The sequence below is a fragment of the Candoia aspera genome, chromosome 5 (genome assembly GCF_035149785.1).
Source record: "Candoia aspera isolate rCanAsp1 chromosome 5, rCanAsp1.hap2, whole genome shotgun sequence".
Classification (NCBI taxonomy): domain Eukaryota; kingdom Metazoa; phylum Chordata; class Lepidosauria; order Squamata; family Boidae; genus Candoia; species Candoia aspera.
Window position 1 is genome coordinate 97,987,202 of NC_086157.1, and position 243,793 is coordinate 98,230,994.

The 243,793-nt window shown below is 39.7% G+C and overlaps 1 protein-coding gene across 1 annotated transcript; it reads right to left on the bottom strand.

The window, feature by feature from the left end:
• Window positions 1-62,110: 62,110 nt before the first annotated feature.
• On the bottom strand, window positions 62,111-236,982 carry DDX10 (DEAD-box helicase 10). The gene is made up of 18 exons (XM_063305813.1): window positions 236,786-236,982; window positions 232,175-232,235; window positions 230,645-230,775; window positions 229,212-229,370; window positions 227,688-227,808; window positions 226,968-227,157; window positions 223,200-223,326; window positions 218,556-218,718; window positions 216,907-216,991; window positions 209,426-209,527; window positions 205,639-205,726; window positions 193,250-193,338; window positions 185,983-186,379; window positions 129,905-130,018; window positions 120,275-120,436; window positions 108,508-108,564; window positions 76,324-76,448; window positions 62,111-62,699 (listed from the first exon to the last, which is right to left on the bottom strand). The coding sequence occupies exons 1-18, from the start codon at window positions 236,963-236,965 to the stop codon at window positions 62,531-62,533; spliced, it is 2,520 nt and encodes an 839-aa protein (XP_063161883.1). The 5' UTR covers window positions 236,966-236,982; the 3' UTR covers window positions 62,111-62,530.
• Between the last annotated feature and the right edge of the window lie 6,811 nt (window positions 236,983-243,793).

Here is a 243,793-nt window from a genome sequence, read left to right on the forward strand (position 1 = left end):
GAATGTACTTAAAACTCTGATTCTATAGGAATTACACTCTCAGGATATTTATGAATGCTCCTCCTTATATCCTCTTTTCAGTCATCAACTTTTCATTGTTCACAACTTAAACTCTAGCATATCATTCCAGTTAGCAAACATGTTTATAGCATTTTGTGTAGTGTAAATGAAAAATTTTTAGCAGATTTACCAGGATGCAAACCTACAATTCCAGAAATATAATGAATGAGCATGACAACGTGTTGCCAATTCATCTGATGTTTATTATTGTTTGAATTTACAAATTAGGGTGGGGGAAAACAGCTACAAAGCAGGCATCTGCTGAAACATATTAAATTCTAAAGCTTGGAAGTACGGCTTTCTGTCTACAGATTGCAAACAATAGAAAACTTAGAATTCATTAGGACAGGGTTTGGGTGTTAAATAACTCACAGAAGCCTGTCTTTCATGCTGAGAGAAAGAGAACAGAAGAAAAATTCAACCTGTGCTGTAAGTATAAGCAGCATTTATGGCTCCTATTCATGGGTAGTACTGCCAGATCATGAACTCCCAATGCAAAGCATCTGATGCTAGTCTTTTGGAAAACCAAGATTAAGTCAGAGCATTTGTGTTTTCCTTGCAGGAGGGTTGCAACTATTCAGCCTCCCCCATAACCATAGGCATGAAAGCTGGCTGGGTGACCTTGGGCCAGTCACTCTCTCTCAGCCCAACTTACCTCACAGGGTTGTTGTGGGGAAAATAGGAGGAGGAAGGAGTATTGGGTATGTTCCCCGCCTTGAGTTATTCATAAAAATAATAAAGGCGGGATAGAAAATAAATAAATACAATAATAAATAATACTAAGCTATTTAGTCCAGCACTACATCACATGAAGTGGGGTACCTCAAAAATGCCATAGGTTACATTCTGCTGTCTTGATAGCATAGATTTCAGAGCAGAATATGATGCATTAAAAAGGACCTGTTAAAAGAAAAAAAATGGGGGGGAGGAATCACCAGATTGCATTAAATAAAACCTAGTGGCTCTTGCAAACAGCTATGTACTAAAACATGCCAAATTTAATGTAACCATAGCATGTGGGATTGTGAGACAACACTTCAAGTGGGCAACAAGATGGATTGAGATCCAACCATCCCCAATCCACTACTCTCCTCTCTTGCACAGCTTACTCTACTTAACCAATTGAAATATTAACTCTGCTTATGCTTTTTGTTTTTAATTTAAGACTATCAAACATAGCTTCAGCAAAGGATCGTTACCTTGTTGTGGTGCTGGAGCTTGAGCACCTCAAGGATGCCATGAGCTAAACCGTGAAGGGCCACCCAAGACGGGAAGGTCATGACAGAGAGGTCAGACTAAATGCGATCCCTGGGGAAGGTAATGGCAACCCACCCCAGTATTCTTGCCGTGAAAACTCAATGGATCAGTACAACCAGAGATATGTCGGTATACCATCGGAAGATGAGACCCCCAGGTCGGAAGATGGTCAAAATGCTACTGGGGAGGAACAGAGGATGAGCTCAACTAGCTCCAGACATGATGACGCAGCTAGCTCAAAGCTGAAAGGACGGCTAGCGGCCGACGGTGCTGGTGGTGAACGGCGAATCCGATGTTCTAAGGATCAACACACCATTGGAACCTGGAATGTAAGATCTATGAGCCAGGGCAAATTGGATGTGGTTATTGGTGAGATGTCAAGATTAAAGATAGACATTCTGGGCGTCAGTGAACTGAAATGGACTAGAATGGGCCACTTCACATCAGATGACCACCAGATCTACTACTGTGGACAAGAGGACCACAGAAGAAATGGAGTAGCCTTCATAATTAATAGTAAAGTGGCTAAAGGAGTGCTTGGATACAACCCAAAAAACGACAGAATGATCTCAATTCAAATTCAGGGCAAGCCATCTAACATCACAGTGATCCAAATATACACCCCAACCACAAATGCTGAAGAAGCTGAAGTAGAGCAGTTCTATGAGGATCTGCAGCACCTACTGGACAACACGCCTAAAAGAGATGTTATTTTCATCACAGGAGACTGGAATGCTAAGGTGGGCAGTCAAATGACACCTCGAATTACAGGTAAGTATGGCCTGGGAGAACAAAATGAAGCAGGACATAGGCTGATAGAATTTTGCCAAGACAATTCACTCTGCATAACAAACACTCTCTTCCAACAACCTAAGAGACGGCTTTATACATGGACTTCACCAGATGGACAACACCGAAATCAGATTGATTACATCCTTTGCAGCCAAAGGTGGCGGACATCTGTACAGTCGGTAAAAACAAGGCCTGGAGCTGACTGTAGTTCCGATCATGAACTTCTTCTTGCACAATTTAGGATCAGACTAAAGAGATTAGGGAAGACCCACAGATCAGCTAGATATGAGCTCACTAATATTCCTAAGGAATATGCAGTGGAGGTGAAGAATAGATTTAAGGGACTGGACTTAGTAGATAGGGTCCCGGAAGAACTCTGGACAGAAGTTGGCAGCATTGTTCAGGAGGCGGCAACAAAATACATCCCAAAGAAAGAGAAAACCAAGAAGGCAAAATGGCTGTCTGCTGAGACACTAGAAGTAGCCCAAGAAAGAAGGAAAGCAAAAGGCAACAGTGATAGGGGGAGATATGCCCAATTGAATGCAAAATTCCAGAGGTTAGCCAGAAGAGATAAGGAATTATTTTTAAACAAGCAATGCGCGGAAGTGGAAGAAGACAATAGAATAGGAAGGACAAGAGACCTCTTCCAGGAAATTAGAAACATCGGAGGTAAATTCCAGGCAAAAATGGGTATGATCAAAAACAAAGATGGCAAGGACCTAACAGAAGAAGAAGAGATCAAGAAAAGGTGGCAAGAATATACAGTAGACCTGTATAGGAAGGATAACAATATCGGGGATAGCTTTGACGGTGTGGTCAGTGAGCTAGAGCCAGACATCCTGAAGAGTGAGGTTGAGTGGGCCTTAAGAAGCATTGCTAATAACAAGGCAGCAGGAGACGACGGCATCCCAGCTGAACTGTTCAAAATCTTGCAAGATGATGCTGTCAAGGTAATGCATGCTATATGCCAGCAAATTTGGAAAACGCAAGAATGGCCATCAGATTGGAAAAAATCAACTTATATCCCCATACCAAAAAAGGGAAACACTAAAGAATGTTCAAACTATCGAACAGTGGCACTCATTTCACATGCCAGTAAGGTAATGCTCAAGATCCTGCAAGGTAGACTTCAGCAGTTCATGGAGCGAGAATTGCCAGATGTACAAGCTGGGTTTAGAAAAGGCAGAGGAACTAGAGACCAAATTGCCAATATCCGCTGGATAATGGAAAAAGCCAGGGAGTTTCAGAAAAACATCAATTTCTGTTTTATTGACTATTCTAAAGCCTTTGACTGTGTGGACCATAACAAATTGTGGCAAGTTCTTAGTGGTATGGGGATACCAAGTGATCTTGTATGCCTCCTGAAGAATCTGTATAACGACCAAATAGCAACAGTAAGAACAGACCACAGAACAACGGACTGGTTTAAGATTGGGAAAGGAGGACGGCAGGGCTGTATACTCTCACCCTACCTATTCAACTTGTATGCAGAACACATCATGCGACAAGCTGGCCTTGAGGAATCCAAGGCTGGAGTTAAAATCTCTGGAAGAAACATTAACAATCTCAGATATGCAGATAATACTACTTTGATGGCTGAAAGTGAAGAGGAACTGAGGAGCCTTATGATGAAGGTGAAAGGAGAAAGTGCAAAAGCTGGCTTGCAGCTAAACCTCAAAAAAACCAAGATGATGGCAACCAGCTTGATTGATAACTGGCAAATAGAGGGAGAAAATGTAGAAGCAGTGAAAGACTTTGTATTCCTAGGTGCGAAGGTTACTGCAGATGCTGACTGCAGTCAGGAAATCAGAAGACCCTTAATCCTTGGGAGAAGAGCAATGACCAATCTCGATAAAATAGTTAAGAGCAGAAACATCACACTGACAACAAAGGCCCGCATAGTTAAAGCAATGGTGTTCCCCGTAGTAACATATGGCTGCGAGAGCTGGACCATAAGGAAGGCTGAGAGAAGGAAGATAGATGCTTTGGAACTGTGGTGTTGGAGGAAAATTCTGAGAGTGCCTTGGACTGCAAGAAGATCGAACCAGTCCATCCTCCAGGAAATAAAGCCAGACTGCTCACTTGAGGGAATGATATGAAAGGCAAAACTGAAATACTTTGGCCACATAATGAGAAGACAGGATAGCCTGGAGAAGGTGCTGATGCTAGGGAGAGTGGAGGGCAAAAGGAAGAGGGGCCGACCAAGGGCAAGATGGATGGATGATATTCTAGAGGTGACGGGCCTGTCCCTGGGGGAGCTGGGGGTGTTGACGACCGACAGGAAGGTCTGGCGTGGGCTGGTCCATGAAGTCACGAAGAGTCGGAAGCGACTAAACAAATAAACAACAATCAAACATAGGGGCAGTGGGACTACACTATGTATTCTCAACAAGTTTTTCTTTTGGGGGGGCGGTACCATTCAGTGTTGACTCCTGGCAACTGCCTGGACAAGTCCCTGCAGTTTTCTTGACAAGATTTTGGAAGTGTTTGCCATTGCCCGCTTCCTAGGGCTAAGAGAGAGTGACTGGCCCAAGGTCACCCAGCTAGCTTCATGCCTAAGTTGGGACTAGAACTCACAGCCTCCCAGTTTCTAGCCTGATGCCTTAACCACCACACCAGACTGGCTCTCATTCTCAACAGTACAAACCCTAATAGTCTTGGCTGAACACCAACATGGTATCCTTCAAAGGAGACCTTGCGTATCAGTAAACTGTGCTGTTTTTCAGCTGAAGTCTATGCTGAATACTTGGGCATCAAAGATACAGTGCTCAAAATATGCTTCTGCTTCCTTCATCTTTGTAACATGTAAGTAACAGACAAATAAAATTATAATTATCCATATATTGGACAACTTCAAAAATAGAATTACACAGATGTCCCTCTATTTTTTTTTAAAAAAAACATAATTATAGTGAAAAATGCATAAGTGACAGCTTAAACCCTTACAGAAGTAACTCCAACTGTTTGCAGCTTACCACCTAGGGAGAGTGCTTAGCAGTGCAGCCACACTGAGATATATTAGATAGGGGCAAAATGATAGTTATGGAATTTTTAATCAGCAAAGGGCCAAGGCGTTCATCGTGATATACCCAGATATAAATGCATTTTATCCTTAAGACGACTACAGAAATCTAGCTTGCCTTGACTCTTGGAATGCAGGACCTACACAGAGGGAGAAGATCTGTTCACTGTGCTTTTTCCCCCCCCATATATCTTAACGTTTTGGGTTGAAGCAATGTCATGTGGAGAAGGCAGCTCTGTAGATTCTAGCTGATACCACTGAAACTTTTAAAGTGTTGCAAGCTAGGCTGCTAAGCAAGCAGAGGCTCAGTGGGACACAAGAATACAACCACCTGGGTCAACTAGAGGAATGGATCGGTAGCAGCAGAAAGTAGTGCTGAACCCTGGGGTTCAGGCAGCTGAAAGAATTTGTGCATATTTAACACAGTCCATGATGCATTTGGCTGTTTGAAGAGAAACTCTAGTACAGGTCCTTTGAAAACAGCTTGTAGCAGAGAATTCTTAGATCTCCTCAGTTGCTTGGCTGATAAGCTGAAGTTTGACTGAATTGCAGCAAGGTTGATAGAGGATAGATGTGATGCAAATAAATATGTATTACATGGAAGCCCATGCTGGCTGAGACTTCTGATACTTGTCACCCCATCACAGGGAAGGTTAAGAAAAGCTGGCTTGGTGGATACAGAAAGTTAAATAAATATCTACTGTCTTTGCCCAGCAAGAACAAAACAGGAACCAGAAAGGTTCATCTAACTGTTCCTAAAAGCACTACTGCTTATTGACTGCATTATATAATAAGACTGCTATAGCAGTGCAACAGAGCTGCAGAATTACACTACATATACAATACTTTCCTGACTGGATACTTCCTTGTTTTTCAGAATGGAACCAAGATAACTAAGGCCAAGATCCACAGCACAGAAGAAGGTTTTTAGCTCTTCCTAAATGGTGATCTAGAGGTGGATTATCAGTAGGACTAGGCTATGCACGTCATTCAAAAGAGGGGCTTCACAAAGCTTATTACATGAGAAAACACCTCACTTTTAAAACAGCTCTGCCTTTAGTAAGCATATGCAGCTGCATCAAAATCTGTCCGCAGTTGTCTACACCTGCACAGCTAATGCAATTTGCAAATATTTGCATAGCCCTTATATCTGGCCCCTCAGGGTTGTTGTTTATGATGAAGGAAGTATGCAGGTTCTCATATGTTTTCCACACAGGACCTAAGAGCTCCAGGAGAAAGAAGGAAGCCCTCAGGCCCCGTCAGTCCCTTTCTCCCCTACGTTCGTTGTAAGGAAAAACGCAGTGATGGATTCAGCAACTGAGCTCCTGCCTCACAAGTAGCTGGAGGGTATTTCATTTATTTATTTATTTCTCATATTTCTGCACCGCCCATCTCGCAAGCGACTCTGGGCGCTTTCCAATTCAGTTAAAATAACAAGAGATTATAAACATAAAAACAAATACATAATAAAAATATAAAATATAGAAAAATATTTAAAATTTATATAAAATATAAATTCCTTGGGGCTGCATCATGGCGCCGACCACCCCCATGATTGGCTATCCCCCCTCCCACCCCAAGCAAGGTGGCAGAGCCAGGTTTTCACTCCCTTTCAGAAGGCTGGGAGAGTGGGGGCCTGCCTCACCTCTGCGGGTAACATCTTCCACAGGCAGGGGCCACAGCAGAGAAGTTCCTCTTCCTGGACCATGCCAGTTGACAATCTCTCATGGACAGGGTCTGTAGCATGCCCTCTCCACAGAAGGAGATCTATTTGATTTGAGTACCTACTGTCAAGTCATTGTTGACTCTTAGCAACCACATAGATAGATTTTCTCCATAACAATCTATCCCCAACTAAGTCCTTTAGCTCTTCCAACAGTACACTCATCACCACTGTAACTGAGTTCATCCATCTTGCAGGATATCTATTTAAAGGATATCAGTATAAAATTATGATATGTAGGACTTACAACAGAAAGTGTCTGTGGTCAGTCAGATCCAAAACTTGGTTTTACTGATTTAATTATTTAAAGAATTCATATGGCCATCCAACTCAAACAGTGAGACTCTGGATGGGGTACAAAAACAACCAAAATCAAACAACAGTCAGCAATAAGAGCAATAATGACTAATATGCAACCTGACTGCCATTCCTACCCTCTTCCAAGGGGAACTTACTCATCTTGACCTCAGTGCTTGGGGGAATAGAGAAGGAAAATATTAGAAATACAGTATATGAAGAGAAAAAGAAATTGAATTATGTCAGTTGAAAAGAGCTACCCGTACGATGGGATTTTACAGCTTCATGTCATTAAATAAGATTTTTCATGGTCTAAACAGGGTATCTGTAGGAGACTTTCTTGGAAGGGGGAACTGATACCTGATGGAACAGACAGGAAAGGAGAATATTCTCGGCGCTAAATCCATTTTGTGACATTCTTTAATGGAATTAAGCCCTACAGCAGAGAGGATTGCAAACTATAACAAATGAGTTCTGGGAAATGGCTAAAAGTCTGAAAAGGGCTGCTTGGATAGGACAGCCCTAAGAATCAACCTTGACATATAATTTTCCACAAACTGAGAATTCTGTGTTGGGGCTGCTTGTTAAAGAAGACCATTGAATAATATGGATGATTCTCTTTCTCGCTCTCTCTTTTTCTGTGAGTCACACACACACACACACACACACACAAAATCTATGGCTATTTAAAATGGCAAGTCATTCCTCCTCCTCAGCCAGGCTACATTAGGCAGGATGCTCTGTTCAGTTTTATGTCATGGTTAAGTAGTGGCCTAGGACAAGGGACACTCAGGGTCAGCTTCCACCATGGAAGCATACTGGGTAAGCTTGTTGTGGGAAGAGAATGCTATGTATGCCATCTTAAGTATTTGGAAAAAAGGTAGAATATAAATCTACTGTAATAAATAAATGGGGAGGGCCATTCTTCCTCTGTTGGAAGTGTGTGCAGCTTCTTTCTTCTCCACATCCCCAGCATTCACTGGCTCTTCATATTAGGACCCGGGAGAAGGCCAAATCTTGCAGTTCTCCATGCATGGGCAAACTACAGACTGCACATAACCCCGGCTGCACTTCCATGAGTCCAAAGCCAGATTTCTCCCCTCCACCCAGTACAATTTCACTAAAATTCTTATGGGTGTTTGGGGGAAAGAAATTAAAATTTGGCCTCACCTCACATGAGAACCTACTCTTTGGAATAATCCTGATTCTAAAACAGCAGTAAAAGCCATTTGGAACTTATGGGTGGAAAATGGAATAGTTATTCTTAATTAGTGAATTATTCATGATACCTGAAATGTTTTTGAAGGTTTACAAAAGAAACATCATTTATTTAAAACAGCTGCATGGTGATATACAGCACACAGTTAAAGCGTGTTTCTTTTTGGTCCAGATGCCTTAGCTGCCTCTGAAACTCCAGCAGCTCTAAGCCAGCAATCCAATATTAGCAGCAACTAATATTTTACATTTTAAAAATTAGATAATATACAAGAAATATGGAATAAAACATTGATGACTCTCATATTACAAATTTGTGGTCTCGGGTTCCAAGAAAATTTAAATGAGAATGTTTAGCAGGGGTCAGCACCTGCTACTTCTTGAAATGGAATGGGAAACTTCCTTGGGTTACTTGCAAGACTGGGAAGTCAAAAGAAGTTTTTAAAAACTTCACAGAAGAAAGCAATAGCAAACAACTTTCACACTGTTGCCAATAAAACTAGTCACCAGGAGCTGAGGTCAACTCAAAGGATCTTCACCAAAGCCAGTGGGTTATGTGGAGGTTAAGGTGTTAGAGAGGACTGGGGTGGCCCAGGTTCAAGTCAGCTCTCAACCATGTAAATTAAATGTGTAACTTTGGGCAATCATTCTCCCCCAGCCCAAACTTCCTTACAGGATTGTTGCTGGGTAGAAAATGGGAGGAGGCAGTATCAGGTATGCCCCCTTGATCTTCTGAAGGAAAGGTGGGATATAAATCTAACAAATCATTGAATAAATATGCTCCTTTTGATTTAAAAAACAATGCTAATTTAACTACAAAGTAATTTTGGGATTTATTGGGTGTTGGCTATACCAGGCCTAAGCAGTTGTTTTTTTTTTAAAGTGGTGATGTATTCCTGGAAGGACATCTGCATACCAGATTCTAATGATTGACAATGAAATGTGTCAACTCTCAGTTTTTGAACTGACTTTTTAATCAATGAAAAAGAAAGACCAGGCAATGTGATTTATGTGGATAAGGATAAATTTGTGGCTTAAAAACTGAGGAGTTGTAATTTTTTAATGTTTTAATTCACAAAGATGTAATTATTATATTTGTGATCATTATATTATATTATATTTGTATTTGGAAGAGTAGAATAATTTAATTATTCTATTTTAATCTTTACATTTTTTCTTTTGTTGCTTGTTTTCTCTCTTTTTCTATTATTTCTAACACGTATGTTACTTTCTTCATTTGTTTTATTTAAAGTCATTTTCTTATTCTTAATTGTAATGAATTGTAGTTTTCAAGATTAACTGATAACAAGAAAATTATTTTTATTTCAAAAAAACCTGGAATTCTGCATCGAATCAGTGATTTGCAGGAGTATGGGTTTTAAAAATTTGTTTTAGTGAAATAAAAAACACTCAATAGGTTTAACATCAAAACATTAAAAGGGCAAAAAATATCAGCCCCTACCTCTCTGGTGACATCATTATGTGCTAGTCACTCATTCTGTGCTGTTATACGTTGAAACTAGGCTTGTTTCATTTTGGCTTACTATGCATGAACTCAATACTTGTGAGATGCAACCTTGGTCTCTGGCTTAGTGCAGTGTGTGAACCTACCTATAAGACAGTCAAATACGCTTCCTTCTTTAAAAAAATAGATTAATATATTTGTGGCACAACTGGAGAGCAGTTTAAATCTTCATCCTGTTGTATCCAGTTGCCTTGGGACAGATATATGTCCATCAACTATCGGACACGAAAATCCCTGCTCTAACCTGAGGTTTACCTCATGCATATTTTTCATTCTTTCCTTAAGCATTTGACAACATAAAAGGTCAATCAGTCTGTATGTAAGTCAATGAAGCATGACATTTCTGCATGCAGTGTGGAGTTTTATTTGGCTTGAGAAAAATCTGATATTTTCCATCATCAGTCCAGCTCAGCCTCAACCTCAAGCCTGACTCACAATATTAAAAGTGGGCTACACTGCAAGTTGCTCTAAGCTTCTTCCACTTGGCACAACTCTCTACCCTGAAGTGAAAGGACTAAACTGCAAGTTCACTGCCCAACAATAATAGAAGGCTCTGTGATCAATAACATCATAGAGTTCTTGTACCTTATACTCTCAGATTTAGCCCATCTCTCAATCCTCTGTAGAAACCTGAAACCATTTCTGAGCAGCACTGCAGAATTGTTGGAAACCTTGGCTTGCCATATTTAATGTGAATTGTGCTGCAAGCTCATCATGAGTATTTCAGAAAATTAGCTTATAAATATTTCAATAAAAAGAGACTAAGAGTCATAGCCCTTCCAACCCGCACTAATGAGGACAATGAACTGCATCAGCTATGGATTTTGCATGAGTAAGAACTGAAGCAGAACTAAGAGGAGCTTTTAACTTCACTATGTTCAATTCTTTAATTTGTTCATTGTTTTTTATGGGCAGCTTCACTATATTCATGGGTGAAGTTGGCAGACATGTGCACAAATCTCTTGTTATGTGGGCTGAGTTCAACTGTAGGGCAATTTTGTACTGCAGCCTAATCTGCTTGTCTCCTGTGCTGCTCCCAGCTGGTCCTGAAGCCAGCTTAGCAAATTCCTGCCAAAATTGCAGTGGTTTGGCAACAGGGCCAGGTTGATGCTCCATCTGAACTATGGCATCACAGAACTTGACTGATAATTCCCCTGCTTCTTGCCCTGTCCATCCATTTAAGGAAGGCAGATGTCGCTGGCTGGTCCCTCAAAAAGCAGGTCTACCAGTCACCTCCATTTTCCTTTAGGAATTGTCCCATACTCATTAGTACCTGTTTTTTTTCCTTTGTTATCCCAGATGTTTGCACACATGGATGCCTTCAGAGCTGCTTCCTTCCCCACCACCCCTCTCCTTCAGCCCCTTGTTGTTCCATCGTTGTTCTGATGCTACAATGATCAAAACACAGGAGCAGGTTTTTCCTTCATCCCTATGCTTCACTGTAGGTCCACAGAAACCTTGCAATAAGAAAGAACTGATGGTTCTGATTCATGGAAGGAAAGGATTGTGCCAATATGCCTATGCTGCAATTTAAAGACTAAAAAAAAGGAAAGGAAACCAATTTGCCTGGGCAGAAATGGAAAAGGTGCCCACTGGGGGATGTAAGGTTGGAGTGGAGGTGTGTTGGCAGAAGAAGTGGGGAAAATGTGGTAGCCAGAGACTTTCCTGGACTCCACGGACTTTATGGGCTATGGTTAGATCAACTGGAACAACAACAGAAAGCTGCTGACCAGCTGAGAACATAGCAGCCCATCTGCCCAGGACGAAACAGCAATACCTGTACACAGCAGTGACCAGCCACTGGGGGAGAAGGGACATGCCAGAGGTTGTAGCCAGCTGGGGCTTCAGATGTCATTAGATTGGAATGAAGCTTGGTAGGCCAAGCATCAGGAGCTTAAGACAGCCAAGGATGGAAAACTGGGCTTTTGAAGCAGAGCATCAAAACATAGTTGGGGGTGCCTTTGTGATGGACCAAGAGTGAGTGGAGGACAATCTGAGATTTAAGAAGTGGTGGGTGAGCCATACAACCAACAGGGCAAGCAGAAAATTTAGGTCTGGCTGAAATTTAGGGATGGGGGGGCATAAATATTTAAACACCTACTCACTGTGAACAAAGAAAATAATTATATGGTTAATGGCAGGCTTCTGGCTAACAGTATTGTAATATATGTACCTTCTTTTCTGTACTCTGTTTTCAGATGTTTTATAACAACCTACCCTGTTTTTCTGCAAAGATTTTTAAGAGTTCTGCAAATCTCCAAACCACCCTGTCGGTTGGTGCTTCCTCTTGGGTGAGATTTGCTGTTTTGGCTCCCTATGTGTGGGCAATTGAAGTCTTGTAATGATATTAAAAGCATCTTCAAGTGATCACTTCCCCACTATTCCAGCCTCATTGTTAGTGGAAAAGCATAATAATGGTTGACAAATAAGTTAATAAGAAAAATTATAGATTGTATTTCACCCAATGCATGCTGTAGTTCTAAACCTTAAGATCTTTGAAAAGAAAATACGGTAATTCAAGGACAATTAAATAGAAGGAATAGTAACAATGTATCACCAAATCAACCTGATTTTTGAATTGGACATCACAATCTCAGCATCCCTTCCAAATATTTAGTCTGAGCTCCACTAACAACCCTCCCACTTCACATATCTCTTGCCCATCAAGGATCTCAAATCATTATTTTTCAGTCTCTTTAAAATTCAGAGCATATACAGTTCCTCCTCCATCCCCTTGAGAACTGCTTTTTACAAATGCTTATTTCCAGGCTTCTTTTTTTTTAATTAGCATGAAGATAAAATAGCAATTTCCACAGAAACACCATTCCAGGGGGGGGGGGACCCCAACCCACGAAGAAAGAAATTACCATACCCCTAAGTTAAGTCATTCTGCATTTGATTAGATTCTATTAGGTTTAGGAGTTGGATCCTTTGGGAATTTCAACCTGCTGTTACCATAAAATATGAGCTGCTCTTTTAATCATTTTGGTAGAATCATGGTGGTTGGTAGAGAAAATAACATAGCAAATAAAAGGCTACACCTTTTTCTCCCTATCTTTTCGAAGTGACCAGGATCAAACTCAGCTCCTCTCTTTGCCTAATCCCATCAGACCCAAATTGAACGTCCCTGTCCCCAGAAAAAGCCCCCCAACAATCCCATCTAAACCAAAGAATAGAAGCCTCCTCACCAGCTCACAATACAGCCCAAAGACATCCCTAACAAAGGAATTGCAACATGGAGAAACCCCAACCTTCCATCCTCCATCAGCTGATGACCTCAACATTCCATCTCCTTCACAATGGGCTTCCCCAGCTCTGCAGCCCTTCTGAAAGGGCTGCTTTGCCTAAAAACAGAAATAGTCCCAGAGGCAGGGACAGGGATCTGCCTAGCTTTCCAACTTATGAGCAAATCAGATCCCTAGGATTTCCCACCTTGAGGGCTTCAACTTCTAGGAAAATCTATGCTTCCCCATTGTTCGGCATCCCTCTTTCTTATAAAGCAGGTACCCTGTGATTGTAGCAATAAACATGGTTCTTTTCCTCAGTATTGTGCTCTGTGCTTCTGAATATGCTATGACAGTTGGAACCTTTAACTAACCACATTGGTAGCATTCAGGCAACATACTAAGCTAAAATGTGTTTTCTGGTTTATGATGTAGTAGATTGTATGAGAGCCAATTTGGTGCAGTAGTTAAAGGCACCGAGCTAGTAAGTAGGATACTGTGAGTTTTGGTCCCGCCTTAGGCACAAAGCCACCTGAGTGGCTTTGAGCCAGTCACTCTCTCTCAGCCTTAGGAAGAAGAAAATGACAAGCCACTTCTGAAAAATGTTGCCAGGAGTCCAGACTAACTTGAGAAATGGAAAAGGTTATATGTATTGGAACTCAGCTTTGCATGCAAAGCTTCCTGTACCTATAAAACCATTGAATCTATAAATCCATGGGTTGAATCTATAAATGTATTGAACCACTGGGGTGAATAGATGTAGAGACAATAGGAGGACGTTGTACTTTTATCTCCTTTACTTGTCAAAAAGACTTAATTTGCATACTTCTATATGACATGCCTCTGATTGGTTAGACCAATATTCTCAGGGCTTTCATCACTTCCTCCTCCAATTCAATCTTCTTTCTCTTCAGTCTCTGGACTGTGCGGTTCAGGTGCTAACCTACTTGGTCTCATAGGTCAGCACACTACAAGCTCTTAGGCTTTCCTGCTACCGTTCTCAAATAAAGCTTATCTTTATGTTTCTTTCTTGCAAGCACCACCCTCAAAAAATACTTTCTTACAAAAGTTAATGTTCGTCTTTCTACACATTTGTTCCACTACATGAAGTTATCTGCTATGAATCCATGTAAAAGGGGAAACAGCAGGTCTTCTCCTGAAGGAATTCTCAGTCTAAAATTCTAATTGGATCCACCAGCAAACAAGCAGAGAACGTTAATGGCACAGTTTGAGTTTTATATTTTAATTGCATCTCATATACTGATATATATAGAGAGAGGGGGGGGGAGAGAGGGAGAGAGAGGGGTGGGGGGTATAGTATCTCTTACTATAGATAAGACCTGTTCTTATCTATATTTTAATGCACTCATATAGTGGGAGTTTAATTTTAATCATTTTACTATTATAAAAATTGTTTAAACATTTATATTCTATTTTCACTTCTTAGCTTATAGTCTTAGTTTTAATATTAATATTAAGAGTCCTTATGTAAAGAGTGTTTGCATCATACTCTTAGTGTTGTAAATGATAGCATTGTGTTGGCAATACTAACTTTTCGGGATTTTTATGTGTCCTATGCTTCATTGTTATAAGTGAAATTATAGTCATTCTTATTTATGTTATTTTAGACTGGTTCATGACTGAAATAAAGATGGAAATGAGAATATTCTAATCTACCCAGGAGACAAAGGGGAAGATCAAGGCAACCAGGGGTCAGGGCTGCCAAAGAGGCTTCTGATGATCAGAAGATGTTACTAGAAGGCCCCCGCCTTCTCTATGCCCTGTTGAACATACTGTAAATTATGGAATAGCAGAGGAATTATCCAGGTGTCCTTAATTTTCATATGTCAAAGAGGACAAAGAAGTCATATCATCATTCCAAAGCAGAACAAAGTCCTTTGGCACCTTGCGGCAGAGAAAGCATATTAAATATTTACTTGTTCTTGTTTCATTTATTAGATCTACATTCTGCCTTTCCTCCAAGAACTCAGGACAGTATACATTCTATTTCTTCTTTGAATTCTAGCTCCACAAGTAAGGAGGTTAAGCTAAGTGGTAATGATTGGCCCACAGGTAGCTTTCTGGGCTGAAGGCAGAGCTGAACATGTCTCTCTGAGCCTTGTTCCAATATTACTACGTTTCAGTGGTTTGCTGGAGATACGCGTGTTTAGGAGTAGGTTGCAAAGTGAACAGCAATCCAAGAACCACTTCACTGTGCTACACTGCTTCCACCATCTTGCCTACTTTGACACACATATGCACACATACATTCCATGGACACTGTCGAGCAGAGCCAGACCACGCAGGGTTCTAGAGAACAACTCAAGCATACAGATCAAGAAGAAGGGGGAAAAGCAGAAGACCTTTGGGTGTGAATGATGGTGGAAGAGGAAGGGTAGGGGGCACAACAGATATGCACTGAAGCGCAAATATGTCTTTTCCAAGGGAATGAAATCAGCAGAGCACAGGGCTTCTCTTCATGTCCCACTAACCACAGCACTAAAATACCCCATTAACTGTCTTTAAACCATATGTCCACAGGGAATTGCCTTGTATCTTCCCCAGCCCTTAAATTTGTCTTCAGCTGTTTCAGTTTTAAGACAGTATGGTCCTTCTTCTCCAGACACAAATCTTGCCAAGGTCCCAACCTATGAACCTTCCCTGAGTGCTCTTTTGGGGAAGAGGCTCATGATAGATGAGACAATCTCTCAGCTGCCTCTGTCTCTGCTTCCGAAATAGACTCATTCTGTTTGCTTACCTGAGAGACAGGCAGAAAGATGGGCTTGGGAACCTTTAAACCAGTTTAATATTCCATGCTGTTGAATGGGGGGTGGGGGGATGGTCAGTGGCCAAAATGTCTTTCATCATGGTGCCATCATGGAAATAAATTGTGCTATTTTGTTTATTGACTCTGTTTTGATATGTATCCATAACAGCTTGTTTGAAACCAGTCCTTCAAGCATCCTGGCTCCAAAAATTGATACTGCTGTTTAAGTCTCCTGATAAGCTGTTCACCTGGAAATCCCACACGGATTCCTCTGCATGCCTATACCCTTTTCTTTATAATTAAAAAAGTCAGAGTATATTCCTTGCTGCAGCGTAAAGAAGAGAAGAATCTGCAAGGTGATTTATTTATATTAGCATCTTACTTGTGACTGAAGTCTTGATTTTAATCAGCATTATCAAAGTTTTATAAATCAACCAAGGGTAATAAAAATCAATTTGCTTTCTGACAAAAACAACACTTGCAAGAGTTTACCATTTCTGTAAACATGAATAAAATTCATGAATTAACAATTGCCAGAGAGAAACAGTAGTATCTCACCACTCCTGCTTCAATTCCCTCATCATCTCCAAGCCCATCCTTGACTTTTCTACATCAATCAGGAACATTCAGGTGGCAGTTTTTGCACTTAGGAGAACCCTGGTTCAAACATGAGAAGAAACTCTCTCCAGTCCACACGACAGATGCCCAAATTCCTCACAGGACGACCTACTTTTGTACAGGCCACATCTGTAAAATTAAGATGTGCTTATTACTAACATAGAGCCAGTTTGGTGTAGTAGTTAAGGCAACAGGCTAGAAACCAGGAAACTGTGACTTTTCGTCCCACCTTCAGCCCAAAGCTAGCTGGGTAACCTTGGGCCAGTCACTCTTTCTCAGCCTTAGGAAGGAGGCAATGGCAAACCACTCCTAAAATCTTGCCAAGAAGGCTGTAGGGACTTGTCCGGGCAGTCACCAGGAGTCAACATGGACTCGAAGGCACCCCCAAAATTAAATAAATAACAACTAATTATACCGTTTTTCTGTAGCAAGGCCTATATATTTGAAGCTTGGATTAAAACATAGCTTTTTCATCCAGGCCTTTTAGTGTCTTCTGTTTTTATGGCTTTAATACATGGTTTTAATTTTTCGGTCTTTTCTATTAAACCCTTTGTAAGTCGTCTAGGGTCACTGTGATGGGGTGGGCTTCTAAGTTCCTTAGATAAATAACAAATCACATGGGAAGAATAACTGTGTGGAGCTCACAAGGAAGGGAGAGGCTGGGACTTGCACTTGAATCATCTTCTGCCATTATTCATCCTTGTGTTCTTTGTGTGAGGGCTGAAGGTAACAAACCCAGAAGCAAAGTGCCTGAGACCAAAGAAGATGATTATCAAAAGGCAGTGTAAAGGCCCCCCATATACAAGGCAGGGAAATGAGTGGCAAGCCTTCTGGGGCCATGGATGGATGGGAGAAAGACATGTAAGATTTAAATCCCAGGGCTGTTATACATAGAGGACTTCTGTGGTGGATTCCAGCACTGCCACTGGTTCCCAGGGAGAGATCGCATTCCAGATAGATAAGAGGCTTTGCAGCCCGGACACTGTTGCTTGGAAGGTTAAGAGGTTCAGGACAGCTCTGCCTTAGAGCTCTTCTAGGTTATTTCCCCTTAGGTTAGTTGAGTAGCTTTAGTCTGGCAAGATTCTGTCTATATGGCGAGAACAATAAAGAACTAGAGTTAGAGATACTGGCTCAGCGTGGTTCTTGGCCTAGTTCCTAACAGCTTCATTGCTTTACTGCATGTTCTTCAGGAGCTGATCATTATTACTAGGGCTTCTTGTACCTGCAAAAAAAGGGCAGCTTATCTATCCGAACTATGTCCTTCTCTCTTTGCTGCTAGCTCCTCAGTGTAAGTTTGATGTTCTAGTGAAAAGCCATAGAGCCTCCCATCTTGTAAAACATCACATCTTGTTATCTCCCAACTTATCTCCCATATAGACTACTGCAATGCACTCTACATGGGGCTACCCTTGAAGAATATCTGGAAGCTTCAGCTGGTCCAGAATGCTGCTGCGCGGGCTATTTTTGACGCCCCTAGAAGGGTGCACATAACACCTTTGCTATGCAAGCTGCATTGGATACCAGTCTGCTTCCGGGTCCAATTCAAGGTGTTGGTTATCACCTTTAAAGCCCTACATGGCATGGGACCGGGTTACCTGAGGGACCGCCTCTTCCCCGTTACAGCAGCCCGTCCCACCTGGTCATGCACAGAGGGCATGCTACGGACCCCGCCAAGAAGAGAATTCCATCTGGCGGGGTCCAGGAGGCGGGCCTTCTCTGCTGTGGCGCCCGCCCTTTGGAACATCTTGCCCCCGGAGGTGAGGCTAGCCCCATCGCTCCTGGCCTTTTGGAGGAGTCTGAAGACCTGGCTCTGCCACAGGGCTTGGGACAGGGAGGAGAATAGTCATACTTGGGGTTGGCTAGTGCCTTGAAGTGCCCCTCCTATGCAATGACTGAATGAGACCACAGCCATCTGGATTTTATTATATTTGGTAGCTTTGTGAAATTGGTTTATAGTGTATTTTATATTGGAATTTTATTATATATTTATTGTTTTATATTCTAAACTGCCCAGAGTCCCTCTGGTCAGAGGAGATGGGTGGTGACAAATTTGATAAATAAATAAATAAAATAACTCTGGGTGGCTCATAGCAATAATAAAATCAAAGACAAACAAAAAAACGGGTACCTGACCCACAATCTCCAATCCATCAAACGACACAACCTCACCCTATCCCGGTGCCAAGAGCAAAAGCCAACCCTTCATGGATTTTTGCACAGCTAAAGGGGTGGGGACCTGCATGATCCTGGGGGGAAGGGTGTTCCACAAGACAGGGGCTGCTAAGGAAAAGGTATGCTTCCTAGTTCCCACTAAATTGCATCATTTCAGGGATGGAACCTGTCGCATGTCTACCAATTCTAACCTGGTAAAGTGGGCAGATGCCCTCAGGGAAAGGTGATCCTGCAAATAACCTGGCCCCATGCCATGTAGGGCTTTAAGCATAATAACCAGCACCTTGAACTGCACCCAGAAAGTAACTGGAGCCAGCTCAGCTCACACAGCAGTAGTGTAACATGGGCAAACTGAGGGGTGGCCAGCACTGGATGAGCTGCCACATTCTCAACCAGTTGTAATTTCCAGGTGGTCTTCATGGCATCCCCATGTAGAGTACATTGCAATTGTTCAACCAGGAAGTGACCACGACATGAGTGACCATGACCAAGGCCTCCCAGTGTGTGATGACTGGAATACTCAACTTCCCATTTAATCTGACTCGTAAGTATTTACTTAAAATTCTCTTTAATGGTGTGTAGCATTCAGTACAAAGAAAAAGTTGCAAATGAAAAACCCCACGCTTTTCCCCCATTAAACATCTTCAGTGAATTCAAATTCCCCCCCCACTACCCATCTCAGGTATGCACCCCTCCCTCTCGTGCCAGTTAGTGTAAGAATCTGCAGCTGTCTTCAACGACTCCTCACAAATGACCTTGGCGTTGTAAAAAAGTCCAAACAAGATGATTTCACACTCCAATGATGTTCTCCTTCCCGTGCCTTCAACTCATAAGAGTAATACATGTGTTAACTAAACCATGCATGCGAGTCCAATCAAATGTTCTGGGAATGTTTGATCTGGGAGCATGACACAGTGCAGGAATGGGCACAATTAGTGCATAAGATGTATTTGTGCAAAGACAACCCCCCCTCGCCACCCTCATCCTCAAGGAGGATCCTCAAATAGTTCTTATTTAAAATCACCTATGTTTTTTGCCCATGTTATATAACAATAGTTTACTTTTGGGTGTCTCGTTCATCAGCCATATTTGTACAAGAATTAAAACTATTAGTTTTGGTGTGCTAACAGTGCATTGGTTTAGCTACCATAGGATGTATCCAATGGGCACATAGCAAAAATATTGAAATAGACACTAGAGGACCTGAAGATCAGTGCTCCTTCAGTAAGTGAGCTTGATTTTAAGGGAGCAGCTTTCATTTTAAAGAAACACATGTGCTCAGTGTTACTGCTGTGCACATTTTTCATGAACCTTGTAAAGTTTGGGAGGGTTAATAATGTTTTAATGATGGGGGTTGCAACTTAATTGGAAACCTCTAATTGAATGTCTCTAAACGGAATAAACTAATTGCATCTATGAAAATTTGATAGAACTCTGTCAAGGTCCATCTGGAGTAGAGAATTTCCCTGAAGCTGGCAAGCTAATAAGCTTCCTAATTTTATTTCACTGCCCTTCCTTGCCCTATTCTATTACAGTCATCAAAGGACACATTCACTCCTCTTCCAAAGTACTTGAATTCACCTTCTCATATCAGACGTAACCATACCTTGTATAGATAGCTGAAGATGAATTCAATAGCAGTTGAAAAGTAGGAAAGGCTTCTTGAGCCCATGTGTATTAGGGGCTCTGTGGCCCTTGAAAATCTTGTTCTTCATCCCCAGAGATATCTAAAATATGCTCCCAAATCATATTTAATGTGAAGAAGGAAATTGTTAAATGGCTGGCTGGAGGGTAATCATATTAATTTTATTAAAATGTAAATCAAATCAAATGATGGCTCTGCTCCACAACTTCCTCAGAGAGCAGCCCCTGTCATGCCACTTAAAACCCAAGTTCCATCATTAGTTCAGAAAAACTAATGGTGTTAGACTGTTGAAGATTGGAACGACCCTGGGTTAAAAACCGTCCTTGGATGACTTTGAACCAGTTATTCTACCTTTTAGCCTAGCCTATCTCACAAGGTTGCTATGAGGAGGGAAGATGGAAGAAAAATACTCTTGAGAATATTGAATTCCTGGAGGAAAGATGAAATATATAGGGAAAAAGTAATACTGTACCATAAGTAACTCAAGTTACTCTTTCAAGTATTTCTTCCATTCTCAAGCATTTCTTCCAAACTATATGCAAAACCTTTGTAGATAGCTTTCTTTACAGGCAAGAATATGGGATTTTAAGTGGTGGTCTAGGCACTGGTGGCAATTCTGAGGTTGCCACTGTTGAACCTATGCCAGCAGCAGAAAAACCAGGCTTCCCCAAACTCCAACTGAGTTCACACATCGCTTAGGATTCTGGAAGTTAGTCCTCCATATCTGGAGGGTGCCCCGGTTGGAGAAAGGAACTACAAAAATGGGAGCAACAGCTGAGCCTGGCTTCCCCTCTCTCAAAGATGGGGAAATGATTCAACTGTTGTCTATGAAAGAGTGGTGAATGTCAGGGAAGAGCCATTTTCCAATAGTAATTGTCTACATGTAAACTGGTAAAACTGTCCTTCTTTTTCCTAAAAAAAACTCTCCAGGAATTATTATTTAAGCAAGTGGCAAGTAAGGGCTGTCAACAGAGAACTATTAAAACTGCTACCATGCTCCAATGCTCAGGCTTTGACTGGCTAAAATGGGATGTCAATTGATATGGTCCAGGCCCATGGAGAATGACATGCAAATGGGAGGAGACCTCTAGGATGTGCTGGGGTGGGCAGCCTGAGGACTGAGGGCTTTAACCTAGTTAAAAAAAAAACTTTTAACCAAAGTTAAAATCTCTCTCTGTCTCTGTCTCTCTCTCTCTCACACACACACACACTGAGCAATCAGGAAAAAACAGAAATAGCAAAATCAAAAACAAAGTTCTGCTCACTTCACCTCATCACCCCACCTCAATCTCCCGAACAAAGTTAGTGCAGCCCCTGGTCACAGATTCATAGAAATGGAAAGGGCCATTTAGGGCATCAGGTCCAAATCTCTGTCCAATGCAGGAATCCAAATTAAAGCATTCCAGACAAATGGTTGTCTAGCCTACGATAAAACTGTCAGGCCCAGCCCAAGAACTTCAGAGTATCAATCTAGCCAAACTTCAGTTCTTTATTTGCTTACACCATATACACAGAATCTTGCCAGACGAAAGCTACTCTGACTAACCTAAGGGGAAATAACCTGGGATGGCTCTAGGGCGAGGCTATTCTGAACCTCTTAGTTTTCCCACATTCCAATCCCAGACTGTGTCTTCTTTTATCTTGCCCTCCTCCTTGGAATGTGCTCTCTCCTTCCTGAGAACCAGCAGCATTACTGAAATCCACCACATCAACACAGCCAATGAAGTGAAGCCCTGCACCTCTTTGCAAATTGTATTTGTGTTTTTTGTTGCTATATCAATCTGCTGGCCAATATTCAATTTACAACCAGTTACTATTCCAAGATCTTATTCACATGAGATGACCAGGGCATGAGTGACTGTTTGGATGGCCTCTCAATCCAGGAAAGAGTGTAACTGGCGCACAACACGAAGTTGCTCAAAGGGCCTTCTAATGACAGAAATTTGCAAGTCTTGTTGTGTGGCACCTCCTCCCCCTTCTTATACTTCAGTGAATTAGGGAGGTGTCTGTCAAGGCATCTTCCTTACTCTTCACAAAGATTTTGTGGGGAAGAATGATACCCTAAAGATTGGAAGTTGCATCTAGCAATCACCAACCATATGGATTGTTGGACCTGTTTGCTTTGATTGAATGAAAAAGAGGTATGAATCTAGCTCAGCCTTTTTTCTGTTCCCATCCTCCATCACTCCCCACCATCAAATCTGATTGTGGTGTTATTTAGTGGTTGAACCCAGTAGTTTGTTCTACATTCTTGTAAAGAAAACTCCAGAGTCCTTTGGAGTTGGGCAGCTATAATAAATGCAAACAAACAAACAAAACTTTGTTGGAATGAATTCTCTCCTCCCTCATCATTCTGGAAATTCTGCTGAGGCAGAATGGGCTACCTATTCAATGATAATTGAGATCAGGGAGAAAAGAAAAACCTCTTTTGGTTGTGCATTGAGTATTGCCACTATTCTTGGAGACTGAGTGAACTTCTACTATTCATAATTACAGTCACATACCTCTGCCTTGGATGTACACAAGGAATCAGTAAAGCAAGTGCCATTTTTTTTGAACAAACGAACAAATAATAACAGACAACACTTACCCTTGTGGTTTTACAAGATGTTGCCATTTTTATCCAAATTCTCATGAGATTTGATGATCTAGTGCAGTGTTTCTCAACCTTGGCAACTTTAAGATAGGTGGACTTCAACTCCCAGAATTCTGGCTGGGGAATTCTGGGAGTTGAAGTCCACCTATCTTAAAGTTGCTAAGGTTGAGAAGCACTGATCTAGTGAGATGTTGACCATTTTTTAAATTTAACTTATTTAAATTTCATTGTGGATTCCTCAGATGCCATTGGACTGTTATAGGCATCCCTTTGTAGACTTCCCAATGTACGCTGTTTTTGTAAGTGGGAGGTGAAGTATTTTATCAACAAGTGCTTGAAGAATAAGAAAAGGCTGGCAATCATTAGAACATTGCATGGTTTCAGGCCAGCAAGTTCCTTTTCTCAAGCTTTTCTTACCAACATTTCACCCACTCAGAATACAAATATACATTTTTAGGGCCATGCAAACCATTCATATATGACCTTGAAAAGTCTTGAACATCTGGAAAGATATAGATCTGAGAGGATAAGTTCAAGGAACACCTCTCCAAATTGTTTGCACAGACCTACTCTCCTTTTATCAATCTCCTGGGGCTTTTGCAAAAGAAATTTTGGAACTACACAGAGCTGCACAACTGAAATTCAAGCACGTAGCATGTACCTGCCATAGCACACCTGAGATTTTTTTTCTATGCAACACATAGAATCGATGCATCACATTCTATGGTTAGTCTATATCATCAGAAGGCTCATAGAAATGTAAAATATCTTCAAGAATTCAATAAACGTTTACTTTCTAAGACAAATGTTTCATCAGGTTTGTTCCAATAATGTCTCTGTTAAGAACCATAAATCATTTTTTTCCATCATCATTTCTCATGTCATAGCCCATAGCAATTTCACATGAATTATTTGGAAAGAAATTCCTCTATTCCTATATTCTAGACTGCCTTCCTTTCTTTGAAATGTTGGCGAGCCCTGTAGAAAATAACACCCAGTTTTGTTATTTCACAAGAAAGAAAGAACATGCAGGTGAAAATTGAACAGCTGGATAGGTAGTTTGAAGGACAGAGGAGAGAAGTTGTGATAACAAAAGACAGCAGACCATCCCAGCAGGCGTATAAATTCTTTCTCATGCGAAGAAGTGTTCACAGGTAAGAGGGCTTCACTTGAACTTAAAAGTATCTCCACTCTGATTCATTCACAAACCACTTCCACATTTTAAGAATTTATTTTTACTGTCTTATCATAGAAAAGAGCTTCATCCAGGTAAATTTCAGTTGAAAATTCTGTAAATGTAAATCTGTTTGCTATAACCTGATACATACATACATACATATCATACATACATATTTTAATCCATTCAATTGTGTCCGATTCTCAGAGACTGCCTGGACAAGTCCCTGCAGTTATCTTGGCAAGGTTTTTCAGAAGTGGTTTGCCATCGCCTCCTTCCTAGGGCTGAGAGAAAGTGACTGGCCCAAGGTCACCCAGCTGGCTTTGTGCCTAAGGTGGGACTAGAACTCACAGTCTCCTGGTTTCTAGCCTGGTGCCTTAGCCACTAGACCAAACTGGCTCTCATATGTATGTTTGTATGTATCCATGTATTATTTATGTATGTATGTATGTATTTATTATTTTCTATCCTGCCTTTATTATTTTTACAAATAACTCAAGGTAGCAAACATACCTAATATTCCTCTGTGTGTGTGTGTGTGTGTGTGTGTGAAAGAAAATATTGCAATAGAACAATCAAGGCTGAAAAACTCCAGACCCAAAACTCACCACGAAATAGGCCTCTGTACCTAATTAGAACTCGGAAAGGGAAATTCTTAGAGTAATTTTTGCTCTTTTTTCTCCTAAAGATAGCAAACTGTCACTATTACAACAGGTTAATTATTCAATTATGGAAGATGAAACAAGATGGACTTATCCTACTTGCTTCCCCTCTAATCCCTGCAAGTACAAACTCATTGGAGATGTTTGGTGTTGATTAAGCAATAAATATAAAATCTTGAAACTCCTTTGGATTACTTATTTATTTTTCACATTTCTCTATCACTAGTATCCAAAAACTCCTGGTGATTTGTTTCACTGTACCAGCAACATTTAACACCAAGTACAAACTAACCACCCAGTAGAGATTTCGTTGGGTCTGTATCTACGAAACCCTATAGATTAGGAAATGCATCTCCTTTGTCTCCTGTGCTTGGACAAATCTACTGTAGTATAGTTCAGCATAATTAATTTAATTTGAGGAAACATTCTTGATTCTGTGTATTTTACAGTTATTAAATATTTTAATACTAAAATTATGGCTTATTATATCTAAGGCAGAAAGAGCAAATTAATTCTGACTGAGTAGCCTGAGTTGTCGCCAAGGCATGCAATTCACGCCAGGATTTTTTGTCTGTGTAACATTGACTGAACAAAGCAATAATTAGCACCATTAATGCCATAAAATAGGAAAGCAAGCATCTGAATGGACTTGTAAAATTATAGCTCTAAAGAGAAGTTTCAAGAGAGAATGCTCTATAGCTGAAAGTCCCGTCTTTAACAACACACCTTGATAAAAGAAAGATATAATTAACACATCCCTGAGAGATGTGATGAAAGCGCCCTTCTCTCTCTCTTTCTCCACCCACACTTACACAGCTTCCTCCTAATGTGGTTCTGTGTCACTAGGGAGGATGAAAGTTGGAACTATATAGGCAGAACTAATCATGATACTTTTTTTTCTTCTTTCTTATTGTCATCTCCCTCTCTTGGCTGGACATTTATGAAGGAGAGAAACTGGCACAATTGTGTCAATGGTGCTTTAATTCACAGGTGCTCCCCTCTGACATCAATAGGGGGAAAGCTCTGGAATATCATCTACAAGGCATCCACTTTAACCAACGTTGGAAAGCATTGTTGTGTACTGAGAGCAGACTTTTCTAGAAACGTTTTCATAGCCATGGGATAATATATAATCTCAGATGGTGCCTTATTAGCTCTGTATCTCCGAGTGCCACAATATTTAAGTGTGGTAAATTTGCATCAGTGGGTGACAGTACTATCTGGCTGACTTTTTCTGTGTTTGGAAGCTAAGCAAGATTGAGCTTGGTTCATACTTGGATGAGAGACCTCCAGGAAATACCAGGAAAGTAGGCTATATGATGAAGTTGGGGAGAAAAAGGCCACTTCCATATTGCTTTCATGTAGTCACCAAATCAGAAGTTGATCTCAGTTTGAAGGAAGTACTCTTTATTTAGCAGATTTTAAAAGTGTGGAAAGGCACACTGGGGTCATCCTATTACAGATGCATGTGGTAGCCACAGCAATGATTCTTAATTTAGTTTTTTAGATGATGAGTTATGATAAGCATTTGAGTTATGAAGCAAGATCTCTGCGATGTTCCTATAATTGTGCAGTTGCTGCTGCAGCATTTTTAAGCATGTAGGCAAGACTCTCGCAATCTCTCTTCTTAACCAGAAGAGGTGAGATAACCCAAACTAAGTGTGAATGTATAGCTGAAGTACGCAATGTTTGCCTAAAGATTTCATGGCCATCCTGCCCCACTTTTAAAAACCATGTACAGTAACGAAAAGCAAGACATTGTCAGGTTGCAAATAGAAATTATAGCTGCAAGCCTGGGAATTTGCACACCTACCATAAAAAAGAGAAAAGCCAGCAAAGGTAGTAGGAAGCATCCTTCAAGATAGGATATAAGGAGCATTCTACTAAATCAGTGCTTTGTAGCTGGCGAGTTTCCCCAGTGAGCTATTTTGTGAGGGATAAATCTCCCAGCAATTACACTCCTGTGTCCTCAATATTCCAAAGCTGCCTAACATATAGAACCAATCTGGTCTTTCAGGGGGCCTGCAGATGAAAGAATACAAATGAGCTTTTGTTACTATAAGAAAGCTACCTAACTTTAGCTGAACCTAAGTTCTCATGTCATGTTGTTTATTCGTTCAGTTGCTTCTGACTCTTCGTGACTTCATGGACCAGCCCACGCCAGACCTTCCTGTCGGTTGTCGCCACCCCCAGCTCCCCCAGGGACGAGTCCGTCACCTCTAGAATATCATCCATCCACCTTGCCCTTGGTCAGCCCCTCTTCCTTTTGCCTTCCACTCTCCCTAGCATCAGCATCTTCTCCAGGGTGTCCTGTCTTCTCATTATGTGGCCAAAGTATTTCAGTTTTGCCTTTCATATCATTCCCTCAAGTGAGCAGTCTGGCTTTATTTCCTGGAGGATGGACTGGTTTGATCTTCTTGCAGTCCAAGGCACTCTCAGAATTTTCCTCCAACACCACAGTTCCAAAGCATCGATCTTCCTTCTCTCAGTCTTCCTTATGGTCCAGCTCTCGCAGCCATATGTTACTACGGGGAACACCACTGCTTTAACTATGCGGACCTTTGTTGTCAGTGTGATGTCTCTGCTCTTAACTCTCCTGTCATACCATACAGTAATAACTGTTCTCACAGTGGTCCTCCAAGGTCTAAGCCAGAGAAATTTTCCATTACCTGCCACCTGATCTTCTTCAAGTTAGAATGATTTGAAGGGAGTGAACAAGGAACCTTTGGCATGCAAAAAATGTGTTCTGCCATTGATTTATGGCCTTTGTCCAGATCTTGGAATCTTGACCAATGCTCAACACATCACTGAAATGATATGTGTCCCTGTGCTCTACTCTTAAGCACATGAGGAGGAGACTAATCACAACAGCTCTTTACAAGGGAACTGGTTTAGCCTACACTGTGTAAAATCATGCCTAACTACCATAAGAATGTAACAATGGGCCATATGAATATATATGCTAGGCATACCATAACTGGGCTAAAAACCACTAGATAAAAGCCAAGAATTAGGGTTTTCATTATCTCATTACTCCCATTGTGTGATCACATGTTTGCAGCCCAGCTATGGTATGTCCAGAATATGCTTTGCAGCAGTGTTTTTCAAAGTTGGCAACTTTAAGATGTGTAGACTTCAACTCCCAGAATCCCCCAGCCAGCATGTAAGAACCTGGAGAAAGATGCCACTTTATGGAGCTGACTCATCAAAATTAATGCAATCATAAAGGAGATTTAATAGATATGGATGATGCCTGCTGTCCTGGGGTTTCAAAAAGCCCTTAAAATCTGGCTTTGGTCCCAGGCCTGGAGATAATGTGTGGAGGGGGCTGTCACACAGTGTTTCAGTGGCAGTTTTTAGTTTGGGCTGTTCTCTTTTGTCTGTGTTTTTAATTGTTTTAACTTGATATTAGATTTTGTTAGCTGCCCAGAGTCTGCTGGAGTGGGCGGCTATGCTATATATATATATATAGCAACAGCTTTCTTTTCAGGTCACGCAGAAACCTGGTAAATGATAGTCTGTTTTAATGAATAGCCAGAGAGGTGCTGTGCTCACATGAATCTGAAGCCTTTCTTCCAAATCAGGTACAAAGTGTACATGGCTCTATTTCAAATGTGTTGATTAAAACAATCATATTGCAACTTGACAAAAGGTATAAATGATTCCTTGCACCTAAGGAATACCCCATAAGCTAAAAAATTCCACATGCCTGTGGTAACGTATGGGCCTTTCAAATTTATGACAAAGATAAACAATTTAAAATATGTAACATTAGTTTGCATGCTAGGGATAAAATAGATTATGCATCACAAATCTTCACAATTAAATAAGTGGTTCTCTTTCTCTTTTTTTTTTTCTACACAACAGTGTCCAATTGGTCCCCAAAATAAGAAACATATTATGGGTTATTTACAAAACAGTTTCTCTTTAAAGTCAGTGACTTCACTAATTCAGAAAAGGTTAAAAGAAAAGAAGAGGATTGTAGAATAATTAATTTCCTTGGCATGAAAATGTAATAGAATGGGAGATAGTCAATATATCTCTGACTTCTAAAACCCATTCAATCCTGTCAAATTATTTTAAAATCTAAATTACAACCATACTTCCTGAAAATATTCAGAAGATTATGAAAACATTAAATCATATCCCTGCAGTGAGCTAGAATTAAAGGGTAGAAACTAATATTTGCCAACCAGTCTGTCTTCCCTAAAAAGGATCCTTGTCAAGCTAACAGGAGCCACTGGACATAATTTTTTGCTGTACAAAGCAGCAGAAAGGGAAGTGCTGACCTGGTATCCCTATCTTCAACAACCAGCCCAGGAAACTGCTCCATTTGCTTCCAATTCAGATCGAAATGGCTACCCAACACTCTAACGCAGTGTTTCTCAACCTTGGCAACTTTAAGATGTGTGGACTTCAATTCTCTGAATTCCCCAGCCAGCAACAGTTGAAGTCCACACATCATAAAGTTGCAAAGGTTAAGAAACACTGTTCTAATGGCTTCACATTCATTATATAGTCCCTGATTGGCTGAGATCACATGGGGAGGTCAGGAGCACTAAAAACAGCAGATTTAATACCTTTCTATGGTGAATGCACCATAGTGCATTCACAACACAAAATACTCTTCTGTAAATCTTCAATAGGCAGTACTCAGCGTATATCTATGGGGTTAAAGCTGTTGCTACTGTGCAGGAGAAGGGTTATAAAACAGTCTTCTCTTACCATGTTGCATTGCAAGAATTCTTCTGCTTTGAATTGATAGATATGACACATTTCCAAAATGAGCTTTTTTTCCAAATTCTGAATGAATATATCTGAAGAAGAGTACTGCTGGATCAGACCAAAAAATTATGATACAAATTTTTCCTCCCACAGTGACCAACAAAATACCAATGGAAAAGTCACAAGGAAGCCAGGAATATAATAACATGCTTCCATCCACTTTCCTTAACAGCTGCTATTATGATTCTTACTGTACTGCTTTTGTGACTAGAAGCCATTGTTGTGTCTTACCCATAAATGTCTAGTGGTTAAGGCAACGGGCTAGAAACCAGGAGCCTGAGAGTTCTAGTCCCACCTTCGGCATGAAAGCCGGCTGGGTGACCTTGGGCCAGTCCCTCTCTCCCTCAGCCCAACTCACCCCACAGGGTGATTGTTGTGGGGAAACCAGGAGGAGGAAGGAGCACTAGGTATGTTCGCCATCTTGAGTTATTTATAAAAAATAATAAAGGCAGGATAGAAAATAAATTAATAATAATTATTATTATTATTATTTGGTCTTATCCCCTTTTAATGCAGCCAAACTTGGTGGCCCTCTTATGAAAGCAAATGCCATGATTTAATAATTCACTGTTTGAAGAAATGCTTTATTTTGTCTGTCCAGAATCTCATGTCATTCAGCTTCTATTTTTAGGAGAGATGAAGAAAACGTCCCTGTTCACTCTCTCCTAACCAAAAATAACTTTCATTTCTTTTCAGTAGGATTTATTCCACTCAGAAAAGACGAAGTTCTCTCAGTGCCAGTCCAAAATGGCTTCATGATCATATCACGAAGGGCAAATGAAAGTAGTTCAATGTGAAATGAAGAGAAAAAAGCTGAGAGGAAGGCAGGCAGGCAGGCAGGCTGGCTTTTGATATTCAGGCAGATTGTCAGATAGTCACTTTACTCACTCACACTATCAGCAACACTAAAAAACAGTTACAACCTGTTTCACTTTTCAATAAAACAACAAAACTGTCTCTTTCTAGGTCATTAAATACTTATTCCTGGAAACTGAAATCTTGTAATATATTATATTAAATATTGTAATATTGCAGTCTCCTTTTTAAACCAATTCCTCAGGGTCATTATGTACATTTGAAAGAGTAAGATAGAAGTAGATAAGAAATGTTAGAAGATTTGTTTTGTTAATATCAGCCAGAGCTTTTTCATGTTGACTGATTAATATTATAAACTGCTTTGAGTTGAAGATTGATTTTTTAAAAACTTATATTAGATGTTATTAGTATTACTATTATACTGTTGTTGTTGTTGTTATTACCCCAGCTTTATTATAGGCTTACCTCAGGTGACAGCAACCTTTCCAGAGGATGAATACCACTGCACACTTTTTTTTAAAAATGCTGCATTATTTATTTGTTTGATTTACGTGGTTGCCCATCTTGACATTGAGACTGGGTAGCTAGCACCAGATAAACACTCCAAATACAAATAAACAACAGTATAAAAATGCATAATGACAACCAAGGACAAAGCCCAACCAAGAACAAATTAATGACATCTCACAGGCTCCAACTAACCTTTAAACCCCTACGCTGAGGAAACATCCAACTCTTTAAAGCAGTGTTTCTCAACCTTGGCAACTTGAAGATGTGTGGACTTCAGCTCCCAGAATTCCCCAGCCAGACATGCTGGCTGGGGAATTCTGGGAGTTGAAGTCCACACATCTTAAAGAAGCCAGCATGGTCAGGGCAACCTAATCTTGGGGAGTGCTCCAAAGGGCAGGCATTATGACAGAAAAGGATCACCTTTTTGGTCCCATCCAATGACATTTGTTAATTGACAGGACCCCTCCAGTCAAACCTAGCTGGATGGGTGGAATCAGAAAAAGTTGGTCCTAGAAATAACCCAGCTCCATATCATAAAAGGCTTAATAGGTGTCAACCAGCATCTTGGATTGCACCCAGAAGCACACTGGGAGCCAGTACAGCTCGCAGAGCAAAGGTGTAACATAGGCATACTGAGGTGCATCCACCACTGCCCATGACACTGTGTTCTGGATCAGCTGCAGCTTCCAGATGTTCTTCAAGGGCACCCCCGTGTAGAGCACATTGCAGAATCCACTCGGGAGGGTAAGCAAGGCATGAGTGACTGTGACCAAGGCATTTCATGAAGCAGTGCAGGCAAATAAAATTTTAAACATCTGAAATATCACAAATGTAACAAATCTCATGAGATGTTGGCATCTTCACTCAGAACCACACAAGACTATAAATAAGAGCACTGAAATCTCACAAGATGTTGCTGTTTATTAAAAGAAGGGAAATCATTTCTATTTAATTTGGGGGTCTTACTAATGTCTTCTGGGGCAGCACAAATGTAAATGAGGTTCTCCTTGATTCACTGGGTTTATTTCTGGGTCTGGACTCTGTTCCATTATGCCACATTGGCATTGCAGTGTAGAATCTGTGCTTCTACTACCACCACAGAAGTCAACCCAATGGGGAACAAGAATCCTTTTTTGTTATATTCATAATCTTTTCATACTCTGCTTGACTTCAGGGTTTGAATCTCTCTCTCCTCCCTGACTTAATTCACTGGAGTCTCTGAAAACCGCTAAGGACTGGGCTCCTCATTTGGGTAGAGATACCATTTTTAACTGGCTGGTGAGAAAAGTGTATCTTTGTGCCAGGCAGAAGGGGAACTTCTGGGCTGCTAGGTCAGAGACACCTTGGAGAGAAGACAGCCACATCACAGAGTCTTTAGCCATATCTGCTGCTGCTGCTGCTGCAGCAGCAGCAGGGTGTGAGCATCAGATATTATGGCCGCAGCCTTTGAAATCTCCTATAAGCAAAGGACAGGTGTATTAACTTTACATCACAGCCTTTTGCAGCAATACTTTTGAGACGTTGTTATTTTTATGTTCTATTACTTTTATAATAAAATGCATTTCCTCGGGGAAAAATAAAAATCCTGGACAGTAGGTTGGGCTAAGAGATACTGATCAGCCCAGAGGCATCCAATGAGCTTCTGTGACAGTGTGGCCTTGAACACTGGTCACCCTGGTTCCAGTCCATAGGTTGTCCACCACACCACAACAGCTCTCTGCCTTTGTCATTGTTTTGAAGAGAAATGACAAACAAGAAAGATGCTCCTTGGTATTAGCAAGCAGTCTGCAAAAAATGCAACCTATTTTTAGCAGGGGGGAGGGCACTCAGAAAGGATCCTATGTCAAATAGCAAAAAGGTGGCCAAGTGGCAGGGCTGCAACTAGGGGGGGGGGGCAAGTGGGGCATGTGCCCCAGGTACTGTGCTGGGGGGATGCCAAAATGAGCACTGGAGGGGTGCCCAAATGGGCGCGGAATCTATGTTTGCCCCGGGTGACATGGTCCCTAGTTGCGGGCCTGCCAAGTGGGCACAGAATGCTGACTTAAAGAGAGGAAATGAAAAGGGAAAGGGAAGGAAGCAGGATGGAATATCCTCAGAAAGAGGGGTGAGGGGGGGTAGAATCTTAGACCAGTTCACCCCAAAATACTTCACTGTAGGTAGCACTTGGTTCTGCAGAACACAAAGGTTTCTCCAATAGAAGGGAATATCTGTAGCTCAGGGTTGAACCATGGAGTTCTTGGTGCCTGTTTATATATAATAGCTTGCCCTGCCAGTTTTCATGGGATGTGGCTTCCTCCTTAGTGGTTCCTTCATTAGAATATTGTTTTCTACCTGATTGTTTGCCTGGTGTTGATCCCTATTTATTTGAGTGTTGGGTGCTGGTGGGGTGTGTGGATGGGTGGGTTCTAGTCTTTTTGTTTCCTTCCTAGTTTTTTAATTGTCTCTTTTGAATTCAAAAAGACTAGAGCCCATCCACCCTCCCCCAGCAGGTAGCAAATGCCGCACTCACTCACACGGATGATGTTACCTAGTTGGGTAATGAAACATCTGCAAGCAAACAACCAAGCTCAGGGAGCACCAGGAACTCCACCCAAATGTTGATGTAATGGGATGTGAAAATAACCTTGAGGAACAAGAAGAGCCACAACCAAGACAATGGTCAGATGAGGAAACCTGAGTCCAGAGCAGAATGTAATATGAGAAAGCGTCTTAGATTTGACCATCCCTAGTTCTCTTGAATGTGAAGGCAGGGAGGGAAGAGGTGCATTCAGACTAGCAAGATTCTGACACTGTGACTTTATAATAAAAGTAGTAGTAGCATTCATAACTTTGGTTTCCTGGTCTGGACTACCTTGAAGGGCTGACAGTTTCTCCTTAAAGCCAACCACAGGCATCCAGATATAAAGTGTCCAGTAAGGAATCCCCAAAACTTGAATCTGTAATGGGCTATATCATGTAAGTATTTTAAGGAGACGTACAAACCAAATGACTGAAAATAATCTCCAATTTACTTTAATCAAGAAACTGATAGCACAGTGCCTGATAAGGCTGGAGATAATTTTGTTCAGCACGCTTCAGTTGAATGGTATATTGCAATCTCTTTAAATGATTCCCCAGACACCAAACTTAAGTCACACCTTGTGATTACCACTATGTGTATTTAAATCCCATAAAATATACTACAGAGGTAACTATAAAAAAAGACATAGGGAGGAATTGGCCACATGGGAGCTCTGGAGTCAGTGCTTTCATGCAACTAGGGCTACCATATTTGAGCCACAAAACTTTGGATGACCACTAGATGGTAGCAAAGTGATACAGAACGCTCTCTGCTGCCCTCTAGTACTTGTCTGAAATGTTGAAATCCAAAACTTTCAGCCTGTGATGGAATGTGTCCCTGAAGGGGGAGGTGATATGGTGGAATTCAGAGAGGCTTCTGGTTCTCAGGAAGGAGGAAGTACATTCCAAGGAGATAATTCTGGAAAGCCTTGGCAGGGAGACAAAGAGAGTTAGAGTAGCCACGCCCTAGAGTCTCCTAGGTTATTTCACCTTAGGCTAGTTAGGATAGCTTTAGTCTGGCAAGTTTCTGTCTGTATGGTGAGAACTAATAAAGAACTAGAGTTTGGAATACACAGACTTGTTGTTGTTCTTGGGCTGGTCCTGACACAGCCCTAATGCAGCCCACATTCCCGTACATCTTTTTGGCCTTTATGTGATTGGTTTGAGTGCTCGCATAAGACTTTTTGATTTTATTTAGACACATAGCAGAGTCTAAATAAAATCTATCTAATTGATAACAGAATTGAGGATCTGGATTTCAGGACCTGCTTCCTCACTGTTCCACCCAATGTTTGAGCTGTGACAAGAAGTTGGCTGTTCCAGCCTTAACCTGTGGTGATTTCTCCCACCTTAATTAATGGAAAGATTAACTTCTTCTTTTAGAATCTTGAAGCAGTTTTACAATAGTTACAAAAAAAGATAAAAACAGAACAAAAACATTGGAATGAAAACAAAACCAAATTAAATTTCTATTAACAATAGGAAAAAACCCACAAATTTTTATGGAAATACAGAATGCTATAGGAGGCATTAACAGCTATGGCGATAGGCATAAAAAGGGGTACACTTTTCAATATTGCCTGAAATACATTGGAGCCTGGCATATCTCAGGAGCAGCACAGTTGTAAGAGCTGATTCCAAGCAAAGGTTACAGCAGGAATCAATTGCTGCAGATTCCAGTGAATTGGTCCTGCCACCAGTGAAAGAAAATGGGAAAGGTTAAAAGTGTCATTGGGATTAAAAAATGTCATCTTCAGCCAGAAGAATATACAGCAGAGTTTTTAAAACGCTTGTGAAATGCTTGGCATCTTGGCAATAGAGAAGAATGACTTTTGTTAAAGGGGTGGAGGGGATAGGAGAATGCAAGAGATGAAAATACAAGATTTTATCTTATTTTGTTCCTGGAAGATCTTGAGCCCTGGAGAAATCGTATTTATCAACTCTTGATTTGAACAACGTACATGAGAGACTCTCTAAAGACACACTCAAAAGTTCAAATCACATTCAACTCCTGGTAATTCTATGGATGTATCCATGCAGGACAATTTTTTTAGCCACAGAAGGTGTTTTGTAGTGTTTCTTTCTAGGATTTTTTTCAGCTTAGACCCAAAGACTAACCAGGTCCAATGCAACTTACCTTCTAAGACAAGTTCAACCAAATGTTACCATCCATTTGAGGCCCAAGTGCGTGAATGTGTGCATGCAAAATATTACATGCAAGGTCCAAGGCCAAGAAAAGGTGGGTGGGAGGGAATTTATTTATTTATCTATCTAATTTGTCCCCACCCATCTCCTCCCGTCAGGGGACTCTGGGCGGTTAAGAATGATCTTCAAAGTGAGACTTTCTGCTGCAATGCATTACAAATACAATTCAGAACGATGTGAGCAAAGACCAAAGACACCAACAGAAATAGAGAGTATGAAATAGTGTGACCTTTCCTTGGCTGCCAAATTGTAATTTTTAATCTGAAGGAAATTATTAAATGTGTGAGGAGTTCTGTTAATGGACAGTAATAAATAAAGATATTACATTTCATTAAATGCATTTTTAATTGAGTTTTAAAAGCAATTCCACTGAAACCCCCCAAAAGGCATATCTGTACTAGAGTGGAGGTATTCAATTTGTAGCCTGTTTTTGTGGTTTCCGGTTGAAGCTGAATTTTAATAAATTAACAATAAGTATAAGGATGTTAAGATAGGACAAGACAGGAGAGAATGAATGAAAGGAATTAACTTAAGACAGGAAAATGATTGCCCTAATCAGGGGTGGGGCTTCAATTGTAAGGTCATACCATCATCCTGACTTATTTGATTCCCCCCATGAACACTCCTGTTTCCTTTGTTGTTTTTACTCCAGATATGTCATTTTCAGTTAGAGCCATATCTGTTGTCTCTGTTTTCCAACCCACACACATTCCCACCAGGGTATTTCCTAAGACCACATGTGGCATGCATGCAGTGAGGAACATCTGAAAGACTTCCTGGTTGCAGAAAGTTGGCTAGAGGGAGGGATTCTATATGAAAATTCTACCTTGGAGGCTGTTCCTGAACTTAGTGCCTGTTTCTCAATTTGTGCAGAAATATATTTTGACATTTCCCAACCCCCATGAAATGATATAAAAGAGAGCAAAGAATGAGCATACCTTGTTTTGTCAAGATCAGGCTGAAAGGTGTGGGGTGAATATTAAGTTGTCAGCCGACCATAAAATCTAGTCTAAACTGCTCCTGTACATTTAATAGCAATCTTCAGCAAATTTGAGTTTGAGCAGTATGAGAGGAGCTTCAGTACATGGTAATAAAGATTATCACAAACTAATCACTGCAGATCAAAAAAATGAAAAGACACAACTACAATGAGTTGCTGAAAAGCCGGCATTTCTAGATAGGCTATGAAAACATACCTTTGATATATTGGCTGGATCTCACATCGTACAAAGACATAATATGGTTTCCTTTGGCTTATTATGCTTAACTTCAGCTATGGTTTATTTAATAAACTATGATTCAAAATTGTGGTTACAAGAACATGAACCCAGTCAATCCATGTGCATTATTTCTGGCAGACAAATAAGCTAAACAGGACCAAGGTAGAAGAAGACCTAATTACTTGAAGACAATATGCAGATGTGTTATGATAAATCATGATTAACAAATCAGATGCTAATGAGTCACATTATGGTTTAAGGTGATGTTGTAAATCATGCAACACATACAATACACCAAGGTATAATGCAGCTAAATTTGACTAAAATAGGTTGCTATTTTAGTTTGCAACCTATGATATGCATTTTGGTTTGTAAACCATTTGTGCATGTTTTATGAACCCAATCTAAATCTGAAGTTTCTCTGACAATAGATTCTTATGTAGTTAAAAAGGCACCACTTGTGCATAAAAGAGATATTATCAGGTGGCTTGGGAAACTCCCTAGAACTTACAGATGCTTTGGGTAAAAAAAACACTCTAAAGGGAACATACATATGTACTCATGATAAGATCAACAAAAGTAATGTTATGCAAAACACAGAAAAGGAATAAAAAATAGTAATCAGTCGGTCAGTCAGTGAAGATGTGAGATAAGAAAAGGGAAAAGGAAATACAGCTAGATCTAGTTTAGACCAGAAAGAAGTTTACTGTTCTGTTCCTGCAAACTATCACTGTTCCCATCAAGTCCACAGACTACTTCATATATTGCCTTTTGTTCTTTAAAGTTCTCACCTCTCTCTTTTTGAGGATCTCATCAACTCTATCCAACCATAACACTCTAGCAGGGATCAGATCGCAAACAGAATAAATGCTTCAGAAGAGGGCCAAGCATGCACGTTGCACACTGACAGGCACTTCCTTAAAGAAGATACCTCTTTTCCTCTGCTCAAATAGTATCTGTACACAGGGCCGCAACTCAGGTCTGTGTCACCCAGGGCAAACATGAATTCCGCGTCCATTTTGGCACCCCCCCAGCACTCATTTTGGCACACACACCCCAGTGCTCATTTTGGCTCCCCACCAGCACAGCGCCCGGGGCACATGCCCCGGTTGCCCTCCCCCCAGTTGCGGCCCTGTCTGTACAATCCAGAAAAATATGTGTTTGAGGTAAAGGAGCACCTCCATATTTCCAAAAGATGTTCAATAATTCAAATTTATTCATTTTCATATGCTTTTTCTAAGGCAACAGATATACAGCAAATCTTACATTCATGCATTTCTCAATGAGAAGAACGAGCTGAAGAGAACTTTTATTGTCAAAGACGTAGGATGCTGGTGTGCACAGAATAACCTATAAGAAGATATGGCTGGTTGACTAACTTGCATACTGAAACACATGATGTTTTGTAGCAATTCCAGCATATTCTCATTTAATTTCAGAAATACTTAACTTTTGAAGGCATAGAAGCTGAGCAGCTATGAATAAGGTCAGGCAGCACCTTGCTTTCATATGGTGGCATCCACAGCAGGATACGTGATATTCCTCTTTTGCTCAAGAGTATATGTTCCTTGGATCATGTGGCTACCTGGATCCTTAAAGGTGCCTCTTACAGATACAGCAAGATGTCCATACTGGATCAGAAGCATCTTTCCCTTTCAGATTTAAATACTACACTGTAATGATTGCCTATTCTGACATAGTCTCACAAGGGGATTCTTTATGAAAACTGATTTATTGAAAGAATAGTAGGCAAATATGAAGAAAGCTGAGAATGAGCAAAAGCACGCCAAATACAAACTAAAACCCCTCGCTTCAAAACCAGCCCCGCCCCTCCTCCCTCTTAGCAACCACCCCCTCCCAGGTGTTAGCAACCGTTACCCACATCAGCCTGAGAAAGTAACCTTGAACAGAGTCACTAACCCAAACATACATTCCACAGTTGCAGTAAGCAGATTACAGCCTGGCACGGCTGGAAATTTCCAACCCGCAAACACGGGTTAGAAAAGTGACATGCGAAACGTTACGATGTATACAGAACATTGAAACGATGAACATGACATACACATCTCTAGAATCAACAAATCACTCAGCTGAAATGTCTGTAGATTGACATGGATTTTTATGCTTATGTGAATGTATCAACTCTCTCACAGTAATAGGAGTAAAAAAGTGTGACAATTAACTGTGATTTGTTAAATCACACATTGCACTAAGCCTTAAATGATGGTTTACAAACCACAGTGACTAGGTTCATATAACATGCTAAACCAAATCCAAAAACCATCATATGGCTTGATACAATTGATTATTCCAGCCTGTATATCATTGCTCTGCAACTCAAGTTGTTTTAACTCAGCTACTTCAGGATAATGAGTTACTCTCGAATTGTTATGGTTGGATCTGCTTTGTGAGTTGGGATGACAGAAATATCTATAGTGTTTGGAAGCTTTTGCTGAAATTCAAATATTACAACAGGATGGCAACAAAGGGCTCTTTTTAAGGTTTATAGCTAACAAATCCCACAAAGGTAGATATCCTACCTGTTACTGAGAGTATTTTCCCTCTTGTTCCTTCCTACATTCAATATCAACTGAATATGCTTGGTTCTCATTGCAATGCTTTGAGAATGGTTGGCCTCCTGAGTGTGCAGAACTTCCTTTGACTTTCTCTGTGGTCTCACTTGAGTGCCAATCCTACTGGCATTCACCACCTGAATTGGCTATTAGAAGGAAGACTGATGTTTTCCTGGGCTTTTCAAAAGGACTTAGATCTGAAGGAGCTATACTCAGGGTCCAATGTGGAAGGATGCTTTGATAAACCTTATAGAGATCAGGAAGAGGAATATAACAAGTTCTTTTCTCTTAGAGGCCACAGCGGTGAATTTCCAGGTGTTATATCTTGCTGCTGAGTAGTTTTAATGAAGGAAGACAGGGAAGTTTGACAGCTCATTAAATATACAGATTTCTTCCTTTTGCCTAGTTTGAGTTATTCACAAGTGTACAGGCTTTGTACTTTGGGGCACTCATGAAAAACTAAAAGAAATATGGTCCCTTCCAGCAACCTCCACAGTGCTATCATTAAAATACAGATTATATCAATTAAAATATGAATATCCTAACTGATGACAAAAGCATCCATCTCCTGTGTTCATGGAATCAGTAAGCCTAGATCATGAACATGAACTTTGTCTAATTTATTTTCCTTATGCTTAGGTCAATCTAAGCAATGTTAATGCCATTAATGATTAGAGATATGTTATCAGCTCTGAAAAAAGCCCCTACAAATGCTCATCATGCTCCAAAACTCTCTTTACTCAGATTCTTTTATATTGAAGAAAAACTGGATTTTAACATGTTGGAAGTGTGACTTCAGTAGTGCTGAGTCTTCTGCACCTTAGAGCCTACTGACCACAAGGGATAACGAGAGATTGTGTTTGTGTCCCATCTTTGTCTTTAACTCAACTTGCTCTTTGTGTATGAGACTTTTAATCGCTGGTCTTCTTTCTGCTTTCATTGCCAAGGCAAACGCAAATATGCAGAATCTTCTGCTTCCTGACTTCTTTTTGATAGGAGGTGGCTAGCTAAGTGGTAGGCTCTGCTTATCCCTCCATGTTTTCCCATAAAATAAATCGTTCTGGTTGATGGATTTTTAAAAAGTTAATAAAAGAAGTCCAAGCAGCTAACAGCAATCTTGCAGAGTAGAAGTGTGAACCAAAAAAAGGAACTTGCACATTAAGCATAATTACATTCAGAAATATATTCAGTCTTCACAAAGTAGTTAGATGAAGAAAAATAGAGATAGCATACTTTTATTCAGTACATCTGGATACAGGTAGGCTCATAGTAGAAAGCACTCAATCATCACTGGTTCTTTATAGACACTTTCTATGTGGAATAGAAAGTCTGTGTGCAGATGAGATGGTAGGGGGAGGAGCTGCATTCAGCAGCATCTCCTGCTTGCATGTCTGCCAGAAGGGTAATGGAGATTGTTAATCCCCAAGCCCAAGAAGAAGGAGGAAGTGGAAATCAGGTGACCCACGTGACATCCCACAAGCACAATAGAGATGCGATTTGCTAGAGCGACCCCCTTATGCTTATGAGACAATGCTGAGTTGATCCCTGATAATTCCAACACTGGTAACATTGTACACTTGCTTCACTAATCCTTGCTCATGCTAGATGCCCACTTTCAAGAACTCTCATGCATACACACATATACATTCTCTTTCTCCAACAAAACACAAATATAGTAGAAGCAGAGTGTAGGGGTTCAAATACAATCAATGGTAAATGATGGAACTCTACAGTCAGTTCCTTCTAGAGGAAGCTCCAAAAGAGGAAGCATGGATTCAGTCTTCAGAATCTTTATTTTTTCCCCCCTATACCAGCAGCCTTTCTAGCAATTCTGCTATTATATGCATGGTGGAGAGGGAGATAACTAAGAAAGGAATTTCTCAAAAGTTTTCTTCTTGCTTCTCAGGATGCTTGAGAATTTCCTTCAAACTTCTCTTGGTGGTGTTTTTGAGCTGGAGATGGCAGAAAATGCTACTGCCATCTCTGTTCAGAAGCCTCTGTGCTTTTCAATGCTTCTCAGTCTGCAAATAAAATGGAAGGAGTCCCCTCATGATATCATCATTACTGAAATAATTCACATTGGCTTTTACTCCCTGACATTCCTTAGCAAAGAATGGGCCTTTTGTAACTTTCTCTCCAGCTCTCCACCAAAGAGCAATTAATGGAGTTGTTGCAATTATGAGCAAACTGGTTCTGTAAATAAGCTACTACAGTAGTGCTTCTCAACCTTGGCAGCTTGAAGATGTGTGGACTTCAACTCCCAGAATTCCCCAGCCAGCTATGAGTAAGTTCCCAGTTAGGTCTAGAAACAGATTGCAGTTAATTCACAGCCACACTTCTTCATTGCCTATTTGTTTTAAGCTTGCACGTTAAGAGATAAGGGAGGCCAGAGGTTACGTTTTTAAAAAATGCGGCAACTGTGCAGCAACAGTGAATCAGTTACTTGTTGATGACAGGAGGTCTGGGTGGCCACCACTTTCACCCACTGTCTGATGTCAAAAAAAATCACCCCTTTTCCCCAGCTGCTTATATCAGAAAATGAAAAGAGGGAGTCCAGCTGACTTACGTCCAGCTTACCTCCACCCTGTCTTACTGCTAAGATCCTGGCCATAACAAAATACCTCCGGGAGATAATTTCATTTACTTACTGGGTCCAGCATGTGCTGTGAACCAAGCTCCAGAGAGGAAGCAATCCCAAGAAGCGCTTCAGCTGTGATCACAGTTGAAGAGCTTGTGGCAGTGCTTGTTGTGATTGCTTCCTGTCTGGAGCTTGGTTCACAGTATATCCTGTGAGTGAATTCACCCATTTTCTTGATGTGCACTGCAGTATATACTGAACCATAAACTAAATAAGCAAGCTGATACAAATTGGTCTGCTTAAATCCAGCCATAAAGAGATGGGTTCCTTAGCTAAAGAGCTGTGATCCTGGCTTAGGGGTATGCAATCAGAAGACTCAAGCAAGCAGTGGGCAACAGACTGGGCAAGATGGAAAGAGGTCATTGCAGTTTTCCTGGCAAGATTTTCAGAAGTGGGTTGCCATTGCCTCCTTCCTAGGGCTGAGAGAGAGTGCCTGGCCCAAGGTCACCCAGCTGGCTTTGTGCCTAAGGCGGAACTAGAACTCATGGTCTCCCAGTTTCTAGCCTGATGCCTTAACCACCACACCAAACTGGCTCTCTTATAACTGCAGATAAGAGAAGGCTAAATTTGAGAGTTAGCAGGGTTTGGTAGGCACAGGGCTGGGAAAGGCTGAACTTCAGGACATTGATTTAAATTAGCCAGGGAAATCTTTAACGATCATTAAAGAACAGGGTATATTGAATTTACGTAGCTCACCGTGAATTGGGCTGCATAACTTTGGAATCCAGATTGAACAAAGGACACTGCTTTAAATACACGGTTCAGAATAGGAACTGGTTGTGCTTGAGGATGATTCTATTGGCTTTGAATATAAATGTATCCCTGCATAAAAGGGAACATTTATTTTATCTGTGAAAGGCTGCTTCTTCCCCTTTCAGACAGAATATTCAAAGTCCTCTTAATTTTATCACTACTTCTGAGGATGGGGTGTGAGGAATAGTCAATGGTTGTACAGCTAATGGATAGATTAATTTATTTCTGCCTTTGGCCACTTCTTGCTGATGTCTTCAAAAATGATAACGTTATTTTCATCATTCTGGCAGGCATCTCAGCTTGAAGAGATGTAAATCTTTTAAAATTGATCAGGGCAGCACATCAATTCTTTCCCCCCTCCAATGACTTTCTTACAGTTTGCCGTCTTCTGTCAATCACCCTTCTGTGGAGACAATGCATTAAATGTAGGACAATTATAATAAAAATGTTAGCTTTTCACTTGTGTGCATTAGGGTTGCCCAAACTGGACTGCACACATTTGGACAACCAGTAGACCAACCCCAGCTTTTTCCTCCAGTCCAGTAGTTATCCAGATGTTTGCAGGCTATAGCTGGTGGCTCTAGTGTGCATATCTTTTCTGTGAGTTTGGAGAGAGGGATATAAATATTAGGACATACTAGTCACTTACACAGCATTCCTTGGTATCAGAAACAAGCAAACCTGAAGGCATCATTTATATTTTTTTACTTAAGAATATTGTTTTATTGTATTTTAATGATTGTTTATTCTTGTTTTATTGTAAACCGCCCAGAGTTGCTCTTTGAGTGAGATGGGTGGTGACTAAATTTGAAATATAAATCAATCAATCAATCAATCAATCAATCAATCAATCATTGAGTCATAATCAGGCAAGCAGAAGTGGTAAATCAATGTAAAGCAGTCCATTGAGAAAAGCAAAGTTACATATCTTGTTATGCTATGGTTCATTAAGCCATGGTTTTATGAACAAGCTACAGTGGCCTGGATTACATGTAACTCTAACCATAAGCCATGAATTATAAACTACAATGACTGGGATAAGATATGGTATGGCAGGGGTGAGTTACTCTTAGTCTGTGAGTTGAATATATCTGATAATTCCTTTCGAAGCCCCATGTTTTAGTGGCTTCTTCCTAATATGCAGTAAAGATTCTTATCTAGCCATGCCGTGTCATGTGTTGGGAAGCCTTATGGTAAATACGAATGTAGAGCCTAGTCAAGCCTGTCCAATTCTAAATCAAGGACTAGGAAATTCTGAGGAGGTTAAGGGACTTGGGAATGTTTTATCTTGAGAAAAGAAAACTGGGAGGTGGCGGGGTAGGGGTGGTTGTTGTTTATTTGTTTAGTGGCTTCCGACTCTTCGTGACTTCATGGACCAGCCCACGCCAGAGCTTCCTGTCAGTCGTCAACACCCCCAGCTCCCCCAGGGACGGGTCTGTCACCTCTAGAATATCATCCATCCATCTTGCCCTTGGTCGGCCCCTCTTCCTTTTGCCCTCCACTCTCCCTAGCATCAGCATCTTCTCCAGGGTGTCCTGTCTTCTCATTATGTGGCCAAAGTATTTCAGTTTTGCCTTTCATATCATTCCCTCAAGTGAGCAGTCTGGCTTTATTTCCTGGAGGATGGACTGGTTGGATCTTCTTGCAGTCCAAGGCACTCTCAGAATTTTCCTCCAACACCACAGTTCCAAAGCATCGATCTTCCTTCTCTCAGCCTTCCTTATGGTCCAGCTCTCGCAGCCATATGTTACTACGGGGAACACCATTGCTTTAACTATGCGGGCCTTTGTTGTCAGTGTGATGTCTCTGCTCTTAACTATTTTATCGAGATTTGTCATTGCTCTTCTCCCAAGGATTAAGCGTCTTCTGATTTCCTGACTGCAGTCAGCATCTGCAGTAATCTTTGCACCTAGGAATACAAAGTCTTTCACTGCTTCTACATTTTCTCCCTCTATTTGCCAGTTATCAATCAAGCTGGTTGCCATAATCTTGGTTTTTTTGAGGTTTAGTTGCAAGCCAGCTTTTGCACTTTCTTCTTTCACCTTCATCATAAGGCTCCTCAGTTCCTCTTCGCTTTCAGCCATCAAAGTGGTATCATCTGCATATCTGAGATTGTTAATGTTTCTTCCAGAGATTTTAACTCCAGCCTTGAATTTCTCAAGCCCAGCTTGTCGCATGATGTGTTCTGCATACAAGTTGAATAGGTAGGGTGAGAGTATACAGCCCTGCCGTACTCCTTTCCCAATCTTAAACCAGTCCGTTGTTCCGTGGTCTGTTCTTACTGTTGCTACTTGGTCGTTATACAGATTCTTCAGGAGGCAGACAAGATGACTTGGTATCCCCATACCACTAAGAACTTGCCACAATTTGTTATGGTCCACACAGTCAAAGGCTTTAGAATAGTCAATAAAACAGAAATAGATGTTTTTCTGAAACTCCCTGGCTTTTTCCATTATCCAGCGGATATTGGCACTTTGGTCCCTAGTTCCTCTGCCTTTTCTAAACCCAGCTTGTACATCTGGCAATTCTCGCTCCATGAAGTGCTGAAGTCTACCTTGCAGGATCTTGAGCATTACCTTACTGGCATGTGAAATGAGTGCCACTGTTCGATAGTTTGAACATTCTTTAGTGTTTCCCTTTTTTGGTATGGGGATATAAGTTGATTTTTTCCAGTCTGATGGCCATTCTTGTGTTTTCCAAATTTGCTGGCATATAGCATGCATTACCTTGACAGCATCATCTTGCAAGATTTTGAACAGTTCAGCTGGGATGCCGTCGTCTCCTGCTGCCTTGTTATTAGCAATGCTTCTTAAGGCCCACTCAACCTCACTCTTCAGGATGTCTGGCTCTAGTTCACTGACCACACCGTCAAAGCTATCCCCGATATTGTTATCCTTGCTATACAGGTCTTCTGTATATTCTTGCCACCTTTTCTTGATCTCTTCTTCTTCTGTTAGGTCCTTGCCATCTTTGTTTTTGATCATACCCATTTTGGCCTGGAATTTACCTCCGATGTTTCTAATTTTCTGGAAGAGGTCTCTTGTCCTTCCTATTCTATTGTCTTCTTCCACTTCCATGCATTGCTTGTTTAAAAATAATTCCTTATCTCTTCTGGCTAACCTCTGGAATTTTGCATTTAATTGGGCATATCTCCCCCTATCACTGTTGCCTTTTGCTTTCCTTCTTTCTTGGGCTACTTCTAGTGTCTCAGCAGACAGCCATTTTGCCTTCTTGGTTTTCTCTTTCTTTGGGATGTATTTTGTTGCCGCCTCCTGAACAATGCTGTGAACTTCTGTCCAGAGTTCTTCCGGGACCCTATCTACTAAGTCCAGTCCCTTAAATCTATTCTTCACCTCCACTGCATATTCCTGAGGAATATTAGTGAGCTCATATCTAGCTGATCTGTGGGTCTTCCCTAATCTCTTTAGTCTGATCCTAAATTGTGCAAGAAGAAGTTCGTGATCTGAACTACAGTCAGCTCCAGGTCTTGTTTTTACCGACTGTACAGATGTGCGCCACCTTTGGCTGCAAAGGATGTAGTCAGTCTGATTTCGGTGTTGTCCATCTGGGTGAAGTCCATGTATAAAGCCGTCTCTTAGGTTGCTGGAAGAGAGTGTTTGTTATGCAGAGTGGATTGCCTTGGCAAAATTCTATCAGCCTATGTCCTGCTTCATTTTGTTCTCCCAGGCCATGCTTACCTGTAATTCCAGGTGTCATTTGACTGCCCACCTTAGCATTCCAGTCTCCTGTGATGAAAATAACATCTCTTTTAGGCGTGTTGTCCAGTAGGTGCTGCTTATCCTCATAGAACTGCTCTACTTCAGCTTCTTCAGCATCTGTGGTTGGGGCGTATGTTTGGATCACTGTGATGTTAGATGGCTTGCCCTGAATTCGAATTGAGATCATTCTGTCGTTTTTTGGATTGTATCCAAGCACTGCTTTAGCCACTTGACTATTAATTATGAAGGCTACTCCATTTCTTGTCCTCTTGTCCACAGTAGTAGATCTGGTGGTCATTTGATGTAAAGTGGCCCATTCCAGTCCATTTCAGTTCACTGACGCCCAAAATGTCTATCTTTAATCTTGACATCTCACCAATAACCACATCCAATTTTCCCTGGCTCATAGATCTTACGTTCCAGGTTCCAATGGTGTGTTGATCCTTAGAACATCGGATTCGCCGTTCACCACCAGCACCGTCGGCCGCTAGCCGCCCTTTCAGCTTTGAGCTAGCTGCGTCATCACGTCTGGGGCTAGTTGAACTCATCCTCTGTTCCTCCCCAGTAGCATTTTGACCATCTTCCGACCTGGGGGTCTCATCTTCCGATGGTATACCGACATATCTCTGGTTGTACTGATCCATTTAATTTTCACGGCAAGAATACTGGGGTGGGTTGCCATTACCTTCCCCAGGGATCGCATTTAGTCTGACCTCTCTGTCATGACCTTCCCGTCTTGGGTGGCCCTTCACAGTTTAGCTCATGGCATCATTGAGGTGCTCAAGCTCCAGCACCACGACAAGGTAACGATCCTTTGCTGAAGGGTAGGGGTGGAGAGAATACAATATTGTTCATTTTTTCTGACTCTTCATGACCTGATGGACATCATGTTTGCCAGAAAATGCTTCTCTGAGTTCTTTCAGGCTCAAGCTTGGGTCATCAGACATATCTTCTGTGTTAAGGATCAGTTTGAGTTTTCAGATTCAGAAGTTGAAGAGTTTGACCAACCTGCACCACAGGAATTAAATGAAACTGCACCTGAGGAAACACTGAAGCAGGCTGAATCAGTTGACTCACAGCCTGAGCTAGCCAAGTTCTGGAGAACAGCAACATGTTGAAAATTAGGAAGAGAAGAGCAAAGGAAGTCAACCTATCTGTCTGAAAGAAAGAAGTGAGACACAGCAAACTAGTTCAGCTGGAATTAGAGCTCTTTGAAAGAAATGATTGCTTGATGGCTGTTGATTAGTATTCCATTCTCCATCCCCATCCTGGGCCTACAACTCTGTAAACTGTCTTGGATTACCTGGCCGAACTCTGGACTGGAAACTGAAACTTTTGGAGCACCCCTGAACTGGCAATTCATTTCTCTGGATTCTTAAAAAAGTAGTTCTTGAGTTTCAATTCTCTACCTAGGAAAGTTTCAGTCTGCAACATGCTTTGAGTTACTACGTTAAGTTTATGACAGCAATACCTTGTGTTTGTATCAGATAGTGTGTGTTTGTGTGTTCGCCTGTGTGCATGTAACTGGCAGCCATTTTTAGATTGCCTTCAATTTTTCCAAGCACCAGGATCTTCTTGAATGACTCTTGCCTTCACATTACATGTCCAGGCAATTTGAGCACTGGCTTCGTTATTCCGGTGAGCAGTTTGGTTTTACTTCAACTTTTACAGAAAGATTTATTCTTGCTGTTCACGGTATTCTCAACAATTTTCTCTAGCACTACAATTTGCCACAATTGAATTCACAATTCAATTTTTATTCATTCAGCTTGTGGGATGGTGCAGCTTTCACAGACATATGTTACAAGTGGAAAAATCATGGCCTGGACAATATATACCTTTGTCAGTGTGATGTCTGTGCATTTTTAGTATTTTGTTGAGATCTGCCATAGTTTTTCTTCTAATTAGCAGATGTCTTTATTTCATGGCTACACTTACCATCCTTCTGAATGTTTAAGCTTAGGAAGATAAACTATGTTACTACTTCATCTTCTTTTCTGCTTATTTTCATTGGGTTGGCATTGCCTGTTGAGATATACAGAGAGAGAGAGAGCGAGCAATGATAGATAGATAGATAGATAGATAGATAGATAGATAGATAGATAGAGAGAGAGAGAGAGAGAGAGAGAGAGAGATGATAGAGAGATAGAGAAATAGAGAGATGATACACACACACACACACAGCAACAGACCAGCTTTGGCAATGTCTTCTTTTACCTTCAACAAGAGATTCCTTAGGTCTTCTTCATTTCCAGCCATCAAAGTGGTATTTCCAGTGTATCTGAGGTTGTTAATGTCTCTCCCAGCAATTTTAATTCCAATTTATATTTCTTCTAGTCCACCATTTCTCAAAATATGCTCCACAAAGGAGTTAAATAAACAAGGTGACGGTATACAGCCTTTATGCCTCTTTTCTCAGTCTGAACCGTTTAGTTGCTTTATATTCCATCTGAATTCTTACTTCTAGAACATCATGCAAATTCTTCAGCAGACAGAGGAGATGGTCCAGGACAGCCATACTTTTAAATTTGTTGTTGTCTACTTAATTGTTGCTGCTCAAAGACCTGTGTATATTCAATAAAGCAAAGATACATGACTTTTTGGACCTTTCACCTTTTTCATTATCCATTGGATGCTAGCAATGTGATCTTGGACGCCTCTGCTGCTTTTTAATCCAGTTTGTACATCTGGCATTTCTCTTTGCATCTTATTCTTTGTACAGTTTATCCATCTGGCAGTTCTCTATACATTTTACTCTCTGTATGGTTTGTACATTTGGGGATATGATAGTATTCTTCAAATGCCTGAAAGAATGTCACACAGAAGAAGGTCAAGTTTTGTTTTGTGCAGGACACAGCAATATGATTCCCAACTGAACGTTAGGAAAAACTTCCTAACGTTAACAAAAACTTCCTGCTGTTAGGAAGAGCAGTTTAACGATGGATTTAACAATTACCTAGGGTGGCAGTGGGCTCTCATTCATTGGATGTGTTGAAGCAAAGGTTAGACAACCGTCTATCGGTGCACTGCGCACAGGTTGGACTCAGTGCACTAAATGGCTCTTTCCAACTCTGTGTTCCTATCAGCAAAGGTCTCTCTGTTTGAAGGGCCACCCAATCCAAGGCCAGTTTCAAGGCCCAACAAAGAATAGAGTTGTGAAAGAACCTATCTAGTTTTAATGGGTGCACCTTTACCTGGTATAGTGAGATGCAGTATATTTTTATTTAAATTGTAGTAATTCATTATACTTTGCCCTCTTCTAGCAATCACTGTGGCTACTTAGGTGGCTACTCTTTCAAAAAAACAAAAAAGGGGATTCCCCATTGGCTGATACAGTTTGAAAGTACATAGTGAAACAAAATGGCCATACTCTTTTCAGATGTGGACTTTTTGCCCAATAGGATCACCAAATACTTTATACTAATAATTTTTTTAAAAAACTTCTTCTGTCCTGCAGTCTGGTTAGATCAGATGAATCTGGGTCCACTTGATTCAAGGAATAATGAGGGAAAAAAGAGGTAAATTGGAGCTTAGAGATTTGCTCTAGTAATGTACCAAAAAATAAATAAAAATAAAAATTGGATGTATTTAAGTTTATGGTTTGAAGTTATGGAAGGTAATTTTTTAAAATGTGTGTGTGTGTAATCTTTGAGATTTATTATTTTAAAATCAGCCTAGGATTGATTCCCATAATAATTTTTGCACTAAGGTAATAAAAACAAATCCTGCAGTACATTTACCAGAGAATATTAACCCTGCACATATGCATATGGATTCCTGTTTTCTATTCCTCATTTTTATGTTTATTTAACAGCTGGGGTGTTACATAATGCTAATATGAAACATGCATGGTTTAGGGAATGTGAAATCATTAAAACTAAATGTGGGAAGACTCAGGACAAATAAAAAGTACTTTACAAAAGGTATAAACTAAAGAACTTACTGCTATCTAAAGTGGTGATGGCTATCAGAGGAATTCATGGTAAATATTACTATCAATGCCTACTACTCTTGATGGCTGTTTACTAACTTCTGAGCACCTCAAGCATAGAGACCAGAGACTATCAATTCATTTTTAAAATAATTTTTATTAAAGCTTTTAGACAAGAAGATAAAAGCAGAAAGTGCAAGAAAAGAAAAAAGTTGAAAAAAAATAGAAAAGAAAGGGAAAAAAAGATATAAAGAAGTGGCTTCCAATATTCTTCACAGCAGTTTTAGGCACAATATATTTTAACCTCTCTAACAGTACATCAAAGAAGTAATTCTTTTTATAATCTATCCTGTCTAATCATCAAAACCATAAATCACAAGTTCATTTTTTTCATTTTTACACAAAAAAGTCCTTAAGAGGCTTCTAGTCACCAATACATGTACATATTACCTTTTCTCTAATCAAATCATCATCCAAGTAGTTGCTGCATAAATTATGAACTGACAGGGTTGGCATGCTCCAGGTTCCTTTAATCAAACAGTATCTTCTATCAGGACCCAGGAAGGGCACCTTCTCTATCATGTCATCTGCCCTCATAATGAGCTTCCCTGAGATCCGTGAGGCTCATGGCATTCTGGAGGGCCTTAAAGACCCAGCTGTTCTTCCAGGCCTTGAGCTAAAGTGGATGGAGTGCTAAAGTGGATGGAGTCCCTTGCTGGATATTGGGGGTATATGTTCTGTGTGGTCTGTCAGATTCAGCATCTTATTCTTTTCCCTCTTTTCTAGAGTGGCTCTTGTTTTTATTTTTGCTTTATTTTGTTATATTTTGTTTTATTCTTATTGTATTGATTTTGTTCTGTTTATTGTATTGTGAGCTGCCCAGAGACATTCTGGAGTTGGGCAGCGCCAGATCAAGTCAATCAATAAATAGAAAGTAATTCCTGACTGACCCACCCTCAAGTATTATTTTTTAGCAACAATTGCTGGAAGCAAGAGAGCCAGTTCAGTGTAGTGATTAAGGCATCAGGCTAGAAACTGGGAGTCTGTGAGTTCTAGTCCCGCCTTAGGCACAAAGCCAGCTGGGTGACCTTGGGCCAGTCTCTCTCTCTCAGCCCTAGGAAGGAGGAATGGCAAGCCACTTCCAAAAACCTTGCCAAGAAAACTGCAAGGACTTGTCCAAGCAGTCTCTGAGAATCAGACACGATTGAATGGATAAAACAAAACAAAAAGACTGGAAGCAAACATTGTAGTATTGCTACTATTAAGACACACACAGAAAGCCAAAACATGTTGATCTGCTACAAGTCGGCCTCTACATTCTGTATTTGATGGGGTGGGGAGTGGGGAGCAGGAATAGAGATATTATATCTGGGCTGCAAAATCCAAGCAACTACAACATGGCATTTAGTAGTCACCTGGATTTTTGCAATCCTGAAAAAAAAAAATCATGCACTGAAGAGATGCAAGATGGCTGAAAAAGACAGACTGTTATTCTCTCATCTAGCAGGTTATTGGCTTTCCACTCTTATTACCTTCTTTTTTCTTTCTTTTCCTTCTGTTACATGTTCTTGGCTCACAGAAGTGTAGCGGGCTGTAGCTTGATTCAGCAAGATAGCAGCTGTTTGGATCATCACATCTAATAGGCTTGTTAAAAGTGTGACAGGCCAGGGATAAGCTCATCAGCTCCCTTCAGTCAACAAGGTGTCAAGCTAAGCCTTCTGAAACATCACCTTACAATGTTGTTAAAATGTACATTCCAATTGCCAGACATTCCCATTGTTGGGGATATCAAGAGCTTATAAGAGAATGTCCCTGGCAGCCCAAGACACTCGCTAATATTCTGCCTTGACTTCAAAATGTATAGGATTCAATTAATTTAAATCTTCTAGTTTTTAGGTTTCATCGAGAAATAAATTGCATTTGCAAAAAAAAAGTTTATGCAGAGTAAAGACCACTCAGTATAAGCTTGCAATATTCAGCACATTTTCTGAGTATTTGTTATCACAAGAGCTACCCTTTTAAGAAATGGTTTAATTGGTTTATTTGGCTTTGGCAATTTGAAGTTAATAATGTAAAAGAAAAGACTAAAATTGATCTGGAGGACCACTAGATGGTGCCAAAGAGATACCAAAACCCTTTTTTGCTGCCATCTTGTGATTGCTGGGATTTTTGCAGCCTGGATCTGATAGTCCTACCAAAATATGCTCTGTCCATTCTAAATCTTTGCAGTTGGTTTTTGGTTATGTTTGACAAGGAAAAATAATGAAAGAGGAGAGTGATGCATATGATCAGTAGTTAGCACTTCATATGCAAAAAGACTTGAAGATATAAAAAGAAATGTTTAGCTGTTTGCCTGTTATAAAATACAGAAAAACAGATTAAGTATAAATCCCAATTGAAATGTGTCTCAAAAGGGAATGTTGGAGACTGAGCAATCTGTTAGGTCCAGAGATGTTTTTTGAGGTGGGGTACTTTTCTGGTCCCTTCAAACCTGGCAGAAACATCCCAATAAAGCATTGACTACTTGCCAGATCCACCTTCCCACATTCCTGTCAGTCTAACAAAGCAGTCAGGAGACCCATGGGTCAAGCTGTCAGGTGGAGAAGTTATTGAGAGCACTGTCTCCATTTGATTGGAGTCACAGGCTGAAAAAAGGTTGGATAGCATTGCAAGACATTGCTTCAGACACATCATGTTCTGCCCATACAACAATCTGAGAACTATCAGCAAAGTGTTGACTAACAAGTCAAGCAATCAGAGAGTCCATTGTTCTCTAACAGGGAGTCATAGAATCATAGGGTTGAAAGGGAATGGGCAGCCTTAAACAAGGCTTCTGGTTGGCAACCCATTGACACCATAACAGCAGAAAAATTCTGATTTTTTTTTCATCTTCTACCATTGGAGCTGGCATCCATTCTTCTGCTTCATCTCCTAAAGTCCTCAGCAAAACAAGGAGCCCCCCCACATTCCAATCCAAGATTGGCCATCAGCAAAAGCAATTACATCAAGGCCTTGGTTACTTCCCTAATCAACCAGACTCTCAATAGAACTCCCTGCCATATTGTTGCGAAGCTCTGCAAACCTTTGGAATCCCCCCAGATACAGTAGATACCTGGGATAGACCATCTTAAGGGGGTCAGCTGCCCTGTGAAAGTCTCAGGAAGTGACCAGTCTCATCTAGACAAGGATGTGATCTGACCATGACAGGGGCCTCAGTCTGATATCCTACTGCTGTCTGCAACATACAAGCAAAGACTCCTCATTTTCTTCCTGCAGGCAGTCATGCTGTAATTGGGGAAAACCAGCTGTTTGATGTCACTTATGACAGAAGAGCTACTCACCATTGCTCATGCATTCCGTTCTATATGCAAACACATTTTCTGAACAGGGCTTTAAGAATCACAGAACCATAGAGTTGGAAGGGGCCATTCCTCTGTTCCAGTGAAGTATCCAAATTAAAGCATTCCCCATTGATTTAAGATAACCAGTGAAGGCCACCACCTTTTTTAGTATGTGGTTTCACTGTCAGACTGCTGTTTTTCCTAACATTCAATCGGAATCTTTATTATTCTATGTTTAGACCTTACTTCCATGTTCTGCACTCCAAAACAATACAGAAGACAGTGAAGTACTACAATATAGTTCCTATGCCCTCTTTTCTCAGATTTATTATTTATTACTATTTTCTCTTAGATTTATTTTTCCTAAATGAAGAACTTTGCATTTGTCTTGGCCCAATTCTGTTACTGTCTTCCAAAATCACATCCAATTTTGTGTAATTCACAAATCTGATCAACATTCATTCCACCACTTTGTTCAATAATTAGTGGAACTGTTGAAGAGTACCAAGCCCAGGATCAAATCCTGAACTACCCTACTTGATATCTTACTCACTTGATGAGGAACCATTGATGAACATTCTTTTAACATTATTTCCAAGCCAGCTTGAATCCATCTAACGGATATGTCACCCCAACCACATTTATCTACTTTGCTGATCAGAATGTCATGGAGTATTTTATGAAATTTGTTTAAGATATATACAGTCCACAGCATTTCCATATTAAGCAAGTTGTCTGATTAAAAAATGAAATTAAGTCAAGTCTGACAAGGCTTGCTTTTGAAATATTTGTTATGGTTATTTTCTCCAGCATGGTCTGGAAAATGTCAGTAGTGAGACATGGTCCTCCTTTCCTCATAATATTATTACTGGTTTGCTGCAATTTATATGCTGCTGAAGAACAGGCCAGATTTAGAGAGGAACGTTCAACGCTGACCATTGTTTGGTCCTTCACCATCTGGCAGAAAAATATTCCTCCCCCTCTCATGGCTCCCTTTTTGCAACCTTTGTTGATTTTAAGTCAGCTTTTGACCTAATACCAAGAGAGAGATTGTGGGATATTCTGAGACATTCCACGATTGATAAAAGGCTGTTAGCTCTTATTCAGTCGCTTTATTCAAATACCTCCCTGAAAATTAGATGCACACCCTGGGGACATTTATCTAAAGCTGTCCCAACTTATAGAGGTGTAAGACAAGGCTGCATATTAGCTCCATTACTTTTCAATTTGTATCTAAATCCAATAATTCAAGCGCTTGCTGTTCCAGCCCATCATCCACCTATTTTGGCTGATCGTGCAATTCCAGCATTATTGTATGCTGATGATGTAGTCATTATATCTACCTCACAAGTGGGAATGAGAAAAGCACTTAGGGCACTAGCTTTATTTTGCACAGATCAAAAACTTTCAATAAATTATGAGAAAACTAAAGTTTTAGTTTTTACCCGACATCAATATAAGGTTCACAAATGGCAAATAAATGGGACCCCAATTGAACAGGCGCGCACCTATAAATACCTTGGAGTGCAGTTCCATGCTTCCTTATCCTGGAACGCTCATTTTCTATACTGGGCAAGTGTTGCACAGCATACCGCATCAGCTATTACAAGATTCTATCATTCCAAAGGAGCCCATTATATTCCTGCAACTTGCAAGGTCTTTCAGGCTAAGGTAGTCCCTCAGCTTCTCTATGGCTCTCAAATCTGCTCCCTTGCTAAGCTCAATTCTATTGAAACTATCCAGAATAAGTTTATTAGAGCCATATTGATGGCACCAAAATATATTAAAAATGCTATCCTTAGGGTAGAAATAGGTATAGTCTCATTGGATGCCAGAGCATGGTTCCTTCTTTTGATCTTCTGGTTAAAGCTAATTATGTTGCCTATAGGTTTAGCCCCATTAATATTTAGAGATCATTTTAAGTCATCTTGGCTAAAAAAAGCCTTAGACAAAATTAAATTGTTGGGCTTCTCTATGGAAAGTCTGTGCTCATTAGGATATGATAACACTAGAACTGCCCTGAAACAACGAATCTGGGATATAGATCTACAAACAAATTTAAGTAAGGTGCTACACCCCAATATCCGCCAATTGCTTCCGGAAGGGTTCATTCCAGCTTCTTATCTATCATCTATCATAATTTTGAAGTTTCGTAAAGCTTTTGCTTTAGCCAGGCTGGACGCATTGCCCTCAGCAGTCCTTTTCCGACGTTTTAAGGGTACTCCCATGCACTTTCGGCTATGTCCATGTGGAGACGGTTCAATAGAAACCCTAAGCCATATGCTATTATATTGTTCCCTATATAAGGACTCTAGACAAAGCCTTATATATCCATTACTGAAGAAATTTCCAGGTAGGGTGACTTCTATCTAATGCTTCTTCTTTCAGATAAGGACCCAAAATATCCTCCCAGGTTGCCCAGTTTTGTGCTACCATCTGCACAATACGCCGCACCATCACTTAGATTTGAAATTTTTAACATAGTATTTTATTTTAATTCATTTAGTATTTTTATTTCAAACAAATTTTGGATCATAGTATATTGATTGCTTTTGTTTTTACGTACATATATCTATTAATGTAAGATTGTTATTATGTATAGTTTTATTGTGTCTGGCCTTAGGGCTGTAATAAATGTGATTGACTGATATGCTGCTCAGTCCCCAAACTGGCTCCAAGCAGCTTACAAATAATACAGTAAACATCACATTGAGGAAAACCATTCTCCATAAAAAGAATCACATTTTTCTACTAATCCTGGAAGGCCCTTCAGAAAAGCCAGGTCTTAGTGGCTTTCCTAAACTCCAGCAGGATTGCTGTTGATCTATCCTTGGATGAAGCACAGTTCCAGAGAAGAACTCAGGATCTTCCATTAAAGTTAAATGGAGAAGACAAAAAGGTACTTCATTTAGTAGAATTTGCTGCTATCAGATGTGGTGATGGCCAGATCACAAATGATTTTAAGTATAGACTGGACAGATTCGTGGAATATCAATGGCTACTAATCTTGATGACAGTTTTCTCTATCCAGAACTGCAAGCAATAAACATTAAATACTGGCTGTGGAGAAGGGAGATTGTCTTCCTGACATTTGTAGGCTTTCTGAATGCCTGGCCACTGTATGACACAGAATGGCAGGCCTTTGGCCTGATCCAGCAATTTATTTTTACAAAGTATGGGTAAGTAGGCATTATCTGCCAATTCAGTCCTCTCTGGCCTCTCTTACTCCTTGGCCATGACCTGAAGCTTTACTGTGTTTGTCAAGAAAGGATTTGAGTTATCCTGATTGATTTTTGCAGTAGAGGGTAAATAGAAATGGCTTAAGTGTTGCTTTAAAGCAAAGGAAGGGGGGATGGCATTTCAACAGAAGTATATAAACATTTCTGGCTGAGATCAAATTATCCTTACCATTAAATTAGGAACGGCACTGCTATTTTTGAATGGTAATGCAACAACCTTGAAATCTGAACGCCTTTTGATTGCTATTGCACATAATAATCATAGAGATCCAAACGTCAAGCTGAGATGAAACTTCAAAATTGATAGCTGCTTTGGAGTTAAATTTAATTTACTCATTTGCAAGCATTCTGAATCATGGTTTAAAATTATACTCAACATGAAAGGTTGTTTTTTATTTTTCCACACCGTCAAAAGTTATGTGTAGCTTTAAAAAACAAACAACAAACAGAAGAAAACTGTGAAAATGTTGTTGGGTTGCTTCTGCTGGGCCTCTTCTTGCAATGTTGACAAGATGTGCTACTGGGATTGAAATAAAATGTGTCAGTAAATTCTCTCCATATTTCATCAGCAAAACAAATGGAAGGAACCAAGTAATATGTCAGTGATGGCTTCAATCCAAAGAATTTCATTTCTGTGCAAAGTTGGTATCATGGTTCAGTGTAGGCATCATTTCTCAACTCAACCTGTAGCCAGATTTCACTCAGTCATCAACCTGAGCATGTCAACGTTTTCCAGAAAACACATTATTTTTCTACACGATAAGAGTTTTCAATGCAATCCAGTTATTTTTGTAATGTAGTGTGAAGATCAAAGCCGCATTTTACATAACTACTAAGTACGTTTTTGAGCTTCACAAAAAAACCCCGTAAAAATACTTTAAATCAGGGATGAGCAAACTTTTGGTGTCTAGGAATTGTCTTTTATAGTTCTGGGAGGTGGCAAGAGCTGCAGTGGATGGGGCAATAATGCAAGGTGGACAAGTCTGAGTCACACATACAGGCAGAATCGGGATTTTCTTTTTTCTTCTTGGGTTGGGGGAAATTTGGGGAATCTTGTGATTTTTTAAAACTTATTTCAAGTCTTAACAGTTCATTTTTATTTCAGATAGAGCACTTTCTGGGAACTATAAAAACAGAGGTTAGGGCCATGTGCCTTCTTGCTCTAAGCTCTAATTGGCAAAGATAAATTCTAGAGAACATGAAACAGCAGCTTTGCTGGATCTTGTATTCTCTTTCAAAGCAATATTGAGCCACTTACTGCTGGGATGTGTTCAAGCAGTCTGTCCCCTATTGGTGCATTTATTTTAACAATAAATATTGTTAAATAATATTAATATATACCATTCTTCAGTAGAAGTGTGCAAAAACAAGGTAAAATATACAAATAAAATATAAAAACATGGGGCTCCCCTTTATCTTCTCAGATGATGGAGTATCTGGATAGTAGCATCCAAAGATATGGGTCTTGAGCTATACAAGGCTTTAAAAAGTAAACATCACAACTTTTAACTGTGCACAGAAATGAACTGGAACTCTATGAAGTTCTTCAAATAAAAGAGATATATTCTGTAGATTAGTTCTAGAATGTCAGCTGAGGTTTCCAGTGCAAAAGTAATTCCACATTATGACATGCATGGCTCCATCGCAGATCTTAGCTGAGCAACATAAATTTAGAAATATAGTACTTCTGAACACCTCTGAATATCTTATGGTGATAAAGATCATACAACATTTAGAATATCCTATCTCCAAAGGGCCCTTTGTCTGTGCAAGTATTGTAGAACCACGTGTGAAACAAAAAGATTTTTGAACAATAATCAAATATTCAGTTCAGGAGCTTTATTTTTATACCCTTGAGTAAAAGGTTCTAAGGTACAATCTTTATCTGAGATATAACTTTTCTCAGCCTGAACATGGCCTTTAAATATCTTTTCTTCATATTTTCAACAGGATCTCTTTCCTTCTGTGACATTAAATATTACAAAGTTGTGGCAATTTTGGGAGGGAGTTGAGAGAGCACACACAATATGTGGGAGGGTCTAAGGCCCTAAGAATTTCAGTCCTTCTCCTGTACTCCATTATGGCTGTGAAAGCCACATCATGACAGGGACTTCCCCCACTCCCCACCCCTGAAAAGCAGATGTATTTTATACCCTAGAGTACTTTGGAGTATTCTGCCTTGTCGTTCTAGTTGCCCTGCTTTAAGATGTATATAGATAAATTCAGAGAACAGCAATAAAAGTAGAACTTGGTTTGAATGAATATATTTAGCATGGGGTAGTCCTTAAAAACATGACAGAAATCTCTTCAGATACTGAAGACATCTCATGAAGAATAGGGAAAATATACATTCTTTGCCACCCTGCAAAGTAAGAGTGATCCAATGGCCTTGAACGAAAGGGAGGTGCATTTTAACTGAACACTTGGATAATCTTCCCAACAGCATTGGGATTAATTATTTAGAGGAGTGATCTGCTTTCCTTGCTATTAATCTCCACACAAATGACAAATAGTCAACTTCTGTGGATTCTCTTAAGCTCTGTATTTTCTGCATTGAGCAGGGGTTAGTCAAGACAGTCTACAAAGCCTCCTCCAACTCTAATTTTATGGTTTCTGATCTCATTACAGAATGCCGAAATTCCCTGCAGCACAATTTGAAATGACTGATACAGGAAATAAACAACTATGTTACAGTAAGGCAGACATATGATCTGCAACAGTGGACAAGCAGATTGCAACCCTACTTCTGAAAAAATGTGGTTATAATGGGGCTGTAAATCCTGACTAACCCAGATGCCATTTGCTAGTAAATTTCACACTTGCCCCTTAATTTTTCTGATCTCTCCCACAGTAAGCTAGACCACTATGGATTCTCTTATACTTCAAGGCCAATCTTTCACGATCTTTGGCTTCAAAGTTTCCAAAATCTGCTTTTTCAATAGGTAGGTAGGTAGGTATGAAGGAAAGGAAGTAATTTACACTGACAGGATGTCTAATAAAAGTTAAAACAACAAATTCCTCTTGGGCAATTTTAATATATAACATATTAAATTTATACATTTATGTTTACATATAAGGAAGAGAGTCTTCTCTGCCATTGCCCCCGGCCTATAGAACACTCTTCCCCCAGAGGTGAGGCAGGTCACCACTTTCCTAGCCTTACGAAAAGGGGTGAAGACCTGGCTCTGCCAGCTCGTGTGCGGCGTGAGGAGGAGTAACCAATCCTGGGGGTGGTTAGCACCCTGAAGTTGCTCTATATCTTGGATTATATATTCTTATTTAAGAATATTATTTTTATTGTATTTTAATCTCTATTTATTCTGGTTTTATTGTAAACTGCCCAGAATCACTCTTTGGGTGAGATGGGTGGTGACTAAATTTGAAATATAAATAAATAAATTTAAATAATAGAAACAAAATTAATAGCTCAAACACCAGAAAAGGGACAACTTCCTAACCATATGGAATAGACATTTATTTAAAAAACAAGCATGGCCCTATTTTATCAGATTTTCCCGTTTGGTATAAAGGTAGTCATCACTTAAGAACCATTAGTTCAGTGACCATTGAAGTTACAACAGCGCTGAATGAATAGTATTTATGACTGGTCCTTGAAGTTATGGCCGTTGCAGCGCTCCTGCAGGGACATGATAAAAATTCGGGCACTTGGCAGCCCACCCACATCTGCAGGGTGTTTCAACTACCACCACCTATCTCCCCCCATCTCTGCCGTTTTGGCTGCCCTGCACTCTGCCAACTTGCCCTCTGCTGCCCTGCCCCCCACCACCCTGCACTCCATCCCCCCAGCTGACCTTCACCGTTTTCTTCTTTCCGCTGCTGAGGTACACCCAGCCGAGGCAGCAGCTGGCCCTTCTTGAGGCAGCTGCTGGCCGTGCAAAGCCCTTGTGTGGCCTCATGCGTCCAGCAGCTGCCTCAAGAAGGGCCAGTCTGGGCATGCCTCATCAGCAGTGGGAGGAAGACGGTGAAGTCAGCTGGGGATGGCGGGGGCGGCAGGGGCAGGAGAGTGCAGGGCAGCCAAAAGGACAGAGATGGTGGGGGAGAGTTGAAGCAGAGGCGAATGCGGCAGGGCAAAAGAAGCATGAGGTCTTGGCGTAACAACTGCAACCAGGCCTACCAGAACTGCAGTCGCTAAGCTGTGCGGTCACATGATGTTTTGCCTAATGACCACTTTACTTAGCAACAGAAATTCTGGTCCCAATTAGGGTCGTAACCTGAGGACTACCTGCATTTAGAAAAGACTGGAGAAGAAGCTGGGCTGTACCATCCTGGGGACATTTCTTATCAACCTGTGTATTTTCCTGCTAACATTGGTGAAAAATGTGTACTGTTGGAATGTTATTTCTGTTGGTATTTGGTTGTTTGCAGACCAAGCCACTAAGTTACTATGGTAACAAATCACTCTGGCAGGGTGACAAGGTCAAACTTAAGTATCTTCAGGTTGGGGTGTGAAAAGATGACCATTTAAGCTAAAGCTGCTGATTTGCCTGGGGGAAGCTTGCCACCAGAAAGTTTTTTAGTTTCTGTTTAAGCCCAGCAGCAGCAGCAGCAGCAGCTCATTTCTACTCAGAGCAAGTGTGCGTGTGTATGAGTTTGTAAAATATGAACTTGTAAAGCTTTTGTGCCTATCCAGGATTTCTGGATATGGAAAACTGTTTATGTTTTATGCTTTCTGTAAATACATTTATTTTTATAGAAATGCCTGGTATGTGTTTTTTCTGATCTCTCGGGCCAAACGCTTTCCAGCGCGCTGCCACAATTTCCTTCTCTATTTTTTGCTTTTGGAAACATTTCAGATGCAATAATGAGACAACATGGGCTAATTACAAAATGGATCACACCTATAATTTGAACCCACTGCAAAATTTAGTGATTGAAAGGGTGCTTGAAGGATAAAAATCTGGAAAAACTCCATAGGAAGAATATACAGATATACAGCATGACTAGTATATTGATTTGATTTATTGATACTTGACTAGAAAGCAAAAGCAAGGGGAATTTATATTAACATTCAGAATTTCAAGTAAATGCTTCAAAGAAAATCAAAGTCAAACTTTTTCTCATTTTATTTTGGAAAACTTGTATTGTTCTACATAAATAATATTTAAAATATTTTATGTATATCTATTCAATTCTGGTCATTTTACCTTATAAAACTCACCCCAAGACAGGAAAGATTTGTCCTTCTGGGTTACACAAAGCTTTCTGTACAAAAGGTTATTATATTTTTAAAAAATTCCTAGCATCTTTAAAAATCAACAAATATTGGAAGATCTGACACACGAGAGACTTCTACAACTTTCATAAGCAGAGTCTACCTATGAACCAAAGTAGTCATGAAGCACCATCAGAGAATCTATACTTTCAGATATTAATGCATAAATATTTATTAGCATTCATCTGTCCTGTTGTCTCTGTGATAGAAGGACAAAAATAACTGGAATCACATTGGCAAGGGAAAAAAATGAGCTTTAAATGTTGAGCAGATGTAATACTAATGCTTCATCTTCTGCAAGGGAAAGACCTGTATCTAATGGTAGAAACACGTCCTCTTGGTTAAGTTTCATCTTCTTCCTCTTTTGTGGTGTTTCCACTGCTGATTTGCTTCCACCCAATCGCCGTTTATCTGTTCCACATTCTCTGTAGAAATAAATCCATCATTTTTTTATTATTGGCATTTAAGTCAATCAGAATCATATAAGAAAGTAACTGCTTTTAAGTAAGAAAAAGTTTAATTACAAATTAGAGACAAACATGGTGATGATGTGAAAAGACAAATTAAGGTTGGAGGATTCAAAACCTAAAGTAGGAAATGGTCTCTGGCTGCAGTAATAAGTTTTTTAAATAACAAATGTGGTGCTTCAAAATAAAGCAGGGAGAAAATGAATTGATTCAGGAAAATACGTCATTTATCAACCATCCCTGATGAGTTCAATATGCCCAATTCTTGACTGATGACAGTCAACATGATCGCATATACTACATACAAACTGTGTAATTTACATAATTAGTGGGAAATACCATCATGGATTTACCCGTTTAACTTGTTCTCACAACTATACTCAATGTAGTGTAGATCAACTCTCCTAAATCAGACTAAAGACACATTTGGTCCAACATCCTGCTTTCCACAGTGGCCAATCAGCAGACCGTATTAGCAGGACTTGAAGGAGTAGCCCTATCTCCTGCTCTGAAACATAATACGGTTTTTAAAAGAAAACCCTAACTTATTAGAACCTACATTTGCTAAACGGTATCAGCCAAGTGAGCCTTCCCCATCTTCAAATAAACAACAGAGAAAACTATTCACATTTTTCCTGTGTCTATCAAGCTAGATAAAATTAAGACCTCCATGTTTTATGGAGGCACTGCAAGTGCATAATTCATATGTTCTGCCTTCCTGGGTTGCTTTTTTAAAACAAGACCACCTTCTGGCTCTCATCTCTTCTCTAGCTATTAAACCAAATTAAGAAACAGAAGGTACAATAATCGGGGGAAGATCCATGTGTAAATCCAGAACCTAATCTTTATTGATATGTAGCAATCTGACTGAAATGCCATTATTAAAAAGTGATAACTAATCTGACATATTTAGAGAAATTGAGTCAGAACTAGACTGAGCTGCACTGATTTCAACAAAGCTAAATCTGGATCCAATTCCTAGATCTTCTACCCAAGGGTTTACTGTTCTGTATTGATGTCTTTGTAAGAAGTTCTCAAGCAATTATTAAACTGTGCTTGAGTGATCTGCTTATGGATGCCATGATAACATCTATGTAACTCCAGTTATAAGATTTTACTCTTATGGCAAGTCACTAGGAAACATAAGTTTGCATCAAGCAGTGCCAATGAATGGGCTGGGGTCAGTGGGCACAAGTCATCACAAGAATTAAAGAGAGCCATGCTGGAATAACCTATGGCCTATCTAATTGAGAAATCTGTTCTCAGAGTGTTAGATAAGTATCTCTGAGAAACTAACAAGCAGAAAATGAGCGCAACTGTGCCTCCCTGCCAGTATTCCCTGTCAAATGCACTGAGAAGTACCATATCTGGAATTGGAGGTAATCAATAGCAACCATGTCCATTACTTTTTCTAAGCCTTGTCATATTTTAACTAGACTGACAGAACTCATATGACCTCAAACACAATTATTTAACTTATATATATCACATGAACCCATGGTTGGCCATAGGTGGCTACATTTATTAGATTTATATCCTGCCTTTCTTCCTATAAGGAGTTTCTATGGCTAAATCTGGATGTTGTGCTGAGTTGGTTTTTGAGTTGCAGACTTTCATTGCCTTACTAGATAACATCATCAGGGCAGGATCCTGGATCTTGGATCTTCCCAGTCCTATTCAAGCACCTTAAATCCCTTATCAGCTTCAGTGACTAGATTCACATAATATACTAAACAAAAGCAAGTAAAGACACAGACTAATGTTTGAACTCAACCAAAGTTTTGTCATTACATTACATTACATTGTACAAGACTCCTCAGAAGCCTCAGAAAAGGAGTAAGAGTGACAATGGTTCTATTTTCACCTATCCCTTTCAATCTCACAGATGGGATTTCTGGCAAAGGTAGAACCATATTCCTGAAGCTTCAGTCCTCCCCAAATCAAAAGTGTCTCTTATGAAAGAAGTCTGGATGTCTTCTTGCTTCAGGGATGGATGTTCTCTTGCTTCAGGGTCAGCACAGAAAACTGGCAAGTCAAAAGTGTTTGCAAATCTCAAGGAAAGCAGGGAAGCCAACTTCCTTCCACAGCAAGCACTCCTTGGAAATTCTCAGCATAGTCCAGGCAGAGGGAAATAGATCTTTCAGCAGGGCTTCTTGGAAAGGTTTAAGCAGCCTGTTAACCAGATGGGCTCTGCAGCCTTGCTCCAAACCTCCAGGACCTTTTTCTTCAGCTCTAGTCAGCCCGCCAGCCTTCTCTTCTATTTCCTCTTCATATAGAGACTATAATCCCCCCCCCCCCCGTTCCTTCTCCTCCTTTGCGCTATCCTCCAGCACTTGCAGGCCACAGGGCTTCCAGGATTGCACCTTCATTAATTAGAGAGGTCTGGGCTAACCCATCAGATATTCAATGCTGAGCAATCAGACAATGAGAAATCAAGCAAATGACATGTGAAAGGAAGCCCTTATGAAGCAGTACTTTGTTTTCAATGTGAGACCACAATATGCATTTGGCTTTCTCAGCCACAAGATGAATGAAAACTTTGCCATATGAGGGACACCTGCCTTTGGTTGATTGTATTTGGGAGAAGATTCTGCTAAGATTCTGTCTTAATGGTCTATCAGTATAGTTCTTGGCTGTGCCATTTCTATGTGGTATTTGCAGGACCACCTCTCCCTGAGGATATCTTCCCATTCCGCTAGATGCCCTTCCCTCAGATGGGACCTTGGAGGTGAACTTCCTCTGTAGCCCTTTAAAATAGCCTCCCACCCAAAATTCTGGGGCCCATTCCTTCTAGCTTTTCTAGAAAGCCATGAAGACCAGGCTCTTCTCCCAAGCACTGGGCTAGGATGGGATTGAGTCTGGTGCCTAGTGGGAAGGCTTATTCTGCTTTTATTCCATTGTTTTTAATTGGTTGTTGTGAACCGCCTAGGATCACTGTCTGAGATAGAAGGCCATATAAGTCTTTTAAATGTGCAAATAAATAAATACAGAAATAAGCAAGCAAGCAAGCAGCGTCCCTACCGAATAAGCACATAAGCAGACCTTTTGTCTTTGCTAGCTCTCTTTTCCTATGTGTTACAAAGGCTAGAACCGCCTCTCCAATGTCTTGGATGTCAATGCCCACCATACCCATTTGGCCAACAGTCTGGAGTGACAGAATCTTATAACCCCAAGCAGCCAGAAGGCACCATGTAGGAAAAACTTTGGACAGCCAATTTCATTTAATGACCTTGGGCAGCTTGTTCAGTCTAGCCACCTTCAGTTTAATCACCACTAAGCTGAACTCAACTCTACATTCGTTTGGCCTGAATTCTGACAAAATGGTGGGTAAAAAAAATCACATACAATCAGAAACTACAGATTTAGAACAAAGTTTGCTTTGTATTTTGACATAAGGCAAAAATATTTTTGAAGCAGCCCCCCCCGAAGAATGAATGAATGAATGAGTGTGTGTATGTATGTGTGTGTGTGTGTGTGTGTGTGTGTGTGTGTTCATCCATCCATCCATCCATCTTGAGGGCAAGGAAGCCAAGTCTCACCAAAGGATAAGACAGGTCCTGAATAGCCAGGTCAATGGGAAGAACAAGATCCACACTATCAACACATATGCTGTGCGTATAGTGAGCTGGCCAAAGGAGGACAGGGGGTTGCCAATGTAAAGACCCGGAAGCTCCTCACAATGTACGGAGGTTTCCACCCCAAGTCCAACACCCAGAGACTGTACACCAGCCAGAAAGAGGGTGGGTGGGATCTGGTAAGTACCAAAGCCACTATCCTGGATGAAACCCAGAGCATCCATCAGTAAGATGGCACCCAAAGATGAGCCCCTGAGAGAATGTCTGAAGCAGCAGCAGACATGAGAGGAAGACCAAGCAGAGGAAGTGCCATGGCAAGACAAAACCCTGCATGGGATGTACCATCGACAGATAGGTGAGGTGGCTGACATTGGGAAATCCTACAAGTAGCTGAAAAGGTCTGGACTAAAAGACAGCACTGAGGCACTGATCACAGCAGCACAAGAACAGGCACTAAGCACCAGTTCCATAGAAGCAGGGGTCTACCACACTAGACAGGACCTGAGATGCAGACTGTGCAGAGGCCTCAGAGACAGTCCAACATATAGTGGCAGGGTGTAAGATGCAGGCAGGAACAGCATACACTGAATGGCACAACCAAGTAGTTGGCATTGTGTACAGGAACATCTGCACAGTGTATGGGCTAGACCATCCCAAGTCCAGATGGGAGATTCCACAGGATGTCATGGAGAATAACAGGGCTAAGATCCTGTGGGACTTCCAGATCTGGACAGACAGACAGGTACCAGACATCATGGTAGTAGACAAGGACCAGAAGACAGCAGTGGTGATAGATGTAGTGGTGCCAAGTGACAGCAACATCAGGAAGAACAAGTAACAATATCAGAGCTTTCTGTCCAGAAGAGTAAAATGCTAGGAACAGCTAAGGTACTGCACAGAGCCCTCAAATTTCCAGACCTCTGGTAGAGAACCCGAGGTTGAGGAAGACACATACCACCACAGAGGTGAGAAGGGAATTTAAAATATAGCTATATTACACTTAAATCATATTAATTAAAATACAATCTCTTATCCAATTTGCAATTCAGCCAATTACTTCTATCACACAAGTGGGTATTAAACCAAGGAGAATTTCAATTGATTGAAATTGCAAATAGGGCATCTGTTCATAATAAGATTAGTGATTAAAACACTAATAAGAAAGCATAACAGATTCAGTATATAAAATAGGCCATATTTAAAAACAGATGCCTGAGTCGCTGCAAGTATCTTTAAAATGAGCAACCATATATATGTATCACTCTTTCTCTGAGATCTCCTGGGCAATCAATGCCATCAGAATGCATTTAGGCTTTTTTGAGAACTGTTTTTGTAAGCTTGGCCAATCCAAAGTCATGGTTTGTTTTTTTTTAACGAAATGTGGAAATATGTATTTAAGGAACCAGTCTGTGTTTTAATTATTTCCAGTAATGGGAGCTGAAAAGGAGGGCATGTTTGGCACAAGAAGAAAAAAATAGAAGGAAGAAATAAAAATTCTCTGGAATTTTGGGGGGGGGAAATAAGATGTCTGCTTAGGCCTGGGGGCAAGGGTATACTGTAGAGGCTCACAGAAGATTACAGGAGCTCCACATTAAAAAAAAAAATCTTTTGATAACATTTAACCCTGTGACCATGAAGGGTGTCAAGATAATGCAGAGGAGCACCAAGGAAGGTTCCACTCACACAGTCATATTCAGATAATTACAGTAAATAAGGCAGGTGCCCCAGAAGCTGCAGCTTGATCCTGTACAAGGGATAGCAGGTGGGGAAAGCCTTGAAGAAGACCCGAGAGAAGGTGGTTTCACATGCTGTGACATAGTGGCATTTTTCACTCTCATCTTTCTCTAAATTAACTTAGTTCCATATGCACAGTAAGAAAGAAAAAGAGAGAGATACAGGATGTCCATTTTCACAAACTATCAAGTGAAGAGGTTTTTTGTGCCCTGTTCCTCTCCCACCATCTGCGACTGTTAACCAATTGGCAGTGAACCCCTAGCTGGAGATAGCCAATAGAAGCATTTCTCTTGCCAATACCTACAAAAAGATCTATTTGCCCTAATGGGACAAAGTTGGAAAGATGCCTAAATGGTATGTCTGCCAGCCAGAAATGAAAAGTCCAATGCAATTTCTGTTTATGTGGTGTTGCTTATTATACCTTTCTGTACTATGCAGGAAGGCCATTATATGTAAATACAGCTGAAAGTGAGCAGTTGGAAATCAAGAGGCTCCCTTGTCCTATTTCTCTCTCTAGCCTTTTATTGCCTACTCTGGCTGGCAACAGCTCTTGTCAGCCCTTTGAGGTAGATCAGACTAAGAATCCATTGTCATGTAGGTCAGTACTACTGTTATTGTAATGCTATAGTAACAGAATCTTGCAAGTCTGAATGCGCTTCCCCCTTCCCTCCCTTTATCTTTGTGAGAACTAGAGAGGGGCTTGTCTGAAATGTTTACTCAGGTTACATTCCTGCCCTGGACTCAGTCCTCTTTTATCTGACCGTAGTCTTGGTAGTGGCTCTTCCTCCTGTCTCTCAAGCCTCTCTGCCCTCTACAGCTCTGCAGAGATTCTGGGAAAAGCCTTACTTACAACTACCAAAGTTTTTTTTAAACTGGAGATGCCAGGAATGAGCTTAGGAGCAAATAGCTTTACAATGAAAGGACTTCAAGGCAAACATAGAAGCAACTGAAGTGAATATTTGTAGCTCAGGGTTGAATGTGGAGTCCTTGGTGCTCTCTGAGTCTTGTTGTTTTCTTGCAGACGTTTCATTGCCAGACTAGGCAATATCTTCAGTGCGAAGAGGGAGTGGGCCTGGCTCTCAAGCCTCAGAGAGGACCAAGGATTCCATAGAAGCAACTCTCATAGATATCTCACAGACTTCTATGAGAGTTGCTGCCTCTGGAGATTACAGTATACTGAGCTATAATCCAATGCTTACTTAGAAAAGGCAAGACTTTTATACACTGATCATGGGCTTTACTTATAGGATCCACAAAGTGGTTCATCTTGGAAGCTAGCTGTTATTTGTGTTTGTCAGCAGAAATATACTGAGAAAGTTTGTTTGTTGTATGCTAGATGTTAGTATGCACTGCTTGTTAGATTTATGTTCTACCTTTCTTCTCAAAGTAGTGTACACAGTACTTCCTTTAATGACTTCTCTATCTCCAGAACAGGTACCCTGTGAGGTGGATCAATTAAAAGACAATGACTATCAAGAGTGAAGAGTGAATAGCACACTTCAAGTAATGGAAACTACATCACTTAAAACAAGGTCAAGAGCTGTTGTCTCTCATTCCAGAGTATAGGACACGGAACAATGCAGTTAAGTTACAGGAAAGCAGATTCCATCCGAATGGAATCCTCCTCCTCCTAACAGTAAGAACAGTTTTACAATAGAATCAATTACTACTCAGAAAAGTGGTAGGATCCCTTTCACTGGATGTATTGAAATGGAGGCTAGACAGCCATCTAGTTGGGTTGCTTTGATTCCTACATGGAGAAGGGGATAGGACTTGATAGCTTTAAATGGCCTCTTCTAGCTCTAACTCCCTACACAGAAATAAAAGGGAAGGACCTATGTGACAGATGGTACATCTCTTAAATAGATATGAATTTCTGCATTTCTTTTGGGGGCAGGGGGAGGAAATAAATGTAGTTCTAGTTAATCCTGTTGATCTCACTTAAATTTAAAACAACTAATGCACTTTTGTGGCCATATATCTAACTTCATTCAGTTTAAATACCTAATTCCTTAAGGATGCTGGCCTGCCAGCATAATGCAAAATTTACAAATAACAGCCTCTTAAGAATTGGTATTTTGCTAATCAAAGACACTGGGCGGCAAACCACATCAGTACATTTTAATTTCCAAGGCCAAGGAAAGATTTCTAATGAAGATTAATTAATGCAGACCCTTCTGTAGCGCCTGAGCACTACTTCTTCTTCACTCAGTGTCAGAACATTGACTGCACGCAGTGGGAATAATGAAAATACATTGTGTGATGTCCTAGTCTCTTTTTCAACTATTTGTGCACTGAAAAAGTCCTGCAGTCAGGTTTATACAACCATGAAAAAAGACCCTGAGATTTATCAGGCCTAATGCCCTAGAACTAAAATCAAACAAAAAGTGGACAAAGCTATCTTAGACTAACCAAGGAAAACTCACTCTCTCTCTCTCTCTCACACACACACACACACACACATCATTACATGGCCACAAAATAAATTAATAAGCTAATTCTATTCTAATTCTAGTTCTATTCTCAATCCTATAGCGCTATGCATACTTCAACTCACTGTAAAGCAGTTTCATTCCCTTCCTAATTCCACGTTATCTTCTTTTTTAAAAAAAGTTTACAACATGCAAATGTGGGTAGATTAATAGGTACCGCTTCGGCGGGCAGGTAACGGCGTTCCGTTTAGTCATGCCGGCCACATGACCATGGAAGTGTCTGCGGACAAACGCCGGCTCTTCGGCTTTGAAACGGAGATGAGCACCGCCCCCTGGAGTCGGACACGACTGGACTTAATGTCAAGGGAAACCTTTACTTTACCTTAATTAATTATACATTATTAATACATTTTACAGAGTATAGTTTATCTATTCTTTTTCCTGTAAAATGGTTACTTGTTTGTTATTCCACTATCACCTTTATAGTTAGAGCTGCCTAGGTTTTAAAGTGGCTACTTTTATTTTCGTATATTCTAATTTATTTATTTCTCTTTTGTGCTTAGTTTTGAAGGCAACGTAAATAAACTTTATTATTAAGGGAAAAAAATCTTTTAAATGAACCAGGTTCACATATGGCACAGAATGATGCTTGAAAAGGCAGCCAATCCCTTTTTTGGTTATTGTTAAAAATGAAGAGACTCAACCTAAACCATAATACAACCTACATTCATAATGCAGCAACTAACTAATCTCTAGCTTTAGTCACCAAAGCATTATCTTTATTATCATCTTTCCACTGCTTCAGGCACTCAGTTTCATCTTCCCTTCTTTAGTCTGTTGGAACTGCAGCTGTCAAAGTTGTCTTCATTGTCATCCTTCACCACTACACAGTGTACACCCTCCCTCCTTTATGGCAAATGAAATTAAAATGTCCTTCAATAGCTGCTACTCTTCAGTCTTCAAGCCATTACTACTATTTGTATTTTTTTTTCTCCTCTTGACATCTTTGCTATCACACTCTGCTCTTTTTCTACAGAACCCCAAAGCAACGACTAATTTAAACGTATACATGCTTTATATCTTGAGGGATCAAGATAGCTTCAAAAAGCAACTAACCCTGTTAAAATGAAATACTAAGGTCAGTTACATGCAACAGCACAAATATGACATATCATAAAGATTAAACCTTGCAGAGAGGAGCAAGTCTTTCAAATAAACCCATTACTTCCTTTCTACCATCTTTATGCCTTTCTAGTGTTTGACAATATTAAATTTAGATCACAAAACTGAATAGCTTAAGGAGGTCCTTTTATTTGTTTTAGGATAGTACATATTTCTGGGCTAAACATATTCCCAAAGAACTTAAAAATTAACTGGAGCCTCTAAATAAATCTGAAATACTATGCCCAAATAAAGGACTGCCATCATTTTGCCTTCAGTATGTTTCTTCCTAACCAAGTTAATTAGGGATAATTAGATATATTAAGGTTTATGGCTTAGCAGTAGCTATTTAACCTCCCATAGCAGCCTCAGTGCAAATGCAGGAGAGTACTTTTGTTAAAAAAAAGTCCAACAACAATAATTCAAGCATTTAAAAACAGATTAACCTAGGAATGCACAAACAAAAATAAAAAACTCACAGCCAAACTTATAAATCAACATCAACAGTCAGAGTTGAATCTAATAGGAAGCTGGTTAGGCAAAGAAAAGAGTGGCTTAGCCTTCCCCAACCAGATGCCATCCAAGTGGGTTAGATTATAAATCCCTTAACTGCCAGTAAGCTGCAATGTATGCTGTCTAGGAATTGTGGAGCTGGGCTCTTACTGCCTCTGAAAGTGACCAAGTTTGGATTGAAAGCTGGGGTAACTAGCTGGACATGAAATGGAATTTTTATCCTCGTTCAGGTAGGGGGAGTTTAGATATGTTGTCTATTGGGCTAGCACCAATTCTACTTTTGTAAAATGGGAACAGAACCAATCTCAGAGAAGAGTTCTGAGAATGAAGAAGGATAAGTAGTAGTCTGTATCTAAGAGAACCAAAGCAATTAATAACCCTGGCTTGACAGAATCAATATTTACCACTCTTCAGTTATTTCTAAGCAGTGCTGTTCCCCACTCCTCCTCCTCCTCTTCCACACATATATATATATATATATATATATTCATATTCATATTCATATTCCATCTCACTAATGTGACTCTGGGCAGTGTACAATAAAACCAACAATTTTTTAAAATCACAAACAATCATTAAAAACAATTAACGGGAGAGTGCATCAAAATCTCACATACAATACAACCATCTCACAAGCTCCTTATTCCTGTACCATGGTATCCCCAAGCCTGCTGAAAAAATCACGTTTTAAAAGAGATTCCTGAAAGGACAATAGGGTTGTAGCTAATCTCACCTTGAGGGAGGGGGATGATTTTCCAAAGGGTGGAACTACTGCAGAAAAGGCATGTCTTCTGGATCCTGTCAGGTGGAACTCTTTAGCAGGTGGGAACCAATGCATGCCCCTCCTGCTGGACCTGATGGGATGGGTAGATGTAACCAGGAAGAGGTGGTCCCTCAAATGTATTTTTAAAAGAGTTACATCAACTCCATTTATATTAAATGCCTACCCAAAGTACTGCATCGATTTCTCATCACTGCAACCATGCTGCCCTTTTTAGGGAATGTTGATGAAAAGATGGTTGGGTTGCAATCTCCCATCTGGGGGAGATGGGCGGTGATAAACATTTGATAAACAAACAAACAAACAAACTTCAGAGGACTCTGGAGGAAGCAGATTATCTGGACTCTTTTTAGTGAAATTTCAGATCTAGGTATAGCACTGAGGTGGGTTGGTGGTGGTAAATCCATCCTAGTTGTCCTTGATCTCTTAGCAGCTTTTGATACCATGATTGTGGCATCCTTCTGGACTACTCAGGGGGCTGGGAGTTGGGAGCACACTATTACACCATTTTTCTTCCCCTCTCTGGGTTTGATTCCAGTCAGTATTGGTAGGGGAAGAGAGGTCTAATCCTAGCCCCCAGTTTTGTGAGGTGGCTCAAGGCTCAACATTCACCTCACTCCTGTTCAACATCTACATGAAGCCACTGGGCAAAGCTATTTGTTGGCATGGTGTTAGGTATCATCAATACACTGATAATACCCAGTTATACAGTATATCTCTATCCCTGGCTGACTAAGTGATGCCATCAAGTTTTTTCTCAGTGACTGGAGGCTGGGGGTGGGGGGATGAATTAGAGGGTCTGCCATAATTAGTTTTGAATAGGGCTGCCTTGAAAAGCTCTCAGAAGCTGTAACTGATCCAGAATGCAATGGCATGGGCAGTTAGTTGCGAGTGTACCTTGGTACATCCATGCAATGCCACTACTTTACCAGCTGCACTGGCTTCCAGTAAGCATTCAGGTGCAATTCAAGGTGCTGGTTGTCACCTACAAAGCCCTCCATGGCACAAGGCTGGATTGTTTGTGAGACTGTCTCCAAGATGCAACAGGTGGATATGTTCCAGGTCACTTCTATTAAACAATGTCATCTTAGAACCTGGAAAACGTGCCTTCTATGTTGCTGCACCTGCCCTGTAAAACAATAGATCCCTCAAGATCTGGATGGCCCTGACTTTGCCCATTTTTTTGTGAAGCGCTGAAGACCTGGTTTTTCTCTCAGGTGTTAGGTGAGACCATTTTAACAGTTTTAACAGTGCAGATATGTGAGTAGCTTTGGACATGATGCATCTTTAGTTTTTGTCTGGTGCTTTTAGCCATCCAGAGTCCCATTGCAACTTGGGAGCCAGATGGATGGGTAAAATCCTCTCCTAATTTTTCTCTCTTTAACTATAGGTACACCATATTAACTACAAAATGAGAATGAAATGCTTACAAGGCTGTATGAGCCTTTGAATATCAAAATGGCTCATCTTATACGAGAGACTGAAGGCATTTTCAAACAATTTCATCAGTCAAATTGTTAGCATCAGCCTTCAAATCACAATGTTTTCCCCAAATATCCATTAAATGATAAATTCAATTACTGCCTGCAATTAAATATATCTACTTAGCAAAAGTTATGGTTAGGAATTCAGCCTGAAAAAACTGACATCTTGAAACAGCTGAAATGCATATTCCATTTAGAAGTGAGAACTAAGATGAACAGCCAAGTATGTAAGAGATTAATTGAAGGTAATGAAAAAACTGATCAGATCTTTGTTCCAAATCAACATTCCTTTTTAACAGTGCTTCGGAATTAGAGATATTAAAAATTCAATTTGACTTGCCTGATGAATATTCAGCTCTGCTGCTGCTCTCCCCTGTGCCTCTCCCCACCTTCTTAGTTATTTAACATTATGATTGCCTTAAATAAGCAATATAATGAATGATACTAGATACATGAAAAATTCATTTCACTAAGCTTGTGGCGGGATGCAGCTTAAAGGTGATTTGTTAAGTAGCAGATATAAAATAGTGGATTATACATATCTTTCATCCCTTAAGGGATGAGATAGGGAAAAAATGCCACCCATGATTGACAAGACTTTTTCTAAAGCTTTCTACAACCAAGACAAATTCATCAACTTTTCCCCAGTATGATTAGTACAAAGATGTACTTTCTTGATTTCATTACATATATCCTGAGGAAAAAAATATTTTTTTCTGTTTTTTCTTAGTTTGTATTTGTATTTTTTATTTTTTATTAGGATTAAAGACTGTCTTGTTAATTGTGTAAGTATAAGCCAGTTTGGTCTAGTAGTTAAGATGCTGGGCTAGAAATCAGGAGTCCGTGAGTTCTAGTCCCACCTTAGGCACGAAGCTGGCTGGGTGACCCTGGGCCAGTCACTCTCTCTCAGCCCAACTCACCTCACAGGGTGGATGTTGTGGGGAAAAGAGGAGGAGGAAGGAGTATTAGGTATGTTTGCCGCCTTGAGTTATTTATAAAAAGTAATAAAGGCAGGATAAAAATTAAATGAATAAATATAAACTAAATAAGTATTTTTTTAAAAAAAATACATATATCTTACTTCTCTATATTAAAAGCAAGAGTGTACAAATGATGAAAGCAGGGGAAGTGGCCACCATGGGGCACAGGGCAGACCTGGGGGCATCCGCAGGGGCAGCAAAGAAGTCAAGATGGAAACTATGACCACCTGACCAACTCTTGATCCTTTTTATGAGTGCTGCGCATGCATTGCATGTAAACAAGGGGCGGGACTTCAACTGTGCCCACTATCCTTCCTGTTTTTAGATGCACAGGAAGTCCTGGGATTCCCCTTGTTGCAGGCTTCCTGGGGCCCCAATATGAGTCACAGCAGAAGAATGATATAGGGCAAAGGAGGAGTTACCCTGCTGTTGCTATATCCTCCTCCTCTGCTGCTGCTTTATGGTCAGCCATGGTCTCAGCTAGCAGTGGCAGCACTACCAGCCTCCAAATAATTCAGATCCTCTTGAAGTGGGGAAGGGGAGGCCAGACAGTAAACTGAAAGATCCTTGGAGGCCCTGGCAGTTTCTCAGGTACTCACTTCTTCTCCTGCATCCAATAATCTATAATCATCGGGAAGCCAAAGTACATATAGTTTTATGTGCAAAATACCTCTTACCACTAGTATTTGTGTTAGTTGTGTATATACCTGGTAGATAATAAAGCCACAGGTCTAAATTAGCAGGCAGGGCTATTCTGCACTGTCCTGTCCATAGCTGAATAATATAAGCTAATTGGCTGATGTAACTACAGCAGAATGAAGGTAACTTTGATTGATTGTCTTTAACATGTTTAGAATCTGGTAAGCTAGAGAAGAAAAAAACAAGGAAGGAAAGAAAATTAAGATGTCAATGCAACAAATACCTGTGGCTTTTTGGAAGGATCTCTTGTTCATCATCTCTGTATCCATCTGGGTCTGGAAGTGTACTTGGATCAAATTCCTCATCGCTGTCACTGTGATCCAGAAAGGCTACAGGGTCTTCTTCGGTCTACATAAAGATTTGCAGTTAGATATCTTCATGTATTATGATCTCTCTTAGTTCAAAGAAAAATCCATAAAATATCTCTGAGATATACATAGGAAGGAATCTAATCAAGCTCTTCAGAAATGGCCCTTATATTCTTTCAATTCTGTCTACGTAATCTTTGCTATTTGTATGTGGGTCTATATATCTGTATGTGTATACATGTACACACATCCATACATTTCTTGTTTCTTGTAACGTCCAGGGTTGGTGATGAAGAACTTGAGTGATCAAACAGAAGTCAGGGCCCCAGTAGTTTGGGTACATCCATCATTGATTGTGGCACTATGATGCTGCTCATTCACTCACAAACTACTTGCATGGATGGCAAGGTATCCCCACTGAGGAACCTGAAAAATCTAAGGCAAGATGGGCAGTAACGAAATTTGAATAATAATAATAATAATAATAATGATAATAATAATAATAATTTACAATGTCCCACATTAAATGACTTTGGCAAATTTCTGTGAAGTTAATTACAACATTTAGAACTTGCAGTCTGCATCCAATCTACTTGTCTGGCTTAAAATTAAGTGACTGTTCAAAAATATAGTACACTCTGGTAATTTTTTTTTTAAAAAATCAGTAATGATACCAAAAAAAAAAGCCAACTTTGAATAAAGAGTTGATAATCCTTATATGATTGCTCTTATTTGAAAGCAGTTTTCATATAGTTTCCTTCCAATAGTTGGGAGGTTATAAATGTTCAATTAACAGCTGATAAATTTAACTGTACTACATATACTATTGCCATTTTAGACAACATTTATCAGGTGTTTAACAGTACTGCAGCATACTTGAGATAATGAAGCTTTGGATATCAAATGCTCTACTATATTAGACAGGGAACAAATATGTTGATATGGAAATGTTCACCATCTGAAAGATGGATCTTCTAGGCATGGTAGAACAAAATCCCCAAAGCTATGGAATCTAAGTGCAGAAAAGTTAGATTCAAGGAGAAGAATAGCCTAAACCAAGGTTTCTCTACCAGGGTTCTGTGGAACCCCAGGGTTCCATAAGAGGTCACTAGGGGTTCCCTGGGAGATCAGGATTTATTTAAAAAATTATTTCAAATTCGGGCAACTTCACATTAAAGAGGTAAGTTTCATTCTTTATTTTTAGTTTAAGAACACTGTTAATGCATATATACAGGCCTACCCATGAAATGAATATAATAATTTTGTAACTTCTGGCCTACATTTGAGCCTGATTGTGCAGGGGTTCCCCAAGGCCTGAAAAATATTTCAAGGGTTCCTCCAGGGTCAAAAAGTTGAGAAAGGGTGGGCTAAACAATGAAAGGAGAGGTAGAAGGACAAGACAAGCCAGAGACACCATGGACTAGGGCTGAATTCACCCCCTTAGCAAATTACTAATAAAATAAGGAAGTAAGAACAAAACAACCAGAAATCTGAGTGCTAGTACACAGATAACCTTGACCATTTTTTTTTCTACAGTGAAGAAGAAAATTTAGTATAATAGAATTAATATTAGAGCTGTGCAGTGCTTCAGATTTTTTTTAAATATAACTTTTATTAAGAGTTTTAATTACAATAATAAAAACTAATACAAACTAAACTTAAAGAGAAGAGAATGTAACGAAGAAAAAGTGCAAGAAAAAAAGAAGAAAAAGAAAAGAGAGATAATAAAGAAAAAGAAATGAAATGAAAATATATAAAGAAGTGACTTCCAAAGGTCGTAAATGTGAGGATTGGTCATAAAGTTACTTTTTCATCACCTTTGTAACTGTGAATGGTCACTAAACTAGACAGTCACTAAACAAGGACTACCTGTATTTTTTGAAGGATCAGTTCAAATATACTGCAGTTCCTAGGGAAATTGGAACAGCTTCATGAAACCTTGTAAGATGTGATCCATCCTCACATTAAAGAAGGTCAAACTCCTTCCTTTTCATGTAGATATTAAAGTTATTTTTCCAGAGTGTGCTATTGGTTTATGAAATGCCAATTTTTCATCTGCAAGTAGATTATGCTACCAAGCTGCTGATTCATTTGTCTTTTTATTTCAGGAACACCTGACAAATCCTTATACATTATAAAGAGTGTAACTTTATTTATGGTAAGCAAGGTGAAATACATTTGTTGATTGATGACATGTGTGTAGCTTTCATAAAAATAGAAAACAAGGCTTATCTCCAGGAAGATTACATTTGGAGATAATGAAGAAAAGAGTGACCAAAGGGCCAGCTGAGGCTGCAGCTGATGGTGCTGTGGGTTCAGCGTTTACAGCTGAAACATCTTAAATTAATTTAGTGAGAAGTAATGATACCTGAAATAAGAATTAGCTGTTTCATTGCTCATATCCTCTCTCTGCTGATATCCATCAACATCAACATGTCTCACAGAAGGAAAAGAAGTAAATATTTGGGAGAAAAAGAGAAAAGAATGCAAACTAACCTGCTCCAGATTTCTGCTACTGTTCTTTGGCTGTTGAGTGGGCTGGTCTTGGGGAAATTGTTTTATGTTTATTTATTTTTTCCCACCTTTATTTTTTTTTATAAATAACTCAAGGTGGTAAACATACCTAATACTCCTTCCTCCTATTTTCCCCGCAACAACCACGCTGTGAGGTGAGTTGGGCTGAGTGTGTGTGACTGGCCCAAGGTCACCCAGCCGGCTTTCATGCCTAAGGAGTGACTAGAACTCATGGTCTCCTGGTTTCTAGCCCATTGCCTTAACCAATATATCATATCAATGTAGGTGTCCATTAGAACTACAATGACATCATGACTTGGGTCACATCACTTGCTTCCTGCAGATGCCATGCATAACGGTGCTCCAGCAGCTTCCGTGACTTTTCCAGGCATAATTTGTTGTGCTGACTCTGACCATATCATACCCATCCTTCCCATTCTGGGTAGAACTTGCAGAATTCTCCATTTAACATTGCCACCGAATAAAATGTGATGAAAGTAAGACACCAAGTTTTGGGAAAGCTACCATGTATCTTACACCTTCATTCCTCATAAATCTCTTCTTCTTTATGCTATCACAACAGTTATGATTAATTAAAAACTGCCATTCAATAAATTCATATAACATGGTATATAAGAGAGTCTTTTTACTGGATGCTCACTATATTGGAGTCAAATACTCTCTGTAAGAGCTGTAAAACTTTTATCTTTGAGCTAGGAGTTACACAGCCAGGCTCTAACAGATGCATAATATATGTCTATGGCAAATATTTAATATAGAATTGAACTGTATATCTAAGAAAGTTTTATTTATTGTTCAACCTACTATAAGTATCTCACTGTTTAAAATGAAGTGGAATAAAGATTCAAAGATATATTTTGTATATAAAAATATTTTGTATATCTTCAATCTTCCCAGCTGTTTTATTAAATCATAGATACATCCTACTCTATCTACATTATACTACTTAAGAATGTGCCCTTATTGCACCTAATAAGCATCTCTGTTCAGTGAAAACAAAATCTCTCTTCTAAAAAAGGAAGAGAAAAAAGAAAAAGATTTGAGGAAACCCAAAACTATTACCCATATAGGAGATGTATTTGGCCAACACTTTCTCAGTGTCTGTAAAGATACCTCTCTTCAAGCAGGCTTTTGTTAATCAGTTTAAGTATTAATTTAAATGTTGCATGCCCTAGTCATCTCCCATATAGACTACTGCAATGCGCGATACATGGGGCTACCCTTGAAGAGTACCCAGAAGCTACAGCTGGTCCAGAATGTGGCCATGAGGGCAATTTTAGGTGCCCCAAGATCAGCACATTTAACACTTTTGCTGCACGAGCTGCACTGGGTGCCAGTTTGCTTCCGGGTCCAATTCAAAGTGTTGGTTATTACCTTTAAAGCCCTACATGGCATGGGTCCAGGTTACCTGAGGGACTGCTTTACCCCCTGTGTATCAACCCGTCCCACCCAGTGAGGCAGAGAGGGCATGTTACAGACCCCGTCTACAAGAGAATGCCATCTGGCGGGGCCCAGGAAGCAGACCTTCTCTGCAGTGGCTCCCATCCTTTGGAACACTCTTCCCCCAGAGGTGAGGCAAGCCCCCTCTCTCCTGACCTTCCAGAAAAAGCTGAAGACCTGGCTCTGCCATCTCGCTTGGGGTGGGAAGGGGAGTAGTCGTTCTTGGGGATGGCTGGCGCCTTAAAGTGGTCCTCAGATATATATGAATTGAATTATAACTTTTAACTGCCATCTGGATTCTATTTTATACTTCTCTTTCGTATTTATATTTTATGTATTATTGTGGTTTTATTGTATTTTGATTTTTTAGCTTTGTTGTAAACCACCCAGAGTCCCTCTCTTGGGAGGAGATGGGTGGTGGCGAACTTTGATAAATGAATGAATGAATGAATGAATGAATATTTTTAATGTTTTTAATAGGAAAAAATCTATCTATGTGGTCACTAAGAATTGACAATGACTTGGTGGCACATAATTAATCAGTTTAACATCTTAGATTTTTAAAATGTCTGCAAATCACGCAAATCAAATAAATAAATAAATAAATAAAAATTTTTAAAAACTAATGATACAACCAAAGAGCAACTCTAGAAGAACAAAATAAAAGTCTACCTCAAACACCTGCTTTTGTTACTAACTGGCTGGGGAATTATGGGAGTTGAAGTCCACACATATTAAAGTTGCCGAGTTTGAAAAACTCTGGCGTAGAGCTTCAGTAACAGATGAAAATAGAGGAACTTAATGCAACTGTCAGGGTTTATTTTTCCCAATAGAAAGTCAGTTGGGAATTAATCACATTTTAATTGCAGCATGTTCATTTCATCTCAGGCACATGCATGAGGAAGGCATATGTGGGTAGGTGCAGGACTGTCATAAAATAAGATGCCAAAAATGGAACTAAATGACAGCTAGCTTTCTTGAGTGTGGGATGAAACGATCGTGAAAAAGTTAACAAACTATATAAAGTCAGCAAACGTTAAACAAGTAAAAAACTTGTTCTTCCAGTAATGGCAAATATTCAAAATATTTACAACAGGAGAAGCCTAGCTTGCTTCTAAAAATTCTAGTGGGTGGAACAGTAAATATCCATTCAGAGTCCTATTTATTCGAAAATACAGTACAACGTTTGAATATCCTAGAAGCAGGGGACGGATCACTCAAATTCCATAAAATTAGGTGTCTGGTAGCACTTTTTCAGACTAAATTTTTTTTATTAAAAGGCATCAGCATAAGTTGCAGCTCATTTCAACAGATGCATGGAGCAGCTGGACTGATGTAGGATTTAAATTGGGATACAGTGGGGGGGAGTAAGGTGGGGGGAGAGGGAGGAGAAGTTAGGTTCCATAATGTGCCAGGTTTGCATATGTTCATTGATAAATGTGCCCTGTCTATATTTATCTGTGAATCTCTTTTTAAAATTTCATGAAAATTCATTATTATGTACACTGGTGAAGACACATTCACAAAGAATGGATATCTTCAATGTACTTCTCTCAAGTATACATTTAGAAAATATACATTTCAGTATATTTTGCAAGCTTTGAAATGCAGGACAAAATTCAGAAGTACTGGGTAAATCTTACAGAAAACCAAATTGTAATCCAAGCATTAATTAGGTAGTGCCTGGAAGCCAAGCCCTGTGAGGAATGGTTGAAAGAGCTCAGCGTGTTTAGATAGCAAAAGCAAAGGCTGAGATGATACATTTCTGAAGGCTGAAACATGCAAGAGGGTAGGTTTGTTCTCTACTGAAAGAGAGAGCAGACAGGACCATTTGATAGAAATTAAAAGATGGCAGAATCAAGGTGAAATCTGAGGCTTTGAGCTGTTAAGTGGTGGAATCATCCATCCGTCCATCCATCCATCCATCCCGCCTTTATTATTTTTACAAATAACTCTAGGTGGGGAACATACCTAATACTCTTTCCTCCTCCTATTTTCCCTACAACAACAATCCTGTGAGGTGATGGTGCTCCTCCCCACCTCACTGGAGGTTTTCGAACGGTTTCTGGAATGGCTTAGTCAAATCTGGAGCTGAACATAGAATTGGACTACATGTCCTATAGATCCTTCCCACTTCATACATTTTATGATTCTACTGTGGGTTTTTTATGTTGTTTTTTTTAAAGGGGGTTCTTAAGTGCCATCTAGTGGCATCATGGACACCAAAGCATCAGTGGCATTAGGTTGCTGACCTCCATGTTATTAGTGAACTTCATAAAGACACACAACTGCACAATGATCTGAATTATTTTTCAGTCTTTTTCTAACATATTAAAAATGTGCTACATTTATATTACAAGAGTCAGCATCTCTCCATTTCTCAGATAATCATTCTGCCCATTTATTCTGATTCCCTTTCTATTCCCCAGCCTTTTTCAACCTTGCATTTGTTTGCATATGAAAGAGCAGAACCAATTTCCTTTTGTCAAAGAATATTTTATTTGGTGCCAATGTTTCTAAACTGCAGACTGTAGCTTTTGGAAATAAATGAGAATTGAAATGGAATAGCTTCCCTGCATTTTAAGGACAGCTAGTAAGCTTAAATAAGGTTTGAATTCAGGGTTAAAAAAATAATAAATCCCTGGCACAATTCCCTTTATATTTCAGTAATTCTAATGACTGGATAAAGTTGAGAAAATATTTTAAAGAAGGTATTTCCAAGCTATGATATTATAATAATCTGAATTATTCAAAATGATACATTTAAGAATAAATGTAATGACTTTTTATTTAATCAGTTTTAAATTATGTTTCTAAGCAATGAAGAAACCAAAAATAGTAGCAGTAAATTAAATTACCCTTGCATAGGCTGCACCAAAGCTCTTATGCAAAAATAGTGTTAATGACACTATTAAAACAATACAATTAATATATGACAGATGATTTCTCAAATGTATACATAATGCATATATAATTTATTTACTCTACATGTATAATCAACAGACCCACAGAGATATACAGGAAAATAATAAATTTGGGCATTTATGTATTCTGTGATTCTATGACTAAAAAGCAAAAACATCCAGCATTGCCATGAAACTCCAAGCTACCATTTAAAAAGAAAGAAGTTTAAGTCCTTACAATGATGAAATATCTGAAAATACATGGATAAAATCAGGTGAAAAGAGAATATTTTTACCACCACCATTAACAACAACATAACCTTAGCAAATATTGCACAGCCCAGCTTCTCCAGAAAGGCAATTGTTGTCCATTTTAAACAAAAGTATTTTGCAGTTTTTAGAAGTCACCTGGACACTCAGTATAACAATTATTACTAAATGTTATCTCCATTATATGACACCAGTAACTTATAATGAAGCACCTTGCAACAAAAGACACCGAATAATTTATTTATTCACCATTTAATGAATAAGGAAACAAAGTCTCATTTCTAGAGACTCTGAACAACACAGCAGCTATACAGACTAAAGTTAAAACAAAACTACAACAACAAATAATCAACTGATGTGCCACTATTTGGGGGTCATATAATTCAATCATCTTCAGCAAAGGATCGTTACCTTGTCGTGGTGCTGGAGCTTGAGCACCTCAATGATGCCATGAGCTAAACCGTGAAGGGCCACCCAAGACGGGAAGCTCATGACAGAGAGGTCAGACTAAATGCGATCCCTGGGGAAGGTAATGGCAACCCACCCCAGTATTCTTGCCGTGAAAATTAAATGGATCGGTACAACCAGAGATATGTCAGTATACCATTGGAAGATGAGACCCCCAGGTCGGAAGATGGTCAAAATGCTACTGGGGAGGAACAGAGGATGAGTTCAACTAGCCCCAGACGTGATGACGCAGCTAGCTCAAAGCTGAAAGGACGGCTAGTGGCCGACAGTGCTGGTGGTGAACGGGGAATCCGATGTTTTAAGGATCAACACACCATTGGAACCTGGAATGTAAGATCTATGAGCCAGGGCAAATTGGATGTGGTTATTGGTGAGATGTCAAGATTAAAGGTAGACATTTTGGGCGTCAGTGAACTGAAATGGACTGGAATGGGCCACTTTACATCAAATGACCACCAGACCTACTACTGTGGACAAGAGGACCACAGAAGAAATGGAGTAGCCTTCATAATTAATAGTCAAGTGGCTAAAGCAGTGCTTGGATACAATCCAAAAAACGACAGAATGATCTCAATTCGAATTCAGGGCAAGCCATCTAACATCACAGTGATCCAAATATATGCCCCAACCACAAATGCTGAAGAAGCTGAAGTAGAGCAGTTCTATGAGGATCTGCAGCACCTACTGGACAACACACCTAAAAGAGATGTTATTCTCATCACAGGAGACTGGAATGCTAAGGTGGGCAGTCAAATGACACCTGGAATTACAGGTAAGTATGGCCTGGGAGAACAAAACGAAGCAGGACATAGGCTGATAGAATTTTGCCAAGGCAATCCACTCTGCATAACAAACACTCTCTTCCAGCAACCTAAGAGACGGCTTTATACATGGACTTCACCCAGATGGACAACACCGAAATCAGATTGACTACATCCTTTGCAGCCAAAGGTGGCGCACATCTGTACAGTCGGTAAAAACAAGACCTGGAGCTGACTGTAGTTCAGATCACGAACTTCTTCTTGCACAATTTAGGATCAGACTAAAGAGATTAGGGAAGACCCACAGATCAGCTAGATATGAGCTCACTAATATTCCTAAGGAATATGCAGTGGAGGTGAAGAATAGATTTAAGGGACTAGATTTAGTAGATAGGGTCCCGGAAGAACTCTGGACAGAGGTTCGCAGCATTGTTCAGGAGGCGGCAACAAAATACATCCCAAAGAAAGAGAAAACCAAGAAGGCAAAATGGCTGTCTGCTGAGACACTAGAAGTAGCCCAAGAAAGAAGGAAAGCAAAAGGAAACAGTGATAGGGGGAGATATGCCCAATTGAATGCAAAATTCCAGAGGTTAGCCAGAAGAGATAAGGAATTATTTTTAAACAAGCAATGCGTGGAAGTGGAAGAAGACAATAGAATAGGAAGGACAAGAAACCTTTTCCAGAAAATTAGAAACATCGGAGGTAAATTCCAGGCCAAAATGGGTATGATCAAAAACAAAGATGGCAAGGACCTAACAGAAGAAGAAGAGATCAAGAAAAGGTGGCAAGAATATACAGAAGACCTGTATAGGAAGGATAACAATATCGGGGATAGCTTTGACGGTGTGGTCAGTGAGCTAGAGCCAGACATCCTGAAGAGTGAGGTTGAGTGGGCCTTAAGAAGCATTGCTAATAAGAAGGCAGCAGGAGATGATGGCATCCCAGCTGAACTGTTCAAAATCTTACAAGATGATGCATGCTATATGCCAGCAAATTTGGAAAACACAAGAATGGCCATCAGACTGGAAAAAATCAACTTATATCCCCATACCAAAAAAGGGAAACACTAAAGAATGTTCAAACTATTGAACAGTGGCACTCATTTCACATACCAGTAAGGTAATGCTCAAGATCCTGCAAGGTAGACTTCAGCAGTTCATGGAGCGAGAATTGCCAGATGTACAAGCTGGGTTTAGAAAAGGCAGAGGAACTAGGGACCAAAGTGCCAATATCCGCTGGATAATGGAAAAAGCCAGGGAGTTTCAGAAAAACATCAATTTCTGTTTTATTGACTATTCTAAAGCCTTGGACTGTGTGGACCATAACAAATTGTGGCAAGTTCCTAGTGGTATGGGGACACCAAGTCATCTTGTATGCCTCCTGAAGAATCTGTATAACGACCAAGTAGAAACAGTAAGAACAGACCACGGAACAACGGACTGGTTTAAGATTGGGAAAGGAGTACGGCAGGGCTGTATACTCTCACCCTACCTATTCAACTTGTATGCAGAACACATCATGCGACAAGCTGGGCTTGAGGAATCCAAGGCTGGAGTTAAAATCGCTGGAAGAAACATTAACAATCTCAGATATGCAGATGATACCACTTTGATGGCTGAAAGTGAAGAGGAACTGAGGAGCCTTATGATGAAGGTGAAAGAAGAAAGTGCAAAAGCTGGCTTGCAGCTAAACCTCAAAAAAATAAAGATTATGGCAACCAGCTTGATTGATAACTGGCAAATAGAGGGAGAAAATGTAGAAGCAGTGAAAGACTTTGTATTCCTAGGTGCAAAGATTACTGCAGATGCTGACTGCAGTCAGGAAATCAGAAGACGCTTCATCCTTGGGAGAAGAGCAATGACCAATCTCGATAAAATAGTTAAGAGCAGAGATATCACACTGACAACAAAGGCCCGCATAGTTAAAGCAATGGTGTTCCCCGTAGTAACATATGGCTGCGAGAGCTGGACCATAAGGAAGGCTGAGAGAAGGAAGATCGATGCTTTGGAACTGTGGTGTTGGAGGAAAATTCTGAGAGTGCCTTGGACTGCAAGAAGATCAAACCAGTCCATCCTCCAGGAAATAAGGCCAGACTGCTCACTTGAGGGAATGATATGAAAGGCAAAACTGAAATACTTTGGCCACATAATGAGAAGACAGGACACCCTGGAGAAGATGCTGATGCTAGGGAGAGTGGAAGGCAAAAGGAAGAGGGGCCGACCAAAGGCAAGATGGATGGATGATATTCTAGAGGTGACGGACGTGTCCCTGGGGGAGCTGGGGGTGTCGACGACCGACAGGAAGCTCTGGCGTGGGCTGGTCCATGAAGTCACGAAGAGTCGGAAGCGACTAAACGAATAAACAACAACAAAATAATTCAATCATCCCCAAATGCCTTTTTGAAGAGTCAAGTTTTTATCGCTCTTCCAAAGTATAATAGGGAGGGGATGCTCTGAATATCCAGAAGTGGGCTGTTCCAAAGGAAGGGGGCCATTACTAAAAAGGCTCGACTATGTGGTTCCTCCAGATGGCATTTCCTCAATAGTGGGACACTCTGCAAGCCCTCTCTCACAGATCTTTCTGGACAGATAGAAGGTATGCAAGAGATACTCAAGTCCAGCTTGGGAACGGCTTTAAAGGTGATGACTAGCCCTTTGAATTACACCTGGAAGCCAAATGATAGCCAGTGCAGCTCCCACAGCAGTAGTATTTATGGTGCACGGTGAAAACCTCAGTGCACTCATTACTACCTAGACCATTGCATGCTGCAACTTCTGAATGGCTTCTGAATGCCTTTCAAGGGCAACCCTACACAGAGCAAAATGCAACAGTCCAGCCACAAGATGACAAGGCACAAATGACTGTGAACAAAGCTTCCTGACCCAGCAATGTCCATAACTGTTGCTTAATGTATTACTGAGCAAAGAGCTTCCTGACCACACCTCCACCTGCTGTTCAAGCAGGAGGTGTGAGTCCGACAGAAGCGGCCACATTGTATACCTTCTCTGTACCTGCTATCCCATGAAGAGTAAAAAATGGGCTATCTCTCAAATTAATTGGAAACCTAGGTGGATCCAGGTTTAGTCTAGTTAGAGTACTGCCATTACAATGAATTGGGTTTATTAACTTGGGATATTTCCTAAAATATTCTTAACATGATACCCAAAAGGATATTGCCCTTAAGTTAATAGGGACATACTAGAAACATTTTGATGTCTTACATAATTTTTGTAACAGTCCCTTATTCTTTCTCTTCTTGGATAACTCATAAAATTTCCCAACACATCATCATGATAAGGGAAGAGCAAAATTTTAAAGAAGCCCCCACATTGTCCTGCAATGAAATTAATATTCATCCTTATGCATTTGAATGTCAGAAACAAGCAACAATGGGTAAAGGACCTTCCTCATCAATCTTTTTTTAATTTAGTAACTCTGAGACTACGAAGGAGACATCTCAAACTGGTTATTTGATTTTGGTAAATATGCTTTAAAAATGCTATGTTGTTTATTCGTTTAGTCGCTTCCGACTCTTTGTGACTTCATGGACCAGCCCACGCCAGAGCTTCCTGTCGGTTGTCAACACCCCCAGCTCCCCCAGGGACGAGTCCATCACCTCTAGAATATCATCCATCCATCTTGCCCTTGGTTGGCCCCTCTTCCTTTTGCCCTCCACTCTCCCTAGCATCAGCATCTTCTCCAGGGTGTCCTGCCTTCTCATTATGTGGCCAAAGTATTTCAGTTTTGCCTTTAATATTGTTCCCTCAAGTGAGCAGTCTGGCCTTATTTCCTTGAGTATGGACTGGTTTGATCTTCCTGCAGTCCAAGGCACTCTCAGAATTTTCCTCCAACAATGCCATATACATCTACAATTCGTAGGAAGCAGTGGAGCTGGATAATTTTCTTATCAGATTTGATTTAATCACATACTAACGGGTAACCAAATTATTTTTGTCAGGACTTCTGGTTTATCATAAATTTGGGGCCAAAGTATCTGAAATACCTTTCTCTCTCTTTTTTATTTTATATATATATATATATATATATATATATATATATATATATATATATATATATATATATATAATATTATATATTTTATCATAAATTTGGGGCCAAAGTATCTGAAATACCTTTCTCTCTCTTTTTATATATATATATATATATATATATATATATATATATATATATATATATATAATATTATATAAGTTATATATCATATGATATAATTATTATATATAATTTTTCCATAATTTACAATACCATCAGGAACATCCCACCTCCTACAAACACACAGATGGTGAATACTTGAAGGCCTTTCAGGAGCAGCATCCCAATAGTGAACTATCTCCCAAGAGCAGAGGGATACTGGCCCTTCCATGCTCTGCTTTAGGCAGGCAGTTGTTAAGTCTGCTTGCTTGCTTGCATGGTCTCTGATTTTAATGCCTCCCTCAAATCTTACTAAATAGTTTATGATCCTGTATTTCTTTGTTTTCTCTAGGAGCATCCATATGGTATGGGGGGAGGGTCCAAACAAGTTAAGATGGCAGGCATGACCACACAATCAAATTCCCATCCTTTCATTTACATGCATGAACTAAGGCTCCTGACAGTATATACAAACTTCTAATGCTACAAATCCTATATAATTGGCACCAAAAGTAGTACTGAAATGGTGCAATGAACAGATCCTCTATGAAGATCACTAAACAGTGTACAGAAATCAGTCTAATATAAAAACCAGAAAAAGGATGTTTGCAGAGATGATTGTGGTTTGAAATTTTAACATTTTTGCTTTACACAGTTAGACTTTATAACAGTACAATGGAGGGGAAAGGTCTCTGTAGAGTTATGTCAAATATAACTTCTGGGAAAGTAGCCAAGCATATCCCTGAGCAATGTAATCTTGCCTCAACTTACAATTTTGTTTTAATTGCATTGTAATGCTAGATGCAACAGTCAGATGGTAGGCCATTTTAACTTAACATCCAAGCAACTGTTTATTGAGAATTTCATATGGAACAATTGTCCTAATTTCAAATAATTATTCAGCATGAAAGCAAAGCCTGTACGGTGACATAAAGTCTCATCTGCAAAATATTAATCTATTGCAAGCTATATATACTTCAGAATTAGTTTCAGTTTCTGCAAAGGTGAAGCAAATCCAACTACACACAATTTAAGGACTGAATTTGCTTTATCAAAAAAAAAGTAACTTACAGAGAGGAAAATCCTCTCTAAATAACCTGGCATTTTAAGCCCGGGGGTCAAATCCAGAGACCATTAGGCAACCATTTTAAAAATGATATGGCTCAGAAGACATTAGGAGACTGGTGATATAGACCACCACCTTGAATTTCCACAAGCAAACATGATAAATACATCTTGTAAATGAACATATATGTGGAACGGAGGCTCTCTTATTGGTGTATCCACCAAATTATTTTTCTGTATTAAATTGACTGATATATGAAGCCCTCAATATATGAAAGCTGTGCATAAGCCTCAGTCAATCCAAATTGACAATCTGCAGAAAACTTCCATGAATTGTTTTTCGGGACTTGAAAACTTAGGTTAAAACTGATTCATGAAAAGCCCATGCTATTCTCTGGGCAGAAACCTCTCAAAATATCCAGGCCCAAGTATCTTTGCTGAACAGAGAAAGAGGTAGAACAAATAAAACTGCAGTCTTTCCTGGGTAAACCCCTCTAGTAAATGTACAGGTGCAGTCAGTAGTATCTCCTAACAGCTTTATTGAGCACTGTTTTCTCAGTTTAACAATGGTGAACAAAACCTGGGCCTTGGGGCTAAATGAGGCAACTCAAGTAGATTCAGACCTTGACAAGAGCCATTTGTCATTTCCTAGGCAGTCTGCTGGGCTGAGAAGAAGAGAGCGAGAAAGGCATGGAGGCAGGAGAAAGACAGGGAAACAGGAAGGAAGGGGAAGGGAATCATCACTGGTGATTTCACATTCCATACTATATCTGTTTTTCACTGGCCAAGGGAACTGTATATCTCACATACAATGGAAACACCTTTGCCTGCAATAGCTAGAATTTTTTTTAAATGGAGGCAGGTGCTTATAATTATTTGCTTGTTCTTTGTTTGTTCACTCTAAAAAAATTTTTTGCCCACCACTCTCGAGAGATTGCTTTATTCTGACCTCAAGAGAATCCAGTATCTCACTACACAGTCAGCATTAACTCCCATCATTCCAGCGTGCCAAGTCCCTAACAACCATTCATAATCAATAAAGCTAGATTCTCACAGAGTTAGATTATTTGGATTTACTGAAAGGAACAGGTGTTAATTACAGAATCCTAGACACTGGATATGTGTACGTTTGTGCCCCATTTGTAATTAAATAAGTTAAAGAGGGGACTTATGTGATCCTTCTGATCTCTACATCTTGATACAAGGAGATGTTTCTACTTGCGTGCCTAATAAAGAAGGAGCATTTGTTTGATTATGTAATTATATTTATTTTATTCAGTTTACATGGCCACCCATTCACAAGCAGATGGTCCCATCCCTGAAATATTTTGCAAACCAAGATTCTCACTCCCAGATTCAGAGAATTCCATTACACTGATTTTTCTAACAGTCCAATGTTATAATAAGTTCAAGCTGAATGTATTCAATTTATGGGTACAGTGGAAATATAAATGAAGACTCTTTCAATTAGAAGGCAGGTGCTGGCTGCAGAGAGAGATGAGATGATGAAATTATGGGCAGATTGAAATAAATATTTTAAAATGATGAGGACAAAATAGTGTCTCTGAAACAGCTGGCTGTGTGACTGCAAAATGACCGTGTAGTGGTAAAGTATTCGGCTGGTGCCAGTGAGACCCAGGTTCAAATTTACTCTCAGCCAGAGAAACTCACTGGATAACTTGGGCCAGTCACTGTCTCTCAGCCCAACCTACTTCACAATAATGCTGTTGTGGGGAAACGCAGGAGGAGGAAGCACCTTGTATGCTGCCTTGAGTTCCTGAACAAAAGGCACAATATCAATCTAAATAAAAATAAATACATCTAACAAATAAAAACTTCCTGATGGTTAGGACAGTTTATCAGTAGACAACAAATTACAAAGAGAGATACTTTAAACTGGATTCTACACTGAGCAGGGAGATAGTTGGCTACTTCTAAATCTATGACTCTTTTTCAACTACATCTGGTATCTGATAAGACCCAGTATGCATGTCTGGAGGTTCTCTAAGAATATTTATTTCTACTTATTTTCTTTCCTGATGCTTAACCATCTTGCCTGATGAAGAATACTAAGAAACCCTAATCCTTGCAACTATTGTGAAACTTCAGTTAGCCCCCTCGAAAATACGACCTCTGCAAGTTTTGGATTTTTCTCTCTCTCAAGGCCAACGCAAATACTATGACTTTTTAAGAGAATAAACAATTTAAAAAAGGTAAGTACCTGATTAATTTCTTTGGGGAGCACTCTTCTGTAAGTGGGACATTACCGCTGAAAAGGCACCTACTATCTCAGAAAGGTATCAGAAGATAACCTCAAAATGCAACTCCAACTTACAATGTGCATAAATGTGAAGCATCTTGTCACATTATCTGTATTTTTTCCCTTCACAAACAGCAAATTTCAAAGCTAAATACTGCGCGTTTTCAAAATCTTTCTGAACAGTTTTTATTTTTAATTAGACAGGCTGACTCAGTTTTTGCTGGATAGTAAAAAAAAAAAAAAAGAACGATGCAGTCATCAGCTAAGTAGCAACAATGTCTGGCAAGCAACCAACATTTGGATTTCAATATGAATGGAGCTTTATGACTCAATCACACTGGCTAATTGCTTTATTTTATTTTTAGACCTTAATGATTAGGCAAGATTAAGTATTATACCTTTTATGAATGGCAGTGGGGAGTTACAATCGCACACACACTGATGCTTTTTACCCATACATTTCCCCTGGGGTAAGACAAGGAATGTGAAAGCCTGAGATGGAGAAGGTTCTTTATCCTACCTCCCAACCCCTTGCCAGACATTAGAAAATCAAACAGAATGGGAAAAAAGAGAATGAACTTCCAAAACACACACTCTTTTTGATTTGTATGAGAGAACCAACAAAATATGTCCAATATGCCAAACAGTAATCTATACAAGAGTGGCACTGTCCACCTACAGAGGATGTAGAAGGTTTTAAGAAGCAGCTTCACAGATGTCTCCAGAGGGTGGTTTCCCTGCACATTGCAGAGGGATGGACCAGGTGATCCCCTCCATAATTCTTTGATTCTTTATTTGAAAGCAGCCCCACTGTGAAGGGGAACCACCACAGCAGTGACAACCATCCTTCCTCGTGCAGAAAACCACCACGTCAGGGAACAGATTCAATGTACTCTTCTGCCTAAAATGCTAGTTTGAGTATTCTGAAAGAAGCCCTCTCTTTTTTTTTAATTAAGTAAGTATTTAAACATGAAAACACCATCTTGCAGCATAAAATGATAGCACTTAGAGAAAAAATTAATTATTCACCCTTGTTAAATACCTACCAGAAAAGGTGAATAAAAATTTTAGAGAGGATGCAACTGGTTAAATCAGGGTTTCTCAACCAGGGTTCCATGGAATTCTAGGGTTCTGCAAGAGGTCATTAGCAGTTCCATGGGAGATCACAATTTATTTAAGAAATTATTTCAAATTCGGGCAACTTCACATTAAAGAGGTAAGTTTCATTCATTATTTTTAGTTTAAGAACACTGTTAATGCATATACACAGGCCCACACATGAAACAAATGTAATAATTTTGTAACTTCTGGCCTATATTTGAGCCTGAATGTGCAGGGGTTCCCCGAGGCCTGAAAAATATTTCAAGGGTTCCTCCAGGGTCAAAAAGTTGAGAAAGGCTGGGTTAAATATTTTATCAGTCTATACTAGAACTCATTTGTCTTTTGATCTCCTATATAATGATAATGATAATAATTCTGTCACATTAACCATCTGAAGATAAACTATTTACTATAGGACATTTAAAATATTTTTATTTTGTCCTATGTTCCTAATATATTCTATTCTAACATTTCTACAGGCTACTTTGATCATTTTATTTCTTTTTATATTCTTACTATATCACTGAATTCACCAGAAAGATTTCCAATGGAATGCAATTACTAATTTGTTAAAATGCAAAGAAACTAGAATAACTGAATGTTATTTGGAAAAGCAAAGTTGTATTGAAAATGCATCTGCAGCATATTGTCCTTAGCACTTCAAATTTACTTTTTCTTTCTGCATTTCTAAAAGGAATATATATCTCAGAAATTTCAATCATAGCTAATTAGCTCAGCAGTTAATGAGCACATAAACAAAAACTATGAATGAGATAACACCAACAATAAATGCATGTACTCAACTACCCAACACTCCTGCATTTGTTTAATTCAGTATTTCTTAAATTATGTTCAAACAAGGCTTTTTGTGAGCTGGTTCCCAAGATGCAGGAGGGTTGTTTTTTTTAATGGATTTTGGATAAATTCAATTCCCCTATCTAAACAAGTGTCCGATGAATAATAAGATATTACCAGATTGAAACTTCAAAGAAAAAAAATCATTAAAAGACTTCTAGATGAAAGTCTGAAGGTCCTATTATCTTTCCCTTTCATCACACCATTCCAACACTCAAGACAATTAAGTTCAACTGTCAAAACAGGCTGTTATGCCACCCCTGAAGAATATAACTTCTCTATGAATTTGTCTAATCCCCTTTTAAAAGTATCTCAGGTAACAAACAAACCATTTGTTGTGATAACAAATCTATTAAGACAAATAATGTGCTGTGCTTTATTTTGTTCGTCCTAACTTTATTGTCCATTGATTTCATTTTACAGCCCAAAGTCCTAGATAAATGAGAGAGGGAGAAAAATCTTTATTTTGGGTCTCTCTACTTTTGCCTTTTTCCATACGGAAGCTGCCTCAATGTCTTCGTAATTTTGCTGGCCCATTTTTGCAACTTTCTGGAGTTTTTGGCTGATAATGAACCTAGCAGACTAAGGACTCTTTCAATGAGCAAGACAAGATTAGGTGCTTTGCTTGAAGAATGCAAGCTTTTAAAAGGTATAAGCACAATAGCATGGGGAAACTGTATATCCTATAGCAAAAGCATCACCCAGACAGCCTATAGGAAAAGAAGCTGAAAACAGAAAATGGCTGTAAAATAAATGTTTAAAAAATAACATTTTTCACCTGCTACAGATGGGTACCGATGAATTTATTTATTTATACATTCATCTGCATGCCAGTAGTTTCACAGATTCTCTTTCCATGTCACTACTCCTTAGAACTGTAACCTTAATGCCAATTCATAGGAATCCTATCTCTTTCTGAATCTTCAGATGGTGTTCCTCTTTTGGGGGTGGGGGGGTCCTTCTCTGGCAACAAAAATGTTGCTTCAACAAAGCATCAGCAGTAGTAATTATAGAAAACTAAGTTTAGATATTGACAGACACAATGCAGATGATGGTGGAACTAGATGGTGGAACATGAAAAATGCCCAGAAATTTTTAATGTAGTTTTACACAGAAAACCATGGGAAGTAATATATACATATTTTCCTTAACCATTTTATGTAGAACTGAAAAAGAAAGTATTGGGAACTATTCATTATTCATTTTCTCTATTTTTCACCTTTTTTTTACCCTCCCTAAAACAATAAAAAAAGGGCAGGGGGAAAAAAGGGTTTTCCACAGGTTTTTTTCTAGCATTTTCAAATCTATAGGAAAATCACATTTAGGTAGCCTCTATAAACTGATAGTCCACAAATAAAAAAAAATGGTATCCCCCATGCATTACTTTTCTCTGCCTACTGCTTTTCTCCCCAAAACTGTGTTTTGGATACTATTGCAAAATCAACCTGTGTGTGTGTGTGTGTTTGTGTGTATGCACACACCCTCCAGTCAGTGTTGTCTCCTGGCAATTGCCTGGACAAGTCCTTGAATTTTTCTTGGCAATAATTCAGAAGTGGTTGGCCATTACCTCCTTTCTGGGGCTGACAGGGAGTGACTGGCCCAAGGTCACCCAGATGGCTTTGTGCCCTTCCTATTTATTTTGTTCACATTATTTCAAGAAAAATTATATTCTATAAAGTAATTTTGCCCAGCAAGGACACATTCAAGATTTTCTGTGCACATTATAAACCAGTTGGGAAAGGTAGGTTTAATTTTCTATACTTTCAGTCAGCATTTATTTTACTTTTGATTATATCAAGTAATTTCAGAATTCAGCTGATCTCTGGAACTAATAAATATTATTTAAACCCACTATTTAAATTCTAGCAAGTATTGGGATGTTTGATTGCTTAAGGTTCAGTTCCAATATTTACATATAATCTTGCAAGAGTCGTGGAAAATACCAGACCAGAAGTATAATTGTGAGGTTTTTGCCTATGAAATGATCACATTATAGAAGAACCCATTTTAAAATAACCTTCTTAAGGTACATCAAGTTTTGGAGAGCTTTACAACTTTGGATCAACTTAGTTCTAAGGAAGCTTTTTTTAATATTTGCAGAACTGAAAGATCAGTTTGATTTACCTTGGAGTACTTCTCTGTAGTTTATTCAACTTAAAAATTTATTACTTGAACTCTTTAGCCCTGATGGTATAGCTGCACACCTGCTTGTGCTTCAGAGGAATCAATCAAAGCCAGTAATCCATTTTTTATAAGAAGCTGAAGGAATTTGATGAAATTGATATTACTTATTTACATGACCTTTAGAATGATGGGAGCAGGTGTCCTGTTCTTTTAAATCAGTGGAAGATTGCTGTAATTAATTTGAAATTAGTCTATCTTAAAATCAGATTAATACAAAAGAACATTTTGTTTTACGCATGTGTGTGTACTTGAAAGAATGTTGTTTGTTTTAATCACTTTGGAGATGCAGTCAGGTAATTGGAGCATTAATTCATACAATCCAGCTTTCCTTGTTCTTGGTAAAGTTTGGATTGAATGCAACAATATGATTAATATGATTTCAGACTAATCGCTGTACATTAACGATAAACATGTTCTTCTTGGCTATTACTCCAGTATTTCAGACTCATGCCTAAAAAAATTGTTATACAACTTTGGAAGGTTAAATGTAGCAATTGTTGGGCTGGTCCATGAGATCATGAAGAGTTGGAAGCAACTAAACAAATAAACAACAAAAAAATTATTTTGTTCTTTGTCAACATCTGAATTAGTCTTTTTAAAGAAATTGTCAGTGGTCAAGGAAGAGGACTTTTAAGCAATTTGGCCACACAGACTGAAGTTATTTTGTTTGTGGTATAATTTTCCAAACTATTTTTCTCCTTCCCCCCTCCCCCCCTTTTTAATTTAATGGTTCTGTTACAGGGCAGTGGATTCTTTTTTCTGTTGGTTTTTTGCAATAAAATAATTTAAAATGTTTTCATGTATTCTAGAGATAAGTGCAATCTGCCAGCTGAACTACAAATTGGGCAAGAGGGACAGGTAATTAGCTTTGAGGTGATCTATCTCAGGAAGAATGAACTCAAGAGCCATTTCTTCCCATCTTGAACTGCTGTTGGTTTCAGTTATCTTTTGTAAGCCAGAAGGGGACCCAGCTGCATAAGGTCTGCAGTCTAAGGAAGAGAGCAATCAAAAGCAGATCTTCAGCCAGGAGAAATACAAAATATGCATGTGACACATTATCTTTACAAATTCTAATCATAAGTCAAGGAAACATGATGGCACAGCAGAAGTGTTCCATCTGTTCATTCTAAAAAGGCTGATGGGGGATATGAAGTAATTGAGTTTTGTAAGGTAGCAAGTCATCTACAAATCTAATATAACAACTGAGACTGTTTAATTCTAAAGCGTATGGCTGTTTAATCAAAAACAAAAGAAGTTGTGACTCAAAGCATTTTAGTTATACAGAAATATATTTGAAGGAAATCAGACAACTAGGGGTGGTACATTTCCAAAGAAGATGCTGTATTTCTGTCAAAAAACAAGGAATACAGCAGTGAACTCTGCCCCATATTTGCACACTAAAATACAGGAAAGTGAAGTGTGTGATGTTGGAACCTTTTGCAAAAGTGCAAAATGCACATAGTAAATTACACGTTTTAGATTAGAATTGTAGATGTTTTTCTCTCAAGCAATCAACATACATTATTGAGATAATTATATTATGCATTGGTTTTTAGAAAGAAATCTAATGCTTTTTCATGGATTTTCACCTCAAAGAGCAACTAAACGGGAAATCGATGATATAACCACATTGATGCTGGCTCTCTATATGATTTACTTTGCTGACACAACTTCAAATGATCTCATGCAAATAGCCATTTTTAAATCCTAGTTAAATCAAGAAACTTTAAACTCCAAGCTTAAAGATAATGCAAATGGTGAAAGTTATTTCAATGCAACAGTGTGCTTAAACTCAAAAATATTCAGTGAAAATAACAGTGAAAAATAGACAAATTTGAGACGTTTAACCACAGCAAACATGCGCACAGGCTTCTTGGGCAGCTGGAATATTAATGACAGCATGCCAATTAATTTGAATAATCATTCCTAAAATAATTTGCCAGCACGGAGACAATATTTTTCTGATTGCTGATTATAACTTGGGGGGGGGGGAGTTATGTAAAGCCACCAATTATGGTGTGAGGAGCATGATATAAGTAGATCACATAGAAATGCAAGCCACAAAAAAAATAGAAGAGCAGCAGGTGGAGAACTCCATTTTAAAATTTGGAGAATTTTTTATTTATTCATTCATTCAGCATGTTTATATAGCTGCCCATCTCACAATCAAGTGACTCTTGTTCTTTGATCTACAAAACTGGTGAAGTTGGCAGAGGAAAAAATAGCAAGAGAAATTGTATGTGTATCATTCAATGCAAGTTACTAAGAAGTACAGGCAGAAGACTGTCTTATTTTGTGGGGAGTGGGGAATAATTGCACCTGTTTCCTAGGGCTGAGAGAGAATGACTGGCCGAGGATCATCCAGCTGGCTTTGTGACTAAAGTGGGACTAGAACTTATGGTCTCCCGGTATCTAGCCTGGTGCCTTTATCACTACACCAAACTGGCTCTCAACGTATGTTGGGTAAAGCCAAAATACTGAATGGAAAGAGAGGGACGTATGGCAATGGGCAAACTTCTTCACTTATGCCCTTCTTCTAATTTTGACTTCTTGATTGTATAGCAGCTCCCTTTCTTCTTGATTCAGCCACCAGCATTATTCCTGCCCAGGCTGCTTGGAGGTAAGATACTAGTAATACGGGGGAGCTATCTCAATCAGAGACTGCAATTACTATTCCTGAAACAGTCATTCTGAATTATTTGGGCTTCCCGGATTTTTTTTTTGTATTCCAATTTGGATTAATTGCACAGGTAATCTATATATATAATATTCCATTTGCCTTGGGAAATTTTCATGAATGGTAGGTATTACAAGTGGCCTTCATCCACTAATAGACTTATGACGGCTTGACAAACTGGGGATAGCCATTTTGACCCATCCCCAATAGTTAATTAGTGCTTCCTTCCAATTGCTTTTTTATGGTTTGAAGGGGAAAGATTGATGAAGAGAAGTCAGGAAGCACACCTTATTCTAAATGAGAGCTGGGAATAAGGCTTTATTTCTCTCATGCAGAAGATGAACTACAATAGAAGCTCAAAAGAAAGCCAACTAGCCCTGGGAACTTGTAGGTGTAGGCGTAGGCTAAGAAACAGAGATATAAAAATTCAGGGCATGAAAAATTACATGTGACAAAAATGGCCTAAGCAGCTGTAAGCAAGTCACTCTTCCTCAACTTCAGTTCCCTACCCCCTCCCGCACCTTCACTTTGCAGTCTAATATTATCAGATAGCAATACTTTACTAACTTACCTTACAGGCTAATTTCAAAAAAGAACGTAAGTACAAAGAGCTTTGAATTTTGGAAAGTGCTATACAAATCCTGAACATTTTGAGAGGTTTTAATTGCAATAAATGGTTCCGCAGTCTGGGAGTTACTGTCCCAATGCATCTGGAAGGCACCAAGTTTGGAAAGGCTGGTTTATGTGATCTGCTGCTTATTATGCATTTTAAGTTCATATATTTTATTGATTTTTTAAAAAAAGAAAAACATTTGAATTATCATTTGTTTTTCCCTCTCTCTCTCTATATATATTTAAATCCGTTCATTCGGGGCCGATTCTCAGACACTGCCTAGACAAGTCCCTGCAGTTTTGGCAAGGTTTTTCAGAAATGGTTTGCCACTGCCTCCTTCCTAGGGCTGAGAGAGACTGACTGGCCCAGGGTCTCCCAGCTGGCTTTGTTCAAGGCGGGACTAGAACTCTCATACCATGCCTGATTGGCTCTTGGGCTGAGAGAGAGGGACTGGCCCAGGGTCTCCCAGCTGGCTTTGTGAGGGACTAGAACTCACAGTCTCCTGATTTCTAGCCTGATGCCTTCACCACTACACCAAACTGGCTCTCAAACAACCTTATATTAAGGCAGGCTAATTTAATAAGAAATCACTCAAACAAGTAAATAAAACACAACAAGGGAATGGGGCAAAGATTGCAAATATCTTGTCACTCTTACAATCTTACATTTAGGAGGTTCATGCAATCCTCTCTGCATATCCAATAAATATACAGGAATTCTTAAGAGTTGTGTGCATAATTCCACCCTTTTCTAGGAGTGCTTATTCCCCCTTTTCTGAAGAATGACTCCTGGATGTTTGTTAGAAGGAGTTCTTGATGCGTATAGATGTACATGCAGAAATGCATACTTAAGGAACATTGTTCAGTCAGAGTTACAAGAAGTAATGTGTAGTTCCAAAAATGCGCTGGGACAGTCTATATGGCCCTAAGAATAAAGGAGTTGGGCGAATGCCTCCCTTGACCAGTGCCTGCAATGAAAACAACACTGCACTGCTTTAGAGGGTTTTTTTGTATACTGCACTTGTTACATAAATAAAGTATATAAGTCAGCCCTCCCCAAACTGGAGATTACCCACCCAGAATTGCTCATGTGTATTTTAAAAGTGACAGCAAGATAGTTTCCAAGTTTGAAAAGGTCAACAGCAAAGTATCCTCTAATAAGGGCCCTTGTGTCAGTGAGTGTCAGTGGTACCAAAACAGCGACAAAGAGAAGCATTTCTAAGATGCTGTTATTTAATTTCCATAGAGGTCCATAGGATCTTAGATATGGAAGGAGCCACATGGGCTATTGAGTTCTGAGCTGTCGATCGGAAGGTCGGCGGTTCGAAACCGCGCGACGGGGTGAGCTCCCGTTGCTCGTCCCAGCTCCTGCTCACCTAGCAGTTCGAAAACATGCAAATGTGAGTAGATCAATAGGTACCGCTTCGGCGGGAAGGTAACGGCGTTCCGAGTCGTCATGCTGGCCACATGACCCGGAAGTGTCTATGACAACGCCGGCTCCAAGGCTTAGAAACGGAGATGAGCACCGCCCCCTAGAGTCGGATTCGACTGGACTTTACGTCAAGGGAAACCTTTACCTTTTACAACAAATGACAGTCTAATCCCCTCTTGAACACATGTAGCAATGGAGATTCCTGGTAGGTAATTGGTTCCTCTCTCAAACTGCTCTTTTCCAAGATATTTCCATTGCATTATCACTCAAGATTATCATGGAAAATATATACTGTAACTAATGACTCTCAGTTGAAGGGATGTGTTATAGAAATGTTACATTCCTTTACTGTAATTTTATTACTTTTATGGTGCTGTAGCTTTAAGAAGAAAAAACCTCTTTTCATTTCCCTTCTTTTATTCATGGCCACCTTGGGTTTTAGAAAAGTTGAGCCTAGCTCCATAATTTTTCTTTTTCTTCTTCTACACTTGAATTTCCCTCCCTGCTTTTCCACTGTTATTCCATTATCTAATGACAAAAATACATCATTTAAAATTTTTCCTGTTTACATTCTGCATGACTTTTGTTAAGTGCCTATATCTCAATAATCAGGTCTAGTATCTTTGTAATCACTGTTAATAGCTCAATTTCTTGACTACTAAATCTCTTCAAGATGATCCCTCTGTCACTGTTTCAGTGATTTCCTCTTGTGTTTTGTATACAATTCTCGCTTACTGACCACTTGTTCAGCAACCGTTCAAAGTTACAACAGCACAGAAAAAGGAGACTTATAACAGGTCCTCAAAGTTATGGCCATCACAGCATCCCCGCAGTCAAGTGATCACCATTTGCAATCTTCACAGCTGGCTTCCGACAAGCAAAGTCAACCAGGAAGTCACAAGTCATGGTCATTGTGCTTAATGACCCACAGTGATTTGCCTAATAACTGCAGCCGGAACTGACACTGTAAGTCAGTACAGTTCTGTGATGTTTCACTTAGTGACAGAGTTGCTGGTCCCAATTGCAGTTGGTAAGTGAGGACTACCTGTACTCCTATTAATTTAAAGCTTACCTATCTGCAAGAAATGTATAAAAACCAGTATCAGTATGCTTGGAGGGGAGGGCATAGCAAAGTAAAAAGACAGATGCCTGTGCTGCACTTCTCCAATTCCAGAATTTAAAATAAAATATTATTGCATTTTGCCCTGTCTGCAAATTTCCTAATAGAATAACAGGTTATTTTCACAAATTATAAACTTGCCTCCAAGATCTTGCCATACAACACTAACTGGATTAGAGTACTGGAAAAATTAAGAACAGTACACATCCACAAAGCATTTCAGAATCATAGCAGTGCAAAGAAAATTTAAAGGCCACACTTAAAATATTTTGCTTTGGATAGCACAATTAGAGAAACTGTGATTGTTTATGAAATCGGTACAGATTAAGCACCCATTTTAATACTCAGTGTGATAAAAAATAGACTCAGAGATCCCTATTATGTCTTTTTATTCAATTCTGCATACTATAATCATTCATTTCACAGTGAGATAGGATCATCTCTTTTTTATTATCCTATTAACACTAATAAAGATGGCTAAAATGGGTTCTTCTGTGGGCAAAGTTATCTTCTTTGATATGCAAAGCTTCAGAAAGAAGTTTACTGTACAGGGATGGATTCTTGTAAAACTCTGGATGCTTTTCATAAATTTCCAGGTGGTAAAGTGCTGGCCCTACAGTGTCAGCTTTTTATTCAGAATTTTCATCCTGTGAACCATCCTGTAATGGCAAGACACATTATGCACAAATATGTTTCCACCTAGATAAGAATTCCTGGATGCAAAGATGTCTATAGTCTACCAGGGTGACAAAGAAAAAGAATGGAAGGTGGAACCTCTTTTAATAGACTAGGCATGACCCTCAATTGCTATGAAATTGAAATTGCAAGAAAACTGATCAAATTCTGGAATTTATGAAAACATGTAAAGAAAAGTTATTACAAGAAATGGCAGATCTCTGGTAGTTTAATATTTCAGCACTGCCAAAATAATTTGACCATACTTTTCAGGAGCAACCAGGCAGAAGGCTGTTTTGCCAGCTCCAATGAGCAAGGGCATTTTTCCTGTATCTTAAATCTCTGTTTACATTTAAACAAGGATTTCTTAAATGTAAAGAAAAACTTTACATTTTATATCAGGAGTTGGCTATTTTGTTAAGGTGCCAGTGGCTAAAAAATATTCTAATTTCTTTTAGAAAAGGGGGTATTTCATAATGGGCACCTCCAGGGGCACAGAGTCAAAAAAGTCAAGGTGGGGCTGCGATCACATGATCAATGCCTTGCCTCTTTTTAATTTGTGCTATGCATATAAAAAGGGGGTGGGGCTTTGATTGCCCAGTTGTGGCCACCTGCTTGAACTGGACCACCCCTGTGGATGTCCTTGTTTCCCAAGCTCATCTATTTCAGAACTAAAAAATTAGGAGTCTGGTAACACCTTTTCTGACTAACCCATTTTATTAAAAGGCATAAGCTTTCATGAGCTGAAGCTCACTTCATCAGTTGCATGGGGTGGCTAGGCGGATGTAGGATTTAAACTGTAGGATTTAAACTGGGATGAGACGGGGTGGGGGGAAAGACAGGGTGGTTATGCAGGTGCAGGTTACATGTGAGACAGATTGCCATTCCTTATCAATTAACAGTTGTAATGTGTTTGTTGAGATAGTTTGATATCTTTTGATGTATGTGAGTTCAGCAATCTCTTGCTCAGCGATGCTGTTAAAGTCTTGTTTTCCAAGATGTTCACTTTGAGGTCCATAGAGACTGAAATGCTCTGATATTACTCTGTCCTTTTTGGAGTTCTGATGTTAAACCTGTACCCATTAATTCTTTTGCACATTTTTTTTAGCTCAAAATCACACTCAGATCCTGTCTAAATTGGACTCCATGCGTGAAGCAGGGTCTGTGGAGATACCGAGGGAACATTTTAGCCTTGTTATCTGGGAGCAGTTTGATCTGGTTGGACCCGAGGAAGTGGACAGGATCCTCCGGATTGTGAATGCCACCACCTGTCATTTAGATCCATGCCCCTCCTGGCTGGTGAAGGCAGCTCAGGAGGTGACATGTGGTTGGGTTCTAGTGATGGTAAATACATCCTTGAGTGAGGGGGTGTTCCCGGTAGCCTTTAAGGAGGCACTGGTGTGCCCCCTCCTCAAGAAGCCATCACTGGACCCAACTGTGCTGGACAATTTTCATCCAGTCTCCCACCTCCCCTTTTTAGGGAAGGTGGTTGAGAATGTGGTGGCATTGCAACTCCAGAGGGTCCTGGATGAAACGGATTATCTGGACCCCTTTCAGTCAGGTTTCAGGCCAGGATATGGGACAGAAACTGCATTGGTCGCACTTATGGATGATCTCTGGCGGGAGCGGGATGGAGGCAGTGCATCCATCCTCGCTCTCCTTGACCTCTCAGCAGCTTTCGATACCATCGACCATGGTATCCTTTTGGGACGGCTCAGGGAGTTGGGGGTGGGCGGCGTAGTTCTGCGCTGGTTCACCTCCTTCCTCCAGGGCCGGTCCCAGTCGGTCGTGATAGGAGAGATCCGACCCTCGACCCCTCCATTGTGGGGTGCCGCAGGGTTCGGTTCTCTCTCCTCTCTTGTTTAACATCTACATGAAACCACTGGGTGAGAACATCCGTCACCACGGGTTGAGGTGTCATCAGTATGCTGATGATACCCAATTATTCATCTCTATCCCGGGTGAGGTAAGTGATGCAGTGACTGCCCTCTCTTGGTGCCTGGGGGCTGTGGGGGTCTGGATGGGGAACAACAGGCTTCAACTGAACCCTGGTAAGACGGAGTGGCTGTGGATTGATGGTGCTTCATCTTCCGGGAAACTGTCATCCTTAGTTCTGGATGGGGTGGCACTGCCCCAGACAGACTCAGTGAGTAATCTGTGGGTTCTCCTGGACTCACAACTCCTGCTCGAAGAGCAGGTGGCAGTCGTGGCCAGGAGGGCCTTTGCACAACTTCGGGTTGTGCGCCAGTTATGTCATGAGTAATGATGGTGAGCAGGAAGGGGCTCCCATCCAGGGTGGAAAACGCATGCGTAGTACTGAGGAATTAAGCAGCCATTCAAAGAGACACAGATCAGGCCCGCCTTAGCTTTTGGGGTTTATATGTCTGGGTTTTTCCCACGCTTATTCAGTTTGTTAGGATTCTGTTTATGTAGCAGTAATAAACACTAGAGAACTACTCCTCGTCTCAGTGTGTGTCTCACTGTTAGGACAAGTTACGCCCGTTCCTGTATCGTGAAGCCCTCTGAACAGTCACTCACGCCCTGGTTATCTCCCATATAGACTACTGAAATGCGCTCTACATGGGGCTACCCTTGAAGAGTATCTGGAAGCTTCAGCTGGTGCAGAATGCAGCCGTTCAGGCTATTTTTGGTGCTCCTAGGTCGGCACATATAACACCGTTGCTGCACGAGCTGCACTGGGTGCCAGTTTACTTCCGGATCCAATTCAAGGTGTTGGTTATTACCTTTAAAGCCCTACATGGCATGAGGCCAGGTTACCTGAGGGACCGTCTCATCCCCATTACATCAGCCCGCCCCACCCGATCATCCAGAGAGGGCATGTTGCGGACCCCGTCCATAAGAGAATTTCATCTGGCGGGGTCCAGGAAACGGGCCTTCTCTGTGGTGGCCCCCGCTTTCTGGAATATCTTGCCCCCGGAGGTGAGGCAGGCCCCTTCACTCCTGACCTTCTGGAAGGCCCTGAAGACCTGGTTCTGCCGTCTCGCCTGGGGCGGGAAAGTGAATAACCATTCTTGGGGGTGGCTCGCACCCTAGAGTCCCTCCCACCAGCCTGGATTTTACATCTTTCTTGGATTTTATTTATTTATTGTATTTTATGATAACTGATTTATATGATTTTAATGTGTATGTTTTGTGCTGGATTTTATTGTAAACCGCCCAGTGTCCCTCTTTTGGGGGACATGGGTGGTGGCTAAATTTGAATAATAAATAAATAATAAATAAATATATCAAAAGGTTTCAGTCTCAACAAACTCAGTGAGTTTCAGCTCCTGAAACTCAACAATTCAAGGCTGAACTTTACACAATATCTTATTTCTAGAAGAAGCAGGAATGGCCATATAGGAGACATCTCCAAAGATATGTTAAAACCTTGTCATTCTGATAATAGGAACATAGTCAATATCTTGATGAGGACCAGAATGGCTTGTGGGCAGCTAGTATACAGATGTGGCCAAAAGTATGGTCCCCCTCCACTTTTTCCCAAAGAACCCCAATTTGCCCTGAAATAAGCTGAAACTGACACAAGCATATGGCATCTGCCATTCTTTATTTCATAGTTATATATCAGATTTCACTTTGCTTTTGATGCATGGGTGCCTTATAGGAGGTTGCTTAGTACTGCTTACGTCAGCCTCCTTTACATGGTGTTTTCCAAATGGGAATCAGCCATGCTGGCTAGCCCAGTATGTCTGGTGGCATTAAATCTGTGAAGGCTGGCCTGTAATAATCAGCACCAGCTCCCTAGGTTTTAGAACAGGTGTCATGGACAAAACCTATTATATATTATTCTGACATTTTGCACTGGTCCTTATAGTGCAGATTTTGTATGTTCCAATGTACTGACCCCTTAATAATTTGGCTGTGCACATCCAAAGAAGTAAATGTCAGCTTTCTTGGTCAATAGAGAAGAATCTCTTGCCTATCATATTTCAGGTTTTACTTTCTGATTCAAACCCTGGGTTGAGTAACATACAATTTTAAGACTGGTTATTACCACTGCTGCCCATTGTTTCAGCCTTACCAAGCACTATTTGAATGTTATTCTGTAACATGCTTTTTCTGAAATTCATTTTTTAATATCATTACTGCTGAGTACAATCAGTCTTTTCTTCAATAGTTTAGAGTAATTACTTCCCTTCTTTTGGCCTACAATGAATGTTATTTTTCAAGACCAGCTCTCTGAGTTCCACTGATAGCACAGAGAACACACAGAGAAAGAATGAGCACAACAGCAAAGGAGACCAATCTTTGCTAAGCACCAAGTACAAATCATGGTTATTTCAATGCAACATAATAAGATAGGTAAGGCAAATGATGCCCACAATCAGAACTCCATCCTGGAAATTCATTTCCAGTCAGTATCTTTTCAATAAGTTGAACTTTTCTGATGCAATGCATATACCAGATCAAAATTATAACTTAACATGTGATTTGCATTCATATCAGAACACTTGTTTCTGGAATTATCCATGGCATATAAGCATTTCATTTAAAAGAAAGTTCTTCCATAATTCTGCATCCATAAAATTTTACTGCATGCCTTAGTCATTGCAATATTCAAATTATATATGCAAATGATGAAACCAGGAGACATGGGGAAAAATGTTGGAGGAAGAAAGGACAATTAATATGCAAGGATTAAAACTGTAAAGAAAATGTGAAAGAGTAATAAAGAACAACACTAACAGGCAAAAGATGATAAAAACTGCACACACACCTTTTCTTCTATTACACATTGCAATGTTCCAAACACCCTCAAGATATGCATATGCAAAGCAGTTCAAGGGTGAACTGTCATTAAACTTGTTTTCTCATACATGATGCTAAGACTTAATGAGCTTTGTTTAGTTTTATATTAGCAGGATATATGAACCTAGCCATTGAAATCTTAGTATCTTATGTATGAATTACTGTAGGCTACAGTGGTTTATTCAGCAAACCATGGATAATAACAACAATGGCTTAGTTCCCATGGCAGCCTTTTAGTTAAACAAGCTCTCAGCAGCCATGTTGCAAAGGCACTTACAACATGCTCTCCAAATTCCCAACATATTTCACCAGCTTTAAAACCTGGGAGCCTTTGCCCAATGGCTTAGACTCCAGAGATATGTTCTTCAAAAGGAAAAAGGTGTCTGGCAAAAAAAAAAGGGGGTGACATGACCCAGACTTGATCCCTTACACTAACCATGGTTAAGACCCTGGAAGCATTACAGCTCTACTAACAAACCGCAGCTATAAATTTAATTTCAATCCCTTTTCTAATCATTCTCCACCTCCTCTCTTTTCTTTGCTACAAAAGACTACAGTAATGGGAAATCTTCTCTGAATATCCTATAATGGTACGTCTCTCGGGGTAGATGAAACTGTTTCTTTCCTCCAACATTCTATAGCATAGCAAGGTACAAGATGTGAAAAGGAACTGTGAAAAATTGGAAACTATTCGGTTTATAAAGCAGCTTAAGAAAAGAGGCATTAAAACTGGATTGTAAATTACATTTTCAGAACCACAAACAGTTGTCTTCTTCTTCTTCATCATCATCATCATCATCATCATCTCCCCCTCCTTACCTTTGTATTTATCTTTCTGGTTTCCCTTCTAGCTGCCTTTTCTTTAAGCCTTTTCTCCTATAAAGAACAAAATTAAACATAAGAACATAAAGGAGTAGAGAAGCAAAGAAACAACTTATGAGACAAAAATGGAACTTTGTGAAGAACCTTTTTGTTCTTGGCTATAACCATTAGCTTTTGTATGCATAACAATGAATATATGATCAAAAAGAGTTCCCATTCAGCCTTACTTTTAACAAGTGATTATAGATTTGGGGCAGCATTAAAGAGAGAAAAAATGTAGAATAAAAACAAAAAGACATACAATTAATTGAAATTGCCCAGGTAATGGCCACGAACATTCAATTCCAATTAAAAACATGGTAGTATATTGTTGCTGGAACCTCAGCTAACAAGTACAGGGGTCACAACAAAGAAAGCTGGCATCTGGTCTGTGCCTCATATAGAATGAAGACTCAGTATTCTTACCTGACAGTCAGATTCAACCTTAGCAAGGCAATACCTGATGTAACCCAGTGCTACCCCACTTTTTAAATATATATAATTCAAGCTGGCAAGCTTACCTAATATTCCCTCCTCCTCCTATTTTCCCCACAACAACAACCCTGTGAAGTGGGTTGGGCTGAGAGAGAGAGATTGGCCCAAGGTCACCCAGCTGAGTTTTGTGCCTAAGGCAGGACTAGAACTCACAGACTCCTGGTTTCTAGGCCAGCACCTGCACCACTACACCAGACTGGCTCTGCTGGTCACAGAGGCTTCTGCGGGTTCACAAGATTTGATACAAAATACAGCACAAGCAACATTTACTTTTGTTTTTTGCAGCCTTTCTTAGCAAAAGTTATTTACAGCTAAATAACAACATTCAGTGCTTCGCTTGGCTGATAACTACTGCAGCTAGAATTTTAAAATACCTTGTGAAATTGACTTCTTATTGAATATATGCAGCCTAAGTGTTCTCTGCCTGTGCATTTATGCATTCTATAATGTTGGCTTAACATAAATGTAGACTGCACCATTTCCAAATACCCTACCCATTTTCTATTTAGAGATAAGTAGAGCGATAAACATATAGTCCAACATTTCCCTCTCGGGCCGGGGCAGATTTTCTTTCTGGTTGGTAGAACCTTGTATCAGCAACATGGTGATAGAACCACAGAATAGGACAGTAACGTGTAACTGTTAGTATCCTTCATCTTTTCCAACCATATTAGTGACCAATGGTCTGTGACCATAGTGAGCTCTCAACCCCACAAACAAACCCTTAGAGTTTCCATTATCCATTTCAGAGCTTAGGTCTCTTTCTCTATGGTGCACACAGAAAAAGCACGGAACTCTGTGGTACCCTGCACAAGAGTACTCGTAGCCCTGAGCACTGCACACACACATACACATACATCCAAATGATTATAGACCGATTAAAGTATAAGAACCTTTTGTGATGTACAGAAATGAGACTTTCTTGTCAGACTGAATATAAGCTAAGGACAAGAAACTTCTGCTATTAACTTCTATTCAAATCAATGTGCAGAGTGGAACTCTAACAGAGATATTCCATTTTTTGGGGGGGGGAAAAAAAAAAAAAGCAGAGATACCTGAAGAGTCAGCTGCAGCCACTCTGGTGCTCTTCAGATTTGTTCAAACTGGACATCTATCTAACTTCCAGACTCCTGTTTGGTGGGTACCAGATTTGGGGAAGGGTAGCCTAAACAGGATGCTCTCTACTCTGGGTCAAAGACAATTTCTCCATCCTCATGTTATAGAACACAAAGAAGGCAACTGCAAAGAATTCTTCCTGCTGCTTCTTGTCATAGTAGCAGCCTATGTTCTCAACCCAATATTTATTTGAACGTATGGATGAACTCATACAGATCAATGAACATTCCTATGATTTATTTTATAAAGACTCCATTTATTTCAATTAGTTAGTCTGGGTAATTGATGAACAAGACAGAATGGAGAGATGGGTCACACAGATGATATTGCTCTTCTCCTTTCCCTGTCTTTCCACCAAACATATTTCATAGGATAGGTCATCTTTTGACATCTCAGCAACCCAACTGTGACTTGTTCAATTCTTGTGCATTCAGTGTAAATACCTTGACCCTATAAGTCAGGACTCAATTTTCTACTGCCTCCAGACCAATTTCCAAGCTACTTTGTTGTGATCTGCTTTGCTGTTTTCTGTCAACCTATGTCACTTGCCCATTTCTCTCAAAACCTGGTTGCTCTGTTTAAAGCACCACCATTGAAAAGGAGCTAGAAAACTATATTAACAATGATCTGGGAGAAAGAAAGAGGTGGGTATATGAGACAGAGAAAGGGCATGAGGGAAGTTCAGACAGTTCACAAACCAAAAGATGAAAACAGATTTGGGGAAAAACATTAAAAATTCATCAGAGAGACTCTTCCAAGCAAGGGAAAAAGTTGCTGCACTGTGCTATTTTGGTGACACTCATCTATCACCCTTGTTATATAAATTATGCACAACAGAACAAAACAACAAAGGCAAGAGGGCAAATCACCAGGGCTGCAGCTGTGCAAATTTTGATCATTTTAGAAAGGCTTGCATGGGAATCAGAGGCAAATCTCTACAAACTGGAGATTACAGAGCAGAAACACCTGGTCAATTTTGCCCATTGATCGAGAAAAATAGAGAGAAGGAAAGAATCCTATTTCCTGGACCAATAGTGGAAATATACAAGAACCAGGGCAACACATTAGAAAAAAAAAGAGATGGCAAGAGATCTATGGAATAATTTTTATGGAAAATCAAAACTGAAAACCTTTTCATTCATGATGGTCTTTCAGTATATCTAAGAAAAATAGTAGCCACAGCCAAAAGACAGAAGAGAAGGACAGAAATATATTTTTGATATATTAAAGGCTATTATCACTCAAAGAGAGAAAAGCCAAGTTAAATGGCACTGCAAAATATTTCATTGGGCAAGGTTTCCCAATCCCCCATATACTGTGGGATTATAATACCCATTATTCCAGAATGCTGCTAAATGGGGATATAGAAGTTGGAGTATCAAACTGGGAACTGCAGTCTATGGGGAAATAATTTTCTAACATTTATTAAAGTTTGAATATGATGTAGACAGTAAATTGAAGAGCCTGTAAGGCTTACGAGATAAATATTAACGGAAAGAGAGTAGTGATGCTCCACAGGTGAAACTGTGGTAATGTCAACCAAATATACAGTAGATCTGGAGGAGAGATTCAAGGAGGACCTATAGTCAGACAACACATTCTTTCGTAGCATGTGAAGACTGTGTGAAGTCTCCATACAGAATCCTAGGTTACAGTGTAAAATTTTAGCCGGAACTACAGTCTAGGAATTCTACATCATAGTCAAGTCTCAGCTCTCACAATTTTACCCTGGACTCCACCAGCACACACAGACATAGATTCTACTTACATCACTAGAACAGCATGATATTTTGTTCAAAGTGTGAATTCTACAGATCTAAATGCCTACAAATCTTGTCTAAAGGTTTCTGGGCCCGGGAATCATTGGATCAGGAGTCCACAGTGGTATATGAGTGACTGTTGGGGGGAAATGAACACTTTCATTGGTATAGTATGAAATATTCCTTTTGTACATTATATAACTGGATCTGCATCAAATGACACGGAGATTAACCTGCAGAATTGACTCTATTCTGGGTAAATCTATAGCCTAAAGGTAAATTGGCAATACAATTCTCAAAATTAATCATCCAGTGCATTTTTTAAAAATGTTCTTTTCTATGCATATAATACACACAATACAATTTTATAATCATAATTAATACATAAGTGTATTATTTGCCTGAGGATATTTGTCAGGCCATATCTACTAGTTAAATAACATTAAAGAAGCCAGAGAAATCCTACAAACAACTATTTGCAGCAGGATAAGGAGGAAAACAAAATTACTTTCATAATGTTATTTAATTTTCTCATCATAAGGCAAAAAAAAAAAAATGGAGTAGGGATGACTAAAATCTCCTTCCAAACAAAAGTTATTAGATTTATTCACAGAAAGACTATAGTAGGTTGGGACATTTATCATAACGTCAAAACTCTGCAAGCAACTGAGATTCCATCAAACATCCAAATTTTTGACAGTCGATAGTCTGAAGACATACTGCAGTTCCTAAGTATTTTAATATGCCTGCTGACATGTCACAACTGGGGAATTAAAAAAAAAAACACCTCATTTTATGTGACAAGAAAATATCCAAATGGATGGGGGAGAATATTACAGGAAAAAATTACAAGTCTGTGTATGAGGAGCAGGAGACTGTGTTCTTTATGTTGTTCAGAAAAAGAACATCTTGACAAATTTTATGGGAAGTTATTCTACTTATGGTAACACTATTAGTGCCCTAATAGTTATTCTAATCATTATTTATTAAATGTATAAACTCAGCGACTCTAGGCAGTTTATAAATTGCTAAAAACATTTAAAAACAAAGGAGGAGACCCCAAAAGAATAAAGAGGGCAGAAATGACAAAACCAGACAGGAACAAAGAAAAAAGGGGGCTTCAGTCATGCTTGCCAAAAGCCTGGGCGAAGAGCCAGGTCTTCGGGCCCTTCAAAACACCTGCAGGGTAGGGGTCGTTTGAACCTGAGGGGGTTCCTTGTTTCAGAGGGCAGGCACCCAGACAGAGAGTGCACACTTCCGGGGTCCCGAGGGATGGCACTGTTTAATTAAAGATTAATCATCTTTTACAGCTTATATAAAAGAAGGTCTGCTAACATGCAAGAGCTATGGCTTCATGTGATTTTATGTTACTTTCTTTATGCTTATTCTCCACCTCACTGAAATTTAGTGGTTTAGGTGCCACTCTAAAATACATATAGTTTAGATTATCCATATGCATGTTGCCAACTTTTTAATAAATGAAAACAGATTGCTTTTTCCTAGAAATCTAGGAAGCTAGAAGGATGCATTATTTGATCTGCAGAATGTCACCTCTATGTTTTCTTGATTCCAGAATAATGAGCAGAGAGACTTCTTGCTAGCCCAAGAAACTCCAGATCAATATTCAAGCATCTATTCAAACCTTTCCATAGCCAAGTGCCTTCAAAGCATTTATGATGCATTATGGGATTATGAGTCTCTTCTCTATAGAGCGGATTGCCTCAGGCAGCTCTGGCTCTCTAACCTTCTGAAGCAAGACAGGGATATAGAAAACTGATACATAACAAATAGGTGCAATTTGGCTCATTATTACTTAGCTACAGTTTCCTGGATCCTTAAATAGAGGAATTTCCTAGCTTTAGGAGAAACAAGGAATCTTTTACAGGTAGTTCTCGACCTACGACCATTTGTTCGGTGACCATTCAAAGTTATGACGGTGCTGAACAAATGATGGTTGTGACTGGTCCTTAGAGTTGAGGTTGTCCCAGCACCCCCACAGTCACATGATCACGAACTAGGCCCTTGGCAACCCATTTGCACTTACAAGCGGGTTGCCAAGCACCCCGTAATCATGTGATCGCCATTTGCAACCTTCCCTGCCAGCTTCCCCAGAAAGTCAGTGGGGAAGCCAGCAGGGAAGAGGAAAGTCTCTGCACTCACATGCCGGCCACTCACTCACCCCTGTGCACCCTCCCTGTGTGGCACCTATTGCACACCCCACATGCCCTCCCCAACCCACACAGCACCTCTTGTGTACCCTTGCACACCCCCTCACTCCCTCCCTCACCCGGCAGCAGCCACTTACCTGCCTGTTGGCCTTCCATCTTCCTGCCGGCTTCCCCACTGACTTTGGTTATGCGAAGCTGGCAGGAAGTTGCCTTGCCTAACAACCGTGGGATTCAGTTAACGACAGCAACCAGTGTTGTAGTATCGGCTGAGGCAGTTGCAGAAAATCCCAGGGTGTTAGCAGCAAACAGTAATGCACATAGTTAGCAAGCAAAGTATTGGCTAAGATATAACCTCCTTGTATCATTATCCCTCCCTATGATGTCACTTCCTTGCCTGTTCAATAAAAGGGAGGTGCGCAATTGTTCTGGGCTCTCTCCCGCCTAAACGAACCGTTGTGCTGAGTGTCATTCTTCCCGTGAGGAGCCCGCCCGGTCAGACCAGGCCGGTTGCGCCATCACCTGTTGGCACCACATCCCGCAGAGGACCCGCAACGCCACAAACCAGGACTGCAGGGGTTGCCGTCGCTAAGCGATGTGGTCATGCTTTATGGAAATTCCGGTCCCAATTGTCATCGTAAGTTGAGGACCACCTGTACATATTTATCTCATGCTCTGCTACTAACCAAGGCAGAAGCTCTTAATATACAGTAGTGATATCACTAGTCATATATTGGTTAAGAATAGGAGGATAAATGTAGCACTTTTTACAGTGCATACCATATCCTGCAATGATATAAACACTCAACAAATAAAACTAGTACTGCTGCTGCTGCTCTAAGGAACATAGAAAGGTGGACACAACTCATACTTAAAATATCTAAGCTCTGGAAACTGCTTCCAAAAATTGTAGATTATACTGTTTCCTGGAGGATAAGGCTATCAATTGCTACTACACATAACAAATATGCATTACCCCCAATATCCAAGACAAAGTACCTTTCAATACCAATTACTATGGGACATGCATAGGAAAGGGACAGTAAGTCCATGTCCTATTTGTGAGCTTTCCAGAGCTTCTGGTCACTGTGGGACTGCAATGACAGATTAAAATTGGATTTGGCTTGATCCAAAATGAATTAAGGAAAGTGAATTAAGCCACTGAGGGGATGTCTGCTCAGACATCACTGCTACCTCCTCTAAAAGTTGAAGAAAGAAAATTGCCTCATTTTTCCCAGAAGAAAGTATTCACCTCACTATGCTGGCTTCTTCATTCAAAAGAGAAGTTGGTAAAACTTGCAAACTTATATGCACCCCGTTTGACCAACTGTTCACTAATTACACATTATATCCTAGTGAACTGCGGGTTGGCAACCTACTGTAAGTCTGATTCTATCCCTTCACTATACAGTGGTTTTCCACAATCTGCTCCACATCTGAATAGGAATTTTGTTCCACATGAAAATAACACCCTCTAAAAAGCATAGGCTGTATAGGTAGTTGTCGCTTAATGACCCGAATTGTGACCAGAATTTCCATTGCTAAGCAATGCAGTTGTCAGGCGAAACATCACGCAACCACACCATTTAGCAACAGCATCCCTGGTAGTGGTAATTAGGACTACCATTGTTAGGAGAGGACCTCACACTTCTCCTGCCTTGGCTGGGCATGCCTTGTCAGCAGTGGGAGAAAGAAGATGGCAAAGGCAGTTGGGGGCGGCAAGGGCAGTGGAGTGCAGGGCAGCAAAAAGGGCAGAGATGGAGAGGAGAGAGGCAGGTGGGGGGAACTGAAGTGCATGCTGTGGTTGTAAATGCAGGCAGGCTGCCAAGTGCCAAATTTTGATCATATGACCACAAGGGCACTACAATGGCCATAACTTCGAGGATTGGCCGTAACTGCCATTCGTTCAGCACCACTGTAACTTGAAACAGCCACTGAAAGAATGGTCATTAAGCAAGGATTACCTGCACTTCTATTGGCAGAACCCGGTTATTAAATACTTTTATCAGTCAAACTTTCAGACTATTCACACTTTTTAGAATGCATAAATGTGCAACTAGCATTAGAGATGTATATTTTGTTATAAAAATGACTGCAATCAATGTGAAGGAATGATTGTCAAGCAGAGAAATTGTAAAGAAAAGCATAAACGTTTATGGGGTGAAATTCATTAGAGTCTTTATTATTTCACTGAAAGAGCATTCATTATTTTACAATAACTCTCATCATCCTGCATGAAATGAAAGTAACTGGAAACAGTAATAAAAACATATTGACAAAAAGTATTGACAGAAATATTTGAGTGATTTTTTTATTTAGAACCGCAATGTAATTCTTATACTCCATTTTGGGGATTCCTATATAACTTTGTGATGATTGCAAACAGATCAATACATGGGTGATGCAGCTCTAACTTTTATTTCCATCCTCTAATTCTAAGGAGAAGGCAGTTTTGGAATGAAGACAAATAATTTGTTCCAATTTTTCCTTTTAATCAGGGTTACTGTGGTGCTAGTTCAAACTCAACAATGAAGTAATAAAAAATAAAAGATTCGAGTTCTTCCAGAGCTGTGGGGCAAATGGCCTAAGTCCCAGGCCCAGCCAGACAAAATTTGTTTCTAATTGTCACACTTCTCGGGGGGCTATCAGTCAAGACTGTGTGGCAACAAACAAATCAACCCCTTCTAACTTCTGCCTCTGAATCCCAGCCCCTGCATCTACTGGAAGAGGACATTAGCTTTAGAGTTATAATATGCTCAGCTTGCCTGCAGCCCCCAGATTTACTATATTCTCAGAGAAGACAGAAGTAGAAACAACAAAAGACACAGAACAGCAGGAAGTTTACTAGGTGTTAATGCGGGCTGTTCTTATTTTGTCCTGGCTGTGTTGGGTACCTTAGCTTTTAATTTATGGGATTAGTCCTAGCTTTTGTATCAAAATATCTAACAAAAAATCTGCCCAAGATTTAAGAGCCACATCTGAGGCCCCACTTCCTTTTATTAGTAAGAGCCATGAAACTTGGAAATATCAGGGGCAGGTACTTTTACACTGTAGCCCCACATCTTTGGAATGTCCTTTGACATGAAATGTGCATGAATCTATGCACATTTGCTACAGGTACTCCTCAGTGAATGACCACTCGTTCAGCAACCATTCGAAGTTACGACAGCACTGAATGAGTTGTACTTACAACTTGTCCTCGAAGTTCCAGCCATTCCAGTACCCCCGCGGTCACATGATTGCAATCTGGGCACTTGGTAACTGGCTCACACTTACTGCCATTGCAGCATCCCACGGTCATATGATCGCCATTTGCAACCTTCCCTGCCAGCTTCCCACAAGCAAAGTCAATGGGGAAAGCGGCAGAGAAGGTTGCAAGTTGCTCCTGCAAGTTGCTCCCACAGCTTTTTCTCCCAAGAGCTCAGCTACAGAGTTCTTGGGAGAAAAAGATCCTGGGGATCTCGTACTCTGTAGTGCATGCCTGCCTGCAGCACTCCCCCGCCCTCACTCTGTAGCACACACACACACACCTGGCAGCAGCCACCCCCACTGGCATGCTTGCAAGCTGCCCAGGACTTGCAACTTGCTGCTGGCTTGACTTTGCTTGTTGGAAGCTGCAGGAAGTCATGAAGAGGTTCTCGTGTAATGACACCTGATCCTCGCTTAACGATGGCAATGGGGACAGCCAGGATTGCTGTTGCTAAGTGATCCAGTTAAGTGACATCACACTTTACAACCACACCACTTCATAATGGAAATTCCAGTCCCAATTCCCATTGTTAAGCGAGGACTGCCTCTAGTCATCAGAAAGAAAATTAGAAATCTATTTTGCCAGTCCATAAGCCATTTGTTTTAGCAAGCTCTTTTAAACTACCTTTTTATCTTCTTGCTATTTTATGTATTACATTTTGTTTTTAATTTATATATTCAGTGGGTTTTTTAATATTTTGATTTTTAAGTTGTAATTTTGCTTTGCAGGGACTTTTATACTGAAGACCCTTAAAGTATACTGAAATTAAACAATTTATTTCTGTTTCAAAAAGGAAAAAAGTAAGCTTTCTGTAGAATCCTTTATAACCTTTCCATGTATATTTTAAACCTCTTTCCTAAGAATGGCTGTTGATTATTTAGCAATATTACACAAACATCTGGCCTAAATTTCATGGAACTGGCTTTTATATATAAATTGCTGAGAAAATGTAGCCCTCTCTCACGTAAATCAACAATCCCATTAAAAGTATTTATATATTACTTGCCATAAAAAGACATAAAAAATTTAGCCAATGGCCATGACATATGTTTGGCATAAGATGTCAAAATGCATGAGAAATGTTTTCAGTATGTGCCTAAACTGTGATAAAGTTGGCATAAGCTTTATCACTGATACCAGACCTATAAACAGTATATTATAGTAATCAAAGTATGATTACCACTGTATCAGTCACCAAGGCTAAGCTATCTGTGTCCAGGAACAGCCATAGCTGATAAACCGAAAAAGATGTTAAAGGGTGGTAAAACCCCTTGCTACCACTCAGGCCTCTACAGATGGTTCCATGACTACCCCAGGCTACTGAACATACATGTTGTTTGATGTTGTTTTATGTATGAAAATGCAGCCCTATTTGGGATAGTTAAAAGTCATGGCCTATGGATCTACTGCTGCAGGTTGACACTGATCTCAGACCTTTAACCTTTCTTGATTTGAACACAACAACCTAGGCACTAGATCACTGTTTCTCAACCTTGGCAACTCTAAGACATTTGGACTTCAAATCCCAGAATTCCCCAGCCAGCATGAAGTCCACACATCATAAAGTTGCCATGGTTGAGAAAGCACTGCACTAGATATAACACATATCCAAAATGGTAATTTCGTATTACGTTCTCTTCTGAAAAGATGACATGGCATCTTCGACTTCTATGTTTCTCCCAGCATTATTCTTTATTATTAGCTGGTGCTGCTCTAGTATGACCAGAAACCTGCTCTGTATAGGTTTGATCCCTGCTGTGAACTCTATAAAGACCATGAAGATGTTATGAGCATGTAAAAAGCAAAGGAGTTGACACTGGAACACAACAATTCTCCTGTTCAAATGTTGCAGACAGTATGGCAAGAAAACAGTGGCCCATATGTTCCTAAGAAGGCTCTCTCATGTTCAACAATAAATCTTAAGTTCAAATTTGGCACTTTATGAAAAGCTCTCATTCTAAATCAGGCTCAAAAGTATGTATACTATTCCACCTCCTCCAAAACAAAAAACATGTAACTGCCTGTCCTTTTAGCCTCATGTCCACAGGAAGTTTAATAATCTGTTCTCTGAAATACAGATTATTTGTTCTCCCACCTATGGAAAGGGATTGGTCTTGTCACAGTTTTTTATCTGCTGCATCCACAGACATGCTATAAATAAGAATAATGAGAAGAAGGAAAATGATCCATGGGCATTAAAGAGAAAGACGAACATTTATAACTATTCTCTGATGTCAAGTTCTCAAACTTTCAGCTGTTTTATGACAAATAAATGGCCCAGCAACAATCTTTGTATTTTTGTGTCCTATAATTTAATTTCTTTTAAATGCCAAAAAAGGAGCCTTAACTATTACAATGAAAGCTTTACATTATAAGTGAAATCAATCACCTTGCAGCTATGACATTTCTTGAATAATTCATTGGTAGCTCTCAATCACCTCTACACAAAGCATAGCTGTTTAAATAAAACATCATACTCCTAAAATCTCATTAGTACAGAGCTTTCTAGTCCTCATCATTCTTGATGAGGTACAGTCTTGTTATTATGCTATTTAAAATTTTACCTTTTATCTACTAGAAACAAATTTAATATTGGTTCAGAACACTACAAGTGTCTTACCCATCCACTCACACGGTTCAGTTACTATTTCTACATATTTACTTATTTAAAATCAGAAGATTATACTGCAGTGTTATAAATTACTTACTAACAAGAATTTAACTGTTCATGGGGAATAGCAACACTGATGATACAAAACCAAGGGTCCACCCCTCCTCTTGTGTTGCCAAGATTCGTGCATCAGACCAGAACAAGAAGTAATACTGAACAGATAATTAATTTTTTTTTCCAGTAAAATCCTTCATCCCCCAGTGAACATGCCAACATTTCACAGTATTTCCATTTGATATTTTGACAGATGGGATCAAATTTTACTTACCCTGTGTTTTTCTTTAATTTTCTTCCTATATTCCTCTTTGTCAAATTTATCCTCTTCCTGAAGTCTTTCTTTTGCTTTGTCTAGATTGATCCCATTACAATCATCGCCATCTTCCTCTTTGTCCAGGATAGATTTTTGTGCTGGTGGCCACTGCTGAATTAACTGAATCATGGAAGAATAATAAAAACATTTCAGTACTAGTTTCTATTCTGCAGTTTAGAAGGAGCTCTAGATTGCTAAGACCAAAAGACATCAGACCTGCACAATGGTGAACAGTTACAGAAATAGAAAAATGCCTTTCAGGCAGGGAATTTAAGAGAGGAAATAAAAATTGAAGCAGCCCAATGAAGACTGAGTAAATGCAATAAAAATGTGGATAAATAAGTACCCTAGTAGAAATATGCATGAAAATGTTACAAATGCACATTCAGATTTTTTTTCTTAAACTGAAGTGGAATTGCCACAGAATATAATTAAGTTTTTAAAAATGAGAATTTGAATAAAATCCACTTTGATAATTCTGTCCATCTTTAATCTCAGAATGCTTTGCACATTAAGTTATGTTTGTTTAATAATGGTTGTTGAAGAAACTGCAATTGGCTAGGTTTGCCAACATACTAAACCATAAATGACTGTTTATATATGACAATGACTGGGAATGTACAATCTGCCAATACAAAAAACCCCAATCTCATTATATTTTAGTGTAACATGCAAACCTACTCAATTTATGCAGTAAATTTAATGTTTTTCAATTTTGTCACCACCCAACTCCAGAACAGCTCTGGGTGGCTTACAACATAACATACAGAATAAAATACAATATGAATAAGGAAAGAAAGAAAGAAGCTAAGTAGGGAACAAGTAAAAAATAGAGAACAAAATGGCAAATCTGGCCAACATCAAAAATATATAGAGAGACATAACCTCCAAGGGGCTCAAGCCCCCCAGCCTAGGTCCTGGGAGAAGAGCCAGGTCTTTATGGTGCTCCAGGACACCAATACAGTGGGAGTCACCTGAATTTTGGGGAAACCTCATTCCAGAGGGCAGTTGCTGTGACAGAGAAAGCACATTTCTTTGGGTCCTGAAAGATGACACTGCTTAATTAAAGGGACCATGAGTGGTTCAACCAAGTCAGCTCATATGAGCTGTGCAGACCCCTGGAAGATAGGCAGTCCCAAATAACCAGGCCCTGTACCCTATAAAGTTTATAGGTTATAACCATCACCTTGAATCACACCCAGAAACAAACTGGCAACCAGTGCAGCTCATAGAGCAGGGATATCACATGAGCATACTGAGGCATACACATCATTGCCTGCATCACTGCATTCTGGGCCAGATGAAATTTCAGAGTGGTCTTCAAGGGCAGCCCCAGATAGAGTGCATTGCAGTAACTGGACAATGAGGTGACTGGGGCATGAGTAACTGTCCAAAGAGTCTCCCAATCCAGGAAAGGGAACAATTGGTACACCAGATGAAGCTGTGCAAAGACCCTCTTGGCCATAACTGCCACCTGCTCATCAAGCAAGAGATGTAAGTCTAAGAAGACCCCCCGATTGCGCATCACCCCTGAATGGAGGAGTGTTACCCCATTCAAGGTTAAAGATGGAATCTCCCCAGATCTGGGTGGCCCTAATAACCACAGCCAGAGTGGTGACTGTATAGACATAACAAGGCATAGTAAGACAGTTGCATCTTAGTTTGGTCTATGCCAGAGCAACAAGCCATTCAAATTCAAGAGTCAGGTCAAATATTTCAGGACCAGAAGGATATCAAAAGGCTGTTTCATCACCTGATTATTCTATGGCAACAGCTGTGACACTATCCTCTCCTCATTGCAATTAGGGTGCAAAAGAGAGTAGTTCAATCTAGAGAAAACTATCATGAAAACTCAAGAGAATAAGGAAGCCAACAGACAGCAGGGGAGGAAATCAGTTAACGCATCATCTGTTCAAATCAAAAGAGTATATTTATGTATATGTAGGTATATCTCCAATCATGGTTGGTTTAATCAAAGATAATCATTCAAGACTATCAGGTATACACTGGAAATCAAAGGGGGTAAAAAGAATTCAAAGGTGGTCTTCAGAATTCAAGACAGAGACAAGCTACAGCATGCAGGAAAGGGAACAAGAGAAAGAGATGGGGCAAGAAGAGTGGATTATCACTATTCCAAGAAAAGGGGATTCAGTGAATCAGGAGAACCAGTAGTAAACCCTGCTTGTTAGAGAAAAAGGAAAAGGAAAAGTAATGAGTCTCAGGCACAGAAAAGTACTGCTATGTAGAAATGTGCACCAATACAATTAAGAGAATCATTCCCACATGATACCTACCAAGCGCCTAAAATTGCTCATTGTTGTTTAAGCCTCTATTTATATACAATGGCATAATCACATGAAGAAATGGCTGAAAAGATCAGACTTTTTTTGACCCTCGCTCCCTGGGACCTAGCTCATAATATTGCCAGAATCCATATTTCTATATCACATTTTAAACGCAGCATCAGAGTCCACATGATCATTCCTCACAGATATTCATAAAAACAAGCTTTAATACATTGACCTCATTATAGAAGTTGACAGTGGCTGCCAGAGAAACACATTATAGTGCTTCCTAGAAAAAAGAAAAACGGACAGAAAATAAATGGTTGCAACTCTCCACCAAACTCACATACTTACTATCCATCGCTCTCAGTTCCAAATTAGCTTTTGCAATCGCAATGAACTAAGAAGCAAAGCAGTAAGACCTCGACTTGAGCAGGGCATTTGTCTTATCCTTCTGCAAACTAACATAAATGCTTCATGGCAAATTGTAATTTCCCTGCACCCAGTGGTAATCTACTGCTCGCAGAGGTACTGGAAAGGTGCTGGGCTCATTCCACTCTTGAGAACACTAAAGTGGATCAAAGAGGGGGAGGAAGTCAAGGAAGAATGAAGTTGAGTTCTGTTGAAAACAGAGATGTGACAAATGAAGGTTATACTGAGGAAAACAACCCAGAAACCTACAGACCTTCTCCACCATTCAGGTCCCCTCTGCCATGCCGATTTAGGATTCTCTGCCACACAGAAACACTTCAGAGAGAGAGAGAGGGAGAGGGAGAGAGGGAGAGGGAGAGGGAGAGAGGGAGAGGGAGAGGGAGAGGGAGAGGGAGAGAGAGGGAGAGGGAGAGGGAGAGAGGGAGAGAGGGAGAGAGGGAGAGAGAGAGAGAGAGAGAGAGAGAGAGAGAGAGAGAGAGAGAGAGAGAGAGAGAGAGAGAGAGAGAGAGAGAGAGAGAGAGAGAGAGAGAGAGAGAGAGAGAGAGAAAATACTTTATTGGCCAAGTATGATTGGACATACAAGGAATTTGACTTTGGTGCAAGAGCTCTCAATATATTTACATAACATCAAAAATAAACAATAATAAAGTAATAGTGTTATTTACTAAAACTATACCATCAAGAAAGAAAAAAAATTTGAAGGAAATAATACTACGGCTATTAACTAACACACACTCATATTTAAAAGGAGAATTAAGGGACAATATACTGCATCTGTTGTCTAACATACGTTCACATTTAACAGAGCATTACCGGTCACATCTTGGCAGTCATGTCTTACCATACAATCCATTCAATCCACGAAATGAGCATGCAGAAGTGGGGTGTTAAAACTGTTTCCAATTCCCAGAGAAGAAGAACAGTAGTATTTTTTCTATTAGTTTGTTGTGAGATTGCAGACCACACCGATGACAATTAATCATCAGAAATAGTGATTAAATACATGCTCGTGAAAACTAGGAAATTTATTTTTGGATTTCAGATACAGGATAGTATCAGACATTCCAAATTAGGGACATGCAAAACATTTCCAATTTTACTTCAAAACAGCTCCAACTTGATTGAAAACATCCTGCTTCGAGCACAAAACAACTATTCTGAACTCAAAACAGGGTGTTTAGAGGGTGAAGCACTTTGTACACCATCATTCAGAACCATATATAGATTTATAGATAGCTACACTGGAAAATTTTCAAACTGTGTTTAAGGGAATTCATCAGTTCCCCATGGAAACTTTTTAAGTAGTATTTAATTAAACATACAGTAATCAGCAAATCCAGTAATAGTTGGCAGTAAGGGAGAACTCCCAAACTGCAAACTTGGTATTTCTGGGACAACGGAATTCCAACCAGGCTTCACCTCAATCCCCAAATCCAACTTTCTCTTTACCAACAGTGCTTGCATGTTGCCTGGGTTTAATTTTAGTTTGCTCTTCCTCATCTAGTCCATTACTGAGATTACGTAATACAGACTACCTCCTTGAAACTAGATGGTAAGGAACAGTAATCATTTATTTATTTTTATTTTGTTTATTCGAATTTTTAAGCTACCTAGCTCCAATGGACTGTATCATTAGCATACTGACAGGAACAAGGAGCCAGTGAATGGATCAGCTCCTCGGAATTCCTCTCCAGAAAAAGAAAAGACCCTGGGATCACCCACAAGCGCTCCATACAGTGACTACCCGCAAGGAGACTGTAAGACAGTGGGTTCCAGCGGGTTTTAGAGCACTGGGAGCCAAGGGATCATCATCTTTGCCAAAGCCGTGGTTCAGTGACCAGGATGCTGGGTTTGAATACTTCCTGTCATGAGTAAGAATGGCGAGCAGGGGGCTCCCATCCAGACTGTCAAGCGCATGCGTAGCACTGAGGAATTGGTCAGCCACTCAAAGAGACACAGATCGGGCCCGCCTTAATCCTTGGGGTTTATATGTCTGGGTTTTCCCACGCTTCTTCAGTTTGTTAGGATTCCTGTTAAGTACTAGCAATAAATATTAGAGACCAGTTCCTTGTCTCAGTGTGTTTCCTGGCTGTTAGGACATCAGTCCTAACAAACTCTTACTCCCATCGAAAGAGGGAGGAACAAGCAATTAAGGAGATCGTTTGGAATGTCTTCAGAAAACCAAGAAATGCGGCTCGCCATCCTTACTCATGACACTTCCTTTCTTAATAACTTTTGGAAATTGCTTCTTAACAGCTTTTTGGATATCAAGAACCTTTGGAAAGGCAAGTTTCATTACACCAGATGAGTCTCCTTCAATCCTTGATGAAGTTTTATGCAAGTTTAAGGACTTAAAAAGGGTGATTAGAACATTGATTTTGGAAAGTTATAAAAAGACTAAGGGGCCAGATGGATTTGAAATTAGATTTTGAAATTAATTACAAGAATCTTTCCTGTGGGTGGTTTAAAATTTTATTTAAAAATATATGAAAATTTTGAAGCTAAGTGTAAGAAATCTTCCTATGGAAAAATGTTGTGGATTAGAGAAATACATGATAAGATGGGACTTTGAAGATTGGACATTGGAGGGAACCAGAAAGAACTAAAGATTATAATTAAAGAAGAAGAGACCCACTAATACAGAATGGAGCAAAATATTTTAACATTGGAAGAATTCAAGGATGTTTAACAATGCATTCAGAAGTTATTCTTAAAATTGTCTGCTACCATAAAAATCTTCAGCAAAGGATCGTTACCTTGTCGTGGTGCTGGAGCTTGAGCACCTCAATGATGCCATGAGCTAAACCGTGAAGGGCCACCCAAGACGGGAAGGTCATGACAGAGAGGTCAGACTAAATGCGATCCCTGGGGAAGGTAATGGCAACCCACCTCAGTATTCTTGCCGTGAAAACTAAATGGATCAGTACAACCAGAGATATGTCGGTATACCATCGGAAGATGAGACCCCCAGGTCGGAAGATGGTCAAAATGCTACTGGGGAGGAACAGAGGATGAGCTCAACTAGCCCCAGACGTGATGACGCAGCTAGCTCAAAGCCGAAAGGACGGCTAGCGGCCGACGGTGCTGGTGGTGAACGGTGAATCCGATGTTCTAAGGATCAACACACCATCGGAACCTGGAATGTAAGATCTATGAGCCAGGGCAAATTGGATGTGGTTATTGGTGAGATGTCAAGATTAAAGATAGACATTCTGGGCGTCAGTGAACTGAAATGGATTGGAATGGGCCACTTCACATCAAATGACCACCAGATCTACTACTGCGGACAAGAGGACCACAGAAGAAATGGAGTAGCCTTCATAATTAATAGTAAAGTGGCTAAAGCAGTGCTTGGATACAACCCAAAAAATGATAGAATGATCTCAATTCGAATTCAGGGCAAGCCATCTAACATCACAGTGATCCAAATATACGCCCCAACCACAAATGCTGAAGAAGCTGAAGTAGAGCAGTTCTATGAGGATCTGCAGCACCTACTGGACAACACGCCTAAAAGAGATGTTATTTTCATCACAGGAGACTGGAATGCTAAGGTGGGCAGTCAAATGACACCTCGAATTACAGGTAAGTATGGCCTGGGAGAACAAAACGAAGCAGGACACAGGCTGATAGAATTTTGCCAAGACAATTCACTCTGCATAACAAACACTCTCTTCCAACAACCTAGGAGACGGCTTTATACATGGACTTCACCAGATGGACAACACCGAAATCAGATTGATTACATCCTTTGCAGCCAAAGGTGGCGGACATCTGTACAGTCGGTAAAAACAAGGCCTGGAGCTGACTGTAGTTCAGATCACGAACTTCTTCTTGCACAATTTAGGATCAGACTAAAGAGATTAGGGAAGACCCACAGATCAGCTAGATATGAGCTCACTAATATTCCTAAGGAATATGCAGTGGAGGTGAAGAATAGATTTAAGGGACTGGACTTAGTAGATAGGGTCCCGGAAGAACTCTGGACAGAAGTTGGCAGCATTGTTCAGGAGGCGGCAACAAAATACATCCCAAAGAAAGAGAAAACCAAGAAGGCAAAATGGCTGTCTGCTGAGACACTAGAAGTAGCCCAAGAAAGAAGGAAAGCAAAAGGCAACAGTGATAGGGGGAGATATGCCCAATTAAATGCAAAATTCCAGAGGTTAGCCAGAAGAGATAAGGAATTATTTTTAAACAAGCAATGCGCGGAAGTGGAAGAAGACAATAGAATAGGAAGGACAAGAGACCTCTTCCAGAAAATTAGAAACATTGGAGGTAAATTCCAGGCAAAAATGGGTATGATCAAAAACAAAGATGGCAAGGACCTAACAGAAGAAGAAGAGATCAAGAAAAGGTGGCAAGAATATACAGAAAACCTGTATAGGAAGGATAACAATATCGGGGATAGCTTTGACAGTGTGGTCGGTGAGCTAGAGCCAGACATCCTGAAGAGTGAGGTTGAGTGGGCCTTAAGAAGCATTGCTAATAACAAGGCAACAGGAGACGACGGCATCCCAGCTGAACTGTTCAAAATCTTGCAAGATGATGCTGTCAAGGTAATGCATGCTATATGCCAGCAAATTTGGAAAACACAAGAATGGCCATCAGACTGGAAAAAATCAACTTATATCCCCATACCAAAAAAGGGAAACACTAAAGAATGTTCAAACTATCGAACAGTGGCACTCATTTCACATGCCAGTAAGGTAATGCTCAAGATCCTGCAAGGTAGACTTCAGCAGTTCATGGAGCGAGAATTGCCAGACGTACAAGCTGGGTTTAGAAAAGGCAGAGGAACTAGAGACCAAATTGCCAATATCCGCTGGATAATGGAAAAAGCCAGGGAGTTTCAGAAAAACATCTATTTCTGTTTTATTGACTATTCTAAAGCCTTTGACTGTGTGGACCATAACAAATTGTGGCAAGTTCTTAGTGGTATGGGGATACCAAGTCATCTTGTATGCCTCCTGAAGAATCTGTATAACGACCAAGTAGCAACAGTAAGAACAGACCACGGAACAACAGACTGGTTTAAGATTGGGAAAGGAGTACGGCAGGGCTGTATACTCTCACCCTACCTATTCAACTTGTATGCAGAACACATCATGCGACAAGCTGGCCTTGAGGAATCCAAGGCTGGAGTTAAAATCTCTGGAAGAAACATTAACAATCTCAGATATGCAGATGATACCACTTTGATGGCTGAAAGTGAAGAGGAACTGAGGAGCCTTATGATGAAGGTGAAAGAAGAAAGTGCAAAAGCTGGTTTGCAGCTAAACCTCAAAAAAACCAAGATTATGGCAACCAGCTTGATTGATAACTGGCAAATAGAGGGAGAAAATGTAGAAGCAGTGAAAGACTTTGTATTCCTAGGTGCAAAGATTACTGCAGATGCTGACTGCAGTCAGGAAATCAGAAGACGCTTAATCCTTGGAAGAAGAGCAATGACAAATCTCGATAAAATAGTTAAGAGCAGAGACATCACACTGACAACAAAGGCCCGCATAGTTAAAGCAATGGTGTTCCCTGTAGTAACATATGGCTGCGAGAGCTGGACCATAAGGAAGGCTGAGCGAAGGAAGATCGATGCTTTTGAACTGTGGTGTTGGAGGAAAATTCTGAGAGTGCCTTGGACTGCAAGAAGATCAAACCAGTCCATCCTCCAGGAAATAAAGCCAGACTGCTCACTTGAGGGAATGATATTAAAGGCAAAACTGAAATACTTTGGCCACATCATGAGAAGACAGGACCCCCTGGAGAAGATGCTGATGCTAGGGAGAGTGGAAGGCAAAAGGAAGAGGGGCCGACCAAGGGCAAGATGGATGGATGATATTCTAGAGGTGACGGACTCGTCCCTGGGGGAGCTGGGGGTGTTGACGACCGACAGGAAGCTCTGGCGTGGGCTGGTCCATGAAGTCACGAAGAGTCGGAAGCGACTAAACGAATAAACAACAACAACCATAAAAATGGTTTTAAAAGATGTGATAGAAAAGGATAAGACTGAGAGTGGGGCTGTTTCGAATGTGGATTTAAAAATGACAAGTTACAAAAATGACAAGGAAGAACATGTTACACTGGATTTACGAATGAAACTGGCTGATGTCATAATTAAAAGGGACATACAAATAATAAGGGAGAGTGGAGGGCAAAAGGAAGAGGGGCCGACCAAAGGCAAGATGGATGGATGATATTCTAGAGGTGATGGACTCGTTCCTGGGGGAGCTGGGGGTGTTGACGACTGACAGGAAGCTCTAGCGTGGGCTGGTCCATGAAGTCACGAAGAGTCGGAAGCGACTAAATGAATAAACAACAAATACAAATAATAAACCAGAAGAGTGACTTGGATAATTTTCTTATCTTGGACTTACAAAAGAGACATGTTAAACTTATGAAGGATTCCTGAGAAAAGACAAGGAGAAAATGGGAGAAGTCATTTCTTTATACATCTCTTTTCTTTTTTCTTTACTATTTTTTGGTCATTTTTCTTCTTCTTTTTTTCTTTCTTTGCACTTTTTATTTTTACTTTTTATATTTTCCTTAGTTTGTATTAGTTTTTTATCTTTGTATCAGAAAACTTTAATTAAAAAATAAAACTGATCAGAGAGAAATCTATCCATCACAACAGTCATAGAAAGCTCAACATACTACCAATCCAACATGTGCCCTATATCACAGACCTGTCTCAGTAAGTAGATATGAAATCTTGAGCAACCATGGATATTGCAATAATCTAAAACCAAAAGTCTAAGCTGCAATATAATCAACCATATGTGGCTAATAAAGGTAATAATCCCTTGGTCTACATGCCAAAAAGCTATTAATGTAGGAAGTCTTAGCAATATAATCAAGTTATTTGATTATTTGACCTTACCTCTCCATCGTCAGTAAATACGATTTTTGTATTTACTTTAAATGTTCTCTTCAAAACTTTTTTAGCTTCTTTTGTTTTAGTTATTTTCTTCTTCAGCTTCAAATTCGGTGTAACCTAAAATGATTTAAAAATGGAAGACAGCCTGGTTACCATTTAACATTCTGAGATGAGTACCATTCAATCCTCACCAAAAAATCCTAGCATCCAGCATTTTTTTTTAATAAATACATTTCTAATCCAGCAAATTTTAGAAATACATGTTAAAATGTGATGTGATATCTCAAAAAGAAAAGAGAAGATAATGGGGAAATTTCTAAAGTCATTAATACACCCCAGGGTTTCTCAACCACAGTGCCATGGAACCCCAGGATTCTGCAAGAGGTCACTAGGGGTTCCCTGGGAGATCACGATTTACTTTAAAACTTATTTCAAATTCGGGCAACTTCATATTAAATAGGTAAGTTTCCTTATTTTTAGCTTAAGGACACTGTTAATGCATATATACAGACCTACACGTGAAAGGAATATAATAATTTTCTAACTTCTGGCCTATATTTGAGCCTGAATGTGCAGGGGTTCTCCGAGGCCTGAAGAATATTTCAGGGGTTCTTCCAGGGTCAAAAGGTTGACAAAGGCTGCATCAGACTATGGTGAGGCAATGGTATTATCTCAGCAAAGCTGCAGTTTTGCACCCTTAACTGAGCCAGAGAAAACCTAATACCCTGCCTTATAGAGTTCTCTTTTGCTCGATAGGATTTCATTCTCAGCAAGCATTCAAACATTTCACATACAACACCCTATAAATATGTTGACTATTATAAGGCTTTTAAGGGAATGTATTATTTTTATAATCTACATTTTTTTACATTTTTGCAATTTCCAACCACATTAGCTTCTCTCAATAGTATTTATCAACACTAGTTTGTTCCATACATAATTAATACAAACTACAATGATTAAAACAGGTTACTTAATAGCTAAGAAGATATATAGCAGAAATAACTTAGGGGCAACATAATAAACGTCTAAATTAATAAATGGCAAAATGTCTAATAAATAGTAATAAATGGCTTTTTATTAAACCCACTAATGCAATTTGTAATACAAGTTCACCAATATTGGTTTTAAATTTATAACCAGTATCTCTTCAGGCCAGCTAAAAACTGACAAAAGTTTAGAGTGTCGAAATGGAAACTAAAAAGGAATAGTCAAACTAAAGTTAAAATGTATTTTCTCACTTGATGGATATCGCTTTATGTATGTCTGTGTGTATGTTTGTGTGTGGAGGGAATCTCTATTGTTTCCAAAAAATATTCAGAGCCAGTCTCTTGTGAGACGCCCAAGGAGGAAATGTTTCACTGGCATGTAATAACGTCTTAAACTGAACGTGTGGGTTTTCCACAATTCAACATAGCTTCCCATGTGTTCATATCATGCAAAAACCTCTTCAGATTGTTAAATGAGCATTCATCAAATTTGCTTTCATTCCCACTCATAAAAGTGCAGAACTCAGAGGCAGAACACTAGCTTGGCATGGCCATAACAACTCCAAGGTGGCCTGTGAAAATTATTTGATCATAAAAGTATAGGAATAGCCCTGCTGGGTCAGGCTATTTTAGCCCATGATTTTGTTTCTCAAAATGCATCTGGGCTGCTCAAGCAGGGGATGGATTACACGGTTTTGTTTAAAAGTAAGAATATCCCACTGAATTTTTTTTTACTTTTTTCAACATATTTCAACATACAGATATTTAATCTTCAATTCAACAATACTGATCGATAAAGAGGACATAACAAATATCATGCACCATTTACGTTTTGTAATCCACTGTGTAATTTAAATAAACATAAATGCAAATTTCACATGTGGAAAAATTATGTACACCCCTACTTTTATCACTCCCTCAAATATCTAAAAACAGTACCAGAGGACATGTTTGGTGAAAACCAAAGAGAGCATTTCACCAGAAGAACCTGATACCAACGGTAAGGCATGGTGGTAGAAATGTTATGGTTTGGGGCTGCTTTGGTTTGCTTTGTTGCATCAGGGCCTGGTCAGCTCACTATCATAGAAACTACTATGAATTCTTCATTGAATACCAAAGGGTGTTTGAGGATAATGTGAGCTTGCAAAGTGGCAATGACCCTAAACATTCCAGTTAATCCTCCAAGGAATAGCTAAAAAAAAGAAAAGAAAGAAGAAATGGAGGGTTCTAGAATGGCCTGGATCTAAATCCCATTGAGATGCTATGGGGAGATTTGAAACAGGCTGTGCATCCAAGTTTTCACCCCTTGTGAAAATTAGCCTCGGTTTAGGATAGGATAGACCTATCCTCTGCAAATCCCCTTTTAAAACCATCCAAGTTTCAGGCCCATCCCCTTAACATGGAGATTGGTTATGAATTCCACTGCTTAATGATGCACTGTATGAATAACTGCTCTCTTTTCTAAATCTCTTTCCAATCAGCCTTACTGGATGGCCCCTGGTCCTTATGTCTTGAGAAGGGGGCAGAAGCATTCTCCTCATCCACTTTCCCCATGCCATGCATGTCTTTATGTACCTTGCTCATCACCTTTCATCCAAGCTAAATTGTCCCAAACATTAATTAGAATCAACAGTGCTTCCTAGATCGCTGAACGATCTGACTCAGAGTGAGCAGCTTCTTTTGTTCATAAATCATAATGTGTACAACACATGGAGGCTGCCACAGATACTACCTACAACTACTCTTACATCAGTGATTGCTCCAGCACTTTTCAGCAGAAATGGAAAGATCAGTGGGTGATACAAGTGGCAGTTTCTTTTCCTCATTTTTTGTTGTTATGGGCTGCAACAACCACTAAAGTAAAGGTTTGTTATTAAAGATACGGCATAAATCATTAAAGCTTATACATTCATGTAAAATGTGGGAAGGGAAGGGGGAGGAGAGAAAAAGCAAGGGAAACTGCATAAGATGACCCCTCCCAAAAGAAAAATCCGCCATACAAAATGCTTTTGTTGAAATCACTGGAAAGAACAGTACCATCTCATTCCCACAAGCCAAGGACAATTCTATTAAACAAGAGGAGAACAATATTTCTTATTTCCCATTTCATCGCATCCATCGCTGAAGTGAGAAATGGATATTGGTTGCATGCTCTGCAAAATGATTTGCATTCAAAAAAAAGGAAAACAGGAAAGAGAAATGAAGGCATAAATATACATTTCTTTGTGGGCTTAATGAAAATGACATAATCAATTTATCTTGCCCTCTGGAATCCAATTTTTAACCTGCCAGTTTCAATAACTATTTTTAACACTGGGAATATAGGCAGCTGCAGGCAAGTGTAGGAAAAAAAAATCTTGAACCTGATTTTCTTCGTAACATGTCAAGTCATTACCAGTGGATTTTTTGCAACTATTCTGCAGTTTGGAAAAGAGACTTAGTTCCTTGGAAATATTAAAACGTTAAAATGGAAGGAAAGCAAGAGGTACAAACAGCTAAGTCCAATGTTACAGAAGCATCTGTGTGTGTGCGTGTGTGTGTGTGTAGTATCAAAGAAGGCAAGATGGTAGCCACAGTTGCATGATCAAACCCCTGACCCCTTCTTAGGTGCATCACAACACCTGTTACAAAGGGGGGCTTTGATTGCACGGCCACTGCTGGCATCTTGACTTTTTCATCCCACCCCTGTGGATTCCCCTGCCAGCACCACCCTGTGTAACCCCCAGATATTGAGGGGGCAATGAAGAAGGAAAGGCAGTGACATCATCCCACCAACATGTGGATACAACTCAGAAATGTAATTTAATGGGATTCTTAGGCTGGTGGGAAGCAAGCTATAAAAAACTAATTAATAAAAATTAAGTCACTTGAAAGAGGTAGTGTGCTATTTAAAGACAATATCAAAATACATACTATGATCTATTTAACATTAAAAAAAGAGGCGAGTACAGGTAGTCCTTGACTTACGACCACTCATTTAGCAACCATTCAAAGTTATGATGGCACTGAAAAAAGTGACTTGTGAGCAGTCCTCACATTGGTTAAGAAGAGAATTTATCATCTTAGAAAGTCAGAACTATAGGTATTAAAATATATGTTTGGAGGTCTAGAACAAAAAATGAAAGACCACCAACAATTTTCAAATGAAGCAGCCGTTAAAAGTTGTAAAGGTAGTCCTCAAGTTATGACCACTTGTTCAAAATTACAACAGCACTGAACAAGGGGATCTTATGACCGGTCCACAAGGTTGCGGCCTTCGCAGAGTCCCCATGGTCACATCAACGTGATCTAGGCACTCAGGTGCCTGGCTCGTGATTACGTCACAAGCAAAGTCAATGGGGAAGCCAGCAAGAAAGGTTGCAAGTCGCTACTGCATGTCACTCCTGCTGCTTTTTCCCACTACAGAGTACAAGATCCCACCTCCACACCCATGCTCCCCAATGCCCACCTGAGGCCCTTGCCGGCCCACCCCTGCTCCCCAGCACCCACCCACAGCACTCACTGGCCCATCTGCAGCCCCTGCTGGCCCACCCACACTCCCTACACCCAACCACGGCACCCAGGCACCTCCATGCTTCTTGCCTGGGACTCCCACCTCTTCCCACTTAATGACCCACACAGTCCTGGGGTTATTGACAGTGACCAGGACCGCAATGTGGTCATGTGACATTGCACTTTACAACTGCATTGCTTAGCGACAGAAATTTGACCAATTGCTGTTGTAACTTGAGGACTACCTGTAAAGTACTCCTGCTTTATTTCCACCCATTAACTGTCCTCCAGTGTCTTCGTGTCAACCCCTTTTGCATATCACTGTCCTGATTTACAAGTTACGATGCACGTGTTCAAGCCATGGAAACAGCAATACTGTTTATCACTGTTTCCAATGATCCAATGTTTCTATTTGCAGTAGCAACTTTCATGGTATTCTGTTTTTGCATTCTACCTCTGAACATTTTTTTTCAAGATGCTCACAAACAGAATCATTTTTCCAAAATAAAGCTGGCACTTAATTATAAACACGGTAGTGTACTGTATTATTAATGAAAGTCCACAAAGCAGCAAATGCTTTGAGATAAAAAAAGTCCAGCAAAGCATGGCTGAGAAATCAAAAAGGCTCCAAGGTGCTGAGTATTTTCCTTCTCAGCAATGGCATCAATTCCATGGAATGCTCAGAGAGGCCCACCTGGGCCCATCAGTCTGTATTTCCTGGCAAAGCACTAACTCTTTCACAAGTCCTGCTGAAATCGGGCTTTCTCTGGTGTTAATATTTAAAATATCTTGACAGGATCATATAGATACTCCTTTGTTAGCTGATGCTTTTTTGTGTGATTTTACCATCTTATGTGATATATACATACAGTATGTATCTAGTGTGTGTGTGTGTGTGTGTGTGTGTGTGTGGAGAGGGAGAGAGAGAGAGAGGGAGAGAGAGAGGGAGGGAGGGAGGGAGAGAGGATGCTCTGTTAGTTTTACTACTGTAATTTTCTCTAGTTTCTTTATTTACTCTTCCTCCAGATTTATAATCAAGAAAACACTTTAAACCCACTGTGGCCTCTTGATCTTCACTGCTCATTCTGGGAAAACTAAAATTTGGCAATTACTTAGTACTTACATCTTTATTGAGGTCTCTAAATAGAAATAAACATTTCTGTGTTTCTGTATTTACATATTTTGCTAAACATATCCTAATTCACCGGTTTATGTTTCAAGTAAAAGTAACCAATATTCCATGAAATTATTTACTTTCCATTTTCATTACTAGTTTAGAATTTGCTAATTAATGTGCCCATTATTAAGAGATAATGACTTATTATTTCTTGGATTCTAGCAAATATCTGTTACCAGTCCACCATCTTTCCTGCTATGCATTTTACTTAGGTGTGCATATCTCAAATGCTTATAGATGTATCCTTCACAGAAGCTGTTTGTCAGCCAAATGCCATTCTTAATTACAGTACAGGTTGTCTTCGCTTAAAGACCACTCGTTCAGTAACTATTCTAAGTTACGACGGCATGGAATGAGTGGTAGTTACAACTGGTCCTCGTACCTATGACCCACGCAGTGTCCCCACAGTCACATGATTACATTTGGTGACAGGCCTGCATTTCTGACTGTTGCAGCATCCTGCAGTCATGTGATCACCATTTCCAACCTTCCCTGCTGGCTTCCTACAAGCAAAGTCAATGGGGAAGCTGGCAGGAAGTCAGAAGTCGCAATCACATGAAGTCCTTGCTTAGCGACCTACATGGTCCTCATTTAACGACCATGGCCAGAAATGCTGGAAATGCCATCATAAAGTGGTGCAGTCATGTAACATTGTGCTCAATGACTACACCACTTAACCGCAGAGTTACCGGTCCCAATTGTGGACATTAAGTAAGGACTACCTTTAATTTTTCCCAACTTCTCTCTCTCCTCCTTAAAAAAACAAAACACCTTTTCTAACATAATTATGGTCTGTGAAGGACTAGTAAGTACATCCACTCTGGACTTGACAGGAAGCACATCTATAAGTCAGTCTCTTATACAATGCCATATTTTAGGGAGTTTACTGTAGGAGAGGGGCTTAGAGTGTGAGTGTCTGTGCGCGCGTGCATGGGGATAATTTTCATATATATAATGGACTGATTAACTCTGAGTCCCATGAAATGGGTTTCAGCCTATATGTCATCCCAGCTGCTGGAAATCAAGTTCTGTCAGGCCCAGCCCAAGAATGACGAAGAGTCAATCCAGCAATCCTTCAGTTCTTTATTTGCTCACACCATATAGACAGAATCTTGCCAGACTAAAGCTACTCTACCTCACCTAAGGGGAAATAGCCTGGGAAGGCTCTAGGGCGGGGCTACTCTGAACCTCTTAGTCTTCCCACGTTCCATCCCTGGACTGTGTTTTCTCTTATCTCACTTCCCTCCTTGGAATGTGCTCCCTCCTTCCTGAGAACCAGCTGCATTACTGAAGTCCATCACATCAAATCCCCCTTCAGAGACACATTCCATCACAAGTTCCTTCGCTCCTAATGCAGTAAATTACTAAATCTTGGAGTGCACAATCAATATATATCCTGTGGCAATTAACTGTGGTATCCACTTAGAAACAACCAGTGTTTTGCAGCAAATACAGGTAGTCCTCACACCCTAATTGGGACCAGCAACTCCACCACTAAGCAAAGCGGTTGTTAAGCAAACCATCACACGACCATGCTGCTTAGCAGCAGCAGTTCCAGCAGTCCCAGTTGCTGTTGTTAAGCAAATCCCCTGCGGTTGTTAGGCAAGGACCCACCATGATCCAAGCCACTTCTGGCTTGGTCCCTCCCAGCCCCAAGCATCGGTTCTTCCAAGGCAAGGGATGCTTTCAGAGGATCACTGAGCCAGAAGAGGCCGACTCACTTCTCCTGCTCTGCGTGAACTGCCTCCACTTCAATCCCCCCACCCACCAATCTCCCCACCATCTCTCCCCGTTTGGCTGCCCTGCTCAGCATGGCCAAGATGAAGAGGCCTCTGTGTCCCACCACCACCCCAGCAGACCTTCCTCCTACTTCCTCCTCCATGTCATCCTGGGGGTGGTGGGGGTGGCAGCAGTGGGGGCAGCACAGGGGCTCTGTCGGCACTGGGCTCACCATTACCCCTTGCAGCTGCCATGCCCCGAGGAGTAGGTAGGAGGAAGGTCTGCTGGGGTAGCAGTGGCAGAATACAGTGGCCTCTTCATCTTGGCCATGCTGTGCAGGGCAGCCAAAAAGGCAGAGATGGGGGGCAGAAGGGGAGGACGCTGTGACTGTTGTAAATGCACAATTGCCAAGTGCCTGGATTTTGATCATGTGACTATGGAGATGCTGCAATGGTGGTAAGTGCGAGGACTGGTCATAAGTCCATTTTTTCAGCATCATCGTAACTTTGAACAGCCACTAAAATTATGGCTGTTAAGCGAGGACTACCTGTATTCCCAGATAATGATCATCTATACAACCATGATCACATATATTTATTTTTCTGCCTACAATGTTCAGCTGCTGAACTGGGCACTTTGAAGCTTCCTATTAATCAGTGACAACAATTCTGAACAACATCCATTCCAATGAGCAGAACACAGTTGCCGAGTTATTAAGTGGGGCAATTGTGTAGGACTATATAATGCCAGCTGTTGAAGCACTGCATGGGCTGTTAAGCGAGGACTACCTGTATTCCCAGATAATGATCATCTATACAACCATGATCACATATATTTATTTTTCTGCCTACAATGTTCAGCTGCTGAACTGGGCACTTTGAAGCTTCCTATTAATCAGTGACAACAATTCTGAACAACATCCATTCCAATGAGCAGAACACAGTTGCCGAGTTATTAAGTGGGGCAATTGTGTAGGACTATATAATGCCAGCTGTTGAAGCACTGCATGGGCTGCCTTGAGCTGCCATGGCCATATTAAGAAATGGATATGCTGACATACCCGTGAAGCCCTAAAAGATGTAAGATTGATCAGACCCCACCTTGAGTACTGCACCCAGTTCAGGGCAACGCACTTTAAGAAGGATTCTGAGAAACTGGAACCAATTCAGAAATGGGCAACCATGATGATTTGAGAACTAGAAAAACTGAAAGGCCTCGGTATGTTTAGCTTTGAGAAAAGATCTGTGAAAGGGGATATGACAGCATTCTTCAAATACATGAAACAGTGTCTCACAGAGGAAGTCAAAAACTGTCCTCTTCAGTGGACAGGCAGTCCTCACTTAATGACTGAAAATATAACTGGCAGCTCCGTCTCTAAGCCATGTAGATGTTAAGTGAGACATCAAGTGACTCCGCAGGACTTATGATGTCAGTTCCCCTGAGGTCATTAAGCGAAACACCCATGGTTGTTAAACACATCACATGAACACAACTTGCAGCTTCCTGCTGGCATCCCCACTGATTTTGCTTGTCAGAAGCTGGCTGTGAAGCTCACAAATGGTGATCACATGACCACAGGGTGCTGTGACTGTTATAAATGTGTGCCAGTTGCAAAGCACCCAAATGGTGATGGGACCATGGAGATGCTGCAACAGTCGTAAGTTCAAGGACCAGTCATAAAGCTGCTTTTTCAGCAACACTGTAACTTTGAACAGTCGCTAAACAAGGCAGTTGGTAAGTGAGGACTACCTGTATAGGACATGGAACATGGGATAGTAGATTTATAGTACAGGAAGGCAGAATCTAATTGAATGTTAGAAGAAATCTCCTAACAGTAAAAACAGTCTGACAATGGAACCAACTACCCAAAGAACTGGTGAGATCTTCACTAGATACATTCTTATCAAAGGCTAGATAGCAATTTATCTGGGATGCTTTAATCTGGATTCCTGCACTGAGCAGGTGATTGAACTCAACAGCTTAAATGGTCCTCTCCAACTCTATCATTCTACATAAAAGTTTTCCTCCCATAATACAATCCACCAAAATCAGCAGGGGATGCCCAGTGATAATGGCCCAATTATAGAACTCTTTTTCAAGGGAAAGTCCAGCCCATATTCAATGCTGTTTTAAAGAACAAGTGAAGACACGCTTGTTTATTAAGCATTTGCAGGGTCACAACTGCTCCAGGACAAGACTGCCCTTTTGATGAACTAAGTGAAGTGTAATTGCTGCTGCTGTTAGGTTTTGTTTTATGGCATTTTAATTTACTGTTAATTACTTGGACTCCTTTGAGAAAAAGAATGAGAGATATGCATGCATAACCTTCTAAACTTGTTTTCTCTAATTGCCAGGCTCTTGTATTTATTTGGCTTCCTTTAACAATGCAAAATTCTGTGAACAAGTTTGTGTTCCCATTGCCTTCTGGAATACAGCTGTGACTCCACTTTAAGCTACTCTTGAGCCGCTTCATGTGAAAACCCAGAATCATAGCAAGCCTGAACAAAAACATGCACTGCCTTTATCACTTTTGTCCTCTCATACATTTTAGAAGAAAATGTTGGCAGAGTTTCCATTTCCATACATTCTGGCTCAGAATTTACAGTTTACTGAGCCCTGGATCCAATAAACAAAATGTGTGTACTATGAAAAATAGTGGATATTAAAAAAATTGTTTATATACAGTACTTATGTAGTCTAAATCATGGTGGTATATCTCAGAATAAAGCTCTGTAGATGTGATAATGATTTTGTCTTGGTATACGGTTTGTGAGATTTGTATTAAAGCCCTCCTTGAAAGAAGTCAATTAATGCAGAGAAACAGCACCTCTCTTCTTCATTATCTTTCTTCAAAGGCTGCGCAAAGACTCTGTGGAAACCAAGATTCAGAGAAAACACAACTTCTCTAGCTCAAATCCCTTATTTGCTGCATTATATGTGAAGAATGGTCTTTACCACCATATACTTTACGTAGTCAACTTTATGAGACTATTCTGAAGATGCATTAGAGGTACAAGGCACCATATAAACTGATAGGTCTGTTGAGAAAGTGATACACATTACTTTTTTCAAAAAGTCAATATGGCAGATTAATTAGAACATTAGCTTAGCACCAGGGAGCCCCATATTCAAGTCCATGCTTGCCATGGAATGTCACCAGATGACATTTAGTCTCCCTCTCTCCATTCAACCTATCATGCAAGGCTGTTGTGGGGATCAAACTACAAGAAGCGGTATGCAGCCATGAATTCTTGAAGGAAAAGTGGAGTATACATTTAATTAAAAAGTGCAGGTATAGGTCTTGTTATCCTTGCATATCGCTGACTGCCAGAAAGCTTCCTGGCATAATGGTTTTGTCTTTTTTTAGACACAGATATAAAATTAGCACTTCAAAAGGATTGTAAATACTCTTGTACAGGGATGGCAGACTGTAAGCTTATGGGATATATTCTGCTCATTTATTAGGACCCTAGAAGCAAAGCAGTAGCAGTGGGAGGGAGACTACATATGGCACCAAGAAGTGTATTATCTCCAAACAATACTCAGCACAGAATTTGTTTTAATTTTCAGAACTGAACTCACAGATTTTCCACACAAAATCTACAGGTACTCCAACAAGTTTTGTTTCATGCAAATTTAAACCACAACCTGTAATTACAGAGTTAGCCCCCAGAATAAAAGCATGAGGGAGGTTTTTATTATTAGGATGGTTGAATAACTAAAAGTTAGAAACTCCTATAGTATTAATGGAAATAAAAATGTTATTATCCCCAAGTTATTTAACAGAATTCTGACCAACTTAAAATGTATGAATTAATCTTAGAGCATGTAAGGATTTAAAAACAAAGGTCTGTCTGACAAAGCAAAAAGTTAATGTTAGGATTATTTGCAATATTCTTCTGCAACGTTATAAAAAAAAAGTGACTGAAAGCTCAGGACTTGTGTTGGGGGAAGTAACAAAACATACCTCATGACACCATGATGCAAAACCCTGAGGTTTGAGGTTAGGATGTCATGATGTCATTGCATGCATTTCTTTGACAAAATCTTAGTTTGTAGCAGGTAACTACAGTTGGAATTTAAATCAGAAACACTACAGGTAAGTCACAATAATGTGTGTTTGAATAATGCAATATTCGATTTAGTACGAATTGTAAATTGATACCAGGTTGTGTTTAATGCAACCCAAAATTCAGTTAATGTGAGGCTAGCACATGCACAATTCAGGCTAGCATATGCGCTGTTGTGGTTTTAGAGCCTGCAAATCTTTGTGAGCAAAATGGAAAAAAGGAAAATTCCGTCAGAGGAAAACAGTGCAAGTTTAAAAAATTATTACATTAATACCAAAAATTTGATGTAATTGAACAACATGAATGTGGTCAAGGGAACACTAAATAGGACAAGATGTTGGAATGCTTGAATCTGTAGTAGAATTTTTTTGTTTTTATTTTGCTTTCTATACCTACTCTGTGACTCTGTGATCAATTTAAATTATAAGTATATTCTTTTTATCCTTTACTGTAAAATTTCATTAATGATATAAAAAATGTTTAAATTTTTAAAATTTAAATGTTTAAAATTTTTCATTGCCTATTTCTGTCAAGCTGGAACCAATTATCCTATTTTTCATAATATCACTTTGAATAGTGTGAATTCAAATAATGAAACCATTTCATGGGATTCATTAACTGCACTAATCGAGACCTATCAGTACACTGACGCAATGCTCAGAATATTTCAGAAATTCCCTCCCCCCCTGGGGGGGACACCCTGGGGATGTGTGTGTGTGTGACACAGAGAGTATATAATATTTCGAAACATACAACAATGTGAAATGATAATGGCACATTTTTGCCCAAACAGCTTATCATCTACCTTATATTAAATCCATCATGTACCTAAACATTCATCTACTTATTATGGCAAAATATAGGAAAAACGGTGTAACTAAAATTCAAGCAACTGAAATATATGTATGTATGTATGTATGTATGTATGTCGGTAGGTAGGTAGGTAGGTAGGTAGGTATTAGAAACAGTGCTGTACTTAACACACATTTTCATAGTATGCTGATCTATTTCTTTTATACTTCAGCACTTTATGACTGTGGAATCCAAAACCAACTGCAGCAGGACTGCTTAGCTTGTGACCCACAAATTTAACCCAACTTACAATGGCAATTGGGACCAGAATTTCCGTCACTAGGCGATGCGGTCGTGAAGCACAACCACATCATTTAATGACAGCAGTCCCTGCAATCTCAGTTGCCATTGTTAACTGAAGCCCACAGTTGTTAGGCGAGGCAACTTCCTGCCAGCTTCCACAACCAAAGTCAGTGGGGAAGCCAGCAGGAAGTCACAAGCCCCAGGCCCACAGGCAGGTAAGTGGCTGCTGCTGGGTGGGGAAGGGAGCAAGGGGGTGCAGGGGGTCTGTGGGAGGGTTGAGGAGGATGCGAGGGAATGTGCGAGAGGCACCATGTGGGTCGGGGAGTGTGTGCAAGGGTGCAAAGGGGTGCTGCATGGATCGTGTGTGCATAAGGGTGCATGAGAGGAACCACGTGGGTTGGTAAGGGTGCATGGGGGTATGGTGCTGGTCAGGGATGGAGTGCAAGGTAGGCACAGCAGGGGTCGGGGAGGGTACACAAAGGTGCATGAGTGGCCGGCACAGCACAAGCACAGAGGGGCTGGGGGAGACTTCCCCCAGTGACTTGAGGCCTTCCCTGCTAGCTTTCCCATTGGCTTTCAGGGGAAGCCAGCAGGGAAGGTTGCAAACGGCAATCATGTGATTGCAGGGCACTTGGCAACCAGTTGTAAATGTGAATGGGTTGCCAAGCACCCAGATCACGATCACGTGACCACGGGGATGCTGGGACAGCCAGAACTCCAAGGACCAGTTGTAACCACCATTTGTTCAGCTCCATCGTAACTTCACATGGTTGCTGAATGAATAGTCATAGGTCAAGAACTACCTGTATACACTAATGATCTATGGGTAAATTCACATTGCTGTCTTTCTATGTATAAAGCAGCACATAATATATTATGTTCATATTTTTTCTAAGAACAGATGGTTTCGAGACGATATTCAAAACTCATTTTGTAACCATCCTCAACACATAAATTATTAGGTGTAAATTGTTGTTTTTCCTCTTTGCTCTTTAGGAAATCAATTACTTTTAGCATTTAGGATAACCTATCCAGATAACCTATAGAAATATCCATGAGGGAGGAGCAGTCTGTTAATACAAAGTGGTAAATAACCTACCTATAAGGCAATATTGGCAAGCACAAGATCAAATCAAATAGAATGGCAAAGCCTGAAATTAGCACTCCTAGATAAGACACCCTGGGCAGTTTTAGATGTAACATTACTTTGCATTCTGCAACTTGGTGCTCCTTAGTCAAGATGAACTACAATTCCTCTTGCTCCAGCCAAAATGGCCAGTGGCTGGAGGTAACTAGAATTGTAAACTAACAGCTAGTTGGCTGGAGAAAACAGTATTAAACCTCAGTATTAAACCTCAGTAGAGATGGGCAGCCAAAACATGGAGAAGCAGCAGCCCAAGAGACATCAACATCCAACCCATAGACACCCCCAAACCAATTCTTTCCCTAGATGCACTCCATGTGCTCATACCTTGCTGCCTCCTGCATGCTTATTACTTACAAGCATTGTGAAGGATATAATTGCTCAGTTTTATATGAAGCACAGAACACTGCATTTTGTGAGTGAATAAGTAACCTAAAAGTAAGCTCTGAGAGATTGGGGCCATGAATGTTTCTTATATTTTGAAGCCATATAATACATTGCAGAACTGAAATTAGTAGTTCTGAGTCTAGATGGATTAATTCCACAGATGCTACCTAAAGGGGAACAGAAGAAACGTAAGATATTATAAAAGGTGATGAACAACAATTCACATACTGTACATGGAGTTCTTTTCCACTGATTCAATGACTTTTTTTCTAATCCAACCAACAGACAATTTCTTTCTCCTTTGTCACCACCACTAATTTCAGGGTCCCTTAAAGCTCAGAAGCAAAAAGAAAGGGAAGTAATGAGATATAAATGTGCATAATTTATAACAGCACAATTTGAGCTTTTTTGGCACAGAGTATGCATAGCCCTCAATATGACAAAGCATATAATGTCTTTTCATCCAGGACTAAACTATAAGCCTGCAATTAATGTTGTCATTATTGCATTTAATTGACTCTTTAAGCAAAGAGTACATCAGCATATTAGCTGTTTGGTAAAATAATAGCTCCTGAATTGCTCTGTAAGCAGTCTATTTGGTAAAGAATACAACAACAACAACAACAACAACAACAACAACAACAGAGATTAGTAATCAATTTGCTTGCCCTGGTAATTTATGGAATATTTTTGCAAAGAGACTCCAGAGTATTTTATTTTGGTTAAACATTTACCAAAAATTTAGCATTTTTACAGTAAAAAGCAGTCCTCTATCACTAAGATACATTATTAGCATTGAAAAGTCATCTTGCATTATCTTCTCTGTTCCTCAAACAGATGCTTTTGAACAAAAATCTCCTCTAAATACCTAAACAAAACACATGTTAGAAATATTTGTACACATTTCGAAAATTGAGAGCAGCTATATTAATTCGACACCTTTTGCATATACATATACATATGCTCATATACATATTTTTTTTTCAAAGATAAGACTCCTTAGAAACTGGGAAAGCTCTGATTGTAGCCAATGTATGTAAGAGCTTTATGTAGCTATTCCTATTATTCAGGAAATAAACCATGCTGAACTGTTCAACTGTGCTGATTTAGTTTATGGCTATTATCCAGGCATCAGGATCCATGTACGTAGAGCCTACATTTGCAGATCTCTACTTATACAGGTTATTTGTACACAATGGTATACAGATAGTCCTCAGTTAGGAAATAGCTAGTTAGCTTATCAAGAAAACCACGTGAGAAGTTAAAGGATTGGGATAAAAACTACTTGAAGGCAGCTAAAAAGGGAACCCTGGCTTGAACTTAGAGATGAAGATGCTGAGATGCTAATTCTTTGGGGTCCATTTTTCAACAACCTGTTTTTAAGGCTTTATTGATCATCGAATCATAGAATTATGGAATTGTCAAGGATCACAAGAGTCATCTAGTTCAACCCTCTGCAATGTGCAGGAAAAACAATGAAACCAACCTTGAGGAATGGTAGTTCAGTCTATCCTTAAAAACCTCCAGTGATGAAGAACCCACAACCTCTATAGTTAAACTGTTCCACTGTTGTACAAATTTTTCCTCAAAATAATGTCCTTATGTTTAAACAAAATCTAAGCAGTTGTAATATACAACCATTATATCTGGTCCTAATTTCTAAGGCAATAGAAAATAAATCCTGACCACATGGTGCCCTTTTATGTACCTAAACACAAACATCATGTCTCCCCTCGGTCTCTTTTCTCCAGACCGAAACACCCCAAGCTTCTGCAGCATGTCCTCCCAGGGCATCTCCTCAAAGTCCCTGTATCAACTTTGTCATACTCTTCTGAACCTCTTCTAATCTGTTAATATTCTTCTGAAATATGGTGCTGGTGTTCCCTCTACTCTGCACAATACTCCAGGTGTTGGTCTCACTAGTGCAGAGTAGAGGGAAATAACGATGTCATGCATCATTTTTACTATGCTTCTTCTAATGTAGCTCAGAACCTGACTCACACTGCTGGCTAATTTCAGCTTCTTGTTAATGACCACACCTAAGCCTTCTCTGATCTTGTACTTGTAAGCCACAAATCCCCTATCTTGATTTCCTTTGTAAACTGCTCTGAACTAAGAGAGGAGGAACAAGGTTTTTCAAGTCCTCAGCAGTGTTCACTTATAATGCTAAGTCAGGAATTGTGGATCAATAACTCACGTTGTAGAAGATCAGCCCTCTTTTGCCCTGTCCTTTGTACAAGCAGATACAGAAATCAAAGAGAGCTTCGTGTAATATCCATACCTAGGCAAAGATTTCTACAGAATGTATTAAGTATCTAGGACTACATATTTCTAAATAGGTGAAAACCAATATGCTAAAAAATTAGAAAAGGTCATCTTGGATATTAATAGGTTAAAATTTTGTTAAGAAGGTGGGGCAAGATTAATATTGTTAAAATGAATATTGTTCCTCAATTGTGATTTATGTTTCAAGAGATATTACAGTGTTAATTCCAAATAGATGTTTTCTTCAGATAGACAAATTATTGAGAAAATTTATTTGGGAAAAGAGGCCACCAAGGATTTAACTGGCTACACTGCAATTATCTTTTGATGATGGTCATTTTAATTTACCAGATTGTCAAAAATATTGGGCTGTTTTAATGTTCAGTTTTAGGGTATACAATATACTCCAGCTTTTTACTGTGATCTTCTAAAGAAAGAAACTGCTACCCTGTGCCTAAATAAAATATTTATCTGAAATATTTCCATTTGCTTTAATTGATCTCAACTCAGTTAATATAATAATGGAGGGTCAATTATTCCTTCCATAGCCACAGATGTGCAATAGAATGGATTCTTTATTATTACTGGCCTGAAATCCAGATGACGCTTGGATTAAAAAAAAAACAGAAGGGGCAAAAAAAGGCTAATTCATATAAGAGATTTCTTCCTTGAATTTCTTTCCCCAGTCAGTGTAAATATAAAAATTTGCTAGCAAATCCAAACATCTCAAGAAGCTTTAGTAACTTATATCCTCAGAACTGCTTCTGAGAAATATACACAGGCCAAATGGAAACTGGAGTTCAAAGACATAAAGCAGCCAGAAATTTGAGAGATTGGGACCTTCTGCTACTTCACAACTGCCTTGCTAAAATTATGAATTTAATAATCCAATTATCACCACCGTAAAATTATTTCTACTTCTCTCAAATCAAGGCAGTACAACATGGTAAAATTCTCCTGGCACAGCATTGCTTCAGAATGCAAATATGACATCTTATGCCTGAATGCCCCTCATCTATTTTTTTTTAAATGGGAAAAAAAGAGTGAAAAAATGGGAGCATCACAAATGTATGACAATGTATTGTGGACCACCTGTAAATACAAGTGAGCCACAGCAACAGCATGACAAATGACTTATCTGGAAGGAACGTGGATTTGGGGAAGAGATGAGGCTGAGATGTAAGCCATCAATTTCAAAAATTAAACATGGAGGATTCTTGTCATTTTAAACCAGTTACCATGGTGCATTAAAGTCCCAGACCCAGAATGATCTATTTTTATACAGATGGCTCACTCCACACATGGTAAAGAATTATGATAACTTTCTAACATTTCTAAGTACCAACTCCATTGTATTGGAAAATGCTGCTAAAGAGAGATAAATACAATTTTTTAAAAAAACTTCCAAAACAACAGAAAATATTCTATTTTCAAACATTTAAATGTATGCAGTTATTTCAAAAAAAGTTAAAGGTATGCCCTAAGGGACTTTGTAGGTGATGACCAGCTCCTTGAATTGCACCCAGAAGCCAAATGACAACCAAAGCAGCTCATCATGGAGGCCATGAACTCCTGAGTTGCCCCGGGTTCAACATCCTCAGGAGGCAAGTTAAAGCCCACAAGAACCACTGCCTTGGGGACTCCACTACCAACCCAGTAATGGAATCCAGCAGCTCAAGTAGGGATGATGCTGTGAAGCAGGGAAGGAAGTACAACAGCAGCAATCCCAACTGTTCCCACAAGCCAAACTTCAACCAGATGGTCTCCCATTTGGTTACCTATGGAGCAAAGACTCTAAGAGCCTGCCAGAAATGTAATCGATTAGTGTGATATCCTTGTTGTGATTATGATGTGGGTACATAAATTGGTCAACCATCTATTGATAACTCTAACCCTAGGTGAGACTGCTCCATTGTCCAATGACCAGAAGGATACTTCACATTAAGTCAAACAACATTCTGGGTGCTGGAGCCAATATGAAAGGGTTGTATTTCTTAGAGGCCAAAGCCATCAAAGGACCCCTGCTCTTCTCAAGAAGGCATTATGATGTGGGTACATAAATTGGTCAACCATCTATTGATAACTCTAACCCTAGGTGAGACTGCTCCATTGTCCAATGACCAGAAGGATACTTCACATTAAGTCAAACAACATTCTGGGTGCTGGAGCCAATATGGAAGGGTTGTATTTCTTAGAGGCCAAAGCCATCAAAGGACCCCTGCTCTTCTCAAGAAGGCAGAGGCAAGAATTTGGGGGTGAGTGGGTAGGCCTTTCCATAACAGTTAACCCTTTCATGACAGCTCCATCATCCTGGTGACATAACTACTACTCCTTTTTAAATGCCCACATCAGGCTTATCTTCACAAATATAAAGTGTACAACTGTATTCTTAGGACAGTTTATATTTTTCAACTGCTTACACAGAAAACAACAGGAGCAGACAATCACAAATTTCACAGGTTTTCACTGCTGGCTTGCCTATATTCTACAGAAAAAGAAAGGAAGAGTCCTCTCAATGCTCAAATAAGGACAAAATTTTTAAGTATGGAGGAAGGTGTTTAAGAATTGACAAATGCACATCTCCGTGGATTATCTATTTGGCAACACGGAAATTCCAAGAATCATTTGAATATCCACAAGCCAGATCCATCTCTAACTTTCTCAGCAATCTAATCTGTAAATGGAGCAAGCTGTCAAAACAAACCAAACAGCACTTTAAATTACTTGAATTCCCCCATCTTTGAAGATAACTACTTAATGGGCCTAAGTAAGTTAAGCAACTTTTATTTACAGCCCTAAACAAAACAAAGAGAAACAAAGGAAAAACAACAACAGGGCAAGCTGCATTGCTTCTGAAAACAAAGCACTTAGCTTGGTGTAGCTATGAAGACTACTGAGGCGATTTATATTCACTCAGACATAACTGAAGTGCCTCTTGAGGCACACAAATAAAATAATTATGCTCATGACTCTCTTAAACCAACAGAGTTACAAATCCAATTATTTGATAAAGATTTGTATGTGCAAAGCTTCTCAAAATCTGAGGATTTGAGAAAGACATGGAATGCAAAGACTTAATACAAACTTAAGCACCGGAAATCTGCCCATATGAGTTAACTTATTCAAGTTGTTAAACTACCGTCCCTAAAGATTTGAAGCATGCATGCTAATGTTCCAAAACAATCCACCAATATATTAAGGATATAAATATAAAGTACACAATAGAATATTAATATTTGGTTATCTCCATTCACTCTTAAATAAAAGCTCTGCGAATAGGAGCTGTACATATAATACAGATCACAATGAAGATTTTAAAACTTGGGAATCTATTTATTCTCTCACCATGCAAACACTGTAAGGCAGGGTTTCTCGACCAGGGTTCTGTGGTACCCTCGGGTTCCACAAGAGGTCACTAGGGGTTCCTTGGGCGATCATGACTGATTTAAAAAATTATTTCAAATTCAGGCAACTTCACATTAACCAGGCAAGTTTCATTGTTCATTTTTAGTTTAAGAGCACTGCTAATGCATATACACAGGCCTACACATGAAACAAATATAATAATTTCGTAACTTCTGGACTATATTTGAGCCTGAATGTGCAGGGGTTCCCCTAGGCCTGAAAAATATTTCAAGGTTTCTTCCAGGGTCAAAAGGTTGAGAAAGGCTGCTGTAAGGAACCTGACTTTCCTCCTCAATGAACACCTTCCTTTCTCAGGAGCATTAACACTCAAATGGCATTGTTACTACACTGATGTTCAAAGCACCTTCAGATGTTGTTTTCGGATCCTAAATATTAAAGCAAACTTGTTCTCCAAATATGGATTCCAAAGTAATCAGATGACATCATCCACACTAAAAGAGAAGGCATCAGCAAACTGAAAGGACAGCTAACTATTGCATAAATACAATTTTTGTTAAAAAAAAAAAAAAAAGTCTGGGAGATGAGGCCCAAAACACCCCAGGGAACATGGGGGAGACTAATAAGAATAGGAGGTAATGGGTCATTCCAGAAAGGAAGAAATGGCTGGTTAAATCACTGAAATTCCAAGGAAGAGCACTGCATATCTCAATATTCCATACTGCATGACCCCCCCTAATTAAGTTCGCATACATCTTTTACATAGTATGTAATGGCAGCCATATAAATGTGAGCAATACATACATAAATATCAATGGAAGGCATGAAACATCAGTTCATCGCTGACTGGCAAGAATTATGTCTGTCTGCAGAATTTAGTGCCTGGATGGAAGACCATCAGGAAATTCGATTATAATCTAGACTGGGAAGTTGAAAAAAAAAACTGGAAGAAAACAAGGGCAAACCACTTCTGTAATGTTGCTGAGGAAAGGACATAGACACGAAACAAGCAGGAGATTAGTTCAGCTCAACTGAATCTTTACATTAATTTTTTAGGGAATTTAAACATAGAAGTTAACAAACCTCTAAATAAAGAGGGATTTGACTATTTAGTGTCTCTACCACATGCCCTATACCCAGATAAAAAAGATAGCTTAAAGCTGCTTATTCCAATTTATATATAATTAATAAATTATAGATCAAATTCATGTTCTGCCTTTCTAGCAAGGCATCTAACATAAAGGAAACATAAAAATCAATGTGGAACAGAAAATGAAAGGCTGGTCCCTCTTTCTGCTGCTAGCAATTGAGGAGATGAACTGCTACAGCACAGATAATGAATCAAAGCAAAGCTCAGGCCCATTTGTCTGCTGCTGACAAGCTGAAGTTCTCTGAGCCAGCACCAGTGATCGGAAATGCACAATACGCTTAGTAATTCAGCATCTGCAGTCATTTAGAATCTATTGGCTTATAAGTCTAAATTTCTTGGTACCAAAAAAGTGTGTCTTTTTAATTCATCGCCCTTTTCCTTCTCTCCTCCCCTCCACATTTAAAAGGTGCTGTGGTGTAAATTTTAGGATTCTTGAAACAATTTGACTTAAAAATGCTCCCTTGATCCTATCAAAATCCAACATTGCTCTTTTACTGGCACCTCCTTTACATACATACATACATACATACATGCATGCATATATATTTGATTAATACTATCTCTGCCTTCTCCATCTTTTCTATGCCTCCACTGGGAGTCCCCCCTCCCCATTATTATAGTTTTATTATACGTTTTTCGGAAAATAAAACTAAAAGTTAGTTTTAAATAATTGAACATACTATATTGTTTTAAAGAATTCAAAGTCATTGTTAAAATCCAAGCAATATGTGAATATCAACAGCAATATTCAATATGGTATAAATCATAATGGGATTATAGTAATTTCTATCAGAGCAATTGAAGACTTTATGTTAAGAGAAACCCAAAGCCTGTGCGTAGAGTTATCACCCCAAAATGGTTTCCAAGTTGGATTAAATTCTGTGTCAGATTTACTTTTGAAACACAAAATTATTTTGGACATTGAAGCAAAGTCCTAGAGTTTAATTAGCCATTCTTCTGCAGAAGGAACTCTGTATACTTTCCAACCGGAAGCATATCGTATCCTTGCAGCAGTTACCATGGACAAAACTATTTGATGTATTTTGTGGGAATCCACTGAAAGTTTCAATTAGTGTTTCAGTCTAAGTGGCAAATGGAGGCCACATAAACCAAGCTGATTTTCTCTTTTGCGTACGAATGATTACCTCACACTGTGTGTGCGTGTGTGTGTGCATGAGAGAGAGAAATAAACTTGGAACACGTCTGAACTTAACTCTTATCTGGTCCAATTTGTTACTTAGTGCAAATTCAGTCTGTGAGCTTCACTAAAACCGAAATGAGACTCCAAGTTAATAATTCCCCATATTAGAAATGGTTATTATCCAAGTTTATGTATGTATATCATACCACTGAAGAAACAGCTTTCATTCAACTGTCTCATGATACACAGGTATATGTGCAGACTCATATCTACATGTGTAGGTATGTAAGCAGAGTACACAGCAAATATTATTATTTGTATATTATTGATATTATTGTATATTATTTATTTTATATTCTAGTTAAATGTTTTTATTGTGAACTGCCCAGAGTCCCTCCTTGTGAGGGAGATGGGCGGTGATAGATAGATAGACAGACAGACAGACAGACAGACAGCCACAGACAGATGATAGATAGATAGATAGATAGATAGATAAATAGATAGATAGATAGGTAGGTAGGTAGGTAGGTAGGTAGGTAGGTAGGTAGGTAGGTAGGTAGAATCCCCTGGCAGCAACTAATGCCTGGGAAGATGGGGGAATGATCTAATCTAACAAGAGGACGATTAGAGCTACATAAATTTTCATCTGAAGTGTCACTACTGGAAGGTCTAAGTTCAGTTGCCCTATTGTACACCTGAGTTAAAAGTAACAATGTGAACTTTCATATAAAACCACACTTCCACTTCCTTGTCACTTTCAGCACTTCTATTTCATTAGCTACTCAGTCCTACTTCCTCCATGAGTATTACCAATATTACCACAATATTATCAGCAAAACTGATTGATATTCCATGCATGCAGCTCCAATATATTTAAGGGTTTGCTTCCTAAATTATTGGATTAAATGAACATTGTTTTAAATAACATCTCTATACTCAAATTGCGTTTAGATTTTTTAAATTTAGAAGTGTATTTGTATCAAATTACTTCTTAAAGGCTAACACTGGATTTTAACTTTACTCTGAATAGTAATATATTACAAATTCTCTGTGCATAACATTTTATCAAAATTAAGATACATAGACAATTATATTTATTATTTCAATTTTGAGACCACCCAACTCTATAGTGACTCTCAGCAGCTTACAGATCAAAATTAGAACAAAATATATCAAGAGGAAAAAGAAGACAGCTAACTGGGTCCAGAAGCCAAGCAGCCAATAACCAACCAAATACACTAAGTATTTAAGCGCCTGATGTTTCAGTTATCCTCTTATTTACAGGAAGGAACATTTAATTTTTCTTACAAAAATGTATTTCTATACATTCTGTCTTCCTGAGGCTTCTCATACTTTTATCTTTACCGGCTGCATAAACATGGCTTTGTATCAATCAATCTGAACATACAACCACAGAGTAGTCTTAATGCAGAAACAAATGTGACTGCTTTAATTAGAACTTAACAAAATTCATTTCCATACCCCATGGTCCATATTGTGAGACGTCAGGCCCGCTTAAGCTACAAATCTCTACCCTTCTTAATTTAATTCAATTTATCTGATTTAGGCATCACTTTCAAACAACTCTGGGTTTTAGTTAGGGTCACAATATAACAAAGAAGATAAAATACAACACAATTCAAAAACATAACAAGCAAAAAAAAAAGTAAATGCAGATAAAAAAACAAGACAGTGAATCTGGCCAACACCGTATTTAGAAAATACACAATAGCAAGAATTGGGTATTGTTAGCTAAGATGCTTTATTGCAGAGAAGAAGTCATATATATGGAGAAAATCTGCCTACGGCAGATCATACCCTATGATTACAGCAACCCCAGGGTTTAAAACTTATTCCTTTTCCTCACATCCCATTAAATCACTCGACTTTTCATCATTTTTCCCCCCATCCTTGAAATTAGAATGAACCTGCTCCATGTTTATAAATGGCTCTGTTTGGCCCAAACACTTATAGCTTTGTGTATTTGTGGTTGGGTAAATAAGTCTGAGAATGAATTATCAAACTGATAAGGAGGCTGGCAACAATTGTATGAACTTTCCTAGGTGCAAGCCAGCTCACATTCCCAGGCTGCATCCCCACTCTATTGAAAATTCAGGAGAAAGGAAGTTGGATATTAATTGTGTCAATAATGCATACACATTCTGTGTGATGAAAGGTGGAAGGTCCCCTGTGCTAGTACTGAGTCATGTCGGACCCTCTGGAGGGACACCGCTTACACGACGGTTTCTTGGCAGACTAAAGCGGGGTGGTTTGCCATTGCCTTCCCCAGTCGTTCTCTACATACAACATATTACAGAGCAAGGCAATGTATGGATCTAGAGTGCGGTTTTTAAGGGGAAAAGAACTGACTAAAGAATTGAAATCAAGGACACACAATAACTTTTCAAATGTCTATAAATATTGTACATTAGTTGGAGTACGATAAAGGAAACACGAGAAACTACTATTTATCTATAACATTTTTAGCGGTTTTTCACCCCTTTTCCCTTTTTTTAAAAAACAACAAATAGTGAAGATTTTGGCACTTAATTCAGATATTTAAATTCTTATTTACTTCGTTAAAACAATTTAATTCACTTAAATGTAATTTAATATTTTCCATGGTTAATTTCCAATCAAAGATATACTGAGCACTAACTTCATAATCTTGGTTAATTCCTTTGTCCACTTATAATGTACTATATTTCTGTACCAATTATTATTTTCTTCTTTTCTTCTTCTTGCTTCTTTGTTCACTTTGTTTTTTTAAAAAAATGGTAAACAAATTTTAAAAAATAAAACAGAAAAAAATGATGCACACACGAACACATATTTGTATATGCAGTTCTCATTGAAAGCAAAGGTACTAGGTCAGAATTCTTGTGCTGTCACATTAATCTTTTTCTTAATATATTTAACTAATCAGAGCCTGGGGAGACTTCTTTTCTTGGTTGCTCATTTCTAGTTTCATTTGTTGCTATGGAATTCTAACAATACAGCCCAGACTTCATTATCTCACAGTAAAAGGTTTTGTGCATCTACAGTTTTTGGCATGTGGTTCTGGTTGGAGGATTTGAGCAATGCTTTTTGCATATTCTGTGTGTGTACAAAATGGCAGATGGGCTTTTGCACATGTGTAAAATATGTTTTTTTCAAGGTCTTGTTATCCACGGTTATTAGGTTGGAATGGAAGCCATACAGATTTTTACAAAAGTGTCATTATATTCACTCTCTCAACTATTCTCTCCGTGAAATATTCTTCCCCTCCTCAATGCTACTGTAGTTCACTAAGGAATCGTTTTCATTTAGCCAGCCATCTGGATACCAAAATCTGTTTCAAGGATAATATGCAACCATTTCAGGTGCCATCAGCATAACCTTCTTTCATCACTGTGAACTATCTGACATTTGCTTACAGTGAATTTCATTTGAATATTTGGTCTGCTCACCTATTCAGAAAGAACATTTTGATCTTTCTCTGGGAAGAATTCACTTCTGTAGTATATGCACACTACTGAAATATTTTAGTGCTATTTACTGTGACTGACAGCTTTTCTACTGTTCAAAATTTATTGGAAGAAGAAATTGAAGAGTAAATAATCTAGGATAGGTATACAGTGAAATAATTTTAATTAGTTTTAGAACTCTTAATATTTTAAAATATTCACAACAGTAGCAACCAGTTTCAACACAGAAGGTCAAATACATCTGGCAATTCAGTTTTAGAAATCAAAGATAATTTTGGAACAAATTTAGAGTCTGGGCACTCAGTCCACACAGCATCCACTGAGATTTGATTAAACAGATTTCTTTCAGCTCTGCTACATCAGTAGAATGTCTGATAGGAAAAAAATGCTGGAAATTCTTAACTTTTAAACTCACCCGTCATTAAGAATTTAATTTGGGTTAAGTCCCATCTTGACTACACTACTGTCATGCATTCTACATGTAGCAACCTTTAAAAAGTCTCCAGAAGTTATCTGATGCAAATTGCAGACATATATATGACATGATCCCTATACTGAATGAACTGCACCTGGCTATTACTGACCAGGCAATTGTTGGCAATTACTTACCAGGAACAACTTAAGGCAATATTTCTCACCCCAGCAACTTTAAGATGTGTGGACTTCAACTCCCAGAATTCCCCTGCCAGCAACATCTTAGGAGCTTGATTATCTGAGGAAACACCTCTGCCATCAAAAACTGGTCCAAGCAGTATTGTCCACAGGGGAATCAAAGAAGTTAAGATGATAGTTGCAATGATGCAGAGGAAGCCCTTCCCCTTTGTACCTGTTTGCATGTACAAAGAAGGCAGGGTTTTTACTTTTTGAGCCTGCTGCAAAAGCCCCTCCCTGGACTAGGTCCAGGGATAAAGTTTTGCAAAAGCAGTTTTCTTCTGCATTGCCCATGCTTTATAGTTGAGTCTGAAAATATACCTATCTTTAGCTTTCATTGTGCTTTTAATTATTAATCCAACCTGAGTATGTGAAGGCTATAAATATCAAAAGCAAACAAATAAATAAATAAACAAACCTATCCTGCTACATCACCTCTCAAGCACAAACAGCATGTTTTTATCAGCAGTTGTTCTAACATTTATTATGAGCATTTTCAAAAGTGCACAAATGAAGCAAAGAAGAAAGCGAGGCAATAAATACATGATTACCTAAAAACATGCCACATCCATCACAAAGCTGCATCGTGGCAACAACCAGTGTTACTGAGTGTATACCATCACCTTGAAGTATTTTTTTTCTTCCAGCTGCAGCACTCTTTTCATTTATTATAGTAACACTCATACAATAATCTGAGAAATTTTTCACTTATGACACTCCTTGCAATGTACATACATGTCAGGGCACCCCTGAGACTTCCAGCTCCAAGAACAGTACCATTAAGTTCTCCATCAAAAGACTAGTAGTTCTCTGGCATTTTAATTAAAAGAACACAGCAGGAGGTTATATTCTATGAAGGACATTGCTGAAACAAATACATTTAAGAATTTCTATGATCAGCTTCCAGTAGGGACATGGCGGACTGAGCAGCTGTGCCCGCAGGCTTAGCGGGTGGAGCTGACAACACAGTAATTTTGGGGGGGCTCAGGCAGGTTTTCCTGAAGCCCAGGAACATTCTGCGGAAAAAGGAGAACACCCGGAATCATCCCATCTGTCCTCCGAACGGCTGCTTGCAGCCAGAAGATCACAAACAGCATTTCGCATTCAACTGGTAAGAGCTAGCTGGGAGGCGGGACTGTCATCATTTTCCAAGCCGTGATGTAGCCTTAAAGGGACACTAAGACCGGCCACCCCATTTCTAAATCACTAAATTTATGTTTTTTTTAAAGTATGTGTAACCTAAGAGAGTCTTTCTATAGCAAGGAGAAGCTGGCTCTCTTGGTGATTATTGTTATTTTTGGGATTACTTTTCAAAAATTCTTTTTTTAAGTTTTGGACTTTGTTTTCCCTCCAAATATAAAGAATTGAGGGTAAACAACTGTCTTCCTGTTATTAATTGAAGATTTTAAATTTGAAGATATTAGCATTTTCCTGCACGTTGAATTGGCTGATTTGAACCTTCAGCTTTCTGTTTCTATTTTCCCATGAGAACTGTCTGCCTATCTCACTCTTGCTTGTGTAAATACATTCTGGAACTTTTCCATATCTTGACTTTCGCTGGTTAAGCTCCATGGGGGCGTTATAATCTACCGCGTGAGACATGAAGCAGTTTTGAACAGATTTTTTCTGACTTCCAGGATTTTAAACAGATTTCTTCTGACTTCTACCAAGCTTTTATGCAAGATATTCAGGACATCATGGAAAATATGAAGTCTAAAATGTGCCATCAGGCTGGGGATGTGGTGCATGAAATTGAGGAATTCAACAGTGATAGAAATGTTTATTTTAAGAGTGAGATCGGGATTTCTATTGAGATGCTGGATGAAGATTGGATAGTGGAGTTGAATAAATTTAAGGGAGAGATCTGCAAGCAGTAAGTGAAACTGACTTTCTGGTGGAATGACATGAAAAAGAAGGGGTCATTATACATGGGAGGTTTTCTGAAGAGAAGCTGGAATTTTTGAGGGGGGCAGTTCAGCTGTTTGATTTTTTTCGAGAGAAAAGCTCTGTGCATATTGTGGGGATACGTAAATGCTCTGGTTTATTTTGAAGTGGGAGAAGGGTTTAAGAATATTTATCTGGATTGCTTTAAGGGTTCAACTGATGTTATTTGCTTTTAAGAATTTGGATTAAGATTATTAGGGTATAAAAATGTTTATTTGGATGGTTTTAAGGATTTGATTTAAGGCTACTGTTTTGAATTGTTTTTGTTTTTTGGGTTTATTAAGATTAAGATTATTAAAACTGTTGTACTATTAAGTATAATGGCAGATAATTTGTGTGCTTTTTAGTTTGAGTCTTATTAGAGTAGACAGAAATGTATAGAATAGTTGTAGGAAGGGAATAAGTGTTATCTTTTGGGGGGGAAGTTGTTTAGGAGGTCTATATGAATTTTCTTTAATATAAGGAGGAGGAGTAACTGGATTTAGTGATTTTTATAATGTGCTTAAGTGGAATGATTATGGAAATTTTTGTATATCCTTGCTGTTAAAAGTCAGAAGTCACTTCTTTCTGTAATCTTGAAAAAAAAAATTCTCTTGTATTTTCACACCTTTTTAGTTTTTTTCTTTTTTATCGTTTTTTGTTTTTTCATAGCTTTTATCCTTGTCTTGAAACTTAATTCTTTAAAAAAAAAGAATGTTTATGATCACCATCAAATACTGGTTCAGGTAGTCCTTGCTTAGTGACCACAATTGGGACCAGCAACTCAGTCATTCAGTGAAGTGATGGTTAAGTGAAACCATGACTGCTTAAGATCTTATTTCAGGTTTCCTTTGCTTTACAGATCTGCAACGGTCATAAACGCAAGGATTGGTCGCAAAGTTACTTTTTCATCACTGTCTTTAACTGTGAACAGTTGCTGTATGAGGCAGTCACTCAACAAGGACTACCTGTAATTTCTTTGCTTGCCATGTCCCAAACAACTAGGACAATCATTTACAACAAAAAAGCTTTGCAGCTCAGCAGCTAAGCCAGATCAGCCATGGTGAGTAGAATCCTAGGGATAACCAACTGACATAAACATCCCAGCAAGACAAACCACTACAAGAATGGCAGTCACTTCTGTGCTGTTGCCAAGAGGCCTGCACGGATATATCTGTGGAAGTCATCAGAAGTGAACTCTAAAGCTTCTCCTTAGTTTTCCAGGGGAACTGGATCCATATCCCATCTTGAGCCTTTTCACTTATCTAACATTTGCTTTCTTCCATTATGTCCTGCCTTCTATCATGTCAGAATCTTCAATTACCACCTCTTCCTATGAGTCATTCCCCCACTCCTCTTTCAAATCTGTCTTCTGCTCCAGTTTCAAAGCTTCCTTGGATCTCTCTCCTTTGCCTTAACTTTACAGACTCTCTACCAACCATGGAACATCTCATATTCAATCTTCCCTCCCTCAAGTTTCACTGGCTGGTCTTCCATGGCAGAAATCAGGAGCAGCAATGAAAGGAGCTGACAAGAAACACTGGACAGAAGACACAGGTCTTTTTTTTACCATATATTTCAACCACACAGAGGCTATTACTCAAAATAACTGCTGTCATGTTATGCATGGATGTTACACCCAAGACACTTTTTGACTGCAGCTAACTTCTGACAATGATCTGCGCTTCATAGTCACAAATTATGTCATGCTAGTTATTATAATTTTTATTAAGTTTTCTATACCAGCCCATTATATAAGGATGTCTAAAAATATTTTAATATAAATCTTACAAAACATATCGTTTTTCACTTCAATACAATTTGCATTAGATGTTCCCAATAGGCATTGAGCAATCTGCAGCTGAAAGACAGAAGCAAAAGTTAAAAAAGAATTCAGCATAGAAGACGCTTGAAATAAACTGTCATTGTAAGATAAGGGTAAAGTGCTATTCACAGTTCAGGGGAAATGAATCTTTAAGATTCCGCAAGGCTACATTTTCACTGATAAATTGTTTTTTTCAAATAGTAATAATTTTTATTGAAAATTTTAATTACAGTAGTAAAAGCAAATACCAACCAAACTCAGAGAGAGAAAGTGAGAGAGAGAAGGAGAGAGAGAAAGAAAGAATAAAAAGTGCAAGGAGAGAAAAAGAAAAGAAAAAAAAGAAATATTTAAAGGAATGACTTCCGATATTATTTTCACTGATATTTCTAAGGTATTTTAAAACATGTGACAAGCACCATTAATAACAATTGTAATAAAGTTGCATTATTCTATCTGATCAAGCGCATTTCTGATGCAAAACAGCATTCCCTTTTTGTTTTTCTGCCAATCTGTCCAAGATGACCTCAGGGAAAAATGCATTGGGCTTTTCACGCAGCCAGTGTAGAATATAATTCCTTCTCTGCTTGCTTACCCCTTATGTTACCAACAAGCCTGTAGCAAAGCAACTGTCAAACTCAATTTTAGGACAGCTGTTAAAGTTACACTTTAATACACAGCTGGGCCTTCTAGCATATTTCAGTCAGAAACCAAAAGTGAACCCTGCTTTGATTGTTAGAATAAGCATTCAAAAAGCTTTTATCAGCTCGTAACATGTACATTTCCCAGTTCAGAAAATAAAGTAGTTATGCAAGTAGAATATTAAGTGACATTAAAAAGGTGAAGGAAACCTATGGATGTTTCAGGGGACCTTACTGGATGTGTTGACCCATACAAGGAATGATAATGCTTGAAATCTAGCAGTTTTGGAGGACATCAAGTCGGAGAAGGCTCTTAAAGGTATATCTGGAACTATACAGATAAAGGTTAGTAGGAGTAACAAAATGCTCTAATTTGAACCTTGAAATTTTTGAAAAAGTATAAAAAATATAGATATAAAATACAGGAAGGCTATGCATGCTTCAAAAATTATTCAAGAGTGCTTCTGATGTTGTCATGAGTAAGGATGGCGAGCAGGGGGCTCTCACCCAGACTGTCAAGCGCATGCGTAGCACTGAGGAACTGTTCAGCCATTCAAAGAGACACAGATCGGGACCGCCTTAACCGTTGGGGTTTATATGGCTGGGTTTTCCCACGCTTTCTCAGTTTGTTAGGATTCTTGTTAAGTACTACTAATAAATATTAGAGACCAAGTCCTCGCCTCAGTGTGTTTCCTGGTAATCAGGACATCAATCCTAACAAACTCCTACTCCCATCGAAAGAGGGAGGAACAAGCAATTAAACAGATACGTTTAGAAATGTCTTCAGAAAACCAAGAAATGCGGCTCGCCATCCAGCAATTGGCAGCAGCCCTACAGCAACACCAGCAACAAGTAGATCTCCAGATCAACACATTACAAGCTGCCATGCTACAACAGTTGCAACAACCAGCTCCGATTAACCCACAACCGGCACCAGCAGCAGCAGCAGCAGCAGCCCCACCGGTAATGTTAAGATCACAGGGCAGTCTACCAGAGAAATTTGGAGGAGAAGCAGGACAGCTGAGAATCTTTCTCACACAGTGTACTATGTTCTTCGACAGCAGACCCGCAGAGTTTCCCACAGACAGAACCAGAGTCACCTTCATCCTAGGCCTGCTGAAGGGACCAGCGGCCAAATGGGCTATTCCCATGGTGGAGAACAACGATCCGATTCTCAACGACTACCAGAACTTTTTGGCAGGCTTCCGAGCACACTTTGACGACCCCATCAGAGAGGCCACGGCCAGCCGGGAGATTCGGAGGCTCAAGCAAGGTAACAAGAGGGTGGGACTCTACATTGCTGATTTCAAGTTGTTAGCAGGAGATCTGGACTGGAATGAGAGTGCATTAAAAGACCAATTCAAACAGGGGCTGGATGAGGAGATTAAGAATGAATTGGTGCGCCAGGGAACACCAGCCACGTTAGAAGCCCTATATCAGCTATCGGTGGTCATAGATGCCAGGCTAGAGGAGCTTAGGCAGATGCAGCCGGGGAGAAGCAAGACCCTCCGAGCGTTTTCAGGATTCCCAACTCCCCTTGTAGCAGCCTCTCACTCAGCACGAGAGGAGGCAATGCAGATTGGGACAAGCAGGAGACTGATTTCCGAGACTGAGAGGCAGAGAAGGAGAGAGAGAGCCCTGTGTTTCTACTGCGGAGCCCAGGGCCAAACAGGGCTCCAGTAGCCACATCTTGCTCTAGAAGAGCTGCAACTGGTCACTGGCCAGACCTGTGCAAAGACCCTCCTGGCCACAGCCTGCACCTGTTCATCCAACAGTGAGTCCAAGAGTACCCCTTGGTTGCAGACCTGCTCCCTCAGGGTCAGTACCACTCTACTGAGGGGGAACACTGGAGCAGACAGAGAAGCCAGATGAACAAACAGTAATTCCATCTTGCTAGGGTTCAATTTCAGCCTGTTTCATTCTACCCAGACCCCAACAGCCTCCAGACCCTTAGACAAGACTTCGAGGGCATCCTGCAGCTGCTTTAAGAGTCCCACTAACTTTTATTAGTCAGCTCCTTACAGCAACAGCATGTTTGAGATCTCCCTACACAGTTTCAGCAGATCGTTGTTGTATTGTGGACCTATTGACTTTTTTAGCAGATTGTTACCAATGATTTGTGGGTTCTGTTTTGCAGGTATGACCACTTTTCAAAGAGTTCTAGCAGAGATGTTTTTTGTGGGGTAGGTGGTGTCTTCAAGGTAATGACCCATGGTCAATAAAGAAACTGAAGCTAAAAACAGGGATATTTTAGCAAGACAGCAATCCAAAACATACCTCCAAGTCAATAGGAAAGAAAGATAAAGCTGGCATCGTCTTTCTTTTCTTCTTTACTTATCACTGTAAAATGGAGTTCCAAGATTGGACTGACTTATAAGAATTAAGTGTTAGGCCTGTGAAAATCCTTTCAAAGAGGTGTTCTCCAATGCAAAGAACTATGTACAAAGTGCCTCTTTTCAAGTAATTAAAGGAGCCGGATCTTTTTCCAGGCTTGTGGGGTTGCCACAGAAGACCCCCTATCTGTCACCGCAAATCTTTTTGAAGACATAACAACTATTTCCACAATGAGACAAACTGCATTAATCATAACATGGTGCTAATTTTTGTTTAATGTGGTATGATGCAATGGTATGAGAGAAAGACCTGTCTGGTCTACCTGGTAAGGCTGCCATGTGCAGATAGGGATCAGGGAACAAGTTTTAGGTTGTTTTAAGCAGGAAACCACCATTTGAAAAACGTAATTGGTTGCTAGCTTACTGAATGCAACTGCAGATTTACATGATGTATGTACAGGAGCACGTGATTTGCTTAGTCCTCTTCTGTGTTGGTATTCTGCCCAAGCCTTTAATCAATTCACCCAAGTGAAAAGTAAGGGCAGTTGAAGGAGGAGGGAAAGGAAGCCAGAACTGAACAAACAAGCCAAGAATACTTTGCTCATCTACATGACAGTCTTGTTTCTAGCTTGTTCAACAAAATGGCTTAAACAAACCAATGCTTAGCATGATGTAAAGATTGTATCATACCTGAATACAGAAGGAGCTTTTCCCTTTCAAGCTCCAAAAGGTGTGGTCAGAGTACCCTGGAAAATACTCTTTTTCTGATGGCCTTTTACCAATTAACTTTTCTAAAGCAGGATGACCTGCTATTGGATAGAGGTGATTTAATATAATGTCTGACCAATAATTCAGTTAAGCATCTCAAAATATTTTAAACAACCCTACAAAACCATAACCCCGATATTTATTTAGTCTATTTACTACTACAACTTGTATGCTGTTCCATTCCAGATACACTGAACGGCTAACAGTATTAATATAAGGTCATTTTAAAAATCAATTAATACAATTGTAATCAATCTGATACAGTACCATTTGGGTGTAACATGATATGACTTGACCACAAATCCTTTCTGAAGAGCCTTATTTTTATAACTCTCCAATGTAGTAAGTGGTGGTGGTTCAGATATTCAGTTACCCTGAATATCTATATTAGTCTCGATAGCTGGACTCTCAGCAAGCTTTCTCTCCCAGATCTTACTTGATGGACAGATTCAAACTGGAGAAGGTGGTCACAGAGGTAGCCAGTCTTGAGTCATGTAGGACTTTAAAGGAGAGAACCAACACATTGAATTGCACGGAGGAGCTAACTTTAGACAGCTATAACATCAGCTTTTCATCATCCAAACTGGTATGTTCACCACCGTGAGTTATTTATAAAGATAATAAAGGCGGGATAAAAAATCTAAAACAAAATCTAAGACTGAAAGCTTCAAAAGTTCATTTCAAAAATAGAGGCCTACACTTCTGCACTGCAGTCTGCATCCTCCCCCTCAACTGCTTTGGGGGAATAGGCAGGATAAATATTTTTGGAAAATGGACACAGAAGAGAAAATTAATAGACCAAACAGAAAAGTTTCCATCTGGATGAAAACCTCTTATCAATTTTAAGGAAACATCATTGCCTTTTTATCAGTGTTTTAATGTCCTTAGCCTTCCCCAACAAGGGGCCCAAATTCCAAGCAGGCAGCACTACCAGCAGGTTGAAAAAGATCATGTTACGCTCATCCCCATAATCAAGATGCGGAAAGGCCTGGGGGCAGAGTTCATTTAAGACCCCAGACCATTTGCCAATGTAGGGTTCCCTGTATTCACATTTTTTTGTCGGCACTCGAATCAATGGCCTGATAAATGCAAACACCCAAAATACTGAAGTAACTATTGAGTTTATAATTAAATTGATTAGGTATTCAAATCCTATAGAGAGACAACATGGTGTAGTGCTTAAGAAACTAAACTTAAGAGTGGAGAGAGACCCAGGTTCTAATCCTCCCTTAGGCAGGAGCCAGGTGGGTGACCTTGAACCAGTCACCTCAGTCCTAATCAACTTCAGACTCTGCAACAAGCAATTGATAACCACAACTCATATCACATTCTTACAGCTTTGCTGTAAGAACTACGCGAAGGCAGTGCAAAAGAAAGCAGGCCCTGCAAGCATGCTAAGGGGAAAAAAAACAGCAAGGTATTCTAACCCACCTGCAGCTATAGAAACTTCCTGGGTGACTTTGGGCCAGTGTCTCTCTTTCAGCACAACCTACCTCACAGGGTTACTGCTGTGGCAAAAAATAGGAAGAGAGAGGTCTACGTGTGCTGCTTTGAGCTCCTATTTGAAGGGCAGAACATATAACCAACAAATAAATAAAATAACACACTTTGGATAAGCCTTTCCTACCCTGAATGTGGGATCTGGGCAACTGCCTGAATTAAATTTCCCCAAGGTGAAAGCCCATCTTGAATGTTTAGTGACCAATCCAAACACATAAAAATGCCTTTTTAAATGAGCTGGAAGCAAGAATAAAAATGGGTATGCATTCAACAGAGTTACTTCCCATACATTTTCCCCATGTAGAAGGCATTTTATTTGCAAGGACTATAGCTCCCACCTCTGGATGGAAAGAACAAGGCAACTACTAGTCCAGCTTTATAGAATTCAGTGGAAATTTACATTGTTTGGGAGAAAGCTCTTTATATAATTTATTAGGGCTGGAAGCATGTACAATTCAAAGGAGAAAAGGTCCTATAGCAAATAATTGCATATGTCAACAACTCCTTATATCAAAGGGTCTTTTTCTGGGACTGCCCTGCAGACACACAATTCCAGGTGTTCTAAGGAGTTTCCAACAGATGCTACCTGCCCTCTGTGCTCTGCAGCCACTTTCCCCCTTCAAACAGCATTACTTGTTTTAGAAATCTTAAGATCTCTAACAAGGTAGGATATCTTGTGAATGGGGGTATGAGATGCTGGCAAAGCTTTCAACCCCTCACTCCAAAGATAAATAACAATCCTTGGCAAATGGAAGCTCAGTCTGGAGTCTTTCCATGGCCCACCGTCAAAGTGGCAGTGTTTTGTTAAATTTAAATAGCTGCCCTGTAAAGCTGAAAGTGTCAGAATCTACCCAAGGCTGTCTAATAACATAGCCACAGCTTTGATTGCATGTGAAGGTTGTCCCTAATGTTGTTCTCTCCAAGCTGCCAGTAGAAGTCAGGAACTGAAGCTGCAGTAAGTGAAGCCATTTTAGAAGCTTCCATTAAGGGGCACAGAGCATTTTACAAAGAAGCAGTAAAGTGTTTAATCAATACTTGTTTGGGTACATCCATGCATATCCAAAGGATATGTTTGAATTTCCTCAAATCAGTGCTCCACAGCTATGCCAGATGCAACCTCAAAGTATTGAGGCAGATTCCACCTTCAGCACCAGCTTTCAAAAATGCTTTGAAAATCCATTGTTCCGGCTGGCTTTTCACCAAAACACATTTGCTGACAATGTATTGGTTTGGGATTTTATAATATATTAAGGCTTACTTCTGTATGTAAATGAATACAACTGAGTTTTACTTACACAGTATTTGGAAAACTAGAAATGTAACTCTTATAAATTGGCCTTAGAAGGCTCAGGAGAAAAAAATCTTGGTTTTTTTTTTAAAGGAACAAGTAAAAAAAAAAAACTCCAGTGAAAGATTTTCTTCTAGAATACTGAATTCAATAAGATAATGTGCTCAAATGTTATCTTTTATTCCCTTTAAACATTTTCTATTAACTTATTGTTGGAATACTTTTATCTGGAGTATCACACCACCGCAGTTTCTATACTCAGAGAACAAGCAGTGCAGTTAGCATTCCAGTGTAAGAGAAAAATGCCATTTTGTCCCAACGGGACATTGAAATTTCACCTAAGAAGGAAAGAAGGAGGCTTCAGTGCTACATTTGTTCATGGACTTTATCACAGACTTTTCATCCAGAGGTCAGTGAATTTGCTCTTGATATAACTCTGTTTTCTTGAGTTGATGCTTTCTTCTGTCTTCATGATTTTCCCACTTGGCACTGATAAAATTAAGAGATCCTAGGTTTCTTAGAAGTCTGCAACTTATAGTTCTATATGTAACAAAATTTTATTTAAAGCACGTTAGTAAACATAATGAGTAAACATAGTTAGTTTGGTTAAATTATATTTTTACTTCGAATAAATAGACTAAGCATGCTAATTGTATGAGTAAACCAAGTTATATACACTGTTATGCCTGCTCTTAATATAGGAAAGTGAACTTAGATCAGCGAAGGGTAGTATAAAACTGAATACGGATATACAGTAGTACAAATTTCCCCAAAATGTGTCTTTTTCTGGAAGAAAATGCTTTTCCCCCATGGCTTGAAACTGGAAATTTTACCAGTCTACTAAAAATCTTTTAAACTGAGGTCCATACTCTACGAACCCACAGATCCCCACCACCACAGGAGCTTGCAGACCTCTCCAACATTTCCTACTACATTGCAATTTTACATGTGATAGAAGGGGAAGATTAAATACAGGTGCAGAAATCATAACCATATTTAATGAATTTAACTTAATTAGATATACATGTAAAGTAATTAAAACGAACTAAGTTTTCTCTTAACCCAACCTATTTCTTTATTCTGGTCCTGCCTACTCTGTGGAATGTGGCCCCAAGCAAAACACTCCCAGATCAAATGTGGTCTTCCATCCAAAGAAAGTCTCAGCTCCTGTTTATTTAAAAACAGGTAGTCCTCAAGTTACAACAGCAACTGGGACCAGAATTTCCATCGCTAAGCGATGGAGTCATAAAGTGTGACATCACTGACTGCATTGCTTAGTGATGGCAATCTCACAGTCCCAGTTGCCATAGTAACCCCAGGACCACACGGGTCATTAAGCGGGAAAAGGCGGGAGTCCCGGGCAAGCAGGTGAGAGCTGCAGGTGAGAGCTACCAGGGGGCAGGTGTTACAGAGCATGGTCAGGTGCGCAGGTGGTGCTGTGGGCAAGGACTATGGAGCACGGGCCGGCAAAAAAGTGGCAGGAATGACTTGCAATCTCCTTCTAACTTACCCATTGACTTTTGGAAAGCTGGCAGAGAACGACGGAAATCACAATCACATGACCATGGCTTGCTGCAACATTGTAATCGCAAGCCAGGCACCAAGTGCCTGGATTGTGATCTCGTGACTGTGGGAACACAGTGACAGCCGGAACTCCGAGGTCCCCTTTGTTCAGCATTGTTGTAACTTTGAACAGTCGCTGCACAAGTGGTCATAACCCAAGGACTATCTGTAAACTATATTTGGGTATGGTTTCATAGAAATAGAATTAGAATGGTCCATAGAGATCAAGTACTTCACCTCCTTGCTCAACACAGGATCCACTACAGCATCTTTGACAGATAATCATCCAGCCTATGTCTGAAGATCTCTAGAGAAGAACTCACTGACAGCTCTATCTCTGAACTTGCTCCAATTTGTCACTTTTCTTTTTGAACTGTGGTGCCCAGAACTGGACACACTACTCCAAATCAGGTCTGGCTTTGGAGACTTGAATTTATGTAAATCAACTAAGTTCTCGTACCATTCCTTGTCTATCCTAAGCCCTCATCAATACTTTTTATTATTTGATTCTATACATACATCATACCTACCTACCATGCTATTCCCTTCTCAGGTAAGCAGAGTTATGCAAAATGGAGACAAGCAATAAGAAATAAATAATAATAAAGAAATTACAGTTAACAACCATTTGGTCAGTGACTATTCAGAGTTACGATGGCAGTAGGTATGTATGATGTATGAACAGAATCAAATAATAAAAAATAAAGTCTTATTATAGGCTTTATTACTGATTTTATTTTTTAAACAAAGCTGTCCAATTCAATATTTGGAATAACAAAAGAGCTAGCTGTTAGAAGTTCCATTACAGGTAGTCCTCATTTAGCAACTACAATCGGAACTGGCAACTCAGTTGTTAAGTGAAGTGGTCACTAAGTGAAATCGCGACTGTGCTTATGATCTTACTTCAGCTTTTCTTTGCTTTACAAACTTGCTAAGGTTGTAAATGGGAGGATTGGTCGTAAAGTTACTTTTTCATCACCGTCATAACTGCAGTCGCTAAATGAGGCAGCCGCTAAACTAGGACTGCCTATATTGATTTAGGGCTATTTCTGGAAAACGATGTACCCAAAAATTGTAGACAAAAGGATAGTTCATGCTTGTGGTAAATTTCAAAGTGTTTGTGCTCAGTTAGGAAGCTTTGTCTTTTTTCTGAAAGAATATAATATATCCTGCATCTAGTTCTTCCCTGTGCTCCTAAAATCATCCCACCTATTCTTCCTCTTATGTACATCAGTTCTCAAAGAACACTTGCTACATAAAGCTGCATATAGACTGCTGGCATTATCGCCCTGTTTCTCTAGTGCCTTCCGTGACCTTGGCTGATCCTGAAAAGGTAGAAGCATCAGACATGGTTAGTACTTGAATGGGAAGCTTTCCAGAAATAACACGGGTGGAGGTTAGGCTGGGAAGTCGAAAAAATAACCTTGAAGGCAGTGATAAACCAGTTCCATATTGTCATCAAGAAAACTTCATGGACATGTCCAAGGAGTCAGCAGGAATCCATTACTTTTTTTCCATGATCCTTATTTGGTGAAATCTAATATCCTGTTTTCCATCTTTAATCTCTCTTTTTCTCTCTGAATATTACGCCACTAACACTATACTCTGGGATTATTTAGGAAACTGTATACAATAATAGAACATTCCAAATTTCTTCCACATCCTAAGTCCTTAATATTATATATTGCCATTCTTCTACATAAGAACTCATGAAACCATTAATGGGAAACATCACTCCTTTTTAAGCTTTTGAAAGGAAACATATGGCCAAAAGTGGAAAAGATCTATGAGCCAGGGCAAATTGGATGTGGTTATTGGTGAGATGTCAAGATTAAAGATAGACATTTTGGGCGTCAGTGAACTGAAATGGACTGGAATGGGCCACTTCACATCAAATGACCACCAGATCTACTACTGTGGACAAGAGGACCACAGAACAAATGGAGTAGCCTTCATAATTAATAGTAAAGTGGCTAAAGCAATGCTTGGATACAATCCAAAAAATGATAGAATGATCTCAATTCGAATTCAGGGCAAGCCATCTAACATCACAGTGATCCAAATATACGCCCCAACCACAGATGCTGAAGAAGCTGAAGTAGAGCAGTTCTATGAGGATCTGCAGCACCTACTGGACAACAGGCCTAAAAGAGATGTTATTTTCATCACAGGAGACTGGAATGCTAAGGTGGGCAGTCAAATGACACCTGGAATTACAGGTAAGCATGGCCTGGGAGAACAAAACGAAGCAGGACATAGGCTGATAGAATTTTGCCAAGACAATTCACTCTGCATAACAAACACTCTCTTCCAACAACCTAAGAGACAGCTTTATACATGGACTTCACCAGATGGACAACACCAAAATCAAATTGACTACATCCTTTGCAGCCAAAGGTGGTGAACATCTATACAGGTGGTAAAAACAAGACCTGGAGCTGACTGTAGTTCAGATCACGAACTTCTTATTGCACAATTCAGGATCAGACTAAAGAGATTAGGGAAGACCCACAGATCAGCTAGATATGAGCTCACTAATATTCCTAAGGAATATGCAGTGGAGGTGAAGAATAGATTTAAGGGACTGGACTTAGTAGATAGGGTCCCAGAAGAACTATGGACAGAAGTTCACAACATTGTTCAGGAGGCGGCAACAAAATACATCTCCAAGAAAGAGAAAACCAAGAAGGCAAAATGGCTGTCTGCTGAGACACTAGAAGTAGCCCAAAAAAGAAGGAAAGCAAAAGGCAACAGTGATAGGGGGAGATATGCCCAATTAAATGCAAAATTCCAGAGGTTAGCCAGAAGAGATAAGGAATTATTTTTAAACAAGCAATGCGTGGAAGTGGAAGAAGACAATAGAATAAGAAGGACAAGAGACCTCTTCCAGAAAATTAGAAACATCGGAGGCAAATTCCAGGCCAAAATGGGTATGATCAAAAACAAAGATGGCAAGGACCTAACAGAAGAAGAAGAGATCAAGAAAAGGTGGCAAGAATATACAGAAGACCTGTATAGGAAGGATAACAATATCGGGGATAGCTTTGACGGTGTAGTCAGGGAGCTAGAGCCAGACATCCTGAAGAGTGAGGTTGAATGAGCCTTAAGAAGCATTGCTAATAACAAGGCAGCAGGAGACAACGGCATCCCAGCTGAACTGTTCAAAATCTTGCAAGATGATGCTGTCAAGGTAATGCATGCTATATGCCAGCAAATTTGGAAAACACAAGAATGGCCATCAGATTGGAAAAAATCAACTTATATCCCCATACCAAAAAAGGGAAACACTAAAGAATGCTCAAACTATCAAACAGTGGCACTCATTTCACATGGCAGTAAGGTAATGCTCAAGATCCTGCAAGGTAGACTTCAACAATTCATGGAGCGAGAACTGCCAGATGTACAAGCTGGCTTTAGAAAAGGCAGAGGAACTAGGGACCAAATTGCCAATATCCGATGGATAATGGAAAAAGCCAAGGAGTTTCAGAAAAACATCTATTTCTGTTTTACTGACTCTTCTAAAGCCTTTGATTGTGTGGACCATAACAAATTGTGGCAAGTTCTTAGTGGTATGGGGATACCAAGTCATCTTATATGCCTCCTGAAGAATCTGTATAATGACCAAGTAGCAACAGTAAGAACACACCACGGAACAATGGACTGGCTTAAGCTTGGGAAAGGAGTACAGCAGGGCTGTATACTCTCACCCTACCTATTCAACTTGTATGCAGAACACATCACGCGACAAGCTGGGCTTGAGGAATCCAAGGCTGGAGTTAAAATCGCTGGAAGAAACATTAACAATCTCAGATATGCAGATGATTCTTATGCAAAATTCACCACTTTGATGGCTGAAAGCGAAGAGGAACTGAGGAGCCTTATGATGAAGGTGAAAGAAGAAAGTGCAAAAGCTGGCTTGCAGCTAAACCTCAAAAAAACCAAGATTATGGCAACCAGCTTGATTGATAACTGGCAAATAGAGGGAGAAAATGTAGAAGCAGTGAAAGACTTTGTATTTCTAGGTGCAAAGATTACTGCAGATGCTGACTGTAGTCAGGAAATCAGAAGACACTTAATCCTTGGGAGAAGAGCAATGACCAATCTCGATAAAATAGTTAAGAGCAGAGACATCACACTGACAACAAAGGCCCGCATAGTTAAAGCAATGGTGTTCCCCATAGTAACAAATGGCTGTGAGAGCTGGACCATAAGGAAGGCTGAGAGAAGGAAGATCGATGCTTTGGAACTGTGGTGTTGGAGGAAAATTCTGAGAATGCCTTGGACTGCAAGAAGATCAAACCAGTCCATCCTCCAGTAAATAAAGCCAGACTGCTCACTTGAGGGAATGATATGAAAGGCAAAACTGAAATACTTTGGCCACATAATGAGAAGACAGGACACCCTGGAGAAGATGCTGATGCTAGGGAGAGTGGAGGGCAAAAGGAAGAAGAGCCGACCAAGGGCAAGGTGGATGGATGATATTCTAGAGGTGATGGATTCGTCCCTGGGGGAGCTGGGGGTGTTGAAGACCGACAGGAAGCTCTGGTGTGGGTTGGTGCATGAAGTCATGAAGAGTCGGAAGCGACTGAACGAATAAACAACAATGCTGGACTAGCTAGATATTAGACCAATCCACCACAGCAATTTGGATATGCTTATCTTTCAATCTCCTATATAGTAATAAATATGTTACTACCAATAAATATATTATATTTAAACAAAATTATCATTTCACATCAGTTTCCAACTTCTCTTGTCAAAAAATCTTAGTCCTGTAATATTTTTAGCCAAAGTTCAATCCTACTTCCCTCCCTATTTTTGCACATATTCTCCCTTCATCCGCTCACAAATAACATTCTCAAAAGAACTGCTGTTCCACTGCAGGAACTAAGTGTTCCTACACAGCTTGAGAAAACATTTTGAAAAAGTTAAAATATAAATATTGTTCTTTCCACTTTATCAGAGGTAAAAAGTACCAAGCTGATTATTACTTAAGTTAGCTTTACTAACAACCAAATTTTTTTTTCAGTGAGGTAGGGAGGTAGGTAGAGTGAGCAAATCTGAAATGGGTTATTCTGACTTTACCAAAAAAAATGCACCAAACGATGTTCCTGTTATTCCTTAATTTTTCAGAACTTGAAATAGCCCTGATATAAATTCAAGCCATTTTGAACTTAGAACAATTCTGGAATAGTCAGAACAGTGCTGGAACAATTCCAGTAATGTCAGAACAGCTATTTTGGAATCAGAACAGCATATGGGCTTGAAACAAGACTGTCTGAAATCTTTGATTGAAAAAATGAAACAGCAAAACCATTGGTCAAAAACCAAAAACCCTGGTCAAACTAACATACATTCTAGCAAGAATTCTCTGCAATTACTAATGATGTACAACCTGAAATTTAAAACCTGGCTACTGCTGCAGCAAACTTTCTTCCATAAAATACAACATCAATTTCTACTCTTTCTCTCCTTTCCTTATCATTGTCCAAGAAACAGTTTTTCATCAGATATTTATGTTTTATGCTAATCTGTAGTTCTGCCTTTGTTGGGTTTTCTCTACTTAACATTTCAATTAGTTTTTGTCTAATTCACTTCTTATTTATTCCTCCTACATATTGCTCTGCACATTCCATCTTGCCCCACTTAATGCATAACGAAAAGGCTAGAGGCCTTTGCATTACTGTATTTATTTCTAATCATTTCCCTTGCATTTTTAGAAAATATATATAATAGAATTAGAAAATTAGGACCATTTAGGCCATCAAGTCCAATTTCTCTGCTTAGTGTTGAAATTCAAATTAAAATGTCCTAGACAGATGGCTGAGTAATTTCTTTTTGAACACATCCAATGAAGGGAAACCCACTGGGTTCCACTATTATTGCTCTTACTGAATGTTTTTTATAACATTCAATCAGAATTTATCTTCTTGTAGTTTGTGTCTACAGTATAATTCCACGTTTTGTACTCTGGAACAAGAGAAAACAGGCCTTGAACTTCTATACGACATGCCTTCAAGCATTTGAATTAATTCATTCATTCATTAAATTTCTAGGCTGCCCAACTCTGCCTGATTGAGAATTACTCTGGGCAGTATCACGATGAAAAAAAAATAGAAAAAAACAGTATTGGATAAATCAGGGAAGTCAGTACAGCAGCACCAAAACCAAGTGCTCTCTACTGTTCAGCTTCAGCCACAAGGTGTCACATCCAAATCAGCAGTGCAGAGCCTCTGAAAGCCATCAAGGCTTGCTGAATGACAACTGCCACCCCCCCCCCCAGCAATGCCCTGGGCCATCGTTGATGTCAAGCATGAAACCCAAGCAGGCACAGCTCAGACGGGAATCCTGCCCCCTGGGCCCATCCAGGTCTCAGTGGCCACCTTGGTTGATTCATGAATCACCTTGGTTGATTCATCCACAATCAAATCATAGATGAGGCTGGACTGATTACCTGTGATTAAACAGCAACTGAAGACCAATGTGACTGAGGATCCAGTAATAGGGGTGAACACTGAGGATTGGCAGGTAGAATTAATTTCAATCATCAAATCCATTAACTCCATGAGTGGCTCAGCCTCAGATTCCAGCCATCTCCCTCTGCCTATCAATAGGCTGATGAAAGCACCACCCTCACCGGTCACCCTATCTCCACCTCCCCCACCAACCCACCTCCACCTTCCCAGGCCACAGGAGCCATCAGTCCATTTCCACACATCCCTCTAAGTGACAGCTGCCCCCAGATGATCTTGCTCCCGGCACTCACCACCATCAAGAATCAGGCAAGAGCCACCAACTACACATAAAACACACCCACTCCACACAATACCCAATCTATTCAATTTTCAATCTGATTTTCAAGCCAGCTATGTATTCACTTAATAGTCAGGTTACCTAGGCTACATTTAATTAGCTTGCTAATCATGAGTATTTTGTGAAATGTTATATTATGTCTACAGCATTCCCACAATCTATTAAGGGAATTATCCAACCAAAATATGAGGTACGGTTAGTTTGGCAAAATTTGCTCTTGTCAAATCAATGCTCATTTATGATAATTATCATATTTTTCAAGGTGCTTACAGATTAATTTCCCTACAATCTACTCTAGATTCTATCTAGGTATCTTCCAGTGTTATATTTTTAGCTGTACAAGTTAATCTGAGCAATATTAATGTCTTCAATAAAGATAACTAACCTTTGGCCTACAGTAGGGCATTTAAGTTCCATTTACACATACTGACAGTGTCGACACATTCTGAAAGTAACGGCCCTCTCAAGAGGCTGAATATCAAAAGCATGATACTAAGATAGCACCTGGCTGAACCATAGGAACAGAAGTCTTTACATGTTTCTAAAGAATTGTTTATTAGTTATGCATCTAATTTTTCATAATATAATCAGGAGCCTTTACATATTGTTAAAGTAGAATAGCTTGCATTTCTCTAACACTTTTCAAATATGTTCAAGAAGTAATTCAAAACTTCTTGCTATACATGGATCTAGGTTGCATCATTGTGCAGATTGGAAACCTTCACCTGGAACTACACCCCAAGAATCTGCTCTATGAGGTACAGAAACAGGTGCTACATCTGAGGACTTTGATCGGATGTCTGCTTAATCATGGCTTACACTTGCATTACTTGGAATGTGAACAGGGCAAATGACCGACACAAAAGATTTTTTTTTCATTATTTGAGGAAATTAAACCATGATGTGATATGCTTATAGGAGACTCATATAAGGAAAAAAGATATTAAATATTTGATGAATAAAAATTGGGAGAGGAATTTATTTCAGCAGGTTTGAAGAAGATAAATGGACTTGTAATATATGTTAAACCACAATTGAAACCACGTTTATTGCTTTCTGATGAACACGGCAGATACATAGCAGTGGAAGTCAAGCTTAATGGACTTAAATCTATTGTTGTGGGGATATATGTACCAAATGAGGATACAAATAAATTTTTTAGACATCTTCTGAATGAATTGTCGTCTTTTTCATATCAAAGCTGGTGTCTACTAGGAGATTGGAATGGCGTAACTTCCCCATGATTGGACAGGACATCTGAAAAGGAAATTAAGCTTAAACAAGGAAGACTCCCACAGTCTTTTTTTGACATGATAGACAATTTGGCATTAGTAGATTCCTGGTGACACAAAAATGTATTGGCAAGGGAATATACTTCTTACTCAGAAAGACATAAATCCTTTTCAAGAATTGACTTGATATGGATGTCAAATAATTTAGCTAATAAAATTTGTAAGGCTGATATTTTACCAAAGACTTTCTCCAATCACAATCCAGTAAGTTTGAAAATAAAAAGATCTTCTATGGCTTTTCGATGGAGATTGAATGAACCTATTTTACAAAGAGAAAGCATATTGGTTGATTGCAAGAGAAGTTTAAAAGACTTTTTTGCCATCAATTTGGACAAAGGGACTGACCTAAAAACTGCTTGGGACACCAGTAAAGCAGTTATGAGAGGTCACTTTATTTACCACAACTGTAATATAAAAAAGAAGTGTCAACAAAAAATGCAAACTATCTTGGATCAAATTAAAGTAAAAGAAATTGAATTACAGAAAAACCTAGTGGATACTGGTATTTTACACCAACTTCAATGATTACACCAACAATTATTTATGTTGACTGTGACAGAAATTGAGATGAAATTGAATTATGTTTGAGACATTTGAGTTTGCTAATAAACAAAAACTGAATTCAATTAAAAACCTTAACATTTAACATGCCCATCTCTACTAAGGAAAAACTGGGCTTCTGAATACCAAACACAAGTTATTATACTGGTATCAACACAGATCTTCTTGACTTGCAATATGGCTGACAGGTATCTTCCATTTTTGACAATTAAATCAAAATAGCAAAATCTCAGATGAAACATTCTTCGCTGTTGTGATATAATACAAAAAGAAGTCTAGGACAAATCTTACTATTTCCCCATCTCCCCAGAATGAGGAATATAAATTCTTCACTTGATTATCTTACTCAAAAACACTAAAACCTCTGAGCATTACAGGTCAAAATATTTCAGCTCTTCCTTCCACATTCCCTAACATCTGATGATATGGAAGGAATGGGGTCACAATATTCTTTTAATCACTTGCATACAATTGCCACTATTTTATGCTTGGATATTAGTTCAAATGTGAAAATCCAACACTGATTAATTCCACCACATCTCCCACTCACTACAATCAAGGATTTGGAAATAGAGCAGGGGATATCTATTTTGGGCTTCTGTCCCTTTTTGATACGTAGCCAGTAACGGTTTGAAATAAGTTCAAAGAGCCCCAGGAACTGGATGGCTGACCAATCTATATTCTGATGTCTGCAAGTCTTTCTGAACCAACTCTGGATTCTGAAGTCATTATTATTTGCATTTAAGCTTCTCAAGATAGAATCAGGGCTAATAGTCTGTTCCAATTCTGTGGAAATAATCTGCTTCATTTTAATTGGGAAAAAAGCATAGTCACTAACAACATGGGTTTCAGTACTATGGAAAAAACAGCAGAATCATACTTTCACCTATTTGAAGAATAAACCCCCAGCTGTAAAACTAAAGAATTTCCATGTCCTTAATAGAACTTTTATAAGGGGAAGAATGGAAATACCTTAGCAATCCCTGAATAATAATAAGTTATAAGCATCAAATGTATCCAGCTGACTGTTAAAAGTGAACCACTGTATTTTTATCATCTCATTTTCAATGACAGCATGCATAACTACCCATTGACAATCTCACATGTGAATTATAAAACCACCATCAGAAGAATCAACGAACCCAGATCTGTTCAGGTTCTTCCTACCTGATACCCAGGCCTTATTTTACTTTCCTCAAATGCAAAATCAAAATCTTTTAGAGTCCTGTTATTTCAAAAAAGAAAGAAAGAAAAGGAACTATAAAAAGAAGGAAAAGAACAAATAGGTTTTTAGAGAAATACAAAAGATGGCTGAGATTTTGCTAGTGCAAACCTGATTTTGTTTGTAATGTCTTTCCTTTCTCTCTTTGTTCTAACCTTAGCTACCAACTGACATAAAATCATCATCTGATAACATAGTCAAGTAATTCTAAGAAGTCACAAATCTTTTACAAACTCGGTATTGTGATAGACTTGTAAGGACTATTTAAGTAATCACATTTCCTTTATTATAGGAAAATGAAGTCAGTTAACCACTGTAATTTAACAGCAAAATATCCAAGAGATCCACTCTTTTTCAGATGCTGGGACGATACTGATGTAAACAATTATTGGGAATATTATTGCCTGGATTTCCAAAACAAAAAATAACTGCCAACTGCTAATGAGTAAATGTCACCAGAAAGATCAGGAGGAGCTTAGGGGGAGGATACGGGGGACAGTTTGGAACTGGGAAGGAGAATATGAAATTATCCCTGCAGTTATACTAATTTCAGACATGTTCCTGCAACATCTATATAGACCAAGATTATCTCAGAAACAAGGTACTGGCCATTTCCCAACTGAAGAAATGGTAACAAACATGACAACCAAAGTGCTGGGCTGGCTACCAAAGGCTACCAAGATTTGTATCCCTTTTAGAAAAATCTTCCCAACCAAGTAAGTCTTGCAAATGCCTAACATCTGTGTTAATGTATTGGGGAGTAAGGTCCAAGGATGTAAGAGTATAAGAGGGCTATATCTATATTCCATTATTGGTCTCTAGCAACTGACATCTATTTATTTATTATTAAATTTTTCTACCGCCCATCTCATACACAATGACTCTGGGCGGCTTACAAAGAATAAATATAATATAATTTAATTTATATTAAATTATAAATATAATTTAAGTTTGCTGCCTGTGATTCTGGAAGTAGTAAAGAGCCATTAAGATAGGTAGTCATTAAGATAAATACTGTAGATCCATTAAAATAGGTGGCCATTAAGACAGATAACCACTGACAGCCCAATCATACATGAACTTTCTAAGGTAAAGGTAAAGGTTTCCCTTGACATTAAGTCCAGTCATGTCCGACTCTAGGGGGCGGTGCTCATCTCCCTTTCAAAGCCGAAGAGCCAGCACTTGTCCGTAGACACTTCCGTGGTCATGTGGCCGGCATGACTAAACGGAACGCTGTTACCTGCCCGCCAAAGCGGCACCTATTAATCTACTCACATTTGCATGTTTTCAAACTGCTAGGTTGGCAGGAGCTGGGACTAGCAACGGGAGCTCACCCTGTCACACGGATTCGAACCACCGACCTTCCGATAGGCAAGCTCAGCAGCTCAGCGGTTTAGCCCACAGCGCCACCGCGTCCCTACATGAACTTTCTAGTCTCCTTTTAAAACCAGCTAAATTGGAGTCCACCACTAAACATTTAATTCCACAGTTTAACTACGCACTGCATAAAATCTGTGCACTGTGATCAGCAAATTTAAATCCCTTCTCTCCAAGAAGAAACACAATGACATCTATGATGATGCAATGACCCAGCCTGGGGTGGGAAGGGCAACAGTTCTTCCTGGGGGTGGCTGGTACGTAGAGCCCTCCCCAATGAATGAGATCTTCGCTACTTGGATTTTATATCTATTTTATTCTCTATTTATATTGGTTGTTTATATTGTAATTTATATCTTTTATGGTTTTAATTGATGATTTTATTGTAAACTGCCCAGAGTCCCCCTTTTTGGGGAAGATGGGTGGTGATAGAAATTTGAAAAATAAATAAAAATAAATAAATCTAAAGAGCCCCCACCTCAATTCAAGACTCCTGGTTTTCATACTTGTTTTTAATTTGGCTAACATTCTTTAATTTTCAAAGAAACAATTCAAGACAGGAAGGATGAAATCTGGTTTAAGAGCAGTCTGCTTTTGGATAGGAAGATAACTGCACCTGTCAGTGACTTTTTCCCAATTGTACAGATAGTTGTAAAAAACAGGCAGATGGATGAAGAATTCAGGAATAAATAAAGTTTGTAAAACAACAACACTGTCACCCAGAACTGAGGCTATGTCTGCAAGAGGAAATTTGCATTCTTTCCTCTTTCCCCAGAGGTCATCACTACATTCCTTTATAGTACCATGATTTCCAAGTGTGCTGCAGGCCTGGTAACCATAAAAGAATGTTGCAATGGTCTTGGGGAAGGAAGGAAGGGACCGTTAAGAGAGGAGAAACAGCAACTCAGTCCTGAGAAAGTGGGAAGCATGAGAAAGAAACTCAAAATAACTTTGCGTTGATTATGTTTGGTAAATGATGGGGCGGAGAGGAACTCTGATAGGTGTTCAGGACTCTGTTGTTATATCCCACAAAAATAAGGTAGTATTCTTTGAATCCCTGGGGCATCTGTTTCTTGCCCTGGTTCACCTCAAAGGGCTGAATGTTTTATTCATTTACTTAATTTGGAAAACTTACACGGTTGCCCATCTTATGCAAGGTAATCCTAGGTGGCTCACAACAACATTCTGTAAGAGCAAAATAAACATAACCCACAAAACCCCACAACAGCATCATATATCCCTCCATGGTGCCACAACATCCTACTGTCTCTACATTTACTTTTATTATATATAACTTTTATTAAGAATTTTGATTTCAAGAGTAAAAACTAATACAAACTAAACTTAGAGAAAGAGAAGAAACAAGAAAAAAAGAATAAAAAGTGCAGGAAAAAAGAAAAAGAAAAAAAGAAAAGAATAAAGAAAAATATATAAAGAAGTGACTTCCAACCTTCAAATTTAGTAAGTCTTCACCCCCTGTAAGGTTACAAACAAATATCTCTTCATCCCATATCCCATCTCTTATCTATATGTCCTGTTCAGACTATGCAGCCAGGCACGGTCTTAAAAACACACTTTATTAAATAACTATTTACAATAATTAAGTCCTTGAATATGAAGACTCAAATCAAAAAGCCCAACTGGACACAGCAGGCAGCGAAACAGGACTCTCTCACTGGACAAGAAAGCTGGATACTACTGGAATGCAGTGTGCTGGAAGCAACAGATCTCAAACTGGAACGGGATGCTGGAGTGGTTCTGGTACTGGAACACTGGTAATCTGGAACTGGATTGGGTCTGGATACAGCAACTACAGCTTGGAAGCAGGACTCACTCGGAACGAGGCTAGGCTTGCCTAAAAGACTTGGACTAGGCTGAATTCTCTGAACTGGAGACTTGGAGCAAGGCTTGGAACCTGGAGCAAGGCTAGAATCGGCTGGGAGCTCTCTGCGTGGCTGCCTTTTATACCGTTCTCTGGGGCACTTGGAGTCTCCTGTAGCCAATCGGGCTGCTTTCTCTCGCACACACTTTTCAGTTCGTCATTGGTCCGTGCTGATTGGCGTATTCAAATCCTCTGTTAGGATTGAGTCTGAGGATGAGGAGAATGGGTTGTTATGACCGTTACACCAATGCAGGAGGAAGCAGAGCAGCTGATTAGTTTAGAAGTGAGTCGGCTTCACCACCTCCAATCAGCGCACAGGACAGATGGGCTGAAAGGAGGGCCGAACAAAGAGAGAACCGATTGGCTCTTACCAACGGTACAAAAACTGAACCTTTAAAAGTTGAAGAAAGACAGAGGGGGTCACTGGGGAGAACCATTCCTACGCACAACCTCCAACTCCCAGCCTTGTGGATCACACTATCCCATCAGATGACTTAAAGGAAATCTCTCAGCCTTTCTCTGACGCCGCTTCTGAGACCCTGATCCTGCTTCAACTCAGCCTTGAGAATTGCCCTGTTGCAGGGCCTCCTGCCTCGTCCTCCACTGAGCCAAACCATGCTTCCAGTCCAGACTCTGTTGACAGTTTGTCTTCCTCTGAGAGCCCTTGCCTGACTGCCACACAAATTCCAAGGTCTGTGTCCTGTCTGTCTGCTGAATCTCCAACTTCAGAAGTGCCTTCGTTGCAGCTGCACCGTTTTTAAAAAGCTGCTCCTTGTCACACTTCCGCATTGCCTCTCGCTGCTGTCCAAGGCCTTGATCCAGAGCCATTTCCTTCTGTGGAAATTGGCTTTGTTAGCACTTCTTTCAGGTACTCCAGCCCCTGTCTTGTTTCAAGGTCATTCTCTTCCGTGGAGATGGGTTTTGCTGGTACTCCTCCCAGGTACTCCAGCCCTGCCTTGCTGCTTCACCACTGACCACTGAAGATTCCTGTGTTGCTGCTGCTTCACATCCTGAATTGGCTGATGACCTAGTTGCCGTGCCAGCCTTGGAAAAACCTTGCCTAGTTGTTTGGTTTTCTGCTTGCCACCTTGTTCTTGCCTTACCAGTCTCCTGATTCTTGTCGTCCTTTTAACATCTAAATCCTTAATTTTAACATCTGAATCCTGTTAGCAATTTATAATTCTTTTTCTTTCTGTACTAGTTGCTCAATTAATTATAATATATCTTCTTGTTGTAAATAAAGATTTATTTAGAAGTTCTTGTGTCAATATGCCAAGCAGGACATCCTCCTCCAAACCTTGCCCAATCAGTGCCATGGATACTTCCTGCGCTGCTGGCTCAGCCTGGAGTTTCGTTTTCCCAGTTTTGGACCAGTAAGTTTCCAATTCTTCCTCTGACTCTGAAAGAGTTTCACTTCCCGAGTCAGAGGCAGGCTTGGTTCTGACACTATAAGCAAATCCATAAAACATCAACTTTTCAATCCTGGTGTCAGCAAAAAGCCCATAAAGGATTTCAGAGTTTTCCAAATTTTTTTTTTAAAAAGTATTATTTTAACCTTAATCAAATAAGCCAACTTTATATTCCTTCCTTTTACTTCTAACAGTCTTAATCTTTAATTCAATCAAATATTGATGTCCTAACAGTCAGGAATCACACTGAGATGAGGAATAGGTCTCTAGTGTTTATTGCTGCTACATAAGACAGAAAATCCTAACAAACTGAAGAAGCGTGGGAAAAACCCAGACAGATAAACCCCAAAAGTTAAGGCGGGTCTGATCTGTGTCTCTTTGAATGGCTGCTTAATTCCTCAGTACTACGCAGGCGTTTTCCCTCCTGGATCGAGGCCCCCTCCTGCTCACCATCAGTACTCATGACAATTGTTGTAGGATTTGATTTCTCTTCAATTCTTTATCCCATCGCACAGATTTCTTCAAGGCTTTAACAAGCCTCTTTTGTAGATCCAATAAGAAAACATTTTCCAGATCATTCTCTACGTTTATCATTTGTATTTTCCTTTTAATTTTTACAACTTCAGCCAGTTTCTTTTGTATATCCAGTAAAGCATCCTTTCCCAAATTATTCTCTTGGCCTGTCATTTGTAGTTCCACTTTCGGTACTTTCTCTGTCTTGCCAGATAAAATTTGTGCCACATCTGTCATTCCTTCATTAACCACTTTTGGACATAGTCTGTCCATAGAAGCACACTTCATTACTGACAGTGTTGATATTGTAATTATTAATTTCTGACTCCATTCTTCAAAGATCTCCTTTAATGTTTCCGATGTTATAACATTTTGTGTAATTTTGTACATGCCAGTATTAACTTACATCAAGAACAGACTTGTATTTTTTTTCCTTCTAGTTAGAATCTTTAGCCCCTATAGTGTCCAGTTTCTAAAATCATAAAGTAACTTATCTTTGTTATGACTTGCAAGAGCCAGGATAGCCAAAATAAATCTGTTTCCCACAAGAAGCTATTTATTTTTTACGGTTAATTCCAAAATCTTATAGTAAAAGTCAATATTCCAAATTTATCTGGGCCCTTAATCCGTTTATGACTTTCTTAGATCAAAATCTTATTTAGCTTTTTGCTGTTTATTTCCAATTAAGTTCTTAAGCTTATAATTAATTTTTCTTTTGTTCAAAGTTGAAGATTAACTCACCCGATGAAGACTTTTCAAACTTGTCGTTCCAAAGATCTCTCATAGCTTTAAGATGGTTAATAGGCAATTTCCAAAAGTGGTTAGAAAGTGAGGCTTGCAAACTTAGTGTCTTTTAAAAGGCTCCGCCACAGTTGCGAGCAAGATGGCTGATCCATTTTTCTCCCAGCATTCAAACCGGTGGAAAACTGCTGTCCTACAGTCTCCTCACAAAGAGAAGCCATCCAGAGTACATGTGGGTGATCTCCTGTCCTCCCCTTATCCGGAGAGTTTCTGAGCAACCAGCCTACTCACCCATTCCTTGGTTTTTGCCATGGTTTTCAGCTCCGCTTTTGCAGAGACATCTTCAGTTCACCATACATCCCCTGGAAGTCCCACCAATGACTCTACATTTACATTTGCTGGGCTCATTTCCATTCTAGACCAATACCTGGGTGAAGAGCCAGGTCTTCACAGCCCTCTGGAAGGTGAGGGCCTTCTGAATCTCAGAGGGAAAGCTGTTCCAAAGGGTTGGGGCAGCATGGAAAAGGCACATCTCCTATCAGGTAGTAACATTTAAGGGAAGGTGGAGTTCACCCATCCTATCTGACCTGGTAGGACTGGCAGATACCCTCAGGGAGATGCAGTCCTGCAAATAACCTGGCCTCATGATGCAGCTTTAAAGATAGTAACCAGCACCTTGAATTGCAACCAGAAAGCAACTAGAAGTCAGTTCAGATCACATAGCAGCAGTATAACATGGGCAAAACACAAAGCTCTCAGAATTGTATTCACCACTGCATGCTGAACCAGTTGTGACTTCCAGGTAGTCTTCAAGTGCAGCCCCATGTACAGCACATTACAATAATTCAGCCAATAGTGTGAGTAATAGTGAGCAAGGCCTCCAGGTCTAGAAAGGGTGCAACTGGTGCACAAGATGAACCTGTGCAAAGGCCCCCACTAGCCACAGTTGCCACCTGGTCCTCCAGGAAAATGTGTTTAACCATGAAGAGAAAATCACAAAGCATACATATGGATGGATCTTGTCACTCAATAATGTTACCTGATATATAATTATGACTGAATTCTCCTTTCAAATAGCTAACTAAATCAAGAAAACTTCCTCCAGTTCCTTAGTGACACGCTTGGTCACAATCAAAGCACTTATATAAACTTTCCTATAACTCTTAGCGCCAGTCCTTTAGCTGACAAACATAAAAGTCACATGAAGGTAATCTGCATGTTTAAAAGCAAATTGAGTTACTATCTTGACAGTCTGGATTAAAAAAAACAACTGAAAACTGTTTTCAGTGAATTATGAGTACCTAACATTTGAATAATATTCATTTCAAGGTCAACTCACACAAATTATTTAAAATACATTGCACTTTTAAAACCTACAAAATTAATTAAGCGACTTGTTCCCACCATGGCAACTTATTAAATGAGTTGTCAACATTAGAAAATGTATTTGCTGATGAAAGTGTGAGTATGCCAATGTGTGTATTAACACTAAAATTAGAAGTTTTTGATTGAGCTAGTGTTGACATATAATAAAATAATATACTTCTCCAAGAAATGACAGGGCTTTTTCCAGGGCCCTTGTCATTATATTCCGCAATGGAGCAATTCTACATTTCCTTTTGCTTTGTAAGGCAATGAAGGCAAAATCAATTATTCTGTTTTAAATAATCCAGAATCCAATGTTAATTAGAACTACAAAAGAATAACGAATTTAACATACAAATTATCAAATTATACATGTTCAAATTACTAGCAGCATTTCTGAAGGTCTTGTAAAAATAAAATCTATGATGCAACCTTAACATTAGTGCATAAGAACTTTTGGGAAGCTGACAAAATCAGAGCATCAAGCTGTTGGTCAACAACAAGAGAAAATTTCGATATTAGATTTCCCAATCTGACAACCTCTAATTATACCAGGCAACAAGTCACATAATTCCCAGAAGTGTTTGGTGGGCGATGGTGACAATGGTAGTCTAACGCACATGGAGAGTGATAAATTGGGGAAGGCTGTATTAATACATACAATCAAAGTAACCCAATCCATGCCACTCAGATATCAACCAGTAAAAAAACCAAAGTCTATTCATGTCTAAGCTAAGATATAAGAGCTTCATAGCAATAAGCTGATTAACACGACCAGCTACCCCAAACTCATATATGAGCAACAGAAAAGCCCTGCCAGATCAGGCCATAGACTTAATAGTCCGGTATTTTGTGTCATGCAATGGCCAACCACATATATTCAGGAACATAATGGTAATAACCCCCTTCCAGAAGAAGGAGGCTGGCTGTTAACATTTAAAAAAAAAAACATCCTTACCAATGCTGATTTCTCTTCTGATTCTAAGCCAAAGACATTTCGCCGTTTTACAATCAACACATCCTTAGAGCCATCAACATTATCATCATCATCATCTTCTTCTTCGAAAAAGTTTAGGCTTTCAGGTTTTGATTCGTGGACTGTTGCAGGTTGTTCTAACTCAGACTGACTCCGTAACGCGTCCTCCTCAGGACTGCTTTTCCCAGAAAGGCCTTCTGTCTCCTTTTGTCCCAACATGTCTGCTCTACAGAAAATTCTCCTACATTTTTCTAAGTCTTCATCACTTAAAGAAAACTGTGTATCTTCAGCGTGCTCAGTCCCCTCTTTTTCAGGCTCCTTTGTATGCATTTTCTTCTGGAGAAATCGTACACGAGGGGCCACTGCAAGCCCAAGAGAGCTACAAAACAGAAAAGCATCAAGTATCAGGACAAGGTCTCTGCTCTAACTTTAAATGCTGCCCATTGAAGTTCATCAAAATCTGTTTGCACAGTATTATTTTGCAAGAGAGCAAATGTCTAGCGGCTGGGAGCAGTTCCTAACATCTGGGTAGGCCAGAACACAACACACAGAGTAATAACATAACAGAGGTAGGCATCATAGCAGGGCTGTGTTTTTCCACCTTTCTGGGGAGGTTAGAGAGATATTCTTTGTATTTTAAAATGGGCTGAGCCTCTTTTAGGACTTACGTTATAGTCTTCATGTGCTTCCTGCCTTTTGCAGATCTTTGAACATAAAATAGTTTTTAAAAATGAAGTGTTTCCTCCCTCAGAGTGATTGAAAATCACACTGCTGCTTTTTGTCAACTGTGCCCTGAGATTCAGCAGTGTGGTTTGAGGAGGCTACAAGTTAGGATGTTGGGGGCCACAAGTTGCCCATTCTTATTTTATAGCAAGCCAGGATTTCTTCACTGCATGTGGCACTGTTTAACTGTTCCAGTGCTCACAAGCTGGCTTCAGTCTTTAAATATTGGATTGAGAGAGCTCTCCTGTTTCACCAGTCATCAAAGTTGTAGTGACTGACCATATGTATTGATATTCAATGTATGGGCATATATTTATCATTTATGAACAAAATAAAGATATATAGGTCTAATGAACTTACTTACAAGTAAACTTTAAATGCAAGTCTTGAGAAGTTCAATAAATACATTGGGAAGCCAAAAGAAACAGCTGAGGACAGTAATAGTACATGACACAAGTATTACCATACTCAGAAATCCACATCAAGTTCACATAATCCTCCTGACAATCCCCCAAAAGGGAAATTATACAAAATAGGTCCTCATATGATATGTTTCCCATTGTGTACAGTCTGGGTTTCCATACTGTATTAAGCTGTGTGTAATATTTGTTAGATTCTCATCCTGCCTTTACATACATGTATGCACATATGTAAGTCATATATAACTTAAGTATGACTTACATTCATTAAGACACAAAAGATGGCATACAAATCTTAATTGCTGAACTCATACAACACTCTAAAACCAAACAAACTGTAAGATGGTTAAAAGCATTATCTTATTCACACATCTGGCAAACTAAATTAACTCTGGCCAGCCAAGCATCTTAATCTGTTGCAAACTACTTTTCTATTTTTTTTCTCCTCCATCATTCTTATCTTATAGACGGTTTTCCAATATAATGTCTGTATTTATTTCAATAGCATCAGCCCAGGTTTTTGGCAATGCTGCTTCCTGAATGGCTGACAGAGCTGAAATATAATTAAAGAAATTGCAATCAAACAAACCATTTTCGAATATAAAAAATAGCAGTCCATTTATAAAAGGGATGCATAACATTTTTAAGTGATGTGCCACAGGTTGTATTCCAAAGGAATAGATGAGGACAAATGGGGGGAGGGGCTGAATGTGTACATCATTATAACAATTAATTAAACTTAATATGAATTTTCTTCCCATATTTAATTATTCCTTGCTGTCATATTCAAATTATAATTTAATAGGAACTTTTGGTGAGACTCCAAAATCTTGCAGGGTGTACACATTCCAAAATTAAAGCAAAAACTAGAAATGAAAAGGTCTTCACAACTTGCCCAAAAGACAAAAGAACTGATATAAAGCCATTCTTTCTGGGAAGGCCATCTAAAGTTAGGTCTGTCTCTCACTCTCTATCTGCTACCCACCTGATTTCTAAAGAAAGGAGTACACAAAAGAAAACTTTAATGAATGATATGGACACCTTTACAAGAAAGAAGTAATCCTTCAACACCAGCCATGCATTCAGTGCATATGTCTATACCAGAAGTAGAGGCTAATACATTTTGCCCTACATACCAATATGCCATGAAGCATTTTATGAAAACTTCACACTCAGTTTTTTATACTGTACTTTAGCATATACAGACACACTTCTGGCTGAACCTGCCTTTAAGAGAAAAAAGGCAATTTAAATCTTTTTTCACATCCTGAATACTATTAGATTCAATGGCCATTAAAAAAGATCTTCTCCTTTCCTCTAGACAAAGAATCACGTAAACAGCCACCATTCTTTTAGAACTGCATTTAATATTTTGTTTTGTATGAATAAGATGGAAATCAGTAAGAATCCCACAAGTCAAAGAAAATGCAAAATTGAGGCAATACAGTTCAGTTCTCTATTGGAGATCTGATTATGGTGTCTGTACTTTAATACATTGCCCACACCATATCGTTGGGGGAAAGAAGATAAAAAGAAGACATGGATGACCAAAGCCAATATTTTTTAGCAAATTAAACCAAGAAGATGAGTTTGGAATCATTTTTATATCCTTTTATCCCTCAGAGCAGACTTTCCTAAACCAGTGCTCTAGAGATGCGCTGATCTTTAACCCATTCCCAATTATGGTGTATGTAAATCAAAGGACCTGTACTTCAGCATCCCTAAAGGGCACCAGGTCTGAGAAACCAGCCCTAGAAAATAATGGTTAAAAGAATTAAAATACTATAGCATATGGGCAAGATAAGCACAATACACCTGACAATGATGGAACAATGAAAGGCAAAGGAACATTTCACTTTTAATTAAATTGCCAGGGTTATTAATCTTTGGCACAAGAAATGCATATGGCTGGCAGAATTCCACAGCAGTTTTCTTTGAAGTGAACATAATATAAGATGACCTTGTTTGACATCTATCATGTTGAAAATTCTTAACAGAGGGATGGGATATTGATCAAAGGAACACGTTGAAGGTCCAGTGTTCAATTACCTGGTATCTCTAAATAGGATTGGAACAGGTCTCTCTCTCAAAGAGCCACTGAATATCAGTGCAGATTCAAACCTTCTACCCCCCAGGCCTTAATCAAGAGGGCTACAAATCACTCTAACCAGCTATTTACAATATGGCTCAAACCAATTACTACTGAAAGAAGTATAATCTGATTTTTTGAGAGCATAATATTACTGCTATTACATTATCAAGCTTTACGTTCTTCCCAATTCCTTGAAAGCATGTTGAATACAACTCCTGCACAAGTCTATATACACTGAAAAACACTGGGGGTTGACAGTTTTGAACTAGAAGTATCGTTGTTCTGAATGTTCTCAAATGTCAAACACATTTGAACGGCAAAAGCCACCTAAGGTTTGACATTCCCACGAGAGGGAATCTGGGATACCTCCTTCCATGAATACATAATGTTGAGGTCTAATGAGATTTTCTTACTTAGATGAGGCAAAGTAATTAGTTATTGGTATAGTGATTATGTTTTTGAAACCCAGACTCAAGATTTCACTCACTACATAAATCTGGGCCAGTCACTCTCTCTCTCTCTCTCTCTCTCTCTGTTCAATCTACTTACAAGGTTGTATTTCTGTGGGTAAAATCAGGGGAGGGGATCACCTCACATGCTACGCTCTACTGTCCCAGAGAAAAGATGGGAAATAAGTAGACAGTTGGTAGACACACAAGTCAGCTAGACATGGCAGATTTGCTATTGATCCTGGTGTGAATTTATGATCTTTTGAGAGGAGAAGGATCTTTTGGGGGTGGGTATCAGAGAGGAATCTTAGAAGATAAGAACCAAGTAGGAAGGAGAAAAGCTGCATATGAATGGAATTAGGGATTGTAGATGTGGTTGGAAAACAAGTAGAAAATTAGAGAAGAGGGAAGAAATACTTTGCACAGCTGGATTTCAGAGGCATGACTGAATGGTGAGCATTGGTGCACTCACACCAGACTGGGTGAGTTTACCAGCAGTGAAGGCTACAAAGAGGGGCTACAGGTGATAACCTCTGTCACTTTTATTGATGTTGCATCTAAGTTCTAGCCATTGTTGCTACTGTGACTGAAGCAACAGCAAAGACTGGGTGAGTTAGATCTGTGCAGCCACAGCACAAAAATAGTTCCCGCTCCAGAACATTCTTGGCTGGAAGCTGATGTTGAAAACAAGCCTCACTTGACCACAAGAAGTTGGTGAGTTGCAGAGGTCCTTGGACATCAAAGGTGGACAGTGAGCACTGAAGTGCAGCTGTCATCAGAGCAATGAGAAAGGACCTCACCCTGGCCATGAAAAAGCATGCCACTTGCTACTGCCTGTCACTGTGACCTGAGATTCACCTATTGGTGATATTTGAGTGGTTTAGATGGAACGGTAGTTCTCTCTGGGGGAGGAACAGGAAATAGTGGTGGAGTGGCCCCTGGAGGGGACAGAGGAAGGACAACCTAAGAGCTCTAGTGAACAATTCTAGAGGATGGCTCTGAGGAAGAATAAGTAGGTAGTAGGAGGTACAGTTCCCAGATTGCTAGCCCCCCTGGTGGAGTGGTTGTAATAAGCAGCTGGTATGGAAGCTCTAGTTGTGGTGGGGGTGAGCTTGGAGAGCCCCCGGGGACTGTCATTGGCAGGAAGCAAATAATCATAAGGGGCAGGGGGAGGTATGACAGGAGACATTATCCTGGTGCATCTCTAACTGGCCTTTGAGATCATCAATTATGGTGTCCTTCTGGACAGTTGAGGCTCACTTAGCAGATGGAGTGGCTATAGGTTTAGAAGCCAACAGATTTTAGCAATATTTCATTTTTAGTTCTATATAGAGTCATACTTCCAGGAAGAGAACCAGCCCATAATCTTGGGGTCCTCCTGGACACTCAGCTCCTGCTCCAGAACCAGGTATCAGCCATGACCAGGAGAATCTTTGCATTATCATTATGCAAAGATGCCATTTCAGGATCAAGAGTGGGATTTCTATGAAATATCTCTCTTTTTGTTTTCCTTTATTTATTTATCATATTTATATGGCCACCCATCTCACACAAAACGACTCTGAGAACCATACAATTACTTAATTGATTTCTTTGTTTGCTTTGTATTTTTCTTCTGTTGTGTGCCACCCACAGTCTGTGGATCTGGGGCAGAATAAAAATAACATGAAGGAAGCAGGCAAAAATTAAAGGATTCCACAAGGACTCCTCCTTTTCACCTATTTTCCCTCCACAAGAGGGAAAATAGGTGAAAAGGAGGAAGAGATGAAGATGGAAAGAAGACAGGGCAGCAGCAGCAGGGAGTGGGGAAAATGAGTCCATCTTTATTTTCTAACCATCTTGGGAATTAATGCTTGTGATTTTCCTTAGCAGAAGGACCAGTAACAAACAGATCTCCTGCTCTTTCCCCCCAAGTCTCTGCCCCTTCCTTTTCTAAATGCCTTTCTGTGCTGTCTTCACAACTGGACTATCTAGTTGTTGTCATTATTATTTATGGTCAAAAAACCTGAATTGCAAATACAAATACAATTAAAATTTAGGCATAAAACAGTTTAACAGATACAATAAATTGATAGATATTACATAAAACATTTAAACGCTCAAACTATACTATGCATGCCTAAAGGCTGTACTTGTCATGGGGGTGGGGGGATTTCTCCCTAGAATGACGTGCTCTACACAATTTTGCTTGTAATCACAATATAATGTGTGCATTTGTTCTGTTGTAAACATTCTATTGTTACAGGTAGTTCTCAACTTATGACAGCAACTGGGATCAGGATTTCCATCGCTAAGCAATACAGTTGTACAACGCGATTACATCACTTAGCGACAGCAACCCCTGCAGTCCTGGTTGCTGTCATTAACTGAATCCCACGGTCATTAGGCGAGGCAACTTCCTGCCAGCTTTCCACAACCAAAGTCAGTGGGGAAGCTGGCAGGAAAGATTGCAAATGGTGATCATCTGATCGCAGGGTGCTGCAACCAGTCACAAGTGCGAACTGGTTGCCATGCACCCAGATCGCAATCATTTGACTGCGGGGGTGCTGGGACGGCCAGAATTCCAAGGACAAATCGTAACCACCATTGGTTCAGCACTGTCGTAACTTTGAATGGTTGCTGAACAAATGGTCATACAGGTCAAGGACTACCTGTACTGATTTTTTTTTATTCTATCTAAATCCAGGGCAAGCATGTTGCTTCTGAAAATAATTGCCATACCTTACCCAAAATTTTAAGGAAAATGCATCAAACTTGGTACACTACTGGAGGTGGCCCCCATTTCATGAATATCAATTTGGTGAAACTAAAATGAATGTTCAGTTTTCTGATCCACGAAATGTTTAAATGAATGCTAGAACACTGATCTTAGATTGGGGCATAATTATGCCCTAACAATAACAGGAGAACTTCCTAACAAAATGTTCAGGCCACAGAGCTGCCTTACACAATATACTTATATTGATCCATCCAGTTGCTCTCTGTCAGCCCAGCCCACCTCACAGGGTTGTGGTTGTTGTGGGGAAAATAGGAGATGGGAGCGTTAGGTATATATACCACCTTGAGTTGATCACAAATGATGGCAGGATACAAGTCAATCAAACAAATAAATAAAATAGTGCAGGATTATCATCACTGAATGGCAATAGGTCTTCAAGCTTTAGGAAAGGGTCTAAGAACATACCAGATATGCGTACTGAATCTAAAACCTTATACATAAAAAGCAGAAACCCTTCCATGAAGTGAGGACTAACTAATGAGGACTACTAAGACAAATAACTTTTTTTTAAAAATTCAAAATTGCCACACATGTTATTGAGTTTTCATAGGCAGCACAGAACAGTTAAGGATTCATTTATTGCCTTTTCTCATCGTTTCCATATATATTAACTATATTTGAATGGGCTCATGTGCATGCACACACCTCCATTTTTAACCAACTGATTTTCATTGCTGATTTGAATCGGTGAGCCAGTGCTGGTTTGTGCAGTTCTAAAGAAATCTGTAAAAAAGGATATACAGTTTTTGTCCAACATCTACAATTACTGGAGATAAATGGCACTTACAGGGCATATTCAGCAATGGGTAACTTTAACACATCAAAGACTTCTTTGTTCTTCATTAGGTAGACAGATCGCAGATAAGAAACAAAACACTGAGGAGAAAAGAAAAAACCTTGTTCAAACCACAGAGTATGCCAAAAAAGGGACTCAGTACGTTAAAGAACTGAAACAGATGCACAGTTTAAGCTAATTACTTTTTAAAGTACAGTAGCATATTCTTGATATTATGATACTGAAAAAAGACATCCTTTTTTTCCATTATGGTTTTTACATACCTTGAGATGTTGGGTAATCTCTATTTCAAACAGCCTCACTATTCATAATATCTGTATACTAAATATAAAATTAGAATTGGGGGAATATGCACCTTGAAATATACTTCTTTCCTGAAGAGTCAAGAGAATACTAAAAGGCAGCATCAGGGTTTATTGGAACACACCAATGATTTAGAGCAAGGGCTGGCAATATACCATTAGCAATGCGGTCTAGCACCAAACATGTCTTAAACGAGCACCCTCAGCTACTCCCAAAATAACTTTTAAATTTTAAGAAATGGCCGTCGTATCGTGAGATGGTCAATTCTAGCAACCTTTTGGCATTCCTGCGTAAGATCTCCTGGTAATGATTGGTGGGAATCATCAAAAATTCATGAGATTTGGTAATCTCACATGATTTCTGATATTTTTTATCACTCAGTGGCACCCAGAATCTGAGACGCCAAGTTTAGCCAAATTTTTAAAGTTAAACAAATGTGGGAATGAGAAAGGCAAACTTGAAGTGCGCACACAGGGAAGAGCTAGATTTCAAGGATGAATTGCACAAAATTCAGTGGATCTTCCCTGACTTCTCTGTCCTTCCAAATATTAACCTTACCCTAATCCGAACCCCATATTGCCCCCTAATAAATAGTCATTATAACCGAAGCACTATTTTGATATGCATTTCCAGGCAGGACAAAAGCTGTGCTCTTTTGTGGCCTCCAAAACAGGAAGATTCTCCCTCACTTTCAGACACTGGGACTCTGCCTCTAAAAACGACTGAGATGCTTGTCAGTATAGCTTTAGTGTAAAATTTAGAAGCTTGATCTTCTGCATTTGTCCAGTCAGCAAAGTCCTTCCTGCAACACTTCAGGTTTCTCAGTCATTCTCTTTAGGGAGTTCTGTCGGTTTCAGTCTCAAGTCTATTATGGTCACCAAAGTCCTTGCTCAACCCTAACTGTCAACATAATCATGATTCCAAGTAGTTTCTTTAGGAACAAACAAACAAACAACCATACTTAAATTCTGACTTGAATTGGGAAGAAAAAATAAATTTCAAAATTATTCTACTTTATAACATGACAACAATCTGGGGCCAACCAGATGTGGGAATACGGGAAATCCCACCACAACTAAAGGGCAGCAATTGATGCACAATTTAATCCTTGGAGTTATCCATGAACCCCAAAAGCACAGAGGATGGAACTCCTCATGCAATATTTAGTGTGGAAGAATGGGAATTTATTAACTATATGGCCAATAATTATTTTAACATTTACAGATGATCCTCGTTTAACAACCATTCATTCAGCAACCATTCGAACTTGCGGCAGCACTGAACAAGTGGTACTTATGACCCATTCTTGAAGTTCTAGCCATCGCAGCACCCCAATGGTCACATGATCGCAATCTGGGTGCTCAGCAACCAGCCCAGATTTCCAACCATCACAGCATCCACAGCCACATAATCGTGATTTGCGACCTTCCCTGCCAGCTTCCCACAAGCAAAGTCAATGGGGAAGCTGGCAGAAAGTCGAAAGTTGCAATCACATAAGGTCCTCACTTAACAGTCTGTGGTGATTCACTTAACAATGGTAACTGGGGACTGCCAGAACTGCCATTGCTAAGAAGTCACGTGATGTTGCACTTTACAATTGCATTGCTTAGTGGTGGAAATTCTGGTCCCAATTACCATCATTAAGCAAGGACTATCTGTAAATCATTGTTTCAGTTTTGTTCTAGATAAACTTTTGAAGTGTAACCCCCAGCACACAGTTCAAAGACCAAGTACAATTCACAGCCTGAAAAAAATAACACAGCCCTCCTTCCTCAATATCACTAAACTCCTATGATTAAACTTGATGCATATACAGGTTACAATTGTGTGTGCATTGTGTATGCATTTTTAATATTTCAGTATTACTTGTTAAGTGCTTCTGCACATTTGCAGTGGCTTCCCCACCCAGTTCCACCCAGTGGGGTTTTTTTTAGTGTGCTTCTTCACTTGCCTTTCAAAATAACCTTCATTCTTTTTTATTATTTCTTAAAACCGAAGGTATTTGATCTGTCCTTGAAACCATTTTAAGCTACTAATAGAAGCTACAGTACAGGATAGTTTTGCTCTTAAAACCTATCCTTAGAAGCATCAACAACAAAAAATGTAGTAACAGGTTTTGCTTCTGGTTTCATGTTATTCAGGTTGCAATAAAACACTGGAAAAATCACTTCTATAAAACTGAATAACCTGCTGCTATCAGCATGCCCTTTCATTTGCCTGGTAACTCAAGTGTATAATTCTAACCATACCATTTTATGTTTCCACAATACTATTCAGTAATATTTATTTGGAGCAGAAAGGAAAAAAATACTTTTGTAGATATATTTATTGGCTCACGTATAGAATTCTCATTCATTCTTCTGCTAGCTGCAAATGTTAAATGAAGAGCTATTATCATTCATTACATTTTGCAGTTTCAGGATCATGCAAAAGATTGAACAGAGCCATTTGCAGTACCTCACTATCCTCTGCATTTTTTTGTCTCTCAGACATACCTTATTCTAGATGACACAAATACCTACAGTAAAATATTTTGATGATTCCCACCAATCATTATCATGAGATCTTATGCACACGGTTGTGCAGGAAGCCTCCTGTTCAATCTCAGACAGAATGAAATTCAGGTAAAGAAGCCGAAAAGTTATGCATTTCCGCTAAAAGGGCTACTTGGAAATCTGCAGCAATATTGGTTCCATCAATGCTAGCTGTACATATGTGCAAGCATCTGACTCTTGATGCGACTGTAGGGACACGCTATCATTACTGCTGCTTTCAGGTATTAATTTGGTTCAGTCCAAATTGTAAACTAAATGCTACATAACCACTAAAAAACAAGCAACCTTTATATTTGCTAATGTGATGAATTTAATACTTTTTGAAACAAGAATACACTTATCCAATAATACAGATTTTTAATGTGCCTGCTAAAATTAAAGTTACAGCAATAAAGCTTGATTGAATTCAAAATTCAATTTAACTATTCCAATGCGGTATCTCTTACAGAGCTACAGGGTTTGATGGCAAAATGATGGATATGTGCTACTTTAATATCAAAGGCACAACCGTTTGGAAAAGGTGCTAACTATAACAAACTATTCACATAAATAATTGTTTGAAGTAAAGATAATACAGTATTACTCCTTGGTGGAGTGCAGCAGATGTAATGGATCAACTCTCTTTTAATGAGTTAAAAGATGGGAACAAAATTACAGAATTTTCTCCTTCCTCCTCTTGCAATCTGTTATCCTCCTATTAGTTATGAGAATTCTCACACCAATATTAAGTAAACAGAGAATCTTTGTATCCACATCTAAACTCTGATTAGCAAAAAAGATCTAGTTAACTTCAACTGCAGATGATGCCAGTCCAAAAGCATCTCTTAACTAGTGTTTAGACAGGAAGCTGACTCCTGCGTTGACCTGCAAATTTTACAGCTCCATTGCTGTCTTTTATTATGAGGTTTGAAGTTTCTGCATCAGGAAGTCATTATATTGAGCAAGGTTATCCTAAAATATCCTGTTCTGGAAACTCAAGGAAATTCTGGGCATGTGGAGACCATCAAAAGTTATTTAGCTTTTATTCATACTTTCAGAAAGATACTGCAGGTTCAGAAAGGAAGAACAGACTGTAACTTCAGTACCATGCAGCAATAAAAGAATGGCTTTAAATATAGCAATAAAATTGGATTTACAGGGCAGGTCTATCACTAGATCTGTCAGCAACATCAAAAGCCTTTGTCTCAACTTGTTTCATCAATATCCTGAAATTCCAAAATTATTCCACTCCACTCCACTCAACTGTATCCTTTTAAAAGGGTGATTTAGAAGGCCATTGGCAAAATGCTGCTTTGGGGGGAGGGAAGGAAGAAGCTTATTCCATTTTTTTTAATCTGTTGTAATAAGTCTTGTCTTCCTCTTTCTGGCAAAGTAATTCTAACTCAGTTTTCTAGAGCTGGCACTAAATCAACAATATTTTACTGCCAGCTAATACAACTATGCAAGACTTTAAAAAGACTCTTATGAAGAAAGCACCTGCTCCTCTTATTTAATTATAATAAAGCTATAAAGACAGGGCTTTTAAACCTGTGAGCAACCTGACCCTTCCCACAGGTAAAATTGTCTTCAAAGATATTACTATTTTACATGTCCTAACAAACTCTACCTAATGTTTCTGTATCTAAACTACCACTTCCACCTCATTTTCTCAGTTCTCTATCATTATGCCTGAGGGCAAATTATAGCATCTTTAGAGAACAGTGGTGTTGCCACCTTCCCCAAAATACCTGTTGTGCCTTTCAAATGTGTGGAATCAGCTCCACCAGTACAGTCGGGCCACTGGCTCTGTTAATGTAATGGTATGTAGGAATGACCATGAGAGACAGGGGGAAGAGCTGAAGACAGGGCAATGCTCCCATAAGCATAAGCTTAGCCTGCAGAAGGAATGGGGGAGCGGCAAACGTCTCAGAAGGGACCCTCCCTAGTTTCTTGGGCTGTAAAGGCATTGGGGGAGGAATGTACTTTCAGACTTACAAGAGTCTGTTAATGTAACCTTACAATAAAGTTAGAGCTGGTACTTCTGGGTGTGCTTCTTAGCTGGACTACCTCGCAAAGCTGACAATGGGGTAGATATTCTAGAGTTTATTTTCCATTTTTTTCCTGTTTATGGGGCAGATTACAGCAATTAAAATTACAAATTATAAAACCTATTATTTATATATGCCAGGAGATCCAGGAAAACTAGCAGGATCTCTACCAAGGCGATTAAAGTAATCTCAGTACTATATCCTGGGTGAAACCCCAATTAAAATGGGTCCAGATCTGCAGCTACAAGGCCACAACTTCTTCAACCACCTTCCTAGGCTTGGAAGATTGAAGACTTGCCTATAATTACAAAGTTCTTCCATGTTCAGGGAGATTTTTTTCAATAAAGCTCATATGACTGCTTCCTTTAAGCAAACAAGAAGCATTCAACACTCAAGGAGGCATTAATCACCTCCCATAATCACACAACCAGTCCCGATCTAGCCAATTTAACCAACCAGGAGAGATATAGGTCAAGCAAACAGGTTGTGGCCCTCACGTCTCCACACATCCTGTTCCCATCTGCAAGATCTACAAGTTCAAAAGAATCCATGTGAGCATACCTCCGTATCAACGGTCCCAATATTGGTGTTCACGTTGAGATGAATTCAACTGGCTTTATCTGCAACTACTGATGAAAATTTTTCATGATGAGCATCTGACTGCCCCAGCTCCCCACCATCACCAGTATGCTGATGGAGGAGATGCTCACAGTATGGAGAAGCATCAGTCTTTTCTGTGCAGATGCAATAATGCAATTCAAACCCATTTGTCTGGGAGCTTCCTCCAACAGCACTCTAGCCCATTTCATTGTTCTCAGCTCCCTAATGAATCAAGATGCCTTTTGAGCTCTATTGGTAGGAAGAAGGTGCTTTAGAACAGTAGTATCAGCTACTTTGGCCTTCTCTAGATCACTCAGGAGTGACACACAAGAAAGGAAATTCAGAAAACTATCTAGAAGCATTAAGCACCTAGGTCAGACCTTCACTTTTGCAGAGATTTCTAGCAGCCACTGGTTTAAAACTGATCAGAGAACAATATGTCCACAACATTAAAGTTACAACTAGTTCTTCTATATTCTGACAAGGAGCCCCCAGTGAACAAAAAACCAAAATCTATAATACGGTCTGCTGCATGGGCCCAGATGCCGTTTGAACAGATTCATGGTCATCATGGAAGACATGGAATCCTAAGCCACTCCTGACTGAAGCAACCTCAGCATGCAGATTAATGTCATCCAGAACAAGAAGCCAAATTTAGTCCATTGCCACATCAGATATCAACAGGGAGACTGTTGTGCATCAGGGTGGATTCTGTTCACTATTATATGTTTCACTCAGACACAGCAAATACTCAAAATTGGCAGAGAATCAAACAGAGTTTCTGGTCAGTGAACTGGAATTCCTAAACACCACCACCTTAGCCTGCTGTGTCCCAGTATAACCCAGGGGACATTGCTGAGAGAGATGAACTCTCCCTTCCTCTCTCAATCAGATCTCTGTGATACATGCCAAGTCTTTCATCCAGAATCAAATTCTTGGTAGCCATGTAATCCCAGCCACCTGACATGGCTTTAAAAAGAACGTTGTTTAGAATGGGTCAACTTTGCAGTAATCTTGATTTCCTTAGACAGATTTTAGCCTGAAAATAGGCCAGCCACCAGCCTGCATTCCTTTTGCTATAACAGCTAGGTTGCAACCTCCCATCATATCTGTTCCTGCCAGTTACTACTCCAGTATTTGCTCGCAGACCATGCTTTATTCCCTCACTCCATTTCCATGGCTCATCTCATTAATACCAGGCTATAATTTAATCAGACCTGTGGCAGTTTCTCCCTTGTTAGAGTCCCTGTTGTCCTCCAAAACTTGTACTTGAAGACAAACAGGAGATGTTCCATAAGGGGCAGTCCTACAACCCCAAGGCAGCAATGCTTTCACACCTAGTGATCAGATAATCTCTTTCCAGACAGGCTTCACCTGGAATCTTTGGGTCCTGCAAGCCTTTAGCAGTCCTGATCTTGCCTAGCGAGCTAACAAGAGCAGTTGATATCATTGCGGCACTTCTCCCAAGGAGTGTTGGTGTTGTTGCCCAGGCACATCTGGAAGGCATCAAGTTTGGGAAGGCTGCATCAAGGCTAGACAATCCAAATCCATTCAGCCAAGAAAATCATTGGATTGGTACAAGCACCACGTTTCACTTTTCCTACTTTACAGTGTGATTTGGAAAGTAAAATGGAGGTGGGAAAGAAGCACATGTGTTGCCTTGAGCTACTGGAAGAAATGTGTGATGAAAATGGAGTAATAAATTGATTTTACAAGCAAAACTGTAAATATGTTTTTCTAGCTTTGAGAGTTGTCATAAAATTTGGCATGTGTTGCAACCCGAGGGAACTAATTGTAAGGCATCGCAATGAACTGTACCAAATAAAGGAAACAGGATCCCTAAATTCATTTCTGAGGCAATAAAAAAATCATCTACAGGGAGTGTTTTTACTTTTGATGGCTTCTTTTAAAAATGCAAGTTCTGTGTGATTAACTTTTGTGATATAATGTATCACACAGATGCCTCCCTTTTGTCACAGAGTTTATGATGAAATACATGAAGATTATAAACTAGAGTAAGGAAGGGTTACTGCAAACAACGCCAGCAAGGGTTCTAACAAGGGGGAAGGCAACAGAAAAAGTAGTGCAACTAGACAAAAAGCCACGTGAAAATCTGAAACCAAAGAGGAACAGGTTACCAAGAAAGAATACAAAGCCTGGAACTCAGTTTCAGGAAAACAAAATTTAGAATTAGCTGACATTGATGAAGGATGTTAAGAACAACTACAGAATCTTCAGATACGTTCAACAAAACCAAACCAAAAAGAAACAGTATACCTGTTGTTCAATGAACACAGTAAAATTCTAACAGGTAACGAAGAAAGGCAGAGCTATTTACCTCCTACTTTGATTCAGTCTCTTCCAACAAAAAAAAATCAGAAAAATGTGAAGGGGAGAATAGAGAGACTGAAGTTTGAGACTGATGGAAACATGATACAGGAATATCTGCTTAGTCTGAGTGAGTTTAATATTCAGGCCAGATAAACTGTATCTTAGGGTACTGCAGAAACTAGCAGATAGATCGACCCAAAACATTATATATTATTTCTGAGAAATCCTGGAGATTTGGTGAAGTGCCAGATTCCTGAAGGAGAGGAAATGTTTTTCCTATCTTAAAAAGAGAAAAAACAAGGATTTCAGAAACTATAGATCAATCTGTCATCAGCACCTGGGAATATTCTGGAGTGGATCTTAAACCTTAATTTTATAAGCATGTTAAAAGCAATGATTACTAAATATCAACATGGATTTTTGAAGAATAAGACTTGGCAGATTAATCTTATGTCATTTTTTCTATCAAATAGCTTCCTGAATGGATTGTGGGAATGCTGTAAAGAAATCAAATGCTGATTCCTGCAATTTGACAAACGGCAGAGAAATGTAATAAATAAATTAAATACATTAAATAAACAAACTACCCATTTCATACTGACTAGCAAGCCAGTCAAAAATGGGTTGGATGGAATGATAATTAAATGTGCATATAGCAAGCTCAAAGACTACATATCCAAGGCGCCTCATCAAAGTGGAGTGAGATATGGAATGAGTGTCTTAAGGTGCAGTCTTGGAGCTTCTACTTTTCAATATTTTTATTCATGACATAGATGAAGAGGCAGCTCACCAAATTTACAATACTGAGTAAGATAATATCAATCAAAAGCAGAAATAAAATTCAAAATTATTTTGATAAAGAGAAATGAGAAATGAGTTTGACAGTAGAAATTATTTAATGAAAACAAATACATATGGAAATGAAAATCAAAGGCACAGGTATAGAGTGGGAAAAATCTGGCTTGTTAACAGTATTTGCAAAAGAGATCTTGGAACAGTAGCTGATTCCATATTGATACGAGTCAGTGAATATATTCAAGGACAGACTACACAGCCATTTGTTTGGAATGCCTTAATTTGGATTCCTGAACTAAGCAGGGGGCAGGATTCAGTGGCCTAAATTTTCTACTTGATTCTACTTCATTTTTTCCAGTAAAGTAGGCTAAGTTGGAAAAAAAAAAGTAATCACAGATGATGACCAAAACATGGTATATTCTCAGATCTTCTCAGGGAAAGTTCAATATTTCATCTGCTATATCTCAACAATTTTCATTTTTATTCAAATGTATGCATTTGCAAAAGAATTTTAGCTTTGCCATATTCTACATCAGAATTCCTTATGAACTGCAAAGTGTTGGTTCTCATTATATATGGATATATGTACAGGTTTATGTTGCTTAATGCAAGTTTTTGCCACACCAAAAACAAATATAAAAATCCAATAAGTGAATCCTTTTTGAACTAATAATTATATAGGAAGAAATCAGTTTGCTGTATGATCCTTGCCTGCAGCTCAAAGATGAACTACACAAAGGTCACAATAGATGGCAGTCCTAGGCTAGCTTTGGTTGATCTTGAAGAAGTTAAATGGAGTTTGACCTGGTTAATACTTGGATGGGAGATCAGCAGGAAATTCCGGGGATATTGAGTTAACTGGAAAGTCAAAGCAACCAACAACAAACCTGGAAAAAAACAGGGGCAAACCTCTTCCAAGAAAACAAGATGAATTTGTTCATGCAACCATCAGGAGTCTAGTCTGACTCAAGGGAAACCTGTTAATTATACCACAGCATGAGTTTCAGGAGGAAGAAAGGAAAGGTCTTCTTCTCCTTCTTCAAGACCATCCTCTGCTACACTAAAAGGATAAAGTACATGAAATAGGCCTCTCTTCTAGAGAGGTTACAATTCATTGCCAATCACAATTAATGGTACTAAGCTCAAATGGAGTAACAGATGACATAGAATAAAATAGCGTCTTATATCTCTGTATGTCTAGAAGGCTCAACTTTTGACCTGCCATGCCCGGATGTGAATATTTATTGGTAAAGGAGAGAGTGAGTGAAAAAAAGGGGAAAATGTGTCCTTTTAATTCTGAAGTATTTGTATATAATGCAGGGAGGAGAGGGTTTTTAAAAAAATCTTGTGACACACATGCCCCAAGTTTTAACCAACTGGGAAGTTTTTCTAAGCTGTCAGAGCTCGAGAAGACCAATTTTCCCTTCGTATCATCTCCCTCTGGACATCTCTTCCTTCCCTTTTTTTTTTAGTCTGGAACCTCATACATTCTTCTCAGGCTGCAGAAGTACATTTTCTTTTAATTTAAGAACTTGTATATGAAAATGTCCCTAGATACGTAAAAAAAAAATCTGTCTTTGTGTATGAGCTTATGCTTCCAAATCAATAGGAAACTCAGGTGGCCAACAGACTACTACAGGGATAACAATTATTATCAGCAGCACTCAGCTGCTCTATAAAATATTTATGGCAACTAACAACTGAAGTTTTAAAAAATGCAATTACAGTCTGAAGAAACCAAGGTGCATCAACTCAATCACAAAAGCACAACAGAAAGAAGGGAATGCAAGGTCACAAAGATATGTCAAAACTGACTAGAATAAAACTGGTTACTACTGTCCAAAAGTTGGTGCAAAAGTACAAAGTTTTATGCTACTTCCTCCTTTCTACATGCATGAAGTTTGGAGTCAGGGGGAGAACAGTGAATACAATCCAGTCCTTCCCCTCAGCATGATCCTGATCAATCCCCTACCCTCACACCTATGCTCAAATTCAAGTTGAGAGTATCAACAGGACATCTGATCATGCAGTAGAGGGGAGACAAAGTCTTCTTAGTAGTGGCCTCTACCGTCCCAATCATCCTCCCAAGGAATGCACAGTTCACCTCCTGTCAGACTTGCAAGGTCGACCAGATAGGACGCATGGCCGGATGAGCTAATTCTACTTTATTGTAAGGTTACATTAATAGAATCTTGCAAGTCTGAAAGTATATCTCTCTTCCAGTCCCCTTTACAGCCCAAGACACTAGGAAGGGTCTCTTCTGAGCCACATGCCCTGTCCACCTTCCCGCTGCAGGCTAAGCTGCCTTTTATCTGACCATTCCCTTGGATGCATCTCTTTGCCACTTACCAGGGTCATTTCCACATACCATTATACCTCCTCAGTCAAAATTACTTTTTAAAAAGTTCTGGTTTATTTATTTATTCAATTCATTTGGCTGCCCATCTCAAACATATGACTCCAGGAGGCTAACAGAAAATAAAAAGATAAAAACATGATAAAAAAAAACAATAAATAACAAATATAGGAGCTGAGAAAACCAACCAGCACCATCAACTGCCCAGAGTCGTTTGTCAAGATGGGCGGTGAAGAAATGCAATAAATTAAATAAAATAAAATAAATACCAGAACATGCCTCTCCTGTTGGATCTCACAGGATGGGTAGATACAACTGGTGAGAGACAGTCTCACAAGTAACCCGGTCCCATGCCACAAATGGTGTTTAAGCAACATGAATTAGCAGTTACATTGTTGTTTTACTAATGGTTTATTGCTGAGGCTGAATTTCACCCTATTTTTGTCTTCGTTTTAAATTTTAAAGGCCTGCCATAATATTCTAACAGCTTGGGAGACTAAGAAAGAAAACAGATTTATAAATATTTAAATAAAAGAGCACCATGGTCAGCAGACATTCACTGTTTGGAAGAAAGCCATCTGCCTCTCTTTTCACTGCTCAGAACCCTCAAGTATGATATTAAGTCTGTAGTACTGAGTTTCAGTTTCTTTCATAAGAAACTATATATGCTTGAATTATACCTGAGGGCCTTCTGAGAAATCATCTTGCAGGAAGGGAAAAAAAACCCCAAACAAATAACTTGCTGAGCAGTTACTCCTGAGCATCCATACCCCTGCCTCCCCAAATATCACCAGAAGGGCTTTTGAAGAATCAATTTGCCCTGAGAAGACAAGAAGCAGATTCATCTTGACCTGAAGAAGAGAGGAAAGGAAAGAGACCTCGCAAACAGAGAATGCATGCCATACCGGCCTGAAAGATTCATATATTTTCATTCATTTGAACTAACTACCATCATCTTGTTTCCTACCCTTGTCGCTCTCCAGACCCTTTCCTTACATATACAGTGTCTTTTAGAGCAGGGTTCCTCAACCTTGGCAACTCTAAGCTGTGCGGACTTCAACTCCCAGAATTCCCCAGCCAGCTGGCTGGGGAATTCTGGGAGTTGAAGTCCGCACAGCTTAGAGTTGCCAAGGTTGAGGAACCCTATTTTAGAGTATTAAGTCTGAGGACAGGAACTGCCTAAAAATGATGACCTGCTGATTAATTGCTGAATATTAAGCAGCAATTAATTTTAATTAATTTCTGATATTTCCTTACTTTAGCCAAAGACAAGACAGCTGAAAAACAAGCATGTCCTTTCAGATGTTTTATAACCCGCATAACAAAAAACCTTACTCAGTGCTATATTTAAAATACATAGGTTCTACAACTATGCCAACCATGCCACAATGGCACTAATAGTTGTGCCCTTACCCGTTGCGCGCATTCTTTCAAATCTTGATCCTGAGCCAAAAGGGACTGCAGTTTCTTCTGGACATCTGTAAGTTTCTCAGGATTGATTCTGGGAGAGGAGAGAGAGTCATACAGAAAAGAGAGAGATAGACCACACAAACTTTATCATGTCTTCTCCTAAAGGCCAACAAAGACCTGTCTCATGTTCAAAGGAAGAATACTTCTTCATCACCCCTCCCCATTATTCTAAAATGGATGAAAACTACGGTGAACCATATCCAGCTGAAATCATATCAGGTACGGAAATCAAATGAACAATGGAAGCCACAGTTCCAGCCTTTTAACTGGAAGAGAAAATCACTCTTCCAAGATAAAAACCACAGAATTAACATTATATACCTTCTTCTGCGTATAGAAGAAACCTGAGGTCATCCTGAAAGAAAGAGCTGAATATTAAGCAGCAATTTTTCATACGGAGGTTTCTCATGAGAGTACTTTTAAGAGGTTGAAAAATATTTTCACTGGGAAGTTCCAGAACCTGGGGAATCTCAATGGAACTGTGATCTCACAAGCACAACTGTGCAGACACAAGTGCAAAGTGGTTCTCCACCAAAGAATCAGGGGATAAGCCAGTTCAATAGCGAGGATGCCCCACTGTAACCTTATAAATAATATTTTCTTCCATGGCTTTTCTTGCTGGATGGCCATTCCAGGTTAAATCTGCTTTTACCATTTCAGTGACACAAAGTGAGCATTCACTCACAAACAAAAAATTGCTTCTAGATGGCTTTACAGAATCTGTGCCAAAAGAAATCTTCTCAGGCTATATGGGACGAAGAAGGACTGAAAAGCAAACATACTAAGCTATTGGAATGCCAATTCTTTATCTGTGTATAGAGCCTCAAAGAATCAGGAGTAGGGGTCTCCAAGTAGAGCAACCAGCCACCTTATTTTTTTATAGCAACCCTGTTTTGAGCAAACAGCAGCCTCTTCCTAGTTCCTACAAGGTCTGACACTCCTTGGACAGAAATCCTTCAGGAAACATGTAGAAATCTTAATATACTGAAAATGAGTAAACCAAGTGATGCACTAATTATAGAGGCCAAAGCCTTTTTTATTGGCTGAGTAGTGGTTGTCAAGACATAGGAAACAATAATGCCATTTTATTCAACATCAGGGTGACCTGATTAAAATCTGCTAGGAATTTGGGGCACCAGATGTCTCAGAAGATATTGGCAACTGGAAAAGATTCAAAGGAGAGACTGCAGTGTAGAAACAGTAATGCAAAGCTGTTTTATAGGTATATTTAGCCTGGACAAGAAAATGCTATTGATTGGTAGAGGCAGCAGAAGAGAAGATTCCAATATCTTTTTTAGTATTTGGGAAACTATTGAAAAGAAAACGGAGGACAGAAATTACTCAGCTTATATGGAGCCATCCTTAGAACCACACAGAAATAAACTAGCCTAGTTATTGGAGAACAGAATTAACTGATTATGGAGTATGGGTCTCCTCATAGTTAGCCCATATTGATTCCTACATCATATAAAATAAGAAGAAAGATTGGTGTTACATGCCAACTGCTGGTGCAGGACACAAAACCATAAATCAGGGAAGCCTTAGCACTTTCCAAAGGACAGTACATTTTATTGGACATTCAAGGAAACCCTTCTCTATATGTTTAAAAACCAGAAAGCAGATATTCTTCATATGCTGAGTTCTGAAGCCCAACTTCAGTGTATTCCTTAAACAGGTACCTGATACCTGATGAATGTTTACAAGAACCTCTTCACATTTATCTCACTAGCCCTTTCTACCTTTTGCAGTCTTTGAAAACAGTGATCAGGAGATGGCTTTAGCTAGACTTAGGGTACAAATTCTTATGTATTAAAACAATCCTGGGTCATTATTTCCTCTGCAAAAATGAGCGTCCTTCTTAACAACTACAGTTCTGCTATTTAAATCGCTTTTGAAAATCATTAAATTCCTTTAAGAAGACAAAAAAGGGCCATTTACAAGAATTTGCAAGCTTTACTACACTGAAAGTGAAGAGGAACTGAGGAGCCTTATGATGAAGGTGAAAGAAGAAAGTGCAAAAGCTGGTTTGCAGCTAAACCTCAAAAAAACCAAGATTATGGCAACCAGCTTGATTGATAACTGGCAAATAGAGGGAGAAAATGTAGAAGCAGTGAAAGACTTTGTATTCCTAGGTGCAAAGATTACTGCAGATGCTGACTGCAGTCAGGAAATCAGAAGACGCTTAATCCTTGGAAGAAGAGCAATGACAAATCTCGATAAAATAGTTAAGAGCAGAGACATCACACTGACAACAAAGGCCCGCATAGTTAAAGCAATGGTGTTCCCTGTAGTAACATATGGCTGCGAGAGCTGGACCATAAGGAAGGCTGAGCGAAGGAAGATCGATGCTTTTGAACTGTGGTGTTGGAGGAAAATTCTGAGAGTGCCTTGGACTGCAAGAAGATCCAACCAGTCCATCCTCCAGGAAATAAAGCCAGACTGCTCACTTGAGGGAATGATATTAAAGGCAAAACTGAAATACTTTGGCCACATCATGAGAAGACAGGACACCCTGGAGAAGATGCTGATGCTAGGGATAGTGGAAGGCAAAAGGAAGAGGGGCCGACCAAGGGCAAGATGGATGGATGATATTCTAGAGGTGACGGACTCGTCCCTGGGGGAGCTGGGGGTGTTGACGACCGACAGGAAGCTCTGGCGTGGGCTGGTCCATGAAGTCACGAAGAGTCGGAAGCGACTAAACGAATAAACAACAAAAAACTACACTCCCACATTATCATCCATGATTTAAAACATTATTGTAAACAGCACTGCCAGAAGCCAACAGCTACTTCAGTGCAGCATATGAACTAATTTTTGTGCATATTGAGTATTAGGTAGCAAATGGCAATTAGGTTTGTATGCATGAAGGTATAAAACAGATGTCATTAGGAGCAAAGCAAAAGATTGTTGGTGCAATCAACTGAGCTTTGCTTGGAGGAAAAAGGCTAAAACAGCATTAATGCTACAAATTTAACATTACCCTATGTTAAATTAGCATTTTAATATAGCAGCATGGGAACTGTGTACTACAGCCATGTTTCCCAAACATTCAATTTTTCAAAGATTGGAGGTCATTTGTTTTGAAAAAAATTACATTTTAATAGTAGATTTTAAAAGCATATGTAGGTGCTTGTCAGGAGTTATTAGTGGCACTAGCAATTTTTTTCTTTCCAATTTTATTTCTTTGGCTAATGATAGTTTTTCAAAAGACAAATGCATTACTGATGTTAATGTTACAAACACCATATACACATCCCACACATCGTCCGAATCATCCCACATTTTGGGTAATTTTGCTACTAACAGAGTTCACCGTCTCATGACTATCTTTGCTAAAACAGATTACGTGTTGGCAGATCACATCATTTTGCTTGGAAAAAAAGTAGAATTGCTAGCAGGAGGTGCAAAAACAGAAAGGACTGATTATATTTACAAGCCTCCATTTTTCCAAAACGTTGAAATAATGGGAACACATTTTTTATCTGCTTACCTAGAAAACAGGAGCATTTGAAATATATGTAATATTTATTTTATTTATAAAAATAAATAATTGGATGTTGTTGCCAATGGATACTCTCATTATGTTATGTATCCTTTTTAATTTTAAAAAAAGTTTTAAAAATCATTTTTGTGAAGGAAAAAGAAAAAAGGCCTCAGCGGAAAGAAAATAACTTTTTGTTCCCCCCTCAAATGCATAACTAAGTTATGTACAAACCGGTAAAGAACCTACTTGATATTGCTGACAGGGACCTTCTTCTGTGACAGCTGCTGAATCATGCCATTTTCCTCTGAAGGAAGCAGAACAAGGAGGGCTTCACCACCTTCTTTGTACCTATGTAAAGGAAAAAAGAGGAGGGTTTTTTTCCCCCTCAAATCTGAGCTTTTCAGAAAGTAATTATTAACAGCATTTCTGGGGACAAACTTTTAAAAGGTGCGAACCGAAGTTTCAGAGGCAGGCTCTTCTTGCAGAAAGGAACTGCAGGTAGAAGGCTCCCACAAAGCCTGCTGCAATTTCAGCCCCTTCCCCAGCTGACACCATTTTAATTTTTGTCTTTTTTGTTTTGTTTAAAAAATTCTGTCTACTCTTCTACACCATGAACAGGTATGAGCTAATACATTTTGTTCATTTTCTCCCACCTGAACTTCCCATTACCAAGAATATAGTCTTCTGATGTGCATCCATTTGTCTAATTTTAAAGCATTTCTGCTAGAAATCAGTTCAGATCTCTGCCAGGAATATGTTTCTCCCCTTCAGCCTCCTGAAAAAAAAAGACTATCCTTGCCCCATTCTGCCTCCGATCCCCATCCCAAATCTTAGCCCCACTCACAAGCTCCCATGTCATAGCCCCTGAGAAAATGCAGGGCATGACAGAAAAAAAATTGCTCACTGATCTAAACCAACCAAAAAGCAAACCCTTCTTTGCCAAACAAGTCAAGCTTTGATGCCAAGAACAAAGATTCCTATCCGGGCTATTAAAAGGATGCAACAATGCAAGCCCCTGGGGTCAGAACTCCTGGTAAGTTATATGGTTTCTTTAGCAGAAGCAAAGCAGAGAAAACAAACTGCAATGCAGCAAGACCCAGCTTGCTCATAGTACCAAGATCCAGGCTTACTGAAGATAGCCAGGTTCAGATGCCTTGTTAAAACTGGGTTTTTCAGAACCTCCATGGCTTTAATGTGAAAGAGGTACTATGTCATTCTTTTCCTATTTCCAAGCACCACCAAGGCCTAGCATAAATACCAGGACAACATTCCTGTTTTCCCTGATCTATACTGGATAGGGAATCTGTTCTCACAGCAATGAAATTTGATGATATTTGGAAATCAGGGAATCATATTGCTGTCATCCAACCATTTCTGTCATGCTTAGGGACAATCCTTTTGTTGCTCTTCAGGACAGCAAAAGCTTTTGTCACTTTTTTTTTTAAATGTAATGGTTAGTGACTATATCTGTGGTATATTCACAAAGCCATCTATGCAGCCATAAGCCAAAGAAAGAAGGGGCATTTCTTGGCACACAAAACTTAGAGGAGTACAGTATATGACTTTACACTCTACAAGCAAAGAACCGCAGCTTTGGAGCTTTAGGAATGAAGATCCCCTGCTTCATGCTCAGAATCTCTCAAAAGGTGTGCTTTTTGCTTTGCAGTATGTAAAACATGCATAAATAACATTGGACAATTATTCCATCTATTAAATGGCAACTGGTGAGCTTCCAATAATTTAAGCTTATAAACATTATTACATAAAAATCTAGACCAGGTTGTTTCTATCTACAGTGTATAGGTTATTCTGCAGAGACCCCATTCTAAGAATTAAGGAAGTTTCAACACTCTAAAATTGGCCATTGTTAGTCACTCAGGCCACAGTTGCATTCATTACAGTATAGACAGTTTATTCATTAATGTTCTAAAAGACTTGATCAGACTGAGTACTGTCCTTGAATATATCTAACCATTGGTCATGGAATCTTGCTGTCAGATTTTCCTTCTTATAGACAAGTCTGGAAAAAGTCCCAGGAACAAAAATCTAGGTGCTTTGATTAATAGTCTTATTAAAAGGGAGGCTAAGAGAATTCCAAAGAGAGCCTTACTTTCAAATGAGACACCATTATATAGGCAATTGATCACTGCAAAGCTCCTGTCAGTTGCCTCCCACTTTTTCATTGTAAAGAACTAGATGTTCTTCTCTTGTGGTGAAGAAGGGACAGTCTGCATCTATTGTTTTGGTAGCTGCTAGTCTTTTTTATCAGTGTAAGAAATAATTTGCTCACTACTTATCACTCTCTGCTACTTTTGAGATTCAGAACAGTACCATTTTATTTTTAAACCCCCATGCTATTTACTTCTATACCTACAGATTTTTTTTTTCTGCCCAGGCACAAGAATGGCTAACAAACTCTATGTTTCTTGCTTACCCAAGCCATGCATAATGTCTGAATGCAGCATTGCGGTTTAATCTGCTTGGAGGAAACCAGAAACTAAAACTGCAACAAATCATGACTTCATTCTCTAATTGCTTCTAAACCAGGCTTAGCTATGCTGAGCTAAATTTGCTAGCGACACCCCAGCAAACAAAGCATGCATCAGTTGCAAGTCAGCCTGTCTGCAATCAGGCTGAGTGCTATGTACAAACTGGGCATCAAGACTTAGGTGTATGTGTAAAACATTTAAAGTATGTGTCATTTGTTGGCAAAAAATACATTAAAGTGACTTTCCAAAAATGAAGACGAACTGCTGTCCTCTAGTGGCATTGTATTTTGTCTTATATCAAATATGATCAAAATAAACTTCATGGAACAAAAATGCAAATCAAATGGCTGTAAATATTTCTGCATGAAGACACCGTAATTCTACTCTTTTGGGGTTGTAATCTGTGTCGTCAAATGAGCCTTTCACAAGAAGGTAATATAAAGTTCATGGCAACCTCTCTAGCAACACAACAATCGTGTTGTATTCTTCTTAAAGAATATCTGAACATCATAAATCGCCCTAATTTAACTTCATATTTTGCTCCTATCTGATAAAACAAAATTATTCTGCAATCACTGAAACCAGGAAATTTCTTTTTCTCATTTCAGTGGGTAGTTCAGGTCAAGAGAAAGCTAAACCACGGACTTGCCAAAAAACTAGTTTTCTATTTTGTTTGGGATGATTTCCTAATACCTTTTTTACGGTTCTTCTTAAGCAGAAGTAGGCAACTGGTACTCTTGGGTTCCAATGTACCTATTGATCTTGCCAAGGCAACTGCAGGGCTGCCCACTGCACTTGGTTTTAACTTTTTCCTGATTTCTCTTAATTTTTTTTTTTTATCATATGGCACAGCAGTTCAGTGTTCATGTTGCTTTTTTTCTTGCTGGGAAATCCTTGTGAGGTCCAGCAGCCAGATGGGTAGACTATTTAGCTATGGTAAGTCACATTGCCTGGGGTGCACCACAAGAAGGCTAGTCTACATTGCACCAAGTTGGGCTGAGAGAAAGTGACTGGCCCAAGGTCACCCAGCCGGCTTTCATGCCTAAAGTGGGACTAGAACTCACAGACTCCTGGTTTCTAGCCCAGAACCTTAGCCACTAGACCAAACTGGCTCTCATTTCTCTTAATTAAACTAATGCATGGGAAATAGATGGGGTGTGGGGATACTTCTAGATCCCATAGGGATTACTAGAAAATAACAACAGTAGGTGGTGGCTTGAAAATGTATCAACCTGCTGGAGTGATAAAGAGCATCCTACGGGATAGGCAGAGTACCTCACTACTTTGCCTTCTAATATATGGTTGTATCATTACCCACTTTGTACCCATAACACCCACTTTAAGTGGCATTTTGGAAACAGTCAGACCCCTTACAGCTGCCATTGTGAAGGACCCATAGCATGCTCTCAAACTTTCCAGTGTGCCCACTGGTCTAAAATGTTGGATTTCTTTGAGCCAAAATACTGCTTATGAACCAAAACATGCCAAACACTGTGGGTTAACACGGGATTCTTTTACTTTCTATTAGCTCAGTACTCAGCTTCTTAAACTCAAGTTGTATCTGCAAGATAAATTGGTAAGAACACCACCACCGCCCTCTGTAGTCCCCCAGGATGCTATCTAAACAAAATCAGATGGAATAAGGAACCTGGCAGCCATCAAGAAAAATATTCACAAGTAGCACACCTGAGGGGACCAGTTTAGTGCAGGATTTGGAAATATACCATATCTAAACTCCATGGAATTTTAGAGAGGACTGAAGGAGAAGCCTACGTATCCTTCCCTAGACTAAGAACATTTCTGGAGAGTGACAGATGATGTACCTATATCTTGCCTCCTTCACTGTTTCTATCTGAAGTATCCTCAGAGACCCAAATCATCTGACCAGTTGACCAATAAAGCTTCCACAGCTGCCAGAGATTTCGACACTGAGGAAGGGGACTTGGTAGATGGTGGAAAGACAGAGGGTTTGATGACTGAAGAAAGAGGTGCTAAGACAGCCTTCTCCATTGCCTCTCAGCTCCTTATACTGGAAGAGGCAGTAGAAGAGAATCCAGAAATTGGCCAGCTCTAGCCAATAAACAGCATTCAGACATGAAGACTGAAGGAAGGAGACCAGAAGTGCTCCTCATTCCTGTCACTGTGATCCCAGAGAAAGAAGCTCCAATTGCTACTGACACCGAGTGGCGGGGAGAAATGTCCTCCTTCCCTTTCACTTTGAATCAGACCGAGTGAGGGATGGTGTCAGAGGGTAGGAGGAAGGACATACATTTTCCAGATGCACATAGACTGTTCTTCTCTAAATTACAGTGTTTATTTTTGTGGTGCTTTTAGTAGATCATTTGTGCATTTCCAATAGATAAAGTGGCCTTAGCTTAACAAAATCATACACCTGCAGTTCCACCTACGCAATTCCAAACGAAGCTTTTTAGAGTCTCTTAGCTGTTTCTCTCCCTGACTCTTGCAATGTTTCTCAATGCTTTCACTTCCCAGCTTGCTTCTAGCCTAGGAGGGAGAATGGAAAGAGGGAAAAACAAGTCTTTCCTGAGCTTCTTGAATTCTGACACCTTTGTCAGGCTATCCTCACCAACATCCTCTAAAAGCTTCAGTCCTTTCCACCAGCAAATCTCTCCCTTGATCCTGCTGGGTCCTCAACTGCAGATTCCTCCTCCACCTGTTCCTTAATACAGTATCTTCAGGCTGTGCCATACAAAAACAACTCCAGGAATGTCCAGATGTTTTAATCAGGCACAGAGCTACTCAGTGTCTACGTGACACTCTGTCCAATTCTGGTCCACAGAAAACAAACTTCAACCTTGAGACCATCAGGGCAACTCATCCTGCCACTGATGAGAAGGGGAAGAGAATGGAGAAGGATGTTATGGGAATTAAGTTGAGAGCCAAAGCTTCCCAGGAGTAAGTAATGTCCGCAAGCAACAGTTGCCAAGCTTCAGGAGTGGAAAGCACAAGGCAAAAAGTACTGTACATTACCCTGTGGGAAGGAGAGGAAAAAGAAGTGCTGGAATTAAATTAAACTGCATTTTAATGTTAACAGAAAGCGATCAACTGTTTTAGTGGCTCCAACCTAGTGTGAGATAAAAACGTTTATCTCGCCTCCAGGAATCTGAGTTTTCAGCTGAATTCAAGCTTAAGCACCTCATCAAGCCATGCCAAGTTGACAATCTGGGAACTACTGCTGAGTTTATGTTAGTGAGCCTGAGAGAAACCTCCATCACCTTATCAAAATGGCCAAAGTCTCCTCAAGGCAGTTTAATCTTTTTTGTATTTATTATAGGGCACAACATATTGTATAATGCCTTATAAATATGTATAATGAACCACAGTAGTACCTGAGAGAAAACATAGTTTTAAAATAATGCACAGTAAGGGAGGAGTTATAAATCTCTAACCTGCCCAAACAGAATTTTTTGAGTTGGTGAGAAAACAAAAACAGATGTAATGCATCAGAAGGTAGACAAGATTTCCCAAGTGAACTTCAACAAGCCCTTCCTGGAAAACACAAAAAATGTGAGGACGTATCTGCATCATGCACTATCTAAAACCAAAATAATAAAATCTTATTTGCTGTGGAGAGAGAGAGAACCACCACAAATATCACAGTTTTTACAGAATATTTCTTTTTTTATATAAAGCAAAATGCCAAAGACATATCTGAATATGGGCTGAAACATTCACGACATTTGACATCTCTACCCTGGTTTTCAAAGTCTCTGGAGAATCCACTGTCACGCTGCTCTCTCAGAAACACTGGAAGCTTAATAAATAAAACACAAGGTTCTCCATTCCTGATGTAGGCTGCTTATATATCCACTCTAGCCAAACTGACCTCAGCAAGTAACATGAACTGAAAACAGGCTTAATTGGTGCTTTTTCCACAAGACTGGCAAGAACCAACGATAAACAAAATTCATATGCAGAACAAGTACCAAGAACATAAAAATTTCAGCATCCAAAAGCTTTCCAGCCTTACTGAAGTTAAGCAGGAGTAAACTTGCTTACAGATCTCAACAAGAAAGCAGAACCTTGTACAGAAGCAACATAAGCATCTAATAAATATTTTACAACCCACAGCAAGTATGTTCCTACCTGCTTCTCATTCACTGTACTCAGGCAAACTGTGTCCTAGCCATACAGACCTATCAATTTTTCTGCCATGATTAATGTAAGTCAGGCTATTAGAACCTTGAGGCTTGGAAATTGAGTTGTGTCCCGGCTTCGCATAATTAAATATTTAATCCATAACCTGTTTCCCTCATAAAAAACAAATGCAACTACCGTGACCATGAGGGAAAAGAATACAAAATTCACACTGAAGGAAAGTGTTCATTAGACCCATACTAAAAGTATTACAGTTTACAAGGAACCACAGTCCCCTGGCATAATGGCTAAATACTGGGGAGAGGGGAGGAAAGGAGGAGAAGAAATGTAACAGTCCTTGCTTAACAACCATTCGTTTAGCAACAGTTTGGACTTACAACAGTGCTAAAAACCCAACTTGCGATCAGTCTTCACACCTATGACTGTTGCAGCGCACCCACGGTCATGTGATCACAATTCAGGCGCTTGGCAACCAGTTCGCATTTACAACCATCACAGCATCCTGCAGTCTCATGATCGCCATTTTTGACCTTCCCAGCTGGCTTCCAGTAAGCAAATCAATGGGGAACCACATGATTTGCTTTAATGACCACATGGTTCGCTTAACGACCATGTGATTCGCTTAATGACTGCCACAAAAATGGTCATAAAATTGGGTTGGATTCACTTAACAACTGCATCACTTAGCAACCAAAATTCCAGTCCCAATTGTGGTCTTTAAGCAAGGACTATGTGTATTTAAATTATACCTTAAATTTAAAGTACCAGTCATACTTTTCCTCACTCTCTTTTTGTTCAGGGTTCGTCATCTTGGCTGTTAAACAAAGCATGTGAAGCGAGTCATCCATGTATCTAATGCAGTGGCAACTTTAAGATGTGTGGACTTCAACTCCCAGAATCCCCTAGCCAGCATTTTGAGAAACAGAGCTAACAATATTTTCTCGAACCTACAAATAGGCTTACTTTAACACTGAACCACTTTCTTCAATAAATTCCAGACATTGGGGCTGCAATGCCCACAACTGTCAGCTAACCTGGTTGGCTAACTCGAAGATGCAGTTCAACACAGCCAGAGGGCATCAAATTAAGGAAAGTCATTCTACAGAATGAAGGACTTACCTGGCTGTTCTCCCAACTCTGTGAATGTAAGTATTTGCATCTTCTGGACAGTCAACCTGAATGACCCAGTTCACAGCAGGGAAGTCTGTAAAGAAACCATGTGAAATCTAGTCACAGACAAACAGTTTCTATGCTGGCAGCATAATTTCCTATGAATTCTGCACTTCAGTTCTATTTTACTGGCACTGCATTGAAAGAGACTGTTCACAAAATAAAATTAATCACATATTCTAGCTACATGTATTTGTCAGACAGAACTAAAATTAATAGAATCTTCATTTCCTAAATAATGAAATGGAGCATAATTTTAAACTCGGTATGGAGAGGGAGATCATTTGCATTTTACAAATTGAATGAAAAGTAAAACTGGCCATTTATGAGTTAAAACTAGCAGTCTTCAGTGCATTTATAGCTAGGAACTAATCCAATTCGTATTTCGGCTAACATTTTAATACTAAAATATTTCCTAATATATTCTTTTCCTTTTAAGACTTTGTCTGGCATCTGTTCTTCTCCTGCTTATTTTCTTTCCTATCCCCCCTGATATTCCCCCCCGCCATCTCTTTTTAAAAGCTAGTTATGCTGGAAGCAGCTGAACTCAGATAATGACCCATTAAATTGAAGACCAGCAGTTTTATAAAACCCCACTTTATATCAATCAGATCTTTACACTCAAAATGCAAGAAATGCATGTTTCAATTCACACTGAAACAGATACAGCTTCAAGGAAGTGCTGAATCAGAGAAGGAAAAGTTAATTGAAGATTCCCTTGCCCATACTTCATCTCTAGCCCCAGATATCAAAGGCACTGCACACATCTTATTTGAATGCCAATTATATGTCCCAGCAAGGGCCCAGTATTTACAACCCTTACTTGACAAAACTGCCTATTGGAATCTCAACAACAGGGTGCCAGTAAATATATACCCAGCAGAATTGCCAAGTTTATAATTAAAGTTTTTCAGTTGAGAGCTCATTAAATAGAACAGATTGGGGTCACACATAAAGGTGATACATTTATCTGAATTTTCTTTGTTCCATACTTTGGCATATTTATACCTACTTTATCTTTCTGTTAGTTTACACTCTGCTATGTTTTGACATGGTCAACTGACTAATCAAAAAATAAATTAATCGACTAACGCTTGATCTCTGGATAAATTTGACCATTCTAACTAGAGATTATGGAAACTGAAGTCCACTGTCACCTGGAGATTCAAAATTGGAAAGATCAACAAGTGCAAATCCTAAACTTGCAGAGATATGGACTGGGCACTATCTGAATTAGGCAATACCTAGTTCTGTTCTTTCCCAGCTCCTCCTCTTCCCCCTCCTGCTTGGCTGGCCTCCTGGGTTCTCATGTGAATCTTGCCTAGCAGGGAACTGGATTAGTCTCATTCCTGAGCTACAGCAGGACTCGAAGAAATGTGAGCATGACTATGGAGGAAGCAGCTGGACGGGACACAGGCAATTAGAGCATACTGGTGAGCATCCCAGGTCTGTTGCTGGAGAACATGAGTTCTCCACTCAACCTCAGCCAGCTGGGTCTTTGTCTCTTCCTTAGATGAATATAACAACTGATTTGCAAGAACTGGACCAAACCAATTAGATAACTCCCCTGGAAGGTGGAGGAATGCAAAACTATTTACCAAGCCCCCGAGCTGCAAGATCTGTAGCGAAAAGAACTGCCGATTTCTTGCGCACAAAATCATGGTAAACTTCCATTCTTTTCATCTGCTGCTGTTTGCCATGAAGAGCCAGGATAGGGAGACCCGGACGAAGGCGGCAAAATACTCTAAACAAATACTGAACCTAGAAACCAATAATTTTAACAATAAGTTCTATGAGCAAGACTAGTTCTTGTTACATATTTATTGCATTGTAGGCCAGCACCACCTAACCAATCTTGGCTGATCTAGAAAAGCTAAACAGGGGCAGACCTGGCTAACAATTCTATGGAGACTATCAGGAAAACCCAGGGCTATAGACTAGATTGGGATGCTAAAAGATATCCCAAAAGACAATACACTGCATGCACAATTATTAGGCAAGTTGTATTTTTGAGGATGAATTTCATTATTGAACAACTACAGTGCTCTCGGTCAATCCAAAATGTTAATACACCTCAAACCTGAATATTTAAGAAAGTAAAAGTGAGGTTTGGGCTTTCTTAGGAGCATATCTGTGTGTGCACAATTATTGGGCTATTAGTGTGCAGAATCATTATGAGCTAGTTGGACCTCTTCGGGTTGAAGATGGACTCAAAATCAACTCCCAAACCTACTGCCAGTTTTTAGAAGACACTGTCTTCAAGCAGTGGTACAGGAAAAAGTCTGCATCTTTCAAGAAGACCATGATGTTTATGCAGGACAATGCTCCATCGCATGCTTCGAAGTACTCCACTGCGTGGCTAGCCAGTAAAGGCCTCAAAGATGAAAGAAGAATGACATGGCCCCCTTCCTCACCTGACCTAAACCCTATCGAGAACTTGTGGGCCCTTCTCAAACGGGAGATTTACGGTGAAGGAAAACAGTACACCTCTCTGAAGAGTGTCTGGGGGGCTGTGGTTGCTGCTGCACAAAAAGTTGACCGTCAACAGGTCAAGAAACTGACAGACGCCATGAATGGAAGGCTTATGACTATTATTGCAAAGAAGGGTGGCTATATTTTTTTGTTTGAAATGTCAGAAATGTTTATTTGTAAATTTTGAATTGTTTGTTTATTATTCTCACTTTAACAGATGAAAATAAATGAGTGAGATGGGGGAATTTTCGTTTTTCATTTAGTTGCATAATAATTCTGCACACTAATAGTTGCCCAATAATTGTGCACACATAGATATGCTCCTAAGAAAGCCAAAACCTCACTTTTACTTTCTTAAATATTCAGGTTTGAGGTGTATTAACATTTTGGATTGACCGAGAGCACTGTAGTTGTTCAATAATGAAATTCATCCTCAAAAATACAACTTGCCTAATAATTGTGCACGCAGTGTACATTTCCAAAAACACACTGGGTTTTCACCATCCACCATTGTGCTTCATAAAAATGAGGTCTATGGAAAACCCAGAAGCATGATTAGAATTTACATTTCCCCCTGAAATCTCATTAATTCAGTTAATATATCCGTTTCTGCCGCTGAACATTCCTTCTTCCATCAATTTCGTAGCATCTAACAACCTAATCAGCTGCCAGGCCTTTTGTCACCATAATCTTTTCAGCTACTGACAGATTTATAGCTACATCCAACAGAGCTGATGCTGTTTTAAATTTCACGACATCTCAAAAAAGAATCTCACAATTTAATTGGAGTCATTCCAAAAACAACACCGTCTTTACAAAAAAACACTCTTTGATCTAAAGGCGTATCAGACAAGGCATTTTTAAGCCAAGTGCTCCTTAAAAGCTACACTCACAAGGCACCATCTCAGGAAAGGCATCTTGCTTTCCTCTCGGAGAAGACAATGTTTGGAAGACAATGCTTGCTATGGCAAGTGTCACGTTCACTGATTCAATGTAGTTTATACATCGTAACGTTTCACATGCCATGGTGCTGACGCGCGTTTCTGTTTGGGAGGGAGCTGCTGTGAGACCTTGTACCAAGCTCTGTATGTGAAATCAGTACAATGGAATGTGTTTGGGTTATGTTCTCTGTTCAAGGACTTTTCCCCCAGACCATCAGAAACCGTTAGGAGCACCTGGGATTGTGGACTTGAGAAGATTCTACGGGGGGAGGGATCTCGTTTGCACCGAGGGTTTTTAGTTTGAATTTGGCGCACTTTCATCATTCTCAGCTTTCTCTGTGATCCTGCATACTATTCTTTAATAAATCAGATATCTCTGAATTCCTGCTCATGAGTCTGATGGCGTTTTAGAATAGGCAACCATTACATAAAGCTGAAAATGATGAAAGCGCTGTTCTCACTGAACCACAACTGGGCTTGGCTGCTGTCACTCGGAGCCAGACCCGTGCACAGGCAACCCCGCCCCCAGCCCAGTCTGGGAAGCGGAAAGTGCAAGTTCCTTGTCAGTTACAGAAGGACTTTCTCCAGGCACCTCTGACACTTGGTTGCTAGCTAATAGAGACAATGTTTCTTTTGAAAACAGTCTGGCATGGGTGGAACACCGCTGGGTGTTCCACCCATGCCAGACGTGCCTGAAACTTTAAGAGCTGATGTTTTGCAGCGTTCCCGTAATGATAAACTGGCTGGACACTTTGGTTTTGTCAAAACCTTGCATTTGGTTTGCCATCAATTTTGGTGGCCAACCTTAAGACGTGATGTAAAAGACTATGTTGCTTCCTGTCCTGTTTGTGCCATGTCAACACGAAAAGGGGGGAAACCACAGGGGCTTCTACAGCCAGTGGCCAGCCCATCCCGCCCCTGGGATGAGATTTCTATGGATTTCATTGTGGACCTACCTCCCAGTCAGAAGAAAACTGTCATTTGGGTTGTAAAGGATTTTTTCTCTAAACAAGCTCATTTCATTCCATGTGCATCCATCCCGTCAGCCCCACAATTAGCGCACCTATTTCTCCACCACATCTACCACCTCCACAGTAGCCCCTCCCGTTTAATTTCTGCCCGCGGCACACAGTTTACTTCCCAATTTTGGAAATCATTTTTAAAATTGATTGGCACTAAACAAGCACTGTCCACATCATCCGATCCACAGACTGATGGTTCTACTGAGATTTTAAATGCCACTCTTGGACAGTTTCTTAGAGCATACATTAACTACCATTAGGACGATCGGGTGGAGTTATTACCTTTTGCTGAAGTTGCTTACAACAATGCTGTGCATCAAAGTACCGGACAAACCCCTTTTCGTGTGGTTTCTGGTCACGACTTTGTTCCCATCCCTGAACTGCCACAGCCCCCTTCCCAAACATGTTCTGCGTCTGACTGGGCTGTTAAACTGTCTGATTCCTGGCCAGTAATTCAACAAGCTTTGGCTGATGCCCAGGCTGCTTACAAGTCTCAAGCTGATAAGCATCGCTCTTTACAACACGACTTCAAAGTTGGGGATCAGATGTATCTATCTACTAAATTTATCAAATCACCTCAACCCTCTAAAAAACTTGCTCCCAACTTCATTGGTCCTTTTCCTCTTGTCAATCCAGTTCATCTTGTCAATCCAGTTACTGTTAAATTGGACCTGCCTCACAATTTGAAACACTTGCACCATTTTCCATTGCAGCTTGCTTAAGCCTGTGCACCACTCACCGCGTTGGCACCCTCAACCTCCTCCTCCTGCTCCAATTATGATTGACAGCTAACAACACTTTGAAGTCAAGGACATCGTTGATTCTCGCAAGCTTCAAGGCACCCTGCAGTATCTGGTCCGATAGAAACACTTTCCTCATCCTGAATGGGTGTCTGCCCACCATGTTAACGCTCCTGATTTAGTTAACCATTTTCACCTTGCTTATCCTGTGAAGCCTGCTGCTTAATGTATTCTTTATTTTGGGGGGGGGCAGTATGTCATGTTCATTGATTCAATGTAGTTTATACATCATAACGTTTCACATGCCATGGCGCTGATGCGCGTTTCTGTTTGGGAGGGAGCTGCTGTGAGACCTTGTACCAAGCTCTGTATGTGAAATCAGTACAATGGAATGTGTTTGGGTTATGTGCTCTGTTCAAGGACTTTTCCCCCAGACCATCAGAAATCGTTAGGAGCACCTGGGATTGTGAACTTGAGAAGATTCTACGGGGGGAGGGATTTCGTTTGCACCGAGGGTTTTTAGTTTGAATTTGGCGCGCTTTCATCATTCTCAGCTTTCTCTGTGATCCTGCATACTATTCTTTAATAAATCAGATATCTCTGAATTCCTGCTCATGAGTCTGATAGTGTTTTAGAATAGGCAACCATTACAGCATGGTTGGTCCATTTACGAACAAAGCAGGCTTTCATCGAATACAATACAAGGATGCCTGCAGAAGTCCAGTTAGGGCACTTGCCTCTACCTACATCCCAATCCTGTCTTTGCTCGGATACTTAACTGCGAACTTCTATAAAGCTCCTTTGATAAATATAACATGACTAGGCTACAGTCATGACAATGCTCTCCAGCCTCAGGGATACAGCAGCAGAACAGTTCACCTGCTTTCATCTACTTTGCCCATTTTACAGTATTTATTAACACATTCTAACTTTCTGGTTACTGGAGAATATATTGGTAGGTGGATAATTCATGATGGACCACCCTGCATGACTGTTACCCTTTGGTTTTTATGAATTATAACTAACACCATTTTCGATAAATTGCAAGAGATAGGATTATACAATACCTCTTTACAGCTTGCAAAAAATACAATACTCTTCTTATTCAGGTGACTTCTCAGAAAAGAGTACAACATATTGACTTTCTGGTGCAGTTCACAAACAATGTAGTTCTGTTCCAAAGTGGCTGGAGTACTAAAAGTACCAGAGAAGGAGAAATACACAACAAGTAAAAACATCAGGAAAAAAAGCAATGAAAAACAAGCAACATATGTTCAAGTAAGCACGTGCCTCAAACCATTATCTAAATAAAACAGGATGCCCAACTTTTTTCAAGCTAGGGGGCATCCCTTGTTTTTGCATGGCATTTGCCAGGGACCATATTTCCAAAAGAAGTGACTAGGGCAAGGGCAAAACATAAATGTCACTTCATTTCGCTATCATCTAAGTGTAATTAAAATTAAATATAGTTCTTCAAATTACTGATGTCAGGTTATTTGAGGAACTGCCTCTTCCTGGTTACATGTACCCGTCCATCAGGTCAAGGCGGGGAATGCTGCAGGTCCTGTCTATTAAGCAGCTTCATCTGGCAGGATCCAGATGGCATGCCTTTTCCGCTGTGGCTCCTGCTGTCTGGAGCATCATTCCCCCTGAGATGCAGTTAGCCCCATCCTAGTTAGCCTTCCACAAGGCCCTCAAAAAGTGATTTTTTCATTAACCTTGGAGATCCCATGGTAAGCCTGCAAGGTGGCTATATGATGTCAAGTGACTGTTGTTTGTTTGCCCGCTATCTTGGTTTTTTAATGGTTTTTTAATTTGTGTTTGAGTATTTATGATTTCTAATTGTCATTACGTTTGTATGGTGCCCAGAGTCATGTTTTGTGAGATGGGCAGCTATATAAATTTGCCAAATAAATAAATAAAATGGAGACATACAGACTATCAACCACTTTTCTCCAGTTACGTGTACAAAATGCAGCTGCCATATTGATCCTATACCATGTCCCCAATTTTCTGGTGGCACATCTGGAATCTTAAAAAGCATTTTGTCAGAACCCTTCCAAATTAACTCTATGGAGATCATGGGTGGAACAGGGACGGTGAATTCTCAAAATGGCTGCCATAATAAACACGATCAATAAAAAATGCTGAATTATCAGAAAGACTAGCTCCTGAAGTTGCTTCCTGTTCCTTTGGTTTTGCCTCTTCTTCCCCCACAGCAAGCAAATCCAGTTTCAGGCAAAAGTACTGAATTAGCACTATCTACCATTTTCCATGTTAGTTTACCATTTACTGCAATTTTTAAGTCATGACATTTTAACAATACTAAGGTGGGCCAGGGAGGCTGGTAGGGACTTCATTTTAATTAGACTTAGACTGTGATATGCAATGATATAAATGGGAATCTTAAATTATATTTCAGGTTTTTTAGAGAGCTCTACCTTAAAAAACTGCATAAAATGCCTTAGTAAATATCCTCCCCACCGTTAACCTGGGATCATTAAAACATTCCTATTGTTTTATTGAAAATCTTACTTGCTTTGACCAAAATTATAGCACTATATAATTTGATTCAGCCCACTGCTCAGTAAATTACACAACTGATGTAAGTGGCTGGTACCGAAGACTTCTCTGTGGCTAATCACGCATCAAGATACCTGATGCTTAACCACAGTCTGCTGAATAAGCCACAAGTGACTACGATCAGAACAGTCTAAGCCAGCAGTCTCCAACTGTTTGGCTTGATGTACCCATATAAAATATTGAGAACCTGGCTAATTTGAGGGACATATTCAGTTACAAAGTACCAATTGACCAGAATGCTGCCGGCCACATGTACCTCCCCCACCGGTAGCTCCATGCCATCCCTGCTTATCCTTGTTTTGAAGTATGTATGCCCACAAAAAAGAACCAAGGTTCATCACCAATCTCACTTAATGAGTGAGCCCATTTAATGATGTGGAAGGTTTGGTTTGTAGCAAGTTAGCTTCCTAATTTTTTTTCAAAAATTAAAATAATGCTTTGAAATTATAAAAAGTCAGAATGGCAGGAAGCCTGGTAGATGTCAAAGGAAGTGTCTGCGGACACACTGGCACCAATGGGCACCACTCTGGGCACACATTACTTGGCCAAAACAAAGCCAAGCACGTTGCAATTAAGTATCACGCCACCCTATCACCACCGCTTCCCACCACTGTCAGGAAGACCGGGGGCAAGAAAGGAGCCCCTATCAGTGAGAACGCCACTGTTGTGAAACACTGCCAGTCAGTTAAAGCATCGCTCATAATGAAGCTGAATAAAGCAGGTAGGCCAACAGCAATCTCACCACTTAGAATCCAGACAGGATGGGAAAAGTTCTGGTGCCTGAGAGCTGAAGGAAAATCATGCAAATGGAAAAGGCAGGGAATTTCTTTTCCCCAATTTTGAGGTGTTTGTTTAAACTACAGGTAGTCCTCGCTTAGTGACCACAATGTGGTCCAGCAACCTGGTTGCTAAGTGCGGCGGTCGCTAAGTGGGAAATCATGTGTCTGCAATGGGCTTATTATCTTACTTCCCCACAACTTACGATTTTACTTCTGCCTTGTCTATTAACTCTGCTTGTCCCAAGCAGGTTACAAAGCGCCCGAATGGTGATCACGTGACCTCAGGACACTGCAATGGTTATAAATGCAAGGACTGTTCGTAAAGCTTTTTTTTTTTTTTTACACTGTTGCAACTTTGAATGGTCACTAAACAAGGCAGTCGGTAAGCAAGGACTACCTGTATTTTAGGTCTCGACACTACAGTTTCCTCTGTGTTTATGCTTCAAAACGGCAAACCTGGAGCCACAAAAAAAGGAACAAATGGCAATGGCTGCTTCCTGATCCAGGCTAAGTTCAGAGCAGGGAAGTGGGGAAGTGAAAAAATACCTTGTTCACCTCAGAAACTCATGCCTCCTGCAGGACAAGCAACAAGAACAGCATTCACAGGACCTGAGGCACTTGAAAAAGCTTTCAAGAAAATTTGCATGAGTTGTAATCCTAGAAACACATGCATGGAACTCTGCATTATGCCATCCACTATTGCAATGGTTTTTAATTCAACTGTTGGATCTAGTAACTAGATTTCAGATTGTCTGGTCAACCTCAAGAGACCTTTGAGAAATGAAGACTTTGAGATCAAAACAAAAAGTAATTGGGCCTGCTCCCAGCAGTCACACTGTTAACCTATCTTATCTCTTTTAAATTAAATTATTACATTAATAATTATTAAATATAAATTAATAAATTAAATTATACCTGCTTTAGCTTACAGCTCTCTGCCTCAAAGCCCAAAAGTTATATATTGCAGTGATTTCTTACACACAAAGTTGAAATGACAAAACAAGAATTGAAACAAATAATTCCACAAACACACTGTGACTGATCCAGATTAATTTTTCTTTTCCTGGGTGTGCCTGCTTCAGTTTACTGGCCTGCTTTATCATAAGCCCAAGACTGGAACCCACCAGACCATACCCTTTAACAAGCAGGTTCAGAATGGGGGGGAAAAAATAGCAAAAGCACACAGCCAGTTTGGTCTAGAGGTTAAGGCAATGGGCTAGGAACCAGGAGACTGAGAGTTCTAATCCCGCCTTAGACATGAAAGCAGGCTGGGTGACCTTGGGCCAGTCACTCTCTCTCAGCCCAACTCACCTCACAGGGTTGTTGTTGTGGGGAAAATAGGAGGAGGAAGGAATATTAGGTATGTTCCCCACCTTGAGTTATTTATAAAAATAATAAAGGAAGGACAGAAAATAAAATAAATAAAATAAAATAAAAATATTTCTTTGTAGACTACATAAGCTGAACTCCAACCTGAATTTCGCTTTTTCGTGCACCCAGATGTATTCTGGATCCTTCAAGCTCAACCGAGCAAGGTCCTTCACAGATTTGGTTTGTGTGGCTGAGAAAAGCAGGGTCTGCCGGTTTTGGGGAAGGTTTTCTACAATTGCATTCATTGTATCAGCAAAGCCCATGTCCAGAATCCTATCAGCTTCATCAAGGACTGGAATGAGAAAAGCAGGATGGGGAATCAGATTTTTTAAAAAGGTTTTAGTAGTTAAGTAAAACACGGTTGGCTGTTTCACATAACATAATTAAGTTGGGGGGTCCCCTACATATCACCCAAATGTGCTGATGTGCTTGTAGACATCCCATGTGCCCTACCCCACATGCACATAACACCACGGTCTTGTGCATATAACATCATTGCTATTCCTAATTCCATGCAGCCACCTACACAGTTCTTTTAATTTTAAAACATTAGGACATTTAGGAGTCTTGTCCAGGAAGCTGGAAAAAATGAAAACAGTATATCTATCTTGGATGAGTAGATTCTTCCCATTACTTCCATTTTAAGGAATGCTCCCTGCATGCTGTGATTTGCCCAGAGCAAAATACATGCATCAGCTCCATAAGGAGTTTAAGGTTAGAAGGCAGCAGCTTTCGTGTTAAGATTTCAAGCAAAGGACCAAATCAGAATTCACACTGAACAGATCCAGGATCAAAGGTTCCCAACAAATATTTTATACTTACTCAGCATTTGCAGATTAGAGGCATGGAAATATGAGGTTTCATCCATGTGCTGTAAAAGACGACCAGGAGTACAAATGAGGATATTCATACTATGGATTTTGCTTGATTCTTGTTTCAAGTCCTAAAAAAGCAGGTTGGTTGAGAGGTTAGGGTGCATACTTTTGGAAGATGCATTCACACAGGCAAAGCCACTTTCAGCATGGCACACCACCTCACAAAACAGATCCGAGTTTTCCCCATACATCTTCAATAGCACAGAGAAGCTCCCACATCTGCACAACAAATTACATACATACATACAACCCTGAAGATGAATCACCTTCAGCCTGTAATCATTTCAATGGGCACAACATCCCAGCTTGTCCACACATACCAAGCCTGCGCTGGCAGGCCACACACCAAAATATATTTTGGGGAAAAAAATAATGCTTGTAAAGTGCTTGTACAGTGGTTTATGAAATTTGAAATTATCCAGGCACAGTGGATTATAACCCATTAACCCTATGGCTGATGGGAGACGTTTAGCTATGTTGCACAAGGCACCTTTTATTGAAACCTCAATCTACAGATAAGCAATGCATCACTGGTCAGACAGATTCCTTATTCCAATAATGTGTTTTAAAAAGATTTTAGAGTGTTCTCTTATGTTGTGGGGAAGTGGGACATTCATATATAGAAAATGAGCATATCAGGAAGAAAAAAAACTTTTCCTACCCATGTGAGTTCAGGGCATATAGTCACAATCTTTGAGAGCTTTTTTATTTCTTTTTTCCTTTTCAGGATGACATTATAAAATATTTATTAACTGCTAGAACTTTAGAGACAGTCTTCCATTATTGCTCTGACTGGGAAACACAGTGAACTGCAGAAAATTCTAATCAGTAAATAAATCAAGCTTCATTATGGTCATAAACAAGCATACTTCTCAACCTGAAACCCTCTAGGTATGTTTAAATACAAATCCCAAAATATGATCACGCTGGATAGAAACAATGGGAGCTCTAGAAAGCGCCACATTGTAGATGGCTGCTATAGAATTTGCTTTCAGGTGGTGCAGGATTTGGGCCAAGTCTCTTGAGTTTTCTTGTTATCTGAAATGAATTCTGGAACATGGCCAACACATTCCTGCACTTATGCAAAAGGAAGAAAAGGCACTGGAAAGATTGGAGGGGCAGGAAGACTGGCAGGATGTGCCAGATGGAGTATGTTGCCAGTAGCTAAGTAAAGGAGGAAGGTGCTAGGAAGATCAGAGGGATGTGCCATGCCAATGGTGACTGAGAGAGAAAGAAGAGAGAGAGAGAGAGAGAGAAAGAGAAAGAGAAAGGGTCAGGCTAGCCAGTGGCTGCCCTGAAATCACCCTGCAGAATTTCTGAAGCACAATAGTTTGTTCTGGATTGGAGGGGGGGGGGGAACTCACGCAAACCCTTAGCACACATCTAAATCCCCTGCATCTCTCTCATCAAATGTCACTCAGATATTCTTATCTCCCCCCATCCCAAATTATTTTTAAAAAGGAGAGCCTACCTTTCCACCAATGATTAGTCCTGCAGAAAATTCATGATTCTTCCCCACCTTGCGCAGGACTTCAAATGTCTGGTATGCCAATTCTCTGGTAGGAGATATTATCAAAACACCCAGTTCATCCATGGGAGTCCACTGCTGGCGGTATAAGATTTCTAGAGCCTGAACAGTTAAAAAGTGCTAGTTAGAAAATCTGGCAGGTGCCCTCCTGGAGTACGCTTTTATTATTAAACTGTAACCAATGACAATATTCACTCCTAAGGCAAACATCTGAAGCAGTAACTCACTTCAAAGAAGTCTGATGGGAAACTCTCCTTCGCAAGCAACAGGGGTCCTGATTTCTAAACAGCACAGTAGCCACATCACTTGCAGATGTCTGTTTCCAACTAAGAGATGTTCAAGAGATGCTGCTTGTACACTCAGCAGTTTTGAGCGCAATGTTATTCCCTCAGCTCCCAAGCCGCTCAAATGATTGACCACAAGACACTCAATTCCTGTGGTCTCCTCACGAGGAGCGGCTATCCAGGGCACAAGTGGGCAATCCTCCAATCTCTCCTTCTCTGAAGAATATTTCATCGGCCAGAACTTGCCGCCTGGCTGCCCATCTTCACCCTGGGGCTGTCCCCCCTCATGGAGACGCTCACAGGGATGTCTCCTTTCCTTTCCTTTCCTCTTTTTTTTTTGTTCTCTTTCTTTTTCACATTTACTATATTTTTGCTTTGAATGTATTTATTATCTACGTAAAATCTTTTAATAAAAACTATTTTTAAAAAACAGAGATGCTTCTTGGGCACTAAAGCCCTCACCAAAGAAAATGACATCACTCCTCAACCTTGAGAAGGCAGAACATACCATCTGCCCAGTGCTGAGTCCCTTGTTGAAGGAAACTGCAGCTGACTAACAACTGCAAGGTTTAAGCAGTTTTAAGTTCTCACAAAAAGCCCAGTGCTAAGTGCATCCATCAAATACATCATTCTACAATCTTAATGCTTTAATATTGGGTTTTATAATTTCATGCTATTTATTATTTATATATGCTCTGGCTAGAGTTTGAAAAGTAGGCAATATATAAACATTGAACATTTTTAAAAATGGTTTTATGCTGTTTGTATCACATGATATAAGCAAAAATTAGCAATTTATGAGCATAATGAATTATCTGAGTAAACGCTTCTCTTAGAGCAACCTTCCCCAACCCTGTAGGTATGCTGGACTATAATTCCCATAATTGTGTTGCCCATCCTAGCTGGGAACCACAGACCCTGCAATCCACAAAGTCTGGAGTATCTGGATAACTAATACTTCCTTGTCAGAGCCCTTCTTATCCTAGGCAAAGACAATGCATCCTTCAGTGACTCTGAGCAACTCCTCCATTAATAAAAATATGGTACACATTAGCTTATATGGTGATATACAACAAGAATTTCCCTACTTACGGGTACAATGAAAGCCAAGGTTTTGCCTGATCCCGTCTTGGCAGCTCCCAACACATCTTTACCCTGTAGTGCCAAACCTATGGTCTGCTTCTGGATTTCAGTCACCATGCGATACTGAGCTTCCTGTAAGCCTGATATACAGAAGACAAAACCTCAGATTCAACATGCTTGGAATCTACCATTTATTCAAGAAGGATTTGGGTAGTCATAGCAGAGGACATCAACCAGCCTTAGTTAAGCCAGATCTGCAGGTAGATGCGTTTTCACTGGACTCATGAGGTCTTTTCTCAGAAGCAGAGTGGCAGCTCTGTTGTTGTTGTTGTTGTTATTTAAATGTGTGTGCTGCTGACTCACACTTGTCCAGTCACTGCCTCCCTCTACAATATAATTCAATCTAAGCATTGTATAGGGGGCTACTCAACAGTCAAGACGTAAGGATGCACCTAGTCCAGCCCTCAGTCAATTAACAAAACGTATTAAGGGAAATATAAAAATCAGAAGAAGAAAGACAAGCAAAGCAATATAACTAAATTAAATCCTGTATCAGAATACTGGTCTACCTGGAACTATACAGAGCAAACATTCACAAGAAGTACCGTAAATTTATGAAGATTGCATTGGGTTCACATACTGCACAAGCCACAATTTTGTCTGGTTTTAATTTAGCATGCTGGGCAATGCCAGTCCATTATGGCTTATTCTGCAAATTGTGATTAAGCAAACAATTGTGTAGCATGATGGATGAATCAGATCATCCAGAGACGTTTCATGCTGCTGGTTCAAAAAGAACCACTCAAAATGAGCATTTTGTCATGTTTTAACCTAGAGTGAGATGTCCAGAATTCCCAAGAAGCTGATTATCCTATGCAGGAAATGCTAACTGAATTTGCATGTAGTTCTTCATGAATAAAACCAATTTCACACATACAAAAAGAGCAGTTTCTAACACAAGATAAGCTATAAAATGAGAGTTACAGAGGCTGTACATGGAAGTGGTTCTACATAAGAAATTTTTATCTTAAACTGGCTAAATCTTTATTACAATCTTTAATTGCTTTTATAAAGTTTTAGGTATAATTGTGCCAATCCTGTGATTAATATTCAGTAATATCATTTAACTAAACAGATGTGCGTGTGTGTGCGCAAACACACACACATACACCTCTGATCAAGCAGCTTGTAAATAATTCCTGCCACTTTATTTACAGGTAACTGAAAATTACTTCAAGGCAGTTAGGTGGGAAACCTTTATAAAATGGGGGAGGTTGGGAGGGGAATTACAGTGAACCAAAATGATTAATTAATTGTATAGAAAAGGAAATTAATACCGCATTGGCTGACATAATGATGTTGAAGTCTTAGTGGGTGACAGTACCTGGCAGATCTTGTATGGCGTCATGCCTGGCTAGTACTTGGATAAGAGTACATGGTTGTAAGCTAGACTGTAAGCATCCCAAACTGCATGTTAACAGTCACTAGGAGTAATATTCAATTTGAGGACATTTTTATCCTTAAGGATTCCATTCTTACCTTTCAGAGTTTTCCTGGATAGTGGGAAATCAGAAAACCTTGTAATTTCATTTGTATTTATCTGAATTGGAAAAAAAATAAAATAGTTCATTAAAATTTAAAATACTAAAGAACATGACCAAATTCTGCAATTATTTATATTTAAGTAGGCCATTGCAAAAATGAATATTTTTATTCACTTTCCTCTCAATTTTCTTTGTTCTGTAGCATTAATACAATTTTTCATTGTGATAAAGTTCATTTTGACAAAGTTTCAACCGTAATTTGTGTGCCACTCCTGTGCCACTATGATTAATATTCAGTACTGATAATATAATTTAATTAATCAGATTTACAACACACTTGTGTCTTTCACAAAAGCAAGTGTCATTAAGTCCAATAGGACTTTCTCCCAAATAAATGTCCAAAGGATTACAACCATCTCCACATACTTGCATTGTGAAGTTTTCTATAAAATAGAGGAATTAGGTTTGGAGCTGTGTAGTCCTACATTTCCACTAGGATTCCAGAGCAACTCAAAAACCAGGAACATCACCTTTTAATGCTTTTTTAAAAATCACATTTTAAGTCCAAACAGCAAGCTTTTATTATTCTATTTGCCATGCACTGCCCTCAATGTGATGGTGCAGTTAAGGTGTTTGCTGGCACTGCAGATTCTAGTCTACCCTCAGCCATAGGAGCTCACTGGATGACTCTGCACCACTCCCCCTCTCTCAGTCCAGCCTACCTTACATGGGAGTTGCAGGGAAACATGGGAGGAAATTGTATCTGTGCTGCACTGAGCTCCTGAACTAAAGGCAGGACATAAATCTAACAAACAAATAAATAACCAGGCTACCTTCCAACACTGAAGCTACAAAAGTAGGCAGAGAGCATCCCAGCAGATGTGTGGCTACCCTTAGCTTTACCAACTCAAGAAGACTTGAAGGTTCTGGTCAGACCAGTGGAAAGAAAAAGAAAAAAAGAGAGAAATGTCAAGAAGGAGAGGGAGAAAGTCACTGGCCATCCACATGGCTTGGAAAGAGATAAAAACTGATGGCCACAGGGAACTGGAGCACATTCAAAGAGCAGTGCTGAGCTGGGCATTGCCCCCATTGATCCTCATTCTTGGAAATGTTGGAGAAACTTAGCTTGCTTGGCTGGACAAGGAAGACCAAATCAGAAACAGCCTTGCCTAAATACAGTTGAGAAGAGGTGGGCAACTTGTCCTCAGGCCATTGGACTGATTTCAAACTCTCCATGCCAAGGACCAGCTGGCTCCTCTGACAAGAGCGCTCAGCAGCATGTTGATTGATAGAGTCACAGAAAAGGGGAACAAGGTGGGTAAGAAAGAGAAGAATGGACATCCCCACCCACCTCTTAGCATCAGCTCCAACAGAGTAGCTCTGGGGGAACAGACTCAGGACAGAAAAAGCATTGGCCACTCTTGCTGTAGAGCAATGCTGGAAAATCTAAGTTGAACTTCTGACAGGTCTTGTCATTCTTCTCCCATTTCTAAAGCCCTCCTCTTCCCTGTGAGGTGCAGCCCACTCACTTCAGTCCATGTTCAGCTCTCCAAAATGAGATGCAAGAGCACGCCTGTGCTTACGAAAAAGAAAGCAGAGGGAATAATACCATCTCTACATATTTCAACCTGTTTTTCCCAAATAAGAATCTAATTTCCATTAGTGTCTGCCTAACTGCAGAGATAAAAACTGATTACAGGTGGGCTTCCCTTAATACATATAAATGGAGAACCCACATTATAGGTTTCTCAGCCCAATGCATTTTCCTGCTGACTCAAACTTTAATCACTGGGACATAGCAGAGTCCTCAAAATGCCATTCATTCATTCATTCATTCATTCACTATCCTGCCTTTATTATAAATAACTCAAGGCGGCAAACATACCTAGTACTCCTTCCTTCACCAATGTTCCCCACAACAACAACCCTGTGAGGTGAGTTGGGCAGAGAGAGAATGAAATCACCCACCCGGCTTTCATGCCTAAGGTGGACTAGAACTCTCAGTCTCCTGGTTTCTAGCCCATTGCCTTAACCACTAGACCAAACTGGCTAGATACAGAACTGACATTTAATTTTGACAGGAGCTTAAAATAAAACATGCATTTTTGCCTTCAAAGAGAGGCTCTGAAGGAAATAATAATGATCTATAAATGTTAAACAAGTATGAAATTTATCCATCTTGTCCAAACAGAAATAAGAATTTGATGCTAGTTTGCAAAATATCATTCAAAAATATGTGTAACATGAAGGTGTTTGGAAATAACAATATTACCCTGTATAATAATAATAATAATAATAATAATAATAATAATAATAATAATAATAATAATGTAGTCGTAGTAGTTTTGGAGTTTGAAGAAGCAGGATAGGAAGAGTATTGAGGCTTTCAAACTTTGGTGTTGGAGAAGACTCCTGAGAATACCTTGGACAGCCAAGAAAACAAATCAATGGATCATCGAAAAAATCAACCCAGAGTTCTCACTCGAGGCACAAATGACCAGGTTCAAATTATCCTACTTAGGATAAACCTCAAAAAAACCAAGATTATGGCAACCAGCTTGATTGATAACTGGCAAATAGAGGGAGAAAATGTAGAAGCAGTGAAAGACTTTGTATTTCTAGGTGCAAAGATTACTGCAGATGCTGACTGCAGTCAGGAAATCAGAAGACGCTTAATCCTTGGAAGAAGAGCAATGACCAATCTCGATAAAATAGTTAAGAGCAGAGACATCACACTGACAACAAAAGTCTGCATAGTTAAAGCAATGGTGATCCCCGTAGTAACATATGGCTGCGAGAGCTGGACCATAAGGAAGGCTGAGAGAAGGAAGATCGATGCTTTGGAACTGTGGTGTTGGAGGAAAATTCTGAGAGTGCCTTGGACTGCAAGAAGATCAAACCAGTCCATCCTCCAGGAAATAAAGCCAGACTGCTCACTTGAGGGAATGATATGAAAGGCAAAACTGAAATACTTTGGCCACATAATGAGAAGACAGGACACCCTGGAGAAGATGCTGATGCTAGGAAGAGTGGAGGGCAAAAGGAAGAGGGGCCGACCAAGGGCAAGGTGGATGGATGATATTCTAGAGGTGACGGACTCGTCCCTGGGGGAGCTGGGGGTGTTGACGACCGACAGGAAGCTCTGGCATGGGCTGGTCCATGAAGTCACGAAGAGTCGGAAGCGACTAAACGAATAAACAACAACAGGATACATTATTCAAAGACCCAGCTCTCTAGAGAAGGCTCTAATGCTGGGAAAGAGAAGAAGAAGAGGATGACCAGCAGCAAGGTGGATGGACTCAGTTACAGTAGTGATTAGTGCACTGTGGGAAGACCTGAAAGACCAGGTTAGGGACAGATCGTCATGGAGAAAAATCTATCTATGTGGTCACTAGGAGTCAAAAACAACTTGATGACACATAATCAATCAAATTATAGTTTAACAGACATGACTCCCACAATGCTAGGTGGTAAAGTATCTCATGTGATTAAAAATATTTTCAAGGACAGCCATCTGACACAGGATCCAACAAAATCATACTTCCTGTCAAGCAAAACATAAGAGACAGCGCAAACGCTGGGCGCAAAGAGAGGCCTGACATGCTTCTTTCAGCTTTAACATATTGGGTGAACCCAACCACTATCAGGCAGGCCCAACTGCTCAGAATTTAGACTGAGCAGGAATTAAACTGAGAAGTTCTGGCTGTAGTTTGCCTACCATTACACCTGAATCAGGCTCCCTGACCTACAATTCTCCAAATAACGCAGAGCTATTCTTTAAGATTCTGGCTTTTTACCCTGCTCCTCTAGAACAAGGAGCATGCTTATTGAAGGAATAGTTGACAAATCTACTATCTATCTTTAAAAAAGGATGTGCTACATCTCCAAAACCAAGGTTAGGGATGGTGGGGGACAACCACACTTCTCCAGGGAGGAAACCCCATCATTGCAAATCATTGCCCTTTAATTTTAAGGCCAATTAAAAGGTCAACTGGATGCAAAGCCCTTCTGGAACATGTATGCTTAGAGAAGGATATATCATGCCTTTCACTATGTAATACCGCGTAACCCCACCTTGTGCCACCTTACTGTGTGTCACGTGGCATGAACTTTCAGTCCACTTTATTAAATTTCTATTCTGATATCTGTACAGGAGCTTAGGACGGCACACATAGCGATCCCACCGCATTTTTCCCCCACAGCGACAACGTGTAAAGTTTATTCGCTGCTGAATCCCTTAATCGGTCACTTAAGTGGACAGATGGTTGGGATTTCCTTCCCCATTATTAAGTCATGGCCCACAGCCTACAAAATGGGCTCTCTCGCCACAATCTTTAAATTAGCCCAGCTTTTCCCCAACCTGGAATGTCCAAATTACTGATACGAAGTAACTTGTTCCGGAAAGGCACTGTGTATACACGTTGGGACACACCCCCCCCGCTTTTTTTTTAGCAGTTCTAAAGTGGATGTCCATCTGGGAGACAAAACCAATCCAAGGACGAGGCAATCCTCGCCAACCAGGCACAGTCAATGGACCACAGCCATTCTTGGCTTTCGGCTGGGGCAAGCGGTCCCGAGAGGGCTGATGCCCCGCGTCTCTTCTCACCTCCAAGTAGCGCCTTTCCAAGGCGGCAATTGACTCCCGCTCCAGTTGCCACGCCGGTTTCTTTTGTTTGCGCTGCTGCCGCAGCTTGTCTTTGCGTTTCGCGTACCTCTTCTTCCAGCGCTCAAAGTTGCGCACCGGGTCGGCGCTTAACCCCGGCGCGACTCCCCGATTTCGCTCCATCGCTTCTCCGCGGAACCGAACACGCTGCCAGGGGAGAGAACGCGATGCAGAAGGAGCCAGGCGCACAGAGATGACATCACCGGCAGTCTCCTCCCCCCTGGAGGAGGGGAGCCCAGTCTGTCCCTGTCCTAAGCTGAAGAACGGAAGCTCCGCTGAGTAGCTCCCTGCCAGCTGGTGCGTCGCGCGGCAATTGGCTGGGCGACGTTCCCTTTTATATTACCAGGAATAATGTTTGTTTCAGGTTCTTAGTATTGGATTGTGTAGCATGTAATATTGTGCACCACAGTCATGTAGGATCTGATTACTGTGCACGTTATTGTGTTGCATCTGTTGCATCTCCATGGCCCAGAACAATATTTGACTCATTAGAGCAGTGTTTCTCAACCGTGGCAACTTTAAGAGACTTCAACTCCCAGAGAAAAGTTGCTAAGGTTGAGAAACACTGCATTAGAGACTTTTATCAACAAATAAAAGACTTCAGAGTTGTGGCCGCAAACTAGTCTTCATGTGGCATTTGATGATTTTGAGACCCTGATTTCACCTATCTCATGGAATTAACAAAGTACAGCCTTCTGGATTCAAGAGGAATTATGCAACTAATATGTCATAGCCTGTTTTGGAAAAAAAGTCATTTCTCAGTTTTGGGGGTCAGGTTCAGCTGAGTTCCAGTGGATGTGTCAGCCCCACTATGTAGACCACACCATGAAATCAACTCCACAGGATGTCTACAACTACTTATATTTAGATAGGCTACAATAACAGAATCTTGCAAGTCTAATTGTGCCATACTTCCTCCTCCTCCTCCTCATAGTTCACTGAATTAGGGAGGTGTCTGTCTGAGACACTTCTGAATGTTCTGTACTTAAAAAATGCTTTAGCCCCTTTTGCCTGAAGTAGTGTTTGTCAACCTAAGCGATTTTAAGATGCTGGCTGGGGAATTCTGGGAGTTGAAGTCCACATATCTTAAGTTGCTGAGGTTGAGAAATACTGGCCTAGGCAACGGAGCTTACATATCTCCATCAAGGTCCTCTTCCTTACTCTCTACAGCAGTGTTTTTCAAACTTGGCAAGATGTGTGAACTTCAACTCCCAGAATTCCCTAGCCAAGTTACAGTGGGTGGGCAATGATGCCAGCTGTTTGACGTTGTATATCACCAAGGCTAGGATTTTCTTGGGGCAGAGGTTGGGTACCTTTTTTTCCTTTTTAAAATGTTAATGGCTTTACAAACTACGTTTGGATGTTTTCTCTATCAAGCAGCTGCAAACTTCACTACTAATTATGGCAATTGTGCTGCTGGACTACTAGAAATGCCATTGCAAAAGGCTGCAAAAAGGTGTTTGAGAGCCCCATGTTGCTAAGATCTGTTCTAGAAACAAAATATGTATTGTCCTGCTGAACGGTGGCCCATCTCTAGAAGTGGCAACCCTGGTTGTAACAGAAGATTACATGTATTGGTGCTCAAATGCTAACCTGCACCGTTTAACTTCAGTTCTGGTCAACCTACAACAAGGATCAATGAGATTAATGTAGCCATTATGCTTGGCAACTAGGTGAACATTTTCAGTTCATGCATTTCATCAAGTAAAAACAGAAACATGGCATGCTCAAAGGTCTCATGATCTTTTGAAATCTTGTTTGGAAGAACTTGCCATCCTTATCTGTAGAGAGGTCATGCTAATTTCTATGGCCATATAATTAATTCCCCCAGGAACTATAATTCTCTGATAGCAGAGCTAGAGAGCTCAACTGGAGATTTCAAAGCTTCTCTCCAAATAATTTTTGGAGAAATTATAATTGAATTATAAATTCTTACAATTTTGGGATGTTTTGGAGTAGGATGAAAGCATGTAAAAACTACGTAACAAAGGCGGTTATAGTTATGCCTCTCATGGTTTAGCTTGGTAGTAATTTTGTGAAAGCAGCTTGTTTTGAGGAGGGCAAAATGTTGAAGTAAAGTTTCATGCATGAAAGGACCATGTCAACATCCTTAATAAAGTCAGACTAAGAACAATATCATTGACATTGGTTTTTATGAGGGAGATAATACAAGTGCCCCTCAGTCTGTAGTCTTATCACATTATGCAGAATGTAATGGTAGTATCCCCAGATGACAACATATCGCCCAGTGTTTCTCAACCTTGGCAACTTTAAGACGTGTGGACTTCAACTCCCAGAATTCCGCAGCCAGCATATGCTAGGTGGGGAATTCTGGGAGTTGAAGTCCACATGTCTTAAAGTTGCCAAGGTTGAGAAACACTGACCTAGTCAGTCTTGGCTGATCCTGAAAAAACTAAGAAGAACACTTGGAAATCCTAGGCCTACAGACTAGACTTCAAAATTTAAAAAATATCCCAAAAGAAGGTGATGGCGAACAACCTCCATATTGTTGCCAGGAAAATAACCTTGACATGTCAATTTAGTCATCATGAGTCAGGCTTAATTTGAGGGAGACTTTTCAAACATCAGTAATGCAAAGGAATGTCAGTTCTAAGTAAATATGGAAGCATTTGTTTATATGGATGTAAGAGGATATTTTACTTTAAGCAACAGTCCATCTGGCATATGGTTCAGCTGTTATTAAAAGAAAAAAAACACATTGCCAGTTAGAGAATATTTAACTCCCACGCTAAGACATAAGCAACAAAGCAGTGAATGTTTTCCAAGGAAATGTTTGTGGATATATCAAGTTTGGGAATGATGAGTAAAAGAAAGCTGCTGATCTGAGTCCCTGAAAATATGGGTATGCAGTGATAATGGGAGTGGTTAATCCACACCCAGGGCAGATTTAGGCATGCAGGCAAGGTAATGGAATGTTTTCCAACACAAGGCTGAGTGAAAAAATAGAGAAATGGCCATATTATGAGACTGGAAAAGGTTGCTGTTTCATCCAGGCCTGTTTATCTGGAAACCCTCAAACTAGGGATTGGCAAATTTTTCTGGCCACATTTTTTTATTTGTTTTCCTTCTTCAGTGGCTGCAGGGAATATGGCAGCATTATGAAGGTACCTTTATCTAGTAAGCGGATAGGCCAAAATTTGTTGTTATTTAAAAAAAATCAGAAAACCATGCTACCAAATTTCAGCCATGTGATCTAAAGGCAAACTTTCCTTAAGTGTAGAGAGAACAAGAAAGGAAAGCCTGGGGGAGGGACATCTGGGGCGGGGTGTCAAAAACTCAGAATGGCTGCTGCAACCACACAATCAAAGCCCTTCCTTTTTACGTGCATTAACCATCTTGACTTACCTTCCCCCAACCATGGTTGCCCATGACAGATATATTCAGTTCTACACCCACTTAACCTGGGAATATACTCCAATGTTCTACTCTACTGACCTTTACCTGAAAGGACAATTTTGGGTAGACACAAATAGGATTACACTGTGATTTCCAGATAACCACATGGACTAATAGTATTTTTTGTGTGGATCCAACCCAGTGTACTGTGCTCATCACATCTTTACTATATTCTATTTTAAGCATATGATGCAATTATTTTGTTATCTGCATTGAGCAGGTGCACCTCCCCGATTGTGCCATACTGAGACACCTAGGAAAATCAGGAACTAAAATAGAAGATAAATAACTTGTAGTGTTGGAAATGTGATACAGAAGAAAGTTGAATGGGCAATCTTTTAGAGAAAAAAGTCAATTAATGCTATCTCAAAGTTCATAAAAACTCAGCTCTCTTCGTCAAGCTAGGTTTCAAAGTTGTATGGATAGGAAGAACAAAGCTCTTTTGTTTCTAAAATACACAGCTAGTAATTATTGACACCACTTATGAAGTGCAGGAATTATGTACACACATATACATTTTGATCGCCTTCAAATACCAGAAGTGAATGTGAACCCAGCATATGTAAACAGGGCCTAGTTGGGTGAGGATGGAGATGTGGCCCCACTGGAGATTCATCCTTCAGGCTTTCAGGTTGGTTCTTCAATAGAAGTAATTCCAAGGCCAGGGAACAGAGGTAGCAATATTCCTGTGTGAGACCTTTGCAGTAATCAGAGTCCTACTCCACAATGACTGGATACAAGTACTTGTATTCGAGGATGGGACACAGGGACAGTATAGGGATTCTGGTATACCACCCAGCCTGCTTCCCACAGTTTCTTCCTTACCTCCTGGGGACAGGAATTCAAGGCCTTCATAGCAACCATGCACTTTTCCCTGTTGATAACAGACCCAACTCACACAGATGTTCATACACCAGATCTAGTTTTCACCTTGGAGCAGATGGTTTATAATCTGAAGTTGGAGGACACTGTTGTAAGATGTTTATCACTTACTGATAAATATATGGGTCATTGGCATCTTTAACCTCTGCAAAGCTGAGGATCAATTAGGATGGTCCATCCCAGACACTTTATAAAACTGGTTAGTTTTCAACGGGTGTTCAGGTTTGGGAATTTCCTAGTGATGTTTCAGGGAGTTCCACCAATCTTCTTGTTGACCTCTAGACGCAGAGATAATGAGGTGTTGGAGGTGACTACTCACAAGTGGTTTCTGTTTGCCAATCCTGGCAATCCTTGGCTTACCAATGCATAAGAAATGCCTAGAGCACCACCAGAGAAAGATGAGGACCACGAATGACCAAACCCAAAAAGAGTTCAGGTTTTGATCCAATTTGTGTCAGCAGAATGTTATTCAGTGGCACTATTTAAGATGGTCTGTGCCCTGCTGGGAAACAATGGTCAGGAAAATCTTCCATCAGCCTCCGGTGAAATATTTGCTAGATATTTTCCAAAGCGATTGTCATTATTCACTCTAGTTTAGTAGCACCTTTTCTAACACATTTTATTAAAACTCATATGCTTTTGTGAACTCCAGCTCATTTCATCAGTTGCATAGAGACAGATGATAAAGTCAGCTGCAGGGCACAAAAGCACATGCCCTTTAATAAAATTTGTTAAATGGAAAAGGTGCTACCAGACTTCTGATTTTTTTGCCATTTTACTCTCCTCCTACAATCATTCAGATTTAGACTCCATCTGGGAAGCTTTGGATCAGGTGACTGGGTTGATGTCCTATGAAATAGTTTTGAACTCATTTCAGTTTGTGGACTCCAAGGTGTTGTGTTTGGATGCTGAGAGGGACTAGATAGGACAAAAGAAGCTCAAATTAAATCCAGCAAGATGGAGCTACTGTTCATCCAGAAACATTGTGGCTTCCATAAACATTGTGGCTTCAATTCAATTCCACTGGTAGCTCTCAATTGGGTCACACTGTTCCTGAAGGAGCAGGCCCATGCTTTGGGGGTTCCTCCTGGACTCATGAATTGCAGAGCAGCAGTTAGAGATCATGTCCAGGAAGATTTTGCCCAACCAAGGCTGAGGTACAAACTGTAATCATTCTTGGACTAGAAAGTTTTGGTGATGGTGACTCATTCCCTTATCACTGTACACTTAAACTATTCCAACACATTTTATATAAGGATACCTTTGAAAACTGTTCAGAAGCTACAATTGATCCAAAACATAGTGGCTAGATTGCTAGCAGGAAAAGTCCACTATTACAGCATAACGCTGTTACTGCCATTGTTGCCCTGGTTATCAGTAGGTTTCTGTCAGCTCTTCCAGGTAAACCAGACAGGAAACATGACTAGATGAACTAATTCTACTTTATTGTAAGGTTACATTAACAGAATCTTGCAAGTCTGAAAGTACAAATCTCCCACCCTCCCTATTTATCGCTTGGGTGGTCAGGGCAGGTCTTTCCTAAGTTTCTTCTTTATACTGTTACCCTCTTGGACTCCCTTTCCTTTTACCTGATTGTTCCCTAGGCAACATCTCTTCCCTCTGTTCTCCAAGGTCACCCTCACATTCCATCACAGTTTCTGAGACCAATTTAAAATGTGGATTTATATGACATGGCTTTGGGTTACTTTAAGAAACATCTCCTCCAAATGGATCTGCCCATCCTGTGCCATCATCTCTAAAGGGGATGTTTAGAGTCCAAACCTCTTGAGAGATGAGGGAGACATGGACTCAAATGGAGACCTTCTCCACTGTGGCCCCAAGCTTGGCCCCAAAGCTGCACCTGACCCCCTATCACTGGCCTTCTGTAAGGTGAGATTAGTTTGTTTAGGTGGAACATTGCCTGCCAGCTTCAGTTGACAATTTATTCTAATTTAGTTCTATTGTATGGATCAGTTTTGTGTGTATTTTTATGTACAGTGATTTAAATAACACCTGAGATGTAGTGGTGGGGAATGGTAATCCAGCTCTACCCATGTACATGATCCTTTTCATCATTGCCTCCATTAATTGCAGCTTTCAGTTTTATGGTGAGAAAGCCAGAGTGTTGATAAAGAGCATAATTAATCTCCACAATTCCAGTCCTGATTCCATCTGCTAAGTACTACAGCTCCTCAGATGCATATGTAAATTATAAGACTGGGCCAGAGCTCACAACAGAAATATACCAAAACATACTCATATGCTATTTAAGAATAGTGCTTTGGGTTTACCATGAGATGAACCCCAGCTCATAAAGGTCTAAAATGCTTCAAGACTCTTGGTGGCTGTAGGTAGTGGTCAACAACTTTCACAGTTGTCCTTATTTTTTCCATGGTACCATCTTAGGAATGCCCTAGGCTTTCAATGTGGATTCTATTTTCCTACATTGTTCTTCATATTAATTTTATCATGGGAGGTCTCACACAAAGCAAGGATCATATGGAGAAAAGAAGCCAATTACAATTAAGATTCCACACAATTTTACTTAAGACCTCACAGCCTTATTCTCATGAATGTCAGCAAAGGTCCCTATATTTAGGCACAATTTTCTCTAACGTTGCAAACAGGAAAAGCACATTGAACTCCATATAA

Coding starts and splice junctions, on each gene's coding strand:
- DDX10 (XM_063305813.1), bottom strand. CDS start 236,965: ATGGAGCGAAATCGGGGAGTCGCGCCGGGGTTAAGCGCCGACCCGGTG. Junction 218,719..223,199: donor TTTTTGCAAGCTGTAAAGAG/GTATTGTATAAT, acceptor ATTGGTTTCTAG/GTTCAGTATTTGTTTAGAGT. Junction 130,019..185,982: donor CAGAAGAGAAATCAGCATTG/GTAAGGATGTTT, acceptor AAATCATTTTAG/GTTACACCGAATTTGAAGCT.